The 230,256-nt window shown below is 32.4% G+C and overlaps 3 protein-coding genes and 1 non-coding gene across 6 annotated transcripts; 1 reads left to right on the top strand and 3 right to left on the bottom strand.

Annotated features, from left to right (window-relative positions):
• The first annotated feature begins 237 nt into the window (after window positions 1–237).
• On the top strand, window positions 238–34,992 carry LOC143199579 (uncharacterized). Its single transcript, XM_076409502.1, has 4 exons — window positions 238–418; window positions 15,367–15,551; window positions 23,704–23,848; window positions 33,276–34,992. The coding sequence occupies exons 1-4, from the start codon at window positions 388–390 to the stop codon at window positions 34,694–34,696; spliced, it is 1,782 nt and encodes a 593-aa protein (XP_076265617.1). The 5' UTR covers window positions 238–387; the 3' UTR covers window positions 34,697–34,992.
• A 2,826-nt stretch (window positions 34,993–37,818) lies between these two features.
• Window positions 37,819–227,585, bottom strand: LOC143199578 (uncharacterized). 3 transcript variants are annotated; one of them, XM_076409500.1, is made up of 8 exons: window positions 227,268–227,354; window positions 200,504–200,562; window positions 127,856–127,922; window positions 116,820–116,869; window positions 57,828–57,886; window positions 45,090–45,266; window positions 43,971–44,076; window positions 37,819–42,592 (listed from the first exon to the last, which is right to left on the bottom strand). In XM_076409500.1, exons 4-8 carry the CDS (start codon window positions 116,857–116,859, stop codon window positions 38,238–38,240), a joined length of 4,737 nt encoding a protein of 1,578 aa, XP_076265615.1. In that variant the 5' UTR covers window positions 116,860–116,869; window positions 127,856–127,922; window positions 200,504–200,562; window positions 227,268–227,354; the 3' UTR covers window positions 37,819–38,237. The 3 variants fall into 3 exon arrangements, with proteins under 3 accessions (XP_076265615.1, XP_076265613.1, XP_076265616.1); XM_076409498.1 differs by lacking the exon at window positions 200,504–200,562 and having other exon boundaries at window positions 227,268–227,585; XM_076409501.1 differs by lacking the exons at window positions 127,856–127,922; window positions 200,504–200,562 and having other exon boundaries at window positions 227,268–227,406.
• Window positions 79,935–85,761, bottom strand: LOC143199890 (uncharacterized). Its single transcript, XM_076410013.1, has 8 exons — window positions 85,586–85,761; window positions 85,413–85,527; window positions 84,633–84,823; window positions 82,897–83,161; window positions 82,748–82,847; window positions 80,742–80,834; window positions 80,119–80,274; window positions 79,935–80,070 (listed from the first exon to the last, which is right to left on the bottom strand). The coding sequence occupies exons 1-8, from the start codon at window positions 85,713–85,715 to the stop codon at window positions 80,023–80,025; spliced, it is 1,098 nt and encodes a 365-aa protein (XP_076266128.1). The 5' UTR covers window positions 85,716–85,761; the 3' UTR covers window positions 79,935–80,022.
• Window positions 185,033–185,115, bottom strand: TRNAL-CAG (transfer RNA leucine (anticodon CAG)). Its single transcript has one exon. It is a non-coding gene; the product is annotated as a tRNA-Leu (tRNA).
• Window positions 227,586–230,256: the final 2,671 nt, after the last annotated feature.

The raw sequence follows: 230,256 nt of genomic DNA on the forward strand, positions 1-230,256 counted from the left end.
TCGATTACAATTTATTCTTTGTAGATAACTGCCAACTCTATCTGTCCTCGTAAAACCGATTTTTTTTATTTCCATCGATTATCTCCATTTGTTAATGACATATTCTAGATCAAAAATAATATCCTAACATGGTTGGACCCATTTAAGGCCGTCGGTTACGAAAACGCGAATACACGACCGTTCTCGGACACGTCGCCGATTGGAAGCTGATATATGGCCGGGTAACATCCTTGCGCTGGTGCCCCTCCATGAAGAAGACCGCGACGGCGGCGGCGGCGGCAGAGGACGACGCGACCCCCCGAATCCTTTCACTGGGGAACATCTTCTTCGCGGATGCATCTTCTTAAACCTTAGTCAGACGTTTTCGTCAGTCCACAACTAGTCGCAATGAAGGGTGTTAGTGTTTTGTTGATTTTCGGTGAGTAGATAGACGATCGACCGAACATCATGAATGATTTTTTACTTACCACCAGGATACCACAGACGTGTTTGTGTTTCGTTTCATTCATCTAATATGTTATTAAAATATATCTAAAGATATTTAAGATAATTTATTTTATCGTTTTTCCTTAATGTCAAATATAAATAAACTGAATAAAAACATTCTGCTATAAATAAACTAAAAAATTATTAATTTACTTAATTATTTATATATATAATAGTTACTTATTACTGTTATTTTAAATACTGTTCAACTATTTTATTATGATCTATGAGTCGTTTAATTTCTTGTCGTAATATACATCATTTGATGAATTTAATGGTCCATGGTCATGTATATATACTTCGGAGACTGCTGTATGATATTGGATAGATTTTTTATGTTTCGTCTTTGATGTCCTCTAAATTTTTAATGAAAAGCTCTTAATTTAAAACGTAAAACTTTTATTATTAAATCTTTCAACTATACAAAATATCTTAAGTTTGTTGAAAGTTCTGAAAGCTGAAATTTATTGTTAAATTTAAAAAGGCCTGAGCAAGAATTATAATTTTTATTTTCTATCTTTGATCTTTCAACTTTGAACACATATAAGATAGATAAATAAAAATATCTTATATAATATTTTGACTCTAGCTTGTTGAAATTTGTGAAAAACTTTCATTGTTCCATTACAAAAAAAAAAGGTAAATTTCTTATTGTTATACTATTATAATATTGATTGTATATCATATTATTTTTAAATTATAAACAATTCCATTTTTAATGTTTAAGTGTTTGGTTTAACATAATAAATGCGCTGTCACATATTTCTATGAATATTTTAGAATACTCTTTCTTTTGTTTTAATATTAATTAAACACATTATTACTGAGTGTATTGTTAGTTCTTAAATATTTTTATGGATATTTTAGCTTGATACTGTGTTTAACTTATTTATTTAGTTATTCATTTTATACCAGTCCCCTTCATATTAATTATTGTGTTGTATTTATTTGTTTTTATCTTTCGGTAATGATAATTGATATATTAGTATTGGTTAACCTGTTGCGTGTACATTTTTTTTGTAAAAGAATAATTCACTATATTTCTATATGCGTATTTAAGTAGGAATGAATATCATTGGTTTTTGATTGATGACTTTTTAAAAATCTTAGTGTATTAAAGCCTAATTCAAGGTTATGATGAATTATTTTTTAGAAGATTAACTCAATAAACTGATAAATCTATTTACTAACTGCAATGATATTTGTCAGTTATTTTTGATTAATTACTTAAAGAAACTTAATGTATTTTCCGTAACACAACAATTTTTTATATTATTAGATTATTACTGTTATTTTACAAAATACTTCTCAATAAATAACATTTTATAATTGACGTATATGTTTCCAAGACTTTTTTTTTATTTATAGTGAAATATTTTTGTTCAATTTTTTATAAAATCTATAGAAAATTATTTGTACAGCACCGAACTCAAGAGAGGTGAAAAATGGGATTTAATATTATTTATCATGATACGATAACTATTTTTTCTTAATTTTTCTAGCCGCTGAAATTAATTTCATAACGAAAAACCTTGGAATTTCCTTTGACGCTCAATGATTTTCAATGACAATTTTCTTAGAATTAAGTGCTAAAAGTATAGTTTCTCGCAAATAGTCCGACCAAAATTGTATTTACTTCGAATTTAAATATAATTTTATTATGGTTATTATTTGTGCAAGATTTCTTTTGTTGTCTGAGTTGTCTTACCTTATGTGTCATGTGAAATTATACAATTATTTAAAATTAAACAAAACATAACCAAAATATATACAATCAAACTTTTGTCACTTAATGTATTGATTTAACAAAATATATTAATTGAGTAGTTATTCTAGTTATTGGCAAGGGTTGCTATTTATGTTTCAAATGGTTTGATACTTTTGAGTCTGTGGCATGTTCTGGTATTATCCGTTGTGTTACTTTAATATTGACATGATAATGGAGTCGTCATGTCTTTTTACAATTCTCTTGATTTACTGAGTAACAGTCGGTATCTGAAGGTCTCGGTATAAGTTATCATTCTTGTAGTATGTGTAGCAATGGAGCTACAATATTTCTCAGAATTTTGTTCTACAAAACTTTTAACTTTTCGCGAAATATCCCCATGATTGAATTCCCTATATCCACATAGTTTTCAATACTTACTTGCATAATAGCAATTTATTATGTACTAGTAATTATGGTTTTCTTACAATTAACTAATACGTTTTCCTATATTTTAATTCCAGACCTTTTATTTTTTCTTTTTTACGTGTTCCTTCCGGCGAAGTATTGCTATATGGAATTAAAAAATTTCATTATTTAAGTTGATGTGTGATTTTTTGTGTTTTCGTGATGGACGTTCATTTGTCCGTTCGACTTTTTCTGAATTTCCCCTTCTGAATACTTCTGAAGAACAAATAGTCGTATTCCGATCAGAAATTAACGTCCAGCATTGCTCCAACAGCAGTGTCAATACGTACTTCATCCGCGAACATTTGTTGGGTTTGGTGAATCTTAGAAGGCCCATACAGTCGATTTCTATTTTATTTCGAACCCATGCCCATACAAGTTTTGATTTAAGTAGGAACGAAAACATACTTTTATTTTACTCAAATAATTTCAATTGAAGAATAAGTAGTGGTGACGTATTGGACACACAGAAGCCCGAACATTGCTAGAGATCTGTCGGTATTTTCAGCTAAAGGAATTCTTCCCATCGTTTGAAAACAAACACTTGATACAGTTGTTATATCAATTTTATTACTTTCAATAATGTTAAATTTACAACAAATATTACGGATGACCCTTGGCGATATTTGATGGTCTTTTCAAGGTCAGTTATACAAATCGAAACCCTCGTATTAATATTATATCTATTCTGTATCTACTATCGATTCTTACTTCTTACGTTTTGACTTCCTTGAGGTATGTTCATGTTATGATTATGAGCATACTCATATCGCACTTCTTTCGTGCCTTGTGAAAGCGAGCCGTGAACCTTTAACAAAACGTAACAGCTTAGTTAAAGAGAAAATAAGAGAGCAATTACGAAATAACAGATGATGCAGGCATAGTGTCCAAAGGTGAATTTTTGCGGTGTCTTTACGAAATACGGTTAGTTGCTTTTGCAAAGTTGTTGTCATTTAAGTATAACGAACATTATTATTTATGTCATTATTATGTTCCACAGAATTAGCCAAAAAGGACTCAATTAAACCTTTTGTTTAAAAGATTATTAGGATATTGTGGATATCCTTCTTCTCTTGCTTGTGTTTCTTAAGTGGTCTTCTAAATCTCCACCAAAGCAACGTATCACAGTCTGCTAATATACACTCACCCTTATTCAAAAACCCTATCAGTTTTTAATTGGTTATTGGTCATGCTTGATGATGAATTGTTCAGTCTTATTTACAAACAAAGAAAAATCTTAAGGCACATATAATACATATGTTTACATATATACATGTTTTTATCAGATATTCAACAAAAAATTCTGTTGGTGATATTTCTAAGTTAATATGTCAATACCAAGAAAGATAATTGTATAACTCGCCAGCTTCATTAATGGAGTATTCTGATTAAAATATGTCCAGGGTGTTTGGAAAAGGGCTGAAGTTATAGTTTCGAAACCAGGAAGACCACCAAATAAACCATTAATATCCAAAATATTTAAAAAAACTCCGGTTAAAAATGTTAAAACCAATCATAGAGAGAAAATATCTAATACCTGTACATCAATTTGGTTTTATGAACAAACATTCCATTGACCAACATTTGACCAGGTGCATAAAATAACAGACATTATTGCAAAAGCCTACGAAGAGAAAAAAGTTTATGCAGTTATATTCTTGGACATAGTACAAGCCTTCTATATAGTCTGGCATAAGGGCTATGTATAAACTCTATAAAATGTTTTCGATGCAATGCATTGAACTGTTAAACACTTACATCTCAGCCTGAATGTGTAGAGTTAAACAAGGAAAGGCTTATTCAACAATGAAAGAAATAAATTCAGGTGTACTACAAGGCAGTGTTTTGAGTCATGTTCTTTACTTACTCTATACATGTGACATTTCACAAATAGAAATTGTTACTGTGAATACATTTCGAGTTAAAATACAAAAAAATGGATTGGTTTTTTGGAAGAAAATCTGAATTATTATGTACATAATTAGTTGCTGCTCTATAATCAAATATTAAAACCTATATAGACTTATTGAATTTAATAATGGGGATGTTTTGCAAGAAGTAATATTGTGGAAGCATTCAGATTCCAATTGTCATAGAAGATATTAAGAAATTCTTAACAAAACATGAGGAAATACACCACTCCCATATTAACACTGAATAAGGACGCAGGCTCAAAAAACCAAACCGTGTGATCTTGTGTAATGAGGTGTACTAAATGGTAAAAACTCTGAAGAGTGCCACTAACTTTTATTTTTTTAGAGACTGAGTAAGGGTCAATGTTTCTTCCTGGATAAGTACTTAGTTGTAAGTCACTGTAGAGACAAATTATAGTTAGCCGGTAACGACTAGTAATACTATATTAATAATAAAAATATGTTAATGAGAATAATATAATATATTTTAGTTTGAGAACAATTAAATTAAATGCAATTCGAGAGCAAGCTTTCTTTGTTCAATTTCGTCACTTATCATATGTAATAACGAAAATATGTAATATATATTCCGAAAACTTTCGTTTTCAACTGACGATTATGCGTCAGCCGCGTGTTTTTCGTCAAAAACACCGACCAATAAAATAATTTTTTCACCGCTAGGCGAATATTTATGCAAATACAATTTTTTTAACCTTATATAACAGTCAGCCGGTTTCTACTTTTCGGGACGCTCAGTATCCGGCCATTTTCTAGATTCCAAAATCTATTTCCGAATTCTCTCGACTACCATTGTTTCGAGCCTAATAACCGAAACAATTGACAACGTTGGCCAGTTGCGCCATCCGAATAGGATCGCTGAATTAAAATTAATTATAGAAAGCAATGATGCTCCTAAGAAGTAGAAACGTGATGTTATTCGAGCTGGTTTTGTGCTTCAAAATGTCGTTAATTTAATTTGGGTTTTAAATTTGATGATTGGTATGCAAATGTTGTATAATGGAGGGCTTTTTTCAATTTACGCAAGATTGGAAATTCTGATAAATAATAGAGTCATTTTTGTTGATGAATGATTGTTTAGATGTTTAGATTTGCCTTAGGTTCTATGTTCGACTGTATATTTCTTTTCATTTATGTTCATCGATATCTCCGTCAATTGTGGACCGATTTTCAAAATTCCTTTTTTATTCGAAATAGTGAACTTCCGAGGTGGTCCCATAGGTACCAAGTTTGATCGTGGGATTCGGAAAAATCGAGGAAAACCCTCAAATTTAAAAAGCACGTACAATATTTTCACATATTTGTTATCTAAAATAATCAGATATTTGTGTATAATGTTATTGCTGAGCTGACGTGAAAGAAGACCCAACTCTTCAACGGTTAGGAGAATATTTTTTTAAATATTGTGGGGATGTACGGACAGCTAATTGTATACTTTGAAGTTGTTATGCTGATGATGAATGCGAGGACCAGACTGTTTACCCTTCAGAGGTTTTGACGAGTTTTTATAGTAAGGGTTTGCTTACCAAAGTCGTTGAAGAGGTGCCAAAGCCATTCAGTTTGTTTTAACCAAATCGTTGTGTTAATCATAGCTAACCATATTATATGGGAAGCCGTAGATCTATTGTAGGCAACTGCCTCCTTAGTGTAATGGATTCTATCCATACCCATATATAAGTTTAGGTCACACGCGGAGCACGCGAGTTCGATTTCGGGCGAAGGTAACGATTTTTGTTGCTCTAGTTAGGGTACAACATTTGTCAAATCAGCTCTAACCGTTCTTTTTTTTTCATCATTATTGATTCCTATTTTTCCTCATACGAGGTGTACCTTTACCTAACCTACATATTGTAATAAAATAATCGCGTAATTTATCGAGTAGATATCTAACACTAAAAAGGGAAAAATAACATATTTAAAAACAAAATTGAAAGGACTTCAAAAATAAATAAGGAAATAACTAAAAAGTAAAAAATAATGAAACTTAACACAAAATTTTAAGACAAAAATAAAGTTTCAAAATGAAATATGTACATAATAATCGTTGTAATATCTAAATTAAAATAAACAAAAACCATATTTAACCTATCTACTACACGTATTTTATATTCTACTATATACACACAATTTAGCTTAATACCTAGTTAAACCTATTTTTCTATATACAATATTATTTTAATTACTACCAAATAATCAGTCTGAAGTCGGTGCCAAGCCCAAACAACACAAAATTAACAATATAATTTTGTGTCATATACACCATAAATCAACTATCATCAAAGCCATCAAAATACAACAACCATAAAACTTCTACTCTTGATAATTAGAAGAATCACATTTTCGTTACAAATAGCCAGGTGTATGTATGGAGAACACCAAAAGCCTACTATCCGGACTGTGTGCTTCCCATAGTCAAGCAACTCCTCCTCATTCACATTACTTCACATTATTGGCCGGATTACTGTGAATGAATCTCTTGACCTTCTGATGTTCTTACTATGACTAGTTTATTGCTACCAAACATTGCCACATTCCAGATAATGCAACCAGGTTTACTCTTGGTTTGAGCAGCATCAGAATATCATAAAACTTCTTGGACAGCACAATAGACAGACATCAACATAATTGAACTGTTATGGGGATTTTAGAGCAGTGAGGAGTAGATTTCCCTGGTCAACATCATTGAAGCAATTGGTGAATGTTTTCGTATTAAAATTGTGTATATGTCATCATTGTCCATTCCCTGTTTATGAATCTTGGGTAAGATATGATGATATCCTCTATAATATTTATGGGAAGCTACAAAATATAGATTTTGAACAGAAATTAGACAAAATTTTATTATACAAAATTAATAATGTCTAATAGATTACGGCTTATGTTTTGTTTGTCATATTTTATATGCCTCTGCCCTGGGCAGTAGAAAAAGTACAGCTGGCAGTCCACGAAATCTACAAATGGACGAAAGATTGGAAAATTCAACTTAATATCTCCAAATCTGTTCATGTTAATTTTACATTGCGGCGAAATAATAAAAACGTAATTATGTCACTCAATGGATGCCCGATTCCTTAAGCAGAATCAGCTAAATCCCTCGGAATCCATCTTGACGGTAGATTAAATTGGAAACATCATGTTAGACAAAAAGCAAAACACATTGGAACCAAAATAAAACAACTATACTGATTAGTCGAAAGATACTCTCAACTTGATCTAAAATCAAAGAGGTTGATTTATAAGACAATCATAAAACCAATTTGGACCTATGAGGTGCAAATATGGGGCACTAAAATTCATATCAACTAGGCGTCCAACGTTGTCAAAACAAAGTTCTTCGATTGAGTACCAATGCCTACTGCTACGTAACCAACGAAGAACTGCACGATGACCTGGAAATCAAATTGATTTGCGAAATTATCCAAGATTTTGTCTTGAAACACGAAATAAGATTACTAAATCATACTAACGTAGAGGCAATACAATTGCTTGACAGCGCAGGATGTCAGAAGATTGAAACGAACCAAACCATACGAACTTATATAAAGTGTGTACCTTTAGTGTAAACTATAGCTTAAGTTATTATAATTTTATAATTGAGGAATACATATTGATGTATTTTCTCGCACTCGTCTTGCTTGTGAATTAATCCAAGTACAAATGAAATGTACTAATAAATTAATTTATAATTAGATAGCACTAAGAGTATCTAATAAAGTTGTCATCAAAAAAATTATATTCAAATACCCAATTACCTACATTCTTGAATATTCTGTTTTTAATAGTTTTATTGAACATATTACTTCTCAGTCATATAATCGACTACGTATCAACGACGTAATCCATTACATTATCGTGTTTATCATCGACTTTCACTAATTGTATTCCGTGGAAAACGCATCACTGACCTTTAACTTCTATAACCCGTTACATTACGTATCACACAATCAGTTCGGATCAGAACAAAAGCTCCTCGAATTTCCTCATTGTCCGTTGCCTCTTCTGCGGTCGGGATTATTTAACATACTGCAGGTTAAGATTCTCGCCACGAACATGCGAAACGAAGATATCGCATAGTACAAGGCACCTCATTAGCGGAGTGTTTTTCCCGTTTACGTAATGGCTTTATTATCGTATTCCAAACGTCGCCACTTGCGGTTCACAAATCGAAAAGGACATCTGCGCTATAGCCTGTGAGAAACGCCGTTCGAACTGTTGTTTTTAAGGAAAGGTCGTAAGTTGTTTACGATTTATTGATGGGACGAGATGTATATGGGGACGTGCAGATATGTATACTATCACAATTAACGGGTTTTATATGTTAACGCTTTTTTAAGTTACTAAATATAAATGAGGACTGGAAACTATATCTGATTCTTCAGCGCTTCTGCTGATGTCTGATATTTTTGATTATTGTTAATTAAGTTTTGAATTTGCCAGGGAAATTATTAAGGAAGTTAATAGGCTAGATTACGTTATCATTTATGATATGTTACGAATCACTTATGGTTGATAACAACACTTGTGGCCTTAGAAGAAGAGAGAAACTTTATTTAAAACCCTGGTCTTTTATACAGTCTCGATACAAATTACAGTGCCCTCTCCTAACTCTGGTTTCTCTTTTCTATACTGATTCTTGTATCGACACAAATCATATATTTAACAAGATGACTGTAATAAAGTATCACAAAAATATTGATTTATAATAATAATATATTATAGACAAATTATTTAATATAACAGGTCAATTAATAATATAACATAAAATATAACAGAAAACCAGGTATAACTATACAGTAACAGAAGCTAACATGTCAATTGAAAATTTCCCGACCCCTTTTTTGGCAAATTAGTTTTTTTTTATTCAGCATAATTCCCTTCAAGGGTGATACACTGATTATAGCGACCATCAACCTTTTCGATACCATTTTTGTAGTACGATTTGTCCTTTGCTTCAAAATAAGCCTCAGTTTCGGCGATCACCTCATCTTTCGACGAAAATTTCTCTTCAGCGAGCATTCTTTTGAGATCTGAGAACAGGAAATAGTCGCTGGAGGCCAGATCTGGAGAATACTGTGGATTAGGAAGCAATTCGAAGCCCAATTCATGTATTTTTGACACGGTGTATTGTCTTGGTGAAACAACACTTTTTTTTTCTTCAAATTCGGCCGTTTTTCGGCGATTTTGTTTTTCAAACGGTCCAATAACGCTATGTAATAGTCGCTGTTGATGGTCCTTCTTTTTTCAAGGTAGTCAATGAAAATTATTGCTGGCCGACTGTAGCGTTTTCTCAAGCTTTGGAGCGGGTTCATCGTGTGCAGTCCACTCGGATGACTATCAATTGGATTTCGGAGTGAAATGGTGGAGCCAGGTTTCATACATTGTCACATATCGATGCAAAAGCTCGGGTTTATTACGCTTGATTATCTTCAAATACTGCTCCGAATTATCAACTCGTCGTTGTTTTTGGTCAAAAGTGAGCTCGCGAGACACCCACTTTGCACTGAGCTTTCTCATACCCAAATATTCGTGAATGATATGATGTACACGTTCAGCTGATATCTTTAGAATCTCTGCTATTTTATTTAATTTCAATTTACGGTCATTCAAAATCATTTTGTGGATTATTTTAATGTGTTCGTCGGTAATAACCTCTTTTGGATCTCCACTGCGTTCACCGTCTTCGGTGCTCATTTCACCATGTCTAAACTTAGCTACCAATCCTTGATGGTTGATTTTCCTGGAGCAGTGTCTGGAAAGGAAACTCGGCATCAAGCCAAGTTTTTACTTTAACTGTATTCTTTCCCTTCAAAAGCAATATTTTATCAACACGCGAAATTCCTTTTTATCCATTTTTTCACAATAAGAAAAGTTGCTTCACTCAAAAATTTTATAATTCACAAACTAATGATCCGACGGTTGTCAAATCTATACACGCGTCTTTTGAGGGTTAGGGCTAACTAAAAAATATATGGATTTAATTCTAGTAGTGCCATCTATGTCACAGGCCGGGGCCTTTTCAATTTACCTGTTACTTTAAACTTTTATTTAAAGAAAATGTTTGAATTATATACACTTAATGATAGATGTTTGATTTTCTTAAAATTTTAGCAGCTCTGTGAAACGAAATAGCATATTGGGTACTGTATCAAATTTTCTTGTAATATATGGTAAACAAAATGCGCAAATAGTAATTTTAAGGTTCATTTTAATAATACCTTGACATTCTTATAAACAGGTACAGCTACAATTCTACATCAAGTAGTTTAGATAATTTGTATTTAGACATGTTTTAACATGTTAAATTCTCCTATGAATTCTTAAATTATATTTCTGCTCGTTTTCTACTAGTTTTAGCTTAGAATTTTACTTTGCTTGAGTGACAACATTTTGGTTCACATTGTACGTAAGTATTGTTCGAAATATTTAAAACTTTTCTATGTTATTAAGTCCATTATTAAGTATTTCATAGGTGAAAATAATAATTGATAAACAATTTTTAGTAAAAATTTGATGAATAAATAAATATTTTGATGAATCAAAACATAACATTTCTTTAATAAAATTTGTGGTATTTAAATTCTTATTAGAAAACTTATCTTGAGACTGTTTCACTCGTAAAACGTCAAAATGTTACTCAACTAACAACCTAACATTTAATATTTGATCACGATCGAGTATATTTGACTATATGACACATACCTGATACATTTACGATCATTTATCGTCTTATAATTTTAACGATTAGTTACATAAGAGAAAACCGCTATTATGAACAAATATTTTTATTGCCTTTTAACAGAAACTAGATTAACTAGTTTAGTTAAATTTTATGTATATAATTATTTCAAGCTAATATATTAACCGATACAAATTTGATACAAAATATATAAAATACTGTTTTGCTTTATTCGTAAAAGTTGCATGCTATGTAGCATATTCAGGTTAAGCTACTCTTGATTTAAAAAGAAAACAATAAGAAAAAGTCTGGTGCTGTTAAATCCGGAGATCTGGCTGGCCATGCTATATCATTGAACAAGCTGTGTGTGCTGTGGCCCCATCTTGCTGAAGCCATATGTCTTCTAGTCCTTGCTCTTCGATTTCAGGAACAAGCAAGTTTCGAATCATATCTTGGTACGGTTCAACAGTAACAGTAACTGCAACACCTTGGTCATTTTCAAATAAATAGGAATCAATAATGTTTCCAGAATGATTACCACACCATAAAGTTATTTTTAGTGGATGCAATGATGTTTCATGAATTAATTGAGGATTATGTGTTCCTCAAAACGGACTGTTCTGTTTATTGACGTGGCCATTGGGAAGAAAATGGGCTTCATCGCTCATTATCAATTTAGACGAAAAATCTTCAATTTCGCCAGACAGCCTTAGGATTGCATTACTGTACTCAACTAGTTGATCAAGATCTCTCGGTAGCCATTTTTAGACCAATTAATTTTTGTACGGGAAGATTTTCAATCAGTTTTCAAAATTCGCCTTAAACTGCGTGCAGAAATATATAACTGGGAACACGTTTTCAGCGGTACGAGACGTCCGTTGTCTTCAAGAACGAGGGCTGTCTGCTGTCGTACCGCACTGTCGAGAATTTGCATGTAAACGATAAATTGTGGTTTTGCGATGACGCAATTTTCATTAATAGAACGATTATTCTCAATAAATATTATCACTATTTCTTCTCGCTCTTGTGGAGTATATTTAACCATAATAAAATTAGGAAGATTTACACAACACAATGGTTAAAGCGAATCTGACCTAAACGTCACATAACCAAGATACGTACGCAATCAAAGTGGTAGCTGGACTTTTGCCCCACCTATAAGTAAATCCATTACGGATTCCAATTTGGAGGAAATAAGCATTTTCAATATTTTTCATCCCATTCAATAACTATTAGGTAGATTTATGTTCGTATACACCGACTTAACCATTCATTATAACATTTAAATCGTTGAAATCAAATCCAACCGCTATGATATAAGAATTTGATAGATTGCTATTGAGATTTTATCCAAAATAAACAAAGAAAACAAACTCAACCAGTTCCTCACTCACTTGGATTGTCCAAACATTTAATTCCAATCCCATCCATCTAGAAGATCCTTTTTATTTAAGACAATTTCAAAGTACTAAACGCCGATATTAATTATTTCCTTTTAATAAACGATCATAAATTGTTAGTTCCATGAATCGATCTTAAACATTCTTCGGATTGGGCAATTTCCCATCAATCGTCTAAAACAAATTTCTTAGGCATATTTTACGTCGTGTGTAATTAAGAATTTCGTAATAGCTTTGATGGATTTCTACCAATAAATTTAAGAATTTAGTTATTTTCAATTTGGTCCGCATCGGCATAGAACAAGTTTATCAACCTCGATATTTAGGTTGGTGATTCTGTGTGTTACACTTTCGATTCTGTCAAGATCCACTCAAGTTTTGGAATTCGGATGCAGCGAAAAAGACGTATGAATCAATTAGCCGTGTGCTAGTTGTTCTATTTTAAAGTATAACTATGATTGATGAACCATTTCCTTATAAAATTCAATAAAACCACATATGTCATATTTACACGGTTATATGTATGTTTGAAAGCAGTATATATAAATATTACGTAATTTATTAAATAATTGCCAATATAAAATAAGTAAATATCAATAATAGATATTTTGTTAATTAATTTTTATTAAACAGTTGACATTTTAATAGAGAAATTAGTTGTAATTAACCATTTAATTATATTATCATTATTTTTTTAAAATATATTTTAAAGTCTCCTTTTACCAACTATGGGTTTATCTGGACTGGACCTACAGTTTAACGTGGGCTCCGAACCACGGTCCTCAGCATTAAGCCTACCGACTGGTGAGTGACCAACTTTAGAAATCATCCCAGAAGACATCCGGTCTTACCCAGCCTGGTTACTGGCGTGACTGGGATCATTTTCCTTGTCGGATTTTACAATGTTGCCTAGGACAATCACAAATTTTAAACAATCACAAACATACATTTACGACCATGCCCCAGCAGCTTTCAAACCCGCGGCTGTCGCAACAGTAGGAGAACCGTTTTATCCCCTTTACCACTGGGCCACCAAGCCGGCATATTATTATTAGCAAAAATTTTTATTACTGCCAAAAACTGGAAACTGTATCTGACTACTTAGCACTTCAGTAGATGACTGATGATATTTTGCGTTAATATTTTTGATTATTGTTAATTCAATTTAGCATTTGGCAGGAAAAATATTAATGAACTTATGATATTATTATTCTTATTTGTACTTGAATCAAATCAAATTATGGTAATATTATTGTTATTATTAACAAAAATAAACCATCGGTCCACATAATGATTAGTATTTCTTATGATAATTATTAGATGTATATTATATATATGACAAGCCTATAGATTTGATTTAATATAAATCAACGTTTGGTGTTTGAATTAAATAAATATATTGTAATTTTTGTTTATATTTTTCTTCTGAACTTTCGTCAACATTCTCCTACACTCTTCTGATATGAGCAAATACATATTTTGTTATAGTCGGTTATGTTTAGCATCACCAATTCCTTAATTTTCCATTATCTAACAAAGATAAATCAATATTCTGACAAACTATACAAAATGAGCCAATTCTTTTTTTTTCTGGTTACCAATATTTTTCTATAGATATGGCAGCAAATTTAAATTAAATATCACATTGCTATTAATTCATTTAACAAATGTACTTGTAAAATGTTCTCAAACTCATTTTACTATTACTAGTGGTAGTTAAAAACTAAAAAAAAAATTTATATTAGTTTATTATTTTGTTGCCTGCTATGTAGCATATTCAGCTTATGCAACTCTTGATTTAAAAAAAACCCATAAGAAAAAGTCTGGTGCTGTTAAATCCGGAGATCTAGCTGGCCATGCTAAATCATTGAACAAGCTGTGTGTGCTCTAGCCCCATCTTGCTGAAGCCACATGTCTTCTAGTCCTTGCTCTTCGATTTCAGGAACAAGCAAGTTTCGAATAATATCTTGGTACGGTTCAACAGTAACAGTAACTGCAATACCTTGGTCATTTTTAAATAAATAGGGATCAATGATGTTTCCAGAATGAATACCACACCATATAGTTGTTTTTAGTGGATGCAATGATGTTTCATGAATTAGTTAAGGATTCTGTATTCCCCAAAACCGACTGTTTTGCTTATTGACGTGGCCACTGGGAAGAAAATGGGCTTCATCGCTCAATATTAATTTAGACGAAAAATCTTCAATTTTGCCAGATAGCCTTAGGATTACATCACAATACTCAACTCGTTGATCAAGATCTCTCGATATCATATATAACATTCAGTGAAATTACTTTTGCATCTAAAGCATCATAAACAGTGATATTAATAAATACTCGTGTCACTATTATGGTCAACCATTTTTAAGTATCGTTTCTTGGAAATGATTTATTAAAAGTTACTTCTGTTTAAGATTATGGAAATATATGCAAATGGGGCTTGTTAAAAACAGCTTTACACTTATTCGAAATACACAAACAAATAAATTGTTTATTGTTGCTGTTACGAAACTTACTAATTGTTCACGTTTAATAACTGCGCGGATTTAATGAGGTTATTGTCTCCTTTACATTTTTCTTAACGATTGTTCGTGAGCTCTGGGCGATATGAAACCTTGTGGAATTAATACTAGGGACAATAACTTATTAGAAACGACAATAGAATTGTATTTAATTGCTTTTTTTAATGTTTAATAGGTGTCCTTACAAGATGGACCTCCACTGCTGTTTTCCTCAATCACAGGCCTTTTCCCACTTACAGTCTCGAGAATATGCCTGATACACAATTTACTTGCCGGGAGAAAATTTTGGGAGGTTACTATGCTGATCCTGATACTCAGTGTCAAATGTTCCATGTTTGTGTCAAAGTTGCTGGAATCGGAGTAAGTAATTCATGATGCATTGGGAAAAACGTAATTAGGGCTTTCCATACTGTTTGATCAATGATCTTTTACCACTTTCCTGGTAACAAATTTCTGAACAACCGAGTGATTGTCACAAGCCTCACCTTATTACATCTTACATTAGATATGCTTAGTACAGTCTTAATTTAGAAATTAATTTGTGAGTATTGTTCTGTTGTATTTGAATCTGAAAATAGTGTTTGATAAATAAGTCAGTATGTATTTCTCAAATTGAAATTAAACTAGATGATTTAAATCAAAATTAAGATTAAAATTTATAAATTATATAAGTTTGGTTAGCTTTAATCCTCTGATTCCCTACGCATTTTGCATTAATTGTATTGCTTTCAAGTTGCTGAGTTAATAAACTTCTTTCATGTTTTCAGTCAAAAGCTTGAATAACTTTTGATGGATCCATGTGATTTCGAAGTCAATTTGCAGTTCTTTGTTAGTTACGTAGCGATAAACCTAGATAATTAATTGAAAAATTTTGAATTGGCAACATTGGATTACTAGTCGGTTTAATATCTTAGTGAAACTCAGTAAATAAATAAATAAGCTTCATAATTGACTGATAAACCAATCACTTTCATCTTAGGGCAAGTTGGGAAATTACATTTTACTCAAGCTTATATTAGGGATGTCGACCACCGAGAAAAATATCGATATTTTAAAATATATCGATATATTTAATAGATATTTACAATTAAGTACCTAATTATACTAAACGTTTAAAATTAAGTCCCGATTTCAAAGGTATATTAAAAATAATTAAATGGTTTTTTATAATGTTTAAGAAGTATATTAAATTTTTTTCAAAAGATATCCATATATCGTTATTTTTTAGGCATCACTACCTTACATATTTTATTTGATACAATGTTTAAGATATTTATATTACTTTGGTTAATATTTGTGTTTAATATTGAACATTTATTAAATATTTTAAAAGTATTTGTTTAAAGTTATTTTTACACGCTATGGGTTTCACATATATTGTTATTATTTTGACACTAGTTGCTCAACTATTATGGTACATAAATCAATTAATAATTAATTTTATAATAATTTTTAATTAATTTTATATGATCTGTAACATTACCCTTTTTTATAAGAAAACATTTTTAAAGTATTCATCTTATTTGTTTTTGATATAGAATGCAATAGATTGGTATATCACCTGGGTTATTGGAATACAGGTTTTCGATAAATAGGACTGCTTTAGTTATTTGGACAAAGAATTTCAATACTTTGAAAATTTTTCTGATAGTTGTGTTCACAGAGTATTTTTAGTGAATTTTATTTTCAATGTACTTTTAATTCACCGATTTCAGCAAAGATTTTTTGGACTCTTTGAGCAGGTACGCTATTAGAATTGGGATTTATTTTTGCTTTTGTAAAAAGGATACTTTTCACGATTTTGTACTAAATTTTTTCAAAAAGTCTAAAAATCTATAGCCAATTCTTAGCTGAATTTTAGAAACTGGTTTTGACTCAAACCCAAGTTAACACAAACCTCATTTATAGTTATGAAGCGACATAACAAACACTTTAAGTATTATTTAAATTGTCATTCTAATGTGTGCTATGAAAAAACGTGTGCACAATTGGTTAATCTATGTTTGTGAAAATATAAATTTCTCAACATCATATTCTTGCAATGCCATTTGTTCCTAATTTCTGATAATGATGCAGTTTTTAGTTTAAAAAATTATGAACATTAGTTAGAATAGGAAGCAGAGAGATTAGAGAGGAGTATCACTGGTAAATAGTTTCATAGGAAGTTCATAGTTCATAGGAATACCGAAATATATAGTTATGGGTTATGGCGAGAGAGGTTTTAGTTGAGAAAAACTTGACAGTACATTGATGAACGAAGTGAACGGCCAGCGTATCATCTAAGATCATCCCTCCACTTTCATAATAATAAGTTATAAGATGTGAATAGTCTAAAACAATAAAAGTTTTTCATTTGCTTTATATAAGTATTTTATTTTGCTGAAACAACTGACCATTTGTTGAAAGGCGTACAATTCGACACTGAGGCTTTAAATGATCATGATTTAGATTATCTTGAAAAGAGAATATGAAAGGAGAGAAGTTCTTCAGTGTTTCCTAATTGGATTAGTTTATATCCAGGTGTCTTCGAGCACCTTCAGCTCACTTACTGTGACCTTACAGCTTCAGCTGTGATACTTTTGCCCGAACTCCACTTAACTACAACGAAGAATGCTTTCAGTAACTGTGGAATGGTTGCTAATCTAACGCCAAACTGTCTTCTTTTGTTAGTAATTAATTTGATTTCGGTTTTTTTAGCGAATTATCTAAAAAATAATTAAATTTGGAATTTTGGATCTTCAAAACCTTCAGACACTATTCATTTATGTCCCGTAATGAAATATTATTAAACCCCGCAAAAAATATATATTACAGACAAATATTAACCCATAAAGATTACATTTTTCTTTGCAATCGAAACGGTTTCATTATATATCAAGGTTGACGTATAAAAACGGCCATTGCCCAACGTCGTATAGTAGTTACATTGGCCGACTTCTCCATTGAAAAACTTTAATTAGAATTGTCGGGAAGCGACGGCACATATCTTCCAGCGGCGTTTAACTGCGTTTTGTTGTTTCGCATTAAAATCTTATTTGTCGGTCTGACGCAATAATGCTATGCATCGCACAGATGCAGATACGAGTAATTATGTTATTATAGCGCTTGTTATTTTTCATTTCATGCGTTTATATAACGTAGAAATTACTCCGATGAGGAGCTACTTAATTTTGGACGTGGTTATAAAAGAGGTTTTCTCTTTCTATTAACACCAAAACATTTAGTAAACGAAAGTTATGCGATTCACATTGATGATGATATCATCTTTTTTAATCGACTTCAAAAAAGGAGGAGGTACTATGTTCGGCTGTATATATATATATATATATATATATATATATATATATATATATATATATATATATATATATATATATATATATATATGTTGGCCGATTTCTCCGTCAGTTATAGACCGATTTTCAAATTTTTTTTTTATTCGAAAGAGTGCTCTTCCGAGATGGTCCAAGTAGAACGAAGTCATCTGATGGGTGAAGGAGGGAAATCGAAGGAATTGGAGATAAACAAGGATAGGAAGGAGGGAGGTATTAAAAGAACATACGTGACGTGTAGTGATGAAGAAGTCAAAAGGACGTGATGAATGATGGATATTGGAGAAAACGAAGAAATGTAAATAAACGCAGTAAGAGGAGAAGAGGAAATATCAGAACTTGAAAACATGATAAAAGTGTGGCAAATGTGGAGCATACAAGGATTAACGAGTGAAGAGGAAGAACTAGAAGAAGAATTTGAACAAATTAACTTAGATACATATAGCGGAGTTCATAAAATCAAGATAGCGTAGATATGAGTAGACTACATAATAAATAAAAGCTGTTTTAGATAATATACAGGGGAAGGACAACATAATATGAACGCCTGACATATCACAATATTTACTTGTTATTATTTATCAATTTATTATTAATAATTTTAAAACAGATTCAATTTTTTCGCAGAATAGGTTCGTAGAGTGTATGAGTAGTTCCAAAGGGAATGTTGTCCCATTCTAGTACAATCAATGACGTTGAAGAAGGGAATCTACTTCTTACTCTCTGCTCTAAAACTCTCCACAATGATACAATTATGTTGAAGTCTAGCAATTACTCTAACCAGTGAAGATATTTGATAATATTCTGATGCTTGTCAATCACAGTATGATTCTTCTCAACCAAGACAGAACTGTATGGGTAGTGCCTGGTAGCAATATACTAGTCATAATAAGAATTTTAAAATTGAGAAGATATTTAAGCGACGTAATCCGGCCAGTGATATAAATGCATGAAGGAGCAGCTGAATGCAAAAAAATTGCCGCCGAAATAATAAAGACAGCCTCTAACCATAGAGGGGACTATACACATTCTTCCAAACATCAGATATCCAAGTTATATAATCATTTCGCTACTTCATTCGAACTTTAGTGTAGTCTTCTGTTATCAAAGGTTTCGCAATCAAAGCCCATCTATGAATGTTAGCTTTCTAGAGCTTCCACCATACTGTTTTAATATTAATTTATATTATATATATATATATATATATATATATATATATATATATATATATATATATAATTAATAATCTAGACAGTAAAAGGAATAGAAAGCAGCTTCTCTACTGAAGAGACATACGCAAATTTCGATATCTATTAACAACGAATTCAATTGAGAATAAGACCAATCCCAAATCATAACGGGCTTCTGAAAAATGTTTTGAAAAACAGCATGGGTGCGCACTCGACGTTCATCACACGAAATTGTATTAAGACGGTTCAAAGGCTCCACTGCTTTCGATTCGTTATGAAAGTAGTCTGGGGATTAGGACGAGAAAAAAATGAAAGTGCAGAAGGCTTAGTAGAATTTTCGAATTATTATAATTTATCTCAATCGTTTGACATGTGAAAAAGAAAGGACGGAATAGTTCAGCTTAAGAACGACATAATGGTTCAATAAGTTTGCAAAAATCAGTAATAATATATTTTTTCCATTAATTTGTGGATCTGAACATAACCAGTGCTTTTCTGGAGGAAAACTTTTCGTCTCACTTTAGTTAGCTGATTTCTGTTGTTTTCTGAACAACGCCATCTAGTCGTTCTGATAGATCTTTTTTCAGTTTTTACATATTTTTAGAAACATTCTGGTATTTAATCAGCCTGGGAGGTTACAATAATAATCCAAGTTTAGAGGTTTATATATTTACAAGTTCGAAGGCTTGTAACCTTTTTGATCCATTTTTTCCCAAGAGCTGGTTAACTTGTTAGGAGTTCAACAACTGAATTGATATAGCTTTTTAACCTTTTGTTTTTGTGCAAAGTCATAGTAACTAATTATATTAGACTCTAATCTAATCGATTGTAATGAAGAGAGGCACACACTTTTTTAATATTTTCTGAATCACCTGAATATTTATTATGAAACTATAAAATATGAACTTAAAGGCTAATTTCTATCGATATGCGATAGATGTGTACAAGGTCCCCAAAGGTGTCCAAGGGTGTAAGTGTGTGAGTTAGATTAAGATGGATGGATACTGTCAACTAAATTCAGTTAAATACAATCGGGATTTTAGCTACTTCACACGAATATTTTCAGATACAAAATCGAAGGGAAAACCAAAATAATTTTAGTATTTAATTTAGCTATGGTCAGTACTTTCTTAAATATGATAACCTGATTAAGATAGTCCTAAAGATACAATCTGTAAAGATTTTTTTAGTTTTAGTCCAATAAACTTTGTTCCAAAGAATCCTATAGCTTAAGAGTAATATATAAAGTATTTGATAACAGTAACCCTAAAAATTGATATCCTAACCGTTGAAAAGGTTGCAAGGCTGTGATATTATCGCTAATTAATTATTGAATTAATGAGTTAAATTAAACTAATTGAGTTCTAATATTTAAACAGAACATTCTGCGATTTGACCTTACATTATAGTTTAGATGAAATGTTATAAAGTTTAACAAAACAAAATAACTTAAAATATTAACGTGATGAATATGTATTGGTAATGCTATAAAAACATTATTAGTATATGTTGTTGTATACACTGTTAAAAAATATCCATATTTTTTATTAGGCGCTTTTTTTATACCAGATGTTACTTTTATTTCCTATTTTATTATATCATTAGTTGTAGAAAAAAAAATGTGATTTGTCAAAAATCTATAAATTATTTTAATAACATTTCACTAACTTATTATATTTTTTCATCTGGGAATGAAATTATTGGTTTAGAAACCTGCGGGCAAGATAGGAGAAAGTAATTTTACAACATAAAATAAATTAATAAGGTATTATACATCAATATAAAGGAGTGGTATAATTTGCTAACACTTATATTAATATTTGATTATTAGATATATATTGGGCTTTAATGGATGGTTAATTGCTAAAATTATCTAAGCCACTACCTAGTAATAATACTTTTAAATACGCTTTATGGTGACTGTCAAAGTTTATTAAAATATTTGGTTATTTTTCCTAATGAATGCAAGATTTTTGTTATGAGAATAACAAAGTCGGAGTAAAATAAAAATGTTTTGACGACATTTTGAAATATAATTAATTTCCTAAATTTAAACTTTGCTTATTATTGATACAAATATAAAATACTCTAAAATAGTATTATAGAATATACTTAACGTTCATGTTAATATATTTATATTAGGTGCTTGTATGTATAAGCAGAATCTGTTTTTGAAAATGCGAACTATTCATGTAAACAATCTATCCTGTTAGTATTACTGAGTTACTCAGTGCATACAGACGCTAAATATGAAACCTACAAAATTACATTTTCGTTATTCATATCATATCTAAATTATCGGTTTTGGTTTCAATGATTTAGAACTGGTATGAGCAAAAGCACTTTTGGCTTTGGAACAGGAGATATTTTATTTATATTGCCGCCTTTTTATACCTTCTTAAACAGCCCTCCCAGCGATACTACAACGCTCTCTACTAGTTGTTCTTCTTCCGTTATACATATTAGGAATGATTATTAGGCCTTATATATATATAAAATAGATATTTAAATAAGAGTCTAATTTTGAACGATCTTAGCATGTGAACAAGAATTTAAATTTGCGACGTTGTCAGTTCTTGCACATGATACGTATATTTGAAGAATATAATATAAATCGAATAAATCATTTTGATCTCACAATTAACCTAAAATTTAATTTTTTTTTGAGGATAAAGTGCAAAGACAATGAATTATAAGATATTTAGGAGGAAAACCTTGCTGAAACTCTCAAAGAACTTTCAAATTGCTTAGAATTGTCTGAAAATTCATTTCGAACCTTTTCAGTATACCAGTTTCATTATTTCCCAGACAAAAAGGACGAAAATGTCTCCTGTAGAATATTGTGACTGGTAATAAAATTGCCTCTAAAACAATCTAACAATAGCAAGTAACAAAAGTAAACAGTAACAGAAGTAATCGTGCATGAATATTGAATAATAATATTGCATGATAACACGTTGCAAGAGTTGTGCAGGATCCAATATACTCACCAAACACGAAGCCTTCTGATTACTACTTATTTAGATCGATGTAGTATGGTTTGGCTCACTGTTTCGAAATGCTAAAAGATTGCGAAAATGAAATGATGATTGACTCTACCAATTTTCCGCGATAAATGTCATTTTAAAGTAAAAAATCTGATCGGGACAGATGCAGGCACGTGACATTTGAGGTAAGATTTGTTCTTTAAAAGCTTTACTAAACAATCCTTAGGTTATAATAGGAAAAGAGAAAAAGAAACTCTTTCACTCTTTCAACCCGTCGTCATTATGGCAAGGCTAGATGCCAACATGTACATCATCTTCTTAGTTCCAACATAAGAATTCGTTAATTTATATTTTGTCCAAGAAGCGGAAGAAAATGATTAATTCGACTTTACTTTTTTTGTGTGTGGTTCATTTTAAGTGTTAATGTTTTTGCAAAGAATGAAAACATCGAATAATTAATTTGTTTTAATTTTTGCATTATAAATAGAATTTCTTATAGCAAGTTGCAGAAAATATTGCGGAAGATTTACTTTAATCGAAATTGACTCTGCTGAAATGAATAAAATGGTGACTGATAATCACCGTTTAACTTTAGAAGAGATAATCGCTGTACCTCAAGAATCAATTTGAACCATTTTAAACGATTGTTTGAACAAGAAACTTGTATTCGCCCGAGAGATCTCTGTCGATTTCATAGTCTATCAAAAAATTCAAATTACCATTTCATTTTCAGCCGAACTCGATTTGAGAACTGAAATCGATTAAATATGTTGGGGAAAGTGAATTTAAACCTGTTTTGACAATTTAAGATTATTGGAACATATTGTAGCAGAATGTAGATTAAAGTTCAGGAAATATTATAGCGTTGTTAATGTCTAGCTACTTAACTTAAACTGTCCAGCAGATGTAAAAATATATTTATTGTTCAATGTAGCCATTTTCGTTTAACAAATTTTGATTTATTTTATGCAACTGTATTTACTCAATCCGTTATCTCTTTCAGGTACAAGATTTCCGTTTTCTCTGTCCGAATGGTACCGCTTTCGATCAAGACCATCAAATCTGCGCCGAATGGGAAGACGTCGATTGTGACGCCAGCACTCTCTATTATTCCAGCGATAACTTCGATCTGTATCGCATCGGTTCAGGTATGCAACACTTTTACTTTACAGTCAATCTTTTCTTTACTAGGTTAAGACGTCGCGAATTATTGTTGTTAGTTGGGTAATTAGAGAAATTCTTTAAGTTCGTTCATGTATTATATATATATTTGTAGAATTATCTAATTTTACGGTACTGCTATCTAATTAAATAATTACTCATTTACTATTTCTTATTCACTACTTTCATTAAACGTTTAGGGGTGATTTTTAGAAATGTTTTTGTGTTTCAGATTTTCTATATTGTTTTATTGGTTTTCGGTTGTTAAATAACTGCTAAGCTGTTTAAAAATATTAACGTAGTAACAGTTCAATTGAAAAGTCGCCGGCCTGACAACTATAGTATTTTGAGTGAAGCAACTTTTGTTATTAAGAAATTTCGCGTGTTGATAAAATATTGCTTTTTGAAGGGAAAAACTACAGTTGAAGCAAAAACTTGGCTTGATGCCGAGTTTCCGGACACTGCCCCAGGAAAATCCACCATTGAGGATTGGTATGCTAAGTTTAGACGTGGTGAAATGAGCACCGAAGACGGTGAATAGTGGACGCCCAGAAGAGGTTGTTACCGACGAAAATATTTCAAAAATCCACAAAATGATTGTGAATGACCGTTAATTGAAATTGAATAACATAGCAGACACTCTAAAGATATTCACTGAACGAATATTTGGGTTTGAGAAAGCTCTGTGCAAAGTGGGTGCCGCGCGGGCTCACTTTTGACCAAAAACAACGACGAATTGATGATTCGGAGCAGTGTTTGAAGATGATCCAGCATAATAAATACAAATTTTGTCGATAATGGATGAAATATGTCTCCTTCATTTCACTCCGAAGTCCAATCGACAGTCATCCTAGTGTACTGCACACGATAAACCCGCTCCAAAGCGTGAGAAAACGCAACAGTCGGCTGGCAAGGTTATGGCGTCTGTATATTGGGAAGCGCATAGAATAATTTTCATTGACTACCTTGAAAAAGGAAGGACCATCAATAGCGACTATTACATAATGTTATTGGACCGTTTGAAGGACGAAATCGCCGAAAGCGATCCCATTTGAAGAAATAAAAGTGCTGTTTCACCAAGACGAAGCACCGTGTCACAAGTCAGTGAAAACGATGGCAAAAATCCATGAATTGGGCTTCGAATTGCTTCCTCATCTACCGTATTCTCCAGTTCTGGTCCCTAGCGACTATTTCCTGTTCTCAGATCTCAAAAGAATGCTGATCGCCAAAACTAAACCCTATTTTGAAGTAAAGGACAAATCGTACTACAAAATTTGTATCGAAAAGTGCCTTGAAATCGTCGTCTTAATATTTTTTGTTTCTGCAGAATGCTCTTTATCTTCGGTGTCAAAATCGCCACTTTCACGACGCCGAAACCAATATTCACCTTTTGAAATTGATGGAGCATTGTTGCCCCAAGCTTCACAAAGCATTCGATGACCTTCAACGACCTTTTTCTTCAAATTGACGTTTTCAATTGAACTTTCTTTACTGAAAGATTGCTCATACTTCGACGAAATGACCCATAGTGAAATGTGACGCTTTCAAGGTGAAGTTGGATACAAAGTATCTGATGCGATTTAATATACGGTAACACCATCTGTTGTAAATCCTTTAAAATTGATTTATAGACCTGATATTAATTTTATTAACACGGTGGTATTTAAACTCCCGCTTCGTCTCAATCCTGCTTGGAATTTGAAGGTGTTTGATTTCATATTATCCGCAATGAAAACATTGATTTGTTGAATTATACTTATAATTTTATTATGTTACTTAACTTCTTTGTTCTACCATAGCCCATAGTACTTCTCTACTTAAACTGTTAAATGCCTTTTCCTAATCATATATTAACGTAACAATCATACAGCAACATTGTTATTGTGTAAAAAAAGTGTTTACATTGACATGGATATAGAAAGCATGATTTTTAACTATGAAGTAAACCATTCCTTGTTATGAGAGTCAACAATGTCGTAGGCGGCCGCGCCTGTTTATGGCGAATATAGGAACCTGTCTCGAATTTCGTCGGTTTTACTACACGACACCTGTTTCAGTTTACGTGCTTATGCATCTGAATTTCCGTGTTAATGGTTGGAAACCAACCGACTTCATTAACATTTTTCCTTCCACGAGAAGCCTCTGCCATCTCGCAATTTTTCACAGCACAATCGCACGACCTTTACCATATAGAAGGCTTTCACTTTTTCATTGCTACATGATCCCTCCGCATTACACGGATCATCGTCGGTCCATATCTTACCGTCGGCCGCTTACTATGACGATAACAGGCCGTAGGCATTGAAATAAATGGCACGGTGTCGCAACGTTTATTCGCGACTAAAAATACACGCACCTAATATGTGTATAAATAATTCATTTTGTTATGTTTGTTTAAATTGTTTATACACACATCCTTGAAGGCTTTTTTTAGCCGATTATTATACAAAGCGGATTCGGTTCATTATAAAAAAGATACATCTTCGACCGGCTAAGTCTCATGAATTATTTATAATGTTTTCACTTATTTTTAGTTATTATAGTGAGTTATTTGATTAATTTGGACGTTACCAACCAACGAAAATAAATTTAATTCAAAGATTGCATTCACTATTTTGTGTAATACTACCGAGTTGACTGGTTTTCTTGATTTGCCTTCAATATACTTCTAATAATTATTCTTGTAGTCCAGTTCTCTTCTTTTGCATACTTTTCACACACAAGATCCCAGGGTTTGGTCTGGTAGCTGAAGAGGCTTTGTTTTCTTAAAAGTACTCCTGTTTCCCAACTTTTAATTTAATTGTAGAGATTTCTAGGTCTCGATACATAGCGACGTGTTACTATGTTATGTGCTAGGCCTATAAGTTAGTGTTAAAGGTATAATTTGAAGCTTTATTGTCAAAAATCTGTACAATGTCTTTTATTTCAATTTAGAGATTCCTTTAGAGAGAATTTTTAAATTTCAAGATGTATCATTACGTAAATTCTTAATGTTTTCTTTGATATATAAGGCCTATATGTTAGTTTCAAAGTATTGTCCATCAATAGCCGGTGATTTATCCCATCTTTCAGGCAAGTTACTGTTTCCAGCTCGAGAGAAGGGTGTATATTTTGAGGATATCCACGAATAGACCCTTGTTTGGTATCTTCATAAGAAGTGAAGAGCTTTTCAAATAGGTCACACTTCATATGTCGCAATAAGTAGTCATCAGAGGGAGCAATGTCTGGAGAATACGAGTAGTACTTCCTAATTTAATATATCCAAGTATATTTTTAATGGTTTTGCAACATCTGGTCGACCGTTGTCATGCTGATGAAAAACATTGTTGTGTATTTGCTGGTATGGCTCAAACGCATCAACTGCTGTCGATAGCGATTCCTATCGATGATTTCATTAAGTTTTAGCAGCTCATAATATATAACAACAAACTGATCCCATCAAATATAGAGCATTAGCTTGGAGCCATGGACCTTCGACTTCGCCGTTGATGTTGAGGCATGACCAGGTGGTCCACATAATTTTCTTAGCTTTGGATTACCGTAGCGAATCACCAGTAACAATATGATTTTCCAATTTTGTCGCTGAAGCAGCGTTTTGCACGTGACCAAACGCCTTTCAATGCTTCTTGGCTTGAATTCATAAGGCACAGAATATTTAAGCTTCTAGATCATTTCCATGTTCTTCAACCAATTGAAAATTGTTTTTTGTGTTATTCCCAAAAATTGAAAATATTCTTCTGCGCTTTACATGGATGAACATCTAGTAATGGCTTCAAATCCTCGTCTTCAAGTGTTTTATCTATCCAGAATGCTCTTTGTCTTAGATATCAAAATTATCACATTTAAAACGTCGAAACCTTTATTCTCATGTTGAAATGGATGGAGCTCAGTTGCCATTAGCTTCAATGTTCGAAGTTTTCGATGCTCCTCAGTCGCTTTTGTCTTCAAGTTTTAGTAAAAAATTAAAACTTCCGGAGTTTATGATTTACTCAGTTCAAATTCAGACATTTTCAACGCATTGGAAACTTTTCTTGTTGACACTTCGATGAAACTACTACATAATGTAAAGTAAAGTCCGCCAGTAAGGCTTCAACATAAGGTTGGTCGCACTAGTGTTTTTGCTTTCGCCACTTTTTCAGTTACTAACCTTCAAAAGAAAGCTGTTAAAATTTGATGATATTCTACTGATAAATTTGTGAGTTATTATGCCAAGAGTGACTTTACTTTTGATATTTTCAAAACAATGGATCAAAAAAAAATTCGTGTTTTAATTTTACACTGCTTCTTGATGAGGAAAATACGGTTCAAGCGAAGCAATGGCTTGAAAAGTGTTATAAGGACTCCGCTCCATCAGATACAACAATAAAACGTTGGTTTGCTGACTTCAAATGTTGTCGTAGAGACGCAGAACACAGTGGACGTTCAAATAAGGTGGCAACACCAGAAAACATCAAAATATTCTACAGCATCGTTTTGAATGATCGAAAAGTGAAGCTGCGTGAGTTAACTAACATCGTAAAGATATCAAAAGAAATCAATATTGCATGGGTAGTTGACCATGAGGAAGCTGTGTTCAAAGTAGGTGACTCATTTGCTTGCTGTTGACCAAGAACAAGAACGTGTTGATGATTCTGAGCAGTGTTTGGTCATGTTTAAAAGTAACAAAGTGGAATTTTTGCATCAATATGTAACAATGGATGAAACATGGATCTATCACTTTCCTCCGGAATCAAAACGATCGTCATCTGAGTGGACGGCAACTGGTGACAGGCCTATTTTGAGGCAATAGAAAATCGTTTTACAAAAGTGATATTGAAATGTTAGATTGATGCTGGAATGATTATGTGACTTTTGATGGACATTAGGTTGATGAATAAAGCGAATTTCGGATAACAAAAACCGCGTTTTCTTTGTTACGCTCGGGACTTTCCAAACCATGCGTTATAAAGGTTCAATCATTTACATATTGAATATTATTCTCCATTATTTCGACTTTATCGCTGGCTACCTTTAATAGCAATTTTAGCTACATTACTGATATATAGCACCACAAGACATGCATGATTAATTTAATTATGTTTGTTAAATTTTATATACCTGAATCCTTGATAGTTTTTTAATAGCGGTTAAAAAAATATATTTAGTTTAGTATAAAAAAAATCGATCTCTGACAGACTATGTATTATTCATTATTATTCATTTATTATCCCATGAATATAAAACAATTACAATAATATTAATTTAAAATTCAATGTCATATAAGAGAATTAAAAAACAGCTGAAGTTTAAGGAGTAATGAATTATTAGATTTAATATTAAACTAAATAAACGAATTCGCCACTAAACCAACCTATTAATAAGTATGTTTAATTATAATTTGCGACTACATATGCATGAAAAAATTTTTATAAATTCATTTATGGATTATAGATATAATAATACATTATTGATTTGAGGGACTTATAAATTATTCATAAATTCTTATTCACTCAGATTGTAAATATTATTTAGAATAATATGAACTGAAAATTAAATGTTGGTCTAAATAATGCAAATAGCTTGAACGAATGTATTTAATAATATTTACTAGATTGTGGCTTTCAAATTATCAAGCGTTATGATGGACGTAAGATACCATACGCCATGTCAGCTATTTAAATGTATTGTAAGTTTTTCCGGTCTATTGTAGTTTAGTGGGCCACGCAAAAGGAATTCAAGATGCTGGGCATAATTATTTCCCACATTGTTATTTCTATTATAGCGACATTTCTGGTATGTTACGTGGTTTTACTAAACAATTAATAATTGAAAAAAATAGGAAAGACAAACTTAGTATGTAGAATCATAAAATATCTTACGTAAAATAGTTACGTTCAAAGTTAAATCTGTATAAAACACTGTATAGTGCGTATAAATAAACATTTAGTAATAAATTATTTTAAAAAATAAAATTGAACCGGCTTCAAAAAATAAATAAAGAACTCACTAAAAATTTTAAACAAACAAAACGAAACGAAACCAAAACAATACTTTACAAAAAAAAACGTTTGCTAATAAAATATGTACATAATAATCTTTTTTTTATTATTTAATTAATATATTGTTACTAGTCGTTTCCGTCTAACCTACAATTTGTCTTTATGCTAACTTTATGCACCTCACTATACAACACTACACAAGATCAGATGGTTTGATTCTTTTGAGTCTGTGTCCTGTTCTGGTGTTATCCAAAAGTTGCAATATTTCAATATTAGTATGAGAAGGGAGTCTTTCCTCATGCCTCCTTGCAATTCTCTTGATTTCTTGACGGACTGTGGGTATCTGAGGGTCTCGATGTAGATAATCAGTCCTATAGTATTTGGGTGCACCACCCACAATACCTCTCAGGACTTTGTTCTGAAAAATTTGTATTTTATTAATGTTTCTCTCTGAGAACATCCCCATAATTGAACTCTGTATGTCCATAAAGGTTTCAATATTTGCTTATATAATAGCAATTTATTATGTACTGATAATTGTGATTTTCTTCCAATTAGCCAATACATTTTCGTATATTTTAATTCCAGTTCTTTTATTTTCTTCTTTATATATCCCCACATAATAATCGTAATTTTCTTGTAAAAATATTTTATTTTTCTCTTTTTAGTGTTAGATATTTACTCAATAAATTACGCAATTGTTTTATTAAGTATTACAATGTGTAGGCTAAATAAAGGTGCAGCTCGTATGAGGAAAAATAGGAATAAAGAAACAGTGAAATAAGGAACGCTTCAGACCCCGAGGTCCACTGCCTAACCTATGTTATTTGACAAATTAAGTAATCAATTCTAGTGCATTCTAGTTCTAACCAAACTAGAACAACAAGAAAAACATGACGAGTTTTTCTTGTTGTTATATTATATGGTTTTCGATTAAGAATAGTTGATGTTCAGTGAATCTTGATTCTTCTGTTATCGTCAAATATATTTTACGTTTGAGATTTTAGAATTTTTTTTTTCTATAATATATTCTAATATTTTTCCATTTAGTATTATTGAGCAAATAAGTACATTCATTACTTTTCTTCTTTCATTTGTATGAATTTACTGTTGCTCTTGCATCCCAATGTTCAGCAACACCCTGAAAAATTTGTGAAGGATACTTAGTTGCAGCTCGAGTGGGAAATTTTGATGCACCCAGCGGATTCACCAGACATAGCGCCTTCTGATTGCCACTTGTTTAGATCGATGCACCACGGTTTGGCTGACTGAATCTGAAAATGGTCTGGTGCATATAGAAAAAGTTGTACTCGTATAAAATTTAAAAAATGTTTAATTAATACATATTGTAATCGAAAGTGTGATGAAACTGAATATTTGGGTCTAATACGAATTCGTGTTCAGAAATGGATGAAAAAACTGCTAGTCAGCTTATTTGGGTTGCAAAGGGAATGTCATTCGATCTTGAAACTGACAAAATATAAAACTCGTCGTATTAAACGTCTTGAGACAATATAATGTAAGTATTAAAAATAATTTCAGTATAGAGAAGAAAAACAATTTTTTTATTATCATAATGCTGATAATGCTAAAAACAATGAATTAAAGCACTAATTGTTTCAACGTCCATTTTATTGTCCAGATTTAGCTTCTCCTGACTTCTGGCTAATATTTGAATGAAAAAAAAATCATAAAATGATGCGATCCATAAGTTAGAGGAATGTTAGAACTACAGTGCTGAATTTGTTATAGCTATAAATTTCTAAGAACTTAATGAACAATCTAGTTATAAATATATGATAAACTTTGTTCTTAAATTTAGAAAGTATCCGCAAATTATCGCCGTACTATTTTCTATTTACATCTTCACACTGCATCTCGTATCAACAAAGTGCTTAATAAAACAACTTGAAGTATATATATGTTAAACTAAAATTCTTACGTTCACCAATACGCACGGAACGAAATCAATTGCAGGAATTAAAATGCTCGTTTCGTAACGCCGTTGGTGGATCAGCGAGCAATCTCGAGTTATTCAGGTTAACATTGCGATATTGCTCTTGCAAAAGTTGTAATCGAATTGTCCAAACAGAGTATCTCATAATGATCTTAATACTGATAATGACAACACCAATTCTAGTGCATCTTCGCCGTTGTTTCTGTCTTTTTTTGCAACTGAATAAATTTGGATTAATATTTAATCACTTATTTTGTTAATGAATAAACTCAATATTTGTACATGTTATCAAAATACTCTACGACAAAACTTTAGCACACTACACAATTTTCATTACAAATCCTAATAGAAATATTTTTTAGCTTTTAGACAATACTATTAAAGGTATTTTATGTAAAACAAAGAGACAGCTTAGAGGTTCCATTAAAATAATGCCGCTCGAATGACGCGACAAAACTGTAGGACAGTTAGGTAAAAAATAATTGATCAATATTTTTGTAGGAATGTTCGTCTGGTCAATCAATCGGAATGTGTGGCTGTCGATGCGATTGTTTGTCCGAACACTCACTACTATTTTGTGGAAGGAATTCACACGAGAACTGTATTTCGATATTGATTGATATATGTGGTCGATGGGAGTATTGACAGGATATTGAATTAGGTAAAGGAAATACGGTGGCGCTGTGGAAGTGGTACTGTTACAAGGGGGTGGAGAAAAGAAAAGAGATCGAGACGTTGTCGTGGTGGTCTTTTATAGCCGGGAACCGAATGGTACCAATCCAGCAGTTTTGCCAACCTTTAACTTTGATATAGGTGAATGCGTGATGGCCTAAATGGTTGTAGCGGTCGCTACATCAGTTCCCTCCTAGTGGAGCTGTCGTGGAACGTATCTCTATGTGGTGCAGGTTCCGGAGTGCACCCGCGATTACACAATGAATCCCCAGGAGTTTTACGGGATCAGCTGCCATTGAAGTTGTAGCGGGATGTCGTTCGTCTTGGGGCCTGCCGATTCCAAATTTATACACGCATCTTTTGAGGGCTATGGCTAAATCAAATACATATGGATTTATTTCTAGTAGCACCAAGTGTTAATAATTAAAATTAAATTAATATAAAAATTATTTTTTCCCAATCGATTCACGTCTATGGATGGTTTCAAGACTGTATACTTAGTTGTGAATAAATGTTTAGAGAAAATTGTTACTATTTTATTACTATATACAATTTATTGATGCAGAAAAAAAAGTTGATTGCTATATTTTGTAATCACTGCTTCGCTTCTCCAGCAACAAAAAGAAATGTCGACGGTGAATAGGTCAATTTTTTTCTTTTACTCTTAAAGTTCAACAGCCTTTCGCAAAACCATTGTCTGGTATTGTTCGTATATATTAGTCATAGTATCGATAGTTTTATATGTCGGGATTACGCTAAAACCTCACATCAATTGATGGACTAAAATGTGTTTATGTTTTGTTGCAGGTTTTGAATCAAAAGCGGTGAGATATGGCGAGGACGAAGAGACCTTCTCGCTACAAAGAGCTGAAACCGGCGACATCAGGATCAACAGAGACCCTCAAGTCCAGGTCGTCAACCAACAGAAGAACGATTTCCGCAGACCGGCGCCAAGAAGAAATCAAGTCAACGTCAACCAGGAAAGGGATATCTTCAAGAGCTCGAGCAGTTCGAATTTCTTCAACAACAGGAACAACGGAAAGGAGAACGACGATGATTACGACGATAACGTGAACGTGAATCAAAACAATGATTATCAGGGAAGGAAAACTGTGAGGAAACAGCAAAGGAGACCGGTGCAACAGAATACCACGCCTGCGCAGCAGACTGTCGCGCCGGTGAATAATAACGTCAGAGGACGCGGCAGACAGAGGAACAATATTTCTAGTCAAAACACAAACCCACCAACCCCTGCTTATACTTTCAGTACGCCCGCGCCATTCAGACCCAATCCCAGTACATCAAATAGAGCGAACAACGGTCAATATTATACCAGTTCTACGGAGAATTATCCGAGACCTAAATCATCAGCTCTCCCAACTAACTTCAACACGAACTTCGATGTTCAAAAAAACACAAAACAAACAGAGAACTATCCATCGAACAATCCAATCTATTCGAAACCGACTACACCAGTAGACGGAGGTTTTAGCAAGGAATCGAGTCCACGACAATTTGACTCTCCCAAACCTTCCACCTTCTCTCCAAGCGCCAAACCATTTAGTTTCCCTGCTAATAATCAGTCACCGTCCACACAACAGTTTAATCAAAACACCAACACTTTCTCCAGTACCTTAGCTCCCAGAACGCAACAAGCTTTTACCCAGTTGACCCAAAAAACCAACGGATTGAATCCAAGCACCGTGAATCAAGTATCCAGTCAAAGCACCACTCAAAAGTCCACTGCTTTCACACAATACACACCAACAGTACCGAAAATTCCCTCAACAACTCCAGTGGGCAGGTCCAGCAGGTTTGACGAAACACAATACGATGACGGGTCGTACAACTCTAAGTACGACTATAACAGCGGTGATGACGAGTTCTTGAAGACAGCACATAGCCAGAATATCGCAAGTAGTCGAAATGAATATGCCAAAACCCAAAAACAACAACAGAGCACCACACAACAATCATCCAGCGTTCCATCAAGTACCACATCAAATCCTTCAAGACAAACCGAAAATTATTCTAAATCGACGCCGTTTTCTTCAACGAGGAACACCCAGGCTACACAGAAATCCACTGAACGGAAACCACAAGAAGCCAGTATAAAACCGGAAAAAAAGAAAGGAAAGGAAGCCAACTACGATTATGCGTATTACGATAGTCTAGCCTCAGAACCAGATTATCAATTAGATTTGGATATTAAGAAGCAGAAAAATTAAATATATGGCATTGCTTTAAGTTATTTATGATAGTATTGTTACGTCTGTTGTTAATTAAAGATGTTATTATATGTATGAAGTCGCTGGATACTGAGATAGTGATAGCAAAACTAATTTAAATAGGATTAGCGTAGTAGGAATCATTTTGGTCTCAGTATCAGTTGGATTAAAATTTGCATGACCAGTATTTTAAATTTCAAGTATATTAAGTGTCTAAAAAGAAATAAAATATAGGCTAGTAATATTGTGAAGTATTTGTACATAATATTTGAAAATAAATAAGTATATAAAAATTAGCATATCAGTTTCAATTTATCGAGTGAATTATTTCCGAACATAAGCACATCAAAGTTTCCGCGTGGCAATATAGGTAATAGGATGAAATTGTATATAAGATCCTGTTCGAATCTGGAAATAACAGGTCAATTGGAAACTCCACGGTCTACCATAGTAAAACACATTTTTTCGGCAAAATTACTTTTTTTATACAACATAATTGCCTTCAAGGGTGATACACTGTTTATAGCGACCCTCCAACTTTTTAATACCATTTTTGTAGTACGATTTTTCTTTAATAAATAAAATAAATAGGCTTCAGTCTCGGCAATCACCAAGTCATTCGACGAAAATATCTTCCCAGCAAGCATTCTTTATTAAATACTTGATAAATTACTAAATTACTTGATAGTGCATAACTATAGTCTTTTCAATAAAACATCCAATACAAGTCATAGATGACGTTGAATATTTACAAATACAATTTTTAAAAATGTAAAATTCGTTTTAAACTCGCAGATTTTTCATTCTCATTAGTTAAAGTCTAGTTAAAAACAGTCTGAACGGAATTTAAAATGCTAGTGATAATAATTAGAGGTATGTAAACCAAAACCCCAATTTTGGTGTGGCAATATTGCCCCACCAAAATTATAAGTATTGACGGGCTACATTGGCTGTGTTAATAGATAGACTATATCTAAAGCAATATGTCTCCTATAAAGATGCTTTGAAGTTCTTACAGAATATCTCTCTGTTCTAAGAAGCCAATGATAACAATATTTCATATTAAAACTTATATATTTTAGAGTCAATACATTTTAGAATTATTTTTATGACTTCTATAGTTAATATAAGCGAACTTTGATGGCATTAACAAAACAAATATGAACACTATAGTTCAGACGTCCCTACGGACTTATAAAAATAATTCTTTCAAGAAAATGGTGAAGGAAACTGTAATAATGATTATTATAAAGCCCATAATAATTAATAAATGTCCCATTTTGTGGTGCTTATTATATGTAAATACCATATTAAATTTTACTCTTCTGTGTGCCAATACTCAAAGGATTAGAAAATTTACATATTAAAATATATTTACAGTTATACCTGTATTTGTATCATGTGGCGCCCTCTATTACAGACTCCTAAAATTTCAGTCATTAGATTTCTACACTATCTAATAATGTTAAAGTTATCTATTTGATTTTATTTAGATTAGACTAACTAATTATTTTTTCTACCTACATACGTCATTAAGGTCATTATGGTTAAGTAAATTTTGTTAAATTTTCTTTTATATTTATTTTTATTTTATTATGTTCGTATCATAGTTCTAGTAATATATAGACCATGATTATTAAGATCATAACGAACTTCTATTAATAGTAGTAATATTGTAGTTAATAGTTTCAATATTTCAAAAAAATTGTTACTAATAGTAAATATAATATTTTTAATATATTATATTTATTAATTTTAGTATAATTAAACAAATAATGCCTCGGCAGCATAACTCTCCTATTAAAATAGATACAAATAATTGGGCTAGAAGCAATAAACCAAAGGCCGACATCTTCGCAGAGTATATAAAACGTGCCCTTAAAAGGGTTTAAAGGGAAGGGTCCCGTCTGATCCATCTCAAAATGACAAAAATATAATTACAAGCTTCCTAAATTCGCCATTTAAATGGATTTACCACACAAAAAAATTGACAGTCAAAGAAGCTTAATAAATAATAATTGGAGAGATTAATTGTAAAAAAAGCACCTGGTTTATAATCTGATAAGCGGACAATTTTTACAGGAACTATTGGAGAAAGGGGTAAAATTACTAACATTCATTGAACAACTGCATAGACTTGTTAACAAAATAAATATGGACTCAAACGCCAAAAGATATTGCATGCTGCGTTCCTAGGCATATCTCAAGCCTTTGATAAAGTATGGCACACACACAATATCCAGTCATATAACATTTACGCTGCGCAGAAGAACATATCCACCAGTATATACCAATAATTGTCAGCTCTCGTAAGCAGAGGGTGATATATATCTTGGTATGCACCTAGACCGACGCCTAACTTGGAAGAAACACATACTCGCCAAACAGAAACAACTTTAAACTCTACCAAATGTACTGGCTCAACTGGTGCAAATCCAAGTTATCATTAGATAACAAGATATTATTGTGTAAATTTCTATTCAAGCCCATTTGGTCATATGGTATCCAATTATCGGGAACGTTGCGTGCCATTGTCGATGCTCCGTACTATGTTTCAAATGAAGTGATACACTATGATATTCCTCTAGGACCAATTAGGAGTGTAATTCAACGTGTTTGTGAGAAGTTCTCCGAAAGAGTGTCAGTGCATCCCAATATACTTGCTAATCAGCTAAATATAAGAAGTGACAGTAAAGTGCGTAGACTAAAACGTCTAACACTATCCCATCTCATTATTGGACATATATATACTTTAGAATAAGCTTTAAAATAAGACTAATTAATTAAAATAGTATTTTGTACGGGAGATTACTTAATGAAATGGTTTTCTAAATGCTATGTGTATATAATATAAACATAACAAATACTTATTGCCCTCTGGACAGATTGTGGAACTACTAAGAGTAATATTAAAAAAAAGTTTGGTCCAATTGATGTCTTACTGTATATTATAATGTATAAAATTATTTTTTATTGATATTACTATAGTTAAATGATTCAGACCTCTAGTTGTTGTTGTTGGTATGTTCGATCTCATGTTAGTATTTCATAGATTTTTCTAAAAGGTATTGTAACTTTGTTTGAAAGATGATGAATAAACAGGGAAGAGACAACATACAACACACAATTGTATCAAATATATTAATATATAGCTATGTTATAATAAATTTACAATATCAGAATAATAGAAAATATTACAATATCCTTATGCTAAATTGTAGAAAAAATACAAAAAGCGTTTTTTACAAATGAAATAATATTACTATACAAAGTCGATTGCAGTCGTCTGCAGCTTAGATATATCATAAAAAACCAAACATAAGCACTGATTTCAATAAATATTTTAACAAAAAAAATTGAAATGTCTATGTTTAGTTTTCTAACGTAGTAATTAAGGTAACTCACAACATTTATATATACGTTCATAATCATAACCAAATATTTCACATTTCATAAATATATTTGCTAATATTTAAAGGCAATTTACGGATAAATATTTTTCATTTCATTGATTTTTCACACAATTTTAGTTAGTCTCTGATTAAACACACCGTTCGGGCTTCGATTTTGTACAAATTAGTTTGTCCTCATCAAAATAAGTTTTCCTATCGCACACATACTTCAAATCTAACAGTTGATTCTTACTGTAACCTTTCGTACAATAATGGAACAGTCTACAGTCTCTAGGGTCAGCGTAAAATTTATTCATTTCCTTACCGAAACAATTAAAAACGTAGTTTTTGTTCACTTTGGTAGGGTTGAAAGTTTTCTTCGATAATGGTGTGGTTCGGAAGGAGAATTTCTTCAATTCAGATCTGGTAGGGGTGGCGCTTCTATGAAGAGGGGCGTCAGTGGTTCTTTCTACTTTACTTAAAGGCGTTAATTGGTCTTGATGTAATAATGGATTCGGGGTCGAAATTTCGGTACTGAATCTGTGTCTTCCAAGATAGCTTCTCGGATTGTTCGGTTTTTTTCTCGACGGTCTTGTCCTTCGACTATATAATGGCGTTCTTGCTGTTGTTGATATTGAAACCTCTTGGGTATTGGGTGTAGAACCTTCAAGCATCACTTGAAGTAAATGACTAGAGTTGACTTTAGCTGGCATGTCAATTTCGATGGTTGTAGGCAGAACGGTAGTTGTTTCTGGTCGGGGTTTTCCAAAATCCGTTTTTTTCACGAACAGTATTTCAGTGGCGTTATGATTAACTTCATGAAGATCATCATGATTGGCTGTCGTTTCCTCCACATCAACACTCGCGTACTCACTGGTTGATAACGTAGTAGGAACAGCTTCAGTTGCAGTTGAAGCATATTTGGCGTGATCCTCTTTAGCAACTATGCTCTTGGTTGTTATTTCAACGACCTCAATGAATTCCTGCAGTTTCTCTGTAGTCATGAAAGTATTCGTTGTACCAACAGTGGTCGTAGACTCCGTTGGGAGTGTGGGATAATCCTGATGGTACTGGGCGTTGTTGATGTCGTGCGCAAAATCAAAAGTGGATCCCAGCACTGAAACTGGTAAAGTGATAGATTTTTGAATTTCCACATAACTTTCTGTTGTTGTTTCTGTGGGCGTTAGCGTATACTCATGAGTCACGTCGTCTTTATTAAACTGTTCTGGGTTTGAGTCTCCGACGGTTTTCTCGGTTGTCGCCCACAACGAATGATCCAGCTTGCTTTTTCGCGACACCTCTGACGTAACTGGTAAACCATCATCATTTTTATGAGTCTTTACATCGTGTGGTACTGTAGGGGCAGTGGGAATATCCGTGCTAGTATCGTATGATTCAGTCAAACTTTTTAAAATACTTATATTGATATCTTCAAGGACTGTTGGTTTTGTAGCCACTGCTTCAGTGGTTCCATAACTTGCAGGAACCTCATAACTTTGATACGGCGTGGTTGCTGTTGTATCAGTCGGTGAAAGGTCGGTGGTGTAATCATCATTTAAGTTTTGTTCTATTTCATGTAGTTTTTGCAATAAATTAATTTTCTTTGCATCATGGTCGTCCTCTAACAGTGGACTTGTTTCGCGATGACGTGGGAATTCATCTTCCGGAGTAGGATTTTTATATATATCACGTAGTGTTGGTAGTTCTGGAACATGAGAAGATAAATTCACTTCACTGTCGTCTAATGTGGTTTTCTGAGTAATTTCATCTGTTGTGTAAGTATGCTCATTTTCTGTAGTAGGATTATATGAATTAAAATGTGATTCTGTAGGATGACTTTTCGAAGGAACGCTAGCTTCAGTAAAATAGCTTAACAAGTCGTATACTAAATTTCTTCCTTCTGTTGTAGTCGGATTTTTAACATAACTGAATGACTCGGTACTGGTAACGAAACTTGTGGATTTATCATAGGTTTCATCAAATTCATTCATATTGTTATCGGTTGATGCGGATTCTGTAGATGTTGACAGGGCCTCCAAAACTGTTTGCATTGTTTCAGTTTTCTCATCTTGATTTATTTCCTGAAATGGTGAGATACTGGTCATCGGTAATGTAGTAATCTCTGTCTTAACTGGTTGGTATGTAGTTGTTAATGTTGCATCCAATGTGGTTTCCGTATTTGCTTCTATGAAATCACTATGAGCCGTGGTTGTTGATGGAATTGTAGACGATGTACTCGCCGGTTCTGGAAATCTGAAGCGATTACCTATACGTCCGCGATTGCGAATCGCTAATTTGGTATTTAATATGGCTGATTCGGTACTGCTCCTGGTACGAAGAAGTTTATTCTGATTTTCTTTGGCGTTAAAATCATATCGTGATTTAAATCTACCTTGTCTTCTAGCAAACTTGCGGTCCGCTGTTGTAGTTGAGACGGTTGTTGTAGAAGTTGGTTCAGTTTTCTCTGGAATATCATCTTCTTTTTCATTATCGTTGTCCGCATCATCATCATCATCGTTATTGTCGTGATATCTATCATCAGTGTTTTCAACATCCTTGTCATTTTTGACAATATATTTATTATCTTTTTCATCAACGGCATCATCATTTCTGTTAGCCTCTTTCTTATAATCTTCATCGTCGTATGCGTTACCATCTTTATTGTCATTTTTGTCATCATCTTTTACATCATCTTTGTCACTTTCATCAACATCATGTTTATCAGCATTTTTATCATTATCGTCCTCATCTTTTTCATCATTATTCGCGTCATCGCCGTTATTCATTTTCTCACTACTCGATTCAGTAGTACTTTGATCTACTTCAGCTTTCGTGGTAGTTTCTCTGTCAAAGTCGAAATATTTGTAAAACTGTGATATAGAATGTAAATCAATTATACTTTTATCTGTCATTGAATAAGTTATAGTTTGATCTGTTATGGGATCAGACTCTTCTTTGACTAGTTTGTCGCTATTGGGATTTTCTTTATAAATTGATCCTTCATAATTATCATCAACGTAGTCGTATGGATTAAAATCGGATTCTTTAGGAATTCTCGTGATGGGTTGCTTGTTACCATTACTAATTTGTTTAAATGTAATAGTTTCTTTTTCATTTATATCCTCTTGTTTGTCTGTTTCAGTGGTGGTTTCTTTCTTTGACACAACTTTCAGGGGCTGTCTGGATCTGTTTTTCGGTAAGCGTTTACCGATATTTTTGTATCCGCCTATTTTGCTGAATCTACTGTTCTTGGTTAACAATTTGTTGACATCAGCTTTCAGTGATTCGGTGGTGATGGGCTGCTTAGTACTGCTAGAGATAATTTCACTACTTCCACTTAGTAAAGCTCCATCAAAATGTTTGGGAGCAAACTCTGTGTTAATCTTGTGTATCAAATCCGACGCCACTGGAATGGTTACGGAAGGCATTGTAGCTGTGGCTTGATGACTTTGGTACCAAGTAACTAGGAACTTTAAAACTTCAACTGCTTCTTTTTCGTTTTTGATGATTTCGAAGGGGTTAACCTTCTGATCTTCGACGCTCCTTCTTCGTCGTTTTTGCTTAACTTTGGGTACGTCGTGGTAAAATGGGTCCAGCACTACGTCACTTTCCTTGTACTCGTCATAAGATGACGGTGGTGATTCTAGAATTTGAGCAGCATCGATTGTACCTAAAGAGTAATTCAACCTCCTTCCTGTGGCATCGCTGACGCTTGCACTGGCACTGATAATAATTCTCGGTGGGTTCTGGTGTTCCTTGGTGAACCTCTTATTTCCTATATGTTTCTGTAGAGTGAAGGGAGCTGGAGAGCTGAAGGTTAATGGAGGTAATGTTGGCAGTAATGGTATGGGGATCTGTACTCTCTGTGGCGGTTTATCAGTGCGAGAATGGTGTGTGTAATGGTGATGCTGATGAACAGTGGGTGGTTTCGGAGTTTCTAGAAATTTGGGAGTCGACGACTGAAACTGTTGGGACTTGCTGAAGTCTTCGTTTGGTGGAAAACTTTGACTATGTCGAAAGCTGTTGGTCTGAATTAGGAATTGTTGTTGAGGTTTTCGGGTCGTTTCAATGTTGGAACTTTGAAAAAAGTCATCGTCAGCACCGATATCGACCGAATAAACACTTTTCGGAGAGGTCGACGAACTACCCGAAGGCTTCACGGTCACTTCACTGTCGTGTCCGCCCGTCGATATCTTCCCACTATCACTATAACTTTGCTGCAAGAAATGCTTTGTCCTGATATCGGGCGGCGCGTTCGGATTCAAACTGATGTTGATCTCTTCGGGGTTGAAACGGATGTCCGGATTCACCGGGAAATGGTGAGTGGAGATGACGTGAGGCTTGTTCGTAGGACGAGGTGTCGATGAAGGTATCCTCGTGCTGAAATACGGTGTGTTCATGAACTTGGTCGGTTTCTTACTGGTCGTTGTGGTGGTCGATGGTTGAGTGGTTGACTTGATTATTAGTGACGGCGGTTCAGTCTCTTGAGCAGGATCAATTGATTCTAAAAAATGAAAAAAAAATCAGAAATTAAATCAAAACATTATGTTAAACAAGATTTGGTGAATATATCATTTGATTCCATGTATTCTGATCGTATATTCATGTTAAAAACGCTTGTACTAAGAATATTTTGATATAATAGGTTAATGATATAATAGTATTATAGGTCAATTAAAAAGTCCTCGGCCTGACCTAACCCTCAAAAGATTCGTGTATAAATTTGACAGCTGTTAGATCATTAGTTTGTGAATTATAGCATTTTGAGTGCAATCAATAGTCATCCGAGCGGACTGCACACAATGAACCCGCTCCAAGTCGTGGGAAAACGTAACAGTCGGCTGACAAGGTTATGGCGTCTGCATTTTGGGATGCGCATGAAATAATTTTCTTTGACTACCTTAAGAAAGGAAGGATCATCAATAGCGATTATTACATAGCGTTATTGGACCGTTTGAAAGACGAAATCGCCGAAAAACGGCCGCATTTGAAGAAAAAGAAAGTGCTGCTTCACTAATATGATGCACCGTGTTACAAGTCAGTGAAAATGATGGCAAAATCCATAAATTGGGCTTCGAATTGCTTCCTCATACATCGTATTCTCCAGATCTGGCCCACAGCGACTATTTCCTGTTCTCAGATCTCAAAAGGATGCTCGATGGGGAGAAATTTTCGTCGAATGAAGAGGTGATTGCCGAAACTGAAGCCTATTTTGAAGCAAAGGATAAATCGTACTACAAAAATGTGTTTTACTATGGTAGGCCGGGGTCTTTTCAATTGACCTGTTATATACTTTAGTTTTTCTTCTATTTTTTAAGAATATAGACACATTGTTGACGTTCTAGGAGATTAATAAAAAATATATTTTATGGTCCGAAGATATTTTAATATTCCCATTACTTTTATTTATTTTTTTAACAAAAATATTTGTGCTTAGTTATTAAACTATTTTTCATTTATTTTTCATTTCAAATTATATTCCTGTGCAGTGAAATTGTGTAATCTTATTTGTTTTATTCATTAACTTTTTATTTATTTTTATTTCTTAAATATTTATCAAGTATTCATTCTTATATTATATAACTAGCTTGTCTTATGTCTATTTTGATTTTAATTTTTATTAAAACAATTCTTCCTTACCAAGACAAAAAACCAAGAATATTCTCTGAAAATGTTTATTATTTATATAACCGTTGTTGCAGTTTCCTTTTTTTTGCAGAGTAATAAGCTTAATTGCATCCTCGAAGTGAACAATTATGTATTTTTATTGTCTGTCTGCCTTAACAGTTTGTTGATATTTCAATTTATTATAATACACCATTTAATTTAATTGAATGGTGTAATATAAGAGGAAGTAAATGGAAATAACGAGAATTACGTACCTTCTAAGATCGGACCTGCATTTCCGTATAATTCTAAATTTAAGCTATAGAATTGTTCTGATTTGGAGCAATCAACTTCGTCGATTCTTTCGCACACTCTGGTCTCCTAAAAAATAAATTAAAATTATTATAAATATTTTAGGAATGATTAATTAATATTTATTTGCCAATATATTGTAAGTAGTTAATATTTTTAAACACTTTAATTTTAATTTACTCTAAATTAATCGATTTCGCAGCTAATACTAAAGTTTTAATGAAAGCGCATGAATACTCTTACTATATTAACGTAATTTTATGGCCTAGTAAGCTAATTTAATTCTATATATTCTGCTCTCTACATTCTCTTAGTATTACATTATATTGACGTACAATATATATGTACAAGTTCGTCATGGCGTTTGCAATATTATTGCTTAAATTAATTTTGGCCATTTTAAAACCTAGGTAGCTTAATGTTGGCGAAAAGAACGTTCTCCAAGAAAAATGCACCTTGACATAGAGATTGAGAGTGGATATTGCTTCAAATATATAGTTTTACAGTTCCAGGCCTCTCGGAAGCAAAGGTGACGTAAAATATTTTCGTCGGACCAGATATTAGACGGTTTACCATCACGACAATGACAGATACTCAAAAAGAAAGGAAGATTGCTTTTAAGCAGGTAATAGAGATATTATTAGGCCAATATCATAAATACACTAACATAAACAAATCGTTAAAAGAATGCTAAAAGCTTTTCAAGCTTTAAGTTGCCTAATGAGCCTAAAAGTTTGTTTTCTTCATTCCCATCTCTTTTTTTTTACGAAAACACGAAAGAGATGGATAATATATTAATATATAAATATAAAGAAATCGTCAACAGGATCATAAAAACTTTTCAAGCTTTAGGTTGCCTAATAAATCTTATACTATGTTTTCTTGATTCCCATCTCGATAACTTTCCGGAAATTTTGCGAGATGTGAGTGAAAAACAAAGTAAACGGTTTTACCAGGACATGAAGGAGATGGAGAAAATACACCAAGGAAAATGAGACATCTTAATGATATCACACTCTTGGGCAGTTCAGAGACTATTCACGTTGTTTTATTCTACACATTTTAATGTTTCTTATACATACCTGGTCGAAAACGGTGCCATTCAGACACAAAAATCGAATATCCATGGGTTCATCCAGCTGGCCTATCGTACATACATGGAACATTTGACAGTTGGTCTCCAAATCTGCGTAGTATCCTCCGATAACTTTGCCCACACAAGTGAAATTTGTCTCTGGTAAGTTGTCGAAGTCCAAATACTGGAAAACAAAATACTATCAGTTTAGTCGTTTTTTTTATAATCACTAAAGAAAGTATATTATTAGTGGTAATAATATCCGATGAATGTGTAATAATACGTTTTAGGACTTTTAGATATCTGGATATATGTTAAATAATATTTTGTATCTGTACAATACGAAAACATAAAAACCTAAACGACCGACAACATAAAAATGAAAAATCTCTCGCTGGTAATAAGTCTGTTTGAAAATCTCCATATTCTTGCTCCATAATTCATCCAACATATATTCACTACGTGTGATCATTACGTCTATATAACTATATATATATTTCTATATATATATAATATATATGTATGTATGTATATCATATAAAAATAAAAAATTCTTGTACAACTTATTCTTAAGAAAAATGTTCAGCGGCAAGAAAAATAAATAATTTAAGAACTTAGTGTAAGTATATTAAGTAATAACTTGGAACTTTTACAATTTATGTCTGTAATAAAACTAACAGGTACAAAATGTAGTAATATTAAAAAACAATTTAATACAACAAAATAATTTTAAAAAGACACGCCCATACTATAAATATCTTCGGGTGAAAATTTCCGGTTTTGCCTATTTAGATTATTTCATGTTCGAACCAGTCTAGCCATTCTAAATGTTAAACACAAAATAGATTAAGTATATGATAATATATTTTAATATTAATGTGTATATTCTCACCCAGATCAATGCTATTTGAGACGATTTCCGTATCACGTTGATGTCAACACATTCCATACTAATAAAGGTAAGAAATGTATATTAAAGAGATCGTCTTGTAATATCCTGACTGTTTGAAGGTAACATTTTTACTAAATCTTCACAGCGGTTCATTATCTAGCCTCAAATACAATAATATTTTGACGCATGTGTTGAATATCAACGTTGGATTAAAGAATATTTGACATAGATACATCAGAAGGGAAAATTTAATAAAAATGAAGTAGGTCTGATATATACTGTGTGATACTGATAATAGTTATAAAAATATGTTTACACTTAATAATAGCTTCCTTCAAGTCCAACACATTCTCTAATTTATAGCTCAAGGAAGCAATAACTGAAGGTATGGGAGAATATATGAAAAGTACATAATATCTCACCCTGATGAATAAGCTGCATATTTTAGTTTCCAATGAAAGTGGCATTTTTTTAAAACCCAAAACACTTTATTCACTTATTTTGGCTTATGTCAAAATGTTTAAAGCTTCTACCTTTTTTTTTTCAGTGATTAGATGACCTATCAAAACCATATCCATTATTTCTCGACCATTTTTTGGCGTTGGTATAGATTCTGCACGATCTACATACACGTCGATACAAGGCTTGTGCAACTAATCAGTGATCTTGAAGGATCAGGTCTAAACGATATCTTTCAAAGAAGATAAACTTTTATTTTCCAGGCGTAATCACTTTTAACTAATGACGCTGACGCTACCTTTATATCTAGAATATTCAATGGAACTTTTACCACTATCTTTTAAACACGCTATAATATGGCTTCAATGAATAAATATTACTAGAAATATGTGACCTAAAACATCTAGAAAAGCTGAAATTAATTTTTCCCTAACCTAATGTATGACCTAAACGTTGTGTGCTTTATTATTTTACAAATTAATAGATAAAAAAGAAAGCAGTAGCAGTAAACCAAAATGTTGCTTTTTGAAGGGAAAAATACAGTTGAAGCAAAAACTTGGCTTTATGCTGAGTTTCCGGACACTGCCCCAGGAAGATCAACCATCGGAGCAGTGTTTGAAGATGATCAAGAGTAATAAACTAGAATTTTTGCGTCGATATGTGACAATGGATGAAACATGGCTCCATCATTTCATTCCGAAGTCCAATCGACAGTCATCCGAATGGATTTCACACGATAAACCCGCTCCAAAGCGTGGGAAAATGCAACAGTCAGCTGACAAGGTTATGGCGTCTGTATTTTGCGATGCGCATGGAATAATTTTCATTGACTATCTTGAAAAAGGAAGGACCATCAACAGCGACTATTACATAGCGTTATTGTAGAGCTTGAAGGACGAAATCGCCGAAAAACGGCCGCATTTGAAGGAGAAGAAAGTGCTGCTTCACCAAAACAATGCACCGTGTCACAAGTCAGTGAAGACGATGGCAAAAATCCATGAGTTGGGCTCCGAATTCCTTCCTCATCCACCGTATTCTCCAGATCTGGTCCCCAGCGACTATTTCCTGTTCTCAGATCTCAAACGAATGCTCACTGGGAAGAGATTTTCATCGAATGAAGAGGTGATTGACGAAACTGAGGCCGATTTTGAAGCAAAGGACAAATCGTAGTACAAAAATGGCATCGAAAAGTTGGAGGGTCACTATAATCAGTGAATCACCCTTGAGGGGAATTATGTTGAATAAAAAAAAATTGGCACAAAATGAGGTAGGCCGGCGACTTTTTCCATTGACCTGTTATATAATTTTTGTAGATATTGCTACTGCAACACATTCATCCGTCTAAGGCCTTTTTGACTCAGTTACTTATTTAATTCCATTAGATAATGCACATCTCTATAATACTTTTAATTTGATGAAGTTAAGAAAAGGGGTTGTATTAAGGATAGATTTCTTTCATCACATGATCGATCTATTATTAAAATAATACGAGAAATGTATAAATTAGTCTTCTTTAACGAAAAATCCTATAAAATTAACAGCTAACATACCATAAAAATGAAACTTTGCAATCAAAAATGATGTGCGAACAATGTTTTTAATCAAAATGAGAGACTACGGCTCTCTTGCTCCGAAGTATAATGTTGATAAAACATCCAAGAATATTAAGAGTCAAGTTTTTTTTGGACGGAAAAGAAAATCTGTTCCTGAAGCACTGGTAAAGCAATTGAGCACAAAACAGTTGTGAACAAAGATTCAGCCTACAGAAGAAAAAATGTTCCATACATAAATCTAGATGATTATCGAACATATAACAAATTTAATAGTGACGTATTAATTAAATAAAGTTTCTACAACTGTGGGTTTAATTGATTCTTCTTCCCAGCTTGTATAGCTGATTCATGAAAATCTGTTGCAAATAATACGAGATAATAAAGGAGTCGATTCCTTATAAGTGACCAGGCGATGTATTATTGTTAAAATGCATAATCAGCCTACGTTCTTTCATTCATGTCTAATCAACAAAATCCATATAACGTAATAGAAGTGGTTTAGATATTTTACCAACTATAAATTGGGACCAATTTATTGTTTTGTTACAGGTAATATATTTATATTTTCATAATACATAATGAGTTTACATTTTTACCAGAATCATTAATAGTTTTAATGATAATTTTATAATCGTATTATTTTTAATTCGCATTCTATTAATTTATTTTAATACACTTTTAATTAATGGCTATTTATTCCAGTTGTTATTTCATCATATATTTTACCTACATCATCATTGAACAGTTTAATTGAAAAGTCCCCGGCCTAACACATAGATGGAGCTACTAAAATTAAATCCATATGTTTTTTAGTTACCCCTAACCCTCAAAAGATGCGTGTATAAATTTGACAGCTCAGCTCATTAGTTTGAGAATTATAGCATTTTGAGTGAAGCAACTTTTGTTAGTGTGAAAAAAATGGATAAAAAGTAATTTCGCGTGTTGATAAAAAAATGCGTTTTGAAGGGAAAAAATACAGTTGAAACAAAAATTTGGCTTGATGGCGAGTTTACCGACTCTGCCCCAGGAAAATCAACCATCGAAGATTGGTGCGCTCAGTTTAGACGTGGTGAAATGATCACCGAAGACGATGAACGCAGTGAACGCCCAAAAGAGGTTGTTACCGTCGAAAACGTTAAAAAAATCCAAAAATTGCTTTTGAATAACCGTAAATTGAAATTGAATGAAAAGCAGACACTCTAAAGATATCAACTGAACGTGTACATCATATCATTCACGAATATTGGGGTATGAGAAAGCTCATTGTAAAGTGGGTGCCGCGCGAGCTCACTTTTGACCAAAAATAACGACAAGTTGACAGAGTTCGAAGATGATCAAGGGTAATAAACCCAAGTTTTTGCATCGATATGTCATAATGGATGAAACATGGCTCCATCATTTCACTCCGAAGTCCAATCGACAGTCATCCGAGTGGACTGCACACGATGAACCCGCTCCAAATCGTGGGAAAAGGCAACAGTCGGCTGGCAAGTAATAGCGTCTGTATTTTGTGATGTGCATGGAATAATTTTCATTGACTGCCTTGAAAATGAAGGACCATCAACATTACATAACATTATTGGATGGGTTGAAGGACGAAATCTCCGAAAAACGGCCGCATTTGAAGGAAAAGAAAATGCTGCTTCATTAAGACAATACACCGTGTCACAAGTCACTGAAAACCATGGCAAAAATCCATGAAATGGGCTTCGAATTGCTTCCTCATCCACCGTATTCTCCAGATCTGTCACCCAGCGGCTATTTACTGTCCTCAGATCTCACAAGAATACTTGCTGGGAAGATATTTTCGTCGAATGACTTGGTGATTGCTGAAACTGAGGCCTATTTTGAAGCAAAGGAGAAATATCGTACTACAAAAATGGCAGCGAAAAGTTGGACCCCTTCAATCACCCTTGAAGGGAATTATGTTAAAAAAAAAACTAATTTTGCCAAAAAAAATGTTTTACTATGGTAGGCCGGGGACTTTTCAATGGACCTATTACCTGGAATATATTTTTCTTGAAGTTGTTCAGTTTTCTTGCTAAAACTTACACTAATTACTATATCATCGACATGAGTAACTTCGTTGCCTTCAATTATTTTTTTGATAATTTTGTTGTTGCCATTAGACCTTTAAATATTTTCCCATACTAATTCGAACTTGATAGCTATATTTTATCTAATTAATATTATAAAACCACATAATATATTCAGATCAACTTCACAATGATCTCATCTGCAAGTATTTATAAACTCATTATCTAATATAATATTCTATACAGTTCAATTATAGCATTCAAATATTAAAATATCATTAAGAATGCCATATAAATAGCATAGGCTTTAGATTTGTTGACCAAGAAAACTTGTTTTAATTAACATACTTTAAGGTTCCTATCAAATATTCTGCTAAATATCAAATGAATTAATTTTAATGTTGTATAATATTTATTATTTGAAAAATAGCAAATATAAAGAAGTATTTTCAATTGTTTTTAAAAATTTTTTATTCATATAAATTAAAAATACTAATCAGTTACATATGTTTTGCCACTTTTCTGTTAAAACCACAATTCAGTCAGTGTGGAACTTCTAAATGAAAGCCATAACACGCTATAGTACGACTGCATACAGTTCATCATCATATTTAATTGAATTAGACTTTTTGAAGATATAGAAAGTTGTGCGATATGTATATTTTTGTTGTTAAAATGAAAGAATATATGTAGTTTCGATGTACAAAATATTTTAAAGTACATATGGTGTGAACTTTCAAACCCCAAACTGGTTTAAGAAAAAGTAGAAGTTTAAAATTTAAATCAAAGATAAAATTACAAAGAATGGTTAACCAGGACATACCTTAACCAGGTATAATATTATATTAGGTAAACATGAAATCATATCCAAATTGGATGTGTAAAAATTGAAGAAGAATTGAAATAAATAAATGCAAAATAATAGAGGCCAAGAGATGGAAATGAATTCCAGGATTAGAAAAATCATAAATTTGTGTTTCGCTAGAACACACGAATAAAAGGGTAATATCAAACAAAACTGCAGTAGCAGACCAAACCTAACTTTCGGTTCCGGGGCGGGGGTATTACCAACAAGAGATACAAGTAAGACACAAGCAGCAGAAATTAAATACCCCAGAAAGATAAGGGGTGTAACAAAGATAGTATCAGGATGAGAAGTAGAGAAATAGGAAAATACCTCGATATTGAAAGTTGAAAAATACGTAGGAAAAAGATAACTCAGTTGGTGGGAACACTGTACGAGAGATAGTTAAACAGAATAAGGAAAGCAAGGACGGAGTGGAGAAAAATCAGAGGGACACCTAAGCGAACCCGAGATGAAATTATCAGAGGAATAATTTAGAAGAAAGAAGAAACCTCGGCTAAAGCAGAGCCAGAATTGAAGGAATTTATACATGGAGAAAGAGAAACTAAGTGGTAAAAAATGTATAATTGTTTTAAACTAAATTATACTTAACACGTTAGATATATAGAGAGTTAGAGATAATTCGTAGATTTACTTCTTTTCTAGGGTGCCAACTACGAGTTATCTCGTTCGGTGTTTACTTGCCATTTTTGTGACAGCTACAATTAAACTCTAAATATATAAAGCTATCTAATATCTATAGATGATTTCTTGGAAGTGAACAAAAAATGCTAGCTTTGCATGAACGAATATTTTATTAAAAACGGAACAAAAAACATAATTATAAAAATTAGTTCAAATTCAAAAAATGAAATGATATAATTTGTGGAACTTCTTAAAACAACCTTCTATAAAAAACGCTGGCAGCTTTTTACAGGCTGGACATAAAGAATGCGTTTATAGACGGTTTTTTGTTTGGGTACATATAACAGGTCAATTGAAAAGTCCCCATTCTACCATAATAAAACACATTTCTTGGCAAAATTAGTTTTCTTTGTTCAACATAAATCCCTTCAAGAGTGATACATTGACTATAGCGACCCTCCAAATTTTCGATACCATTTTTATAGTACGATTTGTCCTTTGCTTCAAAATAGGCCTCAGTTTCGGCGACCAGCTCTTCATTCGTCGAAAATTTCTTTCCAGCGACCGTTCTTTTGAGATCTGAGAACTGGAAAAAGTGAGCTCGTGCGGCAACCACTATGTACAGAGCCTTCTCTTACCCAAATATTCGTGAGTGATATGATGTACACGTTCAGTTCTTAAAGTATCTTTATAGTGTCTGCTATTTTATTCAGTTTCAATTTACGGTTATTCAAAATCATTTTGTGGATTTTTAAAATGTTTTCGTCGGTAACAACCTCTTTTGGACGTCCACTGCGTTCACCGTTTTCGGTGCTCATTTCACCACGTCTAAACTAAAAAAAAAATGCAATATTTTTGGGTCATCTAATACTCTTTTTTAGAGATGAGTAGTACGAAAGCATTTGATCTGATCGATCAACGCCAGACATTCCATTATTGTAATTTCGAATCATATTCGGTTTCATATAAATTATTTCATTGCGATTGGACACCAATGTCATTTCAACAGCATGCATGATTGAAATGCCAAGGACACCTCGTTTGTCTTTCCATTTGCATTTACTAACAGAACTATTTTGTTGCCAAATACACTTTTTTTCGAATTACGATTTACTACATATCTGGGGTTTTCTTTTCTGTTATTTTGTATGCTTTCACGGGCATACGTTTTTCGTGTATTTAGCAGCTTTGTAAAAGTAACAGAATTATAAAAATATCCTTTATCCAGATAGTCCATTATGACCTATATTATTGTCCGTTTCCTCAGATTTTTCGCTGTAACTCTTTATTTTCATTGCAAGATCGTTGGACTCACATAGTTCATACAGTTTGATACCAGGTCTGTATTTTTTTTGTATTGGCGGAAAACCAATCTTCTGCGCCATAATATGATGGATTCATCAAAGTTTTTATCTTGTACATAATTTTCACGTATAATATTATTGAAATGAATTAGTATTAGTCTCACCTTGTATAATCGGTAGGCAGGTGGTGTTGAGTTCTCAACCAAATGAAAATAACGAAGTAAAAACTGGAATCGATTTCGACTCACATGTGAGCGCCAAAAGTTTACATTATATAGATTGTTTGTAATGTTCAGTTGATGGGAAAAAACAAAGTTCCATTTGCAAATCAAATAAAAACTGTCATCTCTGCAGAACTGACGTTTTACCACTTTTGTAACATATTAGATTTTTTATTGCTTGAAAAATGCATTCAATCTCTTGCGCAGCATATAAATTAGTTTGTCCCACTAGTAATGCAAGAAATTGTTTAGTACAAAATAAATCCATCAGCCTTTGTACTGTAAATTTATCGTATCCAATTTCACACCAACATTTTCTTGGAAAATAAATAATTCATGATTTTGTTGAATTTCTGTCCCCAAATTATTATTAGCATATGATGTTGTTGCTTGAGAATCATCGTCATTAACTTCAGATTCGAAATTAACTTCAGGTTCGGAGACGACTTTATCATTCATTCACTATCACTTGAATTTTCCGAAGGTTCATAATCGCTACTGTCATTAACATCCTCGCTAAAAATCCCGTCAAATTCTGGTCTTTTCCTATCCATATTGGGTTCTTGGTAATTTACTTACAACAATGATTATAAAACAACACTTAATGAAGCCTGGAATGGGATACTATCTATGATTCAGCTTTAGAGGGTTTCATAGTTGGCTTCCGCGAAGAGATTTCTGTTACAGAAGTTAATGACGAGATAATTCGTAAGGCCCTTTTTTGAACACATTATTTATACTTTTTGATGATAACTATGCACTAGAATTAGAATTTTTAATAATATAATGTGATTAAATCATATTGTCATTTTAGGCCAGATTTCTAAAAATTGCCGTGGCAATCAATGTTTTAGTTAGTTCGATTGTTTTCAAATAAAAACGTATTACTACATTTCATTTGTTCTTAGATTAATTCACAAGTAAGACGAGCACGAGAAAATAACATGAATGACATGAATATGTACTCCTCAATTATAAAATTATAATAACTTAAGCTATATATGACTTCCCACATCCATTTCATCTCCAGGTTATAGTGTCTCCAGTTCTTCGTTGGTTACGTAGAGATAGGCATCGATAATTAATCGAAGAATTTTGTTTTGACAGCGTTGGATGACTAGTTGATTTGCATTTTTAGTGCAACCCCATATTTGCACCCCATAGGTCCAGATTGGCTCCATGATTGTCTGATAAATCAATCCCTTTGATTTTAGATCAAGTTGAGAGTATCTTCCGACCAACCAGTATAGTTATTTTATTATGGTTCTAATGTGTATTGCTTTTTGTCTAAGATGATGTTTCCAATTTAATCTACCGTCAAGATGGATGCCGATGTATTTAGCGTCATCCACTGAGTGAAAATCTAAATATAGTTATATTGTTATCTATTCTTCTATATGACATATCTGTGACAATAACAAACAACATAATAGGACAATATTATGAACTTTGTCCTTAATGAAATCCCACACCCAATGAATAGCTCGTTCTTGAATAATTCGATTCGAATCTTTAAAAAGGCTTCATATCGGCATTCCCGTATTTTTTATCAGGAATTAAAAGGTTAATTGATCGTTTGTTAGCGTGGTAGATTCTATTCCATTCATAAAGAGCGTTTAGCGAATTCTAACACGGTATTTCCACTTTAATTTTTATCGAACTGAAATTGTCACTGAGGTCGTAGTCCTTTAACAGCTTTAATTAGAATATATTGAATATTATTTCAGATTATGACATGATATTCAATTCATATGTCAATTTATTCTTGATTATAGTGTGATTTAATTTGATGACAAATAAATCTTTTAGATTATGGTGGTAATTAGGAACGATTTTGGATTTTTTCGTATAGTTTGGGAGATAATTGTCATCGAATATATGAAATCTTCTACTAGATAATGGATTGGCCTACACACATGAACTAAGACTTCTAAGACTCGCCGATACATTCATTGACATTTGCAGTTATCTCGTACATTAACTGAGATATAAACCATCAGTTAAGTGTAACTTTTCAAAACTTTACACAAAATCTAAGTTTTAACCAATGTTATAGTTGTTTGATTTGGGGAAACTTGCTGTCGAATCCCATCAAAAACCTTTAGAAACGTATGGCAATACCTCTTTACCATATCCCAATTGTCAATTTTGGTTCCAATGATTTATGATTGGTGATGTTAATGCCATCAAAACAAACATCAAGAGTTGTATGACGATAAGCCAGCACAAATTCTCAAAGAACTTTCAGACAACTTAGTTGTTACGCTAACTGTTTCCAGACGTTTTCATATAAAAATCCAAAATGAGAAAAAAAGGCTACCACTCGAATCTACTAACAATGTCATTTTCAATCGTTTTAGCTTTGCGGTTTCATCGCTTGTCAGTTTAAAAGGGAGTTTTCTGTGGTCTATATATATATATATATATATATATATATATATATATATATATATATATATATATATATATATATATATATATATTACTATTATTATATTTATTACTGTATTTAACAATATAAACAAGATATCGTTGAGTTGTTTGTTACCAAACCATGTAGAAAAATCGATCTAATTTAAGGTAACTTTATAAAAATACCAGAGTGGTAATTGAAGTGACAAGATAAGTGAAAATAGAAAAGAAGAATATCCGACTAATCTCGTAGTTGAGAGAGTAAATTTACTCTGTGTCTTCAATCAAGGGTTTTGCAATGTCAATGTCATCAATTTCTATAACGACATGTCCACGTGCATGGCTCTAATGCATGATTATTTAACGAATTTTGCCAGTGATGCTTTAATGCTAATGAATTTTCATATTTCCAGAGGTTTTCATGTAAAAATCGAAAATGAGAAAAAATGGCTAGTGCTCGAATCTACTGGCAAAGTCATTTCTAATGGTTTAAAATTTGCGGTTTTATCTCTTGTCAGTCAAAAAAGAGACGTTTTCTGTGGTCTATTCTGACTGACGATGAAAAGTCTATAGTCTATTAGCGACAAGTCTTCAAATTTTCATAATCAGGGTTTCCTAATGATATTTCAGGAAAAGTTTTTTCAGCACATTTCAAAAAAAGTGCGACTAAAGTTAGAAAGACTTGAGAAATGGATTTCTCATATTTTCAGTTGACTATGGAATTCAAAAAGAGTTTTGTTTGTTTTAAGATCGTAGTTGAGACAGGAAATCTACTCTGTGTCTTCAATCAATGATTTTGCAATGTCAATGTCATCAATTTCTATAACGACATGTCCGTGCCGATGGCTCTAGTGCATGATTATTTAACGAGCTTTACCAGTGTTGCCTTAATTCCAATGAAGTGATTTGACGCGAGAAAAATGATGTTTATACATCAGGTTTGGTAAATCACATGGTATTTGAATTGAAATAATTCAAATAATCAGCTTAATAAGTTTAATTCATAGGTTGTCATCTTGAAGATAAAATAAGGTTAGATATATATATATATATATATATATATATATATATATATATATATATATATATGTTTATATGTATATGTTTATATATGTTTTTATTTGAGTTTTTTCGACAATAACTCTTTTACGTTTCTACAGAATACGATTCAAAGGTCTTCAAATATCGATCGATAAATCGTTTTAAGATAATATATGTACATAATAATCGTTGTAATAACTAAATAAAAATAAACAAAGAACTTGTTTAAACTATCTACTACACGTATTTTATATTTTACTATCTACACACGATTTAGCTTAATACCTACCTAAACCTATTTATCTATTTACAATATTATCTTAACTACTACCAACTGATCAGTTTGAAGTCGATGCTGAGCCTAAATAATACAAAAATAATAATATAATTTTGTGATATATACACAAAATTAAATTACGAATAAAACAAATCCAATTTTTTGGAGAGTCTCTTATTTATTTTTTAATTCAGTTCAATTAAAAAAAATTATTATAAAATAAAAATATTTTATTTTTCTCTTTTTCTCTTATTCTTTGTTAGACATTTAAGCTGTTAGCTATAGCAGTTGAATTTTATTTTTTTTTAAATTATAACTCATGGTTCAACAATCTGCCCAGTGAGTGAGAACTATTTCTTATGATAATTATATACATATCTAAATAATTCAGTAAGTCATTGCCTGTGTAGGTATGTCCGTTAATTAGATCAGCTGATAAAGTAGATGTTTTAGTCTAGACACTCACATTTCAACATTATATGGAATAAAGAACATATCAGTAATTTCTTTATTATTCCTAGCCCAGTTATTATGGTTACTTCTAAAGTTGGGTTATACTGTTTGTGCGTTTTCTGTTTTCTTGTCTATTTCTATAACCAATATTCCTCTATCTCAATAAGTGTTTGATCCTAACAACATTAAATGAAAATGTGCAGACTACTAACTCATAACATTTAACTGTGGTAAGGAATGTAAGCTTAAATAAATTAGTTCCTTTCGTTTCATTCAAATTATTTCGTTGTTACAAATTTTATTCCCACAAAAGCTATTATATAATAGTTTCCAGTTATATAATATGTTATATATTAATATTTCAATCTTTCAATTGTAATCCGCTCTCAGATAATTTGTATTCACTTGTTTTGGTAATGATTTTAAAAATATGTGCTAAATATGGTGAAAATAATTAGCAGTATAACCATAGAGAATTCAACAGGAATAATTACATTTATCTGTTGAAATTGTAATTAATTAAGCTTGATCTGATGCTTACATTAATACTTGACTAATTGTATTTTTCTTAGAATTAAGACCATCGATATTGTTATGTTGATGCTTACCCCTGGTTCAAGTGACAGCACCATAAGCCCAAATTGTAACAGATACAGCCATAATAAACCTGAAAAAAAAATAGAATTAAAATTAAGCATTAATTATTGTATATGAAGTTGAATTATCAATGAGTTTTGCTGTTATATTTTTATATCTAGAACATGGGTTTTGTTTGAAAATTTCGGATGAGGGAGGAGCGTTAATTAGTTTAATCTGCAGCCACTCTTAAATTCTATTCTAATAAATTCTCCAGCTACAAGTTTAAACGTTCCCAAGAACGACGACATCATTAGGAACGCCAACTCCGTTCATTCTCAAATGCCTTCAAGTTACCTTTTAGACCTAGTTACTCCTAAAATACTCACGCAAATGGTCAGCAAGATTCGGAAGAAGAAGGCCCCAGGTTTCGATAATAATTCGATAGCCCAACTCGAAAAGCATCCCTACAAGCTTCTCGCCGAACTAACTAAAATCATCAACGTCATTCTGAGGCTGCAACACTTCCCATCACATGGAAACATGCATTCATCACAATTATCTCCAAAAAAGGAGCTAAGTCATTACCTTCTGACTACAGACCTATCAGCCTATTAAGTTCCACTTTCAATCTTGCTGAAAGAGCAATTCTCTACGCTCTTAATGGTTTTACCAAGACAAACAATATCATTTCAGATGAGCAATTCGGATTCCGCGCCAAACACCCAGCCGTTCATCAGGCCCATCGGCTGGCCGCAGATCTTTCTTCTTGAACCTAACCAAAGCCTTTGACAAGATTTGGAACGAAGGGATAGTGGCGAAATGCATTTGACTAGATCTACACAAGTTGACAGCTTTTTACGCAGACAACACTGTTTACTTTGCTTCTTCAAAAGTAGCACGGCACATCCAAGGCAGACTCCAAAAATAACTCGATGAGACTGGTTACATTTCTGGAGGTTGCAAGTCAACCGACAGAGAACACAATCTTCCCTAAGAAGCATTTTGCAGCGAGCATTTCGCGTCTTAAAATCGAGCCTAAATCCCATGGTCAGAAGAAGCCACCAATCTTCCTCCTGTTTTCGATCGCAAGTTTAGGTGGTCACTGTCAGATTCAAATGTCCCTCCAGAAGGGTCAAGGTATTGTTAATTTGCTGTTCCCGCTCATCAACCGGGCCAGCACGCTGCCTCTCTCATCAATATACGGCTCCAGGGTCTATCTCTAATACGTCTCACCTAGCCAGATGTAACGTCTTCAAGTTTTTCAGAACATTCTCAGGAGAATAATCGTTGCCTCCTGGTTCGTCAGGAATACTCAAATTCGTAACAAACCTCTCGAGATATTTCTCCACTCTTCGTTTCTCGGACAATAGATGTATTACCTAGCTGGCCGATATTTTATGCCAATAACTCATTCGGCTCTTCGTGGCCTTATCCTATCACAGCCGAGACTGCTCCGTCGTGCTCTAACTCCAAATGGACTCGACCTTCTCCGGTGAGCGATTAACTCAGGTACCGCGAGCTGCATCGTGTGATAACGATGTCATGTCCTTGCCTAGTGCTTGTGCCTCTTAACGGTGTTACCGGTTACGGGCACCCTCCTTACTAACAGTAAGAAGTATCAGTTAGGATCATACGATCAGCTGATAGGGTGGGGTTTAGTGGGTAGCTCAGCGGATAATCGCTTATTCCTGCGGGTCTCCCCGACCAGGTATCCGTAATAGGATTCCCTTTCCTGGTTTCAGGCAAAAAAGCATAGCTTGTCTGGCACATGGTTCCAGAGAGAGATGGAAAAATTGTAGAAAATGATGGAAAATATTTTGATTAATATATGTGTTATCAATTTTGCTTAATGAACGCTTTGTTAAGTCACAAAAACTTAGGAATACCTGCAAGCACCTAATAAATGTGACCTGTTAACCGTATAAAAACAAATATTAATTCAAAGAAAATGTCAAATTTGATTAGTTAAAATTTTCGTACCAAAGGCACCCCTGAAATTGGAACACGTAATTATATAGGATAAAATGCGGCTTTTGGTTGAAACCATATTCGTTTTACTTTCGTTTCACCACATTTCGATAGACTTTCATTAATAATTAATGAAAATAATAAAAATTTAAATCCTAATACATCAATCTCATAAATACATTGTGAAACGTGGTCCGACCGCTCTTAATTCGTATAATTTTCGCTAGTCTCGCTAATTTACCTTGAAGCCTTATATAATTGCAGGTGTTACCGGTTAACGGTTTCGGCCTTAAACTTTTGAAGCGATTTATAAAATTTCGCTAGGAAATGGTAGTCGTAGTTGATATTAAAATGGTCGATTAGATCAGTGAGAGTGTCGAAACTGATTATAAATCATTCTTGTGAACGTTATTCGAGTTATAGGAAAAAAGTTCAGCTGCCTATGAGAACGGTCACGGTGCCTAAATAATTAAGACCAATTAGGTGATAAAAGTATGATAAATGCAGCGACATTCCGAATGTTTATTATTATCAATGCAAAACCCGATGTTGATTTATGGTACTATTGCATCATATTTTTTTGATATATACATTAATACGTCATAGTATTTCTGTTTTTGAACATTGAGTTACAATGGATTTAGTAAAATTACTTTAAAAGGCCCTCGGGGAAATTGTCTCCATGCTCTTGTTGCTGAAAAGCCTCGACAGTTTCTCACTAAGTTTCCCTACTATTGATTATCGGCAACCAACCATCCTAGTTGATAGTCGTCTATGTAAAATGACAGTTCTACAAGTATTTTATTGAGTAGTATGCAGACGCTAATCTTGAAAACTTCAACATTCATTTCTTTTGTTGTCTAATTTGAAGAAATCTGTTGGCCAAGCCTAGTAAACATTTTTAAAAACTTATGGTGATGCTGCTCCACCCTATACCAATTATCGGTTTGGTTTCGATTATTAAAAGTGTTGATTTTCATGTCAATAATGAAAAAACGATCTGGAGGTCAAACATATTCCAAGACATTGAATTACAAGTACTAATCATCGCCCTATAGTCGAAATTCGAATACAATTTATAAAGTGAATCATGTTTAACTCATAATCATGTTTTATTCATAATAATGTAAGAATAACCAGTAAATGATATGTTAATATTACTGAAATATTTATTAGAAATATTTTCCATATAAGGTTCCGGAGAAAGATGTAAAAAATTGTAGAAAATGAGGGGAAATATTTTGATTAATATATGTCTTATCAATTTTGCTTAATGAACGCTTTTTTAAGTCACAAAAACTTAGGAATACCTGCAAGCACCTAATAAATGTGACCTGTTAACCGTATAAAAACGAATATTAATTCAAAGAAAATGGCAAATTTGATTAGTTAAAAGTTTCGTACCAAAGGCACCCCTGAAATTGTAACACGTAATTATATATGATAAAATGCGGCTTTTGGCTGAAACCATGTTCGTTTTACTTTCGTTTCACCACATTTCGATAGACTTTCATTAATAATTAATGAAAATAAAAATTTAAATCCTAATACATCAATCTCATAAATACATTGTGAAACGTAGTCCGACCGCTCTTAATTCGCACAATTTTCGCTAGTCTCGCTAAATTACCTTGAAGCCTTATATAATTGCAGGTGTTACCGGTTAACGGTTTCGGCCTTAAACTTTTGAAGCGATTTATAAAATTTCGCTAGGAAGTGGTAGTCGTAGCTGATATTAAAATGGTCGATTAGATCAGTGAGAGTGTCGAAACTGACTTTAAATCATTATTGTGAACGTTATTCGAGTTATAGGAAAAAAGTTCAACTGCCTATGAGAATGGTCACGGTGCCTAAATAATTAAGACCAATTAAGTGATAAAAGTATGATAAATGCAGCTACTTATAACATTCCGAATGTTTATTATTATCAATGCAAAACCCGATGTTGATTTATGGCACTGTTGCATCATATTTTTTTGATATATACATTTATACATCATAGTATTTCTGTTTTTGAACATTAAGTTACAATGGATTTAGTAAAATGACTTTAAAAGGCCCTCGGGGAAATTTTGGCCTTACTCTTGTTGCTAAAAAGCTTCGACAGTTTCTCACTAAGTTTCCCTACTGTTGATTATCGACCACCAACCATCCTGGTTGATACTCGTCTATGTAAAATAACAGCTCTACAAGTATTTTTATTGAGTAGTATGCATCTTGGAAACTTCAACATTCACTACTTTGGTCAACTACTTTGATGAAATCTATTGCCGAAGCCTATTAAATATTATTAAAAACTTATGGTGATGCTGCTCCATCATATCCCAATTATCGGTTTTGGTTTCAATGATTTAAAGTGCTGATTTTCATGTCGGTAATAAAAAACCGATCTGGAGGCCAAAAATATTCTAAGACAATGAATTACAGGTACTAATCATCGGCCTATAATTTCTAGTTTAGGAGAAACATAATTTTTTGTGAAACTTCATCCATACTGAAAGTTAAGATACAATCATGAGTTGATTAAAGCATTATCATATATAGGACAAAATGCCAGTGATCTATTGATTACTACTTACTAAATACATGAAATTTTTTTCTGTATTCTAGAAAATAAAAACGAATATATCGTATATTTATGTAAAATCTAATGAAATTATGTTGTTTAGCAACGTTCTGCAGCAAAGGTTACTTGAACGTAGAGAAACGTGAATCTCTAATCGCTTCTTTCGACAGGTTTATAAAATAATCACCATAAATATGAATGAACATCATAATGGTCTTATATACGAAGCAATAAGAGTTCATTCGAAATTCTAATAATATTAAGTTTATTTAAGATGAATATTGGTCTTCAATCTTTTTTAACACCTTATATATCATATCGTCTTGTTTTAAAATATACCGAGAGGAAAAAAGACTTAGAACAGAAATATAATTAAAAATGTATTGTTGTTTGTGATTATTTATTTTTTTTAATATCTTTATTAGATACGCTTAGTACAATCTTAATTATAAATTAATTTATTACTACTTTTCCTATGTACTTGGATTAATTAACAAGCAAGACGAGTGCGAGAAAATACATCAGTATGTATTCCTCAATTATAAAATTATAATTATTTATTAATTATTAACTTATAGCTATAATTTACACTAATAATACACACTAAATGTTCACACAAGTTCGTATGGTTTTGTTCGTTTCAATCTCCTGACATCCTGTGCGCTGTCCAGCAGTTGTATTGCTTCCACGTTAGAATGATTTAGTAATCTTCTTTCGTGTTTCAAGGCGAAATCTTGGATAACTTCGCAAATCCATTTGTTTTCCCGGTCATTGTGCAGTTCTTCATTTGTTACAAAGCAATAGACATTGGTAATCGATCGAAGAACCTTGTTTTGACAGCGTTGTATGACTAGTTGATTTAAATTTTTAGTGCAACCCCATATTTACACTCCGTAGGTCCAAATTGGCTTTATAATTGTATTATAGATCAAACTCTTTGACTTTAGATCAAGTTGAGAGTATCTTCCGACTAACTAGTATAGTTGTTTTATTTTGGTTCTAATGTATTTCGCTTTTTGTCTAACGTGATGCTTTATGCTTTTTGTCTAATGTGTCTAACACAATGGTTAAGGCGACACTGATCTAAAAGTCACATAACCAAGATGAATTAAATGAAGAAATTAAATGGAACCTGTTCAGCCTTTAAAGAGTTCATTTATGGAAATTCCATGGAAAAAAATATCCTTACTTGATGGATAAGATGAGGATTTATAAAAATATAATAAAGATAATTTAAATGAAGAATTGTTCAAATTCGCAGAGGTAATGTTTCTTGGAATAAATATATTTATAGTTAAATATAATAGCAGCCTTGATGTAACATATAGATGCAAATAAAACTCACTAAATTTGCAATGCACTTACCGTAACTGAAAACAGGTAAATCTAAGCACCTCCGGACTTATTCAACGTTTCCTTTCCAATATAGTACTCGTTTTTCATGCGTTTTATATACCGGAAAAGTTACTGAATGACATGCAGCTAAGGCAATTTACGTTCACTTTACAGCTGGAGCCGATTATTTAACAATTTAGAACGATCGTTTGGTGTATTACTGTGTTATGTTTCTCAATGATTGTAATTCTGATCATAATAATACAATTTAAGGAATATTAATACGTTTACGAGGAACAGGTTTATTTAATTTGTGAATTTTATCTTTTGTGAATAAAAAAAAATAAATAAAAATGGAAAGAATAAATTAAAATGGCATTTTTCGAGAATACTTTGTCAAATGTATATTATTGTCCGTCATTTTCTAGAATTTTTCCCATATTTTTGCCAACATGGTAATGCCGTATTGAAAGAACGATGTTGGCAGGGATCCAGTCATTGATTTATTTCAGATTTCTTTAATATTCCATCTTAGTGGTAACCAAAATGCACAATGTCTGGTGTGAGAGATGTGCGCGGTTCTCATTCAAGCTTTGATGTTCCTTCCAGAGAAGTTTTGTATCAAGATTCATTCTGAGATATTTAGCGTTGTTGCTATATGGAATGATAGTATTATTTAACGTTATTGGTACTTGTACGGTCTGTTTATAGGTGAACTACACGTGTACAGATTTACCTACATTAATTTTTATTTTCCAAGCTTGTGTCCAATTATTTATATTGTCACATGCCTGTTGTAATTTTCGTGAGGCTTCTTCACTATTGTCTCCGACAGCTATAATCGCAGTATCATCAGCAAGTGTAGCCACAGTAATCTTCTCCATTTGTGGCATCTCACAAGTGTAAAGTAGATGAAGCATTGGCCCTAGTAGACTTCCTTGTGGTACACCTGTTTTGGTTTCTTTTATTGTAGAGTAAGCTTACTCTTGTTTGACTCTAAACATTCTGGTTATAATGTATGATCTTAATAGTTCGGTGTGTTGATTTGGTAACATTTTTGTAGTTTATGAACCAGGCCTTCATGCCAAACCTTATCGAAGGCTTGTGCTACATCTAAGAATATAGCTGAGCATACTTTCTACTTTCGAAAGCTTTTTCAATAATATCTGTTATTCTGTGGACTTGGTCAATTATTGAATGCTTGTTAATAAACCCAAACAGGTGTGTTGGTATTAGATTCTTTTCTCTCTATAATCGGTTTTATTCTTTTCAACAGGAGTTTTTCAAAAACTTTATTTCGTTTGGTGACTTCCCAGGTTTTGGGATCATTATAATTTCCACCATCTGCCAAATGCCTGGGTTTTAATTCCATTTCTTGGTAGTTTTTAGAGTAATTCTCCTGTTATTATATCGTAGCCTGGTAATATATATATATATATATATATATATATATATATATATATATATATATATATATATATATATATATATATATTCTTTTTAATATGTTTTTTTCCAACGAAGTTTTACTAGAAGACTCATCCCAAGTTAAGTTTTGTCACTGTTGGTTGGTTGTAGGTCAATTCAATAGGCACTGATTTATTCTCATTGGCTAGCAACTAAGTAAGTGTCCAGTGTTCTTGCGTCTTTTCATCGACATACCTCATATATTGTAGAATTGTCAAAGAACCAATTATTTGATAATACCAATTATTTCATTCGTCAATTATTTTAGGCCTAAAAAAATCCATTGAAAATCATTGGTATTAGTTCTTCATTCAAACAAAGCCATAAATGTTATGCTCATTACATATATATATATATATATATATATATATATATATATATATATATATATATATATATATATATATATATATTTATATATTTCTTTCCAACGAAGTTTTACTAGAAGACTCATCCCAAGTTACGTTTTGTGACTGTATGGGATAATACTATTATTCACTTTTATCCGTGTATGAACAGTTTGGTTGTAGGTGAATTCAATAGGCACTGATTTATTCTCATTGGCTAGCAACTAAGTAATAATAGATGTTTATGACTAATTAACGATTAAATTTTCATCGACATACCTCATATATTGTAGAATTGTCAAAGAACCAATTATTTCATTCGTCAATTAATTTAGGCCTAAAAAAATCCGTTGAAAATCATTGGTATTAGTTCTTCATTCAAACAAAGCCATAAATGTTATGCTCATTACATACAATAGACTTGGGTGTAAAAAACCAGTAAATATATCGGACAAAAAATGTAACTGCTAATATATAGTGTGTTGATAGATTGCCTCACGTCTCATGTATTATAAAAAAACGCATTTAAAACGATTACACAATGACTATAGTCTTAAATAAATAAATTGGTAAAAGGTATGCTACTTAGAGGCCAATAACAATAATGTTTATGAAACCGATATTACTATAGAACGTTGCTAATTCCCCGATTCTTATAAACAATTAAGAAGAAAGGTTGGTTGGGTAACGGCAATACGGACTTATTATATGAAACATAAAACATGAGAATTTGACTCACAAAAGCCAAATTGAAAACGAAAAAAAAAAATGGAACGAATTAAGTACGGAACTATTGTGAAAAAAATTTGATTCTTTCACTTTATGAATTGAATTAAATTAACATTTGGAATGAAACGTTCATTTAATAAAATGGTTTACATGTTGCAACAGTTTGGAAAGTTGGTGGAGTATTTTGAAATTCTGTGTTTGTATCTGGTCGGAATCAGTTTAGATAATGTAACGTATTAAAATTTGCGGCCGTTTATAACAAATATGTCAAAATGTATTTAACTTTTTAGATAAAAAACCGAAGCTTCTTATACAAATAATAATTTTAATCAACTTAAAACTACAAAAAACGAAAAACGTTTTTAACAAAAAAAGTAGACAAAGACAAATATGAATAATGTGCATAAAATTAGTACAATAAATATTAATCAATGTTTTCTATCATTTTCTGCAAACTCTACTACTTTCATATGATTCCATAAATAGCATTTGTTTACATCGAATTTATCAATAATATTAAATGAAAAACTGTTAGTTTGTGTAGGGAAATGTCAAAACAATCGAATTTAACATATCAGTTCTTTAATAGTGTTTTACAGTTGTTTGTAAAGATTAACAGTTGCAATCAAGCACTTGCTTGTAACTGTTGTAACAAAAAAAACTGTTGTAACTTGTAACAAACTTGTTGCTTGCAGAAATAACTAATAATAATATTGTAATTAATTTTTTTAACCTTCCATTGAATATTTTCCTTATCTTTTGAGGCACCTCAACAATCCCAAAATCCGGCTTGGTGGCGCAGTGGTAGAGGCGATAGGACGGTCCTGCTACTGTTGCGATAGCCACGGATTCGAATCCTGTTGGGGCATAGTCGTAAATTTATGTTATGTTTGTTAAAATTTGTGATTGTCCTTGGCAAGAGTGTAAAATCCGACAAGGATCCAGTCACGCCAGTAACCAGGCTAGGTAAGACCGGGTGTGTTCTGGGATGATTTCTAAAATTAGTCACTCGCCAATCGGTAGGCTTAATACTGAGGATCGTGGTTCAGAGCCCACGTTAAACTGTAGGTCCAGTCGAGATAAACACATAGTTGGTAAAAGGGGACTTTAAAATATATTTAAAAAAACAATCCGATGTGATATTGCTACATTGAGTCCTACGACCAAATCCATGTTGATGATGATTTGATGTATTTTTGACCTCAATAATTTGATCAGAACCTCTAATCAAAAGTTATAATTAAATAAATAGTACATGATACAAAGTTAACCGTATCATATATGTGGATATTATGTTGTGAGTCAAACATATTTACATTACCTAATTGGTGGCATGTGTCTTCTTTGAACAGACTTAGTTGTGCCCTCATATTATGAGGCAGTACTATACATTTTTAGAGTAAATGTGATATGAAGTAAAAAATCTTCAATGTCAATAACACCAATCAAATATTGAAGCTGCTGGATTAAGTAAGTTGAAAGCTGGTCAGTTACAATAAATTGTCAGAACTTCCATGGGAAACATACAAAATATCTTCAGAAAATATCTTTTTGTCAAGAATGGACAGTATCTAAACACAACTGACACTCGAACACGTTTATAATGTACAGCTTTATTAATTTTAAGAATATATCTCAAATAAATTTCAAAGACGAACTGAAAAAGGTTTTATGTTATGCAACCATCGACAATAAAGGTTTTCATCTTAGAATTTCGCCATATGGAGATAGTACATGGATGATGTAAGTTGTAGTTACTTTAAAAACACAAAAAGGTAAACTTGAAACGACTTAGTGTTTGATGTCTCCATTCAATAAAGAATGTCAAATCAGTTGTCCTAATCAATCACTTCAAATCCTTACTAACAAAAACATTCCAAATTGCAAGAGATATTGTTTTGTTTTCTTTCATTCATTGACGTGATACCTACTTTAATGAAGTGTAGTAATCCTTTAATGAAGTTCATGGTGTTTCAATGTTGTTTTATTGGACACGAATCATTATTAGATTCAAAGAAATTTTAAGCAATTGAATAAAAATTATCGGGAAGGATTTATTGGTTGGTTATCAGAACAAACAGTGAAGCATTCGATATCTGGTTCTTCTCTTTTAAACTTTAGTTGACTATAGTTAGACTATTTAAAAAAAAACGTAACTAAAGTATGTGTGATTTTACATGCGCTAGAGTAAACATACTTATGTTCTCATGAACTTTATATTTTTGTTTTAGAATTATATTACATTCTATATGAATTCCATTATTCTCCAAGTTAATATCCGTAATATAAAGTACAGAGGAATATTTATGTTTATAAGTTGGTGACCTTAGAAAATATTTTTCTTGTAAAGACAAATCTTAAAAATTAACAACTCTGTCGATTATAACTAAATAATAAAATTATTACTACAATAATTATAAATTATAATCTGGGAAATGAGTTAAGATTGTCGCTAAAATACATCGCATATTATATTTATTATTTAGGTCAGATGGAAGCAAGTCTTATGCAACTACTATCAATAATTCTTGTATCTAGCCGTTTAACTGTCCGTAGCATAAACGTTATGTTAACGTATGTTTTAGGTCCAATCACTGTATGCTAGAGTGACTAATTTTTTCCATTACAAGAACGAACCACGTAATGATATAATTCTTTGTATCGCATGGATCAATTCTATATGGATGATGCCTTCTTTTTTTAAATATATTTTGTTGTTAAATATGTCCATCTATACTATCTATTTGTCACCAGTAGAACTGAGATTTTAAATTTTGTATTACGCCGTTTGTCAGAATATTAATAGACCGCTGTTGAAGTCTTTTAAACCAATTGAATACAAAAAACGCTTAAAAATAAATACTTTACAGAAGAAGTTTAATTTTTTCTTAAGACATTGTGTCTAGTCATAGAACCGAAAAGGTCATGGTTAAGATCAATGAAATAAGGTACTAAAGGTTCCAAAACCCGTTTTATTCACCATGTTTAGTTCCCTCTAAACTTATTGAACGAGTTAGTAGCAGTATAAACAGATGTTCAAGCTTCAATTAAAGGGTGAGCTCTGTTGTGTAAATGGTAAAACTGATAAATACTGGAAATCAATATAAATGTCAGTTATATATAAAAAAATTATTTGGTCTTTTAAATATGCAAGTATTAATCTATAAGCTTAAAATGATTTTTTTATATGAAAGCACTGCTATCTATTTTCTCATCATAAAACAAATATATGTAGCGTTGTATTGTATCTATATCAAATATACTGTATTTTATCAATTTATAAGGTATATACATTCATATATAAAACATTCTAAGGTTATTTTGGCACTTTTTCTTCAATCCTGATAAAGAAAATGAGATAATATCTGAAGAGTATTATATGTTTTATTGGTTGAGTGAAAAAATAAATAAAAATTCTCAACTGCACACTTTCGAAAATCAGTATTTTATTCATCAGATTTGTCCCTCAATAATTGTTTCATTTCCAAATTTCAGAAAAAGTAATCCACTGCGACAGATACTTAAGTTGGTGACTTTTCAACGACTAATTGATCATTTTTGCATGCTTTTTATTCATTAAAAAGTGCCTCTTTGAGTAGTTATGTTAGTTCTGGTATATTCTTCAAGATCTTTGTTGTTAAGTAACCATATTAGTTTTAATCTCATCTTCAATCTGATTCACCCTCTTCTGATCTCAATTTCAACCTGATGTATTCATACGTGAAGAATAACGGTTTTCACCCGCCTCACTGCTGTTTAACATCTATATATAGTCTATCTAAAGAAGCAGTGAACATATGCCATTAAAATGCTTAATATATTGCCTGCCGCAATCTTCTCATTTTATTCCAGTTAAAAAGAGATACAATGCTATTTGATACGTTCGAAAGTATAAACTAATCAGCATTTAAAAGTCGTTGGGTTGCCAAATGTCTGCAAAATTCTTCAAAATATTGGTTATAACAACTACAGGTTATAAACTGGCAAACGTTGTTTTGTTGTTTTGACAAATTTCAAATCGCTGCTTATTATTACTCTGATAATGCCGAGGCTAGACAGACTGTTACTGTGTTTTACTGTTAAGACCACAGATTGCGTCTTAACAGCAAAATTCGTTAGAGAGGTAAACATTTTTACTGTTAAATATTAAGATGCAATGGTTTTTACTGAAAGTGTTTTTAGCGTGTTGTAGCTGCACTGAATATTAATATGGACAAGATCATTAAAATATCTCAAAAAATTAAAAATATAATTTCGGAGTCACCGAAAAAAAAACGGGTGACATATCAAGATCAGCTTGATGTTAGCTCTATTAGTCATACCATTAAGTAATGATATAGTAGTAGTAATGATGAATATATATATATATATATATATATATATATATGTATGTAATAAATCATTACTTAGTGTTATGACTAATATTACATATATTACATTACATGGTTAAAAACACTTTTGAAGAAGAAACTGACAAAAGTGAAATCTTGAACGAATGTTAGATTGGAAGTTGTCCGCTAGTTATTTAATTAAACTTTTTGAATATGGGATTATGATTCAATGTTGACAACTTGCAAGTCAGGGTGATGAGAGTGTAAACAACTAACGGAGAGTATATAAATAATATACTGTAGCGACCTTCAGATGTTTCGAATTTTCCCGCATTTCTCAGCAGCCCACAGATCTACTCGAGGCGTTCCACATAGCTGAAGTTAGCACCCACGGTGAGGTGGCAACAAGTGGTACTGACAGAGGGTACGACGTGGCAACCTCAGGTGGTGAAGCTAGGGGTTGATGCGACGCCTCGAGGTTCTTTCCGTTCCCGACTCTGAGAGTGATCAGACGTGCCACTCTTCGTAGCACCTGAAGGTAACCCTGCCACGTGCATTTCCTTCTTTTTATATTCTTATAGTGTGATCTTGTTTAGTGTTTAATATCTTGTTTATTGTTTAATATCTGTTCGTCTAAAAATAAATATTTCTTCTGCATATAATTATATTCCATTTGTACGGAAATAAATCGTCGAATATTTTGTCTTTATCTAACCGCACCTGTACCCTAAAATACTATAACTGTAGGAAGTTGTATTGGAGTGCGAACGATTAACGTACATAGGTATAACTGTTCAGAATTATACATGAGCATTGGGTTAGAATGTTCGAGAATAGGATGAATACTAACTGATTTGTAGATATGGTAAGTGCAAAGAATGTTGTACACAAGTAGTAGCAGAAGATACAAAAGCATACAAATCAATACATACAATCGTGGTATCAAAATGACTTGACAAGCAAATACATTATCGAACGAAACAAGAACAAAACGTAAAAAGGTAAATATGGTCCCTAATGAGAGTAAAACACATTATTTAGATATACAATTATTAATTAGGTAGATTAAGCATCCGGGGATGCCACAACACAAAAAAAAGACGCCTATAACTCTACCTCATGTGAGGTGATGAAAAGAGTTTTATCTAAATATAATAAAACAACTCTAAAATTCTGTGGCTGTATAATTAACAGTAGTTTAAATTATTGTATAATATATGCATTAGATATATTATAACGTTAAAATGATCTATATATATATTTGGTAACATTTTGGTTTCATTATTTTATTTAAACCATTAGAATATTTTTATATGTCAACTAAAACTCAAAGTTGATGCGGCAACATTACGCCGTTTCAACGTTAAAAATGTAGATGACGTATGTTCACTGCTACAATGGATAGACTATAGTTCATTCGGTAACATTTTGAAAATGTCGTGAAAATTTACTTAGAAATTTCCTTTCTACTACGTATGAAGGAATGGAAATACCAAGTTTTTTTAATGTAATTTCAGAATTACAGAAAAAAAATTATATGAAATTTCCATTATATTAGATTTTATTTCAACCAAAACCTCTTCGAAGTGGACTGAAATCCTTATCATACGTATTAATATAAGTAGTTCATACGATGAAATCGTATCAATCTATTTTCGTAATTCGTTGATCTGAAAAAGATCTCAACGGCAGGCCGTTATGTAAAAGATGTCTATAATAAAATTATTTCAAAATCGGCATAGTACCGATCGCGGTAACAATTATAACAACGCCGGCATATTTCACATTGAAACCTGCTTATTTTTTTCGTATTCATAAAGTAGATCGATCTTTAGTTGTAGCGCCAAATGGCGGCATATCTGTTATCAATCGCTTAAAAGTGAATGTACAAGCGCCAGAAGCTGTTACGGAGATATTTTGAAAATTTATTGTGCAACATTACTTGGTATTACGGAGTTTTTTTCTCATAATCACATAATCATCAATCATTTTAGTGAAGACGATATGTGTATCTAATGAAAACCGGTAGTAATCTAGAAATCCTACTTAGTCTGTAATTATTCGTCGTATATTTTTCATCGTCAGTCGGAATACGCCACAGAAAACTTATCTTGATTTACCAGACAGTAAAAAAATATAGTTTAAGCAAAAACTTGGCTTAGTGCCCAGTTTCCGGACAGTGTCCCAGGATAATCAACCATCAAGGAATATCAATAGCTAAGTTTTGATGTGGTGAAATGAGCACCGAAGACGGTGAATGCAGTAGACGCCTAAAAGATGTTGTTATCGATGAAAATATTTAAAAGATCCACAAAATGATTTTGAATGACCGTACATTGAAATTGAATAAAATAGCAGATATTCTAATTATATCAACTGAACGTGTACATCATGTCATTCAAGAATATTAGGGTATGAGAAAGCTCTGTGCAAAGTAGGTGCAGCCCGAACTCACTTTTGCCCAAAAACTAGGTCGAGTTGATGATTCGGAGCAGTGTTTGGTGATAATCAAGCGTAATAAACCCGAGTTTTTGCGTCGATATGTGACAATGGATGATGTGTGACAATCCATGATTTCACTTCGAAGTCCAATCGACGGTCATCCGAGTCCGCACACGATGAACCCGCTCCAAAGCGTCGGAAAACGCAACAGTCGACTGGTAATAAGTTTCTGTATTTTCTGTTTTCTGTTGGTAATAGTATAAATAGAATAATTTTCATTGACTACCTTGAAAAAGAAAGGATCATCAAAAGCGACTATTACATAGCGTTATTGGACCGCTTGTAGGACGAAATCGCCGAGAAACGTCTGCATTTGAAGAAAAAAAAAGTGCTGCTTCACCAATATATGCACCGTGTTATAAGATAGTGAAAACGATGGCAAAACTCCATGAATTGGGCTTCCAATTGCTTCTTCATCCACCGTATTCTCCAGATCTGACCCCCAGCGACTATTTCCTGTTCTCGGATCTCAAAAGAATGTTCGCTGGGAAGAAAGTTTAGTAGAATGAAGAGGTGATCGCCGAAACTGAGTCCTATTTTGAAGCAAAGGACAAATCGTACCACAAAAATGGTATCGAAAAGTGGGAGGGTCGCTATAATCAGTGTATCACCCTTGAAGGGAATTATGTTGAATAAAAAAAACTAATTTTGCCAAAAAAATGTTTTTTACTATGGTAGGCCGGGGACTTTTTAATTGACCTGTTATAATCGGTTCACGTGGTAAGCTGTCTGAAAGGTACTGGAGAATTTGAAACCAAACTTCATCCAATTAGTCTTGTAATTCATTGTTTTCGAATTTTTTTAGCCCTCCGGGATGGTCTTTGTCAATGACATCAGAATCATCACCCTTATATCGATGAAACCAAAGCCGACATTTGGAAAATGACGGAGCCGAATTACCACAAGTTTCTAAAAATATTAGATGTTTTTAATTCAAACAACCAAAGTTATGAATTCCGAAAATGTAGTTTTGCGCGTGTGATAATTTAACATACATCTATAACATATATATATATATATATATATATATATATATATATATATATATATATATGTATATATATATATATATATATATATATATATGTATATATATATATATATATATATATATATATATATATATATATATATATATATATATATATATATATATATATTAAATTTGTCAAAACCAACGAATTTAAGATTTAGATTACGTCGTTTAACTGTCGTTTATATTGATAGCAGGTGGGGCAAACGTCCCGGTACCATTTTCTTTTACATATTTTAAAGTCTCCTTTTACCAACTATGGGTTTATCTGGACTAAACCTACTATTTACCGCGGGTTTCTGGTGAGGCTGGCGAGTGACCAGGAGACATCCGGTCTTATCCAGCCTAAGTCACTCAGCAGGATTCGAACCCGCGATTATCAAAGTTATGAGAATAGCGCATTTTCATCACTTTTCGCTGTGTTCCATTTCGTCGAAGTGTGAACAAAAATGTTTTTCAGTGCGATTAAAATATTCTAGCTACCCCACCCGCCATATTCTCCAGACTTTGATCCTTCTGATTACTGCTGTCTGGCCAATGTGTACCGTGAGAAACATATCTGGTGAAGATACCAAAAATTGGGTCTATTCATGGATAGCCTCAAAGGATACATAACAAAGATGGAAAAAAGTAGCGGCTATCAATGGACAATACTTTTAATAAAATACACTGTACTGATTTTTCATGATTAAGCTTAAATTTAAATAAAATCCTTTAAATATATCTAGTTGGTTCTATTCTCTTAAGATGTCTCTGCAACTTAACAAGCAGTGCTTAGTATTCTTATGTAATTAAAAGTTATTTCAGTACATTCTGTTGCCATAAAAGGAATTTAGTCTTCTCTAATAGATGGCTTTAAAGTCTCATACTTATAGTAATACTTATTTAATGAAGCCGCACTATAATGCGTTTGAAAGGTAACAATTGGTACAGACATTCGAGATAAAAATGGTATCATTCATACAGTCAGTCAAAAAACATTGTGCTTTGAGCACGTTGATTCTAGAATATCATTAGCCCTGATCTCGCTATGTCAGAGTACCATTTGGTTCAGCTTCGAATAAATAAGAACTATTATCACCTGAAAAAAAACAGAATTAACTTTTTTCCCAATTCATAGTAAAAAAAATCACCATACAACTATAACATAATCTGAAACAATAAGAATTTATATTACACCTTGATTTCATAACATTCAGCAATACTTTTATTTCATGCAGCTGCTATTATTACGACCAGACAAAGTCTAATTTAGCCAGCTATGAGGAAGAAATTAATTGGTTATTACAACAGCAACAACAATCAGAATTCGAGTCGAATCAACGCTAAACATCTGGTCTAGAATTTACTGTCATATTGGCCGAAGACCTAATAACATACCATGTATGGTTCCATAACAATTTCTTACTGTGAGACTTGTATGAATTAATGGTGGAAAATGTGACAGTATCTACACTGCCTGTAATAAATTATTTTATTAGTACTATATTTACTTACACATATTACTAAAACAAAGATTACGTTATTCCTGCTACAGTTAAGAGAGTTGTTAAAATAAATTTGTTTCGAGCCGGCTTGGTGGCGTATTGGTAAAGGCGACAGGACGGTCCTAAATGTATGTTTATGATTGTTTAATATTTGGGATTGTCCCTGACAAGACTGCAAAATACTACAAGGAAAATGATCGTAGTTACGCCAGTAACCAGGCTGGGTAGGATCGGATGTCTTCTGGGATGATTTCTAAGTTGGTCAGTCGCCAGTCGATAGGCTTAATGCTGAGGATCGTGGTTCGGAACCCACGTTAAACCGTAGGTCCAGTCCAGATAAACCCCTAGTTGATAAAAGGAGTCTTTAAAATAAATTTAAAAAAATTGTTTCGATTTTGGAAAATTATTACTTTAAAATAAAATATTTTAATAATTTAATTTGATTTTATTAATTTAAGTTTCTAATTTGAGAACATTATCTGATTTGGGTTACATGAGGTGATGAGGGTTGCCTTTTAAATTTCGGGATTTGCGATATAAGACTTTTATTTGTCAAACCGAATATTCCCAGAACATATATTTTAATATGCTCAATATACTCAATTTTAAGGTAAATCACCAAGTGATCTTACAATATCAGCTCATATTTTACATAATTTTTTCTTGGTTGACATCTAAAGTTATTGTTCTCGCCAATCAAGGTTTTCTGGGAAGGTCTTATTTGTTGTCATTCGATCATTAGTTGCTGACTTAGCAACTAATGGCGACTTTGAGAAAGTGTAGGTAACTTCAGAGACGATATACCAATCATACTATAATTCTTGGAATTCTTAATAATTGTATCATATATTAGGGGTTTGCACGTAGTTTGATCAGAAAGGTAAACAGTTAATACAAATAAAATTAGTAAATTTTAGAGTTCAAATCCGAACCTTCAGGCTCTTAAAAATGTGTCTTAAGAGCTTTTAATGTAGATTTATACAAACATATTTATTACAGCATTGTTGTACATACGTAAAAGGCGAATTCGGATGAAAACTGTGCCAATTTCTATGCGGTATTTCTCAATAACGTCTGACCTGAATCAATAAAAATAGTGCACTAATTTGAATCATCATTTCTTTTTATTTATATCTTTCGATATAAAAAGGTCATTACATTTATGTCATCATTAATGATCTAAGGCCAAAACCATAAAATATATTGGGCAATATAGACAATTACTGCATAATATTTGAGGACTTTCAAAGAACCTTTCTTTCTTGGCGACATACCACGCCATGCTCGGAAGGTTATCGTTCGTGATTTCGTTACGTTCATCAAACTATTCGAAAATGAGTCATGCATGGATAAAAGTAGTCTGAAAGGATTTAAATAAATTATTCTATTAATTACTCAGCATAGACGTTTATTGAACACCTTACTAACCGACGTCTTTTGTTGTTATTAGTGTTAAAGCCTTTCGCTTTTGAAAGAAATATTGCACCACCGTTTATGTCATTCGCGATATTTCGACTTTCTAAAAATGCAAACCACGGCTGATATAAAAATACAGTGAGAAAAATCGAGCAAACGGCCAGATCCGGGAGATTATGTTTTTCAAAATAATAAATAAATATATTATAGTAAAATAAAGTCAATAAAACATATATCTTAGGTGCTTGCGTTTATTCTGATATTTTTTTTTAATTTAAAAAAGTATTTATTAGGAAAAACGTATATAATATAAAAATACGATATTTTCCATCGTTTTCTAGAACTCTTTTTCCATCTCTCTGGTAACATGGCGATACCATGTTGAATGAACAATGTTGGTTTTGCAACGATCCAATCATCGACCATTTTCCCACTATTCAGCACTTTAAAACTGTGTGATAAACTAAGCCATGCTGCATCGATATGAACATGCCCGAGCGTTCTCATGCAAGAGATGACGTCTTTGCATCTGTTCATGGATACTAGTGATCACCTTGTGGTAGAAATTCGACCACAGTTTATATAGTTAATAATATAACGTTTTTATAAGGGGTGTCCACCTAAATTTTTTAAAAATTATTTGGATAATTTTTTTATTATGTGGCATTAAAAAATACATACAACCGTAAATTTTCACTTTTCTATCACCAACCCTTGCTTTTTAATAGTAATTTTAATAATTCTATCATTTTTTATCCCTCTAGATAACATCAATTATTAACACTTGATAAGTTATACCCTCCATGTGTCTATCGGTGTCAGTTCTTACCCAGTAAACAGCATGGAGTAGCGATGACAACGAAGTTGGTCTCCTATTTCTCACAATAAGCCTCATAACAATAAGCCTTCCCTCATTCCCTCTACAGTTTTCGGCTATTATTAGTGTTTATGCGTCAAGTGTAGTAGTTAAACATTTTTGCTATCTCAGTGCAGCTCTCATATCAAATTTATTCTCAAGTAACTTTATTATTTATTTATGAATAACTAATATTATTGAATTTAATTTATTATTAATAACTAATAAAATTATTCATTTTGAGTGTAATTCGCACGATCAGTTAAGTGATGTACATAACCTCTAAAATACTCAACACGTGTCACGAGTTTCCGCAAACAACGGCTGTTGATATGATGGCGCACCTATAAGTATAAGTTTACAAAAGTCTTGCATGGGCTTCTGCAGGATATTTGTTTAAATTAAACAAAAAATGTAATAATAATATAACGTAAAAATAATATATTATACTGAATTACTCACCAAGTGAATTCGCCTTTAGAAGCCGACTAAGTGCAGTTCTTTTTTCTAAAAATGGATTTTTTTTCATTGATTATGCTTACGATTATTAGTTAAATAATAATTAAAATTATTATTTTAAAGATTTCGACTAATTACTTGCAAGAAATCTTGAAAAAGTAGCAGTTTTAAAAAATTCTAGGAAGATATCGCCGCTCAGAAAACTACCACTATAATCATTTAATTAAAAATTATTTCATATTTTAATATTACAGTAACGTACATAAGATATTATGTAGTATAAAAAGGAGATATAGCATAATATGTTTTTATAGCACATATTTTACTAATTAATGATTATGTAACTGCTTGCTATAAAATAGTTTTATGTCATTTTGCCCTTTTTCTGTCATGTAATCACGGAATATTACGCAAATATAATACATCTTTATTTCGCTTGGGTTTTGATGTAATAAACTAAACTAATAATTTAAGCCAGTTTACAAATTAGATCTTAAAGAAGATTAGATCAAAACAAGTTGAATGTGAATTATTTATCCACTTACCTGCAATAAAATGATTAATATGATATTTTGCGAATCATTTAATTAACAATTAAAATAATTATGTCGAAATAAACCCCCACTGATTATGATTTATGTAGTGCTTTCGTTATCCTGTGGCTATTTTACCTTACCAGAAGTTTAAGGCCAATGGATGGGTAAATGTCAAACGTTACGCTGACGTCCGGCTAGTATTTCTCGTATAATTTCTTATATCTTATATAATGCATGTTGTACTGGGTTCCTCTTGTAATTATGCAGTTAAATTCGTGATATAATATTTATTTAAATAATTAGAGAATATATGTCTTTTTTTGAGATATACAAATGTTACATTTCTCTCATTAACGTTTTGCTTGCTTTTTAATAATTCAAATCATTCGTTTTACTTCAACAAGTTAAAAATGTTTCTTATATAATAAGGGGAATACTTTTAAAATTACATGTTGTTTAGACAATATTTTCAATATAATATCAAACCTTTATTTAACATAATATGAATTAAAGTAATATATGTTAAAATATTATTCAATATTATATTAAATCATATTAAAATATATACAAACTTTCTCAAGAACTATCACTAATGTTTTTTATATTGCATTTAGTTAAATCTAATTTTCATTAAGGTTTAATTATCAATAAAGTACTGATAAGTTTAAATTACTACATCACCGAATATTATAACAAAAGAATCAAGGTTAGTTTCAGAACTGTTAAAGAATCGACACAAAGAATAAAATGTCATATATTATATCTTATTGCATTAGTCATTAAACACTTGAATATTTATCAATGCATTCAAATGTTTACAGAACTACTGATAATAATTCATAATTTCTTCTATTTGTTATGCTATTTCCTATGTTATGTTCCATCTGGGAATGTCATTTAATTAATTACATTTTAATTGCTAAATATTTTTTGACTCCTTCGTTTATATATTCATGTAATCTTTATATTTTATCCATATTTCTCACCAACAACTCTTTAACAATTAGTTTCAGATGAAGATGTACATTTCATATATTTGGTACATCTTAAATATATTTTTAATAAAATGATACAATGCCACATCAGAAGGAAATATATTTGAATTAACAAATCAGTACAATGCTAAAAGAATAAAATGGTGATTTTATGAAGTTAAAATCAAGTTAAGCGGCTCATTTACGTTATGGTGCGATTATTTTCCAACCATGAGCGTTAAGAATGAGTACGTAGCTTTAAAAATCTAAAAATAATAGGTTAACTCAAGTATAACACGTAAAGACTTACAAACGTTGACGAGCAAAGCGTAACTAAATACACCACAGGGTAGTGCTTTCACTGAAATGGTTTTACTAGTCCTCATCATTAAGAACAACAATATTTTCTTGTTGGAAATGCTGGTCTGATGCCATTTCGATAGGTAGGCGGCATCAAGTATATCACTATACTAAAATAAAGTTACGCCAGTTTAAATTATTTAATTAACTGAAAAAATATTAAAATTTTGAAACAAAACACATATAGGGTACTTATTTTAACATTTTTTGTTCGTGTCAAAATAAGTCCCCCAAACAGTTGTTGAATTTTTGTTCTGAAGAAATTGCCCTTAAAATATTCCTCGACTTCAGCACAACACAATTTTTGAGGCCGAGTTTCAGAAAGAAGCCCAGATGGGCTGACAATGTAACGATAGTCAGAAATCATGGATTCTGAGTATTTTTATACCAAATGAGAGCAGTCATATTTGAGGTCCAAAAAGTGTTTTAAAATCGATTGATTAGTCAACATTAGAAGTTAGTGATATCAGTAATTTCTTCGAAATGTTACTTGAATATTTTTTGTAACAAATAAACTTACTTTAAAACATGTTCTCTGATTCTCTTGTTAATATACCAAATAGTATTTTTCACGTACCGTTTCCTGTAGTACTTGTCCTGACCTACAGCTCAACGTAATACCAATTATCCAAGCCAATGTAATAAATAAGTATACATATTGGTAAGGATTCTTTAAAAGAACAATTAAAATTAGATGTAATATAACTGAGGGATACAGGGGAGAAACAGGCATTGTCACATTTATATGTTTTTGAACTGATTATATCCATGTATATTACTAATATAGCAGAATCGAACACTAACGTTGCAATACATGTAGTGACGAAATAATTATCCTTAAAAAAACACGGATACAGTACAAATACAAATATGCAGCTAGGAAATGCATACATACATAGACCAAAAGCTTAATTTAGTATTTTCTCACTTGGGTGTATTCCTAACATTGCATATTTTTCCTCTGTGCCCTTTCATTATCAAATATAGTCTCCCTGATAGTTTTTTTTGTGATTAATTACAAATATTAATACAAAAACGAACACTGTATGAACTTTATTACTTTTCGTTACGAGATCTCCTTCTTTTAATGACTTTATAAGTTGCCAAATATGCAGTTACATAAGTTAGCTAGCTTGAAGCTTGTGTTGAACAATATATAACACTAACACCTAGGACATATTTTTAAAATTAAACATGGAGAAGACATAAATGATATAACGAACAATATATATTTCATGGTGTACTAAAAGAAACCTATTTCAAAATGAATAGTAACCATGGATAGTGTCAATCAAATTGTTCGCAATGATTCAGTAAATACATTATTTACACAAAGACCTAAAGCTACACCTCTACAAAACTTAATTGGTGTAAGTATACAAGCCCAGGCAATCAACCAGAGGTTTTAGAACGCAAAATGAGGTAAATGAACAATTTTCAAAGTCTGAAGAAACTGACTTTTGTCCTAAGGGACAATCAACAGAATCCCTCCATTCATCTGAAGAAGAAATTGTCTGTTAGTTTGTGTTATGCTGTGTTGTTCTAAATAGATAAAGACAGTTCAAGTTCACATTTCAAGTTCGACAGCTTGAAGATAAATATTCATCTGCCATTTTCCATCATTCAACCCTTTTCCATCAGTTTATGTAAGACCCTAGTTTCTTAATTGCTATTAAATGAAGGAAAACTTTAATATAGTACGCCAAATTTGGCATGAAGGCCTTGTTCATAAACTACAGAAAATGTTACCAAAACAACATACCAAACTATTCAAATCGTACATTACAACTAGAATGTTTAGAGTCAAACAAAAAGAAGCTTACTCTACAATAAAAGAAGCAAAAGCAGGTACACCACAAGGAAGTGTACTGGGACCAATGCTTTATCTACTGTACACTTGTGATATACCACAAATGGAGAATATTACGATGGCTACATTTTCTGTTTATACTGCGGTTATAGCTCTCGGGGACAATAGTGAAGAAGCCTCGCGATAATTATAATAGGCAACTGACAATATAAATAATTGGAATCAAGCTTGGAAAATAAAAATTAATGAAAGGAAATCTGTACATGTGCAGTTCACCTATGAACAGACCGTACAAGCACCAATAATATTAAATAATACTATCATTCCATATAGCAACAACGCCAAATATCTCGGAATGAATCTTGATGTAAAGCTTCGCTGGAAGGAACATCTAAAGAAGAAAAGAAAAGATCTGGAATTGGAATATAGGAAAATATACTGGCTAATTGGAAGAAAATCACGATTATCAGTACATAAATGCTATTATATAAGCAAATACTAAAACCTATATAGACCGAGTTCCATTATGGGGATGTTCTGCAAAGAGTAACATAAATAAAATACAAATTTTTCAGAACAAAGTCCTGAGAGGTATTGTGGGCGCACCTAAATACTATAGGACCTACATCGAGACCTTTAGATACCCACAGTCAATCAAGAAATCAAGGGAAGTTATTAGTTAGAGAAGATCAAGTTATCATAAAGATAAATTGTTGGTTAGTAGGAAACGACTAGTAACAATGTAATTATTAAATGATAAAAATATACTATACCAAGATATATGAATAAATTGTAGATGCAGATACCACCGAAGCAATAAATACAACATGAGCCATTAGAATTGATATATTTTCAGAAGCTTCCATTCCAATTCTACAAAAAATGCTTGAGTTTATAATTCTTTATCAAGAATTCGACATACTCTAAAAGTTCAATATGATATTGTGTGCAGTATTTCAAACGTTTAGCCTCTTCCAGCTCGCTGAAGCGTTCGTCAAAAACGTTTGTTAGTAGTTCACAAAAATGTTTTACCCGTAAATGAATTATTTCTACCAGTTCGGTTGGTAAGACTATTATGATTGCCATGACGGGCACGTAAATTAATGCAGCGATGGTTTGTATTGTGGAGATCAATATGGTTTGCATCGGTGTTAATGGAGACGGCCACCAAAATGGCAGTATAACCCCTACAAATCAAGAATCAGAATATAAGATCAAATCGAAATATCTCAAACTATTTATGGAGATTTAGGAAAATAAGATCATTCATTGTTTTATAAATCATTAATTAAGTATCCAAGATATATCATAGCAATAATGGGAATACTGAATAAGTTCTTGCTGTTATTGTTTAAATATGCCTTATACAATTATGTGAGTTAATATTTCCCTAATATAAATGTTGTTGTTATTACAGGCCAAACCACATAACATGCTTACTGAGATATTTTTGTCAGAAACAATATACGTATATAAATAATTTAAAAATACAATTAATGTTGAAGGCGAAGAACTGGAGAGCTTAAATCGTGAAAAGATCATATAGACGCAAGATGAACTTTTTCTAAACATGTATTATTTCAAACACATTAGAAAACCATATTACAACACATTCTAGCATAAAACTTCAACCAAAGGGATGGGATAAATTATGTCAACGCATCAACATAGTTGGCAAAGCTCCTGCTCTATATTTGCTGATATTAACTGTTATTATGAGTTGCTCAAATATCGTTAACGAAAACTAAGCAACTGAACCACTTTAGGAACGCTTAAGGAAAATTCTCCTATCCTACCTGCTAATTTTATCAACATTTCCTACAGATTGTGAAATATGGATGTCTTTTGTTCAAAATTTTAAGACGAGCTATCATGAATATATATATATATATATATATATATATATATATATATATATATATATATATATATATATATATATATATATATATATATATATATATATATATATATATATTATAGTCTCCTTTTACCAATGAGGGTTTATCTGAAGTGGACCTACTGTTTAACGTGAGCTCCGAACCACGGTCCTCGGCATTAACCCAATCGATTGGCGAATGACCAACATAGAAATCATCCCAGAAGACATCCGGTCTTACCCAGCTTGATTACAAACATGACATTCTTTACCGGATTTTACACTCTTGCTAGGACAATCAGAAATATTAAACAATAACAAACATAAATTTACGACCATGCCCCAGTAGGATTCGAACCTGCGATTATCGCAACAGTACGTGGACCGTCTGTCGCCTTTACCACTGCGCCAACCAAGCCGGCGAGTAGAGTTATTGCTCCATGCTTCCAGCAGTTTGAAAGGTATATATTTGCATTAACGAAGCTAAAGACTGAAATAATGTTCCTTTTGGGCAGTTGGGCTTGGCCTAAGGATTGGCCTATAATAAACAATTCTACGATTTTTGCATCTTAGTATTTTTTGATCACATTGTGTACCAATAATATGAGAAAAAGTATTGGCTAGTGAAGAACAATCTTCTCGACTTTTTAAAATATATAATTAACGTTGGTTATTGTAAGAACTTATTCCAAATTCTGATTAATTTTACAAGCAAGAAAATGTATCTTTGAATGCTGGTATGAAAGATATACGCTTTGTTTTTCTATAAATATTTTTACCACACATATCCTCGATTCCTTTTTCTATATTATTTCTTTCGCAGGTTTCACGATTCCATAATTGAAGACAGTAGAAAATCAACACAGAAAAATGGACATAGCGATTGTTCATCTTTGATAGTAGGTTTAATTTTTTCACTAGTTTATCATAATCTTTTGGTTTATCATATTTCGTAAAATCGGTGAGCCTTCTAAAAAAGAACAACTATATAAAGTTTTTATTTGACAAAGAAACCATTAATGGCAACAATATTCTTTTTTCCATCGTTACGATAACAAGAAAAGATACCTCAATAATCGAAAAGATTAATTCATTAGTGAATGATGCTGATATTTTTATTCAACAAAAGTATGCACGGCACTTAATTCCGTTATAAATATTCCAGCTTGGTGCGCCCTCTGGTGATTTAGTCGCGTACAACTTAGTTACAAGTTTATATAAGGGAAATCGTATTCTATGTCTATTTTATTTTATGGGCTTCTATAAATAAATATCCGATATTAAACAATTTCTTCTCAAAACTTATGTTAAAATAGCGTCATAGCGTTAAAATAGAATTGACAGTACAACTGTTCAGCAATGTAGGTCTACATGAACTTATTGAAGAAGCTACTGAAAATAGCTCTTTGACTTCTTTTCATAAAAAGTAATTGAATATTTTTCTAAATCAAAGCAAACAAATAAATATCATAGAAATCATCAAACCCAACCAACTTACAGCAAATTCTTTGACTTATCTCTTAACACTTTTGATATAAGATCTAATAAGTAAAATATACCTCATAAAATTTGACCATCTTCTGTGTCTCATTTGTACTAACTTCACACTAAGCAAGGTACAGGCGAAGCCTGCTCCATAAATAATATCATCAGACAAACTATTGAATCGGCCTTCTAAAACAATAACAAATATTAATATAAAATATTTTTAAATACCAACTCATTCACGTACTTCTTAAACAGACAACCGTATGAAGGAATATGAAAAGAAAATTAAAAGCGGTTAAAAGTCTCGCTAAAAACCACTGGAGTCTTTGAGAAATATCTGTTTTGTTTCCTTCTTTTGGATAGAAAAATAACATTTTCAAAAAGTTTAGTGTAACAAAGAACGCTTCATCTTCTTTCGGATGATACAACATGGTGGTGCAATGGTAAATAACAAAACCTATTCCACATGTGTATATATACAGATGACGGATATTGATATTTTGATAAGTACCTGTCAACCGAATAAATCCATAACACTGAAGTATTTGAAATAGGCATCCACTCAATTATATGTACTATAAATAAAAAACAGGTTAATTTAAAATTGCTACAGTATTTAATTTTTTATGCTTTTATAATGTATTTGAATGATAGTATGTTAAAGGAAACTTATAAATGCTTTACGAATAGGTGTTAAAGGCTGTTTCGACGAATAGTGTTTAGTTGAGGTTGAGAAGGTATCTTCTTAGATATTAATCGGTTAAGCAAAAATTTGGTCTCCCTTTTTGGGGCAAATGGGCGTACCTGGAGGTGTGAAACTTGGCGCGGTTAAAGCTTGTACTGAGGTAGACTACAGTAAGCTGGGGCTAGCTTACTTCGCTTTTGGGATAAATAAAACAAAATGCCATAGAATAACTTAATGGAAAAGGAAAGAGAAGATAGAGAAGGAAAATTAATAGAATTCCATAATGGTAGTAGATGGTGGAGGCAAGTTCTTAAAACTGAATTTCAATGAACAGTATTTTCTAATTTTTAATTTAAGAAACATGATTTTTCTTAAAGTGTTTATTAATATAGTTTAAGGGAACAGTAAGTAAGTAACACATCTAAGACCACCATGCTTTTAATTAATTTCAATGATTTTTACGTTGTCTAATTATCACCTGTTCGTCCGTGAAGCTGATAATTTCATCTGGAAATATTTCTTCTTCGTAAATAAACGCAACAAATCGCAGAACTTCTCTTAAAATATCTGAGAATAGCTGTTTTTTGCGTGATGTTTCTCCGTCAATGTAATCAATAAACCTTTGTTCTTTTTCATCGTTTTCATGGAGCAATGTATCCCATTTTTGTTATATTTTGACATGGTAAAATATTTATGTATTATGTCATACAAGTAATAGATTGGAATAAAACTAAATACGCCTAAATCAAGCAACCAGGAATAGCCGTCAGATCGGCAAGAGGAGACTTATAGATAATTATATATATATATATATATATATATATATATATATATATATATATATAAATATATATATATATATATATATATATATATACAAATATACATTACTTCATTTAATATACCATGTTTGTTTTAACAATTCCTTGATATTTTAAAATATCATTTTACTTTTTAAGGTTGAAAAAAGGTGTTTAGTATGCCGCGGTAACACCCTGTAGAAATATGCAATTTCGAAGGTGTGTCTGTTTAAACAACAGTGTGTATGTACCTCTTAAACGGTATTGCAGGTGAGAACGACCGAAGATAAGGCACAGCTTTTATATGCCGCTACAGTTCCTCTTCCGGATACGTAGCGTCATATACTGCAATGAGTAGCTTGTTCCGTTTCAAAAAAATGGTTAAAATAGAAAGTTAATTAAAAGAATTTTAGTACGAAGTAAGTAGAAATCTATTAGACAAGAATGTGCTCTATTTTGCCTTTACATGGCATTTGTATTGAAAGTTATTAGTATTAATTACTTGCGTGTATTTTAGTCAGTGATATCTATTGGTGATAATGGGAGGTATCAATGTAGACAATTATTAAATTTGATATAAATGTTTAAAACAATTTTCAGCGATTAAGTTTTAATGTTGTTTTATTTGAACAAATCTACTACCGAATCATATTAAACACTTTTAGAAACATATAGTCATGGTACTCTGTCATATCCCAATTGATGGTTTTGATTTCAACGGTTCAAAATAACAATTGGTCTGGAACGTGAAACAAACATCAAACAAAGAATTGTAAACAGAAGTTACTGGTCGGAAACTCAGCTCAAACTCTCAAAGACATTTCAGGCAGCTTAGCAGTTGCATTTTAGCAGTTTCATCGGCTGTCAGGCAAAAGAGAAGAGTTTCCTGCAGCATATTGTCACTGGCGATGAAAAGTTCATCTCATATAAAAATATATCGGTTGTTCCAAGAGAGCCATCTCAATCCACACAAAATGGAATATTCATGGCCATAAAGTATTGTTGTTCATATGGTTGAACCAGCAATGTAGATTACCGCGAGAGGCATTAACCAACATTGGTTAAATAAAATGAATTTCGTATTGTCGCATAAAAAATCATTAATAGAAGGAATACATAGGAACACAATAGAATAAATCATATATTTTCCAACAGTCGATATTTGACTTTCACAGTCAGTGAAACGAAACAAAAGTGTAACATTTGTGTCACAAATGCGGCATTAAGAAAAGTAACAACAAATAGCAACAACGCTAAAAATCTCGGAATGAATCTTGATGCAAAACTTCGCTGGAAAGAACATATAAAGAAGAAAAGAAAAGAATTGGAATTTAAATATAGGAAAATGTACTGGCTAATTGGAAGAAAATCACAATTATCAGTACATAATAAATTCCTGTTATATAAGCAAATACTGAAACGTATATGGACAAACAGAGTTCAATCCTATATGTTTTGCAAAGAGTAACATAAATAAAATACAAATTTTTCAGAACAAAGTCCTGAGAGGTATTGTGGGCGCATCCAAATACTATACGACTGATTACATACATCGAGACCTTCAGATACCCAGATTCAGTCCAGAAATCAACAGAATTGCAAGGAGGCATGAGGAAAGACTTCATTCTCATGAGAATATCGAAATATTGCAGCTTTTAAATACCACCAGAACCGGACACAGGCTCGAAAGTATCGAACTATCTGATCTTGTGTAGTGTTGTATAGTGAGGTGCATATATTAAAACATACAGCAGTGACATGTATACATTATTAACATTATTTCACCAGAGACTGAGATAGGGCGATGGGTCCTCCTAATTATATACCTAGATTTAAGTTATCATAAAGACAAATTGTAGGTTAGACGGTAACGACTAGTAACAATGTATTAATTAAATAATAATAAAATATATTTTCCTAGCCAAGAAGAACGATATCTAATTCTCTTGGAAACTGGAAGATGAATATATTTCCTTGATCATTTAAGTAATAAACTGTCGATAGAGTATATCTTCGCGATAGTAAAAGTTTTATTGTAACATTTTAAGGACTTAAGACTAACATTATCAGCAATTTTTTATGGCTTAACTTTCGCATATTATGGTCTTTATCATCAACTTACAATGCTAATATAACTTATAACTTAAAACATTATACAAAACTGTTGATAATCGGATATAATCGTTCTGGTCTGCATTAACACTAACTTTTACTTTTTAGGAACTACTCATTGCGTATTTCATTCATTCGATAAACATATCCAACATGATGATGATGCCCAACAACTTCCTCACACAACTGCAAGTCAGTCGGGCCGCAGCCATTGATCAAAACAAGAAGGAAAATTATCTTTATAATGTGACAGGTAGTGTAGGACTTCCCATATAACCATTTTTATATAGACTTTTATATATTTTGCAACATGTCAGGGTAAAATTGCTGTCTGTATCTAATTTAGGGATAGTATATGGTGTAACCGTTTTTTATTGAAGTCATAAAATGTGAAAAACATAAAAAGATAAAAGGGATCAGCGCTGGATTTACCTGTAGATGAGGCTTGGACAGTCGATGGTGGTAAGTTTAAACTGAACGATGGTCAGTCACTGAATGAATGAATGTACCCCTCAATAATCCCTCAGATAAACGTTTCGGGATTACCAGATATTCGTTATCGTATACTAGTTCGCGCTGCTGGCACGCCGCCCGTGTTCAACATCTAAGATTATATTTCTGGGTATTTTGTAGACAGTTATTCCACAATGTAAAATTCAACATGCCTCAAGGTCGCTACATAATAACTATAAATCCCTTCCGAATTTTCAGCGAACTATCTACAGCAATACCTCCTTGTAGTTTTGTTCAGTTTCAGTTTCCAATTTGGATGTTGTATTGAACTTTCTAAACTTGAATATAACTTATAATGTAATAGTAAAGCTACAGTATACAGTACAACCAACAGCATACAAAAACAGTCATCAATAATAAATAAGACAAAGTATAAAAACATGATCAAAAACACAGCGATGAGAACGCATTTATACATGTATTGCATATCAAGACGAATATCCGACCTCTTACCATGACATTTACTTAAATAAGTTTCCCGAAATTGCTTTATTAGCATTTTGCGACTTTTTACGAGAATTCGATTTGACTTTTTTCATCCCACAATAATAAATAGAGAACTCTTACATAAGGTATGACGCTTGCGGCTATATAAGAACCAGGTTCCGCGATATCAGACTCAGATACTGCCGATTGTCATATGGACACTTGGAGCGAATAAATCCACCGGGTTGATTGTTACGGCGACGTAACGCAGTCTTGCTCAACGTTGGTTGGAACTGGTGAAACAAACTGGGGACTGGGGACTTAGTTAGTTATATATTTGCGTTTAAGATAGGCATACAATTTTAATATTAAAAAGTATTGGGTATAGGAATGAATTAATAATACACTTTAGTGTATTTGAATTAATAAAAATTCATAGTGATAGACTGTTTTTATGGGTTTGGTTAATAATTTGATAATGTATGTATTAAATAGGCTATTGATATAAAACATGGGGCTAAAGTGACGCTACCATTTTGATTGCCTATAACTTTGCTCAAAGAAAAAATAAGTAAGTTTGGTTTTCATAAGAAGTTTATTTGGGCATTATATTTCTTTTCGTTATGACTGAAACATTATATCGGCTAAATGGTGACCGGGATTCACTATGCCACTTTCGGCGCTTTTTAAGGCATTTTTCATGACATCCTGCAACATCTGAGACTTGTCCTGAATATTGTCTTTAAGATGTTCAATCGTTTGGGATTTATTCACATAAACTTTTGATTTTAAAAAACTCCATAAGAAAAAGTTCGGTGCTGTTAAATCTGGCGATCTGGCTGGCCATGCTAAATCACCACTTCGCGAAATTTGTCTTGGAAAAACGTCATTCAGTAATTGAAATGCTGAACGAGCTGTGTGTGCTGTGGCCCCATCTTGCTTAAATCACATGTCGTCTAGTTCTTGCTCTTCCATTTCAGGCATAAGAAAATTTCGAATCACGTCTTGGTACCGCAACACCTTGGCCATTTTCAAAAAAATAGATACCAGTGATGTTTCCAGCATGAATACCATACAGTTTTTTTTAGTGGATGCAATAATGTTTCATGAATTAATTGACGATTCAGTGTTCCAAAGAAACCGACTGTTCTGTTTATTGATGTGGCCACTGAGAAGAAAATGGGCTTTATCGCTCATTATTAATTTAGATGAAAAATCTTCAAGTACACCAGACAATCTTAGGATTGCGTTACTGTACTCAACTCGTTGATCAGGATCCCTCGGTAAAAATTTTTGGACTAGGAATAGAATTTTGTACTAGAACATTTTCAAATCAGTTTTCAAAATTCGCTTTAAACTGCGTGCAGAAATGTGTAACTGGGAACCACGACCTCGAATTGATGTTTCTGGAGACTCTGCAGCACTGTCGCGCACCAAAGCTACGTTTTCAACGTTACGAGACGTCCGTTGTCTTCCAGAACGAGACCCGTCTACTGTCGTACCGTACTGTTGAAAATTCGCATGTAAACGCATGATAAATTGTGGTTTTTTGAGGTACTGGACGATTAGGTTATTTTGACGTAATTTCCGCTGAGTAGCAATAATGGAACTACGCTATTTCTGTTCGTTCTTGTGGCGTATATTTATCCACAATAAAATTCGGACGTCTACACAACACAATGGTTAAAGCGAAACTGAGCTGAACATCATATAACCGATATGGCGCGTAATCAGAATAGTACTTTTGCCCCACCTGTTATAATATTTTTCAATATAGGGCTATTAGTACCACTATGAGGGCTAACACTATATAACTTTTACTTAAATAAACCAAAATCAATGTCTTGTCAACATAACTGATTGAATTATTGACATTATTATTTGAAAAATGCTGTGCAAGTTACAAGCTGTTAGAGGAAAGAAAGTCAAGGATCGTCAGAATAAGTATTATTATGTTATATGTCGTACTTGGACTTCATCAGCAATTTCTTAGTAACGGTTTTGGTTTAGTTTGGACGTCAATTAAGAAAACCGGAACTATTGGCTAAGAATCAACTTCATTCATTCGTTTGTTTTTAAAACAGATGCGATTCTTCATGGAATAGATTCGTAGAGGGTCTGAATAGTTTCCTAATGGTATGTTGTCCCATTCTTGTACCAAAATATCCACCAGTTGCTTTAATGATGTTAGAAGTTGGATATTAGAAGTGAAGCAAGCGGTCCGGATTGTAGGCTTCCTTTAATATTCTACATACATAAACCCGGCCGTTTGTAGAAAATAATGTAAACGATGATTCATCGGACCACATCATTCCAATGGACCATTCGTCCAATCATCAAGAATTACGGGGTTAATGATCGATGCACCTCTTCTTTCGAAACTGATCTTCTGTTGGTTTATGTTATAAGGAGTTTTGGAATTGCAGCCCTTCCCTGAATATTGGGTTTAAGGAGCTCCCGCTGTACTGTTTTTGTGGAAACAGTATTACAAAACTGAAGCGATAATTTTATGCTGTCTGACCACAATCTTGTTTTATTCCTTTTAGTCTCTATAAGTAAACTTTGGGTTTCGCTCTCTATTCCTCTTTGTCAACGATCTTTTACCATGTTATGTGTATGCTGTCATTACTGTGGATACTGTCACTCTCGAAACATCTGGAAAATTCTAAGAATTCACACTTTCTACCAACATAGCATATACTGTTAATTATTTAGCCGGAATTTATGTTGCAAATATGAAACAAGATATATTATATAGAGTATAATGAGTTGATTCTTTTGGTGCAGTAAATAACTGTTCTTCAATGAAATTACTATAAATCTTCGCTGTTTTACGTTTTAATTAAACACATGCGAAATTTGATGTCTTTACATCGTGTATAATAAATCTTTTTTAAACGCATTTCATCATTTTAATTATAGCGTTTGTAGTAGTGGATAATGACGGTTTAATTTAAGGTTAATTGATATGGCAGTTTGATTAAAACTTACTAGTCTCTATCGGTAAATTTTGGGTTTCGCTCTCTATTCCTCTTTGTCAACGATGTTTTACCATGTTATGTGTATGCTGTCATTACTGTGGATACTGTCACTCTCGAAACACCTGGAAAATCCTAAGAATCCACAGTTTCTACCAACATAGCATATACTGTTAATTATTTAGCCGGAATTTGTGTTGCCAACATGAAACAAGATATATTGTATAGAGTAAAATGAGTTGATTCTTTTAATGTAGTAAATAACTGTTCTTGAATGAAATTACTATAAAGCTTCGTTGTTTTACGTTTTAATTAAATACATGCGAAATTTGATGTCTTTACATCGTGTACAATAAATCTTTTTTAAACGTATTTCATCATTTTAATTATAGCATTTGTAGGAGTGGATAATGACGGTTTAATTTAATGTTAATTGATATGGTAGTTTGATTAGAAAATGTCAATTTATAGACGATATGAATGAGTTCTCGTAATTAAAATCATCTGTTATATAGCGCATATTAATTAAATTTTATTGAACTACACACAAGTATAAATTGTAAAAGAAGGTTTTTATACTTTCTTAAGTATTGATTAGTAAGAATGTCTGCGAATTCGAATATCCAATACGCACATTTACAAAAGGACACTTTTATAAAAAATGATGTGTCATTTGCATGAAGCTAATCGATTAAAATGGCTGGAAGTATGGGTAGACAATCAAACTAATCAAGAACTCATCTCTTTTTCATTATGTAAACGCTTTATTCGCTTGAATTAGCGGCAATTCCATTCTAGCTTCAAAGAAACCTGTCAGTGTTACATCGGTATAGATTAAAACCAACTCAAAGGGTTATTCCTGCAAAATTTCACGGCAGTATATTTGAAAATTGAAATGATTCTTATTCTCTGCATACACATTTAAGGCAAATCTAGTTTTAGATGATTAGATTCCTTCTTATTCCACACTGTAGCCTACTACTACAGTCCGCTTTATTGTCCTGAACTGCGATGCTGGTGCCAGGAGTCTACGAACCAGTGGTTTCTTCTTTTAAAAGTTATGTTTCTTAATTCATATGGTTGATAGCTGGAGGACAGAGCAACTTCAATCGACCTTTGGTGACCTTAGAGCCTTATAACTTGATACTTTTGCCCGAAATCTAGTGATTTCAAGGAAAGCTCATGACTGTAGAACGATTAGCAATCCAACGTCAACCTGTCTTTTTCATAAGTTGTTACTTTCCTCGATAAAACTAACTAAGTAAGCTGATTCCGTTTAATTGAATGAGTTAAAAAAAGAAGAGACTATTGATCTCCTCGGAAACTTGCGCCAGTTATGACGCATGCAAAGTTTAAACAAATATCTTTTAATTTGCTTGAGAACCATTTTATTTTGCTTGAGAACATGACATAACAAAGAAGTAGCAACTTGTTGGGATGACTGGTCGAAAGACACTAATCCTATTTAATATAAGTGAAGGCATTCATTGTAAAGACTTCACATATCAGATTTAATAGCCAGACATCCATTTTCCTACAAGAAAATGTCTAATACAACCAGTGACTCATTAATTCACACTTATTTTGGATAAAATAAAAGTTTAATTGTGATGGTATGTAATAACACATCCCGCAGAACTCTATTATATCGCATATTGATAATACGATATAATTAAACTAATTCAAATTTGCCGTAACTAAACAAGTATGTCGAGAAAAACAAATTACGATATGCTAGAAACTATATAAAACTCGAATAGCTATAAATGGAAAGCTGAAAATTTGCTGAAATGTAATTGAAAAATCATACATGTGTCATGTCATGCCTCGAGCTCAAGCAATAATTTAGGTCATGTGGGAATATCAATTGAAATGATGATGGATGGGTATAAGTACAAGTGGCATTTACACTACTGAACTTTATTACTTCCTATACGTTCTCGTAGAGGCTTATACTGACATGTTAATTTTAGTTATTGGAAACAAGAACCAAATAGGTTTCGATTGAATTGCAAACGTGAAATACAACAGTAGAATACTAATATAATTAATTAAATTTGAGTTAATTATATAATGTCACATGTTAGTGTCCAGAAACCAAAACATCTGTGAATAAATCTTAATTCCAATAAAAACCATCTTTTTCTTAAACATTCGATTATATTCTTCAACATACAATGTTTCAATTGTCATACATTTATTCTCAACCTCCCCAATAATTCTGTCGTAGAATAATTTGTGTTTGCTCTTAAAATAGGCCTCATTTTTTACAGTCACTTCTTCATAATCAGTGGCAATTAAATCTAATAGATAGGACAGTTGGCAAGAAGGCACTGATTCATAAAATGTTTAATTTCCTAATTGAACGAGCAGTTTTTCCTCAGTTTGTGAGTTAGTTTCTTAGTTAAATTGTTTTTGTTTCAACACTTTGAACAGAGCTTTCTCATATCCAAATATTTGTGAATGATATGATGTACACATTCAATTGATACCTTTAGAGTGTCTGCTATTTCATTCAATTTCAATTTACGGTCATTCACAATCATTTTGAGGATTTTTTAAATGTTTTCGTCGCTAACAACCTCTTTTGGGCGTCCACTGCGTTCACCTTCTTCTCGGTGCTCATTTCACCACGTCTAAACTTAGCATACCAATCCTTGATGATTGATTCCTGGGGTAGTGTCCGGAAAATCGGCATCAAGCCAAGTTTTTGTTTCAACTGTATTTTTTTACCTTCAAAAAGCAATATTTTATCAACACGCGAAATTTATTTTTATCCATTTTTTTCACAATAACAAAAGTTGCTTCACTCAAAATGTTATAATTCACAAACTAATGATCGGAGAGCTGTTAAATTTATACACGCATCTTTTGACGGTTAGGGCTAACTAAAAGTCATATGGATATAATTCTAGTAGCGCCATCTATGTGTTATTCCGGGAACTTTTCCATTGACATATTAGTTCCTACAAATAAAAACAAACAAACTCGTTAAAACCTCACACTTTACACGTCATACTGGTTAATCAGACACTTTTCATCCAACTTGTTACAAAAAAACTTATGCAAATACGTCAGCGATTTAAATTCATTTACGGCATGATTCCCAGTTCGAAGCAATTAACGTAAATGTCAAAATATTAATTTAGTTCCGTAAGACATGATGCCAATTGACCCGAACCATCATTTCGAGAACCATAACAGCACCGCATACCAGTTGCTGCAACCGTACACAGATCCGTACGCCTAATATTTATCTTCGCCGTCGTTCCACTCTCGATTTCAATCAGTACTCTCACTTTTCTTGCGTACTTATCGCAGCCTTTTGGTCTTAATCCAGTTGAACGAACAGAGAATAACGAAAAAATATTTATTGAAGCGTTTTTTTCGTGTCTATAACCTACTTTTTCCGACCGACCTCACTCTGCGATTGTTGCGCTCTCGTGGTACCAAAGTCGTACTATGCAACGGTCTTGGAATGTTTAAAATGTGCTTAAAATTTTCCCGATTAATTTTACATATGACTAGGTCGGTGTGGTTTGTGGCTATTGCATACCTGTACAAAAACGAATTGTTTATTTTATAACAAATTATGAAAGGTACTTAATGTATCTTGAAATGTCATTATAAAAAATGTTGGTTGTAACTGTACTAACAATAATAAACTATTTTATGAATGTTACAATTCATAATAGTGGTTATTTGTTGGTAATATATAATTTGTCATAATAGATAATAATGTATAGGGTGTATACATACATATTTTGAGCTTGAGAACATTTCCTATTTTCAAAGTTATGTATATACAATATATTCACATAATTTAGTACAGTATACTTGATTTAAAGTTCTATTTAACTGAGCCATATTCTTCTACAAGTAATACTACTTCAAATAGCATAAATCTACAAGACAACAATGTCTAAGATCAGTTTAGGTTTTATGAGATAATCCTTTTACATGGATGTGCTGAATTCAAACATGACTTCATTTTTGTCATAGAACGACAAGTTTCTTAACAATTTGAACAACTACGTTTAAAAAGTTACGACGGTCACTATTTATATTTCGGGAATAGGTCAAAACAAATAGTAAATTGCGAATATATTTTTATTGTTTTTCAAAGTACTCGCCCCGATGATCGATATACTTTTGCATACGCTTAAACCAATTTTCCAAGCATTTATTCCATTCCGAATGAGGTATCTTCAAAACAAGATTATTGAACGCTTCAATACCTTCTTCGGGCGAGGAAAATCGTTAACCACGCAGTTTATTCTTCACGGATGGGAACAAGAAGAAGTTTTTGGATGCCAAATTAGGGCTGTACGGCGGATGACCCATCGATTCGATTCGTCACCTGATCACGATCTCATAAACGTCTTTCGAAGCACCGCGATTGAACTTCTTAAGAATTTCTTTGCACTAATCGACACGAGCTTCTTTTTGAGCGATTGTCAAATTGTGTGCAATCCAATGCGAACATAACCTTCGTACAGCTAAGTGTTCATGAAAAATCTCATATATGGTGGTGGAACTAAGCGTAGGGATGCCTCAATCTCACAATAGGTGACATGGCGATCTTGCTTAATCATTTGGCACACAGCATCGATGTTTTCTGGCACAACAGCCGATTTTGGACGACCTTCACTAAACAGGTCGGACAACGAACTACGACCACGACTGAATTCACTAAACCAGATATATACGGTTTTTTATGGAGCTTCATCGCCTTATCGTCAAAAATATCAAACTTTACTATGGAACCGTCAGATGGACTCACATGACAATAGTGTTGCCAATTCCCGAAATATAAATAGTGACCCACGTATTATATTAAAATAAAAGAGAATAGACTTAAAAAACATTCATTTATTTACAAACCATTAACGATACATATTTTTGTTGCATAATATACATTCACTAGCTCACACAAAAATCTTTCCTCCTTCCCAGAAAGGATCATCCAGAGATCTCCAGAAGGTCCGTCCGCAACCTGACTCATTGAGACACTCCATTTCCCTTGGTATCTTTTTTCTATCTCTTTCATATCCCGGTAAAATAGTTCATCTTGCTCTTCATTCACATCTCTCAAGTTTTCCGGAAAGTAGTCGAAACGGGAGAGAAGAAAATGTATTTTTATACTTAAATTTGGAGGATTTTATTATGGAAAATAGAGTAGATTCTACCTCCATCTCTTTACCACTACCACTATCTTTTTATTCTATCAGCACTGGAAGTAACTTTAAGAAAATCCCTTAAGGCCCAGGAATCAAGTAATTTTCAGATATCTTCAAAATAGTCGAACAAAAACGCCTTTGAAGTTGTCTCAAGATTAAAATGAAGCCCAACCTGTCAAATTACAGTGACTTTACACTTCAGACTATAACATAACAGATCTATTCATCTAATCTAACAGTGTATGTACAAAAGCAAGTCTGAGTGAATTATATCTATTAACAAATTTATTTATATTATTTTTTAAATTTTTAAACAAACTTTTAAATTTATCAGTAAGAAATTTTGAACAAAATTTTGACTGTTATGAAAAGACTACTTCATCATAATTCGCAAAACTCTAGCAGTATTAATTAGTTTCTTAAAAAAATTTAGTATGAAACATATAATTTAGAATATCTAGAACTGTAGTACCACGTAATTTAAAACTTATAGTTATGAACCATGTACAGATATTCTTTTAAAAAAGGTGATGTTCTGAACATTATTTGGTACTATCCACTGTATTTTTCTTAATAATACTTCCCAGATATTTATACTCTGTAAATACTTTTGTCCATATTAACTAATGCATTGATAAAGTTACTAGTGACCTTTTCCTTGTATATTAAAATCAATATTTAAATAAAATTAATATCTTTTGAATCTGTAATTTATCCAATAGAATAGCTCCTGTGTTCTTCACGAGATACACACTTATAAAAAATAGTTTAATTCAACAATAGAATAAGGTGACTGTGAAGCAATTGTTGACCTTGACACTCTCTTTGACCATCTCTGCTTGAATATTTTAAGCAATTGGCGGATGTGTAATATGTTTATCTATTGCTCATGAGCTGAAGAAAAGGTCAGTAAAAAGTCAAAGTTTATATATGAATTTCCATTTAAACTTTTAAGTTACATTCATCATTTTTGTGGTATTAAAGGTGATGCAATGTTTTGGGACGTTGTTCTTAAATATAATTTCTCTTCATATGTGAATAAAGGTTATTTCAAAACAAACATAGAACAGAATGAGGTATAACAATTTTTATAAAGTAAATTGAAAATGTGTAATGCTAGTTCATAAATGTTTTACCTAAATTTGAAAAAACAAATTCAGATTTTGAAAAACATACATTTTAAAATGTATTTAATATTTTTAAAGACAATTTATTAAGAAATTTTTTCTACTTTACTGTATATGTCTGCGTCCTGGCTTTTTATATTTTCTGTATCTCTCCTGTGTTACACCATAGTCCTTTCTGAGGTATCTCATTTCATGTGCTTTTATCAATTTTTATGTAAATACCCATTCTAGTTTTGCTCGAGCTTCATTGTTTTTAATGAATTTGCTTTTTTTTTAGTTAATCTCTTAGAACTTCAACAATCTGTCCGTGGGCAATAAGTATTTTTTTTGTGATTTCCGTTAACTATACTAGCATGTAAAAGATCGCTTCAGTAAGTGATCTGCTGTATTAACTTATAATTTAAATCTTATTCTAGAGACTAAGATAATATTGGAATAATTGAATTAATTGGAATATTGGATAATACTGAATTGGTTTATTGAGACGTAATAGCTATGTTGGATTTGCTAGTTACATCCCACAGTTCGATACCATAGGTCCAAATGGGCCTAATTATTGACTTATACAGCAAAACCTTGTTATCTAAGAATACTTTAGATTTACGCCCTATCAGCCAAAATATGTGGTTTAGTATAAGTCTGTTTGAGTTTTGTCACTATATGTTTTCTCCATGTTAAATGTCCATCAAAATGCAAAAATTGTTATTTATAATTATGTACAAATTCATGGTTTTTACAATTCTAGAAATCATTACCATCTCCCCGCTCTCGATTTATATGCCAATATACTTAAATCAACTCATCTATTCTATTTTTATATCCTCAATTTGGATATTTATGACTTTTAACTCTGCTATCAGCATAACTTTAGTTTTGCTTTCATTCACTACCATTCTGTATTATGTCAGAATCATATTCCATTTGTTTAAGATTTTTTGTAGATATTGTGGTCATCAGTTGTTATTATTAGATCATCTTCAAAAATTAATACCGATATTTCTATTTGTTTTCATATTTTATATCGTTCTGCTTATTTAGCATTTCTTTATTACTTCGTCCATTAATATTATAAACAAAGTGGGGATATTATAGATTATTTATTTTTTCAACGACTTAACACTGGTTAAGGCAAAGGGCCTTGAAATGTTTATGGAAACAGCTATTATTGGCTAAACTGCACTAGTATTTGTAATTATTATTGCATCATTTCTTTAGGCATTTAACATTTTATTTTCATTTTCTTTTTATTGTACGCTCACTTATCATCGATAAATTAATAAAAATAAAATAATCATCCGAATATTGCGAGACGTTACCATATATATTAAAACTATTTAAAGTTCATATGTAAAATCGATACATATTTTAGTTCCTCATCATTGATGCACCCAAACATCGTCCGACTGGTACCTTCTGGTACTCATCGATCGACCTTGGTAAAAGAACGCCGCATCGATCTTGTAGCAAGAAAATGATCCCACCGGATCGATCAGTCAGTCGCGACCTTATCTCACTCTCACTTTTCTAATACCGTTGCTATGACGACTCGTTATCTAACTGACCGATCGGCTACTCATCGCTGGACATCGGCACGCTGTTAATTCAGGCTAGCATTGGTTGAATGGACGCCGAAGAGCAACGCTTAGAAAATGTTGCCGATTAGTTGTATTCTATAATGGCTTTGTAATACAGCGGTATTGACAAAAGCATTGCTGTTTTTTGATTCTCTAAGATTTGATAATGCAGTTTTAATGTCTTAAAATGATTTAATATGTAATAACCTACCTTCAATTGTCACTGATTAAATATAGATTAGAATATTGATGAAAATACGAAGTATTAATTAACACAGGTCTGAAAAGTCCCGGGCTTAACACAGAGATGGAGCTAGCTTTATTGCATTCGCCACTTTTTCAGTTAGTACTAATCTTCACAAGAAAGTATTTAAAATTTCGTGATATTCTGCTAATAAAATTGTGAGTTATTGCGCTAAGAGTGACACTACTTTCGTTATTTTCAAAACAATGGATCAAAAACAATTTCGCGATTTAATTTTACATTGTTTCTTCATGGCAAAAAATATTGTTTAAGCGAAGCAATGGCTTGAAAAGTGTTATAAGGACTCCGGTCCATCAAAAGCAACATTAAAACGTTGGATTTCTGGCTTCAAACGTGGTCGTAGAGACACCGATGATGCAGGACGCCGTAGTTGTCCAAATCCACAAAATCGTTTTGAATGATCAAAATATGATGTTGGGAGAGTTAGCTAACATCGTAAATATATCAAAAGAATTGTTAGTTTTATCTTAATGAGCATTTGACTATGAGAGAGCTCTGAGCAAAGTGGGTGCCGCGTTTACTCACTGTTGGCCAAGATCAAAAACGTGTTGATCATTCTGAGCAGTGTTTAGACATGTTTAAACACAAAAAAAAACGGAATTTTTGCATCGATATGTGACAACGAATGAAACATGTATCCATCACTTCACTACATAACAAAAAAGATCGTCATCTGAGTGGACAGGAACTGGTGACATGCCTAGCGATGGAACGATTGTGTGGCTCTTGATGGATATTGCGTTGATGAATAAATTCACCTAGAACTCTAACTCATAACTATTATAACTGTGTACTTAATAGTAGGTTTAAGTCCTTCGTTAATATATACGTTAGATTTACTATAATGTTAAACTAAATCATGTTTGATAACAGTGTTTTTGTTTATATTAAAATTTTGTTGTGTGTCAATGCCAAAGTGAACTAAAACTCAGGGTTGATATGGCAACATTGCCACGTTTTAACGTCACACATATAGATACGAATACAAAACCTCTTTACATATTTATATTCGAATATATTATACATAAATATTATCCGAAAGAAATCAGTGTTTGGTATTTTTTTCTTAAAACGGTATAAACTTCAATTTACTTTTATACGATATTACAATTGAACTGCTTTCTGTTGACCTTCGACAAATTGGTACAGCCTGTCACATTCACCAATTCTTGCCTTGCCAATTCTGGCGTTGTTACCCATTAAATTGTGCAACCAGTGGTAGATACATAACGACCATTAAATGATCAAGAAAGTTCTGTCGTCTGTGTGTATACTCGTTACCGTATTATCTGAATGAAATACGTATAGAATATACGATTGTATATGGTTATACGTAAATTACAGATATGTTGTTTCTAGTGTTGGGAATTATCGACTGAAATCGATTATCGACTGTTTGGTAATTGACTACTTTCTATCGATTCTTTCTGTCGCTATTTTTGGATCGACAAATAGGCTTCAGTTTCGGCGATCACCTCTTCATTCGACGAAAATTTTTTTGCAGCGAGCTTTCTTTTGAGATCTGAGAACAAGAAATAGTCGCTAGTCGCCGGCGGCCAGATCTGGAGAATATGGTGAATAAGGAAGCAATTAGAAGCCCAATTCATAGATTTTTGCCATCTTTTTCACTGACTTGTGACACGGTGCATTGTCTTGATGAGGCAGCACTTTCTTTTTCTTCAAATTCGGCCGTTTTTCGGCAGGCTTTTTCGTTCTTCAAACGATCCAATAACGCTATGTAATAGTCGCTGTTGATTATTCTTCCTTTTTCAAGGTATTCAATGAAAATTATTCCACTTCTTCTTCCAGCCGACTGTTGTGTTTTTCCATGCTTTGGAGCGGGTTCATCGTTTTCCCTTCAAAAAACAATATTTTAACAACACGCGAAATTTCTTTTTATCCACTTTTTTTACAATAACAAAAGTTGCTTGACTCAAAATGTTATAATTCACAAACTAATGATCCGACAGCTGTCAAATACATACACACATCTTTTGAGGGTTAGGGCTAAGTAAAAAATATATGGATTTAATTCTAGTAGCGCCATCTATGTATCAGGTCAGGGACTTTTCTTTTGGTGTGTTAGCAATATACTCCGATCCCAAACCGATAAGGGCTGGTATGCTTCAAGGAACTATTTTGGGGCCAGTGCTTTACCTCCTTTACATCAGCGATCTCCCCAAAACATTATATAGCAAAAATTCAGAGATCGGTACAGATCTCAACCTAGAAGCTCCAATATTCTCTTAATAAAGTTGCTATCTGGACTAAAAAATTGCTGGATACCAAGCTCAGATGGAAGGAGTAAAAAAGCGCAATAAACTCGACATAAGGTTCAGGAAAATGAATTGAACTATGGGGAAGCTCCAGTGACTCAAATGTCCAAATGATACAGAGGTTCCAAAATAAGGTGCTGAAGTGTGTTATGAATGCGCCTTAGTGTGTACGCGTTTGTGACCTCCACCGCGACCTAGAAATTGATATGGTTACGGACACTATCAAAAGATTTGCCGATTCCCATCGAAGAAGCGTTCCGAGTAAAGTGCATAATATCATTAAATATATTAAACGGAAAAACCTTCTGATTTTGCAAATGTTTGAATACTACGTATTAAGTGGTGGAAAATATTTCAGTTGTAAATATTAGTTGTAATTATTTGACAGTAGGTTGTCCGATTAAAGTTAGTTGTTGGTCGTGTAAACTCCAATAATGCTAATCCTATATATCCTATGCTATCCTAGTATAAATACTAGTGGACCCAACAGATGTTGTTTTGTTAGGATGGATATCTATTTTCTATGGAGTCCATTTTGACAATTAAACAAATATTATAAAATAACTAATTAGTGATTTACATAAACACACCCAAAAAAATTCTTCAAGATCGATCCGAAGATCCATGGATTGAAGAAAATATTATATATATATATATATATATATATATATATATATATATATATATATATATATATATATATATATATAAAGATGTAGCCCTAATACAATTCTTTAACAATTATATACATTTATAATAATATTTAACATTCAAATACATGTTTATTCTCAACCAACTTTTTGAAACCAGTATTTGCAAGTATTATTTTACAAAACTGCATATTAATTTCTAGAGATAAAATTAATATTACATAATGAAAAAAAATCCTTGGCTCTTTTATTATTTCCGCACAATACAAAACATAAAATTATATAAAACAAAATAGTTGGACCGCATAACCATTTATATAAGCTCCGTTTGCCGACTTGTTAGTTTTTAACCTCATCTAGCTTAAGACAAGAAACAGACAGACAAAAATGAAACCGTTTATAATCAAAACCATACATTCTTTGTTAGAAACAGCTGAACGACTTAAACTATTAACCGAAAGTTTTGGGTTGTTTTTTTCTTACCCCAACGAAAAGTTTTATATTATCTATGCAATTTTAAGCCGGCTTGGCTACTGATGCGATAGTCGTGGGTTCCAGTCCCGCAAGGTATGGATGCATTTTATGTTTGTGCGTAAAATCTGACAAAGAAATCCATCCCACCACGTCAGTAACTAGAATCGGTAAGATCGGATGTCTTCTGGGATGGTCTCAAAGTTGGTCAATGCCAAGGATCGTGGTTCAGAGCCCCTGTTTAGTAGCAGGTCCAATCCAGTTGGTAAAGTCCTCCAAGAAATATTGGTATAATTCTTAAAATGACTTCCCAACGATGGAGACTGTTTCAAATATATGGTTTCCAAGTTTCTAGGTATCTTAGAAACAAAGGTGGAGGAAGATGAGTTCATCGGACTAGGTTATGACTGACGCACAATTCATCACTACCACGACAGATCCTGAAAAAGATTGTGTGAGGTGGATTGCTTTAAAGGAGATAATATAGACATTTCTAGGGAAGAATGCTGTAGTATAGTAGTTTCAAGTATTTCAAGTTTTAGGTCACCTTAAGAGCCTAACAGCATATTTTCTTCATTCCCACCATGGCTATTTTCCAGAAAATTTGGGAGATGTTATTGAAGACCAAGGTGAACCATTTCACCAGAGCATTAAAGAAATGGAGAAAAATACCAAGGAAAATGGACCATCTAGATGATAATCAAGACAGTTCTTGGATGCTTCAGAGACACCTTTTCACGAAGGAAAATATAAAAGAGGAGCCTCACTGGGGAAAAATGTGTTAATATGTGATAGTGAACGTATCTTAAATATAAAAATATATCGTTAATGGTTAGCAAATAAAATAATATTTTTCAAGTATATTCTCTTTTATTTTAATTTAATATCTTATTTAACATAATAACACAGATTGTCAAGAAACGTGTCGTTCTATAACAAAAAGAATATCATTTTCGGATTAAACACAGTTCTTAGAATTTGATTTTGCAGACATTTTTAGGTACATAAAAGAGTTACTGATGTTTCTATTTCGCATTTGTTACACTCTAATATCGGCTGTCTGTTTATTTACATGTCTGATAACACTTGATAGATGGTATGGAATATAGTACCCGTTAAAACCTATATATTTTTAAAAATAAATCCATTTTTCCATTTAAATTTTTACAACGATGATGTGGTAAATGCCAATTGAGATGAGGCTGTCAGTATCGCTATGTCATACCTAAAGTAGTTTTTTGAATGTAAATATAATTCAGTACAATTATTTCAGAGGAAACTGTTAGTCTGAAAAGTATCCATAGAAATCTGCGAGATATATTGCTCCTTGAGGTATCTAGAATATCCTAATATGATTTTGAAACTGTAAAGATAACCCACGAAGAGGTCTAACGGAACTTCCAAATATTACTTTTGTTCTTTACGCTGGACACAGTAATGTTTAATAACACCTTAGGTTTGAATAAACTCGGTCAGACACATTGAAGAAGAAATTGACAAATGATGGAATAGTGAACACATTTTAGGTGAATTGGGATCTAACAGCTTAGTTATTTACTTGAATAAAACTTTCTATATATGGGATTATGATTCAATGCTGACAATTAATATTAATGAATGAACAATGAATATTAATTGTTTTGCAGATATGGCAAATGAATTAAAGAGAATGCAGTGGATTAAATTTAGTTTTATTAAGAAATATGTATACAGGTAGTAACAGAACAAACTAAGGAGAAATACAGTGATGTCCAAACGGCTTTATAAGGAAACACTGTACCGAAGGAAACAATTGTATATGGGGCGTCAAGTCTACAGCAAAGATCTTTGTTTTGGTAGGTTTGGAACATATTGATATTGTATTTTCTTTGTGCAAACTCATAGTTGTATATCATAGAACCACGGAGGTTTCAGAAGTACCTTATCCTACAACAACTTTTTATGAAGTCATAATTGGAATTCGTAGCCAAGCAACTATCTCTTTGTAGAACCTCATACCATATAATGTTTTGCTCCTTTGTTTGTAACATGCTCAATATAAAATGTACAGTGTTTTATATATTACGATTATAAAAATTGGTTCAAATTTTCATTCATTTCGATTTTTACTATATGATTATGGCCAGGTATTGGAGCTATTGTTTAACATTGTTTCGAAATCGACCTTGATAATCGATTAGCTCTGATCAACACTATTATATTAATGAAAAACAATTAATTGGAAGTCGTGGAATTTCAATATTAACCCGATTTTGCAACATTCTAGCAATTACATTTAAAAAATCCATATTCTCGAAATACTAAATATAACAAAAATTATTATTGACACAACGAATTAAACATTTCTGATAAAACCAATATTTTATTTCCTCGAAAAAAAAAACCTTTCACTAAAACGAGACGGGGATCATTTGTATTACGCTGCGATATTTCGCCGTTGTAAGACCAATACGAGACAAAAAGAACAAAACACCTAGATGTTTGAAAACGTATTGAAATATCTACGTTAAATTCGAACAATAGACTTTGGGATTACAACACACGTTATGTATATTGTAAAATCCGTGACAGCGGAACCGGCAAAAAAGACTTGTTCGTTTGAGGTTTGTCGTTCTGGAAGCTGAAGAAAGCAGGATATCATCGGACAGGTCGGGCTTAAATCATTTTCGGATGTTAATTCGTGGCTTTGGTAATTTAACGGTTCGTTGATTTTTTAAAAACATGCCACTAAATAACCGCTAGATACCATAGCAAAAAAATTACTTATCGTCATATAAATGAGATCGAATTCGAGATAAAATAAAACGATTACGTCAAAATGCTTTTTGTCACTAAGTTGGCACAACTGTTCCCTATACTGGTGCCGATGATTTTGAACATTATTGTCCTCTAGTGTTTTTTCTGTACGAATTTTTGTCATCATCTAAGATCATCTAAAAAATTTGTTGTTAAAATGTCTTCTAAAATTTTTAGGGCGAACAAAATTTTAAATGGGATTTCATGTGTCGACTAACTGAGATTTTGTAGAAGTTTTATAGTTTTTCGACATTATCAAAACTAGGTATAATGTGTTTAAGAACAGTTGAGATGTGGTGGAAGATTTGCCTTACTCTGGTGGGTCTTCAACGTTTTCAACCGGAGTTAACATCACTTGGGCGAAGAAAACGGTGACTGAAAATCGCTGTTAATCCACTAATATTTTCGGGTCTCATAAATCGATTTCAGAGATGTTAAATGAATGAAATGAAAAAATTAGAAACATTTAATGCAATTATATGCAAAAGAAGAAGAAGAAAACCTACTACTAAACTCAGACTATTCACAGATTTTACTGGTTTTAAGTGAATACATGATATCAAAGCCAAGTAATTCCTGTCCGATTCCTAGTAAAACCAACTGAAAAGGTTTTATTATAACATCGAATGAAAAAGACAAGTTGGGGGACAATATAAAAACAGAAGAAGAACTATATGTCGAGGTGCAGAAGTTTATAAAATATATTCACCACTCAGCGTGGTAAAATACACCACATTTCGAAAGGAAATTTTGCATTCCAAGTGAGACATTAACTGAAGTAATTATAAGTCCAGAACCAGGAAATCCACCTGATGAAACAGCGACATACCGGCCAATATCATTATTCCCGGCAATGTGCAAATTAATTAAAAAACGTCTGTTGGAAAATGATAAAACCAATCATTGGGGAAAAGTATCTTATTCCGGATCACCAATTGGAAACAACCTTATTTAATTGATTAAGTTCAGGCATGTCGAATTATACATCGTGGAATAACGGTCTCCAAAATACCCTTAAATATAATCCCATATGTTGAAGGCGGGCGGGGTGCCAACAGCGCTAACTAGTACACGATAATGATTATCTTACAACCCCGAAACATTTACCTGGGTTATAATTGAAGAGTACTTCATCATTCAGTCACTGATCATAGTTCAGTTCAGACATGCCACCATCGACTGCCCAAGCCTCGTCTTCAGGTAACACCGCTGCCAGCCCTTGTTTATCTATTTGTATTTTCCATATTTTAAATTATATCAATAAATAACGGTCACTTCATATAAACCATAACTGTTTCTTTTCATCTTATCCCCATTCACCGAGCCATATAATTTACCCTATAACAGAATCACTGATGTCATAAAAATTTCTAAAATTAATACAATTTGTTCTGATAAAATTTTTAGATGTTGCTCAAGCTCAAGATAAAATTTGGCATGAGGGTTTAAAGTACAAGAATAAAATTCTTCTGGCTACCATGACCAATATGACCAATATACAAACATTTTAGAAACATATATAATTGGTAGATAATTTAGAGCCAAACAAGAAGATGTCTACTCTGAGTTTGAGGAAATAATACATATGCCATTGCTATAAATATCTGCTGTACACTCGTCACTTGCCTACATTCAATGACAATATTGTGGACACATTTGCAGATGATACTACGATCCTAACCATTGCAGATAACAACAATGAATCAACCGAAAAGTTACAAACAGTTATTGCCGAAATACAATGCTTCACAAGAAAATGGTGTAACAAAATGTATCAAAATAAATGCTGGTTCGAATCCTGCTGGGGCATGCCAGTACCCAGACTGGGTAGCACCGGATGTCTTCAGGAATGATTTCTAAGTTGATCACTCGCCAGTCTGTAGGCTTAATGCCGAGGACCGTGGTTCGAAGCCCATGTTAAATAGTAGTAAGTAGTAGTAAATAATAGTCCAGTCCAGGTAAAAAAAATAAAAAATAACTTTAAAATATGTAAAAAAAATTAATGTGTAAATAGAATTCTTTGCAATATTTGCCTAATAGAATAACATTTGGAAATAATTACTATTAAATAAATATAAATGTTGTTTTAAATAACGTATTGCCACTGAACCCGGTCAAGCGTATCACTCTGTAGTTAAGGAAATTCTTGGTGAGCTCTGCGTAGGTATAACAATATTGTAACACTTTTAGTAAGATTGACGGGCTGATCTATGACCACTTATCGCAAATTCGAAGGGGGTTTCCCAAATGAGCTGCAAAATTACGTTTATTTTTATTCAAAGAAGATCGAAAGGTACTGTCTGTTTCATTACAATACCTGTTTTCGTTTTCGTTAAAATAAAATGTTACGCATTTAGTCGGCACTTGATCGAAAACAAACCTGTTTTAGATTTCAAAATATATAAATACTCATTAAAAATCACCGAGTCTGACCTTATTTTGAATTTTTTATGCTTAACATTTCTCGTCGTATTGAAACAAGTTTTCTTCTTAACCAGATTTGCAGTTTAAATCAGCGAACATGAATATAATAATACAAAAATAAATTAATTTGAATTTTGCATATTTATAGAAATTAGCTAGAGATAGTTATAAATTAACATATGTGAGGATAATTGTTCCTTGAAATTAGCGTTGGTACTAATTACTAGCGTTGGGAACTATCGACTGAAACAGTTGAAAGAGTCGATAGTCAAACAACTAGCGAATGAAAATAGTAATTACTAGTGTTGGGAACTATCAACTGAAATCGACTATCGACTGTTTAGTAATTGACTACTTTTTACTATCGACTGTTTCAGTCGCTATTTTTGGTTTGAATGATTTTATTACTTTTTACCATTGACTATTTCAGTCACTATTTTCGGTCAAACTGATTTTATTACTATTTACTATCGAATGTTTCAGTCGTGTCGTGTACTTTTAGTTACTATTTTTAGTTCTACTAGTTTCATTCGACTGATTTTTAACGTGCTGGCTCTGTCGTCCTAGCCGCGACCTTGACAAAAATGTACCCAATTTATGCTTACATAGATGTATTTGTAATATATATAATTGTATGCTTTTTTTGGTAGTTTGCTTGCAAATAAGAATATATTGTATATTAAAATAGCAGCATCTTGGATCGATATTTTTCAAGATTGTTAATGTAATAGGGTAAAATAATTAAATATTTCGATTATTATCTCGATTTTTGCTAAAAAATATTTCTGTTCAATAATAAATAAAGTATTTATTTTATTTAAAAAACTCTAGTAGTTATTGTGCGATAATTTTTAATTATGTCATTAATTTTTTTTCTATGATTAGGTATATGTTTAATTTTTACTTAGTATTTATGGTTATTGTACATCTTTAGTTTTTAGGATTTGTTTAAGTTCTATTATATTGTCTATATTTATTTATATATACATTCAAATATAAAAGTAATACTACTTCATTTAAAATGATATTATTAATTGCATGTTAACAGTATTCGGTAATTATTTTTTCCTTTTCTTCTTTAAAGTTTGTACCTGAAGGAATATGTACATCTCCATCTCGCTTATACTACCGTTGGAAAATAGTAATTACTATTTTCGTTCTCTAGTTTTTTGACTATCGACTGTATTGCGACTATCGACTGTTTTCAGTCGATAGTTCCCAACGCTAGTAATTACTACATGCACCGTTCATCCGTTTTCACTTTTTTTTTTTTGTTTGTTCTCAATATTTTGTGAAATGAAACTAGAAAAACCATAAATAGTAAATAAATGTACACGACTGAAACAGTCGATATTAAATAGTAACAAAATCAGTCGGACCGAAAATAGCGACTGAAAACAGTCATTAGTAAAATCAGTCGAAGCAAAAATAGCGACTGAAACAGTCGATAGTAAAAAGCAGTCAATTACTAAACAGTCGATAGTTCCCAACGCTACTTAAAATATAATACGTATCGTTATCCTAAAGTTTATTTTATGATTTTCCGCTTAGTTATGAACAAAAACGAAAAGAAAATACTTTTTTTCGGTATAAAGTTTGATTTTGTAATAGTTATAGTAATAATACTAATATTTGAATTTTTATAAATTTTAATTATATTAATACATTTAAAAATACCGCGCGATTAGAGCGGGGTGTAAACGTTCACACAGCGCTGATAGATGGCACCAGAGCGATAAGCAACGATCAGGTGCTTTGTACAAATCTAGAATATCTTAAAATGAAATTCCGATACAAATGAAAAGCAATAATAAATTAATTTACATTAATACTGTACTACGCGTATCTGACATAACATTTATAAAAAATATTTGCATTAGAATGTAGAACACTAAATAAAAAAAGTATAATTCAAAGAAATACCATTGTTTAGATGTTTTTTTAAATATTAAATTTCGTTAGCATAACCTAGTTTTTACTGCTAGTTGTTATATTATATTTTTACGTAATAGTAATTTTACTAAAATGGCACTTTAACAGTGCGGCAGTAATATCAAATAATTAAAAAACAAACAAACTGATACGAATTTAATGTTGTTGTCTGAAAAAGAGGATTATATCTAAACAACCGTTAAGAGGCATCGTAAAACCATTTCATTTAATCCTAATAGGTTAATTAGTTTCACGTAAGACTCGTCAATGGTTATTGCTGTTTATATTTGGAAGAACATATAAAAGACACATGTTATGTAAAGAAACATTCGGCTGAAATGTGTGTATCAATCTTCAGAGACCGTTTAAAACGTCTTATTGTTTGTACTAATGTAGAAGATACAAAGAAATTTTAAGTATTTTCTTGTCACCTTAAAATGACATTCAAAGAAATCGGAATAATTTATTAGGGATACAAATTGAAACCCTTCGTTTAAATTGTCCACAACTTCTCATTATTATATTTAATCAAATAACAGCAATAACTGTAAAATCAATCTTATATAGAGTTAGAATCAAAGATTCTAAAAAGAAAGAAGAATTTGAATATCCTAATTAAATATTATAATTGGGAAACAACATATTATTGGCGGTGATTTCAATGCAAAAAATAGATGGGTATCTAGATTGACCATAAGTTAAGGTAACGAACTTCATAAAGCAGCTGCTAAGCTAAGATGTAGTCACATGCTAACTGGAAAAACCCACTTATTGGTCGACTGATCTAGAGATCCCCATACTTATACAATTTCTGCATAGCTAGAAACAAAAAATCCAACTATATGGAAGTTGAAGAAAACTTTGAAGTTTAGATAACACATCAGTGATTATGATACTGAATGAAAATATAATAAGGAAAGAACAAAATCCAACAAAAAAAAAACACAAGACAAAAAGACTGGAAAAGTCTGTTGAAGAATTAAACAATCGAATTCAACTTATACGTATTCCTTAATATAGCAGAAGAAATAAGTTTTGAAACAGAAAAATTCATTGTATATATCCAACCAGCTGCTTGGAATAATACTCCGGAAATACTCGGGAATTTGAATATCCGAAATAAATATTATAAATGGAAAGCAACATATAATTGGCGGTAATTTCAATGCAAAAAATAAATGGAGATCTAAAATGACGATAACTGAAGGCAACGAACTTCATAAAGCAGCTGCTAAGCTAAGATGTAGTCACATGCTAACTGGAAAACCCACTTATTGGTCGAATGATCTAGAGATCCCCATACTTATACAATTTCTGCATAGTTAGAAACAAAAGATCCAACTATATGGAAGTTGAAGAAAACTTTGACCTAAGTTCAGATAACACATCAGTGTTTCTGACACAACTTATACGTATTCCTTAATATAGCAGAAAAATTCATTGTATATATCCAACCAGCTGCATGGAATAATACTCCGGAAATCTCTTGTATAATTAAGTGAATTAGTATTATCCCAAATACATCAAGGAAATGATAACTGGAAAACGAACGCTACGAAAAAAAATTAGAGAGATCTGAGAAATCTAACAGATGACAAGGAAACAGATTATTCGCTCTGGAAAGTCACCAAATACCTATCGGTCATATCTACACAGTCCATCTATAACAGACCTATGTGGAAATTGGGCACGCAGCAATCAAGAAAATGCTGAAACATTTGCTAAAGATCTAGAAAAAACCGTTCAAAGAAAACAAAACTGATGTTGCGTATAATTTGCCAGATATAGAATGTGGAAATTCAATTAGCCATGTCGAAAGAAGTAACCAACATTATTAAAGTTGACGTTAATCCAAAGAAATCACCAGGTTATGTCTTAATAAAAGGGCGATTACTGCAAAAACTAACAAGAAATGGAATTATAAATCTCAGTAATTTGATTAATACAGGATTTCAAAAAAAAACATATCCCAGGCTTCATCACAATATATTAGAAAAACTCGTATTACGAATAATAAAACCAATTATAGAGAAAAAGAACCTAACACCTACATATCAGTTTGGGTTTGTTAACAAACATTCGACAATTGGTCAGGTGTATAGATTAACAGATGTAATTTAAAAATCCCCTGTAGGAAAAAGGGATGTTCAGCTATACTCATAGATGTAGCATAAGCCTTTGATAAGGAATAGCATGACAGCCTTGTTAATAAGTTACAGAAAATGTTACCAAAACAATACACTGAGTTATTGAGATCTTACATTACAACCAGAATGTTTAGAGTCAAACAATAACAAGCAAACTCTACAATAAAAAAAGTTAAATCAGATGTACCACAAGCAAGTGTATTCGGGCCAATTAATTACCTACCCTATACATCTGATATTTAATAAATAGAAAATATCAGGATGGCTACATTTGTTGATGATACAGATTCTTGATGTCGCAAACAATACCGGAGAAGCCATACGAAAATTACTACAGGCAAGTGACAATATAAATAACTGGACCCAAACTTAAGATAAAAGATGAAAATCAACGAAAGTAAATATGTACATGTACAGTTCACGTATGATCACCACACAAGCACTAACAACGAATAAATTATACTATCATTCTATATAGCAACAAGGCTAGGTATCTCGGAATGAATATTGGAAGGAACATGTAAAATATATGAAAATGTATTGGTTATACAAGTATTGAAGCTTATATGGACACATGGAAATCAATTAGGGAGGTGTTTCGCAAAAACTAATATACATACAATACATTTCAAATACAAAACTGATTACTTACACCGAGACCTTCAGATACTCTGATTGTCACACAGGGAATTAGGAGAATTGTAAGGAGACATGAGGACAGACTCCATTCTTATGTCAATATCGAAGTAATACAACTCTTGTATAACATCAGGACAGGTCACAGACTCAAAAGAATCAACCTATTTGATCTTGTGTAATGTAATATAGTGAGGTGCAGCAGTGTTGACATATAAACATTATTAAGAGACTTAGATCGGGCCAATGGGTTCTCCTGGGTATATACCTCGATTGAAGTTATTGTAAAGACAAGTTGTAAGCTAAGCGGCAACGGCTAGTAAAATGTAATAAATATTACATAACCCGACTCTATGAAAAATTTTTCGTTCTTTGTCCTAAAGTTTATTTTATGATTTTCCGCTTAGTTATGAACAAAAATGAAAAGAATATACCTTTTTTTGGTACAAAGTTTGCTTTTGTAATATTTATAGGAATAATAGTCATATTTGAATTTTTTATAAATTTGAATTATTTTTAATAAATTCAAAAATACCGCGCGATTAATGTGGGGTTTAAACGTTTACACAGCACTGATAGATGGCACCAGAGTGATAAACAACGATCAGGTGTTTTGTACAATTCTAGAACACCTCAAAATGTGGTCGCGAAAGTGTAAATATGATGCTGATGCGTTTTGTTATATATGTGGGCAATTTATTAAAGTTCGAGACGTAAAATACGTATTAAGTACATCTCACGTTCTCTGTGGAGCCTACGAAGCATATTTTTACTGTCGTGTTCATAATCAAGACAAGACATGAACTCCACATGTTGCTTGTAATAATTGTAAAAGATATTTGGAAGGTAATCAGCAAATTATAATTAAATGGTGAATTAAATTTAATAGACATATTAAATTATATTTCGATATAATATCACGTTAACGACTGTGACTTCTGCATTGTGAATCGGAGTAAAAGACATAGAGGTAAAAATGCAAAACCTATCGAATATCCTGATCTCGAATCTTCTTCTGCTCCAGCCGCACATGATCTGACACGACCAGTACCTGAGCCATCAAAAAAATTATCGCGGAAAAACAGCTCATCTCTTAGTTCTCATAAAGTTAATTCCCATAAGGAGTTTTTACCTACACCAAAAAAACCAAAACACCATCTTTTGCCAAAAAGTAAAGCACAGCTTTTAGGCTCTCACTTAAGACAGTGGAATTTGCTTCATGATGTTAATATCTTATACTTATAAAACTTAATAAAAATAATTAAAATATTCATCTAAATGGTTTCATTTTCAATTAAAAATTAACACCACAGATTTTGAAAAATGTCGTTCAAGCTGTTTCCCAAATAAAAAAGTAAACTTTTTCATGCCATATTTTTTTTTCGTCTAATTACGGCGTAAAGAATTGAAATTTAATGTCATAAAGAAGTCAAAGTAAAATTTTGTGTTGACCCGTGTAATCAAAATACAGAATGATATGCGTCTAAATGAGTAAATAAGGCTAGTTTTAGCCAAACAAGAAACATTTGCGAGAGGTGTTGCTTAATCTTTTAACTTAAAGTTCTCCTGCCTAAAATATTTTATTCTGTAGCTTACTGTGTTTTATTGTGGACCTATAAAGTCTGTATCTTTATTATAACTATTGTATGGTTTTAGTATACCCATTTCAATATTTCAGATACAGTTTGATATTTTCTTTAGGGTAAATGATGTGGCTCGGTGAATGGAGGTAGAACGAAATGAAACAGTGGTGTTTACATTATGTGACCGTTTTATTGGCTATATAAAAAATATCTGAAAAATACAATTAGATAAAACGAATGGCAGCGGTGTTACCTGGAGACGAGGCTTGGGCAGTCGAACAATGGTTGAGCACTGAATGAATGGAAATACCCTTCAATAACATCCCAGATAAACGTCTCGGGGTTGCCAGTTATTCGTTGTCGGGTTCTAGTTGGCGCTGCTGGCACCCCGCCCGTGTTCAACATCTGGGATTATATTTCTGGGTATTTTGTAGACGGTTATTCCACGATCTAACATTCGACATGCCTCAAGGTCGCTACACTTCCTTTTAGCAATTTCCAATTCAGGTCATTTAATTAAAATAATCGCTGCAACAAATATCCCTTAAATAATACATTCTACATGTATAAACATAATGCTAATTGATAAACCAGAGACCCATTTAATAACAACCGAAGTAATAAGACCGAAGGAGTGATGAAACTAACACCATTGCCTTCCGAAACTATAATTTTTGAAGTCATAAAGCAGAACGGTAACTTATTACATGAATCAAATAATTATTTAAAGTTTTTGGTATGTCTTAATACCAGATAATGATAGCTATTGTTTTATACGCTTGTAGAATACGCGATATGTAAATGCATATGCTATTGTAATTTTATTTATCTGTGATCGCTAGGAAAAATTATTTCTTTCCTTAGCCGAAGATTTGTTTCGTTATGAAATATAAGAAAACTTACCCTCTAGAAAAAGCCTTTTCATTCTGGTAAAACTGGGCATTGCTAAGAATCTGAAACAGAAGTAGACACAATTATTTCCATCATATAAATCTAGCATATTGTCTGTATATTAATCAGCTTACGGAAAATCCTGTCTTTTGGGGGAAAACGGGGGCACTTGAAGGCGTAAAATTTGACATTGTGAAGACTCATAAGGAGAAAAACATTTTAGGCCTAACCATAAGCATTTTTGTACAAAATGCCCTACAGTTAAGTAAATTGCAATAAAATGAAATCAAGCAACCAGGAATAGCCGCCAGATCGGTGGTACAAAATATATAAACAAATATTTTATACTCTGGCCGACGCGTTGTCAGCTCCAGCTTTTATTCGGTAGATTATTCGTTGTTTCTGTTGTACGTAAATCAAGTACGAACGCCTAATTTTTAATATAAAAACCAGGCGACGTTGTAAATAAAAAGCAGTTTTGAAAAATCAATTGTTAATTTAATAATTGTAAATACATTCATTTAATACTACTTGAAGTTCTTTCTCACCATCATCAAAGTATGTATCAAAGCACACAAATATTATATATATATTATATAATAAAGGTATAAAGTGTATTTTTTTATAATTATAAAACTTTAAGTTCGAAATAATGTTTCCGATGACGGATGTCAGGATTGATAGAGGTCAGGTGATTAGTCATATAATGAAGATAAAAAATAATTGCGAGATTGTATATAACGTAGGAATACTTGCAGGAATAGCTTTGTTCCCAGGAAGCAACATACGAAAAAAATATATGGATCAATAAGAAACGCAAGTAAGAGCACAGAGGAGATAAGATTAAGGAATTAAGGAGTGTACTGAGAGAACTGAAGAACGAAAGGGCACCTGGTCAAGATAAGGTGGAGATATTGAAAAAAATGGTCCCGAGTGATACTGAATTATTACATGAAATTTACAAAGCCATTGGCAAATACCACTTATTGTTCCAATACTTAAAAAGGGAGATAAAAGACACTATAATAACTATAGAGAGATTATTCTATTATACACAGCCATGAATATTTAAAATCAGCGGTAGATAACACAAAGGAAGAAGAAGCATACAAGACCATATAACAGGTCAATTGAAAAGTTCCCAGCCTGACATATAGATGGCGTTACTAGAATTAAATTCATATGTTTTTTTACTTAGTCCTAACCCTCAAAAGATGCGTGTATCAATTTGACAGCTGTCGGATCATTAGTTTGTGAATTATAACATTTTGAGTGAAGCAACTTTTGTTATTGTGAAAAAACTAGATAAAAAAAAATTTCGCGAGCTGATAAAAAATTGCTTTTCGAAGGGAAAAAATTCAGTTGAAGAAAAAATTTGGCTTGATGTCGAATTTCCATACACTGCGCCAGGAAAATCAACCAGCAAGAATTGGTATGCTAAATTTAGACGTGGTGGAATGAGCATCGAAGACGGTGAGGTTGTTACCGATGAAAACATTAAAAAAATCCACAAAATGATTTTGAATGACCGTAAATTGAAATTGAATGAAATGGCAGACACTCTAACGATATCAATTGAACGTGTACATCATATTATTCACGAATATTTGGGTATGAGAAAGCTTTGTTCAAAGTTTATGCCGCGCGAGCTCACTTTTGACCAAAAACAACGACGAGTTGATGATTTGGAGCAGTGTTTGAAGATGATCAAGCGTAATAAAGCCGAGTTTTTACGTCAATATGTGCAATCGATAAAAAATGACTCCATTATTACACTTCGAAATCCAATCGACAGTCATCTGAGTGGACTGCACACGATGAATCCCCTTCAAATGGTGAGAAATCGCAACAGTCAGCTGGCAAGGTTATGGCGTCTGCATTTTGAGATGCGCATAAAATAATTTTCATTGACTACCTTGAAAAAGGAAGGACCATTAACAGAGACTATTACATAGCGTTATTGGACCGTTTGAAGTACGAAATCGGCGAAAAACGGTTGCATATGAAGACAAAGAAAGTACTGCCTAACCAAGACTATGCACCGTGTCACAAGCCTGTGAAAACGACGGCAAAAATCCATGAATTGGGCTTCGAATTGCTTCTTCATCCACCGTACTTTCCAGATCTGGCCCCCAGAGACTATTTCCTGTTCTCAGATCTCAAAAGAATGATCACTGGGAAGAAATTTTCGTCGAATGAAAAGGTGACCGCAGAAACTGAGTACTACAAAAATGGTATCGAAAAGTTGGAGGGTCGCTATAAACAGTGTATCACCCTCGAAGGAAATTACGTTGAATAAAAAAACTAATTTTGCTAAAAAAATGTGTTTTACTATGGTAGGCCGGGGACTTTTCAATTGACCCGTTATTTAGCGTAAGAAAAATAATGGAGAAATATAAGATACAAGCAGAAGAATAGAATTACGTTTGAAGAGCCCGAGATGTAACAAAGATGATATCAGAATGAAAAGTATAGAAATAAGAAAAGGCCTCAATATTGAATCAATGGAAGAAAAAAAAGTGAACCGAAAGAAGATAACTCTTGGTTGGTAGGACACATGAAGAACACACACCAGGTAAAAATAATATGGGAAGCAAAGACGTAGAAGAAAAAAATTAGATCTCAATTACTTTATTATAAATTCCATTAGGGGGAACAAACATCTCGAACAATTATGAAAATTTTTTATATAAAATAAACTAATTATATATTATTAGTTTTATTTCATTTATATATTTAGTTTCATTCAGGCATAATTATACAATAACAACATTAACTTATCCCTAATTAAATCATTTTATAACTTCTAAACAAGAAAACGTTATAAAATTATCTTGAGAATGTAGAGAAAAATTTATATTATTTACACCTTATATAATTTACGAGATAATATACGTAACCTGCATATTATGTCATATATATTACCGTTGTTTTTCGACAAACAATCTATCAATGTATATTTGCTTTTTTTGCGACCATGTTAAAGAGAAAATTCGCAATATTGGAGCACAAGAAAAACTTGTCAGTTCGAGTGAATTTGTTTACTTGATCGTTCATGCATGCTCTATATAACTTCCGTTATAGGTTGAGTACTTTTAATACGAGAAGCAGTGGCGTTCGTTACCAAATACGTTTAAATATAATTTAATTTGTAATTTAGTTCTACGTAACATATATCTACGTTACATCTATATTAAATTAAATTTTCTCTATACATAGTTCGACTGATTGTTCTTGATCATTGAGGTTGCTATGAAACTAAAAGTTTTGAACTACTGCATGGTGGACACGCTAGATCAGGCATATCCTTGGTGAATCAACAAAAATTGAAAGATATGAAGCTAGAATTTGCGCTCATCACATCAACTGTAGTTCTTGACCTATCCGACCCATACCTCTGCAAAATGGTGTAAAGTTGGTTTCATAAGAGGATTGTGAAAACGACTTTTCAATTATCACTTTCTCGCTGGTTTTATATTAACTGAACTATAATTTTCCCAGAAAGTGATAAAAAGTCATTGACCACATACATACTCATAACGATTCAATTATGTTGAGGTCTAGCGATTATGTCAACCAGGGAAGATGCTTGATATTGTGATGCTCCTCAAACAAAAAGTTAACCTTTTTGGCTGTATGTATAGCAGCATTATCATCTTGGAATGTGGCTGTGCTTGGCAGCAATATACTAGTTACAGTAAGAACTTCATGATTAAAGATGTAGGGATATTCATTCATAGTAATCCGGCCAATGATGTGAAAGAGAGGGCTACCACCCAAATCATAACATAAGCTTCCCATACTTGATTGTAAGAAGCAGGCAGTCCAAACGTAGGCTTCTTTTGGAGTCTCATATATAAACCCTTGATTGTAACAAACAATTTATTTTTTGTTTCTTTTACTTCTTTTTATTTATTTATTATTAAAGTTGATCTCCTAGACCAACCATTAATTTACTGCTAACAGTTATTATTACAATTTGCGCACTATAGTCTATCAAGCGACGATATATAATTTCATTCTCACACTTCACACCCCTTCACTCACACACTATCACACCAGGTTTTAGTCTTCTTTAGTCTGCGAACGCCTCTGGGTTTTCGTCAAGGTGTAGTCTGGCTTCGTCTTTCCCAGCAAACGTTTTGATATCTCCCTTGACTATACGAATTTCCAGGTCACAAAGTGCGTCTACTACGTAACGCAATATCTAGTTCTGGAGTACTTGAATTTTCTTTATGTTGCTACACCGGATATATTCCCATGGCTCTATACCATATAGCCATACTGGTTTGAACACCTGAGTGCAGAACAGTATCTTATTATGAATTGGCATCCATGGAGACAATATAGCTGTTTATATCTTATTTTTAGTTCGGCCAATTTCGTTTTAATTTATTCGATTGATTTTTCCGTTAAATATTTAGCACTATTTATATACAGTACAATAGCACCGTTCAATTTCAAGACAGGTGAGTTCTTTAGATTCTTTTTGGTTATATTAATAGGAACAGATTTTATTTTCATTTAATTTTAATCCCCATTGTTCGGGCCAGTCTATTAGTTTATCGCTAGCTTCCTGTAGTTTATTTACAGATACTTCTTGGTTTTCACTTTCGACAACCACAATTTTTAATAATATTTTAATCCATATAATTTTTCATTGTATTTCATACAGTTTTCTTTTATAAAACATGTTTAATTTTAAAGATACATATAATATATATTGATATCTAGTTAGTAAATAAAAGTCTTGATTGTTAACTTCATTACATTTCCAACTAATTAATTTTATATATATATATATTTATATTTATATATATATATATTTATATTTATATATATATATATTTATATTTATATATATATATATATATTTATATTTATATATATATATATATATATATATATATATATATATATATATATACTACACGTCTATCAATGTGAAACTTGTAAAATTAATGAAGTGGTATAGCTTGTGGTATAAGCTAATGTGGCGGAAAGCTTGCTAATAGGATATGCCGAAATATACCCACCATATCAAAATATTACTTCGACAGCATTCAAACACAAACTATTTTAATAACCGTTTATGAAACAGATAGTAACTTTTTATTAGATCGTTATTAATCTTCACTCTATCATACTCTATTCATAATACTTTAAGATAATTAAAAACCTTGATGAAAATTTTATTAGACTCGGTAGATATACCCCATGGATATCGCGTTGACTTTCACTCAAGAACGTTTGATTTTTTTATCCAATAGAGGAAGTTCGTGCCATGACGACTATTGCAGATACACTCGGGACACTTTCATGATTTTTGTTCAATTAGGCGTTGAAAAATGTGCGGTATGACAGATCGAAAAAAGATTTACGAAACTTTCTAGTTTAACTATGAGAGAACGATGAGTTTGCTAAATTTATGAACGCAGAAAGCTCTGTCATTGGGTCTTAATTTTTATTTTTTTATTGTATGACATTTTGCCAAAGAATTAATCACTTATTTTACTTCAACCCGAAGAAGATCAATTATGAGCCAACAAGAAGAATTTCTAGAAATGAAAATGAAACCAAAATAGAAAAACAATTATGATACAAAAGAAATCCGACATTTTTTCATATTTATTATTTTATTACTAGTCGTTGCCGCCTAACTTATAATATCTCTTTACACTCACTTAACGCTAGGTTATCTTTAGAGACCCATTTACCCTTACTTAGTTTTTAATAAAACTAAAGCTAGTAGCACTTTCTAGTGTTTTTGCCACTTAGTATATTTCACAGCACAACTACAAAAGATAACACACTCTTGAGTCTGTGTCCTAATTCAGTGTTGCAGTACCAAAGTTGCAGCAAGTTAATATGGGAGTGGAGTCTTTTCCTCATGCCCTGTTGTGTTCTTATAGTAATTGGACGCCTCCACAGTACATCTCAGGATTTCATATTAAAATACTTGTGTTATGTTTCATTACTTATCGCCGATCATCCCCATAACCGAATTCCTTAGGTCCATAATTGTCTCATAACTTGAGTTCTTTTCTTTTCTTTTTGATGTACTCCATCCCATATAGCGTTTCATCAATATTCATCCAAGTTACTTAGCCTTGTTACTATATAGAATAATAGTGTTATTCATACATATTAGTAGCTTTTCTTTTATTGTATCCAATAGCAAGCATCACAATGTGATTATAAAACGTGTCCATAGTAACATTCTATACGATGTATGTAACATACCACAAACAGAAAATGTATAAATCAGGCAAGAACAGGGCCCAAAACACTGGATTGTGGTAGACTTGCTTTTGTTTCATCAACAATGTCGAAAACCACCTCAATATAATTTTTTGGCATTAAACATTTTTGTGATGTTATCAACCTAAAGTCTTTGGGTTAAGCAAAATTTTTACATTCATGAAGTAGAATCAAAATTATTGTATAAATCAAATGTATATGTCTATATATTCTATATATAGACATATACATCTTATACATATATATATCTGTATCATATGTATAAGATACATATATATATATATATATATATATATATGTATCTTATACATATGTATATATGTACATACATATATATCTCTTATATATTACAAACTTATGATCCTCCTAATTTCTTCAATATACACTTTTCCAAACTCAAAGATAATCTCATATACACCTATCACCTTCAACAGACCCCCCTTAAACTTTTTTCCATCGTTTTCATTGACTTGTGACACGGTGCACTGTCTTGGTGAAGCAGCAGTTTATATTTCTTCAAATGCGGCCGTTTTTCGGCGATTTCGTTCTTTAAACGGTCCAACAATGCCATGTTACTGTCGCTGTTGATGATCCTTCCTTTTTTAAGGTAGTCAATGAAAATTATTCCATGCACCTCCCAAAATACAGACGCCATAACCCTATCAGCCGACTGTTATGTTTTCCCACGCTTTGGAGCGAGTTCATCGTATGCAGTCCACTCGGATGACAGTCGATTAGACTTCGGAGTGAAATGGTGGAGTCATGTTTCATTGTCATTGTCACATATCGCGCAAAATCTCGGGTTTATTACGCTTGATCATGTTCAAACACTGCTCCGAATCATCAACTCGTCGTTGTTTTTGATCAAAAGTGAGCTCGCACGGCACCTACTTTGCACAGAGCTTTCTCATACCCAAATATTCGTGAATGATATGATATAAACGTTCAGTTGATATCTTTAGAGTGTCTGCTATTTTATTCTATTTCAATTTATGGTCATTCAAAGTCATTTTGCGGAATTTTTTATGTTTTCGTCGGTAACAGCATCTTTTGGGCGTCCACTGCATTCACCGTATTCGGTGCTCCTTTCACCACGTCTAAGCCTAGCATACCAATACCTTGATGGTTGATTTTCCTGGGGCAGTGTCCGAAAACTCGGCATCAAGTCAAGTTTTTGGTTCAACTGTAGTTTTTCCTTCAAAAAGAAACATTCTATCGAAACGCGATTTTTTCAATTTTTTTCACAATAACAAATGTTACTTCAGTCAAATTGCTATAATTTACAAACTAATAATCTGACAGCTGTCAAATTTATACATGCATCTTTGGAAGGTTAGGGTTTAGGCCGGGAGCTTTTCAATTCACCTGTCATTCCTTTATGGTTTAAATAAAATTTTGATGTTGTTTTTCTTTATTACACTGTAAATGCATTGCTGTTGTTTGAAGAACATGTCTGAGATGATTAATTGGTGATTAAGTGGTGATGAAGCCTATGGCGTGGCAACACTATCAGAAGCTATAATATCTCAACTCCGGAGTGTCAAAATGGGACAATCTTGAATTTGTCCTTAGTTTTGAATCCCCAGTAAGGTTCAAGTTTTCTTTCATATTATTCTCGTTATCAGCCATTTTATAAATCTATAATCAAAATCAATTTATTCATGTATCACGATATGATATAGGCATCATCGTACTATAACCCAACACGCCATTATTGCATCTTTAAATAGTGACTATTTTGCATGCATTTTTAAATTATTACAATATTAGTGTCTAATTATTTCAACGTAAAATGGTAATATTATGAATGGTAACAATGAAGTACACTTTTCAAAAAGTAATGTAATATATCACACGTTAAGACCATGCTATTTGTAGTTCTGTGGGAGTTAATAAACTTTAAATTAATACATGTTTACTACACTTTGTTAGCAATCTAGAAAAAATTGGTGCACATATAGAAATCGATCTGTATTCATCGAACCATTCTTAAACCACATATCATCAATAAAGTGCTTTAAAATTTAGTTAATAGAACCAACTGTCATGGTAATTATTTAACTAAAATTTACAAGTTGACTCTTTAATCAAAAAATAATTATTCAAAAATATTTACAGCTATATTTATTTATTACACTAATTATTTATTTATATCCAAGCATATCGTGAAAGTTGTTTCAAAAATCAAGAATTTTGTTTCAAGGAAATCACTCATTGGTTATTTTTTGCTTTATCACACTTCAAATTTATTTACAAAAAAAAACGTATATTCACATACACCATACACATCTGGGTTCTATTTTGAACTTGACACGTTATTCCTTTATTTATATCGACATAAAATAATTTAGATCAAAGTTACGTGTACCGAGGCGTTTTATATACAGATAAATTATTCTTTTGGGGGTGTTTGTGTTAAATAAAAAATTGAATGTGTTCTGATTGCTATCTAGGTCACACACCTTCACTAGAAAAACATTTTAATCGATTTGTTAAGTCGTAGCATATACTATTAAGATAAATTACTTGTTATAATAAATAGCGTAAATTTTAACGCTACTTTTTATGTGGTAATTAATTTTCCTTCCGCAAAAAAATGTTTGTGGTTAATTAACTATCCAAAAAAACACATTATTTTAATTTGGCTACTTTTAATTGTAAATTATTTTCTTTTACTAGCGCGTCCTTTATTTTACATAAGAATTGCAACATCCATTGTTTTAAAAAATAACAATACTTAATGAGGCTTAAATATTTTATTACTATAGTATAAATGGTCGTTATTTTCTCTTAAAGGCTATTATAATTGTTTCGTACCGGAGTTCTCAATAAGAATTGCTCTTTTTTATCGTTTAAATTATTTTATATCGATACGTTATTGGGGAAAAATATTGTTGGCTTTTCCTAATAGATGACTTTAGAGTTCTATCTCATTTTCGGCATTTCCAATATATGGAAAATGTATTTGTTAATTGGAAGAAAATCACAATTTTCAGTACAAAATAAATTGTGGATACGGAATCCACATATGGATATGATCAGAGAAAAATAATATATATACAACGTTTCCTGAGAAGTATTGTAGGTGCCCAGATAGTGCAGGACTTATTACTTATACAGAGACCTTCAGGTGCCGATTCTTGCTCAGGATATCAAGAGAACTGGATCCGTAAATTGGAATTTCAAGTGTTTACTTCTTTTGTTCCGAGACACCTTATTTAAAAACTGTTCTTCAGTGTTTATTTGAAAATATTGTATATTAGCTTGTTGTAATTGTTTATTCCTAACTGCGCTAAAGAAAAGAGAAGAAAAAGTAAATCTCTGCCTTCTTTTCTTGTTCTTCACTAAATTCACAAATGTATTAATTTAGCTGCAAATGTTAGTCGCTCTTTTGATCTGTCAGTATTTTGTCAACTGTTTTCTGTACCACTCGGTTTATATTATGAGATTTAAATGCAAACAACTTTTCCATAAATCTTTTAACACTTTTTTTACTAATTTTATCTTTACAATAATGAAGAGAACAAAAATAATATCCAGTTTGATGCAGTGGTTCTAGAGTTATGTGATATATATATATATATATATATATATATATATATATATATATATATATATATATATATCGGTGATTCAATTCTATTCATATAGATTTGATATATGATTTAAATAGAAATTCGCATTGGAAACAAAATTACTTTTTTAGCGCATTATATTTTTATTAAACAATTATCTTAGAGAATACCAGATCAATTAAAAAGTCTCCGGCCTGACACATAGATGGATGTATAAATTTGACAGCTGTCGGATCATCAGTTTGTGAATTATAACATTTTTAGTGAAGCAACATTTTTGTTATTGTGGAAAAAATGGATAAAAAAAGAATTTCGTGCTTGAACATGATCAAGCATAATAAACCCGAGTTTTTGCGTTGGTATGTGACAATGGATGAAACATGGCTCCATCATTTCACTCGGAAGTCCAATCGACAGTCGTCCGAGTGGACTGCACACGATAAACCCGCCCCAAAGCGTGGGAAAACGCAACTGTCTGCTGGCAAGGCTATGGGGTCTGTATTTTGGGAAATGGAATAATTTTCATTGATTACCTTGAAAAGGGAAGAACATATTTGAAGAAAAAGAAAGTGCTGTTTCACCAAGACAATGCACCGTGTCACAAGTCAGTGAAAGCTATGGCAAAGATCCATGAATTGGGCTTCTAAGTGCTTCCTCATCCACCGTATTCTCCAGATCTGGCATCCAGCGACTATTTTCTGTCCTCATGTCTCAAAATAATACTCGCTGGGAAGAAATTTTCGTCGAATGAAGAGGTGATCGCCGAAATTGAGGCCTATTTTGAAGCAAAGGAAAAATCGTACTACAAAAATGGTATCGAAAAGTTGGAGGGTCACTATAATCAGTCTATTACCCCTGAAGGGAATTATGTTGAATAAAAAACTAATTTTGCCAAAAAAATGTATTTTCAATTGACCTGTTATAATTTAGCACCGTATTATAATTTAGCAATTGAAAGTAATCCAGCTCTGGAGTAAGAGCAGGAGGGTTAGAGAATAAATTTTCTCCTTCATATAAATAAGGTCACTTCCTCTTAATAAAATTATTTACTAAAATAACATTCAATATATTTCAAGTTTCAAATACGTTAAAGGTTATTTTATTTACTCATATCTATTTTTACTCTGCTGAAATTCGAAATTGTTAAATAATTAGTTCTAAACTATTTTCAAGCGAATGGCGACATAGTATAATAAACTATATTTTACCTACTTGTATAAATATTCTAACTAGGCTGACATTTTAGTTCCAGTTTGAAGACCGCTATATGAAAGGCTACCTGAAACAAATGAAACCATTAATGATCATTTAATCTGCGATATTTAAATTTCTCATAATCGTTGCTAAATTAGCATTTCGATTTTCGTGAAAGTAAAATTTATGGTTTACTATGAATTTCAGTCAGATGAAGAGCTTGATTAAATCGCAAAACTTGTTTTTAACTTGTTTGTACATTATCATTATAAATTAACCAATTTGAGAGGCATTTTTCGCATTTCTTGGCATATCATACAAGTGCATTGATGACGCGCCAAGAAAATATAGGAACTGATACAACATCAGAATTAATAATTGTTGACAATGTTCTCGAATGTTTCCTAAAACAGATGTCCAACCATCTCCTGGTCACCGACTCACTGTGAATTATCCGTACCCTCTATGTGAATGGGATCAAGACATATTTAGTACGCCTAAATCAGCAGCGTCCTCTCTCCTCCCCATCACACTATGCCATTCGTTTCTTGTTTCACCAAGGAGGAGGTACAATGACGTTGAGCCCAGGAGGCAAACCACAATAGGCCCTTTGAGGTTAAAGCTGATTTTTCTTGATTTTCCTCTTTGCGTTCCTTCCTCTCGCACGGTCACTTGATGACTTCGAGCCCGCCTGCTCATTGTCGGTTTTGTCACCTTGCCCTTACATCAGTCTACCGCATACTGAACTTACTGTCCAGGGCTCAGATTAGAGCTATGTATGGTCTGCAAAATTTTTGAAATGCCTTAACAGGTGAAAATACAAACAGACCTTGGATTTCCTTGGATTTTCTCGAATATCTCCAAAGAATCTAGCCTATGCTAAGTTAAGTGTCAGTAACCAAATAACCATTAGCACTTCGGTATGTGCGCTAATGTCTTCTCTCTGGATGGAGCCTCTACCAGGGTTGTGTTTTTTAGTCTTGTATTTGTGTCCATTTGTAAATTGTATTTACACTACTTATACTTTTAGCCCCCCTGTTTGTGTTATTAATTTTATTTATTATTTTATATCTACACTTCATGTCTGTCTCCGTCCCCCTCATACCAACACTGTGCTATTTTATAGTCGCGAAATGACGACATGACGTCAAAGGGACAAAAGAATAATTGTTGACGAAGCATGTGCGAAAAACTAAACATCCTGCAAATAATATTTTGTTTTGCTCTATTATCAGAAATCAAACAGAAAAGCGCCAGTTTTTGTTAAATGCCAAAGAATTATAGCGTATTACCTCCAAAGTGGATAAGTTAAATCATTATTAAAAGCTTTTGAATCTGCCGGATAATAATACTGTGAGAAAAACATCCCCTTTGTGGAAACAAAAAAATTATTTTTCGAAAAACTATTGCTAAAATCAGTTAATCGATCAAGTAAATATGAATTATTTCAACAGGTAGCTTAGAAAAATTCCTTTGGAGTAAACGCTTTGCATTAAATGAGGACGATTCAATGTGATGTAAGCATCGAAGAAACTTATACTGAAAAATAAAGTAATTTCTTCATTTCCTTTTTAGAAAACTTTCGTTTTATTCTTGAACAGCAGCAGCAGAAGCCTTTCAGCAACAGCAAACTTCTTGAACGATCAACCAAAACAAGGAAGCATAGAAATATTTAATATAGATTAGATAAATGAAGCAATTAAAATACAAATATGGAGGAAATTAAATTTTTACAAAAATTAATCACTGAATCGCCATTGACTTTAAATATACGTAACTGTAGTTTCGTATTGTCTTTGTCTAATGTTACTATGGTTACGGCTATTAATTTACTTTTGTTGTCGATAATTTTGTGAACGTACGAGATTTTTTTCTTCACCCACTAAAGCGATAGTTATCAGAGCTGGTTTGCTAGACCTGTCACAAATGAAACAAGGTTTTCGACTGACTAAAAATTGGAAAGGCCGAGAGATATGGCGCCCGTTAACAACGGATCTAAGGGACGGAGTTTCGTAACAATGACATTGACTAATTCATGCCTGACAGTACTTTCGATTTGCTCGTAAAAGTATAAGAGATAATACTTCGGTAATGTATCACATGGCCCCGTTCGTTGTCATCTAAATTAATACGGTTGGATTAGACTGAGTGATATACCTGTTTTATGGTGTATACATTTCTGTACATGCCAACAGAAAACACTTAGTGCAATTGTCATATTAACTATAGTATATTACACCACAAGGGCCGAGAGTTGAATTTTGACGAATCATGTTCGAAACATCATGACGAAACTAATTAATTATCTGTATTTATTATTAATCGGGTTTCTGCATCAACATTTCGTATAACATCTTCCTCGTCCGTGGATTCATTAGATGATAACGACATGGACGACAAAACAACACTGATGATTATTATTAAAATTAAAGGCAGCAACGTTAATGACAGTGGTAAACAATTTGTTATAGTGACATAATAAATAGTCCCTAGTTACGAGTATAAATACGCATAAGAAATTCTTTCCTCCAGCCGTTATAGAGGTCGCGGGTGTACTTCTCACAGGGAGTAAATGTTTAACTTTCTTCCCTATTCTTAGGGACGAAAGTACGTACTTTCGACCGAGATATGGGAAAAACTAATTTAATATATTTTAATTAATATATTGTTACTATTCGTCATTAACAAATCAGTTTTTACATTACTTAAATGTTGGATATGTCTCTAGAGGTTTCTATCGATCCTTTACCTTATTTCTACACCAGTAATGTCAATGTATTAAATAATACTGTTGTTTTTTTCTGCTGAATACTTCACTACTGTACACATATTCTATCTCTGTCATGTTCGAGTGGTACCCAAGTCCCGTTAATCCTTGTTTCTTTGTGATTATCTTGATTTTAAGTAACAATTACTATGTTATCTGAATGTACCTCCTAAGACTTTTTTATTTCCCAAAACTAGATTTGCTTGCAGAACAACAACTTATTACGTACGAATAATTTCGATTTTATTTCAATTAACCAATATAATTTCCTATATTTCAATTTCTATTACTTTCTATTAAGTTTAAAATGTTCCTCTCAACGAAGTTTTGTATATAAATTCCTGCCAATATACATAGAGTTGTCGCTATATAGGATGATATTATTATTTGTTATTATATGTACATCAAATCACTTTAGAAACAAAGCAAAGCAGAGCAGATTAAAAATCAGACCTGAAATCAAAGTAAATGGTTTATAAGTCAATCATAAGACCAATTTGAACCTATGGGATACAAATAATTATGCTGCTTATCGCTACGTAACCAACGAAGAAGCAATAGAGCTACTGGACAAGACCCAGAGAATAAGAAGATTGAAGCGAACCGAACCACATGCACTTGTATGGTGCATAAATGTTTAATCTTAACATTAGCTTAAATAGTCTAATTCAATTTTAATTTGGGAAATACGTACTGATCTATTTATACCACATTCGTCCTGCTATATCGATACAAATACAACAGAACAATAGTAAGTTAATTTTATAAATTAAGACTGTACTCAAAATTATATGAATTCAGTTCTTGTCTGCTATTAACATACAGTTCTAACTTTTACCAACGATCATAATTTAGTAAATTATAACCTTTATTTTAAACGATATTTACTATACCCTATGCAAATTCTATTATTCTATCAATAATCCTAGAGCTATATTCAATTATATCAAGCGAGCTCATTAAAATCGATAATGGGTATCATTTTTCTTTCTCGACTGGAACTTATAACAATCATGTTCTCGCTAGTAGGTTAAATATCACTTTCAAATTTAGATATTGAGATGACAATAAATTAGATAACGTGTTACCAGGGCAATTTTGATTTACTGCTTCTTTCTTACACGTGAAATGTAAATTCGTCAAGGCCATTCTTACGAAATCCTAACCCTTATTATTATTATACTTTCAATAGTTTCTGATAATTAAAATTCAGACGGCGAATATTAAATTTTTGCACGTATTTCGATCATTTTTTCAGTTATAGAAAGCATTAGCATTAGATGAAGCAGAACTTCCAGTTCGAGATGCAGCAGTGTATCTTTTACAACTTTTGCAACGTGCTGTCATGTGTCGCTATTACTAGTCTCTTTTACAATAACACGTCGTTCAATTTGAAGTCGATAGACATCTGCTAAGTAGTTTCATTCGGTTTTAGCAGCCCGTAATACTTGCTTTCCCATCATATGCTGAGAAAGACTTTATGGTAATAATTCTACTGTGTTAACTTAAGCGCTTAAGATTGTCGTAGTGAATTCGCTTTTCAATGACAGTCACAAGATGCTACATAAAACACCTTTCTGTATGAAAGTCAATGAAACCGCTATTTTAAAAAGTTTAAAATAGTTTTCCATCAATACGAGTAATTTTTCTTCCTTTTAGACCTATTCTTTCACATGTGAAGATCTGGAACAGTTGGTTCATAAATTGTTAAGTTCTGGATCAGAATGCTCTTTGAGAGAGCTTCAATTTGGTTTTTGTTTAATAACCCCTGCAATTAATTACCTTCGAAATATTTGATCCTTTATGTGATGATTCATGGAAGCACTAAATATTTTGGATGAAATTTAATCATTAGTGCCTATTTTTACGTAACAGGTCAATTGAAAAGCCCTCGGCCTGGCGCATAGATGGCACTACTGGAATTAAATCCATATGTTTTTTAGATAGCCCTAAGCCTCAAAAGATGCGTGTATAAATTTGACAGCTGTCGGATCATTAGTTTGCGAATTATAGCATTTTGAGTGAAGCAACTTTTGTTATTGTGAAAAAAATGGATAAAAAAGAATTTCTCGTGTTGATAAAATATTACTTTTTGAAAGGAAAAATACAGGTGAAGCATAAACTTGGCTTGATGTCAAGTTTCCGGACACTGCCCCAGGAAAATTAACCATCAAGGACTGGTATGCTAAGTTTAGACGTGGTGAAATCAGCACCGAGGACGGTGAACGCAGTGGACGCCCAAAAGAGGTTGTTACCGACGAAAACATTTAAAAAATCCGCAAAATGATTTTGAATTACCGTAAATTGAAACTTAATGAACTAGTAGACATTCTAAAGATATCAATTGAACGTGTACACGATATCATTCACGAATATTTGGGTATGAGCAAGCTCTGGGCAAAGTGCTTGCAAAGGGAAAGTCGCTATAATCAGTGTGCCACCCTTGAAGGGAATTATGTTGAATAAAAAACTAATTTTGCCAAAAAATGTGTTTTACTATGGTAAGCCGGGAGCTTTCCAATTGCTTGTTATTACAAAATAATTCTATATAGGAATTATTAGAATAAAAATGCCATATATTGAATAATCTGAATATAAATTGAAATAAGCAGTTATATATAATACGTTCTTTTGAAGGCTGTTTGGTACATTTCGATTCCATAGTAGTTAATATGCATCGGCTACTGGGTTGCGTCAGTCCATATTAGCCAATAATGAAATTCCGATTACAAAGTCGTATTTTAGTGGTAAACGTTTAAAAGTTAACAAGTGCACATGTTCAAAATAAGCGATTTTCTGTTAGGTGTCGCCTTTTACTGTGCCAATGACTCCATCGGCATTTTTTCTTTTCTTTTTTTTTTGGTTCAGTTCGGATTCAATCGATATACAAGTATCGCAACTAGAAGTATGTGGATAGCCTTTCAGCTTGAGATACAATATAGAGGGTGATAGAATTTGCCTAGGTATAGATTCAATTCAAAGTTATAATGGGTGATATTTCTATTTCTGTGACCTATGCTGATGATAATGATATCTTTTCAGTGCTGACCAAAAAAGTGCTTCGTTCTCCAATGCCACCTAAACAGAATCGAGAAGTGGTTTAATCAATGGAGAATAAAGGCAAACCAAAACAAACCAAGTCCAGTTATGACACTTATAATCTGAAAAGAAAAACCTGTCCGTCGGTAAAATTACACTATGAGAACATCCCGCAAGAGGGACATGCAAAATACTTAAACCTTTACTTGAATGATAGGTTAACTTGCCAGGAGCATATCTGGACCAAGCGAAGGCCGACTTGACAGCAGATTCCGTACTCTGTATTGGTTAACGAGTCTACACTCACATTTAAACAACAAGATATGATAAATCCATCATTAATCCGCGCAACAAGCAACAAGCAAGAATTACTAAATTACAGTAAAAATTATCACAGAAGACTAGCGCAACATCTAAAAGAGTTTGCAGTGGCTCTGAAAGAAGTAGGAGGACAACAGCACGCCAGGCTCAAGAGATGGGACATCCCCGGTCTCAGCATAGATTTGTGTAGAGAAATAGTTCCCAACCAGTGGTCAGTGGACCATCAGTGATCCGCAGATGCCAAAATATGGTCCACGAATGATTTTGTATTTTGGCGGGCGGATTTTAGTGAGAAGGACTAAAGAAGAGCTTTAGTGAGTTCTAAATTATAGCACAACCTAAAAAACCTCACACATTCGGAGAAACACTCGTGAAACCATGGTTGATTATAGCTACGTTTGATTTAAAAAAAGAAGAATTATTTATTTCTGTGGAAACAACATCAAAAGCTATCGACGTCATGAACCCAATATCAGATTATTTTGAAAAACATAATCTTATGTTAGATAAACTCGGTACCTTCTGTACCTATGATGCTCGCCAGACACTTTAGTAAAACAGAAAAATTCGAAGGTAATGACAATGCATTGTATCATACATCGCCAGGCGTTAACTTCTATGATTCTTCCTGAATATATGAATCATACATTGCAAATTCCCATTAAAGTTGTAAATGTTATCGAAAAAAAGAGCCAAAATACACGCCTTTTTAAATAATTGTACACTGAAATAGACTCTGACCATGGGGTACTTCTATTTCACACAGATTCAGTTCGATGGTTATCGAAAAGTAATATGTTGGAAAGATTATATAGACTGATAGCATAGGTTGAGATTTTTTGGTTGACAAAAAAGTGAATATATGTGATTATTGTTGGTATTTTCACACACCAAACACTAAATAAATTTAATATGCAATTTTCTGGAATTAAACAATTAGAAACCATCACAAATATATTCATTTTTGAAGGTACACTCCATGCTTTTATGTGCAAACTTCGGGTTTGGTTACATAAAATTAAAGAAACTAATTATTCTGAGTGGAAGGCAAAAAGTATCTAGCATCATACTTTTTGAAGCAAATATACAAGAAAACATAAAGACTCCTTTATAAATGTTGATTAATGAATTAAATCGTTACTTCCCAAAATATACCGAAGAAGTTAAAGTTGATCAAAAACCAATTCGTAACCTTTTTAGCACGGACGCTGGTGAGTTACTGAAGGAATCCTCGAAGAACCCATTGCATCCCAAAATGACAGAAATATGACATGATTGAATGAAATGACATGAATAATAAAAAAGTGAGCCCTGACCAAGAAAAAGCTGGGAACCCCTGGTGTAGAGGCATGGGAGCTGCGTCCAAAAAAATGTCTAATAGATGGACAACACGGTGACTTATTGTTTTGAGATAGATTGCCATGGTGAAAAAAATAAATTATTCATAAAAAAAATCAGTATATTTAAATTTGGCTCATATTTAAAAGATTTCAATCAAATAAATCCATTTAATTGCACCTAACATTTGAACCAATTATACCTGACCGCCCTGGATGCATCGAAGATCAGGTCGACCAGAGAGAGAAAGATACGAAAAACTAATTACCGATCATAGACGATCGTATTTCCGATAGTAGAAATCGTGTTCATTCGCGAGTTAGTTGATGATGATGATCAATTGGGATCTTCGAAATACCGCCGGCGGGCGAAGGAGAATAGAAAACCGCCTCGCCAGCCTTGAACTATTAGATGTTGCAGACGGAACGTTATATTGTTGCGTTCTTATTAAAAATGTAATAAAATGTCGTTAATCGTTTTTTTTTACCATTAAATAATTTCGAAGGTCGGCTTCGAACGATCATCTGAATGTTTGTCGTTGATACGAACTGACACGATGAACTGTTTTGAACTGATTTCTTGTTTATTTCAACAATATGTAATGAATTGTCTATTATATTTTATCTCTTGGAATTTGATGTTGGAAAATGAATACTGCATTTCTTATTTTTAGGTAATAAACTAGTTTTAAAAATTCTTAACTGGAAGCTTTAATTTGAAAAATCAGTACAATGTATTTTATTTAAAATATTGTCCACCTTTTGGATAAATTACGGATTCCTTCTCGGAAAAACGGTGTATTTTTTGATTCAATCCATGCATTTTTTGGTATCTTCATAAAAAGTGAAAAACTGCTCAGGCAGATCACGACTCATATATCTCGGAAGAAGTAGTAATCAGAAGAAGCAAGGTCTGGAGAATACGGCGGATAGGGAAGAACTTTCCATTTTAATGATTGCAAGTATGTTTTCACCGGTTGTTTTTCAACATGTGGTGGAACGTTGTCATGCTTCATTGCCTTCAAATCCTCGACTCAAAATGTTTTTGGCTGTCTAGAATGCTCTTTGTCTTCGGTGTTAAAATCTCTACTTTTACAACGTCCAAACCAGTATTCATATATTAAAATTGGCTGCCATAGAATAAGACTTCAATGTGAAGTTGTTTACAAATGTATGTGAATTAATGCACGTAATGTATACGTGATACATAAGTTATATATTTAATAATTTATTTATCTATTAGATTTTATCTCTTGGAACTTAATGTTGGAGTATCAACACTTTTTTCTCTTTTGTTTTTTAGTAAATTGGTACATATAGATCGACATTTAATCTTGGAACTTCAATGCATTATTATCTATGACCTTGGCCCCATCCTGTAGATAAAATGTGAATGCTTGAAAGAAACTTGTCTAATTTGGAGCGATACACATCCTCCAATAACTAAGTATTAGTCATAATTATTAGATTATCTACCTTCGAATGATGCATCTATATTGAGTTTTCACCATTTCAAGCTTTAATAAATATTTATATGCTTTCTATTCCACCGATTTATATATTGGATATTATTACTAACATTATCTTGAATAAATAATAAGTTATTCAATAGCCTGTGATGTTAAAAGTTAAAATATTTTCCACAGCTTTTTACCACATTTTACCAATTCTGGCACTAACTTATCCATATCCTCATCCATTACTTTCAATTTTTATTCCCAGGTATTTAAATGCATTTACTTGCTCTATTCTTACAATCTTAACTTGAATATTTATTACCTTTGGCGCGTCGATCAAAATTCCTTTCGTTTTGCTTTCATTCATTATCACGGTACATACTTCTCACCTATTGAAGCTTTTTCGTAACTGTCTTTTCTATCAGTTATTATTACTTCATATGTAAAGGTGTTACACGACTATATTTGTATACCCTATATATAGGTTCGTTTTTTCTATGCATCCATATCTCCGTCAATATTAGAAAGAGGATTGGGTTTAAACTTCCTCCACCTTCTCTTAGTCCTGGTTGGGTCTCAAAGGTTTTTGATTTCATGTTGTCTGCGATGACGGCATTGATACTAATAATTTATATATCTTGAATTATTCTTATATTTTATTACCCTTTTTTATACATCTCTTTGTTCTAGTACACCTCTCAGTTCTACAACACATAGTGTTTCAATTCTTACTGAATCAAATATATGTTACAAATCAGTAAATCTAGGTTTTTTTTCGTACTAAAATGGCAGAATATGTAGACAAATTCTTCCAGGTTAGGTACCAAAAAGGTACTGCTACTTGCTAAGAACTTTCTATATATATTGTATTGTATTGGCATGGTTACAGTTGTTATTTTGTGAGAATATGGCTACGGAATAGTTCATAGTTTTATTTGAATATAAGTTATGATATGTAAAACGGTTTTAAACAATAAAACTACTAAACATCTCTATCGTTGAACCATTTAATCTTAACAGAAGCACTTAAATACGCACTGTAGTCCATAGCCAAAAGTTTTGTTGAGCTCCAAACAGATAATATCCCTAAGTCGTATACCAAAGATTATATAATTAAATAACGCTATACGTGGGGTAGGCCATAATAAAGTACACTTTTAAGACTAAAATAAAAAGGCACGTTATATTTAAGAACCCATTATAAATAAATAAATCATTAGAAAGAAGTCAGGAAAACATAGATAACAGAAATATATTAAAATCGCCGCCATCTATAAAATTCGATTATAGTTTTTAAAATCTTTAAAAAATTAAAAGTGAATTTAACACACTAATTTAAGTGGTGCACCTTTAATAGAACAACTTTTCATAAGTGTATTGAAAGCGGATGGTTCACTATATCAGAAAAAAAAACTCCTGACCCATTTTCTATATATTATACTTTTCATATTTAGTACATTACGGAAACGTTACAAAAATTAATTTTCGTGGGAAAACATAAATTGTGTTCACAAACACGCGCAAATAAATTTGATTGGATTTCGTAGCGCAATTTAAAGAATAACTGGTTAAGATTTTGAGCTAAAATTATCGGGAACGGTTGCTAGCGAATGATCGATAAGGTCGCTGTGATGCAAGCCTTTTAATTGGTCGAAATTAATTGATTGCAATTTGGCTAAATATTTGTTCGATATTAAATAAACGACGTGTAATTTAAGTCAACTAAGTATGTTTATTTTTTATATATATGTGTCACTGAAAGGTTTGCTTGATTGACTACAAATAATTCGTTTTATAGAGGTTTATTTTGGTTTATAATGGGCGTGGGAAAAAGTTCGTGGCGTTTTTTAAACAAAATTCGACTGGATCTCTCGAATTACGGAAATGAACTCGTTCGAACTTAATCACTTAGCTGTTACAGGCTATTGTAACGTCGGCTAGTTTTATTCAATAAATGATTTTTATTTCGGAAGCCAGTGGTCCAGAAAATATAGTTTTAACAACGAAAGGATCAACAATGATTGTAAAAATGAATTTCAACTGGATAGAGAAATGAAGAACGTTTAAGTCAGTGTTTTCTTCAATCTCAGTTACTGCAATCCGAGAAGATGTTTGAAGTTTAGGGTATACAGTCATCAAAGGCGGGCTGAAATAGCTTAGATATTTGGATATTGAATGGATATTTGAGAATACCGAAGCTTAGAAAACTACTACATTATTTAAAGACCATGAAACTTTGAGTAGATATATTGCAGTTCAGAAGATCTTCAAAAGCAAACTAATTTGGAATGTGCTGTCAATGCTCAAAAAAGTGTGTTTTCATTTCTACACAAGTAAGAACTTGTTTACTTTCTGACAATCGTACTTAATCGTACGTATTGTTCATAAATAGAAACAGTTAAAATTAAAACATTCCAAGGACTTATTTCCCTTTTTCCCTTTTTTCGCAATTTTGTGATTTAAACATGCTAAATTACAGTAATCATGCTAAATACATCAGTAAGCTCGAGGATTCTCGACACGATTATTAAGAAACAAAGAATCAAAACTGATTGATCGAAAAGTGATAATCATGAACTTGAACTTGATATTTCCTTCCTATTTGCTCAATAAAAAATCTATCGAAATTGAAATATCGCATAATCCAAGATATAATTGAATGGTATTTGATAACCATACATATACATGATACGTTACTCCTCAGTCAGCGCCGGTTTTGGCTCATGCCCATTATCCTGCATAGAATAAACCATAGAAAAGAATAAACTATATGAAACTATATTGTCTTCCTTTTCTAATGGCGGCCCATACTTTTCGGGTCGATCGGTACAGTTGTCCAGCAAGAATACTAGCAAAAACTGTAGTAACTAGTAATAATTAAACATTTATTTTAAACATAATATATTTTAGTAATGATTTTAATTTTATTTTATAGTTAAGATGTAGCTAGAATTTGTTGAGAGTGAAAGTCGAAGAATGTGAAATCCAGAGAAGAAATTAGATAGCATTTTGCTAAAATGTAACCTGTATACAGTGATTCTATGAAATAATTAAATTTGCCAACAAAAGTAGATCTGGAAATACAATGCATTATTATATCAGAGTATAAGTAAATAAATTATTGTTTTGTAAAAATAATAATGTATTGACTGAAGATTTCTTTCGGCTTAAATGTACGATCGTCCATTCGTTTTAGTCTAGTAAATGTACAATACGTTAATCGAAAGCTCAAGGTAGTCAATTCATTAACCGGATTTGTGGATCAAGAATAGGAGCGATCATAGTTAATCATATTCGGATATTTTTAGGAGAATTTCACTGTCTTCATATATAGTGGTGGCTTTTTCATTTGGTTCTAACTATATTGACTGGGCTTTTTTATGTTTATTTATATGGTTCTTGGAGATCTTGTTAATTGTTCAAATATGTAAATTAATTATAAATATAGTGTTTTTATAAAAATGGAAAGGCATTTAGAAATTGTTTTTATTATTTCATTTTATTCAATATTTTTTTAAATAAAATGACTTATTTCAAAAAATGTTCAATGTTTATTTCTCTCTTTATATAGTTTCAACAATAAATCAATTATTTAACATATTTGTGTATTTTTATTTATAAAATATAATGATATTGTGTTATGTGATGCCTTTATAAAAATAGAATTGTTGAACATATATTAATTATATTTTTGTTATTTCGTTTTGTTCAATACTTTTTAAAATAGTGTTATTTCCAAAATTTTACCATTTTTATTTACCTCCTGGAACTATTTACCTGCTATATATATATATATATATATATATATATATATATATATATATATATATATATATACATACATATATTTAATATATTATAACATTAAATTAAAAGGCCTACTAACCCTAATAGCAGGATCTCGTACGCTTGTTTCACTTAATCTTATTACACCTCCATTACTGCTAATCTTAGGGTAGATATGGTACGTCACGTGTTACCTTTCCTTCGTACAGTGTGCAAATGCTATATGAAATATGCTTGTAATTGCTATCAATTATCGCTATTATCGCTATGTCTGTTATGATTGTCCATCATTGGTCATTGACTACTATGGACTGAGATTATTATTAACCATCAGGGTCATTCCGTCGTTTCTATTTCTATTAACTATCATTGTCATTGTCTGTTATTGATGTCATCAATACCTTTCATTGTCAGTATCATTACTTATCGGTAGAATTATTTACTAATACTATTATACTATTAACTGCCAGTCATATTACTACAGCTACAGTTAATATTACTGTCATGACAATTACCAATTCTTGTTATATGTCATACATATGTTTAATCTCCCCTTGTCAGTGAAAATATGTCGCTCAGGTACGTTTTCATTTCGTTTTCAGAACCATCACCCGACCACCACGACATCAAGATCTCGCACGCTTAGAATTTGCTTTATTTATTTTTTCATTTATTGTTTAAGTAGCTGTTACATACTTTATTTTGATCTCTGCTTAAATAAATAAAATTAATAACCCAAACAGGGGGGTTAAAAGAATAAATAAAGTATATACAATTTTCAAATAAACACAAATACACGACTACAAACACAACCATAATGAAGTATGTTAGAGGCTTTATCCAGACATAACACATACTGAAGTGGTAATGGTTATTTGATCAGTAACTCTAAACTTAACATATGATAGATTCTATGGAGAAAGTCAATCCCTCGTAGAAATCCGAGGAGTCTGGCCGTATTTTCTCCTGTTAGGGCTTTTTTGAAATTTTGTAGCCCATACTTAGTTCTAATCTGGGTGAGCCTTGGAGAGTCGTTGAATATGTGGTAGTCTGAAATAGGGGCACGGTGATCATCAAGTGACCGTGCGAGAAACAACAGTGGTCCAATATGAGTCAATTCATAGCCACGGCATGGTGACAAATTGGCCTGCTGGGCACAACAATGTTGTACTTTGCTATTTGTAAAACAAGATACGAATGGTATAAGATCGGTATGGACATCCGTGATGGGGAGGGGAGATGAGATGGATTTAACCGCTCATTTCCCGGTATACCAACGTGTGATCGGATCCAGAGTAAACTTGTCCTGATCCCATTCAGATATAGAGTACGGATAATTGACAATATGTCAGTGTCCGGTAATTGTTAAACTTCTGTTCCAGGAAACAATCGAGAGCATTTCGGGAGTCGGTCAGGATTAGCCATTCTTTGAAGGTTTGTGTTATTTGTGTGTGGAAAAAAATTTAATTTTTATTTTACGCCCTTTTATTTAGCGTATATTTAATGTATTAGTGTATTTAGTCTGACACAAATTGTATCCAGTAGCAGATCTAGATGGCAACGGAGCTAATAGATATAATTAAAGATCACGAATGAGACGAGGTATAATTTATTAATCAATTTAATTAAAAGCCGAATTCAGTGCAGCCATAAAAAGAATGAAACATATTAAAGGCGCCAACTAAATAATATCAAAATAATAAAATGTTAACGGTAAAAATGTCGACAAACAATTTAATATAGTCGCCTCCGCGACAGTTCTGTCTCGACCTTGATCGAACGAATTTGACGAGATTGTCTCTCTCGCGCTGTGCAGAAAGCAAAGAAAAAAACGTCGCTCAGCTAATTGTTACGCAACCGCCGTCGATTTTTTGCCGTTTCTTTCAGTTTGAACGAAAATTCCTCGACACGTACCCGTATCGTGACTAATTCTTATTTTTGGATCGAGTTTCTAAAGTTGTTTTGATATTCGGTTTTTGTTTTCGTACGTAATTAGAAATCTATATTTTACTACAAACGTCCGGTGGGTCGTATGGCGTCAACAGCTATGATTGATTGTTTATCATTGTTTAAAACAGATATTTCTTAGAGTCGAGACTCGTCAAAGTCGAAACGCCTCATTTTTTTTATCGTCGCCACTCATAAAACGCTACCGCATAGTGCGTAAATTCAGAAATATCATTTGAAGTCTATGGCAATCCTCAATATCGAATATTCCTACAAGAAAAACGCGGCGAAAAAAACCGCCGTGTGTCCTCCGGGCTTATATTGTGCTCAATGGAACCTAAGTGTTTCGCTCTATATAGTTTTTAAGTTATTGCAAAGACAAAGTGTAAGTTAGTCGGAACAAACGTACTTGCCTGTGTTCTAATGATCTAATATTTTCCATAATTTTAAACAACTTTTTCCTATTTTTCTGGAAACATGGCAATATTATGTTAAAAGTACTAATCATCAGTCCATTTTTTCATTCGAATTGCAACAGTGTCTCCTTCCCAACTCTTTCACCCTGTGGCTGAGGGTTGACATGCAAGAGGATGACTTTGGGTTTGTTATTCGTTATTGCTGGTCTTTTTTCAATAATAGCTCGTTCAGTTTGTTTAATTGACATCGATTGACATCTATTGTAACCGTTTTATTACATTTTAGCAGCTCTTAAAACACTACACCTTGCTGATCTTACCATATACACAGCAAGACTTTTCAATGGTAATTTCGGTGTCGATGCTTCGGTATGAACAAATTTTTAGGCTTAGGATTGTCATAATAGGTCCACATTTCATCGCCACTCACAACTCGTTTCCACCGCTTATAAATAACAGGAAACAGTTGATTCATCAATTGCTAAGATGTCCAAAAGTTCTTTTAAAATCTAAACTGACTTTTCTTTTTGCAATTAATTGTCTTCAAACTTTTTTTTTGATCTGGCCTAAAACCAGGCGATGAAATGCATAAAGCATATCTGGTCGCGGATGTGGAACTACCTCTGAACTATTACCAATACACTAAATCGAAACCTCCTCACAGTTGACCCCTGTGCATTGCTACTGCTACTGCATTAAAATTGAGGATATGACATCCGCTGATCGGGCAGTCGTTATTGGGCACGAGGACCCGGCGACTGTATTGATTCGCGAACTTGAGTTAACACACGACTGGATACTGTCGTATGGGGGCAAAAGTTATTACTGCAGCGACGGATGAGGTCTTTTCAGTCTGGAAAAGGGGAGAGGTTAGCGATGAAGCGGTGCTAAGCTCCCAGCATGCCGGCCAGCTCGCGAACAAGCGCGTTTTCAGAAGAACTTGAGCTAAGTTGTTGTTTGTGGAATGATTGAGATATGAAGTGCTTAATTTCTGGAGTATCAGTTTCCCTATGAATTTGATTATTTCTGACAAATCATGGAGCGTTTTAGATTCTTCTGAGGAGCTTATTTTCGAAAACTTGAAACCGTTTGACCTGGTTGGGTGTAACAAACTTGAAGTAGACATTAGATCCGTAGAGGAGTACGGAATGTCTTCGAACATTGTTGGTCCTTCAAGCCGTTCATTGTAATCGACACTTTTATATCCTTGAAACCAAAACCAATAAATAGTATGACAAATGAGGATCAAGTTTTACCATATGTTTCCAAAACTATTTAAGTGCCTTTGCAATCAAATGAACATGAAATAACAAAAATAATGGATGTGGAAATGCAATGCAAGGCCTATGTCTCATTCCTTACGTAAAGAACAAGTAACTAACATCATATCCTCATCATAAACGTGAGATATTACCTTTAGGGCAAGAAGGTTATCATATTTCACTACATGACCTCTACCTTTAAAACTTCTGCACTTTTTACGTTATTTGTCTAATATGTAACAATATAATTAGGAAATAATCTAAAAATCTTTGGTATTTAACGTTTCCAAATAGCTTTTAAGAAATATTTACGGCTCATATACGTATCTGACATTCATGTTAACCTCTAACCTTGTACACGTGTAAATAGGGCTTCCCCACGGCTATACCAATTATGATGTTCGGTACGTTCCTACACTGACGTGAGTTGAGATATAATTATTCCGTTATTTGTTCATTGATTTAAATTATTATGATTAAATTATTACAAATAACAATTTGAGGGTTATAATGTTATATAATTATACTCGAATTTACCAACAGTCGTTTAAAATATATACGATTTTTTCGTTTCAGAACTTCTGCATGGTTTCTTTTCTTAATTTATTTTCTTATAGCAATTGCGCTATCCTTTTTAATACAGTGGGTTTTAATAGACCCTCTTAACACAGATTACGTATCCATATCCAATGTAATTGCAAATTAAATAAAGGCTTTTCAAAATAAAACAGTTTTCTTTTGTCGGATTTTCCCTTCACTATATCCCAAAATCCAAAATAAAGGATGATGACAAATAATTATCAACAGGTTTCGTGCAACTGCTGGATGAATACATATAAGAATTGCGTACTGTGTATTTAATAATAGTTTAATCCTTTTCAGGATAACTAAAATTTTATATATAGATAAAACCAAAGAATCTCTATTCCTATCCTTATACACATCAAATGTTAATCTATTTACGAAAATTGATTGAATGAAATTGATATATTACTTGAATTGTATGTTTTTTCCAAATGTATTTAACTATATAAACTGCTGGATGAATGCATTTGTTATAGGAATTGCATATTGTGTATTTAATAATAGTTTAATCCTTTTCAGGATAAATAAAATTTTGTATATAGATAAAACCAAAGAATCTCTGTTTCTATCCTTATACATATCAAACGTTAATCTATTTACGAAAATTGATTGAATGAAATTGATATATTACTTGAATTGTATGTTTTTTCCAAATGTATTTAACTATATAAACTGCTGGATGAATGCATTTGTTATAGGAATTGCATATTGTGTATTTAATAATAGTTTAATCCTTTTCAGGATAACTAAAATTTTGTATATAGATAAAACCAAAGAATCTCTATTTCTATCCTTATACACATCAAACGTTAATCTATTTACGAAAATTGATTGAATGAAATTGATATATTACTTGAATTTTATGTTTTTTCCAAACGTATTTAACTATATAAACTGCTGGATGAATACATATGTTATAAGAATTGCATACTGTGTATTTAATAATAGTTTAATCCTTTTCTGGATAACTAAAATTTTATATATAGATAAAACTAAAGAATCTTTATTTCTGTCTTTATACATATTAAATGTTAATCTATTTACGAAAATTGATTGATTGAAATTCATATATTACTTGAATTTTATGTTTTTCCAAACGTATTTAACTATATAAACTGCTGGATGAATACATATGTTATAAGAATTGCATACTGTGTATATAAGAATTGTTTAATCCTCTTCTGGATAACTAAAATTGTATAAATAGATAAAGTTTATAACAGTAATGTTTATATCTATATTTATAAAATACAGCTCCTAATCCATTTGCAACATTGTGAATTCCAGGATGTATATCCAACAGGTTACAACAACCACATTAAATTAAAAATACTGTGAATTTTACTTTAGTTGTCAAACAAATATAACATACTCCATTTCATTCTACCAATAAATGCATTCTATAGTCTATTCAAAGTTTATTTGTATATGCGTTATTAATATGTTTATATATGTTATTGCCTATCGCAATTTGTACATTTGTTTTAGAATCAAACAATATTTTCCTTCTCACTTTATTCTAGTTAAAAAGAGACACAGTGCTGTCTGATTAGTTCGAACACGTAAATTAATTCGCCTGTCAAAGTCGTCCGGTAATCTACAAACTATTATACTTGTGTTCTTAATTGTAGTTTTAAGTCCTTCGATTATATATGCATTAGATGTACTATAATGTTAAAATAAATTATATTTTAAAACTATATTTTTGAGTGATTATTTTATTCACATTAGAATTTTGTTGTATGTCAAAGCCAAACTGAACTAAAACTCAGAGTTGATGCGGCAACATTGCGACGTTTTGATGTCACATATTTCGGTGACGTATATACAAATAAACTTTGAATACACTCCAATTTTGTTTTATTTTCGGAGTACAACTACTGTAAACTATATTCACTAGATATTATAACAATGTTAGGACAAATGAAATTTCAACATTTTTATTGTCATTATTGTCTCGTTTTTTGCGTAACTAATTTAACAGAATATACATTTTTAAATTAGTAAAATGTTACTTAAAATAATGCCGAATTCAGTTAACAGATGCTAGTGAAATTTAAGTGTTTGACATTTCAGATAAATAGAAAAAATCCACCGAAAGTAACTAATTGCTAAACTTTAACCTATTAAGGATCAGAAAATGTTAACCACGTCATGAATCAAAGATTATTTTGTTATTTAGCTGATTTAAACACTAAAAATATCGACAATTGTGACAGTTTATGAAGTTTTTTTTTATTTAAATTACTAATACTAACAAATCTAGAGTTATATTATATTGCATTTTCATTAAATAATACAAAGTAATACTATATAAGCTAATTAATATACTACGTTAATTCAATAAGTTCGCGTAAATGAAACTATTAAGATGCAAGAAGTTATACGTTTTACCAAAGGATGACCACAAAATCAGAATCAGTATTTTTATGGTTATAACTACATAAAATATAGCTGGAAAAATATTTTTTATCTCGCTACTTAATTATTTCCACATATAAAAAGAGCATCAGTTGATACAGAAATATCAAAGTTAAAAAACAAAATAATAACAAAAAGCATCGCAATTAAATCTCTTTCTGACCTTGTTGGTATTTTGAGACCCACAACCTTATATCTTAATTATGAAGTGGCGTAATTTAAACTAATTATGTTTCACGCAGTTTGACATTTACGTTTCTGTACAATTTCTAATTTTTCCTTTGATGTTTCCTTCTCTTACAGATGTAGATTTTCAATCTGTTGAAATCAGTGGAGCTTCGAAATAATAATTAATATCAAAGACTTTTGTAATTTTCTCACACGTGTGTTGATTGAATAATATTGTTGGTTATAAGAAACTATCCTAACAGCCATCATTTATGGAAAAAGTAATTCTCATTTTCTTAATTCTAAATTAATTCTTAAAATAGTTTCTTGAATGTTTGTTTTTCTAAATTCATAGAATTAATCAGAATCAAATTAAATACTAAGAAAAGGAGCCAGCTTGACGTTGGACCGGCAATAGTTTCGCAGTCACTCGAGTCATTCCTTGATGTGGTTAAACGGAGTTGGGGTAAAAGTATTGCAGCTGAAGCTGGGGTTACATTGCTCCACAACATCTCCGGATTTGGCGAGTGCGCACTCTGCTGCATAGAACAAACCATAGAAAAGAATAAACTATATGAAACTATATTATCTTCCTGTTTTAATGGCGGTCTATTCTTTTCGAGTCGATCGATACGGTCGATCAGATCAAAACATTATATAAGACATTAACATTATAACAGATTATGTGTTACATTAATAATTATATACTAAAACTAATTAAATTTTGGTGTTATTCTTGATGGTCTAACATACATTGGATTTAAAATATGGAAGAACAAGTGTAAGTGCAGAATGTAAGGTTAAATTTTTAAAAGATACAAAATCCAAACAGCATCAATTTTATTTATAATAGCAATTTTAGCTGTCAAATTTATAACACATTATTTTCAACGACCTGAAATAGGCATCAAAACATATGCCCAAATTTAACGATAACAAGAACAGATAAGAAAATGATTGTTGTGGTGTTGCAAGTAGTCAAGTCATTAATGAGGTTTGTCCATCAAGAATAGTAGCAAAAAATAGTAACTGGTAATAATCAGACATTTATTTTAAACATAATATATTTTAGTAATGATTTAAATTTTATTTTATAGCTAAGATGTAGCTAGAATTTGTTGAGAATAAATGTCGAAGAATGTGAAATTCAGAGAATCAGAGAAGAAGAAATTAGACTGCATTTTGCTAAGATATGAGAACAGTGTACAGTGATACTTTGAAATCATTAAATTTGCTAACAAAAAACACCCTAATGATCTAATGACAATGAAATATAATTCATTATTATATAATAGTATAGGTAAATAAATTATTGTTTTGTAAAAATAATGAGCTATCGTATATTCGTTTTAAGCTAGTAAATGTACAATATGTTAATCGTAATATTTGGAGATCTTTAAGAAAATTCTACTGCTTTCGTATGTAGTGGTAGCTTTTTCGTTTGGTTTTAACAATATTGGCTGTGTTTGATCTAAACGATTTTGGTCTTTTTATGGTAATGTTTATTTGTATTGTTCTTACAGTTCTTACTAACTGTTCAAATATGTAAATTTATTTAAATATGGTGTTTTTATAAAAATAGAATGGCATATAGAATTTGTTTTTATTATTTCCTTTTATTCAATCATTTTTTAAATAAAATATGTTATTTCAAAAAATGTTCAATGATTATTTCTCTTCTTATGTATAGTTTCAAATTTGTGTATATTTATTTATAAGAAATAATGGTGTATGATATGATGTTTTTGTAAAAATATAATGGCTGGACATATATTAATTATATTTTTATTATATCGCTTTATTCAATACTTGTGTTATTTCCAAAATTTTACCAATTTTATTTACTGAACCTATTTACCTGCTTAATATGTTCGACATTAAATCAAATAATCACCATAAAAAAATAAGTATATAAAGCTGTAGGTACGCATGCGCCAAATCCGGAGATATTGCTTAGTAAAGTACCCTTTGAAGCTGTAAGGTCACAAAAGGTGAATTGAAGGTTCTCAACGAACCCTAGCATAACTACTCCAAGTAAGAAATATTTCAGCTTTGTAAAACACCTTTATTCCGTAGATTCCAAGCACATGCATCACAGTTTGGACTGAAGTTGCTGTGAATTTACATAGTCTACTGGAATTTGGGCAGAAGCAGTTCAGGATGAACACCCACTAAAAGCGGATTGTAGTAGCTCAGTTTTTCAGCCGTATACTATTGGAAAATGGTGTCAGAAAAACCTCGAAAAGTATTCCATTGAAGAACGCCATGGAAATGTGTGTAGACGACAAACGGCAAACTGTCGAACGAAGGTACAGCCGATACAGAAATATAATTCTATTAGAACTATAAGATGTCCAGATGGGACAATGACCACGTACATGCCTCTGGTCTTTTCTTTAGGAGGGAGTTGTTATATTCTTCTAGTACTACACTGTGATGAGAATTTAAATAGAACACTTTTTCCAAGTAAATTAATAGTTTTTGTTTTCTAAACCCTATCACATATTATATCTTAAATGGATCAAAAACAATTAAGTGAATAAAATAAAGAATTTAAGCATTTTGCGTATAGTTTTCATTATTGCGTGCCTAGGGAAATGGGCGAATATAATTTCATAAAAAAATAACAACGTACATTGTAAAAATCAGCCGTTTCATATAAATAACGGTTACTAAACATCGTGAAGAACGAACCAATTCAAAACACGCACCCACCGTGGCCTGCTGGTTTTCCCTAAGTCATAAGCTCTCGATTGTTTGCGGCGTTGCGCGATTATGTGGGAAATCGACAAATTTATCATATCCATTTGACACCTCATTCTACGTTTCCATATTCCATATTAAAGCCTTGTACGTAGATCAGAGCGCTGATAAAAACGACAATAAGCCGTCCGCGCCGACTTTTGGCCAGCAGTTAGTCAGTTACCTTCGGGTTACGTAACGACCGGCCGGTACGGTCGGTCAGAAAATGAAAGTGGATTTTTTGGAGCGAGTGGCGTGTGGGAATTTCGAGAAAAATGGCAAAAATCGAGCGCGTTTGTGACACGCTACTTTAAATTTAACTCACACCCACCCGTTTTCTTCGGTAAACAGTCGAGATGCATTCTTATGAGGGCGACGCGCCGTTTTATAGGTGGTTTCATACAAACACGCGTGAGTGGTGAATTAATCGCTGGTCAAAATCGTGGACGTTTCGATTTTATCGAATTACTTGTTTGTACACGATGTTTTCGGTTTTCTCTTTATGGGCAAAAACTAAATAAATTGAATTTCTTGAATTGAAAAGTCCCAAGCCTGACACATAGATGGCGCTACTAGAATAAAATCCCTGTTTTTCAGTTAGCCCTAACCCCCAAAAAATGCGTGTGTAAATTTGACAGCTGTCGGATCATTAGTTTATGAAAACAGTTAACGTGATGAAATGAGCACTGAAGACGGTGAACGTAGTGGACGCCCAAAAGAAGTTTTTACCGACGAAAACATTTAAAAAATCCACAAAATGATTTTGAATGACCATAAATTGAAATTGAATGAAATAGCAGACAATCTAAGGATATCAATTGAACGTGAACATCATATTATTCACGAATATTTGGGTATGAAAAAGGTCTGTGTAAAGTGGGTGCCGCGCTAGCTCACTTTTGGCCAAAAACAACAACGAGTTGATGATTCGGAGTGTTTGAAGATGATCAAGACTAATAAAGCCGAGTTTTTTCGTCGATATGTAACAATGGATGAAACATGGCTCCATCATTTCACTCCGAAGTCCAATCGACAGTCATCCGAGTGGACTACACACGATGAACCCGCTCCAAAGCGTGAGAAAACGCAACAGTCGGCTGGCAAGGTTATGTCGTTTGTATTTTGGGATTGACTACCTTTAAAAAAGGAAGAATCATCAACAGAGACTATTACATAGCATTATTGGACCGTTTGAAGGACAAAATCGCCGAAAACGGCCGCATTTGAAGAAAAAGAAAGTGCTGCTTCACCAAGACCGTGTTAAAAATCCATGAATTGGACTTCGAATCGTTTCCTCATCCACCGTATTGTCCAGATCTGGTCTCCAGCGACTATTTACTGATCTGAGATCTCTAAAGAATGCTCGCTGGAAAGAAATTTTCGCCAACTGAGGAGGTGATCGCCGAAACTGAGGCCTATTTTGAAGCAAAGGACAAATCGCTCTACCAAAATGATATCGAAAGGTTGGAGGGTCGCTATAATCAGTGTATCACCCTTGAAGGGAATTATCTGAATAAAACTAACTAATTTTACCAAAGAACTGTGTTTTAATATGGTATATGGGACATTTAATATTTTATATGGGCGGGGACTTTTAAATGACCTGTTATTATATATTTTAAGCACTATATTATTATACTATTATTATATAATCGGCTCTTATATAGATGAATATAAAGAATAATGAATTGCTGTCCGTTAGTCTCGCTAATAATCGACCGATTTGGCTAATTTTGGTATTGAAATATTTGTGGAAGTTCTAGAAAAATTTACGTAGTGATAAAATATTGAAGAATTGCCTGGAAAATAGTAAAACCAAAATTTCGTTTTCCCAATTGGTCCCACCACTTGATTCATCACACCTATTAGTTTCTAGGGTAGGAAATGGTTCTAACCACTTCTTGGTCAACACAGAAAAATGTAATCGTTGTTCCCAAATGTCGTCGTTTAACGCAACGCATATTAAACAGGACAATTTTATGCCTGCTTTCAAGGTATTATACCATAAGCTTTTTTTGAAAACATTAAATTTGCATCAGAAATAAGTTAACAAAATCTCGAACACTTGCAGAAACAACGACAAATTGATCATTTATTAGATACCAGATGTAGAATACAAGATTCGGAAATCGACAGGCGTGCTTACAATCCAACAGTAAAACGGACTCGCTAGTCCCTCAAATTTTAATATCTCAATATCAAAAACAAACTTAAAATATGCCTTATGACATAATGAAAAAATTCATAGTTCATTGCCTTTTGCGTTATATCTTAATATAACTTTTCAGAAATCAATTTGGTGGATTATTTGATGGGTACTGATGCATGATGTTGAACGTTGTATCTATAGTATGTAGTGAATTAAAATAGAGGGAGAGTAGAACAAGACATTAACATTTGACCCAAAAAACAATAGAACTTAAAAATTATTGATAAGAACAATTTTCATATAGCATTAGTATACCTCAAAAATATTCTGCTACCACCACTACACATAAAGCTGTATTTATTGATACGATTTCTAAAAACATTGCCCAAAGATAATGACTGAAAATATTCCCATTTATCAAAAGCTAAACTGAAGGAAAGTATTTTCGAAGCAAAAAGAAAAGTAGTTTTGAATATCGTATAATATTTATTACAGTTATTAAGTCCAAAGCTCATAGCTGTCTGATGAGCTTATAAACCCACTTCTTGCAGAACCATCTTGACTTTTTTTCTAAAAATTTAGGTGATGTGAGTGAAGGAATACCAGAACGATCAAATATCGACTTGATGTGTCACAGCAAAATGTGTTACGTCTGAATATATTTAAAATATAAGAACATATATTGGTTAATTGGAAGAAAATTATCAGTATATAATCGGTTGCTATTATATAAGCTTTCTAGGACTAGGATCTGAAAAGTATTGTAGGTGCATTTAGATACTACAGGACTGATTACTTAGACCAAGATTATCAGAAACCTACTGTCACTCAGGAAATCAAGATAATTGCAAGGAAACATTTGGAGATATCCATCCAATCTCATGTACATATCGACGTATTACAACTCTTGGACAACACTAGAATAGGACAGCATAAGAGTCAAAAGGACCATTCCGTTTGATCTTGTATAATGTAGTCTAGTGAGGCATTATAGAAAAACAGCAGTACTTATACATAAACATTATATATATATATATATATATATATATATATATATATATATATATATATATATATATATATATAGTATATTTTAGTTATTTTAAGACAAATTGTAGGTTAGTCGACAACGACGAGAAACGATTTTATTATTGATTACATTAATCAATAAAAAATGAGTATATTTTTTATTGATTTCGAAATATTCGAGGAACAAAATTCCAGAAGACCCTAAATTAATATTAATATTATTATTGCTAAATGCAAATGGATAAATTTACAAATTGTCAGAATGAAAATAAAGGATTTAAATCGTTAATTGTTTTGATCTAGAACTACATAGAAAAAGAGAAATAACCGATTTCATAATAACTATTGCCATAAAGTGAACAAAATATGTTAAATATCTTGTAAATAACAATAACCTTGATATACCGAAGCAAGCAAAGAATTAAACTATAAATGGATCAGTTAAGAAACTGTCTTATAGTGTAATACTAAGATTTTCAAAATGTTGTAACAAAATACGACGGTAAGATGAAAAGATGTTCGACTAATAATAAATAGTGAGATATTGAGTTAAAAAATATTTTACTTTTCTACATAATCTCTCTTGACTTAAATACACATTTCTTGAAGTTTTGGGAACTCAAACAAATAGAAATAGGATTTAAACAATCTAATATAGTCATCATTCAACGGTTCCAAAACAAAGTGTTACGTGCTATAGTCAGTGTTCCATACTAAGCCTGTAATGAAGTGATATAACGTGATATACTTCCAAAAAAGTGTTAATATTAAGTAGTTCGAAAAAATACTGTTAGTGCACCGAAATGGAATTGTCGATCGTGAATGGTAACAGTAAATTGCGTAGACAAAAAGGTTTACTACTATTCGATCTGATTAATCGACGTATATACACTTTATAGCAAGATATTTTACAAAAGTGATCGTTTACTGAAGTAATTTTCTACATATCACATATGGTACCAACTCCACAGGTCTGCAATAAAAAAACCGTATTTGGTATATATTTTGATATGCTGAAAATGAAAATAATATGAAAAAAAATCCAAGACATCAGGACTTAAAGTTGAAGTGTAGCAATGACAAAGGCTCCTGCGACCTTGGCCGAGGTTCCAAGTTCTAACGAATCCGATGACGCGTCAAGTTCTAAACTGGAAGATGATGAAAGTCTGAAATTGTTTTCCCTGAGCGGCCTAACCAATTTGAAGATTTCAATCTTCATAAAGATGTTATTGAGTTACTTGTCTCAGAGCTCAAAAGCCGAAACTTATTTCTATCGATAGTGTCTTCCTCCTAGTGTAAGTATCGTGAGGAGCTCAGTCCCCACTTTATCCAAATTGGTTTATTGGGGCTATATTGAAGATTTTATGGATGCATTTAAGATCCATTGCGATATAATGTAATGACATATCAATTTCTTCAAGTTTTGGGAACTCAAATGAATAGAAATAGGATTTAGACAATCTAATATAGTCATCATTCAACGGTTCCAAAACAAAGTGTTACGTGCTATAGTCAGTGCTCCGTACTACATCTGTAATGAAGTGATACAACGTGATATACTTCCAAAAAAGTGTTAATATTAAGTAGTTCGAAAAAATACTATTAGTGCACCGAAATGGAATTGTTGATCGTGAATGGTAACAGTAGAGTGCGTAGACTAAAAAGTTTACTACTATTCGATCTGATTAATCGACATATATACACTTTATAGCAAGATATTTTACAAAAGTGATCGCTTACTGAAGTAATCTTCTACATATCACGTATGGTACCAACTCCACAGGTCTGTAATAAAAAAACCGTATTTGGTATATATTTTGATATGCTGAAAATGAAAATAATATGAAAAAAAATCCAAGACATCAGGATTTAGTGTAGCAATGACAAAGGCCCCTGCGACCTTGGCCGAGGTTCCAAGTTCTAACGAATCCGATGACGCGTCAAGTTCTAAACTGGAAGATGATGAAAGTCTGAAATTGTTTTCCCTGAGCGAGCTAACCAATTTGAAGATTTCAATCTTCATAAAGATGCTATTGAGTTACTTGTTTCAAAGCTCAAAAGCCGGAACTTACTTCTATCGATAGTGTCTTCCTCCTAGTGTAAGTATCGTGAGAAGTTCAGTCCCTACTTTGTCCAAATTGGTTTATTGAAGCAATATTGAAGATTTTATGGATGCATTTAAGATCCAATGCGATATAATGTAATGACTTATATTTATAAATTAATCAAAAAGAAGCCTTAAAGCAGTTCTGATGCACAACGGCGTTTTTGTTGCATCCATTCTTGTAGGTCATTCCGTACACGTCAAAGAAACCTACAAGAATTTCATTTCCTCGTAAATTAACACATGGAGACCATGGTACGCCGCAATTTAAAAGTTATGTGCATATTAATTAGACAATCATTTACGTTTGCCTTTTTATTTTTATAGGATAGTAGGAACGAAGAATATCACTAGACCAAAAAGGTTTGGCCGACGATGAAGCTTAAAGTTGGTGAAAAGAATGTCTTCCAAGAAACATTGGTACCTCCACATAAAGTTGGGATTGAGGAAACAATTTGTAAAATCACTTTCCAAAGATGGATATTGTTTCAAATACATAGTTTCCAGCTTTCTCAAAAGTAAAGACTTTATGATTGATCTACAATTCATCAATACCATGGCAGATCCTGACAAAGAAGGATGGTGGCCATAGACAAATTATTAGACAATCATAAAGACCCTAACTGTGAAAAAATCGTTAAAAGAATACTAAAATCATTTCAAGCTTTAGGTTGTTTAACGACTCTAAAAGTACGTTTTCTTCATTGCCGCCTCGACGACTCCCAGGAAAGTTTGGAAAATGTGAGTAAGAAAAATGTGAACGATTTCGCCTGCTACTAGAGTGATGGAGAAAAATACCAAGGAAAATGTAGCCTCTGACATCAGACCACTGTTGGGAGCTTTAGAGAAACTTTCCAAATTCTCCCATATGCGAAAATGTACAACAAAGAACCTCATTGAGAAAAACAATATGTCATTAATTGTTTGTAAATACATGTAAGGAAATACAGAAAGGCATTGTTGACGAATTAGATAGACCGGTACCGGGCTGAGAATTCTGAGTTGTACACTTTTTGGATACAAAGGCCGGCGCCTTGACCGGAAATTATATAGTTTCTAAGAGTCTCTCGAAGAGTATGTTGTTGACGTAAATGATTACCATTGTAATACCTTGTATACTATCAAGATAGTGACCAATATAATGTTTTGTTGAACATTTGTATTTTATTTACCAAGAAATAAAAGTATTTCTTACATACAATAATATTTTTAAGTATAGTCTCTTTTATTTTAATGTTATGTAACTCATTTAATATAACTATCCAAATTGTCAAGAACTATGTTGTCCTGTGAGAAAAAAGAAATCATTTTTGTGTTGAGCATACCCGAAAATGAAAACCGAAACGACGAAAGATTACGTCACAAAACCTAAACAGCTCTTAAAAAAATTAATTTGCAGGCCTGTTAGACATGTTATCATAAGAAAAACTTATGCCCATTGGACAGATTTTTTGAACCACTAAATAAAAAAATGTGGAGAATACTTATGAAAACAACCTTAAATACGTGTTTTGAGGAATATGTACTAAAATATTGACTACTATTTATATTTCCAAATAACTAGCAATGGCAATAGTATTTTTAAAATGATGAAACGATACTTGCTGCACTCCAAGGTGATCCCATTGAAACCAAATTAGGATCTGTTGAGGGCAAGGGTAGAAATCGAGGGAAACTTTTTTTTTTATCTAAAATAATCAGATATTTGTGTATAATATTATTGCTTAAATCATTTGACGAAAAATCGGAAGTACAGTATAAAATCCATTCAGTTTGCTTTTTAAACACTAACCATCTCGTAAGAGATATTATAGAAATGCAAAAGGCAATTGTTTCTATGGTGTAATAGTTAGAATGCTAAGCTTACACGCGGAGATCGCGGGTTCAGTTTCCAACAGGGCAAAAGTTTTTTTTCTAGTTCGCTTGAAACGTTTAACATTTTTTTTCTTTATTTTCAATCACTGTTTTTTTATTCCTACTTTTCCTCATACGGGGTGTACTTTTACTTGGGCGATCCATTGTAATATATAATAAAATAACTGTGTAATCAAAACTGTTTGGGCACGGTAGCGACTTCAAACTGATTTTTATGTAGTTACTAGCGACCCGCCCCGGCTTCGCACGGGTGCAATGCTGATACTAAATTAAATACACTACAGAAAACATATGAACGTTGTATATAAAAACATAGCGGCCCGCTCCGACTTTGCACGGGCATAAAATTTATATGCCTATGTCACTCAATGAAAACATGATTAAAATCGATCCAGTATATCTGGTTCATTCATTACTGCCCTTGGCCTGCACGCATTAAATTTGGAGTAAAACAATTCCTCTTCCCCTATACTTACTATGAAGATTTCCTGCTATCTTTGGAATATCTAAATTCATACAATTTTTATTACATTACACAATTTTAAACGCAAATTTTAAATTTGTAATATCTCCGAAAATATTTGTTTAATTTACATGCTGTAAGGAACCATATTGATCTATATTAATTGCACACTGTATTTAAGGTACTTAATTCGATAAGGATTAATGCCGTATTGCTTAAAATAGCTTCGTAAATAAGCCATTTTCTCACGTAAAAAGTAAACAATAAAAATGGTTAATGTGGGTTATCCCTAAAAGATAAACATATACCATCGCGGACCTTTTTGTAGACCTTTTTATGGTGTACAATACTGTAGTACATTAATTTGATCTAACTCGTAGGGTTAGGCAGCGTTTTTGCTAATTGTTAAATAAGCCTAAAAAAATAGGTTAATTTACGACATCACATTAGAAACCTCTAAAATTAGCAATGTTGCCTTAGTATATTATGCATGTATTATACATATAAACCTTCCTCTTGAATCACTCTATCTATTGAAAAAAACCGCATCAAAATCCGTTGCGTAGTTTTAAAGATTTAAGCGCACATAGGGATATAGGGACAGAAAAGGCGACTTTGTTTTATACTATGTAGTGATTACAACGATTCTAAAGTATATATTATATTTTAAAACATTTTTTTTGGCTTAGAAGTTTAAGTTGAATTATTTCTTACCTTTTATTGAGTTCTTTATTTATTTTTTGAAGTCGGATCAATATTTTTTATTTTTTTTTTGATTATTTTTATTTATACCGTTACACCCAAAACACTAAACTTGACTTATTTGAATTTTTGGTTGTTGTTTATATGCGGAAGCAATATAAAAAGAAGCAACGCAACAGTGTTGTAGGTGTCATTTTCTATTAAATCAAAAGGTTAAGATGCTTTACAACGATTACAAAATACCCTCGAAACGTTTGAGAAAGTCCCAAATAGTCATATTTAGCATAGAGAAATCTAGATGCATTAAAAATCACTTTTATGTTTGGAATATACGTTCAAATATCGCTATCGTCGATAATACATCGCTGGAAACCTTTTCGCGTTCCTTTGATACAGCCTTAAATTCGTCAAATGCCATGTCAACGAATGTTAATGAATGATTGCATATATATTTTTTATCTAGTTTCGGTTTAGAAAGTTCATGGATATCTGATTTTCGCATGATCTAATGTAGGAGGTAAATAAACAAAAGAATATAAGAGCTAATATATGCTTGGTATTTCTTTAAATTAATTGTAATATGATATGGTATAATTGTATTAAATGTATAGGGAGAAGCAAAAGTCCCGCTAACATTTTGTTTAGTTCATTTTCGCTTTAAACATTATGTTATTTACGTTTTTACGTCCAAATTTTATTATGGATAAATATACGCCTCTAGAACAAGCAGAAATAGTGAAAAAATTTATTGAAAATAATCGTTCCATTATTGCTACTCAACGGAAATTGCGTCAATGGTATCGGGACTTGCCCCACGCTATATAATAAAAGGACATAATTTTAAAAATATCTGCTTTAATGTTATTTAACTTCATGTTGAAGCATGCTGACTCACTTAGCTTCACTTTTCAGTATGTGTCATTTTGTCAATGGGTGAACGAAATATTTTTCAGTGCGTTGAAGGTCTAAATTTGTACCGAGTAAATCGCTTTTGCTGGAAGTTTTACTTTTTTACTTGAATTTTGGGAAAAAGACGGCTGAAGGACATCGACTTCTGTGCAAAGCTGATGGTAACCATGTTCCATCATTTTCAACATGCGAATACAGGATTCGACATTTTAAAAGTGGTGATTTGGTGTTCTGCAGAGGCAAGAAATTTAAAGACGACGATTTGGAGGCATTACTCGATGATGATCTGTGTAAAACGCAAGAAGATTATGCAGAATTGTTGGGAATAACACAAGAAATAATTTCCAATACCTTAAAGAATATGGAAATGATCAAAAGATTGTAATAATAAGATGTGTAAATATACTCCACAAGAACGAGCAGAAATAGTGACAAAATTTATTGAAAATAATCGTTCCATTATTGCTACTCAGCGGAAATTGCGTCAATGGTATCGGGACTTGCCCCACGCTATATAATAAAAGGACATAATTTTAAAAATATCTGCATGTTATTTAACTTCATGTTGAAGCATGCTGACTCACTTAGCTTCACTTTTCAGTATGTGTCATTTAGTCAATGGGTGAACTAAATATTTTCCAGTGCGTTGAAGGTCTAAATTTTTACCGAGTAAATCGCTTTTGCTGGAAGTTTTACTATTTTACTTGAATTTTGGGAAAAAGACGACTGAAGGACATCGACTTCTGTGCAAAGCTGATGGTAACCATGTTCCATCGATCTGTATAAAACGCAAGAAGATTATGCGGAATTGTTGAAAATAATTCAAGAAATAATTTCCAATACCTTAAAGAATATGAAAATTATCAAAAACTTGAATATTTTGTGTCGTATGAATTGAAGACTAGATACATTGAAAGACGTTTAGTCATGTGTAAAAAGCTGCTACTGGTTTTTGTATCGTATTTTTACGGGTGATGAAAATGGCAGTGAATCCATTACGATAATCCAGAGCGAAAATATTACGGGGACCACCTGGCTATGTGTCAACATCAGCGGCAAAGCCTAATATTCATGGGTCCCTACAAGTTAATACTCTGTATTTGGCGAGATCAGCTTGATGTGGAACACTATGAGCTGCTTAAACCTAATGAATCAATGGGGATCGCTATCGACTATAATTGATGAATTGAGTAGAACATTGCACGAAAAATGGCCGGAATGCGAGTAAAGACACTGCAATGTTACAGACAACGCTCGACCAATTATTGCGAAACCGGTGAAAACATACTTGAAAACATTAAAATGGGAAATACTACTCCACCCATTATAGTCTCCAAACCTTGCTCCTTCTGATTACTACTTATTCTAATATATGACACGTGACCTCTCTGAGCAGCTCTTCACTTCGTCGGAAGATACCAAAAAATGGACCGATTCGTAGGTAGCCTCAGATGCTAAATAGTTCTTTGGAGATGGAATACATAAATTGTCTGAAAATGGGAAAAAGTAGCGACTATCAATGGACCATACTTTGAATAAAATATCTTATACCGATTTTTTACAATAAAACTTAAAATTAAAAAAAAAGAGCTAAATTAATTTAAAAGCCTAATGTGTATCTTTAGTTTACTAATACTTTATTTTAAATATTTAATAAATATAGTAGAGTACTGCCTTTTTTAGTCTTTGTAGCCCACTTAAATCCTTAAAGTTCAATCAAGAAAACATCCGGTCTTACACAAACTGGTTAAAAAACTGGCGTGACTGGGATGGGATAGTCATGTCATGTCGAATTTTACAATCTTACCCATGAACAATTAAAAACACCTCTACCCATTCTATCACCTTGACCACCAAATTATCAATACGGTATTTTATTAACAATTCTACTGAATGATGGAATACAGTACATTATAACCAGAAAGTTTTAATTATTTACCAGCCAAATATGGTATTATATGAGCAGTATAATTTACTGCATTTTTTGTCTGTGATCTATAATCAAAAAATGAAAATGCACCATGAAGAATAATCAAGTGAAAGGTACGAAACCCATCCTGGTCAACGAATTGGTTTAATTTATTCCATGTGATTTCAGTTATACGGACGGAGACATCAACAGATAATTACCTAATGAACGCTTTCCAACTGGTATAATAATCATGATCATTATACATAATACTCAACGTAATAGCAATAAAAAATCCTTCGTCTACACGTAACATTTGCTCATTTTCGTTTTGCAAAAATGGTTTAACGGATGATAAATTTTAAAACTATGCTTATTAAAAATATTATTAAAATAAAAGCGATCTCGTTCGAGATTTCGCGTTATTTGCGTCATTTGTCTTACTTAAGCATCACATTACATTTAAATATGATGCGGTAATAAAATTAAAATGAATCAAATTGATGAAAGATATGAAAAAGTTTGGTGTCTTCGACTCTATATTTAGGAATATTTTATGTACGAACCCTTTTAACTGGATTGTTCAGAAAGGATTTAATGAGCGCCATCTATTCGTCATCAATATAACTAAAAATTTTCGTTTTGCAAAAATGGTTTAACGGATTATAAATTTTAAAAGTATGCTTATTAAAAATATTATTAAAATAAAAGCGATCTCGTTCTAGATTTCGCGTTATTTGCGTCATTTTTCTTACTTAAGCATCACATTACATTTAAATATGATGCGGTAATAAGATTAAAATGAATCAAATTGATGAAGGATATGAAAAAGTTTGGTGTCTTCGACTCTATATTTAGGAATATTTTATGTACGAACCCTTTTAACTGGATTGTTCAGAAAGAATTTAATGAGCGCCATCTATTCGTCATCAATATAACTAAAAAAATTCGTTTTGCAAAAATGGTTTAACGGATGATAAATTTTAAAACTATGCTTATTAAAAATATTATTAAAATAAAAGCGATCTCGTTCGAGATTTCGCGTTATTTGCGTCATTTTTCTTACTTAAGCATCACATTACATTTAAATATGATGCGGTAATAAGATTAAAATGAATCATATTGATGAAGGATATGAAAAAGTTTGGTGTCTTCGACTCTATATTTAGGAATATTTTATGTACGAACCCTTTTAACTGGGTTGTTCAGAGAGAATTTAATGAGCGCCATATATTCGTCAACAATATAACTAAAAATTTTCGTTTTGCAAAAATGGTTTAACGGATGATAAATTTTAAAACTATGCTTATTAAAAATATTATTAAAATAAAAGCGATCTCGTTCGAGATTTAGCGTTATTTGCGTCATTTTTCTTACTTAAGCATCACATTACATTTAAATATGATGCGGTAATAAGATTAAAATGAATCATATTGATGAAGGATATGAAAAAGTTTGGTGTCTTCGACTCTATATTTAGGAATATTTTATGTACGAACCCTTTTAACTGGGTTGTTCAGAAAGAATTTAATGAGCGCCATATATTCGTCAACAATATAACTAAAAATTTTCGTTTTGCAAAAATGGTTTAACGGATGATAAATTTTAAAACTATGCTTATTAAAAATATTATTAAAATAAAAGCGATCTCGTTCGTGATTTCGCGTTATTTGCATCATTTGTCTTACTTAAGCATCACATTACATTTAAATATGATGAGGTAATAAAATTAAACTGAATCAAATTGATGAAAGATATGAAAAAGTTTGGTGTCTTCGACTCTATATTTAGGAGTATTTTTTGTACGAACCCTTTTAACTGGGTTGTTCAAAAAAATTTAATGAGCGCCATCTATTCGTCATCAATACAACAAAAAATCAATTGATTTACATTATTTTGTGACAGTTGCGGGTTTGAATCCTACAGGTCATTGATGTACTATATGTAAAATCACGCCCGTAACCAGACTACGTAAGACGGGATGTATTCTGAAATAGTGTCTAAGTTGGTCACTCGCCAGTAGGTATGCTTAATGCTGAAGACTGAATTACAAAATCACAACAAGCTATCTGCATAATAACATATATGGGGTATTTGATAACAATGGAATAAAAATATATCCAATAGCAAAGCTTCAAAGAATATTGTATCAAAACCTGGGTCTATTATCATAATATTTAATAAAAAGGAGTTAAAAAATGAGCACGAACCTGGTATCTTTCGAAAGAAAAATACGTATCTTTCGTCACCTTGAACTCAACTATCGATGGTGATGATTTTCATATACTTCATATATTTTTCAGAGTGATTAACTGTTCCGTTGTTTATGTCTTCTTTCAAGCCTTATTCAGGCTTATATAATATTATTATACATATCAGTACTTTATTTTGTATTATTATTAATATTATTATTATCAGCACTTTATTTTGAAATCACTGGTATATTGCTCTTAATACATAATAGGTCAATTGAATAGTCCCGGGCTTAACACATAGGTGGCGCTACTACAATTAAATCCATATGTTTTTTAGTTAGCCCTAACCCTCAAAAGATGCGTGTATAAATTTGACAACTGTCGGATCATTAGTTTGTGAATTATAGCATTTTGAGTGAAGCAACTTTTGTTTTTGTAAAAAAAACTGGATAAAAAGGAATTTCGCGTGTTAACAAAATATTGCTTTTTGAAGCGAAAAAATACAGTTGAATCAAAAACTAAGCTTGATGCCGAGTTTCCGGACACCGCCCCAGAAAATTCAACCATTAAGGATTGGTATGCTAAGTTTGGACGTGGTGAAAAAAGGAAAGACCATCAACAGCGACTATTACGTGGCATTATTGGGCCGTTTGAAGGGCGAAATCGCCGAAAAAACGACCGCATTTGAAGAAAAAGAAGGTGCTGCTTCAGCGAGACAAGGCACCTTGTCACAAGTCACTGAAAACGTTGGCAAACATCCATGAATTGGGCTTCGAATTACCTGCTCATCTACCGTATTCTCCAGTTCTGGCCCCAGCGACTATTTCCTGTTCTCAAATCTCAAAAGAATACTGGCTGGAAAGAACATTTTTTCGAATGAAAAGGTGATCGCCGAAACTGTGGCCTATTTTGAAGAAAAGGACAAATCGTACTACAAAAATGGTATCGAAAAGTTAGAGGATCGCTATAATCAGCGTATCACCCTTGGTTTCAATATAATCTCTATATACCCTCGAAGGGAATAATGTTGAATAAAAAAAAACCAAAGAAATTTGTTTTACTATGGTAGGCCGGGGACTTTTCAATTGACCTGTTATGACACTTTAATTAAGTTTCATGCTGCGATAATATCTTATTGTAAATCAATTAATTGTTTACCGTCACTCTTCTGATATCAACGATTAACAACATTGAACATTTTTAAATATTCATGTACATAAATTATAAAACAAAACTTTTAACGGAGCGACTCTACTACAGACAATACATTTTAGCGGTTTATATGGCAGTTATGCTTACATTATGTGGCCGTTATTTATTGAAGTTATATAAAATGTTATTAAATACAAATAGATAAAATTGATGGCAGCGGTGTTATCTGAAGACGAGGTTTGGGCAGTCGATGGTGGCACGTCTGAACTGAACGGTGGTCAGTGACTGAATCATCCAAACTGCCCTTCAATAATATCAAAAATCAACTTCGCGCTGCTGGCATCCCGCATTTGTTCAACAGCTGGGATAATTTTTCCTGGGTATTTTGTAGGCCGCTACTGTAAGATGTAAAATTCGACATGCCTGAAGGTCGCTACAGCAGATTATTCAGTGCATATTAATCGCAATATATAACACCTTCACTACTTTTAATAATTTTACTTTACTTTAAAATAATTTGTAATTATAAATTGCATCTTCATCCGTCAATTTGTATTTGATAACCTCTGAGCACTGTTAGCACAGCCTGTGTGGGATGGTTTCGCAATTTTCAGTACCTCCGAATTGAAATAGATTACGGCTAAGCTAATAAGCCTCCGCAATTCACCTCTGCTACCCGTACACCTGAAACTGAAAGCTTTTGTCCAAATTCCAGTAGTCCAGAACAACTTGAGTCCATCATTGGTGGCATTATAGCCTGAATTGTGATGTTTGCGACAGGATCCTCGAACTAGAATAACTTTTCAAAGCATGGATGTTTAATAATTCTACTAGTTTATGACTAGAGGACTTTGAACACCTTCAATCTATCTCTGATCCATTAATCTCTACCAAACCATGACAAATAATGGTGCAAACGATTGCCATTCCTAACTTTTTTTCATCAAAACACTTACTATTGATATAAAATTTCAATAATTCGAAAGGAATTATACAACTCAACAACAAAGTAATGGACTAATCATAATTAAACTTAAATTACCTCTCATTTATAAGTCAAAGATTTACTTTTTCTTGTTTTTGATCGATAATTACATTTTATATTCACTGCATTATCAACAGTAGTATATTTATAGAACTAATGTGACTTTGCTGTTTGGAATGTAAAACATTCATCACACATATGTTTACATTCACACGGCATAAATAAAGAGCTTATAGTCTATTTCACAAAGCAATACCAATCAATTTAGAAATGTAAAATGATGATACAATACCTAAGCTACTACTCAAATTTTTCTGTATATTTTTTGTCAGATATCTGAAACACTTAAAAAATCGTAAAAAAAATTGATACCAAAACAATACTCAGTTATGCTCCGTAAACTTTAGTAAAAACTCAGCAATTTCAAAGAAAATAGAATTTTGGTTACCATCTTCCATACAGCTTGTTTCAATTAATTTCAACATTTACCCGCCTCTGTTGAATAATTCTATATTAAGAAGAATTTCGAAAAATCAACCACAAAGTCCACTATATTACCAAACAATCCCTTCGCTCACAACGGAACAAGAATTCTATTGATTTCGTGTGTTGCTTCATTACTATGGATGATACTTATGATGATGGGTCTATTATCATAGCACTGTATAAAACAAGGATCCAAGGAATGGTGTACTCCAGCTCTTCTGTTCCGAAACAGGATTTGGTTTGAGACTTCTAAAAACAGACGTTAACGTGATTTTTAGGATGTTTAGTTGGGTTCAAAAATTCGCAAAAAACACCGAGTTTACAAATTTAGCTTGTCTTCTGTACCTGCCCTAGTTCTTATAATAGTTCTAATAAAACATAATATTTCCAAATGTTCGAATCCTGCTGGGATATATATTTGTATTTTATATTTTATATTTGTAATTGTAATTGTAAATGTCTTTATATGCAACTGTGGAAAATCCGACAAGGAATAACTATCCCAGTTATGCCAGTAACCAGGTTGGTAAGACCGGATATCTTCTGGGATGGTCTCTAAGTTGGTCACTGACCACTCGGTAGGCTTAATGCCGAGGACCGTGTAGATCCAGTCCAAATAAACCCTCGTTGGTAAAAAAAAAACTTAGAAATATATAACTTAAAAAAATTGTTTCTGAAGAGCACTACATTAATGACATCCATAAATATTAAAGTTAGAGGAAATTATATGTGAAAATTCACGGACTTGAAGATCCTAGTATCCTATATAAACAAGTAGAATGTCCAAATATAAAGCGAGATAAATTATTACAGTCACCAGTGTTCAAAAGTACACAATATTTTCATAGAAATGATTCTTATCAAATCTTATTTCTCGAAAAATTTTAATTCAAGTAGCCGTGTTTGGTAAAGTTGATTGTATTGTCGTCTGGGTAATAGACTTGCTGTTTATTCAACATTTAAAAGGCTTACAAACGTGTCATGGATGTAGGTCAAATGTCAGTTTTATTATCAAATAATCCACGTGTAATTGACTGGCTTTAGCTTTCGATTTACGTGCTTAATTAACAAATTAATCAATATAAATCACTATTTAGGTAATTTACTAGGTACTTGTTATGAAAATTAATTTGAATCAATTGTTTTGCTACATAGAGAGAATAAAAGAATAATTATTCTAACTTAGTTATAAATTCAAGAAACATAATCGAGTATAAAAAACACATTTTTTTATTTAATTATTAACTAAACTACAAATTTATTTAACAATGTTGAATAGCAATTTTATTAACATCCTTTATTATCATCCAATTATTTATAGTAGTAAAGTAATATTTTTATTTAAATGCAATAAAAAATCTCTATTAATTTCAACAAATTATTTAAGTTCTTCAAAATATCATTTGGAGTGATGATGAAGGATGTAACATAATAACAAATAATTTTACCTAATATTTTACATAATTTATGTATACAATTAAATAAATAAATCAGTTTAGAGTAGGAATTTAGAATGACCAATATCAGTTAAATAACCCTGAAGATACTCAAGAATTCTATTAAAAAAAAATTTAATTAAGTTTGACATTAACTAAAACAATTTTGTGTTGATGATGGTTAGAATGTTGGAAATGATAAAATTGGATTTTAGTTACTGTGCCACGGACATTTCAGACGCATTCACTTGTCACAGTCGTACAATTTCAGAAAAGGTGTAACACTTTTTTGAATATATCTATTTTTTTAAGAGTTGTAGCAATTAAAATGTATATATGCAAAGTATTAATAATAACCGTGAGAGAATACGACTTTATTATCAAGTACGTAAGTCCTTTTCGTATATTAATAATTAAGTTTATAGGTCGTTTTATAACAACTAGTAACTCAGTGGTCAAAATTGGAAAGTCATTTATTCAAGTACTAGCGACCCGCCCCGGCTTCGCACGGGTGCAATGCTGATACTAAATTAAATACACTACAGAAAAAATATGAACGTTGTATATAAAAACATAGCGGCCCGCTCCGACTTTGCACGGGCATAAAATATATATGCCTATGTCACTCAATGAAAACATGATTAAAATCGATCCAGTATTTTTGGTTCATTCATTACTGCCCTTGGCCTGCACGCATTAAATTTGGAGTAAAACAATTCCTCTTCCCCTATACTTACTATGAAGATTTCCTGCTATCTTTGGAATATCTAAATTCATACAATTTTTATTACATTACACATTTTTAAACGCAAATTTTAAATTTGTAATATCTCCGAAAATATTTGTTTAATTTACATGCTGTAAGGAACCATATTGATCTATATTAATTGCACACTGTATTTAAGGTACTTAATTCGATAAGGATTAATGCCGTATTGCTTAAAATAGCTTCGTAAATAAGCCATTTTCTCACGTAAAAAGTAAACAATAAAAATGGTTAATGTGGGTTATCCCTAAAAGATAAACATATACCATCGTGGACTTTTTTGTAGACCTTTTTATGGTGTACAATACTGTAGTACATTAATTTGATCTAACTCGTAGGGTTAGGCAGCGTTTTTGCTAATTGCTAAATAAGCCTAAAAAAATAGGTTAATTTACGACATCACGTTAGAAACCTCTAAAATTAGCAATGTTGCCTTAGTATATTATGCATGTATTATACATATAAACCTTCCTCTTGAATCACTCTATCTATTGAAAAAAAACCGCATCAAAGTCCGTTGCGTAGTTTTAAAGATTTAAGCGCACATAGGGATATAGGGACAGAAAAGGCGACTTTGTTTTATACTATGTAGTGATATTTACTTCCTTTGTAAAACTCTTCTAACTATACAAAACCAAGATACATTTTAAAAAGGGATGTTGGTACACTTTATTTCGTATTTCCTATCTTTAAGAATATTTAAATTTTAACAATTTTCCCAAAACAGTGTTTTTTAATTATTAGTAATTAACATAATTTTAAATGTTATTTTTCGACGACAATATATTAAATATTTTTACACCTTTTATCCTTTTGTAAACCTTTTATCAAATCCCAATATGCATGAAGTAACATATTATTAATAGCAATAAACAATAAATTCAATATAAAGTACCGATAAAAATCATGAAAACTATGAAGCTTAGAACTATATGCTTATCAAGTAAATAGATAAAATATCTAATAATATACTTAACAAACTTATCTAAATTCGAAAATGTTGAAATTATTTGCCATGAGTTCGATCAGTTCAAATTACATAGAAGTGTCTTCATAGTGTATGGAATTTTTCTTCATAATTTCATCTTTATCTTCACCCTTTGGTCACATAAAAAACACATTTTTTTCACATAAATTCACAATAAAGAAAATCGTATATATTAGACTTTTTTGATAAAGCAATAACTTATTTACGTATATTTAAAACAGAAATGAAATGAAACTCTTCCGTGTTTATGGTATACTTTTAAGGCAAAATATATGTGATATTGTCAGGATGTCGCTCCATACTATATGTTTTCATTACAATTATATAGCATAAATATATTTACTATCTTTTGATCACAACTATTCGTTAGTGATTGATACATTTACTTAGGAAATCTGGGATGAGAACCATAAATTCGATGATTAAGTCAAATTCTGAAATGAGGAGTGAACAACAGCTCTGACACGAAGATTATAGAGAAGAAGTAGCACTCTACCAGGTCAGAAGCGTTGTGGTCATAGGCGACAGGGTCATAGTAACGAGACTTGGCAAATTATGTTCCTACAATACTAATATTAGCACATCGGTTGAGAAATATACACTTTCCTATAGTAACATCACAATTTGATTGAAACAGGCAAAATTGATTTTATTGGCTTGTTACTCTACAGCTTTGAAGAAAGAATATGTTTTATTTTAAAAATGTTATCAACTTGAAGAATATAATTACAGTAGTCAGTAGAGCCTCTATGATCAATCCATCAAAATATCTTAATTCACAGCTCTAGTATAATCTATATCTAATATATAGAACTAGATCTTCGACCTTCATTCCAAACCTGAGACAATCAAACTGTGGCAATAAAAATGACTTTATCTTGACGATCATCAAGACAGATTAATTCCTTTAACAAATATTTCAAATAGAAACAATTAATGAGGCTTTTTACTTTCATTAAACCCAATTTAAGCAATAAGTACTTATACAACTTAAATTAGATATCTCGAATTGGACAATACACGTAATCGTTCGAACTAGAAAGAGACGGTTCATTGTCTCGCGAAGAAAAAACAACGTTATTAACGAGAACATAATTGATTAACGATTTACTAAAATATAAGTCGGATATTTAGTGCTAATGCGAGCGATAGTAGGATTTATTTACGCATGTGTAACAAATCGATTGTTGAAAGAAAAAACATGATTTATTAAGCTTGAGCAACAGCAAAATGAATCGAGACTTTCCATTTGGTTTATTGTCCATGACGATTTGTCTGTTTTGTTTTCAAGGTTTTTAGATTGGTGGTCAACAACAGTTTAGATTCATTTACTCCACGATTAAAATGATCAATAAATTCGTATCTCATATATCGAAATTCTGTGCTACAATCAGTCAGTATTGATTAGTATAAGTGATACTAAAACTGGAAATATTTTGAGGTATATTATTCTTTCTACAAAATTTATGTCTTATGTTTGCAACTTCGAAACCTGATATCTCCGAATTGTCAGCGATCTCACGCAACTTTAGTTTACGTTTTTTTCGGAACATCATTAAGGTGGCAAATACAATGAAAATCATGGCAAATTAAAACGGTATAGAATAAGTAAATTGATTTAGGTATCTGGGTATGGAAATCGGAAGTAATTAAAACAGAATTGGAAAAAGACATGAATTTGTACTTCGTTAGAAATAACAAATTTATTAATAAAAAGAATATATCAAGCAAAACCAAATAGAAATGTATGAGCAATTTAGAACGCAACCGTAACTTTTGATTGCGAGGTGTGAATATTGTATGTTATGGCGCTCCATACACAATGTGCCACATTCTCATGAAATGTCAACTTGTGGCTACATTGAGATCAGAACTCGATTTTCCTCATAAACTTTCTGATATATTTATCACTAAAAACCTGTCCAAACTCTTTTGTTTCCTTGACATCCCTCAACTAAGAAACTATATACGACTGCAATAACTACAATACCTGTTGTCAGTTCCATTTAATTGCTTTATATAGTAATAATTTTAATATATATATATATATATATATATATATATATATATATATATATATATATATATATAGAACATGTTATAAAGTTTGTATCTAATAAAAAGTTAATAAAATAATGAATGAATATCTTTTTATTATATATTCTTGTAAATTTTAATTGATAATAAACAAAAGACTCGTTGTAATCGCCAAATAACATATATAAATTTAAGAGATTTTAAATAAATAAATAAAAAAGAAGACTTAAGCGAAGGCAGACAAAAATTGATGAAATTTATATATGGAAAAAGCGTATTTTTAGAACTCATTCAATCACAATTATGAACAATTATAACAACATGGTTTTATTTAATAAAAACTTAAATTATAAAAAAAAACATATATTTTCATCACAATAATCTATTTGATAAAATGCAATCAAAAAACTCCTCTTTGTTGCCAGGAAATAGTCTCAGAGGGTTAAATTTGGAGAATAACAGTGTTCTCCCATGCATTGTCTTTTTTTCTTCGCCAAATGTGGTCACTTTTTATTAAAATCAATAGCAAATATGTCTGAATCTCTGAATAGTACTCACTGATGGTTTTATATAATGAATATGTGATCACCCGTGATTGTGAGCTTCCTCATGTCCAAATATTCATATAAAATGAGATATACCCCTTCAATTCAGGTGCCTAGAACATCAGCCAACGTACGCACGGTCATTATCCGATCATCCAATGTCATTACATAGATTGTAATTACGATTTATGTCGTGATGACCTCTTTTGGGCGATAATTTGTGATCCACAACGAAATAAGAAAACCAACAACAGTTCTTAAACATTGAAATAGATGGCGTATAGTCTCCATAGTATTTATCAAGCCATTCCTCGATTTACGTGATATTTTTGGCAAGAAATATTACTCAATCAACACACAGAAAATCACATTTGGCTATTTTTGTTATAATTCAAGAGTTTGTCTTCTGTCAATGACTGCCAAACACATAGTAAATGACGCAGCCTGCTCAGAATCTCACTGTGTTCATTAATAAAAATAATTGAGGGCAACAGTGGTGAATTTATATATACTACACGGGAAATTTAAATGATCACTGACTTATCAAGCTGCCCTCGCATCTAATACCATAACTAATTACAAAATATTAAATTGCCCAATTCTTATTTTAATATGAGGTTACAGGTCGACGCTGAATGACAGATCGATATTATCCCAGTAACTCGAATCCTGACTGATGACCTATGAAAGAAACAATCTAAACAAGTTTTCGTCAAAACATTTCATGTTATATAAGAGCCGGGAATGGCTCGACAAAGAATCTCTAGAACCGTTTATGTGTTATTTGTCATAATAAAAATGATAGGACAACAATTTCATGAGAATAATAGACTATGAAAGAATTCGTTTCTTCTGAATCATTCGGGTCCATTGCCGAATTTCACCAATTGTTTCACTTTCACACGCTAACATTAATCATATATGTTTATCTAATAATCTAGTCATTCATCTTATAAATTGGTTTCCGTATATTCTGGGACTGCGTATTCATTTTGAAGGAATTTGAAATAGATGACGTAACTTTTGCCAGCACAAAAAAGGTGAAGTGTAAACAATGTATGCGACTGCTGTTTATATAAGGTGCGGCAAAAGTCCCGCTACTATTAACGCAATTTCCGCTGAGAGGCATTAAAAGACGAATAATTTTCAATAATTATTGTCACTATTTCTGCTCGTTCTTGCGGCGTATATTTTAATCCATAATAAAATTTGGAGGTATACACAACACAAAAATTAAAGCGCACAAAATATTGAGAATTTAGAACGGTATTTATGGCGAACGGCGAATGGGCTCATGCGATAGAGTGTTTTAGTTTCTAATTTGCCGCTAGGTGGCTCGAGGTATAAATTTGGTTTGAACCTTGAAATTTGACGCTTTTAGATGGCAATACTAAAAAATAAGAAGGTATAGTGTACGTGTGCTTACATTTGGTGGAAATAATCAAAAAGTTACTGGATATTTTGGACTTTGTGAGGTCTTAAATAAGAGCAAAAGGGTTTGTAATGTACATTTTACACAGGATAACTACAAACTGAAATGTAGAAGAGCATTGCTTAACAGGGATATGTTTTCCAGTTGTTATTTATATTATAAATCTTTTATAATATTAATTATATGTAACTGATTTATAAAATATAAGTCTCCATATTAGCTGTGGCATAGAAGAACGAAAAGATTGGTCCAAATATGTTAGGAAATGTGAGTTGAACAGTGAAGTTATTAAAACCCGGCAGTACGGTAGATATAATTTCACAAAGCCAGAGACTCCTTTTACTTTGTTGGTAAATGATATCACTCTTTCCAACATTGTATATCACCAAATGCCTGTATCAAAACGATCAACTGTTTTGAGCAAGACATTTCAAAATAACTAGTCTTCAACATATATATTGTACTATACTCTGCATTTGGCTGAGTTATATTTAAGATAAGATATTTAAAAGTATAAATTTTGTGTTAAATCTGTTATATTATGTTTTAATGTATTGTTAGTATAATATATTGTCATTATGTTTCCTCTGAAATAATATTTACAATATAAATTTTACATATATTTAAATAACATGTATTTTAAAACTTCTATTGCCTTTTTTATTATTGCTATTATTATTAATAAAATATTTGAAATTTCCCGCTACTCATATTGTCAGTCGCGCCCTCTGGTGGCAAATGAACGCTAAACTTGTTCACAAGTACATATACACTTCTTATACTTCTGTGTTTTGTTAAAACACAACTGAGTTAAACATCACATAAACAAGATGGCGCGCAATCAATATGGTAGCAAGAATTTTGCTCCACCTTATGTTTTTAAAAAATTAGTATAATGGTTCTAAAAATGTTGGCGACAAAAAATAAAACTTCGATAACAAGACTTTGAATAGATAGTGGCTAAAAAAAATATTATTAAAAAATTATAATTATTATTTTCCTGAAACCATGAAGTTCATCTGAAACCTTGATGGTTTCAACAATCGTCAAAATTGCAGTTTTGATGTTTAAACACGCACGTGCTATCTGTATATCATAAAAAAAACAACTACAGCATCGTTGTTACTGATTTTTAATTGGAATTTGAAGCAGTGTAAAAGTTTCAATTTAAAGACATTTATTGGGACGACATTGGTATAATGTATATATTAATCAACATCTTTCCGTCATATACTACAACTTCTGATGAGGTAGTTAAAACATTATTAAGTTATTTTATTTAATTTTATGCAGTGACGTTTAAGATTTTGTATTACTTTTGGTTATTGCCATTGGGTTATCTTAGAACCATTAAAAAGTTATGGTAAATTTGGATAAAAAACAATTAAGAATAGGATAATCATATAAAGTTACATTTTACATATTTTGAAGGGACAACAAATTCACGTATCCACTTTATCGAAAAATATATTTAGCTGTAGAAGAAAAATACTACATACACGTAAATTGTATCCTAATGTACATAAACAAAATTCGAGAATAACAAGAATCGTCTGTTTACAAGGTATTTAGATTTTCGTAAGTAGCTTTTTCAGATACATAACATAAATATTATAATTCCATTTTGAACTTGAAGACGGAACAGCTAAGAAAAATTGGTGTTGCTTAAGAATCATGAATTAATATCATTCTACTAGAGGTAATTACAAAAGTAATATTAACTCTGATCCATTTCAGGCTTCGTTAATAAATACATTTCATAACAAAGCGTTAACTGAATATTACAGTCCATAAATAATAGCTTGAAATAAATAAATGAATTATGAATTATTTGAAGTAATTTCATGAATATTTTGAGCCGTTCATAAATTTTAAGATGTTTAACTATTAATAATAATTAAAATACTATAACATATTAAAATACATTGAAGTTTTTATCAATTATTTTAATTATTTACTTTATAGACCTAAGTTTTGAAAAGTCAGTAATTCATTTGATGATTGTAAATACATTCATTTAATATACATGTCTAAATACATGTCAAAGTCAAAGAATATTTTCATAATTGTTTTATTGATATATTCCCTAAGAATTATCATATATCATATAGTAGTTGTGAATCGCAGAATTTTGGTAAATATATTAATTAATAGAATTAAACTTGAAGAAATTGGTAGAAATAAAAACACATACTTCAATGTTTTTCAGCAGAAAGAAGTGAGAGATCTTGTACTTGTACAAAAAATACTGTCGCCCAAATGTTATTCTAATATAAACGAAATCTTAATATACATATCTATATATATATATATATATATATATATATATATATATATATATATATATATATATATATATATATATTAGGTATTAGCACACAAATGTTTCTTTAAACAAATTAATTAATTGCTCTGTTGCTATTTTATAACTAAAAGCTGTATCCCAATTGCGATATTCCTCGAATAAAAATCTACATAAATCCAACTGTCTTCCGCCAACACGGTTCCGCTTCCGGAACAAAAAGAAAGAAATATGAAACGAATCCATTCATCAAATGATAATCAACAAACAGTCCGATTGTATGTAAAAAAACTCCGCATAGCTTATTATTCTTTTGTGAATCGAACACAATCGCAGAAACTCCGTCGCATTCTCCTTAACCAATAAAAATAATCATTTTCTATTTATCGATTGCATTATCTTCATTAACTGCTATTAAAAAAAGCATAAAATTCCCGTAAGAATTTGACGCAAGACCATGTAAGAGAGAGAACCAAACAACAATCGAGTAGTTTAACATTTAAGGTTCAAGGATTATAAAACCAACTTTTATCCTAATTTATTGCCGAATCATTTCGAATTCTCTTTATGCCATATAATCAATTTTTAAATGCCCAAAACAATAATAAACAGTAGAATTATGTTTAAAAAAAAACTTAATAAATTATGACAACGACAAAAACGATATCCGGATTAAAAGGAGGAGAGAAAAAAGCGAAATACAGGCGACAAAAAATCGTATATAATCAACATCAAGGATAGAGATCGCGACATTGTATACTGAACACCCTTGAAAGTTTTGGTATTTTATGTAGAGTTTTTTTCTTGGAGGTGAATTAAGTTTAAAATTTCGCGTTAAAATATATAAAATTTGACTATGGAAAAGATATTAATTTACTTTATAAGATTTTACATTGTAGTATTAAGAGCAAAAACTTAAAACCGTCCTTATTTTTTTTTAATTATAAAGCTTTATTACCATAGCCCATAGTAGTGTTTATTTCTAGATGGTCCCAGTCGATATTCGGTAAACTTCGATAGTTTCCGTCTGATTTTTCGACGTTTAAAAGTAATCGAAAGGCCCCAGCCTTATTTAACCTCTTTATTTCAGATATGCCGAGAATAGAGCATATTGATGTCGCCTTTTACGCTGACGACACTGCTTTCTTCGCGGCCGCCAGGTTCGAAGTTACAATTCATGAACGTTTACAGAAGCAGCTCGATCATGCGGTCAAGTGGTTCAAATTCTGGAGGTTGCAAATCAACCCCCTGAAAACCCAGGCTATCATTTTCCACAAGAAGCGTTACGCACTGCGCGTTTCGCAACTTAAGATCGACACCGCAATAATTCCATGGCTGGATAACGTCACGTACCTAGGTCTTCACTTCGACTGGCGGTTCGGTTGGCATTCCCAAATCCAGAAAGCAATCCAAAAAGGTTCGGGGATAGCAAACCTGCCATCTTCTCTGATCTGCCCTTCTAGCAGACTTCCCATCTCCATCAAATGCTTATTTTACAAGATGTTAATTCGGTCCGTACTCCTCTACGGATCTAATGTCTACTTCAAGTTTGTTACACCCAACCAGGTCAAACGGCTTCAAGTTTTCCAAAATAAGCTCCTCAGGAGAATATTAAACGCTCCATGGTTTGTCAGAAATAATCAAATTCATAGGGAAACTGACACTCCAGAAATCAAGCACTTCATATCTCAATCATTCCACAAACGACAACTCAGCTCAAGTTCTTCTGAAAACGGGCTTGTTCGCGAGCTGGGAGCTTAGCACCGCGTCACCGCTAAGCTCTCCCCCTTTTCCAGGCTGAAATGACCTCATCTGTCGCTACAGTCATAACTTTTGCCCCCATACAACAGTACCCAGTTGTGTGTTAACTCAGGTTCGCGATAGAATCGCCGGGCCCTCGTGCCCAATAACGGCTGCCCGATCAGCGGGTGTCATATCCCCAAATTTAATGCAGTAGCAGTAGTAATCCACAGGGGTCAACTGTGAGGCGGTTTCGGTTTAGTGTATTGGTAAGCCCAGAGGCAGTCCCACATAACCCGGTCCAACTTGTCACTCCAGGGCAAGTCTCCGCGACCAGGTATGCGTCATGCATTCCACCGCCTGGTTTTTAGGCCAGAACAAAAAAAAAAGTAATCGAAAGGAGAACCTTCGAGAGGCAAACATTTTTGTCTTTACTCTGATACTGGTAAGAGCTAAAGTAAGTCTGGATTGTTGACATCTGTTTACAGATTGTTTGTTGTTGTACCATTCATATTTTGATTACAAATAGTCGCCAGTAATGGATTAAACATTGATTTGTTAATATTATCAAAAAATAATCTTCAGATCTTATTTTTAGTGAGCATACCACATCAAAATCATAGCTCGTTGATCCTATCAAGTAATTCAACAACAATAAAATTGAGCAGGAAACTGACTCGCTTGAATATTTTGAGGTAAGGAAAGATAATAGTAAAAGAACAATTCTTAAGGCTGTAGGTTGCTACCGCGGAATTACTGTCTACTGATGGAATTCTCGGCACTTAAACCTATTTAAGCCGGTGTTCCACAAGGTAATGTCTTGGGACCATTCCTAAATCTGCTCTATACTGCTGATATCCCAACAACAAAAGAAACAGTAGTTGGAACATTTATCGACGACACAGTTATAATGACAAAATATTTTGTAGGAGATTCTATGGAAAAAGTACAAGTAGCAACCAACAAGATCTATAAACGGACTAAAGACTGGAAAATACAGCTTAATAGTTCAAAATCTATCCATGATAATTTTGCATTGCGCCGAAATGATCAAAACCTAATTATATCAATTGACGGGTGCCCGATTCCTCAAGCAGAATCAGCCAGATACCTCGGAATATCTCTCGATAGGTTAAACTGGAAACATCACGTTAGACCAACATCAGAGTAGATTAGACTCAAAATCAAACAACACTGATTAGTCGGCTTGACTCGAAGATACTCTCGACTTGACTTAAAATCAAAGAGATTGATTTATCAGTCAATAAAAAACCAATTTGGACCTATGGGGTGCAAATATGGGATTGCACTATGGATATATTATTGGGTGATTGATAATTTTATAGAAGTTTAACTTTGGTTTATGATGGTAATGTTTATATACAGATAAATAAATTATATTTGTTATCTTATATATTATTTTATTTTTTATTTTTTCCTTTCAAAATCAGTTTGTAATTAAATATGTTTGTAAATAATTCTCATATTAGATTTATATACTATAAAAGGTGAATAATGTAGTAAAAATATTAACTCGAGTTTCAATTGAAATCTTAGGTTAATTTGTGAATTCAATATAATAATATATAGTATAATGTATAAAGTACTGGCAACGTCGTATGAAAGTAATTTCAAATTAGGCTTTTGTTTAAACCATCTTTCGGATAACAAGAACCTTTCTCCAAGCAGATTCCAGAAAGAAATGCTTCTTATAACCAAAATGTTACCTGAACGCAATACAAATGACGGCGAACAATTTAAAATATTACAAATTATATCGAAACTTTAACAAGACTCTGTACAATTTGTAATGGAAAAAAATCGAAATCTAAATTAGCAAATAATGACACCCAACAAAAGTTATAAAAGTTCGATGAAGAAAAAACAAATTAATATTGAAACGACAAAAATGATTTTAGACAAAATTTAAGTTTCGAAAAAGTGGTCATAGTGATATAGTTGTCCGTAAAAATGTGCGATTCAAAAAAAAACCAAACCAAGATCCTTTTTTCCTCGCTGCAGTTGGTGGAAAAAACGAAAATCGAAATATTCCACTCAATTCAAATAACGGTTTTAAATTATAAATATTTTCGTGAAATTATTTTTCTAAAATTAAAAAAGAACAGAAACGTTAATTTCGCAAGAAAATCTACATAGAAGATAAAAAAGTAATGAGTTCTGTGAAAAAAGAAATTAATTTTGAATGACAAGTGAATAACTTATGGTAATGGCAATAACAAATGGATGGTTTTTGTTCTCAACAATACTGTCTGACTATTTCTTTACTATCGTTCAATAAAAATATCTCATAATAATTCAATATCTATCTATATATTATATATAATAGTAATAAATTGCTGATCATTATTCTCGCTATAACTCGAAAACGGCTAAATTTGGCTTTGGAATATTTATGGAAATCCAGGGAAGGTCGAAGGTCTATATGGTGAGAAAATGTGGTATAATTGCAAAGAAAAAAGTACCCACACAAAGGGTCACTATCGACTCGACATAACAGGTCAATTGAAGTGTCCCCTGCCTACCATAGTAAAACAAATTTTTTTTCCAAAATTAGTTTTTTTTCAACATAATTCCCTTCAAGAGTGATACAGTGATTATAGCGACCCTCCAACTCTTCGATACCCTTTTTGTAATACGATTTGCAGTTCTAGGATGGTAAATAATTCTAACCGCCCCTTAGCTGTCAATTGAAGTATAACAAAAAGTTCATGATATTATTAATTAATCACTTACAAGGAGCACTATTAGCACTATCAGATACAGATCATCAATTTCTACAAATTTGTTTCATGGGAAATCGGGATGCGGAAATTGATAGAAATTGTGCTCACAATTCAACAATCCATTTCTTCATCAGAACAAATATTTAGTCAAAATATCCAAAATTGCATTAGATTTATAATGTACGTTACCAAACCTAAAAAAATAACTGCAGATAAGCACGCGAGGAGGTTTAATTCATCGAGAATCGACGAAGTGGCTAAAGAAATTTTTTATATGTACGAGATACGAAGTTAACGGGTTTTCTAGTCTTATAATAGAATCAATTGCTCTTTGTTAGACCTCGTTGGCCATTTTAGATCATTTTTGTTTCTTCTTCGGCTGGTTTCAATGGTGGTTTCTTGGGACCACTCCTCTATCTACTCTAAACTGCTGCCGCTGATATCCCAACAACAAATGAACGAGTACTTTGTCGATGGCATAGTGTTTATGGTAAAAGATATATCTGTCGATATCTGTAAAAAACGTACAAGTAGCGTCAACAAGATCTACAAATGGACTGGAGACTGGAAAATACAGCTTAATAGCTCCAAATATGTCGATGTTAATTTTGCGTTGCGGAGAAATGGCAAAAATCTAATTATATCACTTGACGGATGCCCGATTCCTCAAGCAAAATCACCCAAATACTTCTTAATATATCTCGATGGGTTAAATTCGAAACATCATGTTAAACAAAAAGCAAAACAAGCTCAAAATCAAACAAATGTACTAGTTACCAATAGCCATAAAGCTAAGTCGACCAATATGGGGTAATGGATGGCCCTCGTGGCTGATCAACATAATTAATTACATAATTAACTAAGACAAAATTCAAAACCGCTGAATCAATACCTCCTAAATGTCGCTAACAGGTCAATTGAAATGTCCCCGACTTGACACATAGATGGCGCTAGTAGACTTAAATTAATATGCTTTTTAGTCAGCCCTAACCTTCAAAAGATGCATGTATAAATTTGAGAGCTGTCGGATCATTAGTTTGTGAATTATAGCATTTTGAGTGAAGCAACTTTTGTTATTGATAAAAAAGGAATTTCGCGTGTTGATAAAATATTGCTTTTTGACGGGAAAAAATACAGTTGAAGAAAAAAACTTGGCTTGATGCCGAGTTTCCGGACACTGCCCCAGGAAAATCAAGCATCAAGGATTGGTATGTCAAGTTTAGACGTGGTGAAATGAGCACCGAAGACAATGAGCGCAGTGGGCGCCCAAATGAGGTTGTTACCGACGAAAACATTTAAAAAATCCACAAAGGGATTTTGAATTACCGTAAATTTAAATTGAATGAAATAGAAGACACTATAAAGATATCAACTGAACGTGTATATCATATTATTTACGAATATTTGAGTATGAACAATCGGCTGGCAAGGTTATGGCGTTTGTATTTTGGGATGCGCATGGAATAATTTTCATTGACTACCTTGAAAAAGGAAGGACCATCAATAGCGACTATTACATAGCGTTATTGGACCGCTTCAATGAGGAAATTTCCGAAAAACCGCATTTGAAGAAAAAGAAAGTGCTGCTTCACCAAAACAATGACACGGTCACAAGTCAGTGAAAACTATGGCGAAAATCTATGAATTGGGCTTCGAATTGCTTCTTCATCCACCGTATTGTCCAGATCTGACCCCCAGTGACTATTTCCTGTTCTCAGACCTCAAAAGAATGCTCGCTGGGAAAACATTTTCGTCGAATGAAGAGGTGATCGCCGAGTCCTATTTCGAATCAAAAGACAAATCGTGCTACAAAAATGGATGGAAAAGTTGGAAGGTCGCTATAATCAGTGTATCACCCTTGAAGGGAATGATGTTGAATAAAAAATCTAAGTTTGCCAAAAAATGTGTTTCACTATGGTAGGCTGGAGACCTTTCAATTGGTCTGTTAAAATAAATATTGAATAAAATGAAAAATATGTTTTTCCTATAATTAAATATATTCTCAGTTCTTTATCGAAATCGTTTTAATTGACCCAATAAATCAGACCTAAAAAGTCGATTTTTAAAACTAATTTCGCCATATAACCATTTTCGAAAGTTAAAAAGACTCGATTCATAATGTTGCAATTTGACTGGCAGTAACGATTTAACTTTACACCTATTAACAATAGTCCATCATTCCGAAGAAACAATTAGGATCGTTTACTAATTGACACCTACAGAAGCAACACTTTAAAATCTCTATCATAAAACCAAATACAAATATAAATAAGAAAATATCCTCCATTAAACCAAATATTTAATGAAGAGAAAACAAACGGCTGAAATACTAGATCATATCAAAATAACTTTCACAAATTCTAGATTATTTAATTGCCATAAAGTAACCGGTTGGCGCAACTTTTAATAATCAAAATTGCAAAGGATATTTGCATTTTTGTCCGAACGACGGGCAATAATCATAAATATTACAAAGGCCACTTTGATTCGTGTGAAGAGAATTCCTGGGCGAGTTCAGATATTCGTTTGTCAACATATTTGTTAACAACGAAAAATTGTTAAGTTTAAATTGCGGTTTTTTATTCATTTTGTTTTATGGTTTTATTCATTTCTTCGAACTTAAGGAAAACGTTACATGCAAATACAGAATGCGTCTAAATCACTAGAGGAGATAAAATATTTTTCGGTCGGCTTGGTGGCCCAGTGGTTAAGGCGACAGGACAGTCCTCCCACTGTTGCGACAGTCGCGGGTTCGAATCCTACTGGAGGTCTATGTATAGTCTATTGAAAGGTTTTTAGTAATGCGTCATGGATATTTATGACGTCGAAACATTGCATTACTTTACATTACTTTATGTTCGTAATTGTATTTGTAAATATCTTTACAGGCAACAGTGGAATCACTACTAAGACCGGATGTCTTCTGAGATGATCTCCAAGTCGGTCACTGGCCAGTCGGTATGCTTTAATGCCGAGGACCGTGGTTCAGAGCTCACGTTAAACACTAGGTCTAGATAAACTCTCGTTGGTAAAAAGGAGATTTTAAAGTATATAAAAAAATATTTTTATTATTTGAAATATTGTAATGCATCTTAGGTTATATTTGTTATATTTTTTAATTCTTGTGTGTTAAATTTATTGTTATATTTTTAGCATAAAGGTAAATATTATTAATTAGTAATAATAAAATTTAATATATATTAAAATAGCAGTTGCTCAGCTCGCATTAGAATTATAAGTGCATTTTTTTAAATAGAGTAAACTGAAATGTTTGAAAATTAAAAATTATAACATATACTAGCGACCCGCCCCGGCTTCGCACGGGTGCAATGCTGATACTAAATTAAATACACTACAGAAAAAATATGAACGTTGTATATAAAAACATAGCGGCCCGCTCCGACTTTGCACGGGCATAAAATATATATGCCTATGTCACTCAATGAAAACATGATTAAAATCGATCCAGTATTTTTGGTTCATTCATTACTGCCCTTGGCCTGCACGCATTAAATTTAGAGTAAAACAATTCCTCTTCCCCTATACTTACTATGAAGATTTCCTGCTATCTTTGGAATATCTAAATTCATACAATTTTTATTACATTACACATTTTTAAACGCAAATTTTAAATTTGTAATATCTCCCAAAATATTTGTTTAATTTACATGGTGTAAGGAACCATATTAATCTATATTAATTGCACATTGTATTTAAGGTACTTAATTCGATAAGGATTAATGCCGTATTGCTTAAAATAGCTTCGTAAATAAGCCATTTTCTCACGTAAAAAGTAAACAATAAAAATGGTTAATGTGGGTTATCCCTAAAAGATAAACATATATCTTCGCGGACTTTTTTGTAGACCTTTTTATGGTGTACAATACTGTAGTACATTAATTTGATCTAACTCGTAGGGTTAGGCAGCGTTTTTGCTAATTGCTAAATAAGCCTAAAAAAATAGGTTAATTTACGACATCACGTTAGAAACCTCTAAAATTAGCAATGTTGCCTTAGTATATTATGCATGTATTATACATATAAACCTTCCTCTTATACATATAAAACCTCACTCTATCTATTGAAAAAAACCGCGTCAAAATCCGTTGCGTAGTTTTAAAGATTTAAGCGCACATAGGGATATAGGGACAGAAAAGGCACAAAGTCGCCTATTTTATACTACGTAGTGATTTCTTCGCAGATGCGTTTGAAACAAACGAATCTGTGCCTTTATCTTTATACCGATAAAAACCAGACCAGAGATAACACCAAAAATACTAAGAAATAAGTGTATATGTGGTAATATTGCAAGCAAAAATTGCTATATTAATTTTTATGATTGTGCTGTTATGTTATACTATTTAAGTGTGCTAGGCTATACCCAGACTTTTTTATTTAGTGGTAAAATAATGTACGAAACCAAATTTAATGAAAATTCTCATTCAGACATCATGTCAGTAAATGGTGATCTTTTTTAAAATGATTAATTGTATATAATATAACGAGAAAATGTAATGTAATAAAAAAAAATTAGGTGTTGCTTGTTCTGGTGGATGAAAGAAATAAATAGAATAGCAAAGGGCAAAAATTAAAAAAAATTGCGTGGATACATATAATATGGATAATGTCCCATTACGTACCTATAAAAATATATAAAACAGGGGGTTTCGTAATCAAAATTGTATGTATTTTAAAAATGTTTTATACAAATGTTTAGTATTTAAATATAATATTTTTAACATATTAAACTTGGCCACAACTTTATACATAGGAGATCGCTATCTATATCGCTGTCTATTCCATGACTGTACGAAAAGACAACAATAAAAAACAAGAAAATAGAGTTGCAGTATCACATATATAACTTATATAACGTATTTAGCAAAGGGAGGGACTCTTCTTTAAACTTGGAAGATCAGCAATAGATAATATAGATATTGTTGTCGTTAAAATTGATTATTTTTAATTGATTTTATATTATAATGATTTAAAAAAAGTCTGTCAGAAGTGGGATTCGAACCCACGCCCACAGAGTGGACTGCGACCTGAACGCAGCGCCTTAGACCGCTCGGCCATCCTGACTTGTTATTCCTTGCGAATAACGCGGTTTACTAGCCCAAGTTAATATGTATATATTCTAAAATATATATTTCTAAATAATTATATATTTAAACCATTCATCTCAAGTACGATTTAATGGGTGTTATTCAAGATAATAATTCTTATAACCATATGAAACCATGAAGCTTTTTTCTGTAAACAAAACATTCTCATTTTATTTTACTGTACCTTATTTTGGCAACACTCAGATTTCCTAGAAGTGAATTGAAAACCCCTCTCGTAGTCCTGTCTATTTATTGGAATAAAATGGGATAAGACTTTTATTTTATTTTAAAATCCACTACCCCTGATAGATGCTTAGGAATATATGTTATTTCATATATTAGAAATATGATAAGCTTTTAGATCAAGTTGTCCTAGAAAATATCTTCCATTTTGGTTGATTTTTTGGCATCTAAATGATGAAAATATAATTTTGTGTCCATTATAATTTAACTCTAATTAATAAAAATATTATACCAGGTGTATAATGTGTGTGCATGTATTTTGATCACCACATGTTATGATTATCACATCATAACGATGCCTTATTCAGTGTTATCATTGACTTATACGGGCGCTAATAATGGAACCCATAATTTCATTTTCGATATCCATTACTTTTGTTACTATATTCGAGAATATCTTCTATAGAAGCTCATCAAACACTATTATACTGTTATATAGCAATTGTCCGTTTTGGTTTCAATTATTTAACGGAAGTGATTATTATATCAATGACAAAGAAAGGCCTGGAGAACCAAACAAACATTGAAGACAATGAATTGCAAGAGTTAATGAACGAAAACACCTCAAATTCTCAAATAACATTTCAGGCAGCTTAAAAGTTCATGAATCAACTATTTACAGGCATTTACATATGATGGGAAAAACTCAAAAGGAAGGAATGATGAAACAACGTGCTTTCATTGCTTTTTTGGAAAAAAGGAAGAATTTTCTGTTAGATTTTGTGATTGTCGATGGAAAATGAATCCACTACGACAATTTAATAACCAAAATGTCATGGATTAATTCAGAAGAGCCATTCACATCAATACTGAAGAGAAATATTCATTCTCATAAAGAATTGCTGTGCATATTATGGAATCAATAAGATTTAGTAAATTAGCTGCAACAACTGAATGAAGCTGTTACTGTCTTCAATTTACTGAAACTGAAATTTCACTGAAATGTCTACAGAAAAGTACTGTTGCGAAAGAATCATCCTCAATCAACAGTCGGTAACCTTGAAGAACATAATGTACCAGCTTGATTGGGAAGTTATGCCGCACCCGGCGACCTCACCAGCGCCTTCTGATTACCACCTGTCCAAGTTGATATAGTACGGTTTAGTTGGAATATGATCTTAAAGAAGACTCATACTCAAAAAGTACGAAAATAGATCGATGATATTGGTTTGGTACCGATACACTGTCAAACCAACATAGTTCTTTCGACAAGGTATCGTCATATTGCCAGAAAGACGAGAAAAACGTAAAAAATGAACAAAAATATAATAATATAATAATAAAAATAAGATATATTGCACCAATCTTTGATAAATTTAACGTATCCCTATTTTGTAAAACCTAACTGAAAAGGTTTTTTTTCTTGGTAAAACCGGATACCTTACACCGAAGTATAACGTATATTTGGTGCAACATTTCTATGAAAACAGTAGTCTCGTTTCGAAACAACTCCTTCGATAATCACACAGCAATTGTTCCACAAAAAGCACCGTTAAATAATATGTAATTTTCGTGGCGAACCAGTGAAGTCAGCGGCGAAGAAACTACTATTTAAACGCATAACAAACTGGGGCTTCGCGATCCCCTCAAGAGGGGGAAAACATAAACGGGATTTAAATTGATCACGGTACGAAGTAAAGGGGCTGGTTAGATAAGAATGTGTTGCGACAGATTCCCGCGAAAGAATAGGCGAACAAGACGCGTTTACTTCCATTCACTAGCGAAAACGTAGCAGCAGCTATGGTCATTATCACGAGATCAAGTGATGATTATGTAATAGTAATATATTGTTAAAAGCCTCATATATTTTTAATTGTATTCATGGTTACCATCATGTTATATTAAAACATAAACAAACAATATATATAACCCTCCTCTGTACGATGAAGTATTGAGAATTATAAAGCTGACTTACAAGAATTTATAGTCTGCATTTATCGGAATGGACTTTGTACTTAAACATTTTTTAGAACAGCAGTTAGAATTTTTAATTGAACGCTTAATAGCAATTTTAAAATTTATGACCCTTTCTTGGTAAAATCGGGTATTATGTACCGAAGTATAACGTATATTTGGTAAAACATTTCTATGAAAACAGTAGTCTCGTTTCGAAACAATTCCTTCGATAATCACACGGCAATTGTCCCACAAAAAGTACCATTAAATAACAAACACTTTTCGTGGCGAACCAGTGAAGTCAGCGGCGAAGAAACTACTATTTAAACGCATAACAAACTGGGGCTTCGCGATCCCCGCAAGAGGGGGAAAACATAAACGGGATTTAAATTGATCACGGTACGAAGTAAAGGGGCTGGTTAGATAAGAACGTGTTGCGATAGATTCCCGCGAAAGAATAGGCGAATAAGACGCGTTTACTTCTATTCAGTAGCGAACCAATGCACCGACGCTGTTGTATGTTTTAGCGTAGATAGTGAATACAACATGATGGTAAACGTAGCAGCAGCTATGGTCATTATCACGAGATCAAGTGATGATTATGTAATAGTAATATCTTGTTAAAAACCTCATATATTTTTAAATGTATTCATGGTTACCATCATGTTATATTAAAACATAAACAAACAATATATATAACCCTCCTCTGTACGATGAAGTATTGAGAATTATAAAGCTGACTTACAAGAATTTATAGTCTGCATTTATCGGAATGGACTTTGTACTTAAACATTTTTTAGAACAGCAGTTAGAATTTTTAATTGAACGCTTAATTGCAATTTTAAAATTTATGACCCTTTATTGGTAAAATCGGGTATTAAGTACCGAAGTATAACGTATATTTGGTGAAACATTTCTATGAAAACAGTAATCTCGTTTCGAAACAATTCTATTTAAACGCAGAAAAAACTGGGGCTTCGCGATCTCCGAATGGGAGGGAAAACATAAAGAGATCTAAATTGATCATGGTACGAACTAAAGGGGTTGGTTAGAAAAGAACGTGTTGCGAGAGTTTCCCGCGGAAGAATAGGCGAACAAGACGCGTTTACTTCCATTCACTAGCGAACCAATGCACCGACGCTGTTGTATGTTTTAGCGTAGATAGTGAATACAACATGATGGTAAACGTAGCAGCAGCTATGGTCATTATCACGAGATTAAGTGATGATTATGTAATAGTAATATATTGTTGAAAACCTCATATATTTTTAAATGTAGTTACGGTTACCATCAACGCTTAATTAAAATTTAAAAATTTATGACCCTCCTCTGTACGATGAAGTATGGGAATAACAACTGGCCCAGCATATTCCTATTTTGAAAGCCTTATTGAAAAGGTTTTCAAAAGTATTTTTTCCTGGTAAAATTGGGTATTATGTACCGAAATATAACGTATATTTGGTGCAACATTTCTATGAAAACAGTACTCTCGTTTCGAAACAACTCCTTCGATAATCACACGGCAATTGTCCCACAAAAAGTACCATTAAATAACAAACACTTTTCGTGGCGAACCAGTGAAGTCGGTGGCGAAGAAACTACTATTTAAACGCAGAAAAAACTGGGGCTTCGCGAGCTTCGAACGGGGGGGGAAACATAACCAGGATCTTAATTGCTCACGGTACGGACTAAAGGGGCTGGTTAAATAAGAACGTGTTGTGACAGATTCCCGCGAAAGAATAGGCGAACAAGACGCCTTTTTTTCCATTCAGTAGCGAACCAATGCACCGACGCTGTTGTTCTATGTTTTAGCGTAGATAGTGAATACAACATGATGGTAAACGTAGCAGCAGCTATGGTCATTATCACGAGATTAAGTGATGATTATGTAATAGTAATATATTGTTAAAAACCTCATATATTTTTAAATGTATTTACGGTTACCATCATGTTATATTAAATCATAAACAAACAATATATATAACGCTCCTCTGTACGATGAAGTATTGAGAATTATAAAGCTGACTTACAAGAATTTATAGTCTGCATTTATCGGAATGGACTTTGTACTTAAACATTTTTTAGAACAGCAGTTAGAATTTTTAATTAAACGCTTAATTGCAATTTTAAAATTTATGACCCTCTTTCTTCTTGGTAAAATCGGGTATTATCTACCGAAGTATAACGTATATTTGGTGCAACATTTCTATGAAAACAGTACTCTCGTTTCGAAACAATTCTATTTAAACGCAGAAAAAACTGGGGCTTCGCGAGCTTCGAACGGGGGGGGAAACATAACCAGGATCTTAATTGCTCACGGTACGAACTAAAGGGGCTGGTTAAATAAGAACGTGTTGTGACAGATTCCCGCGAAAGAATAGGCGAACAAGACGCCTTTTTTTCCATTCAGTAGCGAACCAATGCACCGACGCTGTTGTATGTTTTAGCGTAGATAGTGAATACAACATGATGGTAAACGTAGCAGCAGCTATGGTCATTATCACGAGATTAAGTGATGATTATGTAATAGTAATATATTGTTAAAAACCTCATATATTTTTAAATGTATTTACGGTTACCATCATGTTATATTAAATCATAAACAAACAATATATATAACGCTCCTCTGTACGATGAAGTATTGAGAATTATAAAGCTGACTTACAAGAATTTATAGTCTGCATTTATCGGAATGGACTTTGTACTTAAACATTTTTTAGAACAGCAGTTAGAATTTTTAATTGAACGCTTAATTGCAATTTTAAAATTTATGACCCTTTATTGGTAAAATCGGGTATTAAGTACCGAAGTATAACGTATATTTGGTGAAACATTTCTATGAAAACAGTAATCTCGTTTCGAAACAATTCCTTCGATAATCACACGGCAATTGTCCCACAAAAAGTACCATTAAATAACAAACAATTTTCGTGGCGAACCAGTGAAGTCGGTGGCGAAGAAACTACTATTTAAACGCAGAAAAAACTGGGGCTTCGCGATCTCCGAATGGGAGGGAAAACATAAAGAGATCTAAATTGATCATGGTACGAACTAAAGGGGTTGGTTAGAAAAGAACGTGTTGCGAGAGTTTCCCGCGGAAGAATAGGCGAACAAGACGCGTTTACTTCCATTCACTAGCGAAAACGTAGCAGCAGCTATGGTCATTATCACGAGATTAATAGTAATATATTGTTGAAAACCTCATATATTTTTAAATGTAGTTACGGTTACCATCAACGCTTAATTAAAATTTAAAAATTTATGACCCTTATGGGAATAACAACTGGCCCAGCATATTCCTATTTTGAAAGCCTTATTGAAAAGGTTTTCAAAAGTATTTTTTCCTGGTAAAATTGGGTATTATGTACCGAAATATAACGTATATTTGGTGCAACATTTCTATGAAAACAGTACTCTCGTTTCGAAACAATTCTATTTAAACGCAGAAAAAACTGGGGCTTCGCGAGCTTCGAACGGGGGGGGAAACATAACCAGGATCTTAATTGCTCACGGTACGAACTAAAGGGGCTGGTTAAATAAGAACGTGTTGTGACAGATTCCCGCGAAAGAATAGGCGAACAAGACGCCTTTTTTTCCATTCAGTAGCGAACCAATGCACCGACGCTGTTGTATGTTTTAGCGTAGATAGTGAATACAACATGATGGTAAACGTAGCAGCAGCTATGGTCATTATCACGAGATTAAGTGATGATTATGTAATAGTAATATATTGTTAAAAACCTCATATATTTTTAAATGTATTTACGGTTACCATCATGTTATATTAAATCATAAACAAACAATATATATAACGCTCCTCTGTACGATGAAGTATTGAGAATTATAAAGCTGACTTACAAGAATTTATAGTCTGCATTTATCGGAATGGACTTTGTACTTAAACATTTTTTAGAACAGCAGTTAGAATTTTTAATTGAACGCTTAATTGCAATTTTAAAATTTATGACCCTTTATTGGTAAAATCGGGTATTAAGTACCGAAGTATAACGTATATTTGGTGAAACATTTCTATGAAAACAGTAATCTCGTTTCGAAACAATTCCTTCGATAATCACACGGCAATTGTCCCACAAAAAGTACCATTAAATAACAAACAATTTTCGTGGCGAACCAGTGAAGTCGGTGGCGAAGAAACTACTATTTAAACGCAGAAAAAACTGGGGCTTCGCGATCTCCGAATGGGAGGGAAAACATAAAGAGATCTAAATTGATCATGGTACGAACTAAAGGGGTTGGTTAGAAAAGAACGTGTTGCGAGAGTTTCCCGCGGAAGAATAGGCGAACAAGACGCGTTTACTTCCATTCACTAGCGAAAACGTAGCAGCAGCTATGGTCATTATCACGAGATTAATAGTAATATATTGTTGAAAACCTCATATATTTTTAAATGTAGTTACGGTTACCATCAACGCTTAATTAAAATTTAAAAATTTATGACCCTTATGGGAATAACAACTGGCCCAGCATATTCCTATTTTGAAAGCCTTATTGAAAAGGTTTTCAAAAGTATTTTTTCCTGGTAAAATTGGGTATTATGTACCGAAATATAACGTATATTTGGTGCAACATTTCTATGAAAACAGTACTCTCGTTTCGAAACAATTCTATTTAAACGCAGAAAAAACTGGGGCTTCGCGAGCTTCGAACGGGGGGGGAAACATAACCAGGATCTTAATTGCTCACGGTACGAACTAAAGGGGCTGGTTAAATAAGAACGTGTTGTGACAGATTCCCGCGAAAGAATAGGCGAACAAGACGCCTTTTTTTCCATTCAGTAGCGAACCAATGCACCGACGCTGTTGTATGTTTTAGCGTAGATAGTGAATACAACATGATGGTAAACGTAGCAGCAGCTATGGTCATTATCACGAGATTAAGTGATGATTATGTAATAGTAATATATTGTTAAAAACCTCATATATTTTTAAATGTATTTACGGTTACCATCATGTTATATTAAATCATAAACAAACAATATATATAACGCTCCTCTGTACGATGAAGTATTGAGAATTATAAAGCTGACTTACAAGAATTTATAGTCTGCATTTATCGGAATGGACTTTGTACTTAAACATTTTTTAGAACAGCAGTTAGAATTTTTAATTAAACGCTTAATTGCAATTTTAAAATTTATGACCCTCTTTCTTCTTGGTAAAATCGGGTATTATCTACCGAAGTATAACGTATATTTGGTGCAACATTTCTATGAAAACAGTACTCTCGTTTCGAAACAATTCTATTTAAACGCAGAAAAAACTGGGGCTTCGCGAGCTTCGAACGGGGGGGGAAACATAACCAGGATCTTAATTGCTCACGGTACGAACTAAAGGGGCTGGTTAAATAAGAACGTGTTGTGACAGATTCCCGCGAAAGAATAGGCGAACAAGACGCCTTTTTTTCCATTCAGTAGCGAACCAATGCACCGACGCTGTTGTATGTTTTAGCGTAGATAGTGAATACAACATGATGGTAAACGTAGCAGCAGCTATGGTCATTATCACGAGATCAAGTGATGATTATGTAATAGTAATATCTTGTTAAAAACCTCATATATTTTTAAATGTATTCATGGTTACCATCATGTTATATTAAAACATAAACAAACAATATATATAACCCTCCTCTGTACGATGAAGTATTGAGAATTATAAAGCTGACTTACAAGAATTTATAGTCTGCATTTATCGGAATGGACTTTGTACTTAAACATTTTTTAGAACAGCAGTTAGAATTTTTAATTGAACGCTTAATTGCAATTTTAAAATTTATGACCCTTTATTGGTAAAATCGGGTATTAAGTACCGAAGTATAACGTATATTTGGTGAAACATTTCTATGAAAACAGTAATCTCGTTTCGAAACAATTCCTTCGATAATCACACGGCAATTGTCCCACAAAAAGTACCATTAAATAACAAACAATTTTCGTGGCGAACCAGTGAAGTCGGTGGCGAAGAAACTACTATTTAAACGCAGAAAAAACTGGGGCTTCGCGATCTCCGAATGGGAGGGAAAACATAAAGAGATCTAAATTGATCATGGTACGAACTAAAGGGGTTGGTTAGAAAAGAACGTGTTGCGAGAGTTTCCCGCGGAAGAATAGGCGAACAAGACGCGTTTACTTCCATTCACTAGCGAAAACGTAGCAGCAGCTATGGTCATTATCACGAGATTAATAGTAATATATTGTTGAAAACCTCATATATTTTTAAATGTAGTTACGGTTACCATCAACGCTTAATTAAAATTTAAAAATTTATGACCCTTATGGGAATAACAAGTGATCCAGCATATTCCTATTTTAAAATCCTTATTGAAAAGGTTTTCAAAAGTTTTTTTCTTGGTAAAATCGGGTATTAAGTACCGAAGTATAACGTATATTTGGTGCAACATTTCTATGAAAACAGTACTCTCGTTTCGAAACAACTCCTTCGATAATCACACGGCAATTGTTCCACAAAAAGTACCGTTAAATAATATGTAATTTTCGTGGCGAACCAGTGAAGTCAGCGGCGAAGAAACTACTATTTAAACGCAGAAAAAACTGGGGCTTCGCGAGCTTCGAACGGGGGGGGAAACATAACCAGGATCTTAATTGCTCACGGTACGAACTAAAGGGGCTGGTTAAATAAGAACGTGTTGTGACAGATTCCCGCGAAAGAATAGGCGAACAAGACGCCTTTTTTTCCATTCAGTAGCGAAAACGTAGCAGCAGCTATGGTCATTATCACGAGATTAAGTGATGATTATGTAATAGTAATATATTGTTAAAAACCTCATATATTTTTAAATGTATTTACGGTTACCATCATGTTATATTAAATCATAAACAAACAATATATATAACGCTCCTCTGTACGATGAAGTATTGAGAATTATAAAGCTGACTTACAAGAATTTATAGTCTGCATTTATCGGAATGGACTTTGTACTTAAACATTTTTTAGAACAGCAGTTAGAATTTTTAATTAAACGCTTAATTGCAATTTTAAAATTTATGACCCTCTTTCTTCTTGGTAAAATCGGGTATTATCTACCGAAGTATAACGTATATTTGGTGCAACATTTCTATGAAAACAGTACTCTCGTTTCGAAACAATTCTATTTAAACGCAGAAAAAACTGGGGCTTCGCGAGCTTCGAACGGGGGGGGAAACATAACCAGGATCTTAATTGCTCACGGTACGAACTAAAGGGGCTGGTTAAATAAGAACGTGTTGTGACAGATTCCCGCGAAAGAATAGGCGAACAAGACGCCTTTTTTTCCATTCAGTAGCGAACCAATGCACCGACGCTGTTGTATGTTTTAGCGTAGATAGTGAATACAACATGATGGTAAACGTAGCAGCAGCTATGGTCATTATCACGAGATTAAGTGATGATTATGTAATAGTAATATATTGTTAAAAACCTCATATATTTTTAAATGTATTTACGGTTACCATCATGTTATATTAAATCATAAACAAACAATATATATAACGCTCCTCTGTACGATGAAGTATTGAGAATTATAAAGCTGACTTACAAGAATTTATAGTCTGCATTTATCGGAATGGACTTTGTACTTAAACATTTTTTAGAACAGCAGTTAGAATTTTTAATTAAACGCTTAATTGCAATTTTAAAATTTATGACCCTCTTTCTTCTTGGTAAAATCGGGTATTATCTACCGAAGTATAACGTATATTTGGTGCAACATTTCTATGAAAACAGTACTCTCGTTTCGAAACAATTCTATTTAAACGCAGAAAAAACTGGGGCTTCGCGAGCTTCGAACGGGGGGGGAAACATAACCAGGATCTTAATTGCTCACGGTACGAACTAAAGGGGCTGGTTAAATAAGAACGTGTTGTGACAGATTCCCGCGAAAGAATAGGCGAACAAGACGCCTTTTTTTCCATTCAGTAGCGAACCAATGCACCGACGCTGTTGTATGTTTTAGCGTAGATAGTGAATACAACATGATGGTAAACGTAGCAGCAGCTATGGTCATTATCACGAGATTAAGTGATGATTATGTAATAGTAATATATTGTTAAAAACCTCATATATTTTTAATTGTATTCATGGTTACCATCATGTTATATTAAAACATAAACAAACAATATATATAACGCTCCTCTGTACGATGAAGTATTGAGAATTATAAAGCTGACTTACAAGAATTTATAGTCTGCATTTATCGGAATGGACTTTGTACTTAAACATTTTTTAGAACAGCAGTTAGAATTTTTAATTGAACGCTTAATTGCAATTTTAAAATTTATGACCCTTTTTTTTTCTTGGTAAAATCGGGTATTATGTACCGAAGTATAACGTATATTTGGTGAAACATTTCTAAGAAAACAGTAATCTCGTTTCGAAACAATTCCTTCGATAATCACACGGCAATTGTCCTACAAAAAGTACCATTAAATAACAAACACTTTTCGTGGCGAACCAGTGAAGTCGGTGGCGAAGAAACTACTATTTAAACGCAGAACAAACTGGGGCTTTGCGAGCTTCGAACGAGGGGGAAAACATAACCAGGATCTCTATTGCTCACGGTACGAACTAAAGGGGTTAGTTAGACAAGAATGTGTTGCGACAGATTCCCGCGAAAGGATAGGCGAACAAGACGCCTTTTTTTCCATTCAGTAGCGAACCAATGCACCGACGCTGTTGTATGTTTTAGCGTAGATGGTGAATACAACATGATGGTAAACGTAGCAGCAGCTATGGCCATTATCACGAGATCAAGTGCTGATTATGCGGTCTTAATATACTGTTGAAAACATCATATATTTTTAAATATAGATGCTGATACGTTTACCATCATGTTATTTTCTTCCTCTACATAACTACATTAAAACATAAAATAACAGGTATTGACAATTATAAAGCTGATTTACAAGAGTTTATCGTCTGAATGTATTAGAATGGACCTTACACCTAAATATTTTTAGTACAGCAGTTAAAACTATTTATGAAAAGCTTCATTACCATTCTAAAAATCATGACCCTTATGGGTATCAGATTAATAACAATATCTTGATTAAGTGCTCAATAGCACGACCTTCTAATGCTTCAAAGGAAACCAGAACCGCTCATTTGAAAGAAAGAGTATCGAAAAATGCTTTTTTTAAATAGAACAAAACCATATCACTAATTTTTACAAAATTTAAAAATATGCTTTTTTTAGTCTAATGTTTTTTATTGCTACTTATTGCAAAAAAAATCGATATTGTTTTCCTCCGATATTTCGTTATATCGATATTTTTTCCAAAATATCGACATTTTTTAAATATCTCGATTTATCGAAATAACGATATTTTTTCGGTGGCCAACACCCTTACTTGAGACTGTTAACTTATGCAAATGAATAAAAGCGAAAAAGTAAACAGCGTTCATTTTCTACGGCGGCGAGCGATCCGAAATCGAAATGATGTTTACGTTAGTAAAACTGTCAAGCCCATGTCCTTATTAGTAGTCGAAGAAATTCCTAAAAGACATGCCACCGACGATTCCCGACACGATAGTAATAGTTGTTAATTAAATGCTAAAAGCGAATCAAAGAAATGTGAAAGTGTAGCGTCAAAATCGACGATTTGACTTAACGCGTTCGACGATCTTAAACGGATCCGTCTTTTTGGTAGATCCTCGTTGTTTCATATTAGGTATATTGGTGTTCTTTCTCGTGTTGAAATAAACGGGAAAAATTAAGATGTTATATCATAAAAACAGCGAGCGATATCGATAGAAAGTGCAAAAACATTTTTACTGGGTTCAAAGAAAGTAGGATGTATTTAAAGTGAATTTTAAGAATCGCTGATCAATATCATTCAAATGTGTATGTAGGTTTGAAATATTCAATATAAAAGCATTTCTTGTTGTTGAGTTATTTGTCATTGAATGTATACATTGTATTTTACATTGAGTGTATAAGAATCGTCCAAAATATATGTAAGATAACTTTGTCGGGTACTATTTGTTAACGTTGTAATTGAACAAAAATATTAATATTTGGCGAATACATAAAAAAGACCCATTCAATGCTTCCCGTGAGATATTGCATGAAAAGCAGTCATATATCCTCATATTATCAGCCCTCTTTTCGTCTTTATTTCAGTTCGCAAAACAAACATCACGTTAGACAAAGAAACTAAGCAGATCAGATTCAGAATCAAAAAACTTTAGTGGAAGGGGTGGTAATTTGGAACCTGGTGTTAATGTGAAACCTCTCAAAAACCGATAGCCACATCTTTTTGAAACCCTTATACCCTTAATATCATAGAATAAATGCACACAACTAGCGCCAATTTGAAGGTTAGTGTCACCCGTCAACTTTGTTTTCTGTTTTGTGATGTTTTCTGGGAGAAGTTGATGTGTCTGTTAAAGGAAGAAGTGTTAACGTTTAAGATCGTTTTCATGATTATTTTAAAATATAGTGAAGTTTTCAATTTGGAACCTTACAGGTGCTGATAATATGGTATGGGGTTGCAAATTACCCGCACCGCAGTTATCATTGCCTTTATCTTGTTTTTTTTGTTTCAGTTATGCCGCGAACTCAGTTGTCATCAAAGCCCGAGTCGAAAAGAAAAAGTTGGACCGGTAGTAATATGATTGGGGCTGTAAAAGCAGTGAGAGAAAAGAAAATAGGTCTGAAAAAAGCCGTTAAACTATACTAACCACCAAAAAACACACTGAAGAGGTTCGTGCACAGTGATAAGCTTTCCGAGGAGGTTGTCACTACTGCTATTGGAAGAAGACTTATCCTGTCATCTCACCTTGAGGAGAGCCTCGTGTCATACCTTCTCGTCAAAGAAAGTAACTTCTATGACTAGACCCGTCAGGATATTCGTAAAATGGCCTGTATTTTCTTGGCGATTTTTTATTATACCATAAACATAAACTTTCCATTCTATCGCCAAAAGAAACTTCCAATGCTCGAGTTCAAGGGTTCAATAAAGAAGCAGTGAACAAGTTTTAGAACATCCTTGAAGAAGCATTTAACACGTTCGCTGCCAATACGCGCTAGGGCGTAATATGCAGTTTTCATAGGACGCCAATTACGCTCCAAAGCGTTATATGTGTGGTGTTCTTTCTAATCCTTGTATTTAGTTCGGAATTAGTTGTAATTATAAGTAATAAGTAAGTCATTTACGATTTTATGATTACGATTTGTTCTTTTTGATTCATGTGTATTACAAAGTTGAATATGGCGAGAAAGATATCGATATGTCACGGCCATCTCGTCCTAAAAATGGCAAAATAGATATGAAACGAGCCCCAACTTTACAATAAATATTTAGGTAGTCGTATTCTGATTTACAACTTTCGTTTATCTGTCATAAAAAGGTTACTAAAGGCTTCGTCCAAACCTACTTCCAGGGCGGTTATAAGCGAACATGTTTTGAAAATACGAGAGGAGAGAAGCAGAAAATGTATTGAGAAAGCAATGTAAAAATTGTTATTTGTCCTGGATATCCTGGTTACTGTTCAAACGGCACAAAAATTGTGGTCATGAGTGATCTCTTATGATTTATCTGAATAGGGTTTTTATTTATTTTGTGAGTTTTAGTGAAAATTTGTATTAGCTTATGGTCGTTCATTTATTTCTATTGACTTCTCATTTAACTTGAATAGATATTCTGTTTGATTGTAGTAACATTTAGTTAGTTATTTTTTTCTCATTTTTCTGCTGAATATTTTTTTTTTTTTTTTTAATAGTTCATTCATTCCCATCATATATATAATTTTGTTATAGTATTATGGAGGTCTTCGTGTAATTTATTGAAGGAAACTATGTTTCCCTTAACACTTAATTAATAACACTAACTATTATACAACTAATTAACTAATGAAAATGTATGAATGTTTGATTATTGAATGGATAATTGTTTATTGGATGTAAGATGCTTGGACGTCGAAATATGAATGAATCTGCTGTCTATTTTTCTGCGTGCCCTTGATCGTTTTTGGTCAATCTTATTCTGTGGCCAGTTCGCGATAGGAAGAGGCCTGACGTCACCACAGTATGTTAAATTATATCTTCTAATCAACAATCATTTTTCCTATTCTGTCCATTTTAATTCGCCACGCACTCGCGCGTTTTGCGGCCATCGGCAATGTAATTTAACCTCAGTGCCGAATGCCGATCAAACTCTGCCACTTTTTGGTATAATTAGTCAAACAGGGTTGTGAAAATATTCAAAAAACTCTACGGGTTATTTGGAAGATATTCCTAACGAAAGATATTAGTTTAACGGTCAACTATAAAGCCAAAACAAAATTCTTCGATTATTTACCAATGCTTTCGCTAGGTGACCAACGAAGACCTGCACCGCATAACGTCAATAGGTGGTTAAATGGATTTAAAAAGTTATCCAAGATTTTGCCTTAAAACATGAAAGAAAGTTACTACACCACACTAACGTGGAAGCAATACAACTACTGAACAACGCGCAGGAAATCAGAAGATTGAAGCTAACCGAACCACACGAACTTCTCTAGTGTAAAAATTACTCTAAACTTTAGCTTAAATAGTTTAATTTTATTTTTATTTTCGAAATACATACCGTTCTGCCAAGTACAACAGAACAATGCTAACAAATTAACTTGTAAATTAAGATTGTAATGAGCATATCTAATGTATGTATGATAATTAAAAAACAAATTGCAATTATCAAAAAACAATTATCTTCTTAAGAGTGTCGCTCTTTATATTTCTGTACCAATAATGATAACAGATGATCCAAAGTAAATTTAATGTTTCTCAACCATAGGTGGTTTTTATAGGGTGTTAAATATAATTAGTCTGAATATATATACCTGAATATGTGCAGACAGCTCACTTCAAAGTTCTTTCATCTTTTCGAATTTAAAATTCTAATTCTAGAGAAATGAAAAGTGTAGAGTTTAGAAATGGAAATAAATAATAATGTATACCATTTTTTTCATATTAATTCACTATTCTGATAGTCAAAAAAGTTTTATTCAGATTTACAATTTAAGATGATAATAGTCATAGAAAATATTAATTGATGAATAGAAATTACAACAAATCAATAAAATGTAAGTTATATAACTATTATTTTAAAAAAGCATTACTATAAATATATATATATATATATATATATATATATATATATATATATATATATATATATTAACCGCAATTTATCTAACAAACAATTAACAACAATTAACTTAAGCTCTTACCAGACAATTGAAATATGTGATGCTCCCTCAAATAGTTGAAGTTTTTATTCCCAAATTACCTAAAATAAAATGTATTAATTGATATAACACTTTTAAATTATAAAAAATATTTTAATTAAAATTAGTAATTTAAGGGCAATGACTTAAAGTTAATATAATCGAAATACTATTTATATTGAAATGAGATCTTGTATTATAAAACAATTACCGCAATTTATAACATCTTAAAACATAAACCCTGTCTTCATTTTTTTATAATTTTTCTCAACTTCAATATATCTATTCCTCCAATTTACAAATCCCAGCATAATAATTGTATTTTTTTCCAGAATAAGAGACTACTTCTAGAGGGAAACAGAGTAATATTAATAAATTATATCATAATATAATTAATAATACTATAATAAACAATATATATTCTCTTTCAATGAAAGTAAAATCATAACATTACCCATTAAAATTCGAAAATTATATATTATCACAACTGTTGGATTAACAAACAATTTTATATAAAATTTATAATGTATGCATTTAACATGTTATTAAGAAAATCGTGTCTAAATATATTTTGTCATTTTATTCATCATGTAAATATTTTCTATTTTTAAGATTCGAATATACTAACAATGTAAATCTTAATGGTACTAATACCAAATAGAAGTGTTTAATCCACTTTCTAAATACTTTATGCGTCATATTTAAACTGTCATCTACATATATATGCACTAACAAAGAAATAGCTATAACGAATAACTAAATAGTTGGGCTAAAAATATTTTAATTTATAACAAACCGCTAAAGATTTGTGGTAAGCATTTATAAAAAAATATAATCATGTCTTTTATGAAATATAACTATTATATATACAGTCATGTTAGGTGTACCAATAAGTTTCTTGAAAACAACGAAAGAAGACGCATCAGTTAAAAACATTTCTGAATACGAAATGATGTATGGTTGGACATCTATCAATAATAATACGCTTAATTATTAGTAGTTTTGAATCATCAAAATCAATCATCAATTGCACAGAGGAAGTTGTGAAAAAGCAACTCAAACAAGAGACCCCTTAAGCATTCCAATATTTCGCTCGATGAGTTATTTTCTACGTAATCATGTTTCTTCTTATTACTATATATCCACAGTACATCGAAGTATTTTTTGGCTCAATTGATTTGAGAAAGTAATAAATACCATTCAAGATTTTTTTAAAGTTACCTTGGTAATATCAGTAGCATCACTAAAACTACCATGCGTTGTTTGATTTCTTCAATTGTGCTGTCGAAGCCGATCAACGTTTTCAACGACTTAAAAGTGGTGATATTAATGACAAAGAACCAAAAAAAGTTCTGAGACAATTAATTACAAGGCTTATTGGATGAAAAAACAGCTCAAATACTCAAAGAACTTTCAGGTAGCTTAGCAGTTGATGAATTAGAATATGTTACAAGAAATTCATAAAAACACCTAATGATTCTGATACTAATGTATCTTTTATAACTACATGAGTGAAAACAGAGGAATGACACAAACTTGTAAAACAGTAAAAATTATGTCAGATCTTAAGAAAGAGATTTTTTGATAAGACCTGAAAGCTAATAAAAAAAACATTGCGAGTTGCGAAAGAAAACAAAGAAAAACACCACAGATCCATTTCAAAAATCCACGATAAAAATCGATACCAAGGTTTTGCAAATAATAGAACACAAAAGCACAAAAAAATATGTTCCCGTTGACTTACTTTCCAAACATTTAACATTCTATTGCAACCTTTCGCAACTAAAGTTCCGAAAGACCGATAGATTTTTAACATATCTAAAAACTGGCCAAACTTGCACAATATAATTATGGAAAACAAAAATACTTTTATATGCGTGTTCGTTTGTTAGCTACGTATTATATATATAATCGAATGAAATTTGGTTTTTCTTATAATGTGATTGTAAAAATATGTAAAAATGTAGGTATTTTTGTTTCGTTTTATATAATTTGATAATAATCAACAATAAACCCACTTCGGTTGGAGCTCCCCAGGATAATACATTGAAAGCCCAAATATATCTTCTCTACACTGTCAATATTCCAACAACATAAAATATTTTTAAAAGATGAACTGACTTCAAACAATAAATAAGGAACTCACTAAAAAGTAAAAAATATTCAAACTTAGATTTTCAACACAAAAAAAAGTTTTAAAATAAAATATGTACATAATCATCGTAATAACTAAACAAAAATAACAAAACAAAAACCTTATTTAACCTATCTACTACACGTATTTTATATTCTACTATATACACACAATTTAGCTTAATACCCAGCTAAACTACCTATTTATCTATTTACAATATTATTTAATCTATTATTTACAATATTGATCTCAGTTTGAAATCGATACGAGCAACAAATTAGATTTGTTTTGTTCGTAATTTAATTTTGTGCTAACTTCAAATTGATTAGTTGGTAGTAGTTAAAATAATATGGTATTTATTTTTTGAAGTCGGTTCAATTTTTTTAAATATGTTATTTTAATTTTTTTAGTGATGGATATTTATTCAATAAATTACGCAGTTATTTTATTAAGTATTACAATGGGTAGGTTTAGTAAATGTCCAGCCCGTATGAGGAAAAGCAGGAATAAAGAAACGATGGAGAAAATATGGACATAGTAATATATAGATGTAAGGATAAATGAAGTAAAATTGGTCTTAAAAAATTATAAAAAAGCTTATAAGAGATGTTTTTTACTAATAAATATAAGTAAATGTGAGATGGAAATATAGCTACTAAGGAAAGAAAGAAGACGTAAAAAGGTAAATATGCTTTCTTATGGATTACTTGGATTTGAAATTATTAATCAGGTAGATTAGACCTCCAATAGGTACTCCAACAGATCGCGAATAGAAATATAAATAAAATAAAACAACCCTACACTAACAACTATTGTGGCTGTATAAAGTATTTTGATAACATAAGTATCATAACATTTCAATTGAAAAGTCCCTGGCCTGACACATACATGGCGCTACTAGAATTAAACCCATGTGTTTTTTAGTTAGTCCTAACCCTCAAAAGATGCGTGTTAACAGCTGTCGGATCATTAGTTTATGTATTATAGCATTTTGGGTGAAGCAATTCTTGTAATTGTGAAAAAAATGGATAAAAAGGAATTTCGCGTGTTAATAAAATATTGCTCTTTGAATAGAAAAAATACAGTTGAAGCAAAAACTTGGCTTGATGCCGAGTTTCCGGACACTGCCCCTGGAAAATCAACCATCAAGGATTGATATGCTAAGTTTGGACGTGGTGAAATGAGCACCTAAGACGGTGAACGCAGTGGACGCCCAAAAGAGGTTGTTACCGACGAAAAGATTTAAAATATCCACAAAATGATTTTGAACGGCCGTAAATTGAAATTGAATAAAATAGCCGACACTCGAAAGATATCAACTGAACATGTACATCATATCGTTCACGAATATTTGGGTATGACAAAGCTCTATGCAAAGTGGGTGCCGCGCGAACTCACTTTTGACCAAAAACACCGACGAGTTGATGATCCGGAGCAGTGTTTGAAGATGATCAAGCGTAATCAACCCGAGTTTCTGCATCGATGTGTGACAATGGATGAAAGATGGCTCCATCATTTCACTCCGAAGTCCAATCGACAGTCATCCGAATGGACTGCACACGATGAACCCGCTCCAAAACGTGGGAAAACGCAACAGCCGGCTGGCAAGATTATGGCGCCTGTATTTTGGGATGGGTATCGAATAATTGTCATTGACTACCTTGAAAAAGGAAGGACCATCAACAGAGACTATTATATAACATTGTTGGACCGTTTGAAGAACAAAATCGCCGAAAACGGCCGCATTTGAAGAAAAAGAAAGTGCTGCTTCACCAAGACAATGCACCGTGTCAAAAATCCATGAATTCCATCCATGGCCCCCAGCGACTATTTCCTGTTCTCGGATCACAAAGGAATACTCGCTGGGAAGAAATTTTCGTCGAATGAAGAGATGATCGCCGAAACTGAAGCCTATTTTGAAGCAACGGACAAATCGTACTACAAAAATGGTATCGAAAAGTTGGAGGGTCGTTATAGTCGGTGTATCACCCGTGAAAGGAATTATCTTGAATAAAATAAAAACTAATTTTGTCAAAAAAATGTGTTTTACTATAATAGACCGTAAACCTCTCAATTGATCAGTTATGTACAATATTAAAATAAAATATAGTTGATAACATTTTTATTCCATTATTTTATTTCTTATTTTTATTATTATTGTGTCATATGTCGAGTTATAACTATATTGGGGAGTTATATCTACAAATACTTTAACACTATTTAGTTAAATAGAAAAACATTCAAATTATCTAATAATAATTAAGACTTATATAAAAACAGTTTTTAAAAACACTATTTTTTAATGAAAATATGTAATTAACCGTGAGAAAATTATAAATCAATAATAACTAAAAAAATACACGTTTTTACACAAATTTACAGATCATTAATACTGTAAATATCACAATATATAATGCAGTAAAAGTTTTACTATTAAAATATAGGCAATAAACAATTGCCCATTATGAAATGTATTTAACTCTATTAATAACCGAATACATTATCTGATGCATGTCGTGCTTAAATATATGTTATCTGATGTAATTAAACAACCGATGTCTAGATCTACGTACATTCATTACTGGTTTCTTAATAATTAATTGGGATTAAAAAAAGAAAGAACTATAAGGACATTATTAACTAAACATAAATAACTCATATCGTTATCTAACAGTTTATTATTATTACTAAATAATATCTCAGTATATTACTAAAAATTATAATTTAAACAATACTTGTTATATACAATACTAACCCTATATACCTACTGTGCTTTTTGTACTAAAACACACTACACCCAGTTAAAAGGCTATTGAGTCATGTCGCATCCTCAGTCTCGAGAAGGCTGCCTCAACCTTGGCATGACGAAGAAGTCTTTGTTCATGACTCTGGGTAATTTTTTCTATGGTCTGTTAATGATATTCATTCCCAATTCTCTATGGAGGTCTCTATTTCTGAGGTACCATTGGGCATTAACAATAAGTCTTAACATTGTGGACTGAAATTATGTCCCGATTGCTATTTTAAGCATAAACCAATCTGTGTATGCCATATGTCCTTATCAGCATAAGGATTTGCTTATACAGCACTACTTTATTGTATATTGACAGGGCAACATTTCTTCCAAACGTCCAATACATTCTTCTAAATATAATATTTCAATTATTCTTTATTTTTGGTTGGTATATGGCACTTGGATAATATTTATTCTGATAGAGATGTGTTGATTTTCTTTTATATTAAATTGACGTGGAGAGACGTAGTCTCATTCAAACTGATTCTCCATTGCTTAGACCAATCGTTAATTTTTTCTACTGATGCTAGGAATTTAATTACTTCCTTTACTAAACAGATCTTTACCTACAGCCATTCTGGCAGCACCATCAACAAAACTAGTATGTACTATGTTGAAACTTATTCATATCATCCACGTTCATTACATCTGCCCCTACATCTGCTATAACCCCACTTTCAATGTCTTTCTTTCACTCATTTTCAAAGCATCCTCATGCTTAACCCTCAGGGTTCTATGTCACATCTTATCAAAATCCTAGGCATTTATAGAAAACGGCAGAACAAACTTTTCTTTCTAGGACATCACAGGACAATCTTTCACGGCTTTCCGGATTTAGATATTATCATTTCCGTTATTTTTTATATATCATGTACATATTTTAATCTAAAAGGAGCATTTGTAAAGTGCTAAGTGTGTAAATGTTTTTATTGCTTTTGATTTATTGTATTTATACCACTGCTTTACCTAGAAACCATTTTGGAAGTTATCCTGCAATAAATTTGAACTCAGAAGCCGTATTAGGCTTAATATTTTGTTTTATTTCCTTCTCGATTTCTTTGAAGTGTTAAATTGTATACCTCCATCTCTTAAACGCTCATCATCATAAGTATCATACAATCCTCAATACGGAAGTTAAATATTACGAAAATAACTTGGAATCTCTATGTTCAAAGCCGAATAACTTTTGACTGAGTAAACGAATCATATTGTCTTCTTAACAGGAATAGTGCCCTAATATGGCTTCATTGAATAAGTATTACATTAATAATTTTATTAAGATCAATAACAATCTCAATTTTACTAGAACATTTACAACTTCAATCTCGAATTATTCAGTTTTTATATAATCGCCTTTGAATATATAATCTCTCTTGTTATACGCAAACAGTACTTGCAAAATATAGACCAATAAGTTATTAGACACGCCGTCAATCCACATTAATCAATTATTATTCTAGACACAGCCAGAATTACCATTAGTTAATATCTAATGTAAGAATTACCCCAAAAAACGATAGTATTACACAATACCAGAACTATATGCATTTACTTTCTTGTATTTCCTGCATAAATTAGTTACTTATCGGCAGTGAAAACCTGAAAACAAACTTGATCGCTATTAAGGAAAAGAATACAGCATTATGTGTGGTAGTTGATCGATTTGGTTCATTATTTTACTGCCGAGTCAGTAAGATAAAAAGGAATTAAATGAAACAAAACAATTACAAATAATTTATGTAACACGTTAAGTTATATTTGTGTGGTTTAATTTATATCTATTGCTGTTTTATTTATAACTTTCTGACGTTTTTTCCGTCAACTGATTAATTCAGCAAAGATATATTTCAATATATTTCGAACCAACTAACACTCTAAAGATATCAACTGAACGTGTACATCATATCATTTACGAATATTCGGATATGAGAAAGTTCTGTGCTCACTTTTGATCAAAAACAACGATGAGTTGATGATTCGGAGCAGTGTTTGAAGATGATCAAGCGTAATAAACCCGAGTTTTTGCGTCGATATGTGACAATGGATGGATGAAACATAATTCCATCTTTTAACACCGAAATCCAATCGGCAGTCATCCAAGTGGACTGCACACGATGAACCCGCTCCAGAGCGTGGGAAAACGCAACATTCTGCAGATGTAGCCCCCAGCGACTATTTGCAGTTCTCAGATCTCAAAAGAATGCTCGCTGGGAAGAAATTTTCGTCTACTGAACAGGTGATTGCCGAAACTGAAAACTATTTTGAAGCAAAGGACAAATCGCACTACAAAAATGGTATCGAAAAGTTGGAGGCTCGCTATAATCAATGTATCACCCTTAAAGGGACTTATGTCGAATAAAAAAACTAATTTTGCCAAAAAAACGTGTATTACTATGGTAGGCCACGGACTTTTCAATTTACCTGTTAGCAGCGCATTAGGAACGCACAGAGGAAAAGTAGAAAAAATTCATGTATTAGATATACTAACAAATCGTATTAACTTGTAATATTGGTAATCAAGCAATGATGAATTATCCATAAATCAATATAAAAACAACAGGTGTTAAGTTGTTTAACAAACAATAAGGTAGTAGTAACAGGAAAGAGATTGTCCTGGTTACAGTATTGGTAATTTTGCCATGAAGAGATCCATTTCATATCAGCGCAACACGTATTGAAATGTTTAAATAATGAATGACGGCGGTCCGGTGGTTTCCGGTGAAACTGTGATAATTACGCCGCGCCGTATCAATGCCCAGAATGTTAATTAATATATTGGTCGCACCCGAACTGCGGTCCTACAATCCGTGATAGGAAAAAAAATACACCCGACTAATAGAAATCAAATAAAATTAAATAATTACGACGCCGAATCGAGCTAATTTATGTGGCTGTCGAAATCATTGGGCGCTATGATTTCCGTTAGATCAGGGTGTGAGTTTCCTGATTGCTCAAAAAATTAGGCAGCAACAAGTAGCCAATGTTTTGCTTTTATTTCCTTGTACCAGGTGTACGGGAAAGTCATTATCGATTTTACTCACAGATGTCGCTAGGCCTTAAGTTTGCAATGTTATGATTTGATACATATGTCATTTTAGCTGACAGTGGCACTGACATCAAGCTTCAAAGCAGTACATCATCTAGTAATACATAGAGTGTTAACTTAATACAAATAATTACAGAATTGTTTTGCGTGATCTCAGCAGGAAGGCGCTGAATTTCATTGGTTAGTTTAAATTACCATTACAGGCACCTGTAAAGAAGATGTATTAATAGGAAAGCATTTCGTTTGTCGAAGATTTCACATGCATCACGTGACCAAACTCTAACGTCACATTCTACTGACCAATTAAATTTAAAATAAACCCAAATGTATTTTTTCAAAATAATTTATTGAAATAAAAAATATCATAAGGCTAAAATATAAGTATATAATTAATATATATAATGAATATAAATAAACAATAATTAAATGTGAATATAAGAAAGGCTGCAATCTAATTCAGTACATAAGATATCTCCTGTCAAATATAATCAAAATTACCTATACGCTTTTTTCCTCTTTCATATTTTTTTAGTACTATCAATTTTAAAATTTTCTATCTTCTTGTTCTCCCATTCTAAAAGTAGAGCAGAGAAGAGTAAAGTAGAGAAAAGTAGACTGCTGAGAGTCTTCTGAGTGATGATGATGTATTTGTTAACATCTTTGTTGAAAAAGTTATCTCGGTTAAGGAGCCTTAAGCCAAAATATTAATTTTAAGTATATTAACCAATACACATTTGCTTCAAGTAAATGAACTCCTTCAAACTAATATAAGTCTTTAATTGATGGCACTTTACAAGCAACTTTTTAAAAGGTAACAAAAACTTTTCATCACTACATAGTATAAAACAAAGTCGCCTTTTCTGTCCCTATATCCCTATGTGCGCTTAAATCTTTAAAACTACGCAACGGATTTTGATGCGGTTTTTTTCAATAGATAGAGTGATTTCATGAGATAGATTCAAGAGGAAGGTTTATATGTATAATACATGCATAATATACTAAAGCAACATTGCTAATTTTAGAGGTTTCTAACGTGATGTCGTAAATTAACCTATTTTTTTAGGCTTATTTAGCAATTAGCAAAAACGCTGCCTAACCCTACGAGTTAGATCAAATTAATGTACTACAGTATTGTACACCATAAAAAGGTCTACAAAAAAGTCCGCGATGGTATATGTTTATCTTTTAGGGATAACCCACATTAACCATTTTTATTGTTTACTTTTTACGTGAGAAAATGGCTTATTTACGAAGCTATTTTAAGCAATACGGCATTAATCCTTATCGAATTAAGTACCTTAAATACAGTATGCAATTAATATAGATCAATATGGTTCCTTACAGCATGTAAATTAAACAAATATTTTCAGAGATATTACAAATTTAAAATTTGCGTTTAAAAATGTGTAATGTAATAAAAATTGTATGAATTTAGATATTCCAAAGATAGCAGGAAATCTTCGTAGTAAGTATAGGGGAAGAGGAATTGTTTTACTCCAAATTTAATGCGTGCAGGCCAAGGGCAGTAATGAATGAACCAAAAATACTGGATCGATTTTAATCATGTTTTCATTGAGTGAAATAGGCATATATATTTTATGCCCGTGCAATGTCGGAGCGGGCCGCTATGTTTTTATATACAACGTTCATATTTTTTCTGTAGTGTATTTAATTTAGTATCAGCATTGCACCCGTGCGAAGCCGGGGCGGGTCGCTAGTATAGTATAATCATATTTACCTTCAATGTAATTTTGCCACCGCTCATTTTGGTTTTGAAGGATGGGTAATATTTTCATGATTTCTTCTGTTGTATTCCTATGAATAACAATGTATGTGAATACAAATGCTCTATATAAATAATTGTACGCGAACCAGGTAAAGGCTTCCTTAATATAGCTAACTTGGGTTATCTATTATATATATTTCCGCACATATACTGGATACACTTTTGAGAATGAAGATACATTATACTAAAATAATAGTGACTATAATTAAAAATGCTGATCATACTCAATGTCAGACACACAAAAATAGCGTCCTAAACAATCCATAGTAATAAACAATCGTATTATAGAAATTGGCCAATCAAGTGCTTTTGTAAGGAAATTCAAATAAACGCATAAAAAAGTGGTCTCAGAGGTGGGACTACGCAAAACATTTCCTCGATTTCACCTATTTAAGTAAAACCTCTATATATACTCTCTGCTGTACATCTTATATTTGGCGAAAGTAACACCATCATATATTTATACCTCTTTGAAAATGTTAAATATCGTTTCCGAAAAAGTGTATTTGCGGCACGCAATACTTCCCTTATTTAATCGAAATAAAAAAGCCTCTGAAAGTCATCGTTTGCTGGTAGAAACTTACGATGATCATGCTCTAACCTTAAAAGGATGCGAGGAATGGTTTCGAACAGACACAGATGTGCAAGTCAAAGAACGTTCAGGTAGATGAAAAAGTTTGTAGATGCGAAACTGCAAGACTTATTGCATAAAGACTCCACCAAAACATAAAAAGAATTGAGAGAAGCATTAAATGTGACCGAAGAATCGATTAATGATGGATTACGAGCGACCTTGAGGCATGTAGAATTTTACATCGTGGAATAACGGTCTAACAATACTCAGAAATATAACCCCAGATGTTAAACACGGGCGAGGTGTCAGCAGCGCCAACTAGAACACGATAACGAATATCTGGCAATGCCGAGACTAGAGATATAAGGGTATTTCGATCATTAAATAACCGACCATGGTTTGGTATAAATCACCATCGACTGCCCAAGCCTCGTCAACAGGTAAACCCAGGCCCGATACCTTTACTTTTCATTTATTACTAGTATTTTCCACATTCATATTATTTCAATAAATAACGGTCACATAATGTAACAACCATTGTTTAATTTCGTCTTACCTCCATTTACCGAACCATAAACATTACCCTAAATGACGTATGGGGCGACCCCAAAATGGATGAAATGGTGCCACATCATTTGAATGATAGGTAAACGGAAAAGAGAAAAACGTCTGTAAAATGCTGCTTCAAACATTTGAAATGAAAAGTGGATTAATTTTGAACACCCTAAGTGCACAAAACCATGGTTATCACCTGCCGAATCCGGCCGATTGACTCGAAGGCCAAATCGTTTCGGTCGCAAGACAATACTCTGTGTTTGATATGACCAGAGTGGCGTGGTGTATTACGAACTATGGAAACCTGGTGAAACAGTTAATAGTGGTCGCTACCGACAACAAGTGATTTTGAATTTGAACCATGCATTGATCGAAAATCGTCTAGAATGGGCCCAAAGACACGATAAAGTGACATTACAGCATGATAACCCACTTTGCACAGAGCTTTCTCATACCCAAATATTCGTAAATGACATGATGTAGACGTTCAGTTAATATCTTTAGAGTGTCTGCTATTTCATTCAATTTCAATTTACGGTCATTCAAAATCATTTTCTAGATTTTTTTAATGGTAACAACCTCTTTTGGCCGTCCACTGCGTTCACCGTCTTCGGTGCTCATTTCACCACGTCTAAACTTAGCATACCAATCCTTGATGGTTGATTTTCTTGGGGCAGTGTCCGGAAACTCGGCATCAAGGCAAGTTTTTGCATCAACTGTATTTTTTCCCTTCAAAAAGCAATATTTTATCAACACGCGAAATTCCTTTTAATCCATTTTCTTCGCCATAACAAAAGTTGCTTCACTCAAAATGCTATAATTCACAAATTAATGGTCCGACAGCTGTCAAATTTATACACGCATCTTTTGAGGGTTAGGACTAACTAAAAAACATATAGATTTAATTCTAGTAGAGCCATCTATGTCTCAGGCCGGGCACTTTTCAATTAACCTGTTAAAAGATTTGATTACAAAATTTAAATATTATGAAATTAACTTAGTTGATGATATCGCAGTTTGACATGCACCCCAAAAATGTTGAAAGTTTTCCAACATGTAAAAACTATGTTTTTAGCAGGCGGAAACACATCACAGGCCGTGTTCCTTTACTACAATCAGCACAGTCGTTTTATCAACTTATCTCAACTAATTTACATTATCTTCGAGACCGTGGGTTGGTTCCTAGACATTTTCCGTCCGTCTATACTTAACTGCGTTTTAACAATTTTAATTTGTCGAATATTAGGCTCCATTTCCCGCACCGCAGGAAAACATTCCTAATATAAAACAATACTTAGTTTCATTTAAACGTTAATTAAGTGATGGGCAGCAATTATCCAGATGCAGGCTGGATTTTGTAGTTTTATACGGGCTCATTAAACTCATTAAAATATCTAAATGGATGATTTTAGAAAAAATATTCGAATTAACATAATTAAGTTTTGTTAAAATGTACTTTAACAATCACCTTGTTAAGTAAAACATTAATGTAGTCTTAATATAAAGTTTAATGAGGTTAAACATCGTTTCCATATTATTTTGAGGCTCGACCAGAACCTGAAGTTGAAGGGAGTTAAATTTGGTTAATAAACGGGACAATTCATGCTTTAATGTATTCATCGTTCGTTATTTTTTATTCTGTAAACCTTTCTTGTCTTAAAATAATACTTTTAGAGTATTATTTTACCAGTTTGCATCCCAAAAAACTGAATCTGAACTGAAGTGTCCTTGGGTGATTTCTACCACTTTATCCACTCATTCGTACAATTCTTTAACCTTCTGTTTTGCATTCTACTATCGAATGCCATATAATGTTACCATATTATTATGAACATCTAATGTCTATTCCACGGTGATCTAAGGACGGATAAAATCATTTTAATTATATTTAAACCGCATTGCAATGGATTTTTATTCCTTTATTATAAAATGTTCCATAATTCTTGTTCTATTTATAACGTTTTCAAAATCAATATAACATTATATACGAATTCATATTTATTTGAATAAGTTTGCCGTGAAAAACGAAATTACTTTTTCCCCATGCCATTATTTGCTCCAGGACATATTATCTTTTATTTTTTTCTGATATGGTTATGTATTTAATTAATTGAAATCTATAATTAAAATAATTTAAAAAATTAGAAATTTAAAAGAGCCATTGGTACTTAATGTTACCACTTAATCAAAATATTTATGCTATTTGCTTCAAGAAGTATGCAGTAAGCTTCAGTAAGTATGCCTATTTGCAGTTCAAAATCAATGCTAGACTAACAGTAATTATTGATAATATTTAATCTTACTACCATAAATTACACTCAGTATTATTCATGGTCAGAAATATTCCCGTCCATTTTTTATTGTCATTTTTGGACCTGCCCATTCACCTTTTATTCCTTTCACTCTTTTGATGATATCGCATATTTTTTTACTGTCTAGTCTAAGAAGAAATGCGCCAGTATTATTCAATATTACCTAGTACAATGGAGTCATTTTATAGGTCAAGATATGGGTTGACCGTAGTTAAAATGTGATACAGTGTAGAGTTATTTCGATCTCCTTAATAATATCACATTCCTCATATATACGTCATTATCTATATGTTAAATAATGTTCTTACTATCCACATATTATTTGCTAAGTTCTGTAAGAGAAACGCAATTTTACACATACAGGTTATGATACAAAATAATATGAACACCATGCAATAGATTAACACTGTTTCAATAAAAACAATACGACAGACCACAAAGCTAACATTCATGGAAAAGCTGCGATAGAAATGATTAATTAATCATAAAAACTGGGGAGTTGATGATTGGGAGAATGTGGCATGGCCTGATGAATCAACCCTTGCATTGTTTTCTACAAGCGGTCAAGTTTATATATGGACAATCCCAAAAGAATCTGCATGAAGACAGGCAAGCATGAGGGAGGCTCAGTTGTGATTTGTAGGGTAATATCGTAGTATTCAGCTAGTCCACTTATTCGCATCACTGGCTGGAGCGATAAAATTCCTACCATGATTAGCATATTGTTGCCAAATTCTGCCATATTTCAAGATGATAATATGCTCATAAACACAGTTAAAAAGTTGAGCCTTGGTTCTCGTCCATCCCTTGTATATATAGTATATTGCTAACATATTTTCTGTAATTCATTGGAGTTTCTACTTCTATCCTTTCAATTTTGATAAGGACCACATGAAGTATCACATTATTATTTTCTTACTTATTGGTTCATAATGCCCATAAAATTCTATTCTTCCAATTTTAATTGTCCATTGTTGACTCCGAGTTCAGATCATTTAGTTATAAAAATTTTAGTGTGCTTAGAATGTGAAATAATTCATTAATATTGTATCAACTTGCTACATAAATATATTACATTTTATGCTTAATAAATAATTTCTAGTATATTATACAACAATTGTATACAAAAAAGAACTTTTATAATATCAAGAAGTAATAATTTACGTAATAAAGGACGTTATCTCTGCGTCGATAAATAATGGACGAAATCACAAAATTATGCACTTACATCATTCAACATTCGCTAGAAAACATAATATGGTAGCCGACAACGAAACTAATATTTGTACGTTAGGAGATCGTTGTAGACGCAAAGAAAACAAATAGAAATAGCCTCGGAAGGATTTTCTTTTTTAGCTACGTTATTTAAATATCTGCTGTTTGAAAACGATGACGTCGCCAGCTGGAATGTCTTCGGACGACATTGAATATTCTCTAACGATTAACTATCACTTTCTGGCGTTTATATGTTCGGCATACAAGTGAGCGAATCTGGGACAAACTGTCGACTAAATAACGTTCGTTTGTGTTATTTATTTTCCCTTTAAACTTCAACGTTTTATTACATATTTTGTCCATGATAATATATTTAACAGATTTTATGTCACATCTAAATAGAAAACGTAAAAATTTTAAGCTATTATAGACATAACTCAAGACACATAGTAATCAAAATCGTATTAATTCCACTTTAGCTAAGTCTATTCATGAAGTGTTTTCACAGAAGGCTCAGATATTAGTGGAAATTTACAATAAAGCATATAAAGAAGAACGAATCCTAAAATATTGACAAACTTATTGTTAACAAGTTTACACTTCTGTTTGCACAGCCATGAAGTTATACTAAAATCGGTAGTACATGTAATATGTGTATACCATACATTCACCATACGACAAATAGTAAAAATACACATACACCCCTAAGAAATAGATAAGCCAAGCATTCATTGATTTAGAATAGGAATTTAATTAAGCCATATTAGAACAAAGAGAAGTAAGTAATAAAATTGTGGAGACAAGATATGGGATAAATATAAACGTTGCTACTATCGACAATACAAAATCAATCAAGTGATGTAAAAACAGAACAAGTAAATACATTTAAATATCTGGCTATGGGAATCGAAGCCAAGAAAAGGAAATGAATTCCAGAATTGGAAAAACCATGCATGTAAGATACAATTTTTTCGTTAATATTACACTTAATAATATTTACTTAGTTTACAAATTAATACATTACAACTTGTTAAATACAAAAAAAAACACTAAACTAGATTAATTAACTAGTTCTATGTTCGTCTGCTACTTTTTCGATAGTTCTCATAGCAAGCTACCATTGAAGCACTTTTATTTGTTTATTGTTGCTAATTCTCTCTGCACCCTGATAGCTTACAGCTAACGATTTCAGCTAGACTTTGCGAATTAACAGGTCAATTGAAAAGTCCCCGACCTAACACGTTGATGGCACTAATAACAATTAAATCCATAGTTTTTTAGTTAGCCCTAACCCTCAAAAGATGCGTGTATAAATTTGACAGCTGTCGGATCATTAGTTTGTGAATTATAGAATATTATGAATTATAAGTGAAGCAACTTTTGTTATTGTGAAAAAACTGGATTAAAAGGAATTTCGCGTGTTGATAAAATATTGCTTTTTGAAGGTAAAAAATACAGTTGAAGCAAAAACTTGGCTTGGCATGAATTTCCGGACACGGACCCAGGAAAATCAACCTTCAAGGATTGGTATGCTAAGTTTAGACATGGTGAAATGAGCACCGAAGACGGTGAACGCAGTGAACGCCCAAAAGAGGTTATTACCGACGAAAACATTAAAAAATCTATCAACTGAACGTGTACATCATATCATTCACGAATATTTGGGTGTGAGAAAGCTCTGTGCAAAGTGGGTGCCGCGCGAGCTCACTTTTGACCAAAAACAACGACGAGTTAATAATTCGAAGCAGTGTTTGAAGATGATCAAGCATAATAAACCCGAGTTTTTGCGTCGATTTGTGACAATGGATGAAACATGGCTCCATCATTTCATTCCGAAGTCCAATCGACAGTCATCCGAGTGGACCGCACACGATGAACCCGCTCCAAAACATGGGAAAACACAACAGTCGGCTTGCAAGGTTATGACGTCTGTCTTTTGGGATACAATTTTCATTGACTACCTTGAAAAAGGAAGGACCATCAACAGCGCCTATTACATAGCGTTACTGAACCATTTGAAGGACGAAATCGCCGAAAAACGACCGTATTTGAAGAAAAAGAAAGTGCTGCTTCACCAAGACCATGCACCGTGCCACAAGTCAGTGAAAACGACGGCAAAAATCCATGAATTGGGCTTCGAATTGCTTCCTCATCCACCGTATTCTCCAGATCCGGCCTCCGGCGACTATCTTCTGTTCTCAGATATCAAAAGAACGCCCGCTGGGAAGAAATTTTCGTCAAATGAAGAGGTGATCGCCGAAACTGAGTACTATTTTGAAGCAAAGAACAAATCGTACTACAAAAATGGTATCAAAAAGTTGGAGGGTCACTATAATTAGTACATCACCCTTGTAGGGAATTATATTAAAAACTAATTTTTCCAAAAAAAGTGTTTTACTATGATAGGCTGGGGACTTTTCAATTGACTTGTTAATGAATCACTTTACTTTACACAACTTAATTCATTTGCACTAATTACAATTTAAGTGAACCAAGGTCTTTAATATGGGTTTTTCCATCTAGACTTCTCGACCTTGGCCTCACTAATTACCGCGAATTGTGACTTTAACGAATTTAAGTGAAAGTGTGAAGTGTGTTTAAGGTGGCACGTTCCTTTTCTTCTAGCCAATGGTCAATTATAAAGGTTTTTCCATATTCCAAATAAGCCAGAGGCCAGGTAGCGGTCACAAACGTGATCAAATACTGACCGACAATATACCAGAGAGACCAAAATGTATATAAATGCAGATATTATAAAAACGGTATTTTGGTAAATGACTATTAGAATTTTACAAATTAACAATTAACAATTTTACTCATTTATCTCTCCGATATCTTTAATACAACTGTTCCGTTGTACCTGCAGTAATATATAAGCAGAACCAGTATGGAATACATGTATGTATTTTTCAAATTTTTAATTTTTTTTTGATAATATCTTTATTAGATACTCTTAGTACAATCTTAATTACAAATTAATTTAGTACTATATTTCATTTGTACTTGGATTAATTCATAAGCAAGACGAGTGCGAGATAAATACATCAATATATATTCCTCAATTATAAAATTATAATAACTTAAGCTATAGTTTACAATAAAGGTATACACTTTATATAAGTTCCTATAGTTTGGTTCGCTTCAATCTTCTGATATCCTGCGGGTTGTCCAGTAGTCGTATTGCTTCCACGTTAGTATGATTTAGTAATCTTCTTTCGTGTTTCAAGGGGAAATCTTGGATAACGTCGCAAATCCATTTGATTTCTAGGTCATCGTGTGGTTCTTCGTTGGTCGAAGAACTTTGTTTTGACACCGTTGGACGACTAGTTGATTTGAATTTTCAGTGCAAGCCCATATTTACACCCCATAGGTCCAAATTGGCTTTATCATTATCTAATAAATCAATATATTTGATTTTAGATCATGTTGAGAGTATCTTCCAACTAACCAGTATAGTTGTTTTATTTTGGTTCTAATGCGTCTTGCTTTTTGTCTAAGATGGTGTTTCCAATTTAATCTACCATCAAGATGGACGCCGAGGTATTTAATTGATTCTGCTTGAGGAATCCGGCATCCAGTGAGTGACAGATTTGGAGCTATCAAGTAAAATTTTCCGATCTTTTCTCAATCCAACTGCAGCCGAAAGAGTTTTAAATGTTAAGAACGCCATTTCGTGCGAAATTTTCTCCTGAAAATATATGACTCCAGCAATTGACAATAGTTACGCGGTAACAATTTGCTCATCTTACAGGTTAATTTCAAATGCCAAACCCGATCGAAAGCTTGTGAGAATCCATGAATATTGCAGGGCAGTATTTCTTTTCCTCAAAGGTTTTTCAGTAACCGCAGTTGAGTAGTGATGTCGAAAACCAAACTGGAAATCTGATATTATTACATAATTTTTAACACGTTTAAATATCAGTTTCTCAAATACTTTTGATATTGCAAGTAACAACGAAATAGGCCTGTAAGATTCGACTTGTTCTACAGATTTGTCAGGTTTTTTAAGCATAATTATTTGTGCCACCATAAATCATTCCGAAACATGCTTCAGTCTTAAACAGGCATTAAATATATATGTCAACATGATGATTGCTTCTCGTGACGGTTCTTCCGATAATCCAGGTGAAATTTCGTCTATTCCAGGTGCCTTTTTAGGATTGAGGTTATCAATTTCGGTGGCAAATTTTCAAAATTAAAAATAAAATAAAACTCTTTAAGCCAAAGTTTAGAGTAACACTGATACACCGTACAAGTTCGTATGGTTTGGTTCGTTTCAATCTTATTATCGAAAATAATCGAAATATTGAATAATTTCTTAAATCCAGTTGATTTTGAGGTCATTGTACATTTTTTAATTACGTAGAGATAAGCATTGGTAATTAATAAAATAACTTTGTTTAAGAGAAAGAAGAACTGTTGTTGGATTACTAGTTGGTTTGTGCAATTCCATACTGGCAATTCAAAGACTCAAATTGGCTTTATGATTAAGTAATAAACCTATCTAGTTGAGTTAGGTCAACCTGAGGTAGATGCCGAGCTGATTTGGCTATAGGTCTATGTCATTTTGTTGTAACACAAAAGTAACATAACAAATTTAAGGCAATTAAGCTGTATTTTCCTGTATCGTAATATACAAATGAGTAGTCAGTCAGGAGTCAGTCGCAAACAATATTAAAGTACAGAAATTCTACAGAGTATTACTATATAATAAATAGGAGAATCATTTCGAAAATAATCATCATATTTTATATAAATTACCATGGTTTCTAAACGAAGAATGAATATACTTATAAGCATCAAACCGAACGTATGTGTGGGAAGCCCACTTAATAGAAAACGAAAGGATATCTTACACTGTTCACAGTTATTTTACGATTTAAACCGAAATGGTTCCTTTCGGCAAGTACATTACCCTTAATTGATAGATTTAAATTTGCATATTCCGAGGTCTCTTGGATGTTTTGATGATGCAATTGTACAATTTTAGCTCCCATCATTCAATCTGTATAAACTGTTTTTTTGGTTTGTGTACTAAAATTATTTCGGTTAATAGCTAATCGACCATAAGGTCAGAGATGTCATACATTGGACTGAGAGTGTAATTTATGGCTTCATTTAGCGATTTCTAAAGAATGATTTAGATATTTTGGATTTTTTTAGATATATTTTATTCATAACAAGTTAATTTTTCAAGCAGTTAAATAACTCAGTTAATTTATATAAAGTCAAGGATTTTATTCAGTGAATTATTGGGATTTCTTTCACATAGTTAAGGAATATATAATAATATATAACTTATAATAATTTATCGCTGACATATCCTTAAAAAATAAACTAATTAGCTAATAAGAAAACTGTTAATTAATATTTCTGTCACACCATTTTTATATTTATATCAATTTATAAATATGCGAATGTCATTATTAATATTTTGAACCTGATGAAAGATGAAAAGGCACTAATTTATTAACTTTTTCTAAATATTCTCTATGATGACCATACCATACTGAACCAATCTTCACAACATTTTTCCCCCTCTGATTCAAATAGCTCCAAAACATGGTTTTTGAATGTGTCAACGGATTATTCATAATTATTCGAAATCATTTCAAGAACAAAAAAAGTAATTTTATGTCAAATCACGGCTTTACGGAGGATGACCAATCAATCAATTCGACCTTTTGGTCGATCAAATAGATAGTTGCTTCATCCGATGTGTGAGAACCGGCATTGTCATGATGAAGAATGATTCTTCCTTATCAGGCATCTATGTACCATTCAGAATTCACCGTTGTATATTGCTGTACTGGCACGGTCGCTACATGTCTAGTTCTTCCGAAGAAACAAGGCTATCCATTGCTTCGAATATTTCTAACCTGTGTAAATGTTATACACAGCTTTTAATGATTCTTTTTCTTTTCGCCATTCCTTTGACAATTTCTCTGTACGAATTGATACGAGTGTTTATCAAATTATGCAAGATCCAACGTACACAAATCTTCAAGGATGACTGACCTTCACAGTAAGTCGTCGTATGACTAAAGTTTTTTGCGTTCATGGTTAAATTCGTTATATCAACGTTTCACAGTAGCCAAGGATGGGGTTTCACCGCATGAAAACTCTAAAAAGCCATCCTAAGTTCATGACTTGACTCAATTTAACTCAAACTCAAATCACATAACCTTCTGACAAGATTATGGTCATAAAAGTCAAACTTCCAATTGAAAACGTCAGATTTAGCCTAATAACACTTAGTATTTCCAATAATCAAAATATAAATAGCAACCCTCGTGATGTACATATAATTATGGTTCAGTTTATTGAATAATTTTTAGAAATTTATTATATAATGTACCTTATTAAAGCGTAATTACTTTCTTGTTATCCTATTAATATAATCCACACAGTATTTTTGGTGTTTTTTCTAATTTTATATTTAGTCTAAAATAAAAAAAAAACAATGAATGAAATCAATTTTAACTCCATTATATGTTTAATTTACCTTGTTTTCCTATATACATTATTATTTGATGAATAAACCATTGCTTAATAATATGTTTTAATCACCTAACATCTATCTTGTAATTAGTACCAATGTAGTAAAATTAATAAAAAATTAAAATTAATAATGATCAAAAATAAACAGAAAATATAATGAATATTTCCATCGCTATACAAGCAAGAACAAGAGTAGGTAAAATGAGATGTAATAAAAATATCATACTTATAAATTATAATTAAGCTTACAAATCCTTAATAGTGATGTTCAATTCAAGTGATGTAAGTTTCATGGCATTTTTAATTATACATGATGTAAAATCAAAGAGGTTGATCTATAATACAATTATAAAGCCAATTTGGACCTATGGGGTGCAAATATGGGGTTGCACTAAAAATTCAAATCAACTAGTCATACAACGCTGTCAAAATAAGGTTCTTCGATTGATTACCAATGCCTATCGCTATGTAACCAATGAAGAACTGCACGATGACCTGGAAATCAAATGGATTTGCGAAGTTATCCAAGATTTCGCCTTGAAACACGAAAGAAGATTACTAAATCATACTAACGTGGCAGCATTACAACTGCTGGACAGCGCGCAGGATGTCAGGAGATTGAAGCGAACAAAACCATACGAACTTATATAAAGTGTAAACATTTAGTGCAAACTATAGCTATAAGTTAATAATTAATACATAATTATAATTTTATAATTGAGGAATACATACTGATGTATTTTCTCGCACTCGTCTTGCTTGTTAATTAATCCAAGTACATAAGAAAAGTAGTAATAAATTAATTGTAACTTAGATGTTATAAAAAATATATATATTATTATTAATTTGCGACCCTTCAGGCTCTAGATCTGTTTACAATTTGCTTCTTTCCTAATATATTTTCTTTACCTCCCATAGTTTATTCTCCTCATTCAATTCCCATCTCAACTGATCTAGCCCTCTATAATTTTTAACTTTATGTGCGTTTATATCTTTATGGCAAAATAAGTTCACCATTTGCGCTTCTTGGTTATTGTCCACAAGGTAATCGGATCTCTCGTTACCTTTGATACTCATATGGAAAGAGACTTGTTGTTTATGTTTTTGATTTTTAGCACCTTATAGATGGCAAACAATTCGGTGGTCAGTATACTTGTCATTAAAGTCAGTTTAAAGTTTCTTTCGTCCGTTTTATCCGTATATGCTGATCCCACTTGATTTTCCCTTTTTGAGCCATCAGTGTAGATAAAGTGATGACCTTTGTAAATGTCGTCCTTGATTTGTTTGAAGAGGCTACGTATGCTCCACGGGTTCACATCTCTTTTTGGCAATTTCTTCATGGACGTGTTGATTGCAATGTTCTGTTATTCCGGTGGGGATATATTTGTATTGGGGGTAATAGTAGAATTGTAGGTCCAAATTCAATCGTTTTCTAATATCCCAGAATTTGTGATACGATCCTCTGTACCTGTCAGTTGCGAGCCTGGGGCTGTATTTAAAAAGTTATTTCGCTGCGACAAGTTTCTTCTTTTAAATAGGAGTGCATTAGCGTGTGAGTAGTAACTACAGTAGTAATTTAATAAAGTAAGCATTGACTTCCATAATCTAGCCTGGATAGGGTTAACGCTTTGTAGATGATCACTAGTGTAGTTCTGTGGGCGCTTCAATGGAAATTAGTCAGGGATCTAAATAGGTTTATATCTGCCAAGTACTTACTTTTTATATATTCAAATGATGCCAACTGAGATGAGAATCAAATATATTAGCCCCCGAAACTTGCTCTATGTCGTGTCTGTTATCCCATCCCATGAATAACGTTCTCATGCTCATAACGGACAATTCTTCACTCTGCAGAAATGTACCGATGTAAAAATATAAACATTGTGCCGTATTCTTTATTAATTTGAAAATATTGGACACAAAATTTGAACAGGTTAATAGTAAAGGTCGGTTAGTTAATACAACAAACAATTGATTATCAAAACAGGAAGAGCAGATTAGTCAAATGCCTACCTCGCCGAACACAATAGGAAACTATTAAACTTAAAGATTATATGCAGCCTACCACTCGCCCACTACACATCGCAAAGCATTTGATGAATATATCATTAACTTCGAATTTCAATCAGTTATCGACGATTTTGTCAATGATATTATTTTAATATCATATAGACATAAATGATTGTTACTGATAATGATGATTACCCCTTGCCTACAGAAGTTAAAACAGTCCTGGATGAAAATCTGAGCCAATTGTTATTCTTTTATTATTATTATTATTATTATTTAATTAATATATTGTTACTAGTCGTTTCAGTCTAACCTACAATTTGTCTTTATGATAACTTAAATCTAGGTATATAACTAGGAGGACCCATCGGCCCTATCTCAGTCTCTGGTGAAATAATGTTTATACATGTCACTGCTGAATTTTTTAATATATGCACCTCACTACAAAACACTACACAAGATCAGATGGTTTGATTCTTTTGAGTTTGTGTCCTGTTCTAGTGTTATACAAAAGTAGCAATATTTCAATATTAGTATGAGAACAGAGTGTTTCCTCATGCCCCCTTGCAATTCTCTTGATTTCTTGACTGACTGTGGGTATCTGAAGGTCTCGATGTAGGTAATCAGTCCTATAGTATTTGGGCGCACCCACAATACCTCTCAGGACTTTGTTCTGCAAAATTTGTATTTTATTAATGTTACTCTTTGCAGAACATCCCCATAATTGAACTCCGTATGTCCATATAGGTTTCAATATTTGCTTATATAATAGCAATTTATTATGTACTGATAATTGTGATTTTCTTCCAATTAGCCAGTATATTTTCCTATATTTCAATTCCAGTTCTTTTCTTCTTTATATGTTCCTTCCAGCGAAGTTTTGCATCGAGATTCATTCCGAGATATTTAGCGTTGTTGCTATATGGAATGATAGTGTTATTTAATGTTATTGGTTCTTGTACGGTCTGTTTATAGGTGAACTGCACATGTACAGATTTACTTTCATTAATTCTTATTTTCCAAGCTTGTGTCCAATTATTTATTGTGACTTGCCTGTTGTGATTTTCGTGAGGCTTCTTCACTATTGTCTCCGACAGCTATAATCGCAGTGTCATCAGCAAATGTAGCCATCGTGATATTTTCCATTTGTGGTATATCACAAGTGTAAAGTAGATAAAGCATTGGTCCCAGTACACTTCCTTGTGGGACACCTGCTTTAGCTTCTTTTATTGTAGAGTAAGTTTCTTGTTGCTTGACTCTAAACATTCTGGTTGTAATGTATGATTTTAATAGTTTGGTGTGTTGTTCTGCTAGCATTTTCTGTAGTTTATGAATAAGGCCTTCATGCCAAACCTTATCGAAGGCTTGTGCTACATCTAAGAATATAGCTGAGCATACTTTTTGACTTTCGTAAGGTTTTTCAATAACATCTGTTATTCTGTGGACCTGGTCAATTGTTGAGTGTTTGTTAATAAACCCAAACTGGTGTATTGGTATTAGGGTTTTTCTCGCTATGATCGGTTTTATTCTTTTCAACACGAGTTTTTCAAAAACCTTGATATTACTGGCAGCAGTTATATAGGTCTATAGGATTTTATTTCGTTTGGTGACTTCCCAGATTTTGGGATCATTATAATTTCCGCCATCTTCCAAATGTCTGGGACATGTTTTAATCTAAATGCTGTATTGATCAAGTTGGTGAGTTTTATAATTCCCTTTCTTGATAGTTTTTGCGGTAATTCTCCTGTTATTAAATCGTAGCCTGCTGATTTCCTGGGGTTAATCAGACAGATCTTTTTTGCACATTATTGTCATATACAACACACTCTTACATTACTTCATTCAATTCATTACTCTTACACATTACTTCATTCAAATTCAATCAAAATTACTCAATTTTATTTCGCTACAGCAGTGGAACGCAAGCCTTCAGCTTCTTTTGGTGTCCAATTACTCTACAATGGCTTCATTCAACACTAGATATATGCGATTTTAAAACCATTTATTAGAAACAACCAAAATTACTCTTTCCCAACCTGATATTTATATATAAATATCTTCTTCGACACATCATGGTGTATAATAAGAAGTAAATACAAAAAGGGCAGAAAACAACAAATTGTATTTCTATTCTAAGCCTGCCGAACAAGCGAAAAGTTATATTGATGGACATATTTTTCATGTAATGTACTCTCTTATATGTTTCTCGTTATGTTTCACTAGTTTGGTTAACATTAACGACCAAAAAATTAGCGTTAACATTTTTAGACTCACACTCGCATCAGAACAAGAAAACTAGGTTCACATCAATGTTCTGTTGTTCCCGTGGGGGTATATTTGCATTGGGGATGATAGTAGAGTTGTAGGTAAAATTCAATATTTTTCGAATATCCCATAATTTGTCATATGATCCTCTGTACCTGTCAGTTGCGAGCCTAGGGCTGTATTTAAAGAAGTTATTTCGCTGCGACAAGTTTCTCCTTTTCTATCTATGTCGGTTATCAAAACAGGAAGAGCAAATTAGTCAAATGCCTACCTCACCGAACACAATAGGAAACTTGTTTTGATTCAAGGTCATTGTGATAGACCTAAGTCTCATCCATAGTGAGATAAAGTGGCATTTAAGGATACTTTTTCAACCCATGGCAAATTAAGCTTAATTTAACTATGAAACTTTGGTTATACTTTTCTAATACCTTTCGATGTTATTAATTAATATTATAAACCTAGATTACAAACATTGGAGTGAACTAATAAATATAACGTTAGTTTTGAAATATTTAATCAAAAACAAGCTAGAACAACATTATTCATTGATCAAGTTATAGTATTAGTTAATACCTTTTAAAGAATACTTATATAAATTAATAAATATAATATAAAACGCGTTGATGTAACTTCTTGATGATCTTTCTCAAAGTTAGTTGATTATTTCCTAAAAATTTGTTATATAAATAATGCTTTATGAAATAGTTGTAATTTTTTTGTCATCTTGTATATAATTACACAGTATTCATCTGTTTTTTAATTATTAAAAACAAAAGATCTACTTTAATTCAATATATGTTTTTTTAACTTACTTCTATTTAGATATTATCTAATAATATTTATCTAACCATCCAACATCTGTTTTGTAATTAGTACCATTGTAGTAATATTAATAACATTTTAATTAGACAATCGTCAATCTATAATAACAAAAGAACAACTAACCATACATAACATATGATACATAGGATATCTAATGTTTTTGTTGTTTTCCATTAAAAAGAATTAGTTTTTTTCTGAGATCTGTAACTTTACTTAATTTATTTAATCTAAAATGTAAAAAATAATTAAAATAGTATAACTATTATTCGAATAAATTAATGAAAGTTTATTCTGATAACTTAATTGTTATTTGACATTAAAGTGTCCTAAAAACTGTGTCAACCTACAAGGCATTAACTGTAGCAACGCGAAAATGTTATTGTTTAAAACTAGATCTGAGAAACAGAATTAAAATTATATTATTACAGTTATATAACAGTTTGGTATAGTAAACATGACGTTTACTTGATTTATAGTTTAAATTGTTGAAAACTAATGAGATTTCCATCGCCGATTTTAGCTGTTGCCTAACGGAAAATCATCCTACAAGTTATGAGGTGGCTATTAAATTGTCCGACTGCTATTATAGAAAATATCTAGCGATTTGATCACGCAAACATCTGTCGTAGGTCATTTAACCCTATGAACTAAGAATAGCATCGTATGTTGTTAACGTTTTTGATGTGTTTATTAAGTAACTTCATTGCTGGGCTTATTTTGTGCACTTCTTTGCGACAATAATCACCTCACCTCTTTGTAAACAATCCTCATCCACGAGAAAACGTCCCATCATATAGCTATCCCGCCGGATGCACGGAGCGAGCAACGAGCGGCAGTAGCAACACACTCACAGATCCGCAGTCGCGTTTGCGGTCGCGTCTCGCAAGACAAACGAACGACGAAAACAATAGCGCATCGCTCGGTCGCACCGGACCGCTGGAGACACAGCACTGTTGAGCTAGCTGCTGCGACGGCGAAACGACTGAACGAGACGGTGGCCTTCTTCGCGAGCACGGCCTACCTAGCGTACGTAGGTATGGTACGGGTTTAGTTGCGGGACGTCGAATATATGAAAGTTTGCGGTTACGAGATGATCATAGGCGGCGAAAGGCGACTCGACTTACGGGAGAATGACAAGATCGACAGAGATATCATAGCACCCGATCGTGCGAAATATTCCGCGCCGAATAATTACGCGGATTGTAATTAGATCGAAGAAGAAGGTGGCGTCAGCAGAGGTGACACACTTTACGCAAAAATAACTTCATTAATGAGTTAATTAGCAATTAGTGTTAAATTCTAACGCAAAATTGAAAGTTCATCGGTAACAGTTCCAGATCCATTAGGCTTGGGATTATTAACAAACATTCGACAATTGACCAGGTGCTTAGAATAACAGGTGTAATTAAAAAGGCCTATGGAGGTAAAAAGTCATATTGAGCTACCATATATTCTTGGATGTAGTACAAGCCTTCAATAGGGTATGACATGACGGCCTTTTTCATAAGTTACAGAAAATGTTACACATATGAAAAATCACGTTGATTACATTTGCTGATGATACTGCAATTTTTTCTTTCGGAGACAATAGCGAAGAAGCCACACGAAAATTACAACAAGCAAGTGAAAATATAAACAATAGGACCCAAACTTGGAAAATAAAAATTGACGAAAATAAATCTATGCATGTGTACAAGCACCAATAACAATAAATAATACTATATTTCCATGTGGCAACAACGCTAACTATCTCGGAATGAATCTTGATGTAAATCTTGACTGGAATGAACATATGAAAACGAAAAGGAAAGAACTGGAGTTAAAATATAGGAAAATGTATTTTTTAATTGGAATAAAATCACAATTATCAGTACACAATAAATTGATATTATATAAACAAGTACTGAAACCTATACGAGGGTCACTATTTATTTTTCGGGAATAGGAAAAAAAAACAAATAGTTAAGCTGCGAATATATTTTATTGGTTTTTCAAAGTACTCGCCACGATGATACACTTTTGCATACGCTTAAACCAATTTTCAAAGCATTTATTCCATTCCGAACGAGGTATCTTCCAAATATGATTTTTGAACGCTTCAATAGCTTCTTTGGGCGATGAAAATCGTTGACCACGCATGGGAACAAAAAGAAGTCATTGTGTGCCAAATCAGGGCTGTACCGCAGATGACCCATCAATTCGTTGTTTTGAGTGCCCAAATAGTTTGAGCTTGCTTGTTTGAGCCGATGTGTGAGAGCTCGCATTGTCATGATGAAGTACAATCCGACGTCTCTTGTTTGTTTTCCTTATTCACCGAAGATTTCTGGCAAACAAATGGTTGTGTACCAATCAGAATTTACTGTTTTACGATTCTCTAGAGGCACTGTTGCAATATGACCAGTTTTCCCGAAGAAACAGGTCACCATTTTCTTTCAAATTTTCTTTCAAGTGCTTCGTGCGCGAAAAACTTTTGTTGAATTTGGTTCATCTTGAAACACCCATACAGTCGAGTGCTGCTTACTTGCGGGCTCTTACGTCTTTCGAAACACCGCGATTGATCTTCCTAAGCATTTCTTTGCACCAATCGATACGAGCGTTTTTTGCTAAGTGTCAGCTACGTGCTCATGTAAAATTGCATATATACTGGTGGAACTAATGCTTAGGGATGCGTCAATGTCACAACAGGTGACATGACGATCTTGCTTAATCACTTCGCACACAGCATCGATGTTTACTGGCCCAACAGCCGATTTTGGATGTCCTTCACGAAACTCGTCGGAGAGCGAACTACGACCGCGATTAAATTCACTAAACCAGCGGTACACGGTGGGTTTTGATGGAACTTCATCGCCAAAAGTTAAATTAAGTTGATGCACTCTTGTTGTGATAATCCACGTCGAAAATCGTAAAAAATCATCGCACGAAAATATTCACGATTCAGTTCCATTTTTTTCCGAGACGAAACTTTCAACCATATACAAAATAAACAAATAGCGTCCGTGCGACAAAATGTTTTGAGTACGTATATCGTCAAAAAAGTCAAGCCTTAGGGTGGAACCGAGTCAGATGGACTCACATGACAACAGTGTCCCCAATTCTCTAATTATAAATAGTGACCCTCGTATTGCTCTTTTTCATCACAGAAATTTCTGTGTTAAAAATGAACCTCAGCTCGACCGGCTAGTCGTTGAAAAAGTCTATTGAAATTCTAACCATTTGTTCCGATCTTTTGATAACTTCCTTAATGGTGTAAAGTTAGCTTCAAAATACGCTTTGAAAAATAGTTTGGTTCAATTACAGTCTCTCTATAGTGACCGAACTTTGATTTTACTAAAAACTGACGAAAGGTTATCATTAAAACGGCGCATATGTCACTAATTAATGGTTGAAATGTATATGTGACTGTTGTGTTCAACAACGAGTGCGGAAAACGAGTCAAAATAACACAAACACTTCAATTATGATCCTAAATGGTAGAGTCAAATGTTGTACATAGTGATGAAGACACAATATCATTAATATGTCTTTTATTGTCCACGCTAAATTTAATTTAATCATGAAATCTTGATTATGTTCCTATGAAAGATGAAATCTTCAAATACTGAATTTTTTGCTGACACTGCTCAAAGAGCTTATTGAATAACACCGTATGCATATGGCAGCATCATATACATTATGAATAACAAATTTCCAATGAAACATGTAATAATTATGCTCAGCTGCGGCATATACTGCATTC

The sequence above is a fragment of the Rhynchophorus ferrugineus genome, unplaced genomic scaffold, assembly GCF_030347505.1.
Source record: "Rhynchophorus ferrugineus isolate W39M unplaced genomic scaffold, kcgeb_rfMv2 rfM7, whole genome shotgun sequence".
Classification (NCBI taxonomy): Eukaryota; Metazoa; Arthropoda; class Insecta; order Coleoptera; family Curculionidae; genus Rhynchophorus; species Rhynchophorus ferrugineus.

What these genes read in the sequence shown, in the direction of transcription:
- LOC143199890 (XM_076410013.1), bottom strand. Translation starts at nt 85,715, where the DNA reads ATGTTATTTTTCTATCCAAAAGAAGGAAACAAAACAGATATTTCTCAA. An exon ending in TATCATATTGAACTTTTAGA is followed by an intron (nt 82,848 to 82,896) that starts GTATGTCGAATT and finishes CATTTTTTGTAG; the next exon opens with AATTGGAATGGAAGCTTCTG. An exon ending in CAATTTATTCATATATCTTG is followed by an intron (nt 80,835 to 82,747) that starts GTATAGTATATT and finishes GTTCTTTTAAAG; the next exon opens with AATCCTTACCAATATGTATA.
- LOC143199578 (XM_076409498.1), bottom strand. Translation starts at nt 116,859, where the DNA reads ATGCCCAGTTTTACCAGAATGAAAAGGCTTTTTCTAGAGG. An exon ending in GAAAAGGCTTTTTCTAGAGG is followed by an intron (nt 57,887 to 116,819) that starts GTAAGTTTTCTT and finishes TTTTTTTTTCAG; the next exon opens with GTTTATTATGGCTGTATCTG. An exon ending in TGCTGTCACTTGAACCAGGG is followed by an intron (nt 45,267 to 57,827) that starts GTAAGCATCAAC and finishes TTTGTTTTCCAG; the next exon opens with TATTTGGACTTCGACAACTT.
- LOC143199579 (XM_076409502.1), top strand. Translation starts at nt 388, where the DNA reads ATGAAGGGTGTTAGTGTTTTGTTGATTTTCG. An exon ending in TAGTGTTTTGTTGATTTTCG is followed by an intron (nt 419 to 15,366) that starts GTGAGTAGATAG and finishes AATGTTTAATAG; the next exon opens with GTGTCCTTACAAGATGGACC. An exon ending in TCTGTATCGCATCGGTTCAG is followed by an intron (nt 23,849 to 33,275) that starts GTATGCAACACT and finishes GTTTTGTTGCAG; the next exon opens with GTTTTGAATCAAAAGCGGTG.